The 248,708-nt window shown below is 38.6% G+C and overlaps 20 protein-coding genes, 1 non-coding gene and 3 pseudogenes across 30 annotated transcripts; 11 read left to right on the top strand and 13 right to left on the bottom strand.

Moving 5' to 3' along the window:
* Positions 1–20,086: 20,086 nt before the first annotated feature.
* On the bottom strand, positions 20,087–28,186 carry acsl5 (acyl-CoA synthetase long chain family member 5). Its single transcript, XM_085416949.1, has 20 exons — positions 28,021–28,186; positions 27,810–27,921; positions 26,553–26,617; positions 26,363–26,464; positions 26,146–26,245; positions 25,691–25,869; positions 25,511–25,543; positions 25,368–25,419; positions 24,518–24,591; positions 24,304–24,381; positions 24,100–24,234; positions 23,844–23,978; positions 22,794–22,889; positions 22,453–22,525; positions 22,245–22,333; positions 21,746–21,862; positions 20,879–21,022; positions 20,699–20,800; positions 20,533–20,604; positions 20,087–20,224 (listed from the first exon to the last, which is right to left on the bottom strand). The coding sequence occupies exons 1-20, from the start codon at positions 28,174–28,176 to the stop codon at positions 20,087–20,089; spliced, it is 2,052 nt and encodes a 683-aa protein (XP_085273075.1). The 5' UTR covers positions 28,177–28,186.
* A 2,187-nt stretch (positions 28,187–30,373) lies between these two features.
* gucy2g (guanylate cyclase 2g) lies at positions 30,374–43,285 on the top strand. Its single transcript, XM_085416947.1, has 22 exons — positions 30,374–30,731; positions 31,661–32,009; positions 32,393–32,502; positions 33,270–33,452; positions 33,545–33,689; positions 34,606–34,741; positions 34,856–34,959; positions 35,616–35,782; positions 35,862–36,002; positions 36,634–36,717; positions 36,886–36,990; positions 37,088–37,159; positions 37,532–37,700; positions 37,790–37,945; positions 38,314–38,491; positions 38,713–38,853; positions 38,944–39,136; positions 39,553–39,727; positions 40,778–40,876; positions 41,676–41,767; positions 41,851–41,943; positions 42,054–43,285. The coding sequence occupies exons 1-22, from the start codon at positions 30,402–30,404 to the stop codon at positions 42,147–42,149; spliced, it is 3,318 nt and encodes a 1,105-aa protein (XP_085273073.1). The 5' UTR covers positions 30,374–30,401; the 3' UTR covers positions 42,150–43,285.
* Positions 43,286–43,300: 15 nt separating this feature from the next.
* On the bottom strand, positions 43,301–46,778 carry tectb (tectorin beta). The gene is made up of 10 exons (XM_085416950.1): positions 46,712–46,778; positions 46,220–46,410; positions 45,569–45,720; positions 45,388–45,460; positions 45,092–45,195; positions 44,915–44,998; positions 44,659–44,821; positions 43,822–43,900; positions 43,697–43,729; positions 43,301–43,413 (listed from the first exon to the last, which is right to left on the bottom strand). Exons 1-10 carry the CDS (start codon positions 46,776–46,778, stop codon positions 43,337–43,339), a joined length of 1,023 nt encoding a protein of 340 aa, XP_085273076.1. The 3' UTR covers positions 43,301–43,336.
* Positions 46,779–49,531: 2,753 nt separating this feature from the next.
* On the bottom strand, positions 49,532–51,770 carry LOC146663979 (dickkopf-related protein 3-like). Its single transcript, XM_085415369.1, has 4 exons — positions 51,575–51,770; positions 51,246–51,420; positions 50,951–51,152; positions 49,532–50,160 (listed from the first exon to the last, which is right to left on the bottom strand). The coding sequence occupies exons 1-4, from the start codon at positions 51,725–51,727 to the stop codon at positions 50,100–50,102; spliced, it is 591 nt and encodes a 196-aa protein (XP_085271495.1). The 5' UTR covers positions 51,728–51,770; the 3' UTR covers positions 49,532–50,099.
* Positions 51,771–68,131: 16,361 nt separating this feature from the next.
* LOC146663978 (plexin domain-containing protein 1-like) lies at positions 68,132–83,759 on the top strand. 2 transcript variants are annotated; one of them, XM_085415367.1, is made up of 13 exons: positions 68,132–68,736; positions 75,834–75,994; positions 79,207–79,350; positions 79,436–79,505; positions 79,606–79,728; positions 79,814–79,932; positions 80,063–80,162; positions 80,419–80,511; positions 80,602–80,683; positions 80,752–80,812; positions 80,898–81,015; positions 82,125–82,282; positions 83,020–83,759. In XM_085415367.1, exons 1-13 carry the CDS (start codon positions 68,661–68,663, stop codon positions 83,143–83,145), a joined length of 1,431 nt encoding a protein of 476 aa, XP_085271493.1. In that variant the 5' UTR covers positions 68,132–68,660; the 3' UTR covers positions 83,146–83,759. The 2 variants fall into 2 exon arrangements, with proteins under 2 accessions (XP_085271493.1, XP_085271492.1); XM_085415366.1 differs by having other exon boundaries at positions 80,416–80,511.
* Positions 83,760–84,650: 891 nt separating this feature from the next.
* On the bottom strand, positions 84,651–84,722 carry trnac-gca (transfer RNA cysteine (anticodon GCA)). Its single transcript has one exon. It is a non-coding gene; the product is annotated as a tRNA-Cys (tRNA).
* An 843-nt stretch (positions 84,723–85,565) lies between these two features.
* LOC146663976 (LIM and SH3 domain protein 1-like) lies at positions 85,566–98,367 on the top strand. Of its 2 annotated transcripts, XM_085416945.1 has the most exons (8): positions 85,566–85,729; positions 86,678–86,772; positions 89,004–89,088; positions 92,717–92,824; positions 94,199–94,306; positions 96,764–96,833; positions 96,910–97,001; positions 97,769–98,367. In XM_085416945.1, exons 1-8 carry the CDS (start codon positions 85,661–85,663, stop codon positions 97,940–97,942), a joined length of 801 nt encoding a protein of 266 aa, XP_085273071.1. In that variant the 5' UTR covers positions 85,566–85,660; the 3' UTR covers positions 97,943–98,367. The 2 variants fall into 2 exon arrangements, with proteins under 2 accessions (XP_085273071.1, XP_085273072.1); XM_085416946.1 differs by lacking the exon at positions 92,717–92,824.
* Positions 98,368–98,431: 64 nt separating this feature from the next.
* LOC146663975 (kelch domain-containing protein 1-like) lies at positions 98,432–110,627 on the bottom strand. The gene is made up of 13 exons (XM_085416944.1): positions 110,370–110,627; positions 109,530–109,600; positions 109,157–109,274; positions 105,589–105,701; positions 105,270–105,360; positions 105,081–105,179; positions 104,082–104,156; positions 101,652–101,710; positions 101,417–101,529; positions 101,061–101,133; positions 100,798–100,882; positions 99,491–99,570; positions 98,432–98,807 (listed from the first exon to the last, which is right to left on the bottom strand). The coding sequence occupies exons 1-13, from the start codon at positions 110,469–110,471 to the stop codon at positions 98,687–98,689; spliced, it is 1,200 nt and encodes a 399-aa protein (XP_085273070.1). The 5' UTR covers positions 110,472–110,627; the 3' UTR covers positions 98,432–98,686.
* Positions 110,628–113,480: 2,853 nt separating this feature from the next.
* Positions 113,481–132,836, bottom strand: plekhm1 (pleckstrin homology and RUN domain containing M1). 4 transcript variants are annotated; one of them, XR_014913082.1, is made up of 13 exons: positions 132,634–132,835; positions 131,876–131,962; positions 127,420–127,661; positions 125,641–126,312; positions 124,811–125,264; positions 121,987–122,134; positions 119,434–120,402; positions 118,118–118,263; positions 116,997–117,190; positions 116,776–116,839; positions 116,523–116,680; positions 114,692–114,855; positions 113,481–113,827 (listed from the first exon to the last, which is right to left on the bottom strand). XR_014913082.1 is itself a non-coding variant. In XM_085416943.1 (13 exons), the coding sequence occupies exons 2-13, from the start codon at positions 131,924–131,926 to the stop codon at positions 114,747–114,749; spliced, it is 3,078 nt and encodes a 1,025-aa protein (XP_085273069.1). In that variant the 5' UTR covers positions 131,927–131,962; positions 132,634–132,836; the 3' UTR covers positions 113,481–114,746. The 4 variants fall into 4 exon arrangements, 3 of the variants coding, with proteins under 3 accessions (XP_085273069.1, XP_085273068.1, XP_085273067.1); XM_085416943.1 differs by having other exon boundaries at positions 113,481–114,855; positions 119,434–119,859; positions 119,989–120,402; positions 132,634–132,836; XM_085416942.1 differs by having other exon boundaries at positions 114,742–114,855.
* Positions 132,837–134,995: 2,159 nt separating this feature from the next.
* Positions 134,996–137,098, top strand: LOC146663973 (interferon a3-like). The gene is made up of 5 exons (XM_085415364.1): positions 134,996–135,181; positions 135,283–135,366; positions 136,416–136,565; positions 136,707–136,796; positions 136,902–137,098. The coding sequence occupies exons 1-5, from the start codon at positions 135,029–135,031 to the stop codon at positions 136,998–137,000; spliced, it is 576 nt and encodes a 191-aa protein (XP_085271490.1). The 5' UTR covers positions 134,996–135,028; the 3' UTR covers positions 137,001–137,098.
* A 7,274-nt stretch (positions 137,099–144,372) lies between these two features.
* Positions 144,373–145,923, top strand: LOC146663972 (interferon a3-like). Its single transcript, XM_085415365.1, has 5 exons — positions 144,373–144,752; positions 144,854–144,937; positions 145,338–145,487; positions 145,659–145,730; positions 145,825–145,923. The coding sequence occupies exons 1-5, from the start codon at positions 144,600–144,602 to the stop codon at positions 145,921–145,923; spliced, it is 558 nt and encodes a 185-aa protein (XP_085271491.1). The 5' UTR covers positions 144,373–144,599.
* Positions 145,924–148,614: 2,691 nt separating this feature from the next.
* Positions 148,615–149,613, bottom strand: LOC146663971 (interferon a3-like). Its single transcript, XM_085415363.1, has 5 exons — positions 149,482–149,613; positions 149,299–149,382; positions 149,006–149,155; positions 148,824–148,907; positions 148,615–148,713 (listed from the first exon to the last, which is right to left on the bottom strand). The coding sequence occupies exons 1-5, from the start codon at positions 149,611–149,613 to the stop codon at positions 148,615–148,617; spliced, it is 549 nt and encodes a 182-aa protein (XP_085271489.1).
* A 5,320-nt stretch (positions 149,614–154,933) lies between these two features.
* Positions 154,934–156,477, top strand: LOC146663970 (interferon a3-like). Its single transcript, XM_085415362.1, has 5 exons — positions 154,934–155,313; positions 155,415–155,498; positions 155,892–156,041; positions 156,213–156,284; positions 156,379–156,477. The coding sequence occupies exons 1-5, from the start codon at positions 155,161–155,163 to the stop codon at positions 156,475–156,477; spliced, it is 558 nt and encodes a 185-aa protein (XP_085271488.1). The 5' UTR covers positions 154,934–155,160.
* Positions 156,478–159,168: 2,691 nt separating this feature from the next.
* LOC146663969 (interferon a3-like) lies at positions 159,169–160,167 on the bottom strand. Its single transcript, XM_085415361.1, has 5 exons — positions 160,036–160,167; positions 159,853–159,936; positions 159,560–159,709; positions 159,378–159,461; positions 159,169–159,267 (listed from the first exon to the last, which is right to left on the bottom strand). The coding sequence occupies exons 1-5, from the start codon at positions 160,165–160,167 to the stop codon at positions 159,169–159,171; spliced, it is 549 nt and encodes a 182-aa protein (XP_085271487.1).
* A 4,548-nt stretch (positions 160,168–164,715) lies between these two features.
* LOC146663968 (interferon a3-like) lies at positions 164,716–167,030 on the top strand. Its single transcript, XM_085415357.1, has 5 exons — positions 164,716–165,872; positions 165,974–166,057; positions 166,445–166,594; positions 166,766–166,837; positions 166,932–167,030. The coding sequence occupies exons 1-5, from the start codon at positions 165,720–165,722 to the stop codon at positions 167,028–167,030; spliced, it is 558 nt and encodes a 185-aa protein (XP_085271483.1). The 5' UTR covers positions 164,716–165,719.
* A 2,682-nt stretch (positions 167,031–169,712) lies between these two features.
* LOC146663967 (interferon a3-like) lies at positions 169,713–170,711 on the bottom strand. Its single transcript, XM_085415356.1, has 5 exons — positions 170,580–170,711; positions 170,397–170,480; positions 170,104–170,253; positions 169,922–170,005; positions 169,713–169,811 (listed from the first exon to the last, which is right to left on the bottom strand). Exons 1-5 carry the CDS (start codon positions 170,709–170,711, stop codon positions 169,713–169,715), a joined length of 549 nt encoding a protein of 182 aa, XP_085271482.1.
* Positions 170,712–176,905: 6,194 nt separating this feature from the next.
* On the bottom strand, positions 176,906–177,778 carry LOC146663966 (interferon a3-like; annotated as a pseudogene).
* Positions 177,779–182,924: 5,146 nt separating this feature from the next.
* On the top strand, positions 182,925–183,928 carry LOC146663965 (interferon a3-like). Its single transcript, XM_085415359.1, has 5 exons — positions 182,925–183,056; positions 183,161–183,244; positions 183,393–183,542; positions 183,636–183,719; positions 183,830–183,928. The coding sequence occupies exons 1-5, from the start codon at positions 182,925–182,927 to the stop codon at positions 183,926–183,928; spliced, it is 549 nt and encodes a 182-aa protein (XP_085271485.1).
* A 2,157-nt stretch (positions 183,929–186,085) lies between these two features.
* Positions 186,086–187,212, bottom strand: LOC146663964 (interferon a3-like; annotated as a pseudogene).
* Positions 187,213–191,606: 4,394 nt separating this feature from the next.
* LOC146663963 (interferon a3-like) lies at positions 191,607–192,704 on the top strand. The gene is made up of 5 exons (XM_085415358.1): positions 191,607–191,738; positions 191,852–191,935; positions 192,182–192,331; positions 192,425–192,520; positions 192,606–192,704. The coding sequence occupies exons 1-5, from the start codon at positions 191,607–191,609 to the stop codon at positions 192,702–192,704; spliced, it is 561 nt and encodes a 186-aa protein (XP_085271484.1).
* Positions 192,705–192,901: 197 nt separating this feature from the next.
* On the bottom strand, positions 192,902–200,713 carry cd79b (CD79b molecule, immunoglobulin-associated beta). The gene is made up of 5 exons (XM_085415355.1): positions 200,550–200,713; positions 197,357–197,650; positions 197,103–197,221; positions 195,371–195,424; positions 192,902–193,640 (listed from the first exon to the last, which is right to left on the bottom strand). The coding sequence occupies exons 1-5, from the start codon at positions 200,599–200,601 to the stop codon at positions 193,551–193,553; spliced, it is 609 nt and encodes a 202-aa protein (XP_085271481.1). The 5' UTR covers positions 200,602–200,713; the 3' UTR covers positions 192,902–193,550.
* A 2,649-nt stretch (positions 200,714–203,362) lies between these two features.
* Positions 203,363–235,557, bottom strand: scn4aa (sodium channel, voltage-gated, type IV, alpha, a). Its single transcript, XM_085416940.1, has 27 exons — positions 235,145–235,557; positions 222,146–222,446; positions 221,832–221,950; positions 221,662–221,751; positions 221,451–221,579; positions 220,837–220,928; positions 220,428–220,718; positions 220,256–220,319; positions 219,947–220,088; positions 219,639–219,836; positions 217,724–217,894; positions 217,406–217,535; positions 216,685–216,923; positions 216,426–216,599; positions 215,962–216,318; positions 213,278–213,760; positions 212,672–212,713; positions 212,472–212,595; positions 212,201–212,355; positions 211,913–212,086; positions 211,692–211,814; positions 210,331–210,612; positions 210,193–210,246; positions 209,824–209,961; positions 209,559–209,663; positions 209,048–209,318; positions 203,363–208,950 (listed from the first exon to the last, which is right to left on the bottom strand). Exons 2-27 carry the CDS (start codon positions 222,395–222,397, stop codon positions 207,659–207,661), a joined length of 5,691 nt encoding a protein of 1,896 aa, XP_085273066.1. The 5' UTR covers positions 222,398–222,446; positions 235,145–235,557; the 3' UTR covers positions 203,363–207,658.
* Positions 235,558–239,927: 4,370 nt separating this feature from the next.
* dydc2 (DPY30 domain containing 2) lies at positions 239,928–244,567 on the top strand. 4 transcript variants are annotated; one of them, XM_085415350.1, is made up of 9 exons: positions 239,928–239,977; positions 240,208–240,370; positions 241,820–241,912; positions 242,167–242,337; positions 242,558–242,851; positions 243,005–243,157; positions 243,462–243,608; positions 243,786–243,941; positions 244,258–244,567. In XM_085415350.1, exons 2-9 carry the CDS (start codon positions 240,224–240,226, stop codon positions 244,285–244,287), a joined length of 1,191 nt encoding a protein of 396 aa, XP_085271476.1. In that variant the 5' UTR covers positions 239,928–239,977; positions 240,208–240,223; the 3' UTR covers positions 244,288–244,567. The 4 variants fall into 4 exon arrangements, with proteins under 4 accessions (XP_085271476.1, XP_085271477.1, XP_085271478.1 ...); XM_085415351.1 differs by having other exon boundaries at positions 242,567–242,851; positions 244,258–244,557; XM_085415352.1 differs by lacking the exon at positions 242,167–242,337 and having other exon boundaries at positions 244,258–244,558.
* A 347-nt stretch (positions 244,568–244,914) lies between these two features.
* Positions 244,915–247,400, top strand: LOC146663959 (peroxiredoxin-like 2A; annotated as a pseudogene). The gene is made up of 5 exons (XR_014912932.1): positions 244,915–245,306; positions 245,452–245,543; positions 246,336–246,476; positions 246,654–246,818; positions 246,943–247,400. The product of XR_014912932.1 is annotated as a peroxiredoxin-like 2A (transcript).
* Positions 247,401–248,708: the final 1,308 nt, after the last annotated feature.

The following is a 248,708-nucleotide window of genomic DNA, read 5'->3' as shown; positions in this document are numbered from 1 at the left end:
TGGTGAAGATGTTGCAGAGTCTGTTTATTGAACTCTGGGACCAGTCGAAGCTTCAAGTTCCTGGAAATTAATCTTGAACAATGACTTCCTCCTCCACAATAGAAGTGAGCATAAAAATAAGGCAATAAAGCCCTTGCATATATAAAACAAGTGTTGCCCTTATGCATGTTGTACTGAATGAAAAGGCTTTCTCTTATAAGTTTTTCCACTGGCATAAATTTAAATTCTACATCAATAGGAATTGTGATATCAAACACAACAACTGATATTTGTCATTGTGTTGTGACTTAAAATGATGACAGCTAAAAAAAAAGATGCAATCCAGCTTTGTATGACTTTCATTTTAGCGCGTCACGTCACCAAACACCACCTTTTGCTTACGTCCACTTCTATTCCTTTCATTTTGCCTAGTCCAGTCTCTGATGTGTCTCCTCATCTCATATCCTGAATTAAACATGGCAGCTCAAACACACACACACACACACACACACACACACACACACACACACACACACACACACACACACACACACACACACACACACACACACACACACACACACACACCAAATAATATGTCTTCAAAGGCTTACATCCATGCACCCAGAGGTAAGATGATACGCTTACAGCTAATATTCTCTTTCAGTTAGCCACTAAAAGGTCTACTGGAAAAGGGAGTGGTTTTTATAACTGCACAATAAGTGCTCCATAACCCTGATTAATAACAGGCAAAGAGAACTCATGGTTACAGGAGACAGAGGCTGGCAAGCACCAGTAGATTGCTACTGGCACCAAAACAGTCAGACTTGAGACGAGAAGCACTCACAGGTACGTATTTTAAAGAATATGAAAATCTCAGACATGGGACAGAAAACGAGTGCTTGAGAGGCTGAAACAGAAGAGTTTTTATTCTGAGCAAGAGAAGAGAGACATGGGAAGGATCAGAGAAGAGAGACACCACCTTTCTATATTTGTCTACTCTTTGAGGTTTGTATGTTACATTCCTCAATGCGGTGACAGCCATCATGTGGATTTCTGCAGCACAGAAGACGTTCTCAAGCGGTTGATTTTTAATGAAAGCAGGCCCAAAAAGTTATAGAATTTCCAGTGAGCTGCTGCTCTCAAAGCAAAAAATGTTATGTTGATGTCAGAGGTGAGAGGAGAAAGGCCAGTCTGCTTTGAGCTGACTGGAAAGGAACAGCAACTCAAGTAATCACTCGTTAAAACGAAGGTGAGGTGCAAGGTTTAGACACAACGCATCAAAGGTTGAAGCAGATTGGCTACAGCTGCATCACCAATCTCAGCTAAGAACAGGAAAGTAAGACCATGTTTTGTGACATTTGGATAGTTGAATCACAATGAAAAAGCACGGCTCCATCCTGCCTTGCTTAATGGTTCAGGCTGTTGCTGGTGTAACGATGTGATGACTACTATGACTAAGTTGAGTACTCAACTTTGAACGGCTGCTTCCAGCAGGATATCACACCATGTCAGAAAGCTCAAATCATCTCGAACTGGTTTCCTGAACTTAAGAGTGAGTTCAGTGTACTCAAATGACCTCTGCAGGTGCCAGATCTCAATCTAATAGGTCAACTTTGGTATGTGGCGAAACAGGAGATGGATATCATGATTGTGCTCCTGATAAAGCTGCCTCAACTGTGTGATGCTATCATGTTAATATGTGCCAAAACCTTTGAGGAACATTTTCAGCACCTTGTTGAATCTATACCTCAAAGAATTATTGCAGTTCTGAAGGCAAAAATAGATCCAATGTGGTAGTAGCACTTGATAAAGAGTTATATTGTGTTTTACTATGTTTTTCTCTGCACTCTGTAATCTCTGCATTTGATTCATTCTGCTACCCAGCATTTACTTATGAGATATTATATCTATTCATTCAAATAAAATAAAATAAAAAACAGGATTCAAACAACACAATTGCTTATTTAGTTATATTGGTTTAAAAATCTCAGAAAACTTATCAGAACAATAAAAAAAAGTTTGTTACAAGTTCCTGGAATTGCATTTACTCCCTCTCCCTTATTGGATTTCTTTTAAATATAATAATTAAACAAGAAAACAACTAGTTGCAAGACGTCCCTGTTTCATTGCAAAGACCATTCAAAGTGTATATGAAGCAGAAGATTCAAGTTTCCATTTAGTTGGAAATTCAGGCTGTTTGCAGGAATCGGGCAGCCAAGTGTTCAGGACGCATACCTCATGAGCAAAAACACCCCCAGCAGCTCAATTCAACTCCCGGCCACCCAAAGTTTTACTGCCTGTCATTTCTCTGAACTCATTTTTGCACAATGTCCAGTTAAGACAATTATCCAGTGAGAGCAAAGATTTTCGGTGCCAAGCTTGTCACATACAACCTTTCCCATGCATTAATATGGAAACATCAAAATTAGGTAACAATAAGCAAAGGAAATGTTTAGGTGGAAGGGGAAACATTCCTGTTACTGTCATACTGACAAGATTACAATAACACTTTTATTCATCATGCTGCAACTTGCGTTTACAGGATTCTCATGTTTGCAGCCCTGTGCCCTGCATGGTGATAAAAACTTTTCTCATAATCTAAAATGTTTCACGCTGTGCCTAAAATACCTGACAGTACCAAATGATTCAAAAGCATATGGCGGGCTTGTGTTTGCTTGTCTGAGTGGGTGTTAACGCATAACACTCCTTTATCACAACAAGTAAATCATAAATCTTGATAGAGGATAAAAGTCCTTTAGATAGGTATAAACTGTACCTGTGGCATTGGCAGCATCCGTGGGTTTGATTCTCAACTGTCATAATAACTTAATGAGAAAATCCCCTTTTTCTGTTTCAAAAGTAGGCAACAATAAACAAAGTAAATGTTGACACATTCCTCAGAAACTTGAGATGCTACTTTCATCACAAAAACAACAAAAGACCTTGATACCACTGAAATGATCTGGCTACGTGTGTGCACTAGATTCAGGCAGGTGGAGGTGACAGCAGATAACAGTGACATGAAATACAAATATACAAATATAAGATTGCCACACTGCATGTTCATCAGCATGGAAACTAAAGCAAACATCTCCCTAAACCACATGCAAAAGTGATGCTGTAAAGTTTGATGGCAGTTACTTTATTGGTTCTAAGCACTTTTCCTTCTTTGAATTTTCTGTATAGATAAGCTTTATTGTTGCAAGAAAATCTACTATCACACATGACACTAAGCTACAGACAAGCGCTCCATTTTCTGTGAACAATGGCTTTAATTTGATTTTCATTTGAATTTTATTTATATGGCAACAGGCAAAGAGAACCTCAACAAGTTTAGCTAAAGTGAATTATTGAGCAACTAAAGTCCTTCCAAGAGAAAGTCTCTTGACCCAAAGCATTGTCTACATTAACATAAAGTTCAGTTGTTATCTGTACATTTAAACTGCATGTCAGTTTAAATGAAAGTGTAGTTTTAAAAAGGTTGTTTTTTTTGTTTTTTTTTTAAATGGAAACTATACTTCTACCATCATGTTAGCTGCTGCAGAATTCTGGCTCAGCTTTAAATTCAGGCTGTTTCAGCTCCATGTCTCCTTCTTTTTGGGGTGGTTGTAGCTCAGGTGGCAGAGCAGGTCAGCCACTAATCAAAAGGTCGGTGGTTCGATCCCAGGCTGCCTCCTAGCTTCATGCAAGATACTAACCCCATGTCTGCCTACTGGTTAGGGCTGAACGATATATCGCATTTGCGATAATATCGCGACATGATCAAGTGCAATTTTCTAACCGCAAAGGCTGCGATTATACTCTGGACATGTCCAAATTCATGGGCTGCATCCTCCTGAGGCCGCATTTGTAGACCGATTACGTCACAGCGACGCGCCGAAGGCTGTCCAAATTACTACCATATCCCAGAATTCATAGCGCGGCCCAGCCAAACTCCAGTTTCCAACAATGGCGGCCGCTACTAAGTTTTAAAATTACTCATACTAATCTTTCTGGGTCACAAAATAAACTTTTAAAATATTTTCAGGCGAGAAAGTAGTTGTGTAAACATCAAATATCTGCTCAGTTTATCAAGATATCCCATATTTGCAAAAGTGCTTCGACATTTTCAGAGGCGTCTGCTACCCACCAGCTCGACAGCTAGCCGGGAGCTCGAGGGTTACTGATGCGGCCGAGAACGGCACAACTCCCGGCACATCATTTTCAGATCACCGCGGAGTTTCGCTGCTCGGGTTAAACGTGATATATAAGTCATTTAGACAACCTAAAAATGTTATTGTTGGGCTTTTTTCAGTGTTTTGTTTGTTCGTGAGTAAATCGGTTTGGCTGAGATTAAAGTTATTAGATTAGATAAAATAAAACTTTATTAATCCCCCGGGTGGGTTCCTCCTTGGTTTTCACACAGCTGACTAAACGTCAAACAGAAAACTTATTAAACAGAAGTATGAGACAGTCGAGAATTTACGCCAGTGTCTGGTTATATTTTAGATAGCAAGAAGCAGACGGCCGAGTTTATTAAACTCCACCGAGACAGCGGTGACGCTAATCAGAAGGCTAGACCGTCCAATTTCACGCCTTTAAATTTTAAGGGCGTGTTTGTGTGTGTGTTTATACAATTGCTATTATGTTTGCACTTTATGTGTAATGTTACTGACTGCAGAGATCAGTAAGATGTGTGTATTTTTTATTTATTAGTTTTATTTATTTAATATTATTTTTTAATTGAATGACTGTCTAGTAGTTCACAGATGTCGAAAAACTGAGTGTGGTAAAGCCACTGATTTTGTTTATGTATATTTCTGCAATCTGCACATTGTACTGACTTTCATTTTAATGTTTACACCAGGGTTCCTTGTCAGCACTTTATGCTCAGATGTTTGTAAGCTAAAAATAAACTATTGTGTATGTTCAAATATACTGTTGTGATTGAAGAAGTTAAATAAAAATGTCAGTCATCAATTCATGCATCACCTCATGTCATCATAACAGAGGTCTGTCTTCCAGGAAAGAACAGTTTAAAATTAATGTAATATAGTATTGGCCATACTATATGATGTATTGCTTGTCTTTGTTTAATAATACAGAAGACAAAGACCTTAAAAAAATAATCGCATATCGCATCGCAATCGCAATATTGGGGCAAAAAAATCGCAATTAGATTATTTTCCATAATCGTTCAGCCCTACTACTGGTGGTGGTCAGAGGGCCCGGTGGCGCCAGTGTTCGGCAGCCTCGCCTATACAAATGCAGGCCATTTACCATTCTAACGTTTAAGCAGCAATCCCCAGACCTTTTAAAAAAAGGAAGTCAACACAAGTCCTAAGTTGCCCACAATACTCATACACTAGAATGTTTAAGATTTTTGCAGCTGGGTACACAAAAATAGTTCTGGTTTTCCAGTTCACTACATCGTTTTATCAATTTGTCTTTCAATTATCCATTTTAGAGGCATGAACAATTTGAGTAACATGACATTTTGGTTTGCTTAGTGTTCAGCTGTACACAAATTCATGCAAAGGAGTCAACTGTGCAGTGTCTCCTGCAACTACGGTTTGTTTTTAAGTGTATTTGCTACTAAATTTATCTATCACAGTGAATTATGAGTCAGACTTGCTAAAAACAAATTGGAGTCTGGCTAGTGCTAGCTTTGTCTGTCAACAAGTCATTTTCACCTTATAACAAACAGTTTACTAATTAAAATGTAAAACTTCCAATTGCAATTTTTTCACTGATCACTGAGCTCAGCAAAGAATGTCCTCTTGTGGCTTAATACATTAAAAATTATAATACAGTATTTCTAAAGATATTGTGGAATTGTGATAAAATGTATGCACACACTTTTCCCGCCACATGTACTTACTGTACTCACTAGTACCTGATTCATATGCTGTTTCACCCTCAGCCCAAAGTTTAAAAAAAAAAATTAATGCCAAAAGCACAGGTGGAAACTTGTTGCAACTGTGAATTGTAGATTGTGAAATCCATTTTTTTTAAAAAGAGAGCTCAAGTAATTTTAAAAGAACAAAACTCAATTTGTAGTTAATGTCTTAGCTTACAAAGCGCAACAATGTACAGCACATAGAGGTTTTGCTCCAGTTACTGTGGCCTCCATAGACAGAAATTCTTCCAAGCAGAGATATTAAATGTAAGGAACAACCTCACACAGGCACAACTTGCCTTTGTGCTTTCACCGGTTTCGTTTGCTTGACAGTTAGGAATGTCAGCCCAACCACAGCAACCTGATAACGATCAATGTTTCATGTAAACAGTTCCAATGAAAAAAAAATCCTCCTCCATTCTTTTACCTCTCTCATATCAAGTACCTGTCTTTCCTGTAAGCTTAAGAGCTGTTCCTGTATCTGCTTTTCTTGTCTTTCATCTCCATTGTTCCATCTCTCTTACCTCCTCTACCATCTATTTTTGCAACTATAATCTTTACATTTAACTTCTTCTCCTCACTTTTGTGTATCTACAAAGAAAACAGTAGCTTAACACTACACTTTGGACCATACAGACCCCTTTAATGTTCAAATTAAGAACGGAATAAATAGGCTGACTTTATTTCGGCTGTCTCCCATACAAACTATCAGTGACACATGCTGCATATTAATTATAGCTTTGAAGGGAATCTTGATGATGACCAGCAAGGAGGAAATTAGTCCTGGTTCACACATGGTTGCCAAGGCAATGCCACAGCAAAAGATAGATCCCCATGGCAACAACACCAATGTGTAAGGAGTTCCCAATGACAACACCATAAAACTCTGAGACTTTTATCAGGTGAACCTCTCTGGGCTTTGAAAATACATTTTGGTACGACCATCATCGTATCTGTTGCTGTCTCAATTCACTTTTATCATACAAACACAAAAGATTTGAGCCCCTTTCTCTGAGTCATCAATCCTTGTGGTTTGAGCTGGAGATAGTAAAGAAGAGCTCAGTCTACCCCAAATGCATTTTTTTACTAAAATTGACAGCATACACAAAATAATTTTTCATTAAACTAATATTCAGCTCATTATAAAACACAGTTCCTCATTTAGTAACTTTCGCATTTTCTTTATTCTCCACCAGGTTACAGAATCTGCTCTAGCTCTAATCTTCTACTGAGTAGGGCTTTTCTGAAAAAACTAAACAAAACAAAAACAAACAACTTTCCAATTCAGTTCAATTCAATTTCATTTATATGGCATCAAATTGCAACCACAGTTGCCTCAAGGCACTTTATATTGTAAGGTAAAGACCCTACAATAATACAAAGAAAACAGAAAAACCCAACAATCATATGACCCTGCTAACAGAAAGCGCTTAGACGACAGTGCGAAGGAAAACCTCCCTTTAAACAGGAAGAAACCTCCAGCAGAACCAGGCTCACGGAGGGGAGGCCATCTTCCATGACCGGTTGGGGTGATTGGAGGAAGACGGGTAAAAAGACACAGGGTGGAAGAAAGCCAGGGATTAACAATAACTAATAATTAATGTGACTGAAGGGACACAGCTTGCAGGGCATGATTAGCACTATAAGAAGGCCAAAACAAGCCAGAGTCTTACATATTCTTTCTAGAAGAAATCGCTTTCCTTCAGTGTGCCTGGTTTATGATTTGCATGTTGATGCTTCTATTCTGTGGACCAATCAAAGTACTTGTCGTATACATTGCTGTGTTAGGTAGTCAGATTTCGGGGGGGGGGGATAAAATACAATATCTCAAGTTGACAAGTCACCTCGGTTATGGCAGAGCAGTGGAATATGGTCTGAGTCTGGTAGCAACCAATCATCCTAGAAGCAACCCTGGCAGGGACCAATAAGGAGAAGTGTAATATTACTAAAACCTCACAGCATGAGCATAAAATGACTACATCAAAAATAAGGGGACTGAGTTGTGCAATTTCTATAATTTTCCAAGAGTGATAGGAACTTTTTATAGAGGAGTCAGCAGTGGCTAAACTTCTCCCTCATGTTCAAATATTTACACAACTTCTTCAGCCAGTTTTTAACACCCTTACAAGCTGCCACATATTACAACACTAAAGGCTACAGAGAATATAGGAATTGTTTATTCAAGGTGTTATTCTTTCTGTTTTATCAACCAATCAGACATGTGCTTTTCTGGAAGATGCTTGAAAAAACTAAGTTAAGCATCACATAAAAAAAGGTCAATGAACAACTGTAAAGTAAAAGAGCCTCATTTACAGAAGAGAAGGAATCCTTCTCTCTCACACACACAAATAGACACAACTATTGAGAAAGAGCAGACACACAAACACAAGCCACAAAGAGAGACTTTCCATCCTCCCCTGATTTACAATTCGTCTTTGTCTCGAGACTCGGCGCTCTCACACAATACCGATGGCAGAGAAAAGGACATGGTTCCACGCCTAAAATGGTCTCATCGCCAAGACCAGCGAGCGGCACAGGGACAAGAGCAGAGCTGGATCCTGACCACTCAGCTGCTTTCCCCTGGCCCATACTTCAGTTTTTAATGTACATCCAATGACAAATATTATTTCATCATTATTCTTTCATCAAGCTGAAACTCTTCTGGATGGTACGGAGAATTTTGAAGCCTCTAGTAGCGTACGAATTTGGATCTTTTAAGTCATGCTGAATAGGTACTATTGGAAATTAGGCTGTTGTGTGTGCCCTCCTGTAAATTATTACCAGCATGACATTCTGTGCTTACACTTGCTGCCCCAAGACCTGCAATAAGATGCATAAGAGCCAGAAAATGGATGGATGTATAGATAAATAAGTGTAAATGTAAAATAAATTCTAATCAGTTCAATCAAATGATTTTTTACATGAATGCTATCCCAAATACTTCCATCCACCTATATTTGTACAAACGATTACATCATACCTCACATCACAATTCCTGGATGGAAATCACTGACATTCAGTGACCAAGCACCCACGTTCTGTTCAGACACATGTGACAGAGGGGCAGCTGTCACATGTTCGCCAATTCAGATACATATAACAGAAGCACTCAGTCTCTGCTGCATAAGACTCTGGTGTCAGTCAGTGCAATGACCCTGCATGCAGTGTCTCTGAGTGAGTGAGTGTTTGAGAAATCTGTCTGTTAGTATTTACTGCTACTACACTGGTATGCATTCATTCATTCATTCATTCACCCTTTCTATGTGCAGATGTTCAGACAGTAACCGATCTTTTCTCTGCCACTGCAAACCGATTCTGATGCTGTTAGTTACAAACCGATAATAGTTGTTTGTCTGTTTTATTGTGGGTTGTTTTTTCATCTTTAGCACCATAAAATCAAAACAGAGCAGAGAACTTTTGAAACTCTGCATTTTAAGCATGCACAACATGCTTAAAACACATCTGTTTAAAATGAGAACGCTTTTTCCTTTTAATTTTGTCAATGTTTAACATTTAAAGTTCTTTGTGCTTTGGAGTGAACCGAACGGAATAAACCAGGTTAATGTGTATTGCACTTTTATAACCTCGTGTCCGCATTTTATAGGTGCCAGCAGAATACAAGCTTTGTTTGTAATGCTGAATGCTACAGATTAAGACTATGGATGGGAATTGATAAGAATTTAGTGATTTCAATTCCAGTTTTGATATCTTTATTAGTTGATTCCTTATCAGATTTCATTAGGTTGTCATTGGCTCTGCTTTGAGAGTCACCACCATCGCAGCATATTAAAGGCATTACATTTGTGCAAATTCATTGCATGCTGTGTGGTCAAATGTTTCTGCACATTGGAGGTATTTCCCTTCTAGTTGTGATCAAATCTAATACTGTCAGGAAGCGCTGTGTGGCAGGCAGGAGATGAGGACTCAAAAGGCAGGACTCAGACACAAGGGATGAACTCAAAACCACAGCTTTAATTGCTGGCACGGGAAAAACGAGTATACGAAGCAAACTAACCTAAACTGGGAAATAACAAACTAAACATACAGGGAGACACAGGGAGATCCACACAGCAAGAGGGACGACGTGACACTGACTCAGAGAAACACAGAGTTTAAATACACTGGGAAGTAACGAGGGGAAGGAGACACAGAAGGAGGGCACAGCTGGGAGAAATCAGAGACAAGGAAGCAAAGCAGGACACATTCACATAAGACCCGGACCTTCAAAGTAAAACAGGAAGTATAACACAGAGACACGAACTTGACACGGTGGAGACAGCAACTAAGAAACACAGAGACATAAACCATAAAGCTGAGGACTCTAAGAACCAAAATACACAGAGGGAAATACTAAGCATGGAACACAAGAAACTAGACTCGAGGGAGTAACAAAAGACCAACCATGAGAATATAATTCACAATACAGAGTGACAGAAAACAAGAAACTCAAACACGCAAAGACACAGACATACACAGAACAGAGGAGGCACAGAGAAACATGAAGGGCAAAGGATCAAAACTAGAAACCATAGAATAAATCACACGAGTACAAAATACAAGAATCACAAAGAGCTAAAAACGCTGGGTCAGGAGACCCAGGATCCACTGTCTCATAATTATGATTTAACAATACAAACCTAGAGGCTACACAAATTGTTATCTCTAATAAAGACACACATAAAATCTTTTTCTTATTGTCTACGTATAAACACAAAGCAAAGATGAAAAGCAGCGCACTGTCTGTGCAGATGCTTGCAAAGAGCCAAAGTTCTGTTAGAAGCAAAATGCAGTTTTTTTCTGTCCTGGATGGAGTTTGCACTTTACCATCGCACTCTTACAATTTTGTGAAATAAGTGAATAATGTCCATATCCATGCTGTAGAAAATGAAACTTTCTGTTCTGCTATCGATTGTAATAGATTTTTAATTTTAGGCTCCAGGAAGGCCAGTGATTTAATGTACAGTGTTATAACATTAATTTTACTGTATACCAGAACCATGTGACAGTTTTTGTAAAACAGTTTGAAAATGCTGCTGTAAAAATTGTCATACATGATATTGATAGAACAAAAAAGTATTCTTGGAAATCTTGAATGATTGTGATTCATGAGTCACTTTCCAAACAGGGAAAGTTTTCATGATATCAAATTACCCATGCACTTCCTCGGGTAATCTAGAGACAAATCTTTTTTAATGCAATGATCTCTCACAGGATTCTGAATTAGAAAAATAACAGTGAGGACATCAATATAGTTTCTTTCCTTAGAGAAAGATTTGTGTACATCAAAACAAATTAGAACTTTTTTTTAAGAGATGAACTTAAATCAATTTTTCAATAGATCATTTTCATCTACTACAATACCCAAATGTCTCCTGTGAGTAGTTTTCAGCTCTGGTTGGATGCTTTAGTGAATAGAGGAACTAATAATTTGCTTCCCGCTCACAAATTAACTCACTTGTAGACTGAAAAATTGCTTCAGTTTACTGCATTCCCAAGCCAGAAGTCTCAGAATACAAAAATAACAGTATATGAATAACACTCATCAGTACCGCCGTGCCGCGTCTGACTGAAGTTGACAGAAGCCGGGTTACTGGCAAGCATGATGCTGACAGCATACCAGTTTTGAGCTGTTGACGCAGCCTTGCATGTCCATGACAGCAACATCTTTGATCTCATTGCTGGAAATGAGACTGTAGAGAGGCACCAACATGAGCTGCTCCAACTTGCACTTTTCACCCACACGGCCAAAGTTGGGCAGGACTTTGTGGATCAGGATCATACCCGTATCTATTTATTGCATTTAGTCATGCACATGTTACAGTGTTGGTACATAAAATATAGTATATTTACATAGCTTTTTTATTTTTATTTTATTTCCACACACACTTTACATCACCAGAAGCCTCAGTCATTACTATTAATTCTCTTTTCAACAAACCAATCAGACGGGTGCTTTTCTGGAACACCTTTAGAAATAAACACAGAGCTAAGCAGCAGCCGAAAAGGTCAGTGAACAATCAAATATTGTAACCTTCATGAGCGTCACCATGGTGCCTGCTTAGTGTGCAAAAGCAGGTAAGAAGGAAGATTTGTTTAAGCATCTGTTTACATGCAGGAATGATTACATTTTAATCTGTCTCCTAGTGGATGAATAGCACAGGAGTATAATAGTACCTATAGCAAATTTGGGGATTTTTTAACATAATTTTATTTTATCAGGTTGCTGTAAGAGACAACTGCTGCAGTTTATTTGGTTTTGGTGTGCTGAGGGGAAAAAAGATAGGTAATAATAAAGGAAGAGCAAAAGTTTGACTTTTCTTCTTATATGAATATTGAATTTTTTGATTTTTTTTTGTTTACACCTTTTTGCTCTTAATTGGTATTTTTAGGAAAGAGACACAGGTAAGAATAGTGAATTTCAATAATTTTTGTTTCCTCTCCTCATGTTTTGTGTTTTTGCCAAGAACCACTTCAAAATTATTGTGCATTTACTTTCATTTTTCATACAACCCCTCAGTCCCTTCAAAGTTAGGGACAAATGCGGCTTGACAAACCCACCAGGAATTTATACACTGGCATCTTTCCTTCCATCTGTCATTCTGAATGACTACTATTCAGGTTTCACAGTCTCTGGTTTGTTTCTTTGTGGCCTGCTATGTATCTGGCTCAGCTAGTCACAGATTTGCACACAAACACACACATACATAAAAGCAAGCTCAGAATTCATATGTACGCACAAAGATTATCCATTAGTCATTCACATTGAAGTGTAAATAAAACTTGCCGCTAAATCGACATAAATCCATCGATATGTTTGAAGCTTGTGTTTGAAGCAAGTATTTAAACATAACTGCACTGTGGTAACACAAACTACTAATAGATAAACACACACTTATTCAATGACTTGACATTACCTCACCACAACTGAGGTCATATTTACTTGTTTCATTACAATACCCAGCTCTGAAAGCCAGAGAAAGTGATTCGGTAAGCTCACTCCCTCCCCTGTAGCAAGCTGAGTCAGCTTAAGTTTCTCATTATAATCAGACATACGAAAGGACTCATGCAGAATAAATTGAACAAAAACGAAAATGTGTACAATGACTAAGTTAACCTTTACTGGTCTCATGACCTTTCACTGGTGCTATTAATCATTAATTCCAAGACTGATTATGTGCATGTATGGGGTTTATTTAAAAGAAAAGACAGGAATCATTTTATAAAATTCAGAGTAACATTTTAAAATTTCCTGTTTTTTTGACAACAATACAAAACTAACTTCAATTTATCCTTTCATATACCGAGGTTGAGTCTGTTAATGGTTAGCAGTTTGCTCAGTGAAGAATTTGCGCTTTGCTGTTGATCAATTTCACATGAACGTGGGAACGTTATTGAAAGACTGAAAGACTATTGAAAGCTGTGGTCTTGGGATGAGGATAACTGCCTATTCAGTCAACAGATTAGTCGATTTAGGGAAATTATTTCAGAGGAATTTCGTATATCCTCTGAGATTTCTTAGTTTAGGGGCGTGTTTTTTATCATTTTTGGAGGCACCCAAAGGTGTGTTGGCCTGAGCCAATGTAAAAAGTAACAAGCATCATAATTAAATCATTTTTGGTATGACTTTGTATTATGGTTCTCAATATGTATCACTTAATGGATAAGAAGATGTATATGCAACTTGAATGTTGCATTGCGTATGTATTAATACAGGGGTTTCCAACTCCAGGCGTCAAGTGCTGGTGTCCTGATGGTTTTAGATATCACCCTGGGTCAACACACCTGAATCACATGATTAGTTCATTACCAGGCCTCTGAAGAACTTCAAGAAACGTTGAGGAGGTTATTTAGCCATTTAAATCAGCTGTGATGGATCAAGGACACATCTAAAACCTGCAGGACACCAGATCTCGAAACCTGGAGTTGGACACCCCTGCATTAATACATCTAAAATAAAGTTTTACATGATTGTTACATGGTTGCTTTAAGCTTAAAATATACATTTACTAGCACTTGGATTCCTTCGTAAAAATATTAATATTGTCTCTTTATTAATGTAAAAATAATTTGATGTTAATAAGCTTCTAATAGAGACTAATAATCCTTAATATTAGTGGAGTGGTAAAACATTAATGTGCTTTAATGTCTTACCACTTCACTAATTTTAAGCATTACCTTCTTCTAACTTAGGCTTTCAGAGGACTGCTGAAAATCCGGTCAACAAACTAAATGCCTTTATTAAACAAGGACCTATTCAGATTCACACAAGAACAGTGAGGATGATTTAAGGCTTATTGTTTAAATGAAAAGTCCAGGAACCTCAAACCTCCACAGTGGCATGTGGCTCTTTTGCACATCTCTGTGGCTTTGACAAAAAATATATTAATTTTACAGGTTTATGTCTGAGGAAGTAATTGCTGTATGTAGCCAAAGAAACATTTTACACAAGCTTCTGTCACTTCACTGTTGCTCCAATTTGTTGTCAATATTAACATTAAAATACCAAATAATTTTTATTATTTTAATTCCATCCATCCATTTTCTTGAGATTATTTGGGGTCGGATCACGAGAGCAGCAGCCTAAGCAGAGAAGCCAAGACTGACCTCTTCCTAGCCACCTCCTTTAGCTTCTTCAATCAGATTTTTTTTCCCTCCACAAGCTGCAGGAAATTATAACTACTATTTTTCAAACAGAAATAACTCAAACACAGCAATCAGAAATTTAATCAAGTCTCATTGGTGTCATTGGACTAAAAAATCTAGCATTAGCTGATAAAGCCGATTGTGAGACAGATGACAGTAATATCACTACTGCCAGTCTTTTCATCTCATCAGACCGCCCAGTACACACACAGCTCTGCAGGCTGCAGCTGCAGAGTAATCACCACGTTGTCCATTTGCTATTGAGCAGGACATAGGTGTAGTCGCACATTGTTTGTTCTGCCACAATAAACCTCCTGCCCCTTGGCAACAGGCAGTTATTACTAGCACCACTCACAAAACTGAACAGCCTTCTATTTCCCATCACAATCTGTGGTCCAACATTAATGGACAGATAGGTGGCACCGCAAACAGACAGATGCACAAAGAAATCAATGGAAAGAAGAGAGCTGGTAGAGCTAAAAAAAAAAAAAAAAGGCTTTACTATTTCCAGTATTTCACAGAAATGTTGGCAAATATTTGAAAATGTACAAAGGACATGAGTAGAACTCAATAATACATATAATGTAAATAAAAGGCCATGCACATATTTTCAGTAGGAGTTAAGGTCAAATCTCAGTGAATTCCTTTAAAAAGCCTTCATGAATATACCACTCCATAATACTATGATCATTTTAAAACATGTAAGATTTTATTCATGTTTTAACTTTGTAAAATCCTGTTTCTGAAAAGGTGTTTGAACCAAGGTTGATTTCTGTTTCTGTCAGCAGGTCAGATTTCATCAGTTTAGATACATTTATTTATTTATTTTAAATAATGGTTTAACTGTTATTAGACGATATCCTTTTGTTATGCCATCCCACAATGTTGACTGTTAGCCTGCATGCCACCAAAGACTGCTCAAACAAGACTGGTCGATAGCCTTCAGGTTACAAGACAACTAGAAGGGTAAGACGGAAAAAAAATCCAGAACCAAAATCATCATAGAGCAAGCATCAGGAGAGAGGCTGGTAGATGAGTTAAGATAAATTAGGGAAGTTGTGAAGGCAAAACGAGGTCGAACCCATTATTAGCAAGGTGCAACTAATGCAACTAGATTATTAAAGTCTTTTTATGTTGTTGTTCTTTAACAGTGTTCAAAATGTTACGAAAATCCAGTTTGAGGTCATGCTTTACAACAGTGTCAGCATTTAAATTTGCATATCTCACTTCCTTATAATGAAATATTCAAGTCTGATAAAAGTAGCATCTTTCTAGGGAGCCAGCATAATTTTCTTCGATAACAAAACAATGCAGTCCATTAAGGTTGTGTATGCCATCTGCCAAAATTGACCATAAGCATCAGTATAGTGTTGATACTTTAGTAGTATGTAGCTCCTCAGTGGTCACCTTTCGAATGTGGCACCTTTAGCCCTGAGATGGGAAAGACACCTAACGTGTATATGAAGAGAGACTAAAAGAGTCTCAATCGAGCACACGCAAGTCAAAGTAAAGCTCAGACTCTTGCACTAACAGACATATTTATGATATTTGCAGATCAGTTGTGCCGGGTTAGTAACTATGTCAGTACTGATAAGAGGGACATGTAGAAGCCTGTTAATTACTCTGTCTGATGCAAAACACATTCCTCCCCTGGGTCAGGGTTTGGAACCTCACACAGTCTGAGGCAGAACGTATTTGCAGACACTGTCACCTCAAGTGTGCACTTATGCAACTTCATCAGCAGCTATGTTGTCCTCTACGATCTGACAATGAACCTAATACAGAAAACAATGTTTGGAGTAATTCAGAGATTATGTATAACATAGGTTGTCTAGCAGAGTAGTTTGATGTCTGCTGTTTACAAAACTCTCAGCACTGTCTGCGGCACACGTTGCAAAGCGCAAATTACCATAGAAAGACACTATGTTTGCTCTTCTCTTCAGCTTGTCATCTGTCTGTAATATGTGATGCACCAACAGTGAAATTCTGCAGCAGCAGTGGGGTTTAGAATAACAATGTGGCCTTTTTGCTGTCACGTGACCACTAACCTCCAGACTTGGTTTTAACTTGTCTGCCAATTTGCCCATTTTGTTAATCATGGTGACATTTTAGGGTCAAGTAGATAAGACTCCAGTAGCACAGGTGGTTGTTGACTGCCCCTCAAAAAGCAAGAAAAACTGTTTATTTCCCAGTGGACTGGCAAGTGGTTGACAGATGGGTGTAGCGACCTTGGCAACCACTGGTTGCAAAGAGTCTCAATTTCCAGTTTGTGTGGCAAGTTTTGCCACTGCTCTACAGAACCCATCATTTCACTATCCCAACATACACATTTTCTCGCCCTAACAACATAGTTGTATCGAGCAACTAAAAATAATGTGTGTAAAACCCTTATTTTGAATAAATATCCAATGTTATTTAAATTATTTTTACACCTCAATTACACATTTTAATGTATATTTGTGCAAAACTTACATTACATAACAGATAAATATTGGCTGCTGCCAATGCCATAGGTCGATGTATCAGTGCATCTCTAGTAATTATAGATAAAGAATATGAGAATATTTTTACACCATAGTCTGCATGAACCACTAAAATGTGCAGTATCGGCGATACTCTACATAAAAATAAAATAATAAAATAATAAAAAACATATACTATATAATATATTTAACATAGTTTTAATTCAGTCCTTATCGTTTCTTGGGGTGAAACACCAAGTGTATAAAGCCATGAAAAAGGTCACGGTATCTGTGCAAACTGCACTTCCCTGAGCTTCACAAGAAAATACTTTGCAAGTCACGTCATATTTTCGAAATAGGGATTAATTCACACTATCGTTTCAAGTAGTAACGGGTTTCCGTTTACCTTTTTTGCAATATTTGCAGCTCCTTTGCATATCTAACATGAAATGTGAGAGGACAGCAGGACAAAAGTGATGACTAAGCATTAGTAATAATTTCATGGAATCGTATCAGCACTGTCAACACAAGGAATGTCCTGCATGTGTTACCGATACGGATTAACTCTTAAACCAGGAGTTTAACCAACTATTTGGATATCAAAGGAATTCTTAGATACGTGATGCAACACCTCGCTTGATTTATGGCTGTTGTTTTTTTTCCCCCACTTTCCTTTTGAGGAAAATAAAACTTTAAATCAACAGTGAAGAAGCTGTGCTTTGTGAGTAAGCAACACGTTCTTTGCATTTGCAAATACAGTCTAAACAAACGGCAACAGGTCCAACAAGGTGCTAAATCCTCCTCCATTGTGCTGTGAATTTGGTTTAAGCAGCGGGGCAACTTAAAAGTTCACTTACCTGATCTTCGTGATCACCTGTAGCGGAAGAAGCCATATTGAAGAAGGTGTGTAGCGCAGCTGATCCGGTTCACAGGTAAGTTTATTTACAACAAAATCACCCTGAATCCAAATAGTCGCTTAAAAAGAGGTGACATTTGCTTACAGATTCACTTTCTCACTAAACGTGCAGCCCCAAGGAGTCTCTAAAGTGGTCAGGGAGCAGGAAGGGGGCGGTGTAAGTTCTTCGGAAACGGTAAAAAGTCCAGGTGCGGCGGTGGAGCGGTATGCAGATGCAGCCTGCAGTTACGCTCAGACGACGCAGGAGTCCCGACACAAGGGGGCAGCATTACCACCATAATCATTTGTAGTATCTTAGCTTGCTGTATTATGTCTGGTAAAATATGGCGCAGGCGATAATATCAGTGAATACACGTTTGGAAAACTCACATATATATTATTTTAGGACTAATATTCAGTATATGTATTCAGAGATGCCAGAAATTTGGAAATAAATGATTAAGTTAATGTGATCCCCCCCCCCCGCAGATTTCCTATGTGGCAACTTGAAATCAAATAATGGATGATATTTATCAAATGTATTTGTATAAAACATAGGAAAGCCCATTCAAAGCCCATTGGGTTGTTCAATCATTCTATTTTATTTTATTTTAGTAGGTGCACATTGTTGTACATTATATTAATAAATTCTGGTGTTTTATGTTTAAAGTGTTCATTATTTTTCAATCAGCCAAATATTTTCTAAAGATCTATGAAGGAAATCACACAGCCACACACACAAAATAAGGAGCTAAATTACAAATAACTAAAGTCAATCTCCCTTTCTTATTGAAAAATAGAAATATGGAGCCAGTGATCAAATTCTTTCATGGATAGGGAAAAAAAAAAGGTGAATATGATGGGCCATCTTCTAAATTAGTGACCATTTCAAAATTTGTGTTGCTATAATAGAATTTTTCAAATTAATGGTTTTAAAAGGACAAACAAGCAAACTGCTGAAACAATTAAACATATGACTGCATAAAAATATAAAATATATTATAAAAACCTTAAAAGAACCAGACTCTTTGTCTCAACATAACTCCTTATGGGGAAGTTTCTTGCACCAGGAAGAGGAATTAGTGCAAATAAACTCCGGGCTTGAAAAGATAAGAGATCAGTATGATCCAAATTAATGCGATCATGTTTTTTCAGGAACTGAAACTTTCAGTCAGAACAGATTTGCTGGCATTTCTACCACCAAGGTTTGTAAAAGCACATCAGCACTCCTGACATACCAGTTTTATGTGAGAATTTCATAATATGTTGAGACCCTGCTCATCAAAAAGTTCACATCATAAGCTAATGCATGGATCAAAGATTTAGACACAGAAGGATTAATAGTAGTGTGAATGCAAACATGTAACTGCTGCCAAGTCAAGTCATTAGAATAAAAACAGAAGTTTTTACATAACGTGTGGAAGCTACATTAATACAGTTTCATCCTGATGGTTCTGCATAGTGTAACAGTTTGCTTAAAGAACAACAAAGAAAACTATTCAAGCTTTTTTGGACCTGCACACCTACATTAGCACTGCAAAGGCTGTTTTGAAAACAATGTGTCAATCACTGATTGAGACGTACGATAAATACCTGCAGACACACGCTGCGCTTTGTTTTCATTCTTTTATATTCGCCTGAGAAAGGATTAGTCTATTATTGCATTTCAGAATAAAATAAAAGCAAATGATTAAATTGACTTTGAACAAAAAGAAAAAAAATATGCAAAGTAAATTCAATAATTCTTTATTTAAACATTGGTGCCCGTTGCCTCAAACCTCTCGACTGATGTTTAACAAAATTCATTTTTCAAGCCTCTCATTCCTTCTGTGTAATTTCCATATTCCTGCAGGTAAATACTTCCTCACAACATAACCTTTTTATATGGAGCAGACCAATAAAGGCATCTTGGGTCACAATTAGGTCAGTGTTTAACATTTGATCACATTAGAAATGTAATATTTCTGCTTTCAGGTTGAAACCCACCTACAACTTGAAAACACCTCTTTGGTGGTAGGTAGAGAGGGGTACATCCTCGCCCTTTGTCCTCAAGAGTAAAGAAACAGTCTGAAGTGAAAAAAAAAAAAAAAAAAAAAAAGGAAGAAAAACAAAAAACCAGGGGAAAAAACCAAAGCATTAAAACCAATGTTTAAGTCACCATTCTATAAAGTTTGACAGATGATGGAAAATAACTGCTTGTCTTTTGTCTTAAGTTGTTTATTCAGGTTACTGGATTTTAGCATAAAGTTGGTCAATCTGAAACTGGAAGAGGTTTTTGAGCTCAGCCCGCTTTGCTTTAAGGGTGGGGGTTAACAGGCCGTTCTCAATGGTGAATTGCTCAGGATGGAGGTGCACATCTTTAACCTGCATGAGTTAGTAAAATGGAAAATGTTAGCCATGATAGAAAGCAAATTAATGTTACATTTCTCAAGTTATGGCATATATTGTAAACTAAAGATTAACAGGCTAATAATTATTAAGAAAATTGACATTTTGGGGCACATGACAAGAATTAGCTGATTTTGCACATTTTAACCATTAGAGGGTGATAAAAGCCAGGTTACTGAGAAGTGCAGAAAACCTCCAAAAAGGTGTTGATAATGTGGATAACAGCCAACTTCCCAAGACATTACACAGCAGTTTCATTTTTGCAATAAAGGATGAGTCATCACCTGCTCAAAGGACTTGAGTCCTGCTTCTTTTCCTAGTTTGGTCAGGTCTGAAATAATTGCCCTCTTAACTTCCTGCAGACAAAGACAAATAAATTTTTTTTTTTTCCAGCAAGTCATTTCAAGTTTATACGATTGTGTTACAAAACTTGCAAGAGAAAAACATTACAGGGATCTTGCAGAGTTCTTCAATGGAACCATGAAAGCCAAGATTTTTAGCAAAACCTGGCAGGACTTCAGGATCAGGGACCACAACGGCAACCAGGCAAGACTAGAGACAAAGAAGACAGTGTAGTCTAGGTGAATTTTATCCACTGTGTATACATAGCAAAGGTGCCCAAAGATTTACCTGTAGACTGTCTCCATGCACAAACACTTGTGCCACTGGTGCACTGCGTACATACACATTCTCAATCTTCTCTGGTGCGATGTACTCTCCTTGAGCCAGCTTGAAGATGTTCTTCTTCCGGTCAATAATCTTGAGAACTCCATTCTGCCACAAACAAAAACCAGGCCAGATCAGAGAATGGGAGCGTGATTTGAACAGTTGTGTGTCCCTACATCTCATTAAAATAATGGTCCACATCTGGGAAAGCATTGTTCCTGAGCTTCAAGTAAACATTTTTAAATGGAAGTCATGTTGGTTTCTTGGTAAGAGTTCCTTGAAAACCAATAACACTCCAAAAGCTACAGCCTGCAGGAAAAGCAAAAACCCCATTCTGTTCACCAGTACTTCTAAAGTGATGGAGCTTGTATGTTGTTATATTTAATTTTACCAAAAAACAATTTCCCCCTCCCCATATTAAAACAGATCCAACTTTCCCCTTGAATCCCCAGTACTTTCAAGAGCCAGTCATCTCTTGCTGAAGATTTACATTTAGTTGACAGATAAATGAGTTGCTGATGTCTTCACTAAACTTAACATGCAAGAGAACAAGCACCTCAAGGTCAGTCTGATCCTTTTAAATGGCAGAACCTCAAGAAAGCCCCTACATTCTTGTCAGGCAGTGTAACTATCATGTCTTCCAGGGCAAGCAGTGAAAAGAAAAAAAACAAACAAATTTAGTAGCTCACTTATAAGAGCCTTTGAGCTCTTAAACTCTGATTCCACCTCATTTTCTACTAAACTTTACTTTGTGTTCTATATGATGGGTACATGGAAGGAAAGCATGTGGTCGTACTTTTAGTCAGACTTAAAAATGGCTGGACTATTTACCGGAAGCCATTTCCCAACGTCTCCAGTATGGAGCCAACCCTCTTCATCCAAGGCCTCTGCAGTCCTCTCTGGATCTTTTAAGTACCCCTTGAACACATTGTTGCCCTTGATACAGACCTGGGAAGAAGAAGAAAAAAGTAATGAAATTACAGGATGAGTAAAACATTCTTTTTTTTTTTAATTTAACCCATCCATGCATTTATCCACTTTTCCCTTTAAAAAAAACAAACAACCAGTCAAACCAGAAGTAAACTATTGCCCACCCACCTGTTTTAATTCATGGCGAAAACAGATGCAGAACTATACGGTTAACTATAGGCTACAACTTAGTCTATTTACTTTTGAGACAAGTGATGATGTTTAAAAACTTACTCTTATTTACTCTTTAAGAACATGCTTGGATAAATTACTGAACTTACCTCAGTACTTCAGATTAAACTGCTCTTGCTGCAGGTTTAAATATCCCAAAGCCTCACTGTCTGAATTGCAAAAAGCCTACCTCTCCTTCACCATTTGAAGCAAAGTAGTTCATATCTTCAACATCCACCAACTTCACAAAATTGCAAGGCAACGGCACCCCAACATGACCTATAGGAGGAGCAACAAAAAACAAAACCAAATGTTTAAGATGAAAATAACATTAAACACAAAATGTCAGTGAGAAGTGGGAAGTGATGATAAACTCAGCATGCTTCTGTGCCATGTACCTGCAGTGGCATCACATGGCATGGTGATCGTGCAGCTGGCTGTGCACTCGGTCTGACCATACCCCTCAAAGATCTAAGGGGACCAATAAAACAAGTGAACATTGTAATCACAATCTTAAATCTGTAAGATACCATTGTGGAACCTCCTGTTCTTGGACCTAATTCACTTTTAATGTTGTTATTTTAACAAGATGTGCATGTTTACAGGAAAACAACATGTACCAAAGCCCTTGAAAGTCTACCACCATCTTATAGTACATTTCAATATCAAGAGACTACCTGAGTCATAGAAATCTGAATACAAACTACACACACACACACAGGATTAAAGTGTTTATTACCTGGCAACCCAGAGCAGCTCTGAGAAATTTGAGAACAGAGGGAGATATGGGTGCTGCGCCAGTCACCATGACCCTCACACGCCCCCCTAGAGACTCCTAAAAGAAAGGTTGAGCACATATACTTTTAGTGAATGCATTGCAGCTTTTGAATATTTAAGGGGAAGGTTACATTAACTAGAAGATCAGGGGGTCCTCCCCGTGAATGCAAAGTCCCAAAACGTCTCCATTTCCTCATGAACCGTGTACCCTTTTTGCACAGTCAATTACCCACTGACAATTCAACATGCAGTCAGTGACTTGACCTTGCTAGTGCTGGGTTGGATCCCCTTCTGCTTAATTCTTTTTGCCATACAGTCTAGTCAAGATTATGGTCAATATTGGCATAACTGTCACAGGCTTGCTGCAGATTCAGTCACACATCCATGATATCCTCTTCCACATCCCAAAGGTGTATGGATTGGGATCTAATGACTGGAGGATATTTGACATCAGTGAATCCACCGTCATGTTCAGTTTGAGATGATTTGTGCTTTATGACATTGTGTGTTATTCTGCTGGAAAATGTGTACAATGGGGTGGCTGTAGCTCAGGTAGCAGAGCAGGTCAGCCACTAATCTGTGGGCAGGGCAGCTGTGGCTACAAGGTAGCTTGCCATCACCAGTGTGTGTGTGTCTGAATGTACTGTAAAGCGCTTTGGGGTCATTTACATCCCAAAGATGGCAGTGTGTGGGGAGGGGGAAAAAAAAAAAGCCCCCAGCATTTCTGCAGTTTCTGAAATACTAAGCAGTCTTGTCTGACACTAAGAATTATGCCACGTTCATAGAATTTTTAAAAACACCTTCCTTCCCTTTAAAGATCATCAGTTTGAACTCTGAACATAAATGCATGGCTGCTGCCATGTGACTGGCTCACCAGATGCTTGACTTAAAGTGCAGCTGTTCAGCTGTACTTAATTAAGTGGCCATGAGTGCACACAATTTACTCTGCTGCTTGTGTTTTTATTAGGTGTGTGTCCCTTGAGAACTACAGCTATTCAAACAGAAGCAGTACCTGGACTTTGTTGAAGATGAGCTTGTCCCATACGCTGTTCTTCCTGATGATGCCATCCTTCACCTCTGCATATTTCCTCTCCACTGCAAAGTTCAATAACCATTTCTTGAAAGGTGTAGTGGCTCCGCTCTGAACCTAAGAGTCAAAGAAAATTTGTGCACTTGATATCAATGAAACTGGAGTTGTGTTGTGTTAATTCTTTGTAGTATATTTAAAAGGAATGTGAGCTGTTTAGCTTACACACACATACACCCACCTTGTCATAGATACGGTTGAGAAGTCGAGGCACAACTGGAAAGAGGGTGGGCTGCAGTGTCTTCATGTCATCTGGCAGCAGTCTGATGTCACCCTGGAAGAATCCCACCTTAGCTCCAGCACCAAACATCACCGTCTGCAAAATACAAAATAAAGTTAGCACACCTAAAGAGAACTTTGAAGGATGATCAAGTATGGACCTTACCTGCACGACTCTCTCAAACATGTGTGCCAATGGCAGGAATGAAATTGTGACATCCTGGGTGTTTGGAATCATCGATACCTGCATTTACACAGAAGCTCTGTTAGCACAAATTTTCGCTCATTACACAAGTTTTTTTTCACCCCAACATTTAGAATGGGGAAAGAAAAAAAAAAAAAAAAAAAAAAAAAAAACAACCACTCCACTTTTCATGTACCTCAATGGTTTTGAGTACACCTGCAGCATCGGCGACCACGTTCTCATGGGTCAGCATTGCTCCCTTGGGATTTCCTGACAAATGAGTACAATGATTTACCCTTAAAAGCCTAAACATCAAACGTAGTGCTATCCACTTCTCCCAAAATGTTTTCACACCGTTTCCTTCACAACTGCTTTGAATAATAGGCCAGGAAGAACAGGTTTTCCTTACATGCTTCCATCATGATACCAAGACACATTTCCTAAAGACAGTTTGACAAAACATTTCTAAGGATTTGATTCATTTTAATGGGCAATTCATTAGGTGCAGGTCCCCCCGAAAAACAAAAAAAACAACAACAACCCCCCCCCCCCAGCAAACTGCATTTCGTTGCCATGTACCTGTGCAATGACAATAAAGTTGAATTCTATTCCAAATAATTATGTGTCAAATATACAGGTTGGCTGCAGGCTAAGGAGATATGTACATTTAAAAAACATTTGTTGCAAATTGTTGATCAGTCAGGATAATAAACACCTCATTTCTTCCTGGTAAAGACATAATATTCATAAAAAGGGGTTAAAAGGTTCCATCAAAGCTGTCAACATATTTTGCTTCAAACCACAAGTGTTAACTTCGTGTTTGTACTCACGGGGAAGTCCAGTGAGTCACCAAAATTAGTGCAAAATAATTTTATAGCAATCCTTCCAAAGGGTTCCCACCCTCACTGAGACCAAGTTTGCCATCCTTTCCATATTGTGGTTAATTATCACCTTCATCATTGCCACTTTGTCTTGTTATATCAAGTTTCCTAAATGATTTAATTCCTGCAGGAAATGACTTTGATATTCTTAAGTAAAACCATTACCTGTTGTGCCGCTGGTGAAACAAACAATGCTGAGGTCCTCTGGCTTTGGTGGCTGTTGGAACATGAAATCAGTTCATCAGAACAGTGTGCAGTGTTTTTAAGACTCAAATGAATTTCATTACATGGCTGTATCAGAAACTTACGATTGGCTTTTGAGGATTACTTTTCCCCAGTGCCTGGAGAATAAAAACAAAGCATGTTTTCAATAATGCTGAATGTCTTCTAGCAGTTTTAGTACAGATCTTAAATGTTAGTTCCCAAGCGAGGAGAAAACAAAAGCAATGACTCATCTGTAACCACTATTTGTGCTCAGCGTGCATTACCTCCATTTCCTCCAAAGATGCAATGTTCACACCACACTTTGCTCCTCGCTCGACCAACTCGGAGTTGAAAGAGTCCATAATGATGATGGTTTTGAGGACTGGAGTCTGGCCTTTCTCCCGATTCTGCAGGAGTGTTTCTGCTTTCTTTTGATTGTCACAAAGCACTGTGGAAAGCTCAGCTGAAACAGAGCAAAATATCAGCTGGACTCTTATTAAATTAGAAGGCTATTGTTCAAATTGAAACCAGTACAATTTGAGACAAATGCCTCAATCTAATGCCACTTATAAATTTTCCAGAGCTAAATCAGAAAATCAAAAGCAAAATATGTTTGAAGGAGCACATTGGAAAAGAAAAGATTAATGGAAAGTCACAGATCCCTGTAGGGATCAGGGAGATACCAGACTTCCACCCAGCTCTAATTAGCAGAATTGGATTCAAAGAGAAACTCAATTACCTCGGTCGATAATAAACACAAGAGCCTCCGGACCCAGCGTGTCGTACAGGGGAACAACTACCATTGAATAGGTGTAACATGCCAGTTCACCAATAACCCACTGCAAGTGACCAATGAAACAGTAAGACATTTGCAGCATGTTGATCACATTGAAAAGACAATAAATAAATAAATAAATAAATAAATAAATAAATAAATAAATCTAAACTTCACTGACCTCAGGTCTGTTCTGGGCAAAGATACCAACAAAGGTGTTAGAGTTTGGCTTCAAACCCCTATGAATAAGCCCAGATCCCAGGTGCTCTGCTCTGTCAGTCACCTTTTGGAGAGAGCGAGGGGGGGGGGGGGGTATGAACTGAAATTCACAGCTGGTGTTAATGTTTTCCCCCAGATGCTGATCCTTTTACCTGTCGGTACTTCAGCCACTGGTATGGTCTTCCTGGTTTTCTGTAGCCTAAACATGGTCCATTACCTGGAACAACAAGAGATTTAACGTGAGCTTCACAACACTGTCAAGGTGCTTAAAGGAATGCAATCAATATGAGAGTTAACTAGTTTATGCATATACTCAAGTTTTTCCATTTCTCAGCTGGGAGAAGCAGCATCTAGTTTCTGAGTTTTCCCTTTAGAAGCATTTTCCTGCCTGGAAAAACTGTCTTGTTAAACAGAGCATAAATGCTTTATGCTACATATTTTATGCCGTGTTCAGCACAAGAGTTATCCCACTTATGAGCCCGACTAGTAATTTGGTTTATTGTGATTTCTTCTTTAGCAAGGCCTCGCTCTACGTCATTCTTGCGCAATTAAGACGCCTGTCAGCGTTGAGAAGAGGGCGTGGCCAAAAGCATAGGGCTGCCGACCCCTTTTATTCCAGTGAACTTCACATGAACGCTTAAATTTACATGCACCTTTTACATACCTTTTTGTTTTTAGGTACCAATTTTTGACTTTTATTTTATTTATTTATTTATAGTTGTACACATTTTAAACAGTTATGCCTATTAATGTTTATAAAGGTATCGGTGTTTGAAATGAACATGTTTGGATTTATACAGTTGAAGTATGAACAGCAAAGCCTATACAACTGTTTGTTACATTTATTCCTTATAAATGGCACATTTTCACCATCCACACACATCACTACATCACACATACTCTGCATATTCATTACTACCAGAAGAGTGTTTAGCTTAAACCTGCAGCATACATATGGAAGTTAAGTCAGATCGAGGTTTGATCTTTTTTATTTTTTTAAAGAACTTTGAGTTCTTTTTGGATTTGGACTAAGACCACACCCACAAAAGGGTCACACCCAAGTGGAATTACTGTTCCTATCTGAAGAAATTGTACGGAGGAGTTAAATTCAGAATAAACTAACCACCAAGTATAAGGGACAGGTAGATGCCAACTTTAAGACTGGAGAACTTTCTTAGGTCTTCGGTTAATTAAATCATTTTGTATGTTATCAGGTTTTAATCCATATCCAAAATAAGATAACCAGAACCGTGGATAACATGAACTGATAACATTGTAACCTTTGCCATTTCTACCACCCAGCTTTATCAAGGCAGACTGAAAACATGCTCATTAAACCTCAAAAGAAAGCTAGGCAACATTGGGATTTGTTTTGTAAAAGATGCATATAACAAATTCAGTGATATTACCTGAAACCTTCAGACCCCTCTGAAAAACCTCATAGAGTGTCTTTGCATCTTTGCAGTAATATGATATCAGGTTGTTGTTATCCTCCAACAAAGCAGACTTTCTTGCACCATCCTAAGGATTTCAAACAGAGACACTGTGACATTCTGTAGCAGATTATGCACCAATTTAACAGTCATATTTGACAAGATCTGACAGTTTTCTGACTTTTACCTTGATACCCATAGTTTGGCAGCTGAGGTCAGTGGGGGACCGGATGGGACTTGGTCGAGTGTTCAGGTAAAATAGGGTGGCAGCGGCCAAAGCGAACAAGGAGACAATTATAGGGGTTGGGAGTGGGGAGAACAGGAAGTGGAAGCTGAAGTCCATGGTGGAGAGTCTGCAGGGATACAGAACAATGTTGTGGATTTATAAAGATTTAGACCTCCAGGTCTTTACTATTTGATCAAATGTAAGTCAAGTTTCTTTAAAAGCTAAGCTAAACTATACATCATTGTGATGCATCTGGGCTCCTTCACACTGCTCTCGATATTGTGCCCATAAATCAAGTTCAAAGTCAACATGAATTGTGCAAGTTATTCTAGTCACTCAAGTTAGAGCCCAACCCATAAAAAGGTCAAGAGAGAATTACAGCCCGTACAGTGTAAAGACAGTAAGTGCTGCAGAATATTTATAAACACCTAAAATGAGAAGAACATAAATCCATGCTTTAATGGCCATTTTACTTTAAGCATAGGAAGGTTTCTTGACCGTTGTGACAAACTGCTGAACTGCACTTAGGTAAAGATGTTAATTAAGACAACTGAACAGTCAAGCAGGTGCATTTAAAAATATTTTACCTTTTGTGCAACAAATCTATTGACACATTTATAATGAGATTTTTAAGAACAGGTCCTAAAATTAATGATAGTTTAGAAATTAACCAACACAATTAGAAATAGCGACAGGTTCTCCTACCTGCTGCTGGTCCTTAGAGGTGCGTGGCATGTGCTCACAGCAGATCTTCTTCCTCTGCTCTGAAGGGCAACACAGAATAAGAACCCATAAAAATGAATGAGCATGAGACTTCAAAACCTTTGAACCTTGACCACCATCACCTCCGCTGATAAAAAAAAAAAAAAAAGAACATGATCACAGAGATCAAAACCTGTCTTGTATTAAAGTGTACATTGTGCAATGTATTAAACTACCTTTCAACCATCAGCTCTTACAACCACAAAATTTCTTTGATTTCTGTCCAAATCAATAAAACTTGTGTGTACACTGGGAAATCCAAGAGGTTGCACTTGGTGAAAAGGGCACTATTCTTATCTCCCGTTTATCAAGCTCAATTTTGATTCTTTCATGTGTTTAAATCCCATAAGTTAACCATGGATATTGTCAGACAGTGCAAGGTGTATTGCATTGTGTTGAAATCACTGGAAAGAGATTAGATAAAAGGAAACGCCACCTCACATTTGCTCATCTTATCATCAGGTTACAGTCAGTAATGGTGAAATGAAACATCAAACAGCAATACTGAAGGATACCAATGAATTCACTGAATTATCTGTGCGTTTTCTCACTTGTGAAACTTTTATCTGTGTGTACAGAACACGTCTGACAAACAATCACCACACCTAGCTTTGTCAATTCACTTAAAGCAAGGAACACAGTGCTGATCTTCTAACAGGTTTTCTTGTGCGAATGAGTTAATTTTGTCAGGCAGTGAGATGAAGGGAATAGGTTCATTAAAAGTTACCTGGTGGGATTAGCGGCAGTAGTTGGGGACCAGGCTGAGCCGACTCATCCCCTGGAGAAAAAACAGCTGAAGCAAGCAACACCACTAATGTACAGCCTGCCCACCTGCAGTCATTAGCACCTTAAACTGCACACAGGTGTGAGAACTCCTCTGCACAGAGCAAGGCTCGACCTGCCTTATCTGGCTCTTGCAGCCCTGCATAAGCAGACAACACACCCGGGAGAGTTACAACAGTTTTCACTTTTCATTTCTCCCCTAAAAAATCTTTATGAATTTAGCCCACATTCTTTAAATAAACCTGTCCTCTTTTCCTCTCCCTCTTTCCTCTCTTCTATGTGTTTGTTTGAAGTGGACGCATGACACTGTTAAAGGTAAAACAGATCGGGTTGAACTTTGACACTGGATTTATGATTGCAAGCAGTGACTACATGTGCACATAAATGTGACACAAGTTGGATTTATTGGTCTATTGTAGTTGAATCCTAATCAAGATCTTATTTTGTTAATCAATAAAATCAAAAGTTAATCTTTGGATAATTATTAATTCTTATTTGGATTGCTGAATGTTTTCTGGATAAAAATATGAGCTACACAGAAGAAAAGTAAAGTAAAGAGCACAAATTCTACTATTTGATTTGTGTATCAACTAAAAGTTATTTTGAATAGAGGATCAAACCACAAAAACAATAATAAACTTTCCCTCTCTATACCACCTCCCTCCTCCTACATTTTCCCCTCCCTAACCAAATGTCCAGGATCACCAGTGAAGTTGCGTATTTAAGCTCTGTAACACGAAGCCACTAACAGGATGAGAGTGATGCTGAGGGGGGTATATTGCCGTGGCACGAGTCCCATGCTGGTGCTTCACTTCACACTTCTGTTAACTGCTGCTGCTAGCATCAGCAATGGCACCAATGGATCTCAGCCTCACAAGCTGCTCATTGCCTTCCAGGCTCCCTGGAACATAACCTTCCCTTTCAGCGCCCTGCGGCTGGGCTCAGCCATACAGATAGCTGTGGAGAAGGTGAACGCTAACCCCGCCTTACTGGGAAACATTAATCTGGATTTTGTGTTCAAGGACACTGAGTGTAGTCCCAAAGAGTCCCTAGGAGCATTTATTCACCAGGTGTGGAAAGAAAATGTGTCTGCGCTCTTCGGTCCAGCATGTCCTGAAGAAGCTGAGGTATAATTCATGTGAAATTAATGTTTTTGTTTATGTGAAATACATATCCTGCATAAGTTGCATACTTCCTGCATAAGCAGAAAGTATGGTTCTTTTTGATGTATTGTAAATCATCCTAAAAGTTTATAAAAGTCTGTAAATAAAGAGCATTTGATGGATTTTAAATGACTTTACTTGTATTTACTCTAACTTTTTGTTATTGTATGCTAGACTCATTTATTGCAGGAGCATCAAACATATGGCTAATGGGCCAAATTGGCTCCTCAAGTGGTCCAGAATCGGCTATGGGAAGTCTCTGCAAAGACTGAAAATGACAATAGAGGAGAGGATAAGATTCTGAGTTTTAGATTTATTTTGCAGCTCGAAGTTTGGATCAAACCATCAAAACAATTTGTTGAATTGATTGAAGTCCAAGGTCTAATTATAGTCAGTTTTAAAGCCTTCTTAATACAACAATAACCTGCCATATCACACAATAGTAAACTAATCAGGACAAATTTACATTACTGACAAGATATTGACTGAACATGGAAAACTGGAGAAATATTGCTTATATTATATTTCCTAAAACAAATCAGGCAATTCATCAGTTTAGTATAAGGATGGGTCATGAAATTTGACCATTTTTAGAAATTAATTGTGCATCCATACACCCAAAGAAGGTGGTTGATTTTACAGGTTATTAAGTTGTTGTTCCCCTCATCAAGGATGAGTTTATGTTATAAATCTCTCGGTGTTTCTAAAAAAAGACATTTTAGTTAAATAAAAACAGTCTGTTGTTGTAAGGCTTTGATGTTTTCCTTTTGAAGTTAATATTAATTCAAAACTTGCTTTCCCATTTTCTGATAAGCCTTTTTGTCTTTTAAAAGAGTGTTTGTAAAAAAAATAATCTTACCCTTTAAATTTTACTTACTAAAACTGCTTTCCAGGTGACTGGTCTCATTGCGTCAAAATGGAACATCCCAATGTTTGGCTTTGTGGGACAATCAACCAAAATGGACGACAGTGACAACTACGATTCCTACATCACTGTAATGCCCCCTCTTAAAAGAAGCGCCGAGGTCCTGGTGAAGACCTTGGAGTTCTTTGGGTGGAGTCATGTAGCTTTGATCGGTGGGGGATTGGACTCGAATACTTGGGACAAGGTTGATGCTTTGTGGAAAACGATTGAGGATCCTCTGCGAGCCAAATTCAAGCTCACTGCAGTGGTTAAATTTGACACCAGCGATCCCCAGTTAGTTCAACAGAATGTTAGGTACATTTCCAAGGTTGCTAGAGGTAAGAGAAATGTCTATGAGCACTTTGTAGCAAACTATGAAACCACTTTTTTGTCTGTCATTTGTTCCTGTTTTAATTTTTCCCTTTTTTTAGTCTCTGCAATAGTTTGTCCTCTGTCTGCTTTTTGTTTGGCTGTTCTTTTCTGTTGTCTTGTTCTCTTCATCCCATAATCTGAGATTGGTTTTTGCTCAAGGTCTCTTTCGCTTAAACGCTTAAAAGGGAGCTCTTCCTCCCCACTGTCGCCTTGAGGACCTCTGTGATTCTACCTCTATTATTGAAGGGGTTTTACCTTACAATAGAAGCACCTTGTTTTTATGAACTTCTTATGTGTTGTATAAATAAAATTTAATTGAATTCTAATTTCTTCATCCACCCTTCTTCAGTTATTGTGGTGCTATCGAACAAAGAGGATACTATGGCTCTGTTGTTGGAGGCTGAGAGTCAGGGTCTGATGAATGGCGACTACATTTTCTTACTGGTACAACATTTTGAGGTCAGTGGCACTGTGGTGAGTAAAACTTTCACAACACAGTAAGACAAATATTCAGCTGTGTAAATCACCAACAAACGGGGACACCAAGACAACAAAGCCTGAAAAGACACAGGAGAGGTAAGCTTCAATTAAATTCGTTATATCCTGAGGCTATTCTTATCAAACAAAATTCAACAACATTAATAACGTACAGCCTCCTGATTTTTTTTTTTAAATTAGACCCAGAAAGTCCAATATTTTACTTTTCGATTGACTCTTGAGTTGGATATGTTGTCTTTTAGAACCGTGCTCATCAGGAAACTAAATAAAACTTTAAGGCACACATTATCTAAAATTAAAGGCTCAAATACAGTTTTAGTGCCTACATGCTGGATATAACTTAATTCATGGATTTGAATATTTGCTCCTTTGTGTCAATAATCTGCATGTAAAGCATGTAGTGTTGCATGAGCTGTGCTATAAAAGAAAACTTTGTTACTGCTGTGTTATATCTGCAGAGTGGTTCAGGGTTAGTGAGCTTATACATGATTTCATGTATGATTAGGAATATGACTGTTTGTTTTTAAATAAAATAGCATCATAGCATCCGTCTTCCAGACTGAGTTAAATCTTTATGAGCCATCAAAATTGATCAAAGCTGTTTGTGGTAAATAGTAAATGGACTGATTTTTATATAGCGCTTTTCTACTCTCCTGGAGTACTCAAAGTGCTGTTGCATCTACTGACTCGTGTATTATTCATGTTAAACTTTCTTTTTTCCTGAGCAGGATAACTTGTGGAAAAATGCCCTGAACAGCACGATAGACGAGGTTGCCGTAAGAGCTTTTGACATGGCGTTCATTATTGCTCAGAAATCCTACGAAGGCTACGAGTATTATGATTTCTTTGAACAAGTTTTTGAAAGACTGAGCGGACATCCATTTCGGAGCAACCTAACATCTGAAAAACAGGCAAGTAGGCACAGGGAACAGAAAGCATGAATTTGAATCATGGAAAATACTGAACTTTCACATATTTATTTTACTGATTTAATGTATTTCAGGTTAGCCCATACTCTGCCTATCTGCATGACGCTGTGCTTTTGTACGCCATGGCACTGAAGGAAGTCCTGAAAGGTGGCAAAGACCCTCATGATGGTCGGGAGTTATTACAGATCCTGAAAAAAAGAAACAACTTTCAATTTTATGGTAGCTACACAATTCAATACCTGTATTTTGATTTTGCCTCAGTGTAAAGTGCAAATATTGTTTTTTTTACTTGGTTCTTGAAAGGCTTCTATATTCTTTAGTGAAGGAAATAATCAGTTTAGTGCTAACAGTTTGTTTTGTTGATATAAATTTGGATAATGCTTATGGTCTGCTGAGGTCAGCTGACCATCAGCTCTTAAAGCATGAGTAACTTTTATGTTATTATTATTTTTTTAACCATGCCAACTACCTCAACACGCCACATTCACTCTCTGTAACGCGGTCACGGCACAGCTGCATTAGGTAAACATGTAAACTGAACCAATTCAGCCCATGAATGGGAAATCTAATAAACTGTCCCAGGTGCCAAGCCTGTCCAAACCATTCATCAGTATAGTCAAGGCACCAAAACTTTGACAAGGAAGAGGAATGGCAGCAATAATAAAGAGGATATTTCTGGGCCTGTTACAGTAAATCAACATGTCTACAAAGCATAATCACAAAATAATAATCACAATAAAGTTTATTTTGACTTTGAAAAAACCTTTTAAAAAATGAATTAAATTTACCTTAATTGTATTTTTATCAGATACCTCGTGTTATAGAGTTTGGCATCCAAGTTCAAATTTTACATCTAGAAATTGGGGAATTCCTCATCTTTACAAAAGTTAGACAATCTAGCTGCTGGTATTTTTAAACCTGCTGTAGTTAAAAGTAGTTTCATCTGTGGATGTAACACAGATTGATACTGAAATCAGATCCATGGGCAGAGGGTAGGTGATACTGTATGTTTTGGGTGAACTGACTTTTAATCGGTTGTAGTTACACCCACAAACACTTTGCTAAAACAATCAAACTCAAGGGTGACACATAATGTTCTATGACACTTTGATTCACTAACAGATTGTCATTGCAGGAGCCTCTGGACTGGTCCATTTTGATAGAGAGGGAGAGCGAAATCTAGACTACTCAATTTATGACCTCCAGCACACAGGTGACATCACCAAGTTTGTCCCAATCCTCCATTTTGACAGTCACACCAAAAATATCAGGTACCAAATTGTTTTGTATCACATCTGTATGACAACAATCTTCAGTCACATCTCAATGATAACACAAAAAACACAACAGAGACATGATAGTTATCAGAAAATGTTTTATTTCAGACAAACTTCAATGTTTGCGTCTGTGGTGTGGCCGAAAGGAAGACCTCCACCCGATGTGCCAGTATGTGGCTTCAACAATGAAATATGTGAATGGGTGACTAATGGTAAAACCTATTCCTTATGGAATTAGATTTCAGTTTTTGTTTTTCGTATGCCTATTGGGACTTCCACACCCATGTCAGGAAAGGCACAGGTAGAGAAAGCAGCAGCAACGTCCAAGCACAGAGCAGAGCTGATACAAAATACAGAGTGGACTTACTAGGTTGCAAAGTGGCTTGCAGATGTGAAGCAGATGTGGAGATTCAATTCAATTCAATTTTACTTATATAGCGCCAAATCACAACAACAGTTGCCTCAAGGCGCTTTATATTGCACATTAGATCGTACAATAATAGATACAGAGAAAAACCCAACAATCATATGACCCCCTATGAGCAAGCACTTTGGCGACAGTGGGAAGGAAAAACTCCCTTTTAACAGGAAGAAACCTCTGGCAGAACCAGGCTCAGGGAGGGGCGACCGGTTGGGGTGAGAGCAGGAGTTGGGGTGAGAGAAGCAGCTTAAAAGCACAGCTTAAAAACACAAATTATTTAGGTCTGCCACAGTATCAACCAGTCTGCTAGATTGCAGCTCAGCTTGACTTCATGCCTTACCTACATTTTTTGTTTCAAAACACTAAACCTTTATTTTGTGTGTATTCTTTTTGAAGAAACTTTGATGTCTAACTGTCATAATAACTTACTGCTCTCTCTGGACACAGACATTGCCCTGCTGGCTCTTCTTGCGACCTTCCCTGTTATTGGGGTACTGGCAGTTCTGAGCATTGGGGTGCTGGTGCTGCAGAAGTTAAGACTCCAGACGAGGCTGGATGACTCCTACTGGTGGATGATCAACTACAATGACATCACCATCATCAGGGAACCTACAGTATGAGCATTCGACAGGTGTTGTGAAGTCGAACAATGATAAGTGTACAAGGTTTCACATGTGTTTTTTTTTCCTTCAGGGAAATCAGGGTATGTCTCTAAGCAATTCAGGTACTCATACTTGGAGTGGTAGCTCTCAGGCCAGTTTATCCACCAACAGCTACGACCTGAGGGACAAAGCAGGCAAAGAACATATCTACACCACCATAGGTCTCTACCAGGTACTAGTTTTATTTCGAGTTTACAGTGAGCCTGTGTAACTTTTGGGACTATATTAAGGTTAAAGGTAGAGAAGGATGGTATCTCTTTTTTCCAACACAAAACTTAAAGCCACAAAACCGAAGCTAAAGCAGTCTTTTTGGCTTCTGCTCTTTATTTTGTTTCTGGCAGTCTCAGTTCACCTATATTGAGGACAGAATACCTGATCCATTACATGAACATGTTAAACATAATAATAACATAGGGCAGGTTTTAGACAAACACAGAATATATGTGTAATTCAAATTACATTCAATTCAATTCAAATTCAACATTCAATTCAAAATTGACTTGAATTAATGTGAATTGCAGTGACTCCAGTCAAAGTTTGAGTATCATATGGGCTTTTATGAATTCAGTAAACAAGCTTATTGTCTGAATGGCTAGTTTCAAATATTATTTAATGTAAATGCAAAAGAAAATGTATCAACACATATACAAATATGAATTATTGTTTATCTAAGAATTATAAAGAAAGCTTTTAATGCTTATGTAATATAAAGAGGTGTTTTTTTCTTTACATAGTACTTTACATACTCTTCTTTACTATGACTTTAAGAGATGTATATTTTGTTATTTTAATTTTTCACATAGGGAAATCAAGTGGCTATCAAGTACACTGAGAACCCTGTTAGCTGTAATTTCCAGAAGCCTTCGATCACTGCAGAGTTCAATATGGTAAAGTTCTTCATTTTTTTCAAGATAAAACATAATTTACTTTTTATTTACTCTGAAAACTCTAACAGCCAAAAATCCAGGTGGACTGTATCTAATACAACGTATTATTATGTTTTACTTCACTTTTTATTTATGTTGTACCTAACCTTCTTAAACTCTTCAAGACAGATGAAAGAGATGAAACATGAGAACTTGGTGCAAATTTTTGGCGCATGCATCGAACCACCAAACATTTGCTTGGTCTTCCAGTACTGCAAGAAAGGTAGTTTGAAGGTCAGTGAAGTCTGAAGGTTCTTTTTTCAAAATGGATTGCATTAACCATAAATAAACCTTTAACTTAAAAGTGAACCATGTTGGCATATTTCTGCAGGATATTCTTAAGGCTTCAGACGTTGACTTAGATGGGATGTTCAAGCTGTCTTTTGCATATGACATTGTCAATGTAAGTCTATTTATTTAATGAGTAAATTTCTTATTCTAATAACAATTTAAAAAAATGTACTCAGGTCCATAGCAGGAACTTAAGTCATAAAGTGACTAAAAAATTGTAAAAATAAATAAATAAAATAATTAAAACATATCTACAAAAAGAAACAGATTGAAAAGAAAGAATGAATGAATTTTTTAATTAATCTAATTAATTCCAATCAAAAAATCAATTGGAAATGTATTTTCACATTTTTAAAATAGACATCAAACTGTACGTATACCTTTTTTTTTTTTTTTACTTTTATATGTTAAAATTCTGAATGTGTATTTTGTACTCTGAAATGTTTTACTATTTAAATCTTAAAATAATTAAATTGTTGTCCAGGGAATGGAGTTTATTCACAAAAGTAGCCTAAAATTTCACGGGAACCTGAAACCTAGCACATGTTTGGTGGATAGCCGACTACAAATCAAACTCTCTGGCTTTGGATTGTGGGAGTTTAAATATGGAAACAAAGGCAAGATGAACTCACTGGAAAACCCCAATTACGAAGGTCAGTGAAATCAGAATTTGTTGTAATAATCACTGTTATCCTAAATAAATTCACATGATGGAGAAGTAACACACGAGAACATGTTGTAGAGATGTACTGGATTGCCCCTGAGCTTCTCAGACAGGTCGGTTCCCCGATCAATGGAACACCCAAAGGTGATGTCTACAGCTTTGCCATCATAATGTGGGAACTAATGTACAACTCCAAAGCTGGTCCGTATCAGGACATTAATCTGGACCCTAAAGGTTGGCATGATTTCTTAACTGTCTTAACCTACAAATTTTTTGTCAACGCCCAAAATCAGTTACTGTTAGTTAGCTACAATCTCCAGCTTTATTTACCTTCTGGCAATTTGGCACCATTAGAAGCATTTCTACTTCCATTTTCTTTTGCGCTGTAATTATCAGTCTATCCCAGTTTTGTAATAACTTTAAAATGTGATGGTTTCAACCAAGTTCTTAAGTATCTTTGTGGATTACTGAGTATATGTGAAATAATGTAGCATTGGATTGAAGTACAAAATTTTATGGCAATTTTTCCGGTATTATATTTTAGTCTGAACCAAAGTTGAAAGATATAGCCCATTAAATTCTAATGCTAGATGTTCTTACAGAGATTATTATGCAGTTGAGTACACCTTTTCAAGGGGAACCCCTCCGACCAGTGCTGTCTGAACAGCTGGTTGAAGAGAACATCAATGCACTGCTAAAAGCCTGCTGGAGTGAAAACCCTGACCACCGACCGCCATTTGGTTCTATACGGACGCGGCTGAAAGACATTAGTCCAGACAGGTAATATCATATCCCTAAATTTTTATTTTATAAAGTTTTTGTGTAAAGTCATATTCCACATTTTTATTTAAGTGAGACACAAATTTACCATAATGCCCATAAATGTTAAAGTTCACAAGCTAAAACTTCCAACTGTCTTCAGTCTTACTCAAATCTAAGTAAGATTTAACCTAACTAAATCCTCATTGCAAAAGAGTTAATGATGAATTTCTATCTTGTAGCCATGCAAACATTCTAGATAATATGGTGGACAAGTTGGAAAAGTATGCAAATCACCTGGAGGACGTGGTGGAGGAGAGGACCAATCAGCTTACAGTGGAGAAAACTCGTGCAGACAAGCTCCTCGCCAGCATGTTGCCAAGGTACTTGATAACAAAGGAACTATATATTTTGTATTGCTATACTCAGTCAACCTTATCTTGTGTTGTTGTTGTTTTTTGCAATGATTTTAGATATATTGCTGAACAGCTGATGTCAGGGAAGTCAGTGGAGCCACAAAGCTATGACTTGGTCACCATCTTCTTTTCTGACATTGTCGGCTTCACTTCCATGTGCTCAGTCAGCTCTGCGATGGAAGTGGTAACATTCCTCAACGACCTCTACAGTCTCTTTGATGACATCATCAAGATGTACGATGTCTACAAAGTAAGTGACAGTGAACATACTGTGATCATAAAAAGCAAAATATCTATCATACGATAGATATTTTGATAAATATTGACTTTCTTACCAAGACATGAGAATAGCTTTACCATTTCCTTCCATATTTACTAACTCAGCATCCAGTTACATTATCTTATTAAGAAAAAAACAATTAAAGAAATTTAACCAGCAATGCAGAGAAATCATATCTGATTAAAAGCAAAATCTTAACAGTTAAAACTTTAGAAAATTTATTTGCTATTACACGAAATTAAAAAAAAAAACAATTTACAATTGTTTAATGAAAATTTTAATTTCCTTGAAATTTCAGGGATCTTTTTTTTTTGTTTGTGCTATGTTTTATTTTCTTCCAGCTTTATTTTATTTTAAAAATGTAATTTACATCTCTACATTACAAGGTGGAAACAATTGGTGATGCATACATGGTGGCAAGTGGTCTGCCTATCAGCAATGGAAACTTGCATGCTTTGGAGATATCCACAATGGCGCTACATTTCTTGAGAGGCATAAAGGTGTTCAGAATCCGTCACATGCCAAATGAGAGCCTTGCAATTCGCACTGGGATACACTCTGGTAAGATACAGTAGCAATGGAGACCATGGCATTTGTAACAAACCTTTTGGGTTATAGCACCACTAGGGGGGGTTGCCCAACTATTGTAGTAGCTGTGGGGGTCTCCTAGTGGGTGTGTGAGTTGTTAGCGGCAGCCATTTCATGCTGCTCATGTTCCATGCTCCAAGAAAGCACCTTACTTACTGTTGTGACAAGCTGGCGCTGGTGGTACCAATCCCCACGCATGTAGGTTCGGATGAGTACAGCCGAGGAGACCTGGCTTATAAAGTGTAATGTTGCTGACGGCGAATAAAGGTCTGTTATTGGATTTAACCGACTGGTTCCGTGTTATCCGGCTAACCTCCACACCACATGCCCGCTGGACCGGCTAGCCGCTCCTTCCTCGCCAGACTGCTGTTACACATTACAGAATTTGAAGGTCTTGAAAAGTACCCCAACTGGTTAGTGAGTGATTGCTGGAGGTTGGTGGCTGTTGCTGGGTAAAATTAGTCACAAAGAGAATGCTGCACAAAGAAAAATCCTTCTGATTATTTTGGTCACTAGCAGATTGTCAAGGTTACCCATAGTAACCTTGACAAAACTGGAAATTGACATTATTTGCCTTCAGTGTAAAAGTTGCATCTTTTAAAATGTGTTGGTTTCACCAATAAGACACAACTTTTACACTGAAGGCAAAACTTCTCTTTTTGGCTTGTGTTGCACTTCTCAGTTATTTGCAAATATTTAAGTTACAAACTATTGGCAACCATGGAAATCGTGACCAAAGCCATTGGACGGGGGCTTTTGGTCCAGGACTATATACTTTTTGGACCAATTTCACACTAGTCACTACCCTGCAATTTCCAGCAAACACGGTCATGGAATACACATTTTTCCTTTGTCACCACTTGGTTAGCATATGGTCACTGACAAGCTCCTAGAGCTCTATTACTGAGACCTAAGTACAAGTGACAAGAAGTATGAACGACTTTGTAGTGGGAAAAATAGTTTGTGCATTGAACATTTGAGCAATTTAAACAAAATCCATTCTGACTTTTAAAAATGTTGTAGGTCCAGTAGTTGCTGGAGTGGTAGGGACCACCATGCCTCGATACTGCCTATTTGGTGACACGGTGAACACAGCTTCTCGCATGGAAAGCAACAGCTTACGTGAGTAAGCAGTTGAAATTTCAAAATTTAAACTCTGAATAACCCTAAAAAAATAAGATTTATGTAGTTGTGGTATGATTTGAAGTGACTATTGTCACTTTCATTTTTTAATAGGGCAGAAATGACAGTGCATTTTTCAGATAAATCAAAACATTCATGACTATTGATTTCTTGCTTCACTATAAGTTTGACAATTTTAGATTTCAGTCAGTTTGGCTACTTTTGAATGAATCATTGTGGCATTGTTTATAAATGATAGATGCACTCTCTGGGTCTGAAGGCCTGAAAGTAAAGTCAGTGTCCAAGTTCCACAAGACTGCATTCTTTCACATGACCAGCCAGAGCTGACCCCATTGGCAACAGAGAGACCAGTGGCTAGCATGCAGTGTCCTTGGTTTGTTAGATATATCCATCACTCATACGAGTTTATGTTGGGTACAGTGTATGAGAATGAAATGAAATTTTCTCTAGATGCTAATGGTGCCTTGAGGATGAATTCTAATTATGTTGACAATCCCTTAATTTTTCATAATTTCATAATATCCATTTCATTTAGTCCAGTTCTTGGTTGGTTTATACCTACAAATATTTATGGCATTCTCCTTCTGTATTTTGTGCTAATCTTCAGGCTAACAGTCTACAGTAGTCGTATTATGCCTTAAAAATTAACTTGATGTGATGGTCTATATTAACATGTTTGCATGATTAAACATGCAGAGCTGTTGAACTCACATGCAAACCTAGGAGTTTGTCTTGCTTAAAATCTCTCTTTAGAAGTATATGTGTATGTCACATACAGCCTTGAAGATTCATGTATCTCAGTCCACGGCAGACATTCTTTTCCAGGCTGGATCATTTGAACTGGAAGAAAGAGGAGAAATTCAAATGAAGGTGAACAGTCTGTAATATTTTTTCCCTCAAAATGAAATAACAAAGATGTTAGGTTGACCAGAATGTCTTTCTCTTTGTGACAGGGTAAAGGGACTCAAAAGACGTACTGGCTGCTGAACAGAGCTGGATTTAATCCTGTCTTCACTGACCGTGGTTCTTCACCAGTAAAAACAGAGGTATACTCACAAATATTTATTTATATTTATATTATTTTATATTATTTATATGTTGTATTGTATAATGACTTGTATTTTTTATTGTTTTACTGTATTTTCTCCCATTGAAGAAACCAGGAGTGACCAGAGGTGAAGACAAAAGAGCCCCAAAAAACCTGACTGTACCTCCTATAACTGAACCCACGATGCCTCCAGTACACATCTAAAGAGAAAAGACGCATATTAATTAGCAGGGAATACTGCAGAAATTTATTTTAAGATATCAGTTTTTAACAGCTTTTAAAAAATTCCATGCAAGATGAGTTTGAGTCATCCATGTATAAAAAGAAGGACTAGAGACAAAATGTGGATGGAGGCCAAAGTGAAAATGCAGAACACAATGCATGAACAGAGACTGCAGTTTGGATTGCAACTAATTGCAGTTCTAATTCTTTATTCTTTGGGATTTAAGTATTTAGTGGATCCACTTTTGCACACAAGGCTGTAAATTATTTCAAAATGCTTAGCGTTCCATTCAAACTGTTTGTTGTGGCACATGTAGTCAGCTCTGACGTGCCTAAAGTTATCTCATAAGAAAATATTTTGTAAGCTAATCAAGCATTTCTAATTTATTCTTACAGCTGCAGAGCTGGTTGTTGTATCAACATCTGTCATTCAGCTGTGCACAGTTTGGTCACTGAGACCTGGAGAGAATAAATAAATCAGTAATTGAGTATTTTTCTATTATTGTCATATGACTATTTCACAAATAACTAAACTCAATCACTGTGGGGTTTGGTTAGATCATGTAAATCAGAAGTTTGATAATGCTTATTATAATAATAATCAAATACCTGTGATTGAGCTGTGATTGATCACTGAGAAAAACACCTCTTCCCATTATAAAACACTCCATAAAAACATGACAAGCAAACAACGAGATTTAAAATCTGTTTTCATTTTTCCTCTGAATAAATAAATCCCATATCAGAGTTTTTATTTTCAGTGTAACATGAAATGAAGAAGACATTTTATAGTTGTTCTAGATTGTGTCATGGAAATAGAAAAAATGTAATATTATGTTTAGTCATGTGCTCTGTTTGTTGTAGTGCTGTCAGACCGAAAATTTGGTTTTAATTTAAGGACTGAATGAAATTTTTTTTTTTTTTTTTTTTTTTTTTTTTATGGTTTGGAACAAATGGAAAAAAATTCCTTTTCTTTCAAAATGTAATGAATCTTTATTGGAGGAAGGAGTGAAATATCACACAAGGTTCAAAGCATCAATAAACATGCTAAATAAAAATCATATTGTGAGATAATGATCGCGTGGGGAGGAATGTATTCATACGCTCCCTGAGTCCTGGGTGGCACTCCCCTCTGTGTTTGTGTGTTAATGGAAACTGATGATTTTGTTTTATAAAATTCTTGATCCGTTGATGAAATCATAACATGTGTTTATCAGGACCACAAGCAGGATGAGCACTGAGACGCCTGTTAAAGGAGGGAGAAAAAAATTAACAGATCAAACCTCAGTGAATGAGAACCAAGTTTGAACACGATTAGCTGAGCGTAAGCTTTGAGAGGATGAGTTCATGTTAAACTTGAGTGGTTTTGCAGCTCATGTACAAAGCAATACACAGATTTAAACATTTCAGTTAAACTCTACTTATTTAAAGCATAAAAGACCTTAGTTATCAAAAAATTTTAATTGTTCAGATTATTTGTTTCGATTATGATTTCAATCAACCAAAATTATCATCGCATTGTTTTTTACCTGTTATGTGTCCATTATTAGAAGACTGATTACCTGTTAAAAAAAAACCAGTACTGTTCATACTATACAATCGACTGCATGAGTTACTCTTTATTGATCTCAGTCATAAATATGCCACGGTTTACCTTTAATGTGAAATTCAGCAGTAAGGATCCCCCCATTTGGGTCTACATCTGATGGCAAACTCCTCACAGAGCAGGGGCTCTTCAAGAAAAAGCAACCATGGTCTCCTGTTTAGTATGTTTGTCTGTTTTTTACACTGTACTCAACTTTGATGTTAAAGGCCAGTAGAAGAACTTGAAAAACAACCAGTCAGAATGTGAAATTAGCTTTTTTGTTAATAGAGGAAAATCACTAATTTGTAAATGTTATTGCAGAAAAAGTACCTAACTGTATAAAGACACAGAATTCAATGTTATAGTGATCTGTTATTCAGTTTATAATTGCATGGTGTCAAAGGCCAAAACATGGACTGGCCAGTAAAGGCAACTTACCAGCTATGTGGAAGCTAGACTTAAAATGTATTGGTTAATGCTGCTAGCCTTGCAGTCTGCATCAGTCCATTGATAGTGAGTTTAATGAGTTTAATCTAAAATGGTTTGGTCAGCCCAGATTAACCTGCAGGATTGTAAATGCATCTATTAAGTGATCTGCTGCCAGGGAAGAAATCAGGTAAGCCTGGAAGAAAATCAGCTCTCAGAGATGATGAGCTAAAGAAGATTGACTAAGAGACCTAAACTCTGAGAAAACTGTAATAGCCGAATTCCATTTAGATGTTTCAGGTTTTGTATCTAGTGCATGTCAAACTTTGGAAATTAACAACAGAGCCACAGTTAATGTTATTAGTAACATCTGTGCTTTTTCTACTATGACATTTAAAAAGAGCAGTTGCAAAACAGCAACATGTAGATGGGAACGACTGCTATAATGTTTTTGGTATCATTAAATAACAAAACACTCACTGGCTGACAGGTGATCCTTTCTCCATCACAGACCTGGACCTCACAGTGAAGCCAAACAGTGGACACCTTCTCCTGCCGCTGGAAGCGGAAAGAGTTGAACTTGAACATGGAGCGGCTGTCTTTGGCGTTCTCAAAAATAGTCACAGTGTTGTCAGAGGAGCAGCTGTTGGAAAACAGCAATTAAACATCCTATAAAACATAAAGAAGTGGGAACAAAATGTTCCTTAAGTTGTTTTAGCCTTTTGTGTTTTAGTACCTCTTAATGATGAGGCTCCACCTTTTCCTGTCTGTGGAGTAAGGTGAAGGAGTTGCCCAGCAGTTGTTTATCACAACTTTGAATCTTTGAGATGTAAAGGACAAATGCGCTTTAGAAGTCTGGGAGAATCTTACCTTTAAAACTACAAAAATAAACATACAAACATCTAAAGTCTACCTGTTACTTAGACCTTTTGCCTCGATGCCAATGAATACTTCAGAGCCGATCTCAGAGGTATCAATCACATAGGGAGCGTCCTTGGCATACAGGAACTTTGAATTCTATGAAATATGGGACATTTTGTGTTTTTCAAGATGTCTGCAGTTCTCGTTTGCATTCAATGATCGTGGTGTGTACACGATAATACCTTCATTTATTAAAGACAGTATTTATAACAAAAACACACTGATAAAAAGCATTTATTACGTTAAACATGTCGATTCCACCGGGCGAATCTTTGAGCAGCTACTCACCGTGAACACATTCATAGACAACTGTGATCTAAAAGTGCCTAAACTCCCATTGTTGACATAAACTGTAGCCACTCTGGAAAAAGCAGAGGGTTTAGTAAAAACGCTGCAAGTCATTGGGTCAGAAGGCACATATCATCCAGACAGCAGCTGTGGTCATCTCGTATCCTGAACTGGTGCTTACCTTTGGCTAAAGACTGCATTATTAACCAGATAGGCTGCTCGGTACGTGCAGCTGAAGGTGTAGTTCACAGGCTGGTTTCTGACTGTCAGTGAAGTATCGTTGGACACAATGGAGTTGTAGAAGATGTATTTGGGGTCTTTGCCGGGAATGTACTGTGGCATGAAAAGTATAAAATAATGTTATTAATACTTTTAAATAAACTGAGAGAGACTTCTCTGTATTTAAATAGTACTATCCTCAAGGGACAGTAAGACCAAATTACAAAAAATAATGCAGTAGTGTTCATACCTACATAGATCATTTAAATTTTATATGCCAAGACCTTGGGATAACCTCAGCATGATTGCATTTTAGTGACCCTGTATTTTGTTGATTGTCTGTTATTCTCAATGCAATGCACTGCAATGCAATGCCTTCATTACATTTCCAGCCCCTGTCCTATGTCTGCAAAATAAAAAGTCAGTATTTCACCTTTCAATTCAGTTTTATTTATATGGTGCCAAACCACAACAACAGCTGCCTCAAGGTGCTTTGTATTGTAAGGTAAAGAGGCAACAATAATCTCAGGTATTGTCTCAATAAAAACTGACAAAATTAATCTCTAAGCATGGCGGCACAGTACCGGTTATTATGGCCTACTTGGCTTCTCACCTCAGACTGAGTCCCACAGTATGAGTGATTTTTGGGTGTGAGATCTGGGATGATGAAGCGGTAGTAACCTGGGCTGTGTATTCCATTGTAACAGACTCCACCGAGAGACAAGTGTTCAATCTCCCAGCCGTAAGGACACTCTGGGACGTTGGCAATTATGGCATTAGGGAAACATGACACCATAACGTAATCTGAAGTAAAAATTAAAATAAAAAGGGAATATTATACACTGTACCTTACAGTTTATTTAATCATACTGTGACAGTAGTGGTTATCAATTCCTTCTTTGTTTTTCCTCTTGAGCTTTATTCACATTTAGGGATAATTTTCATATATGTATAAAAATAACTCATATAAGTCATAGTTTTAGGATGCATGGTGATTTTTGCATTAAAAAGCAATGACCAAAAAAATCTACATATAAATGCTATACAGGTCATGAGGCAGAAGCATGTTAAATACATACTCATCTTTGTGTCAAAGTGTTTTTACCTGCTTTTTGGGGAATGCATGACCATGCAACAGGCAGCAGCATTAACAGTGCACTGACAAAAGCCATAGTGTGGTGCTGCAGAGAAATTCAAGAATTATCAATAACAGGATAATGTGTAAAATAAGTCTGAGAAAATATAACACATATGACACTTACCTGACAGAAGTAATGTCTTCAACCACCTTGAGGTCAGAGGTTCCTCATGGCTCTTTAGCAGTTTACCTGGAGTGGTGATTCAAGAGCTAACAACTCTTGATAACTTAGGGAGGGATTTTATACTATCACAGGTAAGGCTAATCGACTTTCACCCATTCTCCTATCTCCACTTTTTCCCTTGGCAGGATGGGTTTAAGAGCTCTATTGTCAGCTTCTCACAAAAGCTCTCTGTACTGCTCAGACATTGACTTTCAAATGACCAAAGTCTCTCAAAGGATTAGCTCTCAGGGTTGTAGAGTGTGTTCAAGACAGCTAACAGAGAATTCTTAAATTTATACAATTAAAACTATTAGTTTTTGACTAGTACAAAATTTAAAGCGAGTCTCTCTATGTGTGATCTCTTTATGTGTGATCAGTGTTGCTATTGTTGCAAAACTAATATTAATATCATGCACATAGATCCGTGTTAGCAAGAAAGCTAATGTTAGCCAGAAGGATGCAAGTTTTATCAAATTAAGCCCATCTGACCAAAACAACATGATAAGCAGTAGAGTCGTCATTGGGTTATTTGATTTTTGGTTTGACCTTCATGTGGTTTTGAGGGCTAAAACTATACACTGCTTGAAGACCACTGGTTGTGGACACTACTTTTTGGAGTTTATTGAGGTTTTCTTTAGCCAAAAGATATCACCTGTAGGGGGGAGGGTAAATCTTAGCTAAGCTAGACTAGCAAGCTGCATTCTTAAAATGTTAGGACTCAAGAAACACATATCTACTAATTAGCACTAAGTAACTTATAAAATGCTAAAATTTCACTTGCTTGGTTGGTTGTACTTTGCAGGAAGCCTTATCTTTGTCGCATAATTTGTTTTTAAATAAAGTTGTCCGAAAACACCAATCTTGAGCCTGCAAATAGGACTTCACAAACCAATGGGTGACATCACAGTGGCTACATCCACCTTTTGTACGATCTATGATTGGTACCTCTGTTAATAATGGTGGCCACGCCCTTAACTCCATACCTGGTAACATAATATATTGCAGCTTACATGGGCAGGTAACTATTGTAAAAAGGATTTTATATTTCACTGAGGCTTTTATAGTTAAATAAAGGGTATAAAAATAGATAAATATGAAATAATAGAATAAAAACTAACTTCACAAAAAACAATCACTTTTTATAGTTATAGATAGATCGGTTTTGTATATATACATCAGGCGAATATTTACAGAAATCTGGAGTAAAAAGAGAAATAGGCAGCTTCTTAAAATGTCTTCAAATTCTACACTGGTTTTATTTCCTTTTATGCTAGAGGACAAAGCATTCAGGAATAGAAAACCGTTTAAGAAGCTAAATAGTGCAAACAGACATGTATAGATACCTCCAAAATGCGATTGTTGACTGTGATACGTGCTGCCTACAATGGTAACTTCTGTTCTTAAGTGGAGATGATAGGCCACTGTTTTGCAGCATTCGGCAATATAAGGTTTCTCAAAGTCTTGTGCTATTAGATATCGCTTTTGTCTCGTTTGCCTTTCTTATGTGTGTGAAACGTGTGTTCTCGCTGGCAGGTTTAGAACAGTCACACTGGCTTCTCCTGAAGCCTTAATAACTCTAGTTGTGATTAGTTACTGTGCATTATTTCTGGCATAAATTCTTCTTTGCCTTTTACATCCTGTTTGTTCATAAAATCAAAAGGTTTGTCAGAAAAAACACATCAATACCTTAATAAAACATCCTAAGACTTTCCAATCTTTCTTGTCATGAGGCTCTATTCACAGCACCAAATACCTCCTTGCAAAGACTTAATGATAAGCTCTGTAACACGATAGCAAAGAGGTTAGACACTAATGTCCTTCACAGAACAATTCAAGTCACCGTGAAATTGAAGGGGCAAACTGGACGATTAGCATGTGAATGGCCCTCAGACTATGCCCGACGTAGTCCGAGGAAGATACTGATCTAAGAATGGGTCAGGGGACAGCTAGCATTACAGCATCTGGTGATGCTAACAATTAGGAGTTGCAAGATTCCTTTATATTATGTAACTCCTTCCTGTAGTCCAAGAAACGTGCTCAGAGGGAGACAGACTCTGTTTTCATAAGATTGCACAGTCGACTTGGTGCTTTAAAGGAATACAGCACCTAAAATCATTTCAGTTTCATCATATTTGAAACATGGGTTTTCTGAGAATTCTACATAATCAAATCTAAACAAAATTGCACAATACAGTTTTAATCAATGAATTGCAAAAAAAACCAAAAAAACCAAAAAAACCCAGATGTAGCAAATGTAAAACAAATTAAAACTCCTATATTTCCAATTAATATTTCATTTAGGGTTTTTTTTTAACAACTTGTCAGAAGGTTTAATAAAGAATTTTTGGCAATTATTTCATAATTCAGTCTTTAAACAGTTAACTATATAAACATGTAATTTGAAATTTACTATAAGGTGAGCTTTGTGGTAAGGAAGACAACAAAACATCCAAGAAGATGAACTTTTCTCAAAATGTCTCTACATTTTAATTGATTGTATGCTAAATGAATATATACAAATTATCTAAAAAAAAAACAAAACCTTAAAATCTAAAATAATTTTATTTTAAAGAATAATAGTGACTTTACTGTCATTACTTTTAAAAATGTATAATTCTGATTCTACTTCTTATTTTTGCTATATTTAATTACCTTTGTTATCTTGATGTTATTTGGCAAAATTCTCCAAAAAACATATTTTGATTTCAAAACATTCTTTGTCTGTAAAGTCTGGATTATATAAATGTTTTACATTTGTGTGTGTATATAATGTTTCTGTATGCACAGGTACTTTACTCATTACCCAAATGTTTTGATTAGTGATTGGGAATGATCTTGGAAGCTTTAAAATTAAGAAACTGTAATACATTTTTTGTGAAACACAAATTATACTCATTAGTTTTGGAAAACCTTTTCTTTAATTTATGCTTAAAACTTGAAGCATTTCAGACATTTAGAGAAAGAAAGATCAGCAAATGATCATGATGAAGATTTTGGATAAGACACTAGCTTTGTTGAGCCCAGCTACATACAGTAGTGCTTTTTGTCAAAATTTACAAAATGAAATATTAAAAACAACTTTTCTTTAAGCCTCTAATAAGAGCAAATAACAATACAGCATATTTAGAAACATATACATTTAAATATATACAGTATAGTTACACAGAAAATAGAACTTCTGTTGATAATGTATCAAAGGTTGGGCACTTGACAGGTCCAGCTTGTTCGTTCTGGCTGGTATATAAACTCCCTCCTGAAAGACAAACAAACCCAAGTTAGTCTTTGCAAGAAGCAATTATTTTAGATAAACTGAACCATGTTTAAAACATATTACTTGCTTTCAGTTACTGTCATATTGAATGAAAGAAAAAAGCTCTTAAAGCTTGCTGTTACTAAGGCTGTAGATTAGTAGACAATCATAGTACATAGTGCAAACATACAAATTTGCATTGCAATGTAGAGCAACTTTTCTGAGCTGTTTCTTTTACTGTCTTAGCTAAAGGCTTTTTCATTTTTCCATCTTGGAACACTTCTTAAATTTCATCTGTAAATTGTATTGTGGAACCTGTTTTATGCCAAAAGACATGTACATTTCCAGTATAAATTAAAAACGACTCTAAACCTACTTAGTTTGTAAAAGTCTTAAAAATACACAATACAACATAAAAATTAAAAAGTAACATAAAAAGATAAACTTTTCTAACAGTTGTACAAACAGAGAGGCTTAAAAGCTTTAAAAGTTTTCTGGGAAGTTAGTCCTCGACCTGCCCTTTCAAAGGGCCTAAAAGTCCAGAAAACCCAGTATGTCCGTTCAATTGTGTAGAAGTCCAGGAAGAATTTGAATTAACACCCACAAAATGGTATAAATGTGATTGTCATTTGCCTAATTTTTTGCAATAAAATCTAGATAACAAAGACCCCAGAACTGATTTGTCAATGAAACTAAAAGCTTTGGAGTGAATATTGATATCAGTCACTTTAGCAAACCCTTTGTTTGTTGAGTAAAATATCTGATGATGAAAACCAGTGTTTGTAGTACTTACTCTCTCTGTAGCTTTCCACTGCTTTCACGACAAAGTAAACCCTCATCACACGGACAAATCTGGTTGATGCTGAATGCCAGGCCACCATCAGGCACATAACAGCTCTCATCTAACGTCAGTCTTCTTTTGCACACCTGCTCACCATGATGCCGGGCACAACACATCGATGCTCCACAGTCTCTGTCAACTTTACACCTGGCACCTGGATTAAGGAAACAGTGGTCACTTCTGGTTTCGTATGAAGAAAAATTTGGAAATTTAAAAGATTTGGTTACATTTGTTGGTCCACCCTTACCCTCTTGTCCATCGGGGATACTGCGGTGGCACTTCCCGAACATGCAGCTAAGTCCACGAACACATTGTGCATCTCTCCGACAGTAATGACCCTCCCCTCTTAGAGGCACACAAAGGCCAAAGTGGCGATCACATGAGAAACCCCTTCCACAAGCTCTGTCGTGGTCACATGCAGCCTGAAGAAAAGAAGGAAATCATTGCAAACTTTGCCTGAAATTCTAAGCCCAGTTTAAGACAGAAGGGCCATGTTGCTCTCATACCTTTTCTACAGATGTCAAATGATTTCGTTAATTCAAACAAAATAATCATGGCCACTTTCAAGCATCTTACCGTGACTGGTTTGGCAACAGGAGTGCTCTGTCGAAGTGCTTTTGCTCCTTCTTTGGGAGGACTGTGGGGCATGTTCAGCATCCAGGCCCATATACGTGCTTCTGTCCCATAAAAGGACAGACACAAACAAACCAACCACAGATTTCCAAACATTTCCAAAATGCACAAAAAAGGATTAATAAAAAATGAACAATGATTAACTTAAAAAGAGGTGAGTCAAAGAGAAAGCAAGAAAAGCTCGAAACAAAAATCCAGCGCTTAAAAGTGCAAGTCAAAGTGTAAACAGTCAGTACTGAAGGTATCCATGCAGTGACACTGGCTCACTGCTCTTCTGGTTTGACTTTTATAGGTCAGAAGGACTTGACCTCCCCCCACCAGGCTGTTTGTCCAAACAACAGAGTAGGAGGAGACAATTAGTTGTTAATGGATTAACTAAATTGTTGGGGTCACCCCCTGCAGTCAGAAAATAGTGGCAAAATGGCCATTCATGAAGTGGGGAGAAAGGGAATGGGGACAGATGGGGCACTGAGGGTGGTGATGGACTGACAACAGTTTCACACAATAGAGCCAAGACAAGCACCACCTTCACGTGATTATCTCTACCAGAAAAACAAACAAGCAGGACAAAAGCAGACAAATTAATGACATGTTTCACTGCTCTCTGACAAGTAGAGCCACTGCAAGTCTTGACCCCAAACACTGGGTAAACACTCCTGGCCCCGACCTCGACTGTCCTGATACCCCCTACCCTATCCCACTTCAGACCCCATGCTGTGAGCAATTTGGAGAAGTGCACCCTGCGGATGAACCCTGAACTCATTAAATGTAATTACCATCAGGAGGAGAAGGGAGACAAGGTGCTGTAGGGGAACAAAAAGAAATTTTTTTTCACATTTTTGTCCTGGAATCTTTACACATGACAAGCAGGACAAGCAATTCTCTATAAATACAGTTATGATAATAACTGAAATGTCCAACAATCAGCTAGTTTTAAGTTTTTAATATACACAAAGTGTGTGTTTGAAATCATTTCGTTATGCTTTATTTATCCAGGTAAAAGTCTCCCATATGATTTAGTCATATAACAGATCATTACAAAAGTAAAATTAAAAGCAGTCACACTGACTAAAAGAGTTTAAACTCCCCCACAATGACCAGTTATGACAATTTCAGCTCCTTCCGTACTGTTCTGACTTCAGGAATAAACATTTGTGAGACATAGACTATACTGGTTGTGGTTTTTACACATATAGATATAGATAATTCTAGGTAGTTATTAAAATTCAGATGATATTGAGTCTCCTTTATGGCGTCAGCAATCATGCAGAAATGTGGTCATTCTTGCAGAAATGAGCAAGGCCTTCCCTTAAAAATATAGCAATATCTTCAGTAGTGTCCTCACAGATGTAAAGGTTTCCCATGTACATAAATACAGGCCATACCATCAGCAATGGTGACTTCTGATTCAAATGACCACGTGTCCATGATTTCAAATGACACTCCACATCTACAGCATGGTTTACTGAAGTGTTTTTGAGTCCATGCGGTGATGTCCAAGACAGTCTGTTTTTAATGAAAAGCTGACTGAGAGCTTCAAAGACTACTCAGTAATGATTGAGGGCTTTGTCCCATGCATCCAGAGTTTTCTCCAGTTCCTTTAAATCTTAATTATATGAACCATCCATGATGGAATGTAATTTTAGATTCAGAAACAGTCATCTTCTTCTTTCTGGGATTCTCTTTTATTTCCATTTGGATTCCACAAGATGTTTTATAGGCATTTTAAAGCTTTTTCAGTCTTTGTTTCCCCTGTGTAGACCTTTGTAAAACATTTTCTTGTATCAAAAACAAAATAAGCATGTATATATTTTCAAAAACATACAATTTCATATTTTTAACATTCGTTATAAAGGTTTCACGCTTTTTAAAATTTGCAATGTACACAGCATCCAATCTTCTTTTTTTTTGGGAAATTGGATTTGGTTCTTTGTTTTGCTTGGATGAATGTAGTCATAGCTTACACCTCGCTAAACCCACACAGACCCTCTGTCTCACTCACGAGCCTCCAGGCCACTATAAAACCCACCACTTAATGTCTCTCCAACTAAGACAACATCTTGTCTTGTCTATAATTGTAATTAATGCACCTTGTATGGAGAGCTTTATCTAACATTACCAGGTATTTCTAACTCAGCCTGAGGTGCCTGAATAATTGTCACTAATTTACATTTTCTAAGTGGCAGACAGCCCAGATCAGATACACAGATATTGCAGTCTGGGACTGTCTTAGCTCCTTATCCTTATCAGAACAGAGTAACACAGACTAATGGCACAGTTAGTGGGCACAATAGTAGCAATTAGCAATGTGTAAATAAGTACTGTGTCAGTGTTATGCAGCCTTTGGAGCAGTCTAATCATTTTGACTGGATTATTGAGTTATAAGAGGTAATGCAAGGGATGCATTAATGAGAGAAAGAAAATATAATCTATTCCAATCCATTCAAATAAATGACAGATAGTTTTATCGTACTCATCAGTTTTCTGTTCATTATTGGTAAAAATATTACAATGTTTCTAAATTGTAGGCTACATCAAAGCTAAAATTGGGTTATATTTGGTTAAGTTTAGTGGATATCTAGGTGATGCCTAGCTGTTGTTTCAAAAATGATAACGTGTTATGTATGTGTTTTTGTTTTTTTTTTAAATACACCCAACTCACTTATTATTTTGCTGTGACTTGATTGCAACCACAAAGCTACACAATGTCCATTCCATGTATGCATTTATGTTAAACAGCATTTGACCTTAAATTCTGTTTCTCGTGGGGTTACGTCTCGATATGTGTTTCATGGTAAGGATATTTATATGGACCTCTGGATAATGAAAACGTATTATTCCCACAGAGGCAGGGGAACTGGGAAGCAGTGTTGCCTCTTGGGATGAAGGTGCTGGGTCAGATGGTAAAGAAGGGGCAAGTACGTTTTGGAACATTAAAATCATGTCAAAGGATGCAAGGGTACAACTTCTTGCATCCATTATTTTTGTCACCACGGTGATTGTGTAGACTTGGGTGAAAAGATATACCAACTTGTTGCCGATAAAAACATGAGAAGGGTGATACTTAGAGGAGGGGCAATTCATTTCTTCCAGGGACCACATGAGAAACTAGGATTCTTGTGATGGGCTGCACCAATAAGCTTACAAAGAGACACAATTAATATTGAGCAGAACTGAGGTAAGCGTAATGGTTATTATTAGTCTTTAAGCTGATTTGTTTCTCTGTTTGCTTTGGTTTTAAGCAGAAATGAAAATTGTTAATAATAAAAAAGGGGTTAGATTTGAATGAGTTTTCAGAAGTAATGATGTTGTTTTGCCTTACAAATAAAACCTGTGGTAAAAGGATACATTTTCACTAAATATGCTATTAACGTAATATATTTTCTTGTTTCTTTTTTTTTTTACTTTTTAGCCGAATCTGAATATTAGGTACGTGTCTGGCACAGTCATCTTTTCAATGTCTTTTTTGGAAAAGTTTTAGAGCTTGCAGACTCATCATTGCATCATCAATTTTTCTGTTCTGTAACTCATAAACAGAACTTTTAAAGCGAGTCACACATACACATATTCATCATTCCTAATAAGATTTACAGCACTGCATTTTGCATCATAGGGATTACAGTTTAAACTACACCCACTCCCTCCCCTTATCATTCTTTTACAAAAACGCTATTGTTATACATCTGTACTTACAGTAAGATATCACCCTGACTATTTACCCAATGCAGTGACAGATAACTGTGTCTCTACGGTCCTCAACATGTTTTCCCTGTGTTAATGACTCTGCTAATGACGCTTGTAATGCATGTAAAGAATCAACATCGCTGATGGTCGTGCAATTAGGGATTAAGAGAGACAATAGACAAGCTGATGTCTGCCCATTGTAATGGACCTTGACCCCCCACCCCACCCCCCAAGACCACCACCTCCACCACCACCATGGGGAGCTGTGAATGGTGGAGGTTATGACGAGTCCTCATTCCCACTTCCAAGAAAACACTCAGTGCAAGACGGATGGAAAATTTGGAAAAGTCCCTTAGAGTGTATGTTTATTCAGGTCAGTGGAAAAGAATTCGTTTCAGCATTACTGAAATTACAGTGTGCAGTGTCAGATGATACCAGGCCATGGTAATAAATATTTATAGTCCGGGAAAGGCAAAAGCAAGTTGTGCTACATCAGCTGTGTTGTTTGTTCTTCTGTTAGCTGCTTGAATGTTTCATGACAACTGGAGAGTGGAAACTTTATGGACAATAAAATCAGTTAGTGGTTGGTGTACGATTGAAAACTGTCAGCATTGATTTTGCGTTGTTCACCAGTAGTTATGATTTTTTTAAAAAGGGTTTAGATGTATTGGGAAAGATTTGTAAATCGAAAGTAATGTAGATGTGCTTTAGTAATGACACAATGACAAAAACAGGCACATGTTGCACATTCATACATTATTGCCACAGGCTAAAGACAGAAAAGCCCAATTCAACTGGCTGAATGGCCAGTGAATGGCTATGCTAAGTGGGAGTTTCACCTCATAGATCAGATGTTTGCTGCACAAGTATCTGCGAAAGATAGCGCATCGTTTATTTGCAGTTTATGCATCAGAAAATATTCAATGACTACATTATTCAGACCTAATTTTAAAAGATCTGCAGACGGTAAAGTTAAGGCAAAATTGGAAATATTGAAAAATGATTTTGTCATTGCATTTGCACGTTTGTCTTTGGGATTCTCTCTCTGTTTTTATGGTTAGCTTTTCCTTTGCTATGTCACTTATGTGTAACACTTTGATCCGCTAGCATGGATCAAATCTTGTATCCACTCTAGAAGGAGGCAGTGGTAACAGTGAACCCAGTATTGGCAAACTTGTTTTCTTAAAGCTCATTTTGATACAACGGGAAACAACTTAGCTGTGCACTGAATAAAAATTAGCACATAGCCACTAAACACAGGAAAAATTAGCCATTAAAGAGACAAATGTTTTTCTTTCGGTGATCGTTGGAGACCAGATTTAAATTGACTTCCATTTATCAAAATTAACACTCAAATGAATATCAGCAGTACTCTGTTTGCTGTGGAAGTTTCAAGATGTTAGAAGCTAAAGCTGCAAGCCATGCAGCAAACCTGCGTGTTGAGTGGTTGCTGATGTTTGTTATGTTTGTTTAAACCAGCATGCTGTTGCAGCTCTGTTTACCCCCCCCCCCCCCCACACACACACACACACTTTGTCTTTCTTACTCATTGTCAGAAGTGGTTTCTATAACTAGATTTGATGAGTTTAAGAGCTTCGTAGGGGTTCGCTGCCATTCTTTTTTACTTACTTAATTTCCCTGTTTTGTGTAGAGTTACAAAGCTTAACATTGTTCTTTTTGTTGGACTGTTGGGGGGGAAAGGGGCATCCATGTTTTTCTTATCAGCTTCACTATTTTGTAATTTTAAAGCTACAGACATGTTTTTTCTGTATTTGGCCAACATCCTGTAACCCTTAAAGGATAAATTGACTTTTTGGACTTTGATTTCCAAATAATCAACTTCCATCCAAGTGTCTGAACACATTGATAAATGCAATGATATTCATACAATTTGTCCTCCGAGAACAATTCAAGAAGTGTGAGCAGAATTTGTACAGGTGTCACCCCCATGCTGTGAATCTGGCTGTATCCCTGTAGCACGATGTGTTCGTATCATAGTGTTCTTCCAAATTGAGGTTACAATTTAAAATGAGGTGCTAGAAATGCCTTAAAGCCTTTTCTCTGTGTTTGTGGGCAGGCAATTCACACCTTGAGCAAGCAGGGCAGAGGTTTTATGGTGCTTTGCATGAAGTGAAGTGAGCAGTGAAATGAAGCCAGTAGATGTTAGCAGGTAGAAGACTGCTGCTGGGACTAAGATAGGATTAAAGCTGTACTCACATCAGTACACAAATACAAATACACGTACATGTTAAAAAAAAATCTAAAGTAAAGTTTGTATTACTAGTAAAGTTACAGTAATACAAAAGTAGTTGATAGACAATTAATTAAATAATGTCCAGTCATTAACTGTATTCTTTAAAAAATGAGGTAACTTTATTATTGGTAAAACAGATGTTATTTCTAAGGGAATGGCTCCTATGTTTAGTGTCAGGTTTTCTGTAAATAAGATGACTTGTTCTTGAATTGAACTGAACTTTTATGCTTTAATTTAATACAGAAAAAAGAACTTAAAAGGGTGACGTGAGAAAATATAAGTCTTGAATTTGACTCATCTTGAAATCGACTAACACAATATATGGCGAGCTGAAGGATTCACAAAAACACCATATGTCTGCCTCTGTGACTCAACCAGTTCCACATCTGTCCGTTATGATTACTAATATAGGGTGACAGTAATCCTGCAAAGACACATATTTGACAGGGACATGTTGTTCTAAACCTCATGATAGTATTATGTCAGCTGTGTTTTGTATCCATAAAACAAAATAAACCCCCATCTTAACACTAAAAATAACCTCAAATGAACCAAACGTGTGTTTATTTTGTCGTTAGATCTTTGAGTACACTCCTATCCAGGTTTAAATAAGATAAGATAAGATAAGATAACCTTTATTAGTCCCACACGTGGGAAATTTGTTTTGTCACAGCAGGAAGTGGACAGTGCAAAAGTTATGACGCAAAAATTAGAATACAATAAGAATAAATACAGTACACAGCTGTACAGAATAGAATAAAATAATATACTATATACAGTAGAATAAAATAGAATAAAAATATACAATAAGATAAAAATAGAATACGAATGCTATATACAACTGAGTAAAAATACAACGATGCCAGAAAAGATTATTGCACTTAGTGTTATTGCACATGTGTGGATGTGTGTGTTTGTTCAGTTAAAGTCTTTGTTGTGGAGTCTGACAGCAGTGGGGAGGAAAGACCTGCGAAATCTCTCCGTCCCACACCGTGGGTGCCGCAGTCTCCCACTGAAGGAGCTGCTCAGTGCTGTCACAGTCTGCTGCATGGGGTGGGAGACGTTGTCCAACAGGGATGACAGCTTAGCCGCCGTTCTCCTGTCACTCACCACCTCCACTGGGTCCAGAGGGCATCCTAGAACAGAGCTGGCCCTTCGGATCACCCTGTTCAGTCTCTTCCTGTCCCCAGCAGAGATGCTGCCGCCCCAGCAGACCACACCATAAAAGATAGCAGAAGCCACCACAGAGTCATAGAAGGTCTTCAGGAGTGGGCCCTCCACCCCAAACGACCTGAGTCTCCGCAGCAGGTACAGCCTGCTCTGCCCTTTCCTGTAGAGGGCGTCTGAGTTATGAGTCCAGTCCAGTCTGTTGTTCAGATGAACACCAAGGTACCTGTAGCTGTCCACAGCCTCAATGTCCATACCCTGGATGTTCAGTGGTTGCAGTGGAGAATGCTTGTGCCTGCGGAAGTCTACCACCAGCTCCTTGGTTTTACTGGCGTTGATCTGGAGGTAGTTCAGCTGGCACCAGTCCACAAAGTCTTGAGTCAGTCCTCTGTACTCCTTGTCGTCCCCATCAGTGATGAGGCCGACTATTGCAGAGTCATCAGAGAACTTCTGCAGGAAGCACTGGGTGGAATTGTGGGAGAAGTCTGCAGTGTAGATGGTGAAGAGGAACGGAGCCAGAACCGTTCCCTGTGGGGCCCCCGTACTGCAGACGACCCTGTCCGACACACAGCCCTGAGTCCTCACATACTGTGGTCGGTCGGTGAGGTAGTCCAAAATCCAGGTAGTGAGGTGATGGTCCACTCCAGAGTTCTCCAGCTTGTCCTTCAGAACCGAGGGAAGAATAGTGTTGAAGGCACTGGAGAAATCAAAGAACATGATTCTCACAGTGCTTCCAGCGGTCTCCAGGTGAGCGAGGGAACGATGTAGGAGGTGAATGACGGCATCATCCGCGCCAATGCCAGGCTGGTAGGCAAACTGAAGTGGGTCCAGTGATGAGCTTGTTAGGCGCCGAAGCTGAGCCAGGACCAACCGCTCCAGGGTCTTCATCAGGTGGGATGTCAGAGCCACCGGCCTGTAGCTGTTGAGGTCCTTGGGGCGTGAAGTCTTTGGCACTGGTACAACACAGGAGGTTTTCCAGAGCTGTGGGACTCTTCCCAACCTCAGGCTCAGGTTGAAGAGGTGCTCCATCACCCCACACAGTTGGTCCGCGCAGGACCTGACGACCCTCGAGCTGATGCCATCTGGGCCCGCTGCCTTCTTGCCATTAATCCTCCTCAGTTCCCTCCTAACCTGGGTGGTTGAGAGAGACAGGCTGGAGCCTTGTGTTGAGTGTGTATTGGATGCTGTTGTTGGGGGTGGGGGGGAGTGAGCAGGGTGAATAGAGGAGGTGTGAAGTGTCTGAGGTGTCAGAGGTGGAACAGCAGCAGTGGGGGTGGGTGAGTCTGCAGCCGATGTTGTAGACTGTCTCATGGTTGAATCAAATCTGTTGAAGAAATGATTCAGTTCATTTGCCCACCTCACATCCCTCCCAGGCAGAGAGTTCTGCTGTTTGTGGCCTGAGATGGTTCTGAGGCCTCTCCAGACTTCACCAACGTTGTTTTGCTGAAGCTGGTTCTCCATCTTCTGCCTGTAGCTGTCCTTCCCATTCCTTATCAGTCCCCTCAACTCTCTCTGCACCCTTTACAACTCCTCTTTGTCTTTGGATTTGAAGGCCCTCCTCTTCTGCTTGAGGACAGCTTTAATTTCTGGGGTAATCCAAGGTTTGTTGTTGGAGAAACACCGTACAGTCCTGGTAGGTACGGTGTTATCCACACAGAAATTAATATAGTCAGTAATGCATGTAGTAAGGCTGTCGATGTCCTCTCCATGGTCGTCACAGATCACCTCCCACACAGTCGACTCAAAACAGTCCTTAAGAGCCTCCTCGCTCTCCTCTGACCATCTCTGCACTGTGCGGGTGGCTGGTGGCACCCTGCGCACTAAGGGCTCATACACAGGGACAAGGTGCACCAGGTTGTGGTCAGATTTGCCCAGTGGAGGGAGAGGTGATGAACTGTATGCCTCTTCAGCATTGGCATACAGTAAGTCCAGTGTTTTATTGTCTCTGGTTGAGCAGGTCACATACTGGGTGAAGGTGGGCAGTGTGGAGTCCAAAGAGGCATGATTGAAGTCCCCTGATATTATGAGAAGGGCTCTCGGAGATTGTGTTTGCAGTCTGCTGACCACTGAGTGGAGAGTGTCACAGGCTGCATCCGCGTTGGCCGAGGGGGGGACATACGCTGTTATTGCGATAACATGCGAGAATTCCCGGGGCAGATAGTACGGACGCATGCTAACGGCTAACAGCTCAATGTCTCTGCTGCAGAGTTGCTCTTTTACAGTGATGTGCCCAGGGTTACACCATCTGTATAAATAATGGTCTCTATAACCTGTTTTCAATTGGAACAAGACCTAAGAGTGTGATTCCTTCTATAATGGGAAACAGGCATGCTTTCTTTGTGCCAGGTTTAGGGGTTTTTATCATTAAGATGGGAAAAGAAGCAAAGGACAAGAATGTAGAACAAGGGTCATTGGTGCCCAATAGTTAAAACTGTTATTAATATTAGTTTAAAGCATATAACTGGACCCCACAAAAAAACTGGTGTAAATTGTGTCAAAATAGGCACCTTTGGAACATCTTCAGTGTATTTTGGTATATATTTTTAAGTGTCTTAAACTTTACTGGTCTATCTTGTAAAAAACGTTCCCCTAATTTGGTGTAGAGCTGCCTAACACATCACTTTAAAAGAGTTAAGATCTTAAAACTCTGTGTCATTGCTCTCCTTGTCTGCCAGGTGTGGCGCCTGCCTTTTCTTCTAGAAGCGCAGTTGTGAGGTCAGACAGTGATTTTGTACGAGAAGGCCTCGCAGTCTCAGTTCTAATTAATCCCAAAGGTGTTCTCTCAGGTTAAGGTCGGGACTCTATGCAGGTCAGTCAAGTTCTTCCACACCAAACTCTCTCATCTATGTCTTTATGGACCTTGTTTTTTGCACTGGTGTGCAGTCACGTTGGAACTGGAAGGCGACATCTCTAAACTGTTCCCATGAAGGTGGGAGCCTGAAATTGTTGTGACTGCACAATGCAGTCAGACAAGTACTGTTCTCATGGCAATCACCAAACCAAGACGGAGAAGCATGATTTGTTACTCCAGATAACACGTGGCTCAACCCTTTAGAGTCCAGTTAGGGTTAGAGGGGGTTAGGGTTAGCTGCTTTACACCACGGCATCCAACACTTTGCATTGCACTTGGTTATGCAAGGCTTGCAGCTGCTTGGCCATGGAAACCCATTCTATGAAGCTCTCCATGTACTGTTCTTGAACTAATCTGAAGGCTGCATGAAGTTTGGAGATCTGCAATAACTGACTCTGCAGAAAGTTGATGAACTCTGCCCACTATGTACCTCAATATCTGCTGACCCTGCTTTACAGAACCTGAGTTGCTATCATTCCCACTTTGTTATAATACCACTTCCAGCTGACTGGAATATTTATTAGTGAGGAAATTTAATGACTGGACTTATTGCACAGGTTGCATCCTATCACAGTACAAAGCTGGAATTCAATAAGCTCCTTAGACCTCACAGATGTTTGGAGAAGCAGTCTGCATGCCTAGGTGCCTAATTTTATACATCTCTGACCATGGAAATGATTTGAACACCTGAATCCAAGTGACTTCTTCAGTCTCAGCTGACTGCAGGTCAAACTGCAGGTCAAACTGCAGTCAGCTGAGACTGAAGAAGTCACTTGGATGAGTGACGAAACGTTTCTCCCACAAAACGCTACATCCAGATGAACAGAATCAACATTTGGAGATTTATTTTCCTGGATGATTGAGAATGCATCAAGACGCTTTTGGTAATATAGTGTATGTCTTCCAGTGATGGGAAGAAACCCTGACCAGCCATACCTGTCATCCATCTGCAGTCAGCATAGTGTTTTAACTCAGCCTTCAATATGCATTGCCAGTTTATTAACATACCCATTTGGTAGTATTGCTCAGGCCTTTAGTTACTTGTCAGCTTGCTTGAGTTAATTCTGCGTAATAGTTATTCACTTGTCTTTTCCACTGCTCAGGGAGTCTACCCTTGACCCACCCACCTGCTTACCTGACCTGTTCATTCTGATTATACTTGCTGGAAATGTAACCTGCTTTATGTTCCCAAGTCCTGACACTGCTATCCTAGAAATCGAGAGACTTTAATCTCCTGACAAGGCAAATCCACACAGTCATGCAGCAGTTTCTGTAGTGTAGTGGTTATCACGTTCGCCTCACACGCAAAAGGTCCCCGGTTCGGAACCAGATGTTAGTTTGGTCCTTTACATGTCACACATAGTTTTGATAAAAACAACTCCTTCTGTGTTACTAGTTCTGCTTTTTCTGTCTGGTTTCCTCTTTTTATTAATATGCCTCTGCAGCTTTGCACTACACTTCCTGTTTTTTAAACTTCCACTAACTTAAGCCTCTGTTGCTAAGGCACTAAGAACATATATTTATTCTTTAACACTTTACAAATGCAGCTTACTAACCAATTTTGCTAGAGTTACTGTATTACTTCATATTGTCATTCTCCAACTGAATAAAGTTAGTTTACACATTTTATTATCTAATACCTTTAACCACTTAACATCTAGTGTTTCAAGGATCAGTGTGAGTGAAAACTCAAATATGCAAATTAATATTTCCTTTTTTTTGTAAATCAGAATTTTCAATTAAGACACTACTTAATTGAAAATGGTAAATATTTCATGGCTCAGACTTTAAAGTTTTAAGCGGATTAAAGTGTACATATGGTATAAAACATTTCTCATTAATGCAGCAAACATTGTGTTGCTCACATTAGTTTTGTTGTTGTTCTTTCTTTTCTTTTTTAAACAGTTCACACAGTTCACAAACATTATGAGTCTGGAGGAAATTCTCATACTTGGCAAACATTTGTGTGTTGTAGCAATATCAGTGAATATACTTTTAATGAACTTCTCACATCAATCGGCAAAATAAACAGTCTCCTAAATAATCATGTGGTACAAATTTACCGGCTTACTGGATCTATAAAAACAGTAAAACCTTCTGCTCTACAGTCACTGTGTTTGCGTATTAAAACAGGGGAAGATAAAACATTGTGTAAGTTTATGGGGAATCACAAGGCAGGTCATATTTTAAGCATAATTCTCCCCGCTAAAGGATCAGAGTGTGTTGGATCATTTTCAGCCAGATCTAGCAGCTCATCTCCATCCAACATCTTGTTCCAATTGATGACAAATGCGCTCATTTAACATTTTGACAGGCGTGAAACACATTTTGAGTTGGCCTTTTTGGTTTAGTCAAGTTAAACCTCTTTCATGTTTCATCCAGAGTTTTGCCCTAATTATGGTACCTTGTGAACAAGCAAGAAGTCACATGAGGAGAAACCCAAGGTAGACACATAGAAAAGATAAAAGAAAAAAAATGAAAATATCCTATACAATACAAAAAGAAGAATATGCTTAAAGTAAGCCGACCACACTGCCTGTTTAATTTAGGACTAGTTTTGTGTACATCTGCTCTGTTTGGTTTATGCACCAAAATATAATGTGCATATTCTGGGAATTTGCACGTTTCAACATTTATAATATAAATGCAAGAATTTAACAAGGCCTACTCTACACAGAACCACATGATGTCCTCCTACCAGTTCATAAAAACACAGGAGGATATAGGAGAAAAATATTGGGGGGCATTAACTGATCATTTCAGAAGAACTATGAATATCTTAATACACCTACTAACATTTCGTCATCCCACTACACTGGGACATTCATCGCTGAAAGTAGAGCAGCACCAATTGCAAATATATGCTGGTGGTTTCCTTATTGTTAACAAATCCTACGAAAAGACCAAAACAATAAAGAGATTCATATAAAAAAAAAATATTGTTATGCAGCTACAACCTACACACAGTCACACACAGTCACACACACACACACACACACACACACAAACATGTCACAAATTCAGTGTGTGACATGTTCCCTTATTACAACAAGCACACACACCTTGACTTCCAATCCTGTTAACAGAAATGCTCATTGGAGCACCAAATGTGTATTAATCTTCCATAAATTTGCTGTGCGTTTTAGAAAAGGTGAGGACAATGATTTAGGTTTTTTTTTAATTGATATATAAAATAAGGCCAGCCACAAAACCTGTTATTTCAGTTTAATTATTCTTTAGTTTTATACTTGTGTGATCTTTATATAAGACCAATAATAAAAACAAACTAAAAAGAAAAAGATGTAAGCTCTCTAAAAGCAAAAAACTTCAGTTTTAGAGATTTTTTTTATGTGGACAGCTGTCTGTAACATGCTATTGGGACAGATGGAGAAACTTGTGAGGTGCGTTCAGATGATGTTTCTTGTGCCTAAACATAATTACTTTGTGTGAGTAAGGGCAGGGGTGGGCAATTACCAATTTACCAATGGGCCAAAACGGGCTATTGTTCAGAGCCTCGTGAATAAGATGAATATAGTTCAGTTTATAAAGAGATAATCTTAATTTTATGTCTTTATAAACTGCTAGTGGTCAGAGTAGATGATTTAATTATTGTTTTTCTTATTTAATTAACCAGGAAAAGTAAGACAACAAAGATTAAAGTTCCTTTTATGTTCGCGAAGGACAGCAGTCCAAAATTAGTAGCACATACACACATACACATCCAAATTGATGCACCAGTTAGATTCAAAATCCAAAATTTTAGGACAGCCCAACCCTAGGTTTGAGTCATATCATCAATTCTCCGTGCCTGACTCTGTGCAGCACGTATCATAACAGCAATTCTTCTACAAATAAAGAAGTTACTAAACTACACACAAGGCTAACACCGAAGTTTTGTGCTTGTTAGTTTTTATTTGAAATATTTGCTTAATTACAGTTTTTGCCCACTGCTTGAACACATTTTGCAAAACCCCGCTCGCTGTGCCAAAACTGTACACACAAGTACACATGACACAACACTGGGAAATATACTATTCACATCTGTGCCAAATTGGAACTCTACTCCCAAAACCTAAACTCTGCTGTCAAAACCTAACATTCCTTTGTCAAAATGTAACTCTGTTGACAAAATGACACATACCTGCACCATATGCAAACACTCACAGATCAGGGGGAACACACTAGTCTGCTGTACATAAAACACTGCAGTCCTTGATTCCCATTGTTTATTCAGAAGGCACATTTACAGGAGACACATTTCCAAACAACCATAAACGCAAATAGACCTACTCAATACTGTACATTGCAGTACCATGAATACAGGTACAGCAAATAAAACAACAACAACACAATAGTACTGCAATAGAAAAAACACTATACTGTAAACACAAAAAACCATGACAATTGTGCATAAGTGGGCTCATGGATCCCGCCGTCTGTTGGGGTCTGGCCACAGGACCTCATCAACATCGCAAGCAATGTCCTCTCCCGCTAGGCACCGGGGTAAATATCCTCTTGCTCTCCCTCCATCCATGCTTGCAAAGTTCTTGGAATGGCTACGCTGAGGGCTTTTTGTAGTTGGCTAATTGGTGTTCGGTTTTCCAAGTAGGTGCCTTCAGGTGTGTATTTGAGTGGTTGCAATTACCCGATGTGTTTTGTATTTTGGATACATGTGTTTTCCGAATGGCACCCTGAGATTTCATTTTGTGAGCGAAGTGTCTTATGTATGAAATAGAGTGTAGCATGCAGGACCATGTGTGTTGCATGAGGGAGTAGGTGTGTTGCATAATTGGTACTGGGGTGCAAAGCAGCGCTTTTGTTTAAGGTAGGGGTACATGTGTTTGAGGTATGGTAACAACAGCTTCACGTTGTGTTACTTTAGTCTAAGCATGGGTTTATAGTGTTCAAGCAACGGGCAAAAACTGTAATTACTTACTTAAAGCACCGACACCAGTCTTTCCCTCCTGAAGTGGCCCATAGTTCTGAGAGGGTTTTCTGAGAGACATATCAGGCATCTAGTGTGAACACAGGAAAAGCTCTGATAAAATCCAGCAATCCAATAGATAAGATGGGAGTTTTCATCATGGAGCTGTAGCCAAGAAGTCTACAGCAACTGTGTGATGCTATCATGGACCAAAATGTCTGAGGAATTTTTCCAGCTCCTTGTTTAATTCTTTCCACGAAAAATTCATATAGTCCTGAAGACCAAACTACCAATCTGTACCTAATGAAATTGTCAGAGACTTATATAGCACTCCTAGAGGGAAAAGAAACTGGGAAATACAGTTTTTTCTGATTGCTTACAGTTTTTTCTGATTGCTTAAGCACATGTTATGTAACTATTGGCTAATTTAGCAAAACTCTACACACAAATAAAACAACCTGTCACCCAATTATCCAAACATTTTAGTTCTCTTGCAAAAGCAAACACAGCTAGATTAACTCTTCACACCTTTGTAAAAATGGTGTTTCCGTATCAAACAGTACACACAAGCCATCATCTACTAAGCACACAATGCGCCAACTGCACACTGATGGTATGAATACAAAACACATCTGGCGTTTGCCTTCCCTGTGCACAAGGTAGGCTATGTCAGTTTGAGCTCATACTTCTGTCATAGATCCATAAGCATGGAGGGATCCAAACTTCAAGTACTGGTGTTTAGTCAAACACATCAAAACAAACACAAGTGTTTATTTCCAAGTATAGGATTATTTGCAATCGCCATAATGACTATATGGGTTACGTGGTCTGCAGTGAACATGCTTCCTCTGCCCCCTCCTCGTCTTCCTCTTGCTCCTCCTTGTCCTTGTCGTCCTCTTCATCCTACTTCTTCACCTCCACGTCCTCTTCCTCGGCCTCCTCTACTTCTCACTCTTTCTGCTCCCACCATTGTACTCCGCACACACAGCTTACCTGTATTATAGTGCTTAGGCTGATTGCAAAGTGAACGAATTATCTAAGAAAGTTTTCACATGTGAAAGTGTGCCAGACAGTTGGCAAATTAGTGTTAATGATAGCCATACATGTGTATACTTTTGCTAGGAGTGTGTTGGAAATTTGGAAATTGAGTGTTGTGCAGTGAATTGTGCCTACAGTCTTGCAAAGTGTGTGTTACAAAATTGCAAACTGAGTGCAAAGCAGTTTTTGTGCTTTTAGTTTTGCACACTCAGTGAGTGGTTTTGCTATACGTCTGACTAGTTTTAGAAATTGTGCTACAGGAATCACAGTTAGTGTTTAGGCATTCGGTAAAAACTGTAAAAATGGTCACCATAGCGCCACTATCAACAGCACCTAAATAATTCCAGGTTCTTCTTTTTCAAGTGTTGGACACAAAACATATTTACCTCATCAAATAATCTTCTACTACCAAGAGTAGAAAAACAGTTCTTTTCAAACCTTTCAATTAAAAATGTGCATTATCTCTGTAACAGACTACAGAGGAAGTTCTTCTCAAAACGCCAACCATTTAACTACCACATTTGTTTTGGTTCAGCTTGCTTCCACATGGGGGAGACATGCTCCTCCCATCTTCAACACCCCCTTTTTTTCTACTGTGTAAGGAAAGGAAAAAAAATGTAGAAATACATAAATATTTCCTCATTTTGGGAAGTCTTCTAAAAATCCAGAGCTCTGTTTTGGAGAAAACAGAAAAACACAAGCGAGACAGACAGACATCCAGAGGGGAGGAGGTGAGACAACCGAGTGAAGAGCTAATTCAAAGATAGAAATGTGACTGAAGCAAAGGAAGAGCACAGAGAAAACACATCTCTTCACTTCAGCTGTTTATCATCTCTCCTGCGTTATGGACCGATCATCTGAGACAGTATTCTGAGGGCCAAACAAGGGCAAAAAAGGAGGAGGGAGAAAAGCAGTAAAACTTGGCTGAAGTGAGGAAACAGCAATTGTGTGGGTGAGCAGAGGCGAAGAGACAGAGACGAAAGGTGGGGGAGTGGTGGAGTGAGGTGCCCTATTCCTTTACACAAAGTGAGAGGGGAAACTGGGGAAAAGAAGAAGAAGAAGACAAGGAGTGATCAAGAGAAGGGGAAGGAGGGAGAAGAGTCAGCCGGACATGGGGCTTTATGCTGTTCTCCTCATCTGTCTCTCCCAGGCTGAGCTAGGCAGAGTCTGGGCTCAAGAGCATGAAGGTAAGCCCCCTTTCTTTAACGTCAACACCCAATACAGATCTACAAACAACAGCACCATTACGACTACCTTTTTGCACAACAGACTGTCAAGTGCCACACAAAACAGCTTCTAAAAATCTCAGTTAAAGTTAATATCACACACACACACACCTGAATTTGTTGTCACTAACTATGGAAGGCTTAAAATGCTTTTTGGCACTTTTTATGGCATGTCTATGGATACGTGCATGCGTGAAGTTAACTGGTCTCGTGGTAGTTCTCACTGTCAGTCACAGGAAGCACATAAAAGATGGTGTGCGAGTCTGGATTTTTATTTTCTCTCTCTTTTCATGATGCTATTCCAAAACTTCTGTATTTCCAGTTTGGAGGGGGGAAAATAAATGTCTGGGGTTCATTTGCTTTAATAATACTGATCCTGTGAATGAGAATTTTGGATTTTAACAAATAAATATTTGAGGGTTTAAGATTCATTTCCAAAGTAAAAGATGAAAGTCAGTCAGTGAGAACAGCATCTGAGCTAGGATTTCTTAAATTTGGAAAGTTTCATCTCAGACTGTGTCTCATCACCTGCTCTGTGCATTTCCTGTATATGGATCCTCTGCCATCCTATCTGTAGGTGTGTGTTGGTGCGTGTGTGCATGTATGTATTTTTGTTCTCCTTGGAGATATATTATTTTTAGCCAGCCCCCGTTCTTCCGCTGTTCCTCCTCCTCCTCCGACAATCAGCAGTGCTCTAGTTTCTCTGGCCTCTCCTGTGGTCCCAGTTCCTCTGATCAGGGGCCTAGCTCTGCAGAGGACAACCAGACATACAGAGAGACAGATCTCCTCAAATATACGGTCACACGAAGTCCAGCATAATGTCCAGGCTCATCTTTCCTACTAACACTCCAAAACCAGTGATCCAGATCAATTTATTAGAGTCTCCCTCGTAAAGATGGATTCATATTTGGGCCCTGTAAACTCAGACGTTTTTAGATTAGTGTTCTGTTTCAACAGAAAGTAGAACAGCTCTATACTAAAAAGGAAGTGCTGGAAGCTTGGTAATTAAATGACTACACGCTCAATGACTTATCCAAAGGAACGCCTGACTGCAGATGATGCCAAATCTCTTTTACAGAGCAGATAATAATACAGCAGAGTTAGGTAAAAAGACTACATGGCTGTCCCAACTTTCTCAAAGGTCAGGACCATCAAGACTGTTTACACATCTGCAAATTTCAGTGTAAATTTCACAGAAGTTAAACACCACATAAAAGATATGTGTGGATTTTATGAATGCTGATATATCCATGTACGTGTTGCTTTTATAAGCAGGATATCATCATATTATATCAAATCTGTCTGAAAAATACCAGGAAAATACCTGTGCTAATGAGTTTGTGCAAAAGCAGGCAACACTGTAACTATGAGTCTATAAAGATGCTAGTTGCTAACGTGCAGTAACAGTGCTAACAGTATTTAGCAGTCAGTATCCTTAGCATGTTAGCATGCTAACTTTTGCCATTTAATCTTAAATACAAACAACATGTGGCCCAGGTATCTGGGCTAAAAGCACTAGATGAGAAGCCCAAGTTTATTCACTAATCATCTTCATGTTAGCTGAACCAAATTTCCACAACAACCAATCCAACTAGAACCTAATGGAAGAAGCACAGTATAGGTTTCTGGCACAACCACCTACGTTCAAGGTGGAGAGGAAAAGGTCTGACTTTATGGTCTTGATGGCTTTGATGATGCTGATAAAGGTCAAAAGCTAAAACACGTCAGTCAAACAATAATGCAGTGTCAGAGCTTAAAAGTCTTAAGGCAACAGGGAGTTTTTTGCTTAAAAATGCCTTTGCTGCAAGACCTCTGTTGGTCAACAAATGACAGCAACCTATGTTTCGTATGCACAGTCGTGCACTTCTAAAGTTGTGCGATAACCACCTTGGCTTGAAATCTAAACTATAATCACAAGGATCTTTAATGACAAAGTAGCTTTAATTTATATGTATGTACAAGTAACCACTATAAGGGACTGGATCTGTGTTACCTCTATAGTTTCCATTTGTAGTCCAAGTTCCTAATGACCAATCATGTTTGAGCAGATTCTGGTTGTGTACAGGCAGACAATCTGCACGAAGAGCCAAACAGACATTAGCCAAAGGGTAGTTTTTTTAAACCTGACGATTTTTTAGCTTTTTCTTAGCTGAAAAAGCTTTTCTGCATAACAAACAGTGAATAGAAGACGGAGGACAAAGTCTTGGCCTGGACATCGCCTGAACACTCCGGAAACCTCCAAAAATTGGCAATGGACTCCAGAAGCGAGGGTTACCAGATGTCCCACTTTATATGGGAATGCACAGCATATTTGTCCCTTGTTCCGCCGTTCCACATACTGAGATGATGTCTCGCATTTTGATTGGAACTAGTTTACAAAAGTGAACACATGTGGGTCTCACAAGAAACACATGGTTCAAAAAGAGATTCGCTGACCTACTGCAACCCAAAGATCAGTAGGCGGGAGAAGAGCAGCTGAAATAATATTTAAAGTTTTTAACAGTATTTACAACAGAAAAAGGGAATGCACAGATATATAAAGACTATAAATATACATTGTGGCTTTCATTTATATTAATAATAAGTTGTGGAAAATTGCTTTCAAATACAAAACAGCATTTTCCAATAGATGGTCATTGCTAAATCATTAATTTAAACTTTTGTGTATTTATTAAGTTAGACGTTAAAACGTGAGACTACCTCTTAGCCCCATGTGGTTAACATTTGCCTCATGTAGATGGATTTGCACTATTAAGAGTTTTTTAAACAATGTGGCATCTATACAAGACTATTTTGATTTTAATCTGATCGGCTGCACTTATCATTTCAAGGGGCAGAACATTATTTTCCTCTGAAGTCATTTCTTGGTTGCTACTGCACATTTCTTACTAAGGTAATCTCAGATTTATGACTATAAATATTAAAGCACTAAATAAACAGTTAACTACAACTGGCCAAGCACATCTGCAAACTCAAATCATATGTCATCTGGACTGAAAATGAAAGATCTGTTCAAAAACATAAACAACTGACCCTTGTCAATTTGTGCACATTAATCTAAACACCACATTTTTCTATTTATTTTCAGGTCTTTATCATTCCAGCTGCTAGTGTTTGCGATTGTGTGTTATGGTTACTGCTGTTCTGAGGATAAGGTGCCAAATAGGTCCTCCCACGCTACTAGCTCCAGGCTGGTTTTAACACAGATCACCCTTTTAAAATCCAAAATAATAAAACCACTGCACTGAACTATACTGAGTCGACAAGCGATGACCTCGTCTTGTGATTATTGTTCCCTAATCCCTGTCCTGACAAAGCACGTAATACTGTGTCTCATTTCCACCACTAGAAAAGAGTGATAGGGTCAAGACTTTGATTGTATCTTGAGATTTAATCTGCTCTCGTGTGCTGTGTTTGGACAGTGCACAATAGTTCACTCTCTTCAGTGTGTCTGCCTCTGGAGCAAAGATGTTGGCCTTTTGTTCTCTGTTGATGGGCCTGCAGATAATTCTCTTTCCCCTTCATTGACCAAGTACATGCCCTCGATGTATTCCCGCCTGTACTCAAACTTCAAAGTGTTGCACATTTACCCAGGAAAATATTGTTTTCAGAAGAAATGTATTTTTCGCCCATGGACTTGATCCATCTGAGCAGACTGAAAGGCCATTTAGCTTTTGTCTCAGTTTAGGAACGTGGCTCTGGTTTTTGTAGAGCCTTCAAAAAATAATTTCATACAGAAGAAAATATACCCTGTTGTGTTTCTTAGATATCTGTCTTTGACAACAGATAATGAGGTAAATTATAAGGATAAGTAAAAGGTTTGTGTGTTTATATTGTTATTATATTACAGCTTTGCATTTTCATACTTATAAAGGAAAAAAATAGAGCAAAAAATGAGAGAAATGGAAATAGGAGTGTGTAACATGGTACTGGCATGAATGAATACAATCCATGTATCAACAGAGCAATGTATATGGTTCATCAGGCTGTGTCCTAGTTTGACAACACCCACTAGATTTGTGGCGGTTGCTGCAATGCAGACACATGTGAAGGTACAGTGGACACCGCTGCCATGCAGGTGCCATCTCCTCAAAATAGCGAGCATTTGTTAAGGGATTTAATGTTTCTTAATCAAGTCAACAGACTTGGCACAGAAATAAGGATTTTCTGCTGTTGGATATGTGAGGTTGGCTAAAAAAAAGCAGAAAATCTGACATCCTGCAGATGCATAGATGTAAATTCAAAGGACTGTCAGAATGTGTTTCATGCCTTTGATTTTATTTAGCAGCAACATCAGAGGGCATTTTTGCAGTGAAGCCACTGACTATTCACCCGTACATCTGTCACACATCATATCTGTCGCGTCAACAATTAGACCATTCATCAGCATAGGTTTTTTTTTTTTTTTTTGCACCAGTTTGCACATTCCCAGTGCAGGGTCCACACGCACATGTGTCTGCCAGACATGATGCTACTGAGGCCTGTCTTAAGTCCAGGTCCTTATGCAAAGCCCAGCACACTTTTGATGTTGAAGTTCATCCAGCCCCACATGCAGACAGTTAGATAAGGTTAATGATGTTTCAGGAAAGAAAATGTGAACACTTGGAAGATCTGTAAAGCAAATCTCAAAGTGACCTATTGTAAGGGTGGCAGGAAAAATCTAAGTATAGTCATGGTCTATTAGACTGTAGCCTAAACTGCGCTAACTTGTGTGCAGCCCCTGAACTCCCCTTTTCAGTTTTCCTGCTCCTCAAAGCTCCTCCTCATTGTTTAACTCTGCTGTTTGAAGCCTCCTCCGCTGTTTAGTGATGATGATGATAAGTGCCAATCTGACCCAGTTAGAAGCTTTTTGTTCTGCAGCAGTGAAATTAGCTTCCACCGCACCATAATCAAACAAGATTCCTCATTAGCACAATCTCCCCCGAGTGTGTAATAACCTCTCTTTTTCACTTGTCCTATTTTGTCCCTTAAGACTTTTTAATTTAATATCATTCTTACTTTAGAAAAATTAACATTTTATATATATTTATTTTATGCACTCTCTGTTTGTGTGGTATCAGGTATAACTTTGTGGAGTGCATGTTTTTTGAATCAGCGAAACAATCAAAATACAGGCAGTTAATGTTGGGCTTTAAAACCGGACAGGAACCTTTTGATGTTGAAGCCACAAATTTCTAATTTTATTTTATTTTTATAAAACTAAGTTTAACTATATTAGGTGCACAAAAACTATAAGGTCATAGCCACCGTGACACGTTGGCTTGTGAAGTCCCATTATGAAGCCTCAACCTGAGTTGTACGCCAAGGCGCTAGATAATCCTTCTTTCTGACAAATTTTATTTTATTTTATTTTATTTTATTTTATTTTATTCAGTATGACACAAAATGAGCGACTGAGCCCATAAACTCATCAGCAAAGTGTTTACAGAGGCCTGGGACGAGGGCCACTTTCTCTTCTTTTGCAACCACATGTATTTCCCCCTGGTGATCGTTAAAAAGAATGCAGTTTTAAGATACATTAAGACCCAGGAACTACATCCATCTTTTTCAGTCTTTATGATTAGGTGTGAGTTAGTCATAAATATTCATTGTAGTTTTTGTATTAATATATAGTCTATATGTCTATATAAAAGATGGAAAGCAATGTCAACGCAGAAGTGCCTTAAAGCAGCTCCCCTCTCCCCCAGCAGAGATTGACTCCACTGGTCACAACACGAAGTCTGATTGTATAGATGACTGTGAAAAAATTACTAGTAAAACTACTAATAGTTAATTTACCGCCTGTGTTAAGAAACTGGAAGGTTACAAAGCTATGCCTATGCAGCAGCGATTTGCTTTCCTGCCAATCTCACTTTCAAGCACGTTAGCAAGTCCAGCCTTTGATCTTAGGTCATCTTAGGATCACAGTCAAAGTTTTCAGTTCATACCAGAGCTGCAGGATGGGGTCATGGTTGGGGGTTTGTGCAGTTCTTCAACAACAAACGGTGAAAAACATTTTCTACAGGCCTATTTTTTTGTACACAGGCCTTTCATGTTAGATGAGACAGGGGAGGAATACAAACTACTGCTAAACTTATAATCTGGCATTAACATTTTAATCATAACAAACTGTCAATCCAATAAAACAGCTCCAGACTGAAGGGGGGGGGGGTTATCCACATAATTTTGGCCATAACTTCGAGACGGGGTTCATCTTTCTCACACTGAAGGGAATGTTCATAACATGCTGTTAATTAATAGCTCAGTTCAGTGAACTAACAGCTCAGAACCAGACAGCAAAGGGAATTTAATCCCTCTGTTTCAGAGGGAATAATGAGCTCTTAGCCCTGTTGAACTATCAGTGAGTTCTGCTGATTTTGCAACTGCCAACTAAAAATGTGGACAGTGAGTCATAGATCGGTTGAAAAAAACATAAACAGCCATCTATGATCTGTTAAGCAGATGTCACGAAAGCCCACACAAATGTAGGTGGTCAGTAGAGATGTGAGTGCTCTAAAAAGATGCACACACAGACAAACCCCCACAATCCTTTTGTACATACACAGGGATTATTTGAACAAAGAACAATGTTGGCACCACATGATTAAAAAGGAATCATGCCCCTATTTCTGCATGACAGATGTACAGTATACAAAATCTACGGTGTTGTTTGTGCTGATCTTATTTCTGTCTCTGTGTGAGTTATTGCTCCGTGACCTCTAAACATGGATTTAATTTTCTTTAGATATGTATGCCTGTTAATGATCCAGATTATGGTAACCAATAAAGAACAGATGTGACCACAGAGTTTAAAGTCAAAGTCATTATAATGTCTATAACACAGTTTTCACACATTTTGAGAGATAATTACATTATCTTGTTTTTCCTCAAAGTAATTGTGATTTAGTAAGCAAGTCTGTGGCTTTTTGTTTGTTGAACTCTTATGTCTCAAATTGATGGTTAACAACAGGTGAGAGATTATGTGGTGAGAGTATTTATTCATGGATTAAATCCTCAAGAAGTACATCATCGTGAATGAATCTGCATGTATGTGTGTGCTGCTGCTTGTGTTGTTCTAGATGCATGGAGTGGAACTGCTTTGGAAGATCCGTCCAGTTTTCACAGAACCAGGAGAGACCAGCAGACCCCACACAAACACAGGGAAGCCCGCAGCTCACAGGCTGAAGGAGGAGGAGGAGTTGATATCAGTCCCCTGCCTGACAACATGACTCGCATAGTGGTGAGATGCAATGACTGATTCATGGCTAAGACCTTAGATTACAATAGTGACAGTAGGAAAATCAACTATTTTAATATGGCCTAAATTCTGTTCATAGAAATGACGCTCCCATTGCTCTTTTACTTACAACACATACAGTAAATATCAAGTTTAATGTAAGCTCTAAAATAATGACATCATGCCTATGCTTGAAGCTAAAGCTACACAGCGTATAGCTGTTCCTTAAGCTTTCAATCTCTCTAATGGCCAGCAGGGGGCATCTGCTCTGGTTGTGGTCCAGCTAGATGGCCATGAGAAAGTGAGCTTCATATCAGTCGATTTCATACCAAAGTAAACACTTTCCTAATGTCTTTACTGTCTTAATTGTTTATCTTATTCTTATTGTATTCCAGTGTTCTCTAACTTTGCACTGTCCACTTTCTGCTGTAACAAAACAAATTTCCCCCGTCTGGGACTAATAAAGGTTATCTTATCTTTTCTTAGATGGCCAACTCTTTTTCAATTGAGAATAATGTTCATTTAGAAAATTATGGTCCTATTTAGAATAAAACAGATGTTTTTGTGTTGGCAAACCTTTTGTAAGACTGCGATGGCCAAAACCGCCAACAGTTTCTTATAGAGCCACTTTCAGCTGTCATAACTCTAAGTTGGTATGAGGTTTCCTGTTGAGCAGATATGCTGTGTTTGGTTTTTTGCAAACATGGCACTGTGCATAATAACCAAACATCTTCAATTTGGTTTTATGTTTCCAACGGGCACTTAGGATTGCAACTGTGCAAACCTTAGCATGCTGTTATGTTCTTTCTAGAGAGAAGAGCAGTCCAAACAACCCATATTATTCAGCCATTTTCTAACTGTACTGTCTTGAACTTTAAAAGTTCTACAGAGGAACTGTCTACAGAGTCAGTTTTGTTGCTAAGTTTGTATGTTGAGACTGCGTCACTGCATGTGGCTTCAGAATGTGCTGTTTGTATTGTATTATCTAACTCTGCTAAAATTATGCTAAAATTAGCCTAAACTGCATAATACTTCCTTATGGAGGGCTCATTGTTGTAGAAAACTGTACAGCCACAGAGCTACAACCAGTAAGAGCATGAGAAAAACTGCCCCAAAAACTGTGACCAGTGAGAATGAGGTCAACACAGCTGTGCAAGTCATTGTCAGCTGAATTACAGAAATGAGAATTCTTATATTTATTGGTTCTGCAAGAAAAAGGGCATTAATAGCTGCCAACTTAAAATGACATTAGCCTGAGGGATAAATATCCCCTACTTATTTTAGGAAAACTAAACCATCCATTACACCAAAGCCAAAGAATCTTTAGTGTCAATCAATATAGTGATGTTTACATGGTTATTATAATCTTTAAACCAAGAAACAAGTTACTTTCACGAACGCTGCAGAATTAACCTAACCATAGGCTGGGGTATCACAGGTTGGTATGCTGACCCCTAACAACATTTTAACCTTTAATATAGCTCATTGTTATCTGTGTATGACAATATGAAGAGATAAATGTGAGGCAAACTCTAACTGTAAATGGCTTTGGTAATGATATTGTGCTGACAAGTCAAGTAGCTACTGCCAAGCCAGAAAAAATAAAGTTTAGTCAAAGGTAAAGCCTGTAGCACATCACTGTCCTGTGCCATTTTCCAGTCATTATTTTAGAAGTGTGTGTCTGCGTGTGTGTGTTTTTAGTGCATGGGATGAGGTTTTATGAGTGTCTTACCTCCTAGACTCATCTTTCACTTCAATCAGCCTCAGTAAAAATTAGCCCAAATAAATTGTGTTCTACGTTTTTTTCTTCCTCTCCCTACAATTCAAATTGAAAACAGACCACATACTTGTGTTGCCAGCTTACAGTGTTTGTTTAAGCATGGCTGCACACGAGTATGTGCATGTGTGTGTGACTCACTTGGATTGGATCACAAGTAACCCTGTTATAATGCTGTTGCTGCTGCTGCTTTTTTAGGGGGAGGCCTGATCCCAATTTCCAAAACCCTCCATCTCCTGTCCAATCAGAGTCACTTCAATAAGTCAGTCAGCTGTGAGGGAAAATAAATGATTATTCTCCTCACCTAGAATCCCCCTAGAAAATACAGGCTGGTGTCAGGCAGTGGAGATGGAAGAAAAAAGTGGGTCACTTGCTGTAAGTGGAGCAGCCGGAGCTGCATTTAACTGCTCCACTTTCTGAGCCCATACTAAACCCCAGAACCATTGCTCTCTGTCACCTTCAACTATGCTATACATTAATAATGCCATCAAGACTGGAGATCTGTATGAAGACACAAGTGCTTGTTGTCAAAGCCAATGTGTAAACAGCTCCATCAAGTGGCACTATGTGAGAAGGACTGAAGGGAAAAATCCCTGCATGACTCACTGAGTTTTATCCCAGTTGTTTTTTCAAAATAAGACATTTTTGCTTTTTTCACATTATTTTTGAGCTGATCGACTAAATAGTGTTTTTTTTTTCACTTCACACTTACACTAACCTAAATATTTTTCACAAAAAAGAGGAAAAAAGGTAAGACTGTACTTTCATCTAATACCAGTAATAATACCTGTAATACCTGTACTACAATATGGTGCAGCGAATAATTATAAGCTTTATTTAACTAAGTAAGCCATTAAGAGCAGAGGAAATAGAGTAGCTTAAAACATATATATCAAAATGTAAACACTGGAAAATCTCAACAAACCAACTCACAAAATGCTGCCTCCTGTTGGTGAAAGTCAAGTTCTGAAGAAGGTAATTTAAAAAAAAGTACCTTGTACAAACACAAATGTAAGAAATCTGTTTAGAACGATGATAAATGTTTTGATTAGCTATTAGAAACTGGTACAATAGGATGCAAAAATCCCCCAAATGTTCATAAAGATGAGTTCTCTTTGATAAGATTTCTTCTCAGAGATATGTAAAAGGGTAAGATGTTCTATTTTTTTCATTTGTTATTATTATATGGAAATGCACGTAGCAATCCTTTAGACTACTAGTTTAAGATGTACATAAAACAAGATTGAAAACTATGCATCTTTATTTTGGAGTGGCTAGAGCTACCCAAAATGTATACATTTTGAATTATCCAGTCCTGTAGTAAGTCATTGATTTCAATATAAATCAGTCGAATTTCATACAGAGACCTACTCTAAACTACCTCACCATGATTAATGTATTCAGGAAACTTGTCTAATGAGTGACCTCTTTCTCTCAGGAGGACTCCCAGAAGTACTACAGATGGCAGAGTTTTGGTCCAACAGACACACAGACTGCAAGCTTGTGGGTGGATATGGACAACCTGCACAAAAACCAAGTCAGAATTCACGGCATACTGTCCAACGCGCATCGACAGGCAGCAGTGAGATGAGCGTTCGCACATTCAAGCACTAATGTCTGATTTACAGACAGATTTAACCACATCTGACATGTCTTCTTATTCACAGAGAGTGGCACTCTCCTTTGATTTCCCCTTCTATGGGCACTACTTGAGACAAATTATTATAGCAACTGGAGGTAGGTCACATGCTTCAGTTTAAAGATGTGCTGTTCGACCATGAGGTAGAGGTGTTTTTAAAATCTTTAACAGTTCACTTCTCTTAATGTTTCTCTTCAGGTTTCATCTACATGGGTGAAATAACTCACAGAATGCTAACCGCCACCCAGTATGTCGCTCCCCTCATGGCCAATTTTGACCCTAGCTTTACTAAAAATTCAACAGTGAGGTACTCGGATAATGGTAGGTAAAGGTTCCTCTATGAAGTCTCTAGAGTTTGGGAGCTCCTGGGTATCTCTGACTGGCCTTTGTATACTGCTTTGCCCAGGAAATTTATTTGTCGTGCAGTGGGACAAAGTGCGGTTAAAGGACCGAGAGGCAGCGGGGCCTTTTACTTTCCAGGCAGCGCTCCACAAAAATGGAACAATTGTTTTCAACTACAAAGATGTAAGTTATGTATTTTTAATCAGATGTAGCAAAAAATATAATTCCACCACTTCAATATTTTGTAAAAAACACAGCTCAGCTTGAATGTCAGGTTTACCAGTGTCAAAACAAACTTCTGTTCTTTTTTGAGATCCCATTGCCAGTGGAGGAAATAAATTCTACTGAGCATCCGCTGAAAGTTGGACTATCTGACGCTTTCATGGGACACCTCCCTACATCACTGCTGTCAGGTCAGTTCCTTTAAAATAAAAAAGAGATGCTTCCTCTACTGTTAATTTAAAGTAATTATTCATATTTTAGTAAATTATTAAGCCAGTTAAGGCAGAGGAGTAAAAGCAGAAACTAAATACTTTCCATTACAAGTAGTTCAATTTGAACAGGAGTTAGTCCCCTCTCAGAAACATGGAGAACAGGCTTCATTTTAAGTTTTCACATGAGACTTAATACAGAAGAAAGGCTGACATTCAATTTTTGTCTTGATAGAAGCAAAGCGGCGTACTATCTATGAGTATCATCGTGTTGCCATTGACACCACAAAGATTGTGAGCGGATCAGCTTTTGAGTTCACACCTCTGCCCAGTAAGTTCTGTTTCAAACTAGTTTTTGTTCGACAGCCTAGCCTCATTACTCACCCCGTAACTGCGTAATGATGCGATTCCCGTTCCCCAGCTTGTCTTCAACACACATCCTGTGATCTCTGCCTAACATCCAACTTGACAAGCAGCTGTGGCTGGTGCAACACACTTCAACGGTAAGACAAAGTTCAATTCGTGATGTTATGAGACTCTCGCCTTTTCTCACTTTGCTTTTCATTTCTAGATGTTCTGATGGTATAGACCGACATAGACAAGAGTGGCTGGATTACAACTGCCCTGAAGAGGTGAGACTCATTACCATATTACACAAGAGAGAGATGAGCAGCTTTGTTACTGATTCCTGAGTCATTCTTTTCGGCATTCACTCAGGCTAAAGGCATGTGTGAGGACTACAACACAGTTCTACCTGAAGCAACTATGAGCTCCTTTAATCACTCCTCTCCAGGTCCAACCGTTTCAGTGCTTGAAGAACAGCCTGTTACTAGGGGTGAGTTGGAAAATACAGTGCTGGTATTTCAGCAAAAACTCAGTCCCACAACTGGTGAAGGATTAATGAAGGAATATTTAATTGTTTATTTTTTGGGGGATCATGCAAAATGTGACCCTTTGTGAATAGATTAAGGAGAAGCAGAATTACTAGTAGCTCTCTGACTTCTGAGCATTACAGAATTAAAGCTGAATTTCCATAGAGAGCATAAGCATTCAGGTACCAGCTGCACGACTCAATATAAACAGTAGATAGCCCCTAAATCTGTGTCAGATTTAAACTTGTACATCTTTGCAAACATTTTCAGAATGTAAAAAATAACAATAACAGAAAGCTTATCATAAAGCTAGTCTCACTATAAAATTATGACTAATAATTGCTGAACTTATCTATGTATTTATATATGAGATTTTGTGTAGATCTTTTCAAAGACATGTTTATGTAAAATCAAATGTACCTAAGCAAATAGGAGTGCCTTCTGTTGCATTGGCAGGGACACTTTTTATGAATAACTAAATTTTCACTTTTGACAGTAATAATCAGAAGAAACCATTAGAAGTGTGTGAGCAGAAGCTATGATTTCCAAAGCTTGTAATCTAACCAGGGGTAGGCCCCAGGGATCAATCCTAGGACCACAATTTATTCATTCAATATGTTCAAAAATTTTAAGTTCATCTATATGTTTCTACTTATTTATTTGTATAAATTCTGCTAATTAAGAACCCACTGATTTTAAATCTCATGTGTTCTATTATCATAGTTAAATAAAGATTATGTAAGTGTCAAACTCAACTTTAATAAAGTCCAACAGTAAAGTAGTCAAATATTTGTTTTTCCATGTGGACTTTGGGAAGAGACTGATGATTGTTTTTTAATGTTTTTCTGTTGATTTTCTGTGTATACAGATTTTGGGGAGATTTACTGTAAATACAAACAAGTGAACATGAATTTCTTTTTTTTTTTTTTTTAATTTGAAAACGAAAATTGTCCCCACTTAGTTTTAGGAAGTTGGCCACAGAGTTTTCCAAAGTAAAGTCCATAGTTAGCTACCTAGGCATTTCTATATTTAGAAATGCTTTAACAGGAGCAACAATCTTCCTTCCTTTCAGATATACAGACGAGCCCTCCAAACAACGGGATGACAGAGAACACGGCCATCATCGCAGGCGTTGTGGCTGCTCTAGTTCTGCTTGTAGCTCTCACCTTACTGGCTGTTTACTACATCAACACACATCCCACAGTGGCTCCACCATTCTACCTCATGCAGGTCAGAAAAACAACATCCAGCTCTCATTCCCTCTGCAGTAGGGATGGTCACAGACTTTAATTTTCTTTTAAAATATAGAGGACCTTTTCTTGTCTTAAAATATATGTTTTCCCTTAATTTCACTTTGACCTGGTGGGCTGTAATATACTGCTATGGTCAGATGGTGGTGGTAAAGTTGTTTTAAGCCACTGTTGAAATACATCATTGATGCTGGTATTAAAAGGAATGTAGATTTAAGGCACTTCTGCATTGGCTTCCCTTTTAAACCTGGAAGTTATGTCCATCTTTTATAATGTCTACATAACTACCAGACTTCAGACAGGTGAAACGTGTAAGCATGCATACTCTGTCACTGGGTGACCAGTTTATTTCACAGGTCAATGAAATGACAGATTCACCTGATGAATGAGAAGTGGGTGATGTTCATGTGTCTGCAAAAAGACTTGCAGAAGTCTGTGACAAAACAGCCCTGAACACTGGAAACACTCTCCTGATGATCTTTAAGCTCCAATGGGCCAATGAGCTTGTGGCTTCACAGTAAAACCCACTCTTGACTTGAAAACACTCACCTTTAAAATTCATAAAAGCACTTGCAGTAAAGTTTAGGGGATTTATGGATGTGCAATAGGCACATCCCAGTGGCTACATTCATCTTTTATGCCGTCTATGGTTGAAGCCTGCATCTTCCCATTTGCCTGCTAGGTGGTCTTTACCTACTACTGTTTCTCTGTCTGCAGCGACGCACCAATAACTACTGGCCCTCTATGAAGTTCCGCAATCAGGGCTGTCACTCCAGTTATGCTGAAGTCGAGCTCGGGGGCCATGAAAAGGAAGGCTTCATTGAAGCTGAGCACTGCTGCTAAGGGTCTAGGACTTGCAGGACTCAATCAGTGGAAGAGAGGACACCATCTTGAGGAAAACTGCGGTACTACAGGAGGATGAATATGGACATTCAGGCTGACCATCAACACAAGATGTCCTTACTCCAACCTTTGAGGCTGGACAGTGTTTACTGTAACTGCTCTTGTAGCTCTTGCCAGCTTTCTCTGTGTCTTTTGCTGTTTGCCATCACACAGAGGATTAGCCATATTATCTAAGGGTTGGAGGGTTTGAGAGGAAGACGGCAGTACAGAAATGATGAGATGCAAATGTCCAAAAGCCAATGATGCAAGGGCCTGTCAGGGAATGAATTAAACTAGCCTTCATACTGCAAATCAATGTACCACTCAACTTTACTCTGTGTTTTTTGTTTTTATCCATTTTATGGAGTCACTTTTGTTTCATGAAACTTCTACGCGAGCAACGATGAGTTCATAAAATGTTATATCTATGTGGACTTCACTACGACAGATATTTAGCTTTATAGCTGATAGTGATTATAAGGACGTATGTTGTTTGGATGAATTTTAGAGACGTGTTATGAGGGTTTTCTTTGAACCTTTCTGTTTAAATGTCTTCTAATAAAAGCTGGTGACGAGTCTGGATTTTGATCTCAAGGTCATAGTCTGGTGAGTGACTAACATCTATTTAGATGGTTTTCAATTTTTATAACTAAATGAATGAGCCTTAAAATATAAGGAAACAGCATTAAAGATACTATTAGAGAAATACCTTATGTGGGCATTAATACTTCATGTGCATCTAATTTTTAAAAATAAATTTACATTATAGCTTAAGCACTGCTGTGATAACAACTCAAAATGACTGCATGTATGGAATTCATTTTTTATGCAAATTTATTTGACAGCAAATGCATCTGTCTCGCCCTGAGACAGCTAGGATGGATGGAAATTTATCTCCTTCCTTGCTGAAGTCCCATGATAGGTTAAAAATTGCAAAAATGTAAGGTATTTAGGGCTGTGCACAGCATTGCCACAGGATGGCGCCATAACACAACACGAAATTCCACATGACAAGCGCAGCCACGGTGATCATTTGTTATATTGAGCTTAAAGATCAAGGTGTGTACCGAGCAGAGACAGATATTCCGATAGTTTTGCTAACATACAGGCATATTAACCGCTTGCAACGTCTATAAATACTTGTAAACTTTGCAGATTAATAAGAAAAGAGATTTTCCACACAACTAATGGTGACAAAATCAAAAAGTAAAGTAAAAGTACACATTGGGACATGTAATTAATTTAGTGGTAAAACCCTCTGAAGAATTTCTTTTAGATAAGGTGGAATATAGTATTTTAAGACGCGGTGGGAAACATAAAAGCGACAAAAAGACATACGGCTACTCGTAGAGATTATGTTCGTTAAGTAAGGAATAAACTTCATATATCGCTAGGCAATCGGTGAAGTTTTCTATTACATTTATTTATACGAACGCAACGACAAAAAGTCACCAAGGAAAGAAAAGAGGGGGCACCCGGATTTGAACCGGGGACCTCTTGATCTGCAGTCAAATGCTCTACCACTGAGCTATACCCCCGATGCACGAAATAGGCCAGTTTTGGCTATATGAATATACCACATGTTCAGTACTGACATGCTGAATATACTATATAGTTGTTTCTTGCATTTACTCATAAATCCCAACATATATTATAATACACAGGTTTGTTTAGTCCGAAGCTTTCCGCTAACTTAACAATGTAAACAAAATGGCAGACCTGGTTGTAATCGAGCTTGTTTCCAGCAGAGGGCGTCAAATAAACAAAGTCGAACCGCAGTACAGTATATTATCATGTCCCCACGTAGCAGTTGGTGATATCTATTTATCATTCACGTCATCAATAGCATGGAAAATTCTTTGTTTTCTTTACTGGTTAAATTTTTTTGTTAGTGCTGTGTATGGGGTTTTTTTAAAAATAAAAAGTTGTAACCCTGTTGTTGTATAAATGTAGATATTTAGAGCTTACCGCGATAAATTTATGTTTAGAGTCGACCTTATTTATTTAAAAGCGTTATTACAGTACATTTGGATTAGTCTATGTTGTTACTCCTTTTAAGGTTATCAACCTCACTTCTCCTCAACGCTGCTGATGCTGCCTTCAAGGCATGCGAAAACCCTGTAATTTACAAAACATATTTGGACAAGCTAAAGAGGCCGCTGAATGATGCGCAATGGTTTCGTTTGTTTTGTTGTTAATTCATTTTAAGTTACTAAAAATATCATATAGAATCACATTTGACGACCATCTCGTATTAATTACTTAAACACCAGAAGTAAAATTGCTATGTCCGACGACCCGTAAAGGCAACATGAGGTCTCCGTGCTGCACAGTTGACTCCTCCTCGCCTTGGGGTCATATTAACTGAAATGCCTGCGAGAAAGCGGGAGGACGGTTCGAGTACCAGCTGCCCATTACAGGTCCTTTACTCCTGAACTTTTGGACTAGTAAACTTGTTTTTGTTTTTTCTGCAATCATGAATCCGCCCTGTGGGAGATGCAATAAACCAGTTTACCCAACAGAAAAAATAAACTGCCTTGATAAGGTAAGGTGAAACAAGTTTAAGCCCATCCACTGACCTTAATGTGATTTACTCTAATGTATGCAAAGATTTATCAGGTGAGTTTCAAGACTAACTTATACTTTCAATTTTATTATAGATATTTTAAATTTAAAATAGTTTTGTCCACTTGCAAAAGTTCTTTTTTATTCTACAGTTTTAAAAATATTTTTATGCAGTCATATCTCATGTGATGCTTTAACTGGGTGCATATTTTGTACAGTCACAACCAAGCCAAAAAAAAAACATGCAAAATGGAAGTCTAGATAATACACATAAAAATCAACTAGAAATTTCCAAATGTTAAAAAATTTATATCTTACATAATCAATAATAATCTATGTATCTGTGGTTTCTCAAATAGATGTACTCTGATCATTTTAGTGGAATCAGATGAATATTATTTATAATCAAGATGATCTAATCAATTTAAGGACTTAATCAAAGCAAAGTGACCTGAGTTACAGAGATGTTATCAATTCCTGATTTCTTTTGGGAAAAATGGCTTCCTGCAGGACTTTTATTTAATAATGCAAAAAATATATTTATGGGAAAGTTTATATGCATAGTGCATAGGTTTAAAAATGCACCTAATTTCACAGCATTATTTCTCACAGTCATTTTCCATTTGAACCATTTCTTATTGGAAATCTTTTAGTGAAGCGATGGGAGAAATAGAAACAGATTAGTAGGACAGCTGTGGCCTTATGTAGAGGAGTCAAGGGATTTCCCCGCTCAGAGAGAGAAAGAGAGAGAAAAAAGTTTTATTTTTTCAAATGAAAAACCATTTAATTCAATCAGCCAGTAAGAGTGAACAAGATTTCCACAGTGTTCTGTCAAAAAAGGTTAATACAGATCTAAATTTGTGTCGATGGAAATGCATTTTCTTCTAAGTTTAATACTTCAGACTTTATTTCTTCTCTTTTTTCCTAGTATTGGCACAAAGGTTGTTTCAGCTGTGAGGTCTGCAAGATGGCCTTGAGCATGACGAACTACAAAGGCTTTGAGAAGAAACCTTACTGCACTATGTGAGCGTTCACAGCATGCACCACCATGATGACTAAAACAAACACTTAAAATAGCTGGATAGCATCTGACTCTTTGTTAAGAGCTTGCAGTATATTTGAAAGAAACAAAACCGTATCTAAAATATAAAAGATGTGGTTACCTTTCCTCTGAAGCCTCAGCATTAGCATTTCAGACGTAGACGTGGTGGTTTTTTTGTTTGTTTGCTTGCTTTTTTTTGAGCCAGCCTTATTTGGATGAAAGAGTCAAGTGCTAAGTTATGAGGAAACGCTAGCAAGCTTGTTCAGAAAGCTGCATCCTTTTTTTTTTTTTTGCGCCTGTCCCGTTTGGCTCTTTTGCCATCAGAATTGTTGTCTAAAGGCAAAGAAAGATGCCCAACGGATTTACTTTACCAAATTGACCATCCCAGCCTTGCCGTAATGGTCCATTTGATTCACCTTTTATTGTTTATTTTATTTTCACTTACTGAATACGGGACAGACTTGACTGGGGGAAAGAAGGGGAGAAAGAAAGAGGGAAAGAGAAACAGCTGAGAAGAGGGACGGGGGAGAAGGGCAAAAGACAAAAACCAACAGAACGGGCAGAAAAAAAAGAAAAAGAAAAAAAAATGCATATATCGATCACCTGGATCACCTGCTGAGAAAGAAAAAAGAAAACAAGCAGAAGAGAACAAGAGTAATAGAATAAACAACATCACAATGATATATGGGAATATGACAGTAAATACTAAATATTAAACATTATTGTGCAGCACATAAGATCAACAGAACACAGTGTGCTTTGAGGTAGGAGCCAAAAAGAGTGTAGTTTGTGGGTGTGATCACCCGTGTGTACACCTGTGAGCATGGACGCGCTTGTTTTTTTAAAAGGTTCCTTCATGTAATGATCTGCTAGAGGGTGTGGGGGGGCCACAGCCCCGTCCTCCAGGGCATGAAGCAGGTATGGAGGAGATCAAATCTCCAGACATCCAGAGGCGCCCAGAACACAAGAGACCAAGGAAGAAAGCTGCATCCTTACACTGTAGAGGTGATCCACACAGACACTGTGTGTGCTAACTAGTGCCAAGTAACTGACTAATAAATTATAGAATTTCATTCACTGAATTTGAAGCACAGATTTCTTGGACAGGCTGTGCTTTGCAGCATGCCATATTATAAGTCAGATATTATGAGTTTGCACTAACACACGAGGTCCAGAAGTACAGTTCAGTAATGCCGATTACTGGAGGTGAGGCCTACAGTATCAGCTATGGGCTAGGTGTTGGCACACCTGTCAGTCAAAGGGCTCAACTACTTTAGGCCTCAACAAAATCCAAATGAGTGATTTCTTGGGGAAAAAAATCCACTGTACAGTAATCATAAAAGGCGAATATTGTAAGTTTATTGCTGAATTTGGACATTTTAACATGGGAGTCACTTTTGGAGCCAGAATAAAATGGCCTTTAGAGACACTAGTTTTTGACGTTTCACTTTTTCAGCTCCTTTAGGTTACTGCTTGTTATTAAGTAACATTAGCGTCAATCAAAATCAGTTCATTACGCAACTATAGCCACAAAATTATAATACGTAGCATTATAGGAATTATTTACTACGGCCTTTTTTTCTATTATCTGTGCAAGGTGATTGAACAGGTTTGGTTGTTTCATCATTAACAAATCTACCACATGAGCAGAAGTTAAATTCTGAAGCAGTTGAGCAGGAGAAGCTGCAGGCAGCATGTGGAAGTGATGGAAAAGAGAAGTGTGAGCAGACAGATTGAATCATGTGATTCCAGTCATTCCTAAAGATTGACGTGAGATTAGAAATTTGCTGTCCGACTGTTATTAAACAGCAACCCGGGTTCATCTATTGTGCTCTTTACATAATATTATAAGGCACAAATTATTTGCAGAATGAACAAATTAATCAGTTCATTCAATTCAGTTTGACAACAGTTTGCTTCTCCTGAAAATCAAATATTGCAAAAAACAAAGCAGCCAAGCATAAAGCCATTGAACATCCATAGGAAGAAGACATTCAGCAAAACCTGAACTAAAATGTACGGAAAAACTCTATCAGCCAATCATATTGTTGGGCTGGATTTCATAGAAGATTGCTGTTATGTTGTAGGACTTTGGTTAACACCAATCAATCTAATCATGGTCTTGCTGCTTAACTGGATAGATGGGTGGATGAATGCATGATGTGAATCTTCATTTATCTAATTTCTTCCCTTCTGTTTTTTTTTTTTTCAGGCATTACCCCAAAACCTCCTTCACCATAGTGACCGACACCCCCGAGAATCTGCGTCTCAAACAACAGAGCATGCTTAATAGTCAGGTGAGACTTTAGCAGTTCAGGCCTATCTCTGCCATCATTTACATCTTGGTCTTGACCAGCAGAGAAAGGAGATACTGTTTGCAAGCTCACTGCAGCAACATCGCTTGGTGTTACATATCTGTCAGTCCTGATTGCCTCTTTTCCGTCATCACAGTGTTGAAGGTGGTGCGAGAAATAACAGTTCTGCTTTGGTGTCTTTGATAACCAGATATGCCAGGGAACTAAATGTTACACTGTAAAAGCTGGGCATTTTAACAGAAGTTGCTTTGGCTCATGTTTTATTAAAATTAGCCCTGAATTTTCCGCCATGGCCCTCACACTGTCACTGAGAGCAGTGATTCCAACTTTGGTGGCAGCAATTGTTTGGAGCTGTGCTGATGTCAGCTTTTTTGGCACCAGCATCAGTCTTTTTAAAGGTGGAAATAAGTGGAGCTTTTTCTAGGTTAAGCACTGGCAACAGCAACCCATTGGTGGAAAAGTTCTATATATATATCTCCTTCACTCAGCTCGGTATCAGAGCAGGAGATCAGGACGCAGATCTTGGCTCTGCTCTCATGACAATTGGATTCCTTTGATTAAATCAAAGGTACCCTTTGATGAGTTACTTAAGTAAGGACATGGTAGCTTCATTTTGAGACTCTACTTTTACAACATGAGCCAATCTGACATTCGTGAAGTTCAAATGCGTTTCGTCAGGAACTCTTGTAAATGATCAGAGGTTTGAGAGCATTTTTAAAAATACTCTCAGATCCAGTCTCCTTTTAGCCTCTGATGTGGTACCGGCCTCCTTTTCCCTGCCATCCCTGTTCTTAAGCTCTAATCTAATCACACTGTTCATGCCAACATGTTCTAACCTGATCAAAGAGATAAGTCCTGCAAGTCACGCAAAATTAAAGAGATTCCTTCACAGATTAAACTTTAGGGATCATCTTGCCACTCAGCATTTTGAGGTGAAGCTTCTCTTCCCTTTTAAAAGGATGAAAAAAGTTAGGCAATCCACTCACGACTGCATTTCTGCAAGACCCGTGCAGACCTGTATTTGTTAGACAGAATATCGAAATTTGCAGAGAATAGTTAAATTTAGTTAACTGAACACAGCATAACCTTTTATCAGTTCACGTTTCCTGTTTATCAGGAAATGGTTTCTATAGCAAAGTATTCATGCACACTTGCACATTTGTTTTGAAATTTTCAAGTGCTTTAAAAAAAAATGCATAAGCTGGTGAATGGTATTTTTTCAGTTCTTAAGAAAAGTGAGGGGTACTTGTCAAAGTCTGACTTGCATAGGCCCATATGCTCCAAAATCAGTGTCCTCCTTGGTCATACTAAAGTGTTTACTGCAGATGCACTAAGGTGCTATTCACAGAATCATTAACATGAGCTTGGTTGTTATTACAATAAATTAACAGCAATGTGGGTGTTTCACTTCTTAATTACCGAACTGTATGACTGGATTTTACATATAAATATGTAAAATGAATATAGCTGAGGGGGCACAGTTAGCTTTTTGGATGGTCCTCGACCCCTACCCCCATTCATAATGTCAGCAGTTAAGCTAAACCAATTGCGTAGGTATGCAGAACGCTAATCTGCATTGCCAAGAAAAATCATCCAAGTGAAAAATGTGAATTTTGTGAATTATTTAATACATAAACTGTTTCTGAAAAGAGAGGACACAGTTTTAAATGTAACTTTTACAATGCAATAAACAATGCAAAGGTCTTATAATGGCTGAAAAAATCTTAAAGGTTGCAGTAACACAGCAGAAACCATTACACGTGTATTAAGGTACATGAAACCATTTGATATTTTTGTAGCTTCATTGATGTCATCTATAAATGCATCAAACAGTATTGACTTTCAGTGCTGCTATTCTGTTTCCTTTGTCATCGCCTTGCTATTTTCAAGTGTTTCTGTGTCAACATGTGGTAATAAATCAAAAACATTCATGGTAAATATTAGCACATCTGTTTGATGAGAGGCACTGTGACCTACATCTGCCCAGTTCACTGAGGTTTGTGAGCATTCACTTATGCACAGCTCTTTTAAGGTCCCCATCACAACAATTCACCTGGGCTGAAGTGTAACCTTGACTGGGTCATTCCCTTCTTTTGTAGATTTGCTGCTGTGCTTGCAATCATTGTCCTATTGCATGACCAAATGTTGACTAAGCTTTAGCTGTCAGCCACATGGCCTCACTTTTGACTCTAGAATACTCTGGTATACAGAGTTCATGGTCGACTCAGTGACTGCCCAGGTCCTGTGGTTGCAAAACCTCATGATGTGTAAGGTATATGTGGTGCTTGTTTGGTTTGCTGTTCTTTATGGCTCCATTTCCACTTTGTTCTCCTCTGTCAAAAGCACATTGTTACAAAAGTCTTGCAGTTCGTTCAGATGCAGCTTTGCAAACCTAAACCATAATGCCAAGTAGGGCTGAGTGATAAGAGGAAATGTACCTGTTGGGAGGGGAGATTGATGATGCAGTCGCAGCGTGTGGGAGAAAAAACTGAATTACGTGCAGACAGCTTAATATTACCATGGCTGTTTATACTGGATGGTTGTGATAAAGCCATTTTAACCATCATAGTGGGAAAAATTTGCGATACATTAAGTTTATTTGGTATATCGTCTACTGCCATGTAGAGGCTTTGTCTAACCAACTCTTCCAAACAAGCAAAAAAATGTTTCACCTTTTTTCTAATTTTGCTGTTATGAATTTTATTATTTAACATGTTTACTGAGGTGTGTAGGCTCTGATATATAACTCTTGTTTTCTTTTTTTATTTCTCTGAGCACAGTCTAATTTGGGGGGAATTTGCTGGGAAATCCACCCCCGGGAAGTGCTGAAACTTTTTGACGATCAGTTAATTAAGTGTATTTGATTAGCAGCACTTGGCTGCAACTTACACTCTTAATTCATATGGACACAGTAAGGCTGTACTGAGTTTTTCTGGTTTTCTATTTTTTCAAAGGATTGAGTCCTATAAAAAATGTGACTGTCTTTTATTTTTTATTCCACTAGATTCCTTTTAAGCTGTCTCTTTGAACAGTTAGTCTCTAAATAAACAAGCACCTGATGAAACAGGACAAACACGCCAAGAGCGGCTGTATTTTTGGTTAGCAATTTAATCTGTCGTTTCATTTCAACACGGCTGTTATAACAGCATGATCAAATTTACACCACCACCCCTCCCGTTCTGCGCTTTACTCATCAAACCAGCCCAGTTCATTGTTTATAACCATAAAAGTCTCTGCAGTCAAGCTCTCTTACCGAGGAGGCATATTCCTCATAGCAACATCATGACTCACTTATGTTTGCATGTCTGCGTGAGTTCGCGGGGATCTCAGATTTACTTTCAAATAAACATGCAGGCATGGAATAAGTTTGCAAGTGTTTCCTTGAGGTTTTAAGCTTCAAAAACTCTCACCAAAAGGCCATTTAAAGCCCTGCATGAATCAGTTTTTGTATATTTTTGATTAAAATGCAGTAAAAGTGTTTAACATGATCATTTTAGCAAGTATAACCCTTTAGAATTGAGAATTTAAGCCAAAGCATTGCCCTAAGCTCCTTTGTCTAAGTTAAAAACATTAAAATGAACAATAAAGACTGATGAATGAAAATTTACAGGCGCTCTATAAGGAGGAGTTTGAAAAGAACAAGGGGAAAGGTTTCAGCGCCGTGGCTGACACTCCAGAGATGCAGAGAGTGAAGAAGACACAGGACCAGATCAGTAACGTATGCTCGGTCCACCTCAAAGACCACCAAGAATCGAATTCTCCGATAACATCTCCATTTATCCATTACCTCTCCAATTATAACAAATGATCTTCCTTCTTTTTTTCCCTCCTTCTTTAAAACATTATTGAAGGTTGTGATGCGGCTTTGCTATCTGCATGTCTGCATGGGCTTCCATACCATCTTATTCTTTACATGTAAAAGTCTTTGTTAATCATCCTTTGTTGGCTTTGATTCAGTGCTGCATTCAGGTTGTGCTACATTTGAGATGAAATGAAAAATAATAATAATCCCAGGAAGTTAGGCAGGTGTGCCTTGCAAAATAATAAAAGCATAGATGAAAAGTTCTAAAGAGATATCTGCTTAGTTTACAAGCTTCACTAAAATGTAAGCATTTGCAAAATGTCTTAGATTTTCCACTTCAGGCTGCAAAGAAGCCATGAAAAGAACTATTTTCTTTTAGTGTGCATGGTAGACGGGCTGCAGGATTGGATTTTTTGTTGCTGTAATAACAGATCGTTGTAACAGTAAAACGATGCACAGTGTAACTGAATGCGGCTTCATTTTAAAACTCGACTTCCGTGGCTTTAGCTGATGTCAAAGATAAAACAATGCATGCATTCGATATGTAACAAAGCTAACTGTTTCCTTCCACTTGTGTCATTTAACTTGTTTAATGTTTAAAGAAATATTGGATCATTGTTGGGAATGTGACCATTCACTTTCTTGGTCAGAGGCAGATAAAAAGATTGACAACACTCTCATGTCCGTATGCTAATAATGAACCACCAGCCAGTTGGCTTAGTTTAACCATTAGGCCTCTTAATATCAATAACATTACCCCCTAAGAGCTGCAGATTCGTTTTTCCACTGTTTTCACAGAGAAAGTGTTCACTAGTCAACCTTATACATGCTTGAAGAGGAATTTGGGGGACAGACCCAACAGTTAACGACTGTTAGCGGCTTCATATTAACTGCTTTAAACTGTCCTCATAAAATCTAGTCAATAACAGCTCTAAGTCTGTAAGGCCAAAAGGAAAGATATAGACCTTTGCAGTTAAACCTTATAGCAATAAGGAAAGTCAGTACACACAGATGTTATTGTACCTGGGCTACAATGCAACCAAGATTGATGCAAAAGAAAGGAAGCACAGCATTGCTACATATTTTTTAGTCATAGTAATTTCAAGTGGTATCTCCATCTTTTCAAAAAAAAAAAAAAAAAGGCATTCGGTTGGATTTTAATAACAGATACAGCTCAGTCCTGATACACAAAGAGAGTGGAGTTAATTTTTTTAGAATAATTTTTACCAAGAAAGCAGTTTTTTCTTTAAACTTCAAGTTATTCTTCTAAAATAACTCTGAAATTTGCAGGCCCTTTACAAGGAGGAGTTTGAGAAGAACAAGGGGAAAGGTTTCAGTGTGGTGGTCGATACTCCAGAGATGCAGAGAGTGAAGAAGACACAGGATCAGATCAGTAACGTAAGTGCAGTCATGTTGTCAGACTCCTTCAATATCTTCTAATAGAACTTTTGTATCTTCAGTTTGCTCTTCACTTGCAAAAATAAGGGAAAACTGCTGGATGTTTGGCCTTGACTGTCAAACATCTGGTATGCATCTCACTATGGCAACATTTTTCAGTTCCAGAAGGATGTCATAGACAGATGCAAGCAGCAAGTCTGCAGATGTTAAAAAAGGCATTTTAGTTTTCAAAGAAGAAAACGAGAAAGTCCAGATCAGGATTGTAGATTTGCTGATGGCTTCAGCATACAAAGCAGAGAACATGTTGCTGCAAAGAGCAGCAAAAGATGTCAAGAGTACAACCCTGCAGAGACACACAGGCACATTTCAGGCATTTCTCTCCATCCACTGAGGAACAGCTGCCCTATATGGTCAAAGTCTCTCAGCTGTGGACACAAAGGGAACTGCTATCCACACACACATACACACAAACTTTCTCTTCCTCTCTCATGAGAGCACTAGTTGTAGAAAGGAATCATGGGTGATAAGCTGTGTGTCAAAGGGGCAATCTATTATTTTTGTCCACTGGTATTAGTATGAGTCTTTTTCTCATTTCTCCACCCTCACTTCCCACTTTAAAAACAATCCCTTTCCTCCAGTTTTATTCCCACAAATTCCTGTTTCTGTTTACTCCTCTCGAGGTTTCTTGAGGTCACAGGAGGCTGCTCCTTCTCTTCCTTAAGCAACATCCAGTTTCCTCTAAGTACTAGACCCAGAGTTGTTTTTATTCTTGGGGGACATACTGTATGTTGCACAAGCAACATACCAAACTAACAACAGAATAAGTTCAACACATATAAAGTTCAAGAATCTTTGAGTTGCTTTGTGTCACTGAATACCCCATCACCAGCAGCTTCTGTTGGAAAACGCTGAAAAAAGCAGTTTTTAAAAATAAGTTGCTTTCAGACAGTTAGACCAAAAAAGGCAAATACAATTTACTGCATATAAAAGCTCAGCCAGTGATGTCACTAGGTCATTAGTGAAATTCTGTTTTAAAGCCTCAACTTGAATATTTTTGGCGTAGCTATGTTGGTTTATTTATTTTTTTAATCAGTGAGGGGTAGATCTCCATGACATATGACAGTGATCTGTCATCAGTATTAGTCTGAATGCCAACATAATTGACAGCGTAAACACATTGTTTTATTAAATAATATGTTAAATTAGCGATTGAGACTATAAACATATTAGACAAGTGCCACAACTTGGCTCATAAGGCCATGGCAAAAAGGTTGACACACCGCTTGCCAATATAAACATTATTTATTAAACCTAATTAAACAACTGAAATAGAAACTATTGACATTTGCAAATCAATGGCCTCAGTGACGTAGGGTGTAGATGAGTGAGGACATGTAAGCAAGTGAATGTATGTGTGTGTGCAAAAACAAGTGCTATCTAGGGTGTGATGGTCACAAGGAGCAGGAGGGAAAAAGAGATTGCCAGCTCTAGATTTATAGCCTGGGAACAGCTGGCACTAACAAACCCTCCTCTGCCCACCAGCGACATCAAAACAAATGAGAAAACCTAAAATAGTTGATTCTGTTCATCTAAAACGTTTCTCCCACTGAAAACGCTACATCCAGATGAACATAATCAACGTTTTTTGAGATTTCCTTAACTAGATGATTGAACGTGCATCAAGACAAATGTGAAAAGGTTGAAAACAAGAGTCAGGGGTCGTCACACGTCTTTACTAACCACAAAGATAAACTGAAGTGTACGACTGCATTTGCAACTTCCTTTTGCAACCAGTGGAGAGAAACATAATTATTGATAAGTGTAAGACGCACCAAAAGAAGCTTCTAGGACATGCTGTTAGTACAGGTAACTGCGCAGCAAGTTTGATAATGCCATTAAAAAAGCTTCAAAACGCACAAACATGGCAAAGCGGTCCAGTTCAGAGGACCCTAACTATAACCCTAACCCTGTTATTGGAAGTGAAACCTTGAAGACAGCTTTTGGCTACAAGCACACCTGCACATCAAAGTGATTCCCTGTTATATCCAAATGAATGAATTAAAAATAATTTGCTGTTTATTTAATGAAGGAAAAAACAGTTCTCTGTATTGGGCTATAAACATGGTATTTAATGATATAAAGGTCAGCATTTTTAACATGGGAGCCTGTGGGGGCTTTTTGAGCCACTCTCAAGTGAAACTAATGTGACAGTGGTTGACCTTCAGAAAGGAGCAAGTGGGCTGCAACTACTGAAAATAGACAAATAAAAGCAGACACTAAATAGATGTGGGTCTTTCTCTCTCTGCGTCTGTGGCTGCAATATCCACTCGTCATCTCTCAGCACCTCCTAAAATGGTGAGCTGCTTCTCACAGTGGGAGGGTTTGCTGAGGCTGAACCGTCAAATGTGAAAGCTTAGCACCCCCGTGTGGATTTAACATGTGTGCATGTGTGTGCAGATAAAGTACCATGAAGAATTTGAGAAGAGCAAGATTCGAAGTGACGCGCCTCCTCCGGAAAATAGGCAAGGTGAGACAGATCCTTACACAGGGACTTTATAACAGTTTTCCCTTTAAATGTGTGTATGAACTGTGTGTGTGTTTAGACTATGAGGACCAGCCATCCAACCCTGTCAGTGACTTTGGTCAGTCTGCTGGACAAATGCGTACTGCTGCTGTAGCACCACACAGTGGAGGGGTAAGAACAATACATAAGCAAACCTATGCCCAAAAGTATGTGGACACATACATTACACCTGTGTGCATGCTCTCTTTTAAGATGGGCCTCATTCTGTGGGTACATCAATCATCTGGAGAGATTCCTCCAGAGGTTGAATCTGCAGGGATTCACTATGAATGTTGATTGATAAGGCCTGGCTTCCAGTTCAACCAAATCTATTTTATACCAGAATAGAAAACCAGGTTTTTATGGACGTGACTGTGTAGACTGGGTAATATGTTGACCAAAAAAGCCACAAGAAGAAACACAAGCTGTTGCACAAAATTATATTTTCTATACACGTCATTTCAAGTGTGCTCCCACATTTTAATAGTAAAGAAAGGTGTCTACACACTTTGGCTCATACCCTGTATTTGTGTGAAATGTTTTTCAAGCTTTTTTAAATTTTCTCTTGTCTCCTGCAGCAATAACACAGATCCCGGATACTATCAATTCATAAAACACAGCTGTAGTTTTTAATCTTTCACCATAGGTGTGAATGCTCACAGTTTTAGACTTTAGATTTGATTAACTATAAACACAGCAAGCTCTAGTGAATTAATATTAAAACTTCTTGCCATGTATTACATTTGCTTCTGTTTATTTTTCCTGTAGGGAAATTAAATTCAAATGTATCCTGGTAGACTGTGTGCTCTTTATGTTCTTATCTGCTATATCAGTGTGTCTGCATGTCTGACTGGTTCTGTTCATTCATCTCTTCTCTGTGTGTGTTTCCGCTCATTCAGAAGCGCTACCAGGCCATGTACAGCTACATGGCAGCTGAAGCGGATGAGCTTTCTCTGCAGGAAGGTGATCTGATCTTAGATGTGGAGCCGATAGATGAGGGATGGGTGTTCGGCTTTAACCAGCGCACTGGGCAGCGGGGCATGCTTCCTGCTAACTATGTACGACCTGTGTGAAACAAACAGTTCTGCCCAGCAGATATTCAGAGATCCACCTCCTGCCCTGTGGATCTGCTGCCCGCACCTGCAATCAGGCTTTAAAAATCACCTTTTTGCAAATGAAATATTGCATTTAAAAAGCATCCCTGCTTGGTTCTGCTTTGCATTTTTTCCATAAATGTAATTTTCAAATCGTATGATGGGGCTCTGCTTATGGTTTCTTTGACTTCCATGAAGAATAAATATTGATAATAAAGCTTTTATGTTTGTAAGGTCAAAGGAGAAAAGGAAACAAATTCACAATAAAACCCATTCATCTTCAGATTTACTAATTATTTATATTTTTGAAGGGTAACATTTACTTGCACAGAACCCACTCTTAGAGTAGAATGTTATCCAGTGTATTTTTAAAGCTACAATTACTTATATTTTTACAATTGCTTATGCTTTTATTTTGCAACATTTTCCACTCTTAAAGTGATAACAAAAAAAAGCTACACTAATATGTTACATCAATACCTTTTATTACTATTTCACAGACAATTTTTAAACGTTAAACAGACAGCACAACATGAAACCACAAAACGGAATAATTTTACCCAAAATTAAAAAGGCTTCATTTACAAATTAAGTTAAAAAGTATCTTATCTAGCACCATTTTTCAAAGTATAAATACATATTCCCAACTTATAAATGAAGACATTTCAGTGAAGACTTGCTCAGAATCTTGGTGTCTAGTCTAAACATAGTCCTCTCTAAGTTTTAAGAACTGGCAGAAAAAAAGCTCATTCTCTTCTCAAGTGTCCTCTGTAGCTTCGATGGCAGCCAGCTGAGCTGCAACCTGAGCAGCTCTGAGTTTTGTCCAATGACATCCTCACATAACCTGAAGAAGAGCAGAACACAGGAAAATACCTCAGCGTGCAGTTTTATTTATTCAAGGGAACCATTATGTTTTCTGTCACCTACACTCTCACCAACCACTTTATTAGGTAGACCTTGCTAGTACCAGCTTGGGGCCCTCTTTTGCCTTGAAAACTGCCTTAATTATTTATGATACAGACAAAGTGTTGAAAGCATCTCTATTCCTGCTGCTCACGGGATGTTTTGTATTTTTCAGAGAATTCTCTCTAAAAACTACAGATGGTTGTGCAGGAAAATCCTAGAAGATCAGCAGTTTCTAAAATACTCAGCTCGGTTTGAAGTTTAGCAGGTTGTCTTGGTCATGAGCTGAGTTTGTCATGTAACCAGACGATTAGATATTTGTGTTAATAAGCCGTTAAACATGTGTACCTAATAAAGTGACCTGTGTTCGTATAATACCAAGATAAAGCTTATTAATCTAACGCCTTGCTGCATGTGAGGCAGCACAACTACAAGGAGTTGCACAGCTGTGTTTGCAGACTTTATTAAAACTGATTAATTCTGTGTAAATGGAGGTTGTGAATGGAGGTTTCAGTGATGACAAGAAATACATGTGTTAAAGTATGAAATGATTAACACAACAGAAAGTATGAAACCCATGCTGCATCTTTGTTAAATGAATCCTAAAATTTTAGTTAGGCATACCTGGAGAGGGAGTAAGGCTGAGTCTGAAAGATGAGTACGTCTCTGCAGTGATGTGGTGATGGAAGCCTCAAAATAACCATCTGATGACAGGATTCAAAATAATCCCATGAGGATGGATGATACATGCAAGAATCATTATACCTTTTTTCCCTACTTGAACGTTTTTGGGCACAAAAATTGAATCGGTTTATGGTTGCCACACTTAGTGAACACTCTGTATGTCCTACTGTACGGTCATATCAACGTTTGCACGGACTTCTTGCAGATAATAAATCATAGAGACTTTCTTCAAATCCCTGACATTTTCTAAAGTACTGCTACATTTAACATTAAGAATGAAATGTCAAAATGCTTTTTTTCCATCTTTAAAGCTCACGATTTCTCTCCCACAAACGGTCCTAGGTTCATTTTTTCTGTGCAACATCAGCACCGGTGATCCCAGTCATCTTATTTGAGTTAGTTTTCTGTTTGTGAATGAAGCATAATGCTAAACGTTCTACATCTGAGTCTGAGATGTGGCTTTTAGGGTTGTTGTTGTTGTTGTTTTTTGCAGTTTCTTTGAGCATTACATGATCTGAACTTGAGGGAAACACATTGGGAGACATCGTCAGCTTCCCTCTCGTAAATAAACTTTCTGACTGTAGAATGATGGACTTCAAATAAAATGGAAATGACCCAATAACCCTTCCCAGATCAATTAGCAGCAATAATGGCTTCTCTGAGATCATTGCTGGTGTCTCTCCTCCTTCACACTGTGCTAACACATAGCTGGAGGCTCCAGACCAGCAAACTGCCAAAATGTATGTTTTTATAGAGCTCTCCACACTTGCTGATGATCTGATAAACAGATAATAAACTTCACTTTGGCTTAGTATTTGTTAAATAAATAATGGCAATTTGTAAAGTGCCATGTTGTTGTGGTTCATCTGAGGCCCATTTACCTCATTTTAAGACCCGTTAAGGAACAAATTACTGTTTCTGTTGCCTTGATATGTAAAGCCTTAGAACTGAAAGAGGTTATTTTTCACATGACTCTGCAACACATTGCAGGTGCATTTAATACTTTGAGCCCTTAAACTACTTATGCTTCATTTATGTAACACTCCTGGTTAAAGACGACGCTGTAATTGGTTGACTCAACAAGTTACCTTAAGAGTAATGGGGTTTAAAAGTATTTAAGGAAAGTTGCTGTTTAATGCAGCAGCCTTTTGATGATGTCTGCAACGGGAAAGGATTATACCACAATGGATTTATTCAGTAAGACCTTACAGTGTAACAAAACAATATGACCGATGTTAATCACATACCGAATCCATGACGATGCGGAGGTTCCTGCTTCCCCCAAACACCACAACGTCACTATCCCTCCCCAGGCACGCCGTATGGAAAACTCTGACAAGTAAATAAAGGTTTACTGCAGCAAGGCTTAAATTTTGTGCATTTTGAAGTGTTCTGAGGAATAAATAACAAGATTTTATGGATAAAATAGACATTTCTGTGAGAACAAATTATGATAAAACTATGAAGCTGAAACACTTAATTTTAACATTTACAGAATGATTTTAATTACCTGGGCTTGTCTTTGTGGGGGTTTATCATCTTGGTCCACTCTCTTGTTTGTGTGTTAAACTGCCAGGCATCATCTAAAAGAAAGAGGCTCATGATAAAATAACGAAGCTTCACTTTCACAAACCATTCACTTCCTTGAACCAAAAGAATGATTATATGCAATCAGAATGGTTATCTGTTTTATAAATGGCATCAGGAAAAACAAGTGGGGATTTGCTTAAATATTTGGGAGTTTTTTTGGAAATCGGACCACAAAGAACCACTTCATTTTCTGCCTCTTTATAATTACTTTCATTCTTGGAGTATTTTGTCTCATCCCATAACAGATCGGTGCTTATTCTGGGTTCTTAGACTTACTTAAAGTATCTCCATTTGTGCCAAAACCTCCGTACATGAACAGCGTGTGATCTGACGTGGGCGTCATGGTATGCCAAGAGCGACCAAGAGGTGCAAAAGCTGAGGAGATGTCACTGTTCAAAAAAGATAAATAAAAAAATAAAATAAAATGCAGAGCAGTGGTCAGTAAGCCACTAAGGACAAATCCTGTGAGGTCATTGCTTTTGTATGTGTGCAAGAGTGAAAGAAAATTTACAGTTTGGTCCAGGTCCAGGTGTCCAGGTCTAAGCAGAACATGTCCAACTCTGCTGCTTCCTGCAAATGTAAACTCAGATGTTAGGCATTGCTCTTGCCTGAGGCACTACACTTGGCTGTAAATGACTGCAGCACTCAGCATTAAAAGAAAAATATGAAGTACAACAACTTTATAAATTTGTGCACATCTGGACCGGTTATTTTGCAGCTGCTATTTTTAGACTGTATGTAAAAGAGGGCCCGACATAATCACCCCCTGATGGCCATTTAAGGAAAGTTCAAAGCACTTCCATATTTGCTGCACTTTTCAGACCTGGAAGCTATGTCCATCTTTTATGTACAGTCTGGAAATCCTGTTTGACTACTTACTGGCTCTTCCACCAGTCTGTCAAAACAACAACACATTTTTATTTTGAGGAGAAGGAGGACAAAGTTACAGGAAGTTACAGTCTGCCAAGTAGGGCAGGTGGTGAGTTAGTAATATGCTCTTGTTTTCACAAAAATCTACAACCCCTCAGCCTCCTAGTAGACACACCTATGGTATCAATTTCAAAATCACCCTGTTCTCAAGCTATTGCATTCACAAACTTAGGTCTCCACGCCGCCCGATCAGTGGCGTGACAACAACACCCCATCACCCTTTTGCAGGTGAGGGGTAAAAAACAGATAATTTCAGGTTCAGCTCCACACAATCTTGTGAATGCTGCAGTGTCGATCCTCAATATTAAAGTCGAATTAAAAGGAAGATGATGAAACAAAATTGGAATATGTCTGTGAAGGTTATCAGTCATCCAGGTCATCGTAGTCAAAGGAGCTTGCAAAGAAAAGCGTCTGGACTTCTTTGAGTTACTTGAAGACGTTTCACCTCTCATCTGAGAAGCTTCTTCAGTTCTAAGGTCAAATGGTGGAGAGTCCCAGATATAAACCTAGTGGGAGTAACCCCCCACAGAGGGACAAAAGGACCCCCTGATGATCCTCTAATCGCCTGAGCCAAGGTGTGAAACTGGGTGTGGGTCCCAATCAGCCAGAGTTTCGGGTGAGCTCATTGTGAAACCTGGCCCCACCTTATCATGCGAATTCCTGAGGTCAGATGGCCCAGGATGTGAGTGGGCGTTAAGGCGTCTGGGGAGGGATCTCAAAACTGGATTATAGATGGCAGACAGTTGGTGTCATAAAACACCGTCTCTGTTCAAAGATGGTCGCTCACAATGGACATAGATGGCTTCTTTCACTCCTCTTTCAAACCATCTGTCCTCTCTGTCCAAAATGTGAACAACAAAATCGGAAGCTTCACACAAAGATAAAGGCATACATTTAATATGCCTTTAAGGCCACCAGTTATGCTGGTCTCAATGCCTACTTTGCTCTCTCATCTTTCTTACAGGACTAGTTACATGCAAAGTTATTTTTTTCTTCTTTGTCTACACCATTCTGGGCAAGAAAGGTGTTATCAGCCTTTTAGAGCGCCTTGAGGTTTATGTTCATTGTGTGATCCCATGGGTGCTTACGTTACACTTTCACTCACACCTGTGGTGAGTGAAAATATATTTGCCTCTTTGTGTCTCCATATAGAGAAGCTGCAAGCTGATATGAGTTGGTGTATTTTTTCAGTGTGTGTAGAGCTCAGAAATATAGGCGTTTTATTACGACCTTTAGCATTTGAACATGGACTTTGTCATATTTTTTACTGTATGACAGTCGAGTCAGTCTGAGGTCAGAACAGAATTTCTATGGAGCAAACTAATAATATTGGCATGCTGGGAGAGGACTGGAGGTGTGGAAGGAGATAAACCTAAAAGGGGCAGCTGGGAAACTTAACGTGATTTATAAATCCTGGAACTTTTTGGCATTTAAAATCATATTTTTGGAGAAATAAAGTTTTAAGAGAGTGACTGTTAATCTGCCATACACTACATGGCCCACAGAATATATATTATTGTTGAGCATCTCAATATAAAGCTATGTCCATTAATCTGCCGTATTTCTGCTCCACTTTTCTGAGATTTTCCCACCAGACTGTAGCTGCATTTGTAAGGTGGAACACTGTTTTTAGGTGATAAGCCTTGACTTCCACCTCATCCCAGAGAGGGTGGATGGGATTGAAGTCGTGACTCTGTGCAGGTCAGTCAAATTCTTTCACACCAAAAAAGAAAACCATTTTTATAAAGGATCTGGCTTTGTGCATGAGAGCGGCTTCACGTCACAACAGGAAAGGGATGTTGAAACAGGAAAGGGCCTTCCCCAAACTGTTACCACAAAGTTGGAGGAAGAGTATTGTCCAAAATAGTTGCAGTATACTTCAGCATTAAAGTTTCCCTTTGAGGACGACAAAAATGCAGATCAACCGATACAAAATAGGTTGCGTGCAAGAGTGTCTGCATATTTTTGGCTGTTTACGGTGTCGTTAAGCAGCTCAGAAAAGTGAACTCACCACACCACCACTGATGTAACCTTTGTTCCCCAGCAAGGCACTGGCATGGCAGCCTCTGGGGGATGGAGCAGAACCCTGAACAAAAGAAAACACACCATTTTATTATAAAAATCAGCAAAACACAAATTATAGTTTTGTGACATCATCCTTCTCCTTTTTTTAAATGTTTTTTTATTTATTATAGGCCCACCCAGAGCATCATCCTTGCTGGTCTGATAAGCTTGACAAGAACTGATGAGGCTGGTGATCTTTCCCCACAACCATCAAACCCATTCCCCACAAAATGGTCCTCAGATGATGAAGCTTAGACCCGCAGCTTTTCCTGGAGCACCACCAGCATTTCAATACAGTGATTTTACCACTGCAACCATCTCTTCGCTTTCAGTTAGACCCTAATTTTTCTACATACATGAAAAACCTATTATATACCCACCATGCTGTCATATGGTATTCTATTATATGAGCATTGTAAACACAATTTAGGATGTAGCTAAAACCTTAATTCCTTCTAATGGCCAGCAGGGGGCGACTCCTCTAGTTGCAAAAAGGTGTCTAATTGTGTACAAGTCTGTGGAAAAACAGCCCTCAGCTCCCTTAATTATGATCTCAGTAAACACTTTATTTGTGAGTGTATTATCTCAGTTGCTATTTTAATGATTTATTAATTATTTCAAGGTATTAATTTAGTAAATTACAGAATTGTTTAAAAGTGTGGAATTTTTCAGCTGGGATCAACTTCTGCTCCAGTCATTTGGTTAAAGATAATAAAAAATACCATTTTAGTGTGTAATGCTTCAAGGTCATAGTTCAAAGGTCAGACATCAGCGTGTTGTTAGAAAGCAGGCTGATGTCAGCACGTTGTAATAAAAAAAAAAATCATAAAACATCAAAGTTTTAGTGTAGCTTCTGGTACAGCTGTGTCTGAATACAGCCTCTGAGAACTGCTAGCATGGATAGCCTAATAGTTCAAAAGTAAGACCATCTTATCGTTTTACTCACTTGAGTCTCTGGCATGCTCCATGTAGCTGTGAGTGTGTCAAACACATTCACCTCACTGTTCCATCCCTTGCACAGAGTTACTTCATTTACAGCTCTTGACTAAAAAGAAAAACATATCGATCATCATTAGTAAAACAACGATTAACCAATAAATTGGCAACCAAAGTTCTATATCAGAGTAATATCTACCCAGGACATCTCTTCTAAAGTGAAGTTTGATGACGATGTGTTTCGTAACTCCCTCAAGGTCTTGCATCCATATCCACCAAAGTAGATCAATCTGCACAGAGACAACATAGGAGAGAATACTGCTCTTTTAACTTTCATTTACAAATGAAATTACTGAAACCTGGAAGAATTTGTGAAAAAAAGAAAAAAAAAAATACAAACAAACATCCTTCAATTAAACAAAAAAAATGAGGTAAAGGTGCAACATAAACCCCTGCTATTTGTATTTGTAAAACTGGGGCTGCTATTCATTGACAGCTTGTGTATTGTAGTAACTGACCTGCCTCTGTGTACCCAGCAGGAGTGTTTGTTACGAGGTGAGGGGGTCGTTCCCTTCGTGTCAGTCACTCTCTTCCATGAGCAGCACGGCTCAGAGAGGTCAACGCTGAACATCTACAAACACCGTTCAATTTATTAGACAAAATAAGAAAAATACACTCGCTGGCTACTTTGGTAGGTACACCTGATCAGTTGCTCCTTAATGCAAATATCAAATTAGCCAATCATATGGTCAAATGCATTTAGGCATGTTAGACATGGCCAAGATCAAACTGTGGATCAGAATGAGGAGGAAAGGTGATTTAAGACTTTTAATGTGGCATGATTATGGTGGCAGATGGGTTGATCCGAGTACTTCACAAATTGCCGATCTACTGATTTTTTCCGCACAACCATGACTTGGGTTTAGAGAGAATGGTCAGAAAAAAGAGAAAATATCAAGCGAGTGTCAGTTCTCTGGGGGAAAAAATGCCTTGTTGATGTCACACATCAGAGGAGAAACCAAACTGGTAGGAGCAAATTTGCCATAAACAGCATGAAAGCAAGGATCCATGCTACCTTGTATCCATGGTTCAGGTGGTAATGGTGCAGGGGACATTTTTTCAGCACACAGTCTAGCCATCTAGCCAATTTTTAATTCAAACCTTTTTTTAAAGGAGCTCCTGGCTGCTTGTGTTTGTATTTTATTGTCAAAAATGAACCACAAATTCTTGACTCTTAATTTTGCATATTATATGGATGGTAAATCCACACTGCTTATGCACCTTTTCATTTTAAAAGCCATTCTTTGTGAACTTCTAGTCTGCCTCTACAGAGAGCTTTCACACGCTTCAAATAGCTATCAGAACAGATGATCGAGCTGGATAATCTCCATCTAGTCTCTACAGAGTCTGGTATGAGCCTGACAAAACAGCATTTGTGAACCACACACACACACACACACACACACACACACACACACACACGACAAACTGCATTTGGAGACCGTCTTCATACCCTGAATCAAAACATGAAATAGATGAATCTCCTTTATGCCTCTCTAAACACTGATGTGCAGACAAGCCCCTGCGACTATCTTTATGCACGTCCGATCACATTGTCCAATCTTCCATATCAGTGATAGGCACCAGAAAGCATAAAGAACAGGTCAGGCTCTGAGTGACTTCTAATTAAACATTATCACAACAATGACGTCACACAGCTGAGCCCGTTTTCAGAAGAGACAAATATTTGATGACCTCTGAAAAAGTCAAACAACTTTTACAGCTTTCTTTAAAAAAAAAAAAAAAAAAAAAAAAAGCTCAGAAGACTTACTCAAATAGTACATCTGAAACATGATGAACAATATTACACTTTAAAAAAAAAAAAAAAAAAACATAACTTCAAATGTGTTGCCCCTGGGGAAGGAGGCATGCATATCACTGCACATACATGTAAAGTGTCAAGCAGTTATGCAAGGAATTTTGTTTTGTCTGTTGTTTTTTAGAAACCCCTAGAAAGAGAGCCTTATCTGCTTTCTTACTATCGTGCATCTTAGTAATATTGTGCTGAAACTGACTTTAAAAAAAAAACATGTTTGCTTTTTTGCAAGTTACCAAAAAATGTAAAGTCTGATATCAAAAGTTGACGGGCGGGTAGCTGGGTGTAGTTTTCCAAATCTATTCAACTATCCTTCAAACAGTTCTGCTGAAGTATGTACTCCCACTGTGAGCAAGTCTAGCAAAGTTCAGAACGATAACTTGATCTTCACAAGAACAAAAGTGCCAAGATGCTGATGCCTCTCAGGTCTAACATGTACACCAGCTCAAGTCACTAGCTAACTTTTTGACTTTGTGTATGCTAATATTTGCTCATTATATCAAAGACAAAGAACAGCCAGTGTATAAATGCAATTTTCCAATGTGAATGAGACATTTTAATATATATATCCAGCAGATCTCTGTCCAGAAGAGCTACCTTGTATCCATGGTTCAGGTGGTAATGGTGCAGGGGATATTTATTCATAGCGCGCATATGCATGCATATATCTATATATATCTATATATATATATATATATATATATATATATATATATATATAAATAAAAGAGCTGCCATGGTGACAGTTTGGAGGAAAGGATGGGAGTAGGTGGGAAGGTACACTTTCTTGTCCATTCTTCTAAACCACGATTACATGTTTGTACAGCTCATTTACCAAATTTCACAGTAAACTATCTGACAGGAGCAAACTGGTAGGCAAATTGTCACTGATACATCTACACCCAGTCAAATAGAAAGGCTAAAATAATTTTCCAACAGTTTCACATGTTACCATGAAGTTAGTTAAGTGAAATAGTGAACTTATACTGGTCATATGTGTGAATGTGAGTGTGAATGATTGCCCTGCAACAGACTAGCGACCCATTTTGGATATACCCCCACCTCTTGTTCTATAACAGTTGGGATAGTCTCCACCCCCTTAACGACCCCAAATTGGATAAGCTGAAGAAAATGGATGGATGGAAGTAGCTGGAGTGCTGTTAACAGCATGCTCTGAGAAACTGCAAAAAACCCAAGAGCTCAAACTCTATAGGCCTCTGTTAACATGTTAAATGTAGAAGTTCATGGCAGTACAGTTGTCAAGTACAGTGGTGGATGGGTAATGATTATGGGGCTTAGTTTGCAGCCACAGGAGCATGACCTCCTCTAGATGTGAGGACATCTCTGCGACAAGTTAAAACTTCCTTGAAATTGAGCCATACAAGAGGGCAATTACCTTAAGTACTAATATCTGCATGGAAAAGTTCTTACCCTGCAGAAAATTGTACAATTAGTGTCTCATTAGTGAAACATGTACGTACACTGGCCCATTTTTAACTTACCACCGTGCATTTGTTGGTAGAGCTGAATTATTCTGAACCAACAGGGCTATGCAATCTGCTGTCAGACACTCACTACAGCTTGAGTGAAAGCTCAATAAATAAAAAAAGACTACAAGAAAAGGAACCAAGCAAGTGAACGCCATGGAGCGCATGATTTGCAAGTCCAAGATAAGAAAATCAACGTAAAGAAGAAAATGAAAATCCAGATTCTCCAGCATCCATAGAATAGTGCCAAGATGTCTAAGTGTCGACATCTGGCAATACCAGAAGTATTTTAATGAAAGATATGATCATTTAAAATAAGATGAGTTGAGATAATGAATACTGGAATATGTTTACACTAAAAAGTTTAGTGTTATGTTTTCAAGAGGAAGTAATGGCTGTATTCAGGTTAAAGACTATTTAAATTGGCTGAACAAGACAAAAAATATATATATCAAGGTCCACACCTCAACCAAGCTGAAACGCTGTCACACAACCTTCTGCATAATTATTTCCTCCGCTGAAGTTTTTCAGACACTACCTTTGCATTTTGATGGATGAACGTGGTAAGTACCAGCTGATTTATTTTATTATGTCCTGATACATAAAACCATAAAATTGATAGAAAGTTTTTGTATGACTGTAGAAGTTTGTTTAAGCATTTATCTTTATCAAACGTGACGCTCAGGTCTGAGTTGGAACAGAATGTGTGGCCCAGCATCTCACCTGGCTGGAGTACCCAGCTGTTTCATATCCTCCAAAGATGTAGAGTTTAGTGTTAATATTAGCACCGCAGAAGCCCGACAGGTCTGGTGGGATGTCTCCAGTCATCTCTCTCCGCTCCCTGCAAAGACAAAAACGTTAAAAAACGCCTGTAAAAGATAAGAAGGTAAAGCCTTAGAAATCTTAAACACACATATAAAGTAAACACTAAGAAAGGTTGGCTTTGGTTTTAGTTGACCTGACTCAAATAACCATAAAAGAAAAGGCTGTTTTTTGAATGCTAAGACACTTTTATCTAGTTTGTCCTATCCTCTGATACATGTCAGTGTGACACACCGTTTATCTCAGCTGATAAACAGCCCTCATTTGATCTTACCACATCCCACTGTCTAAATCACAGAGCCATATCTCATCACTGGGCAACACGACATCCTGTCCGGCAACTACCTGTGAAGGAACAAAGACAAGATAAAGCTGTGAATGTCCTCTTTTGTTCACTAAAGCTGCACATTGCTGAAAAGCTGTGGTGACCTTAGATGGCTGATGGACATAGCAACAACCTGGATGCAGCAAGATGCAGTTTAAAAAAAATGTTTCTTGTTGAAACATGCTAGAAGGATTTCCTAGAAGGATATTTGAAATCTCCAGTTCATTTGCCAAGTTGGTTTCCGCAGTGTTTTTTTTTAAGTCTACATATACATATACAGTCACAAACGCATTGAACCAAAACAACTGTTCACTTTTAATTAAAGTGAACAGTTAAAGTGAACAGTTACACAAAGGTGCTTGTACACCTTTGTGTAACTCACTCAGTTCAGTAGCAGCTCAAGCTGTAATACCTTTCAACGACACATGCTGGATGCGTGTTATTTGTCGTACTCATAAATACGAACACTGATATACTCCGGTGATTTATTCCTTTAGGATTCAATTTCCTCAAAGTAAACACAGCGAGGACGCTGTGTCCTCGCTGTGTTTACCATAGGAGTTACCATAGAAGCAGTCACCAGTGACTTTTTCTTTAAATTTATTGTCATGACTTGGCTCCGCGTAGAAACACCTGCACCTAATCATCCAGGTAAAGAAAGGAAATTCTAGAAAGTTCATTCTCTTCATCGAAACGTTTTCCCCCACTGATGACGTTCAGATAAACAGAATCAAGTTTTGGGGACCTGCACAGGTAGCGAGGTTATAATTACACCTCGGCTCTTCTTACCTGGTAACCTCCCCACACATACAGCGTATTGTTGTGTATGAACGCGGTGTGGCTGCTCCTCTCCAGCGGGCTGACCGGCGCGTCTCTCTGAGCAGCATCCATCCCAGCTCTGCGCTCTGACTCTCCTGCCTGATGAGCAGCGCCACGTCGCCCAAATAAAAACCGCCGAAAAGTGCTTAACAAAGCTTAAGGTGAATGCTGTGGCGGCTCAGAGGACCTGATCGTGTCGCTCTGGCTCAGAGAAAACTGCCGTCTGAATTGGAGGCTTTGCGGAACGTGTTTTTCAGGCTTGCTGCCTTTGTTTACTCCTCCCATAAGCATGAGCCCTTCATGCAAGTTCGGCACACCAGGTATTGCGTGTTTAGAATACCTAAGTGATTAAGAATCATTTGTTTAGAATGGGCCGCATGAAAATTTAACACATTGCGCGTAATTTCTCTGTGATAGAGTGAAATATAATCATGCTAGTATACTCAACAATAAACAGGCAGGTTAGAAGCAGTGAAGTGGATATTTTAACACCCCAAACACAGATGAAATCAGAACATAGAAGTGCCAAGTATGGCAGGTAGGTTTGGTATTAAGGAATCTGCTCCGAGTGATACATCTGTTCCTTTTCTTGTCAACCTGTTATACAGCCAAGACTTCTCCCTCCTCCCCTCTTCAGGAGCTTCCAAAATTCTAGTTGAATTCTAGTGAAATGAAGGTCAAAACATTAGTTTCATTGATCCTGTTTTTTTCCCATAATACTGTAAATCACATTTAATCTGTGTATTTTCACTACATATTAATGGTCATCCACTTCCTTCTGCAGGAGCTCTTTGTCTCTAAAAGCACATTTCAAGGTTCATGTTAAACTTGGACTCAAGTAGAGTAGCTTTGCATTATTCAGTTTAAAATAATACTTGTTTTTCTCATACTGGTCTTTGTTACAGCCCCATAGACTGTTTTAGGGCCTCTCGCTTTAAGCCATCCTTCTTCTGATTGGTAAACATAAGGTCTGTGGGACTGCCATGTGCCACATGTGACCATATAAGGGATATCCACACTCAATGAACTAAAACAGAGTCCAGAGTGAGGATCAAACTATCTGTTTAGAACACTTTGAAGCATCAGCTTTCGTCATTTATAAATATTGATTTCACTATTCGCAATTTTGGTATGTTTTTATCTTAATATAAGGATCCCCTGATGTATCTGTATAAATATGACAGAAAATGATGAAAAGCACAAAATGTCCATCTTAAAAGATGTTGAAAACAGGAATTTCCCTTCTATCTTTTCTACATGTAAAGACACACCCAAATTCCTACAATGATTTCAGTGTGACAGATGGCGATGAAACTAACTTCCTGACTTCCTTATTTCACAGAGGAACTTGTTAAACACAGTGTTATTGTTTTTAACATGACTGCACAAAAACAAAGTTTCCACAGGACTTGATGGAGTCCCATTGCATGACCAAATTTGGACCAAGCTTTAGCGTTGGACAATATGGCCTCACATTTGACAGGGTCATGTGACATGAGCCCAAGGCTGTTAAAAACATGTTCTGCAGAAATATGTGGTCCTCCAGCACACCTGCATTTGCAAAAGGTCCTAAGCCTGTGAAACACCTCTTGCTTAGTCCCTGTTGCAAAGGAGAGTCATCACACCAAATACCAAGACTATAAGACCCGTAGTGCTCACCACATGTCATTATGACGCTTGAGGGGCTGGTCCTCTCGTATATCAGAGTTTTTGTGTCAAATCAAACCTTATTACAGCTTGCTTCCTTAGACCACAGTATGTGCATTAGCAAACATCATCTCTATATGGTAGGCACTGCACGGCCTGTTTTTTGTGTGTCCACAATGGAGACAAACATATCAAGAAGACTAGCTCTGTGTTACAGTCTCAAAACGGAGGTAGTCCATCAGGTGGTGGAAGAATAATCCTCTTGAAAGTGAAGTCAATTATGATCAACCCTGCACACCCACGCCATGCCCTGGAGGTTATCAACAGTAGCATCTTCAGCCAAAGACTCAGTGCACCACAGTGCAAGCTGCTATAAGACTGTAATGCACAATAATATTCGATCCAGGTTTGCATGTTATTGGCAGTTGTATTTAATTGTTTATATATTATTGACTTTATTAGGAATTAATATTGTTTTACTGAGGAGATAACTGACTGTGAGGTGCCGGGGTGTGTGTACTGCAAAATAAGCATCTGGTCTTCATCAGCCTTCCAGGGACTGATGATGAAAATTAGCCCGTATGTCTGTGTGTGACATGGCTACGGAAGAAGATTAGGGCCACTGGGAAAAAAAAATCTGAGTTCTGAGATTAAAGTCAGAATTCTGACTTTTTTCTCAGAATTCAGGAAAAGAAGAAAAAAAGACGTGCCCACTTTTTTTTTTTTTCCCCAGTGGCCCTAATCCTCTTCCATACATGGCTTTGTGAGTAAAATGAACATTATCTGGTGTGAAAGGCTTAAAATAAAAGACAACCGAATCAAATACACTGACATTTATTTCAATACAGTCATTCATACATAATGAGACAAAATAAATACAAATCCGGAAATAACAGTACTGCAGTATATGCAATTTTCCCTTTGCATATGATATGTTCTGCATATCACAAAATGGAGTTCAGTACATCTTCAACTTATTTTTGTTCTTTGCAGACCCCAGAGAAGTCTGATGATTCTCAGTTCAAAGTCAAAAATGAAAGAAAAGGGAAAAAAAAAAAAAGCTCATAAACACAGCTGGGTTTTTAGTTTAGGGATAATTTAATGTGGCTGAAGATATCAGAGCTCAAATAACTCAGCTGAAATATCCATTTAACAGTCATTTCCGAGTGCAAATATGCAAATTACGTTTTAAACTTTATAAACACTCATCTCAAATCTTCATTTTTAATGTTTTTGCCACACAGTTATTATTAAATTATTTCATTAAATGCATGAATAAGCAGCATAAACAAATCTCCTCTGTGAGCCTTAACAATTGCCTGTTTAATCACACATATATATATATGTATAGAGAAACATTCCACAAAGCGCTCATATTTACACTAAATTTTTTTATTGATCAATCTAATTTTTTTATTGCATGATTATGGGTATTAAAAAAAAAAAGTTTTGGCCCCGTAATAGTGAGATATCATGGGAAAACTGTAACGCTTAAATTAAAAAAAAAGAAGGCACAATCAAGATCTGTTAATCAAAACATTTCTCATTATTCTACAAGTACAGTACTAAATATTAATGCTGGAAATCATGTCTGAATAATTTGTGCATTGAGAGAAACAGAAAACATACTGTGGATCACTTTTGTGTAAACATGATGGTTAAGAAGACATTGACAAGCAAAGTAAAGAGCGTGAATGGTCACTTTTCCACTGCACAAACTTGTAGCAGGAACCAAGTTTACAGGAAGTCCCCATGATCAGCTCTTACAATCTGTGGAGATCCTGAATGCACCAAAAAAAAAAAAAAGGCGAAGGGTAAGACAACGCTATGATTTCTGCTCATACCTTGGTTTTTCTCTACTGATCGGTGCATTACAGCTTTTACCAGACTAGTATGTTTTGGTTCAGGAAACTGAAATAAGTCTTTGACGCAGTCTCTGAGACTTTCCATCTTGATTTCGGTCTCAGTTTCAAAATTATTAAACCACTAGTTAAACTATGAATCTGTGAAACCAGATGATGATGGTTGTCATTCGTTTTATCCACTTAAATTTTACAATTTGAAAGACTCCTAAACTTCTTTGTTCGAATAGGTTTGGGGGTTTTTCAAAGATTTTCTTGTTCTGAAACTAAAGAAGAAAAAAAAAAAAAGTAGTGTTTGATAGTAGTTAAGAACCTCTAAGTACAGGCTCTTATTCTGGAGTAGATTCTGATCCAGAAGCAGTCCTACAAGAGGTTTTACAGGAGTGGGTGTGGGGATTCCTGAGTTTAGAATAGGTAATGGTGCAAGCTACTTATTAGTTCCTGCAGTGGAAAACGGCCAACTGTAAAAAATGTTTGGATACAATAGATTGGCAGCACCCTCGACGTCTGACCAGGCCTTTTTTGATGTCGTGGCTGAATCAGAAATCAGAGAGGTATTTAAATCACTGGTCAGTAACATTTGGCTGCATCATGTGAGCAGCACGAGGCTCTGAATGCCTCTACATTAGTGCAAGAGAGTCTAGCTACTGTAGCACTGTGACTTCAAATACCTTCATCTTCATGCTTGCTTTAAGTCAGTTAGGGCAGGCAAACTCATAATTGCACTTGAGGTTACATCATGTGAAAGCTAAATTTTGTTTTCTTTACTCTCCACCAGCTTACGTTTAACAGTCTGGCCCCGTGGCTCACAGCTCAGCACTGTCCCTACTGACCGTGCTCAGTCCTGCAGATCCCTCTCCATGTATTTCCTCATCCGCTGACAGCGAGGACAGGACTGCTCATCAGCCTTGCAGCTTATATGAAACAAAGCTTTGCAATCTTCACACCTGGGCAAGAGAAAAAACAAACCAAATTAAAGGCACTGTGGACACAATTTCCACACCACTTCTAGTAAAAATACTAATGACCAAATTTAGCATATGTTAAAGGTTTTGTTTTGCTTTTCCACAAACTTAAAGTATGATTTTCACAAAAGAATTTCTCAGTCAGTTGACGGTGTCAGCCTTAAATCCTCCGATAGAGAAAATGTGTTTCCCCAATAATTTCCACACATATAGGTGTTATTTTTATAGCTTTGGAGACACAGATTTTAAGATCTTATCAATATTTTAAAATGAGGTACAGGACAAGACAGTCATTTATATTAGAACAGTTTGAATTCACGTTCTATAAAGCGCTTCTTTGGTAAAGCTGAGCGAGTGGTTGCAGTTGTCACACTATACCTTAGGCTCCTTCCGCCTCACACCCACTCTCACTCAGAAGCTCAAAGCCCCCTTGGACTTTCTCCACACTAATGAGTACACTGTAATTTTCAAAGCCACCAGACAGCAGTTGCTAATCTAAATCTAAAGTGTGTTCTCAGGTATAATTACTATTTTTGTTAGTGGAATCTGGCTGGTTTGACAAGAGTGCAAAGACTTCAGTTCCACTTCAAAAACAGCACATGAAAACAGGGCATTGAGGGATTTGTAGATGAGAAGATGGATCTCGTAAGTAATGCGTTACTTGACTGGGAGCCAGTGGAGATTTATGAGGGTGAGTGTGATATATTCCCCGAGCTTAGTGCATGTTAGAAGCCTGGCAGATGAGTTCTGGACATACTGGATTCTGTCCAGGGCTTTGCAGGAATTTCCGAACAGGACCCCACTGCAGGAAGCCAGCCGGGTGGTGACAAAGACACGGATGATCATCTGTTACAGATTTTGTGTGACTGATGTCAAGAGATGTTCATTAGGTTGGTGACAAATCCCATATGAGCCTGGAAGTAGTGATTGTAGTGAGACCTACTAAGATGGATGGTTTGGAGATGGTGGCACTGGCAGAGTTGCAGGTAGACAAGTTAAAATGCTAAGAGTTTCAGTGCGAGTGAGCAGGACAGACAAGTTTATTGTAACAGAAGGACTGTTCAGGATGAGCGTTTTGAATACAAAGTTAGAGAGGCAAAGCCGAGATGGTTTGGACATGGAGCTGCCAGACAGGAGGAAAAGCGGAAAACCACAGAGAAGAGAAGGAGGACATGCAGCGGGTTGGAGTGACAGAGGAGGGTGCTAGATATAGGGTGAGATGAAGGCAGGTGATCCACTGTGGCGACCCCTAAAAGTAGCAGCCAAAAGAAGATCATTTTGGTCTGTGTGCTTTATTAAAAGTGTTTTCTACGTCTCTCTGGTAGATTGTGTCTTGCTATTCATATTAACAAGAGGGCTTCAGTTTATTTTTGTCCTGTTTACACTTTATATAGCCCACGTTAAAAAGCGACAGACAGTGGCGACTAAAAAGAACACTGAAAACACAAACAAGGGAAAGGAAGTCACACAGAAGAACAGGATGTTTAAAAAGTTGGAGCTGGTGTTTAGCATTTAATTTAGAATATTTGGACAAAAGGCTGGCCTCATTGTGGAGACTTTTTCCTCTTTCTTTTTAAAACTATTTTGTTTTAGGGCTCAAATAAATAAAAAGAATGAGGAATGAAGAGAGATGCCTTTGGAAAACATACCTTGTGGTTGTCTCAAACTGGAAGGGGAAGATGGTGTCATCAGAGTGGCATATCTGACAAATGTAGCCACGCTGGGTGCAAAGGTCGCAGCTGAACACGTGATTAGAGGCATGTTGCACCAGCCTGCGCAGAAAGTTTACATACTGGCCCTCTGCTACCTGACAAAAAAGAAATAAAAAAAATACAGATGCCTATATGTAGGTATTTTAAGGTGGCGGATCCTATATGCAATAAAAGCGGGCCAGAAGGTTACCTGTCGCAAGTCCTTGACACTGTACAGGTGGTTTGACTCCAACAGGTAAGTTCGCTGCCCCATTCTAGAGAGAGAAATGGAAGGAGATGAAAAAAAGAAAAGAAAGGTGTTTAACATGTTTTATAGCATTTAAATTGATTGTTCCTATTAAAAAGAAATTCAATAGGAACAATGTAGCCTAGAGTAATTTATTGTTATTGCCAAGGCATTCTGCCAAACACCTCGCTTTGAGTTTCTTGCAGGCTCCACTGCGGCAGGTATGCAGATATTCACCCAGAAGGCATAGCTTCTGCCTCTGCTCGTGGGCCTGACCCATGGACTCTGTGTGCGCAACCAACTCAGGGTTCAGCTGCTCCAGGTTGAGCAGAGGCTCTTGTTCTACCTGCTTCAGAAGCCACAGGGCTTTCTTAGACACCTGTGCAGACAAACAAGTGTAAGCAGTCTCATGAGGCTGACATGTTGCTTCAAAATGTTCAGCAATTTAAAAAAAAAAAAAAAAAAAAAAAAAAAAAAAAAAAAAAGACAAACTAGAATATTTAGTTATGAGTGGGTTAGAATACATAAAACAAACCCGCACAGAAAAACTGTAAGAGGACTGTACTGTCAGTTAGCCTGGAGGAAATGCAAATAGTCTGTACTGCCATTTAACTCTATTTCAGCAGATGGCGCTGTATGAACAGTTTCTGTGACAAACAGCAACAACCAGACTTTTTGGTCTTAGGAAGAGGTGACCTCCTCAAAATATAAACACTGTTAGCACATTTAGTACATATTAGCCTAATCCATTCTTCAATTCCTGATTCAGGTTTGCACTGTAATAAATCAATGTTTGAATCAAACCTCAAAACTTGCAAGAAATAAAAAAGAAAAAAAGGTTACTCATTCATATTCATGACAGTGATCACATTTATGCTCATAATTAGTGTATGTGAACATAAATATTTCCTTAATTAAATTTGAGATATTAAATACTGAAATGGCATTTACTTTTTGACTTGATTGTTTTAGCAAAGCCGTCTTTTTATTTAACCTCAGAGGTCACAAAACAGTTAAGTTGCAAACAAACAAACAAACAAACAAAAAAAAATATTAGAAAATATTTCAAATGAGACTCAGACCTTTAAGATGCAAGTTCATAGAGTTTGGTGTAACACATTACACAGTGTGCTTCATGCTTCCAGTCTGCAGCACTCGTGTTAATACCCAAGGCCAGTTTCTTCAAATGACACTAAGCTTTCATCTAAATTAGCAGGTAGGAAGTCATATATGTTTGTTTTTTCTAATTGCTGTAACAAATTTTTTTATAGAAGTTTGTTTGCAGATAGTTACGTGTTGCACCTACCTCTCTTTGGGCAACATCCCAGTTGTGTACCATGCGTGAGGGGATGATGGAGGTGTCACCTTTGTGGCATGACTCACAGTAGTACAGCCCAGAGAACTCACATAACCTGGCTCTGCCCAGTGACAGTCCAATCTTCTGAGGACAGCCTGCAAGACACAGCAAAGCACAACTCAGTCTGAGTCACATCCACTCTAACAATGAGTCGGATTCCTCTTCCCGTAGACTCAATCAGTGATACATTATGATTTACAAGGCTATGCTTGATCTGCTCCACGTGTCAGAAGTTGATGTCTTTCATCCCAAGATTTATCCCCCCCCCCACAAAAAAACCAAACCCCAAAACAGATCTGTCAGCGGGATTACGCAAAGAAACACCTGACCGAGTTTTAAGATACTTGCTAGAAAAGTGGGACAAAAGCAAAGGAATAATACTTTAAATTTCTTTTGGGAAAATAGGTGGATCTTAAAGATGGGTTTTATTGGTTTTGGGGTAAAAGGATCGTAAAAAATACAACTGAACACAAGATCAGGTCTTAGACTCCTAGGCAACATGCTGATTTTTATCATCACACTCAAAACCAAACTAAACAACAGGAAATGAACAGACTGAACAGACAAGTGCAAATCTTCCATAATCTCCAGTTTTCTTAATGTAAAAGTTTCTTCTTTTTTTTTAGTACATAAAATGACATTATCTACTGGTTTATGGATCCTGGATTTTAAAGTTTCAGCATTATTGTTTTGGCTGTCAATATATTAGTTTTGCAGAGCCAGAAGTGAACAATATTTGAACAAGAGATTGAAGTGCAAAGTTATTAGCTAACACAAGCAAGCTCAAGCCATAGGCTCACACACACACAGACGCATCTGCAATGATCAGTACCACACAGCAAGTCAGGTCCATTAAAATGTTCCAAAATGCACATTATAAACATTAGGCCATACCCTTAACTTCAAGTTTTAGTCAAATGCAAACAAATGCATTATTAAAGCATTCATTTACTGTAAAGGTTATTAATGAAGGACGAAACTATCCAAGAGTCCAAAACATGCTTTTTAATGCTGTTAAGCTGATAATTTTAAAACAAGGTTGATTTTGTCCATCTCAGACTGCTGAAGTCTTAAATTTTAAAAAAATGGTGTGCTCAAACCCAGTAAAGGGTTTTGACCCAATCACTTACACTAGAAGTGCAATGAAAAGCTTCAACTTTTGATACTGCAGACAGGATGGATTACCACAACAAGCAAAATCTGCTTGATTTTACATCAAACAGGCTTCAAAAGGTTTAAAGATATTTTTTAAATTCTAACATTACCTGCACATTTGAAGCCCTGAGTGTCCAGGCCCTTCTCTGAGGGAACTTTGAAAAGGTGAACAAGAAGTGCTCCATCTTCTTTTAGCCTATGCTGCACCAGTCTGTACAGATTTCCAGTCGCTTCCAAAGGTACCTCAGAGCCTTCACACTCCCCATTCTCCAGGTATGAGTCAAGAGCCTCTCGGATAAACTTCCTCCAAAAGCGAGCCTCCTTGTCATTCTCCGCTCTAAATCTAAGCGTTTCTCGAATTGTCAGGAGCTTGAAAAAGGCTGGTCCCCCCTGAGAAACATCGGGTACCACATCCCGGATTTCCTCAACAGGGTAATTTAGCCGCTGTAGCTTCCTTCCTTCTTTTACGAGAAATCCTTTCAAGGTCTCCAAGGAGAGAGAGAAAACCATACGTTCCCACGTCCGGGCCTCAGGATCTGTGGAGAAGTACAAAACAGCTTCTTTGATGGAATCTGTTTCTAAATTTGTAGTCGATGTCCAGTCAAATTCCTGCTGAGGAGGAGATGGAGAATCCTGCCCTCCACAAGCATCAGAACCAGACGGGCCTTGCTCAGGGCTGGAAGGGGACAAGGGTGGCGAAGAAACTGCACGTTCATCCACACCATTCTCACACCCGGTGTGCAGCACCTCCCACTGCTCGCCATGCGGTACTGGTCGGCTTTTGTTGACAGCCTCAATAATCCGGTCCACCCAGTCCTCAGCTTCGTCACGATTGGCCGCCCGGAGGTAAAGCCGTTTTCCAGGAAAGGTCAAGTCAAAGCGGCCCTCAGTTGAGGTGATGTGAACGTCTTCACATCGCACCAGGGAGCAGTTTTCGCAGCATGTCCGTTCATCTGCATTCCCATATAGGCGGAACTCAAAGGGTGACAGCTCGCAGTAGTAGTCGCGCCATAATCCTACGGCGCTGCGTCGTTCTAGGTGACCGAGCTTCAGCAACCCTCGAAAGGGGTTTGACAGCCCTGGGAAAAACACATACATAGATGACATTGTCGTGTTTTCACACTGAGAAGGCCTCTTTTATATCCATGTTTACTAGCTGAGCAATACATACAGAAAATTAAGCCACAATTGAACCTTTTGCATTATTTTGAGCAAAGTTGCAGGGTTGTCATAAATAAAAATAAATAAATAAAAGCTGGACTGGTTTTCAATGTAGCTGTCAACTGTGTGTTAAAACTTAAAGACTAAAAGAAAAATCCTCATTAGGACAGGGATTTGTGTCTATGTAAGAAACTATATTATTGTTTGTTAATGTGTTATTACATTAACGTCTGGTAATTCTATGACATTTAGGCCACGTTATATGGTAATGCAAATGTAACATAAGTAATCTAACAAATTACTTTCCCCAGAAAGTAATTCTTCCCTGGCAAGTCCTCTCAACTTGCTACAACACAGTGATGCAATGTAGAGAAAAAAAATGGAGAAGGAAACGGGGTTACAAGAAAAAGAACAGGCCGATATGTGAACTGACATTGGATTTCCAATCAACTATTACATGACTTTAGAGTTCCTGTTAGCAGCGCGAAAACAAAATGAAAAGAAGGCTTGGAATTCAAGTTGACATCCCCAGTGGGATAATTTCACCAGCCAACATTCCCCATTATTTGCTTCAATAGATAAGTTAACATTGACTCACAACACGGTTAAATAATCTAATCTGTTCATGTGAATGACTGAGATTAGCTACTCGTGAACAGTCCCATTATTGACAAAATGATTTTAAAAATAAATAATAACCATAGTCCATATGCTTTGTCACAAAATGTCCCATGACATGCTTCACTATCTGCGCTGTTAACGTTACTGTGTTACACTCTTTCACATTATTTCTATTTTTAAAACAGGCCATGGGACTCATCCAGGTGACGTCCTGCAAATGTAGTAAAATCACATTCCACAGTGATGTGGCCACACGCCAAGCATTATGTAACAGCAGGCGTTTTCTCTTTTGAGACCTGAAGGAAATTACCTGCTGGGAAAATCTGGGGGCGTGGCTTTAATCTCATTCCACGCTTTCTAGTGCTCCTGGACTTTAGTGCAGTATGTTACTTCATTTGTAATCCCTCAGTGGCTACCTGTATTGACCAGGTGTGCGCACACTGCAGGTACCACTAGAAGTGCTGTGGAGCAACGATTTTATATGTGGGCTTCTGTTTAGTTTGTTAACAGCTCTGTCTCTTTCACTTGAATGCAATGATCTATTTGTGATAGAAACAGTTTGTTCAGAGAAACTCAGTTGGCAGGATTCTGAAACTCAGATTTCTTTCCTCGGGCAGTGAGATTGCTGAGATTCCCCATAATTACTTATTCCTTCATTTATGCATTTTTCTTATATTGCATAAAATTCTTACATCTTTTTTTTTTTTCCCATACACAAGCTTGTAGTGCTCAATTACAAAAAAAAAAGAAAGAAAGAAACTTTATTATGTTCTCACATTGAGCACTGACTGCTGTGAATTATGCCCAGCGCCCAAAACTCTTTTCATACAACCGTTTATCATAAGTTTTACACTCAAAGCTTGGGGGACAGGGGATGGTACCTATTTGTCTGCGATGGACGACACTTGGACGTGACGGCGAGATGCTGGGCTCAGGTGCGGGAGGAGAGACAGGTGCGTCATCGCTGTCCGGCAAATTCTCCAGGTGGGGCTTATAAATGTCATCGTCTGAGATCCAAGAATAAGAATGCTGCAAAAAGCAGGAAAGGATGTTTTATTTAGCATTGGGAACTAAAGGGTTTCATTTGCATGTTAATGGTAAGTAGCAGAGTGCAGTTTGCAAAAAAAGGGTTCCCCTTTTATCATGTGTCATTGGTGTTAGTGGTGTAGAAGCTATAAACAGTGGTCTCTAAACGGTCACGTGAATTTAAGCACAAATGTGTCTGTCTTGACTAATGTTAAGAGATTTTCCTATATTTATGTAAAACACTAAGAAATATCTTTAGTTTTTCCCCATTCAGAGATCACAATTAAGAGTTGTTTTCACTCTAGGCATTTGCTGGTATAGTATGGCTACTTTCTGTACTCCATTTTATTAACATTTCGCCACAGGACTGGTTTCATATCACTACTAATTTGCCTTCCGGCAGTATTCTCACAGTCTATTAACACTGAACACTAGAACAGCAGGTTGGTGTGTTTTTGCTGTGCCCATGTGGGTTTCTGCTGCGTGCTTAAGCTACTTCCCACAGATCAGAGAGGTGTTTTTCAGGTAAAATGTCGCTGTGGATGTGAGTACTATAGTAAGACTCAGTACTCAGTCAATAAAAGTTAGCCCTAATTAGTAGGGGTGCAACGATATTCGTATCGATATTGAACCGTTCGATACAGTGCTTTCGGTTCGGTACGCATATGTATCGAACAATACAACATTTGTAATTTATTTTATCAATTTTCCTTCTGACGATGCTGTCTGTGTTGAGCGCTCAGTGAATCTGTGTTCGACTACTCCGCCTAGGCTGCACTGTCCAGCGCAGATCCACTGAGCGCTCAACACAGACAGCATAGTCAGAAGGAAGAGCGCAGGGCAAGCTAGCGAGACAGAAGTTAAGCTCTCCTTGCAACAGGCAAATTGAACCTCATTCAGATCTGGCGTTTGGAATTATTTTGATTTTCATGTGACGTATGACCCTGAAGGTAAGCGAGTCATGGACTAAAGTAAAACAGTATGTTGGATGTGCCATGCAATGCTCAATTACATTGGTGTGAACTAGTGTGTTAGCGCAGTTAGCTCGTTAACATGTTGGCCGTCTAGCCCCATGCACGGAGCGATCGGCGGTAGCTCGTTAACGGAGATTTGCCGTGTTGTGGCGTTAAGGTCATTTCAACGAGATTAACCTGAAAGCACTAGCGGGAACACAACGAATATGACTGCACATTTACGCCGACATCATCCTAGTGCAAAGACAAGTGGAAGCAGACAAAAAAAAAAGCAAGCATGCTACTAACTTTAGCCGAGTCATTTAGACAGCTGTTAGCACATGATTCTCCTTATGCTGCTGAGAATATAGCCCAGAAGAAGCGGATAGTATAGCTTTTATTTTGGAAAGAGCCATTTCTCTGTAATAAACTCTCTTTTCCAAAGATGAGTGATTCCTCAATCAGATACAGGGCTCGCAATATCGCTAGCCCGACGTCCCGGAGCTAGCGATTTTTTTCAGTCGGGCTACCAAAATCTATCTCTGCCCTGCCCGTCGGGCTATTGTAGGAAAAATATATGTCAATGCTTTTGCATTCTTTCAGAAATGTAGCTGGGTAATTATGTCATTGGCATCGGTGAGCCACTGTCAATATGTGACATATTGAAGTCGCGTTTGAATTTGCGCTTGTTTTTTTGCTTTCACTTTGCAATCGTGCGAACTGTGTATAGAGAGCGACAGCACTGATCTGTGAGTGATGATAATTTGTGCACCAATTCCTCTGACATCGTCTTATTAATCGTTAGCTTACTATGCAAACATGACAAGTGAAATCTCCCGCAGCAAGCTTAAACATGTGAGAGGTTGATCGCGCAGAGAATCGCTGAGCTTATGTGAGTCGGTGTGTAAAAGCAGCAGCATATATATTTGAGTTCTGCTGAGCCAAATAAGACAGGTCGGGGTGAAGAAGTGACAGCCAAAGAAAAGCTTACCACAAAACGGAGAAGTTATGACAAATCAGACTATAAGGCAAAAAGAAAGTGCAGCTTTATGGTTTCATGGACAAAAGAATTTCTGTGGCTGCAATATGATGAGCTAAATAACCAGGACTGCACATAAGTGGTCCGCAGGTGCGCATTCGCTGTCAAAATAAAAAACACACACAAGGGTTAGGGTTAAATTTAAAAACTGTACTTTTGAGTTAAAATATATATTTATAATTTTAATAAATGACAAATTAAAAATGCATGAACATTTTTTTGTATCGAAAAAATATCGAACCGTGACACCAAAGTATCGAACCGAACCGAACCGTGAATTTTGTGTATCGTTGCACCCCTACTAATTAGACAAGGAGTTAGACGATGGATGGACGATGGATGGATGGACAGACTAAGTTAGTAAAACTAATGCGACTACTCACCATTTTTGTGAGGGGTTTTAAAATGGAAAACAATAAACACAAAATAACATTTTTCCATTATTTATTACAGATATTGTGTTGTTTTTTTCTCTATGCATTATTCAAGATTCAAGAATAAGAGTTGAACATCCTACTTGACATTTCATGCAACAAATATCAAATAGTTTTTTTGCATTCTACGTAATCAGCAACCACAGTATTCATGAACTGATATGAGTGCATTTGACAAATTTGCATTAAGGCCAGATAAAGTTTGTGGTTTTGCTCAAATAACGGCTACCCTCTACAGAGATGTTACACTTACTGATAGTGAATCTGAAGATGGCTTTCTGCTCAAGATGCTTGTAGAGCGACGTGGGCACTGATGAACTGCAGAGTCTGCGTTGGTTTTTTCAGAGCTTTCTGTTGGCTTCTCTTCCTGGACAGGCTCAACAGTGACACTTACTTCCTCCACAGGTTCTGCAGGTTCACTGACTGCTGAGACAAGACATATGTCCGAGTGCAATTCTGAAGAGGCACTTTTGCAGACTTCAGCGGGACACTTATCATCATCAGATGACGGCAGCTCAGTGGTTGTTTCTGGTTGCTCTAAATCAAGCTGTCCAAAGTTTGGAGGCTGGTACTCAGAAGCCTGGGGCTCACTGTCACTGATAATACCCTTCTCAGAGAACTGAGAAGGACCCATGCTGGAGACAAATGAGTCTTCCTGTGTCGAGTCCTGACTGCAGTGTCCGCTCTCCCGGAAATCAGTCAGCGAGCTGCAGAGATACAGATAACTCAAAACATGTATTCTACTTCAAGTTAAATAAAAGAAAAGCTTTTGTTGACGAAAGACCAAAAAAAACAAAAAACAAAAAACCTCTGCATCCAAGCTGCTAATTTTATATACTGGTTATTGGCTGCTTTTCAGTCCCGTGCCAGAGCCCATATTGGGGTGGATGTTTTATTGGAGGCTATTTCCTGCCAATGATTAACACATATCTGGTGCTCTATTGATTATTAGAACAACAGGATGGTGTATGAGGGACTGACTAAAAATATACTACAAGATGGGGCTCATTCAGGTGCTAAGAACAGTTATTTAACTCCTATTTGCTCCAGAATGATTAAAAACTGTTTAAAATGTATACATACTCTTTCTGTGGCCTCTTGGTGCAGATGTTGGGATTAATGGCTGCTTCCAAGTCACATGAAGACCAATGCTCTCCTGTCGGGCTGCGGGGGTCCTGTCCCTGCAGAAGGCTGTCAGAGCTCAAGCTGGAGGACAGCTGAGAGGAGCCTGTGGTATCCAGGCTTAAATTAGAAGAACGAAGAGCAGTCTGACTCCCTTGTAAAAGATCTGATCCCCTCCCCACTAAAACTGGGCAGCCTCTCTGTACATCCAGTGCGTCCGAAGAACCCGATGACTGAGACACTGTATCCCAAATTTCCTTCCATATCGGTTTGGAGGTGGGAGGGTCTCCACCATTGAGGGGCAGGTCGAGTAAGTCTGCCTGGGACAAAGGGCAGAGTCCGGCAAGAGCCAGAGGCGTGGTGGTCCACTCATTGAGGACAGATGACTTGTAAGACAGGCTGAATGTGAGGGAGGCCAGACCCTGGAGGTAGCTGAGCAGAACCTCTCGCTCCTCCGGGTTCAGGAGCAAGGCACTGGGCTGATAATGGGCCTGCAGCTTGGAGTCTTCACGGAACAGCGATACGAGGTAGCACTCCAGGAGGCCGTGGTTGAGGGCCAGCCGTAGCCACGCTCGGCAGCGACCCACATCAGTGCCCACAAAGCTTATCTTCTCCAGCTCTGTGATCACATCACTAGGTAAAAAAAAAAGAAAAAAAAGAGTGTGATAAACATATTGCATTTTCACAGAATAATACCTTAAATCAGTCATACTTAAACTTAAGAACAGCATCACTCAATATGAACTCTGAAAATCTTCAGGGACACTTCAATTCAATTCGATTAAATTTCTTTATTGTCCCACAAGGGGAAATTAGTTTAGCAGCAGGATATAAATAAACAGAACAATACTATAAAATAATAATGAAAATAATAGTGATAGAAAGTCCAAGGACAGTTATTTGCCATTGAGGAGACAAGATGCAGTGGGGATAAAAGAGACCTGGAGTCTTTTAGTCTTCCTCACAGGTACTCTAAAACGGCAGCCCTAACCCTTTACTAAAAACTCTGATTTAAACACAAGACTCGGATTAATGACCTCCTGACGTTTCTGTTCTTCATTTCATTTGATCAATCATCTCTCTTATTCTGTGTAATTCTCTATTAACAGCCTTCTTTTTTGCCATGTGATAATGATCAGTCAATTTTTAAAATCTTTTGTCTTGTACTTGTTTTGTAAATGGAAATATTAAAGCTTGAAAATGTTACTCAGGGAACTCAGAACATTTTAACTTCAAGCTTAACAATTGTAAATTTTTCACTGACCACACAGACAACCTGCATACCTTCAATACCCAAAAGGAAGCTGAGGGCCACACTTTGGGAATCACTGATTTGAATTTCTCAATAACATTGTTATTGAGAAGATTGAACATTGTATGTTCACTTTTCTTCTTTGCAGCCACCACGTGCTGCTTTAAAGAGACACACACACATACACATGAACACACACCAAAACCCCCTCATCCAGGAGACACAATACTGTCAGAATTCTTTTTGCCTCCTGGAAGATAGTCTTAGCCCAAAAAAGTAGTTGTCATCAGATTACTCGATTAATCAGTGGAATAATTGTTAGAATACTTGATTATTCAAGTTGCCTCAAGGCACTTTGCATAAGGTAAAGACACTACAATAAAATGAACCTGAAGTCTAAGATAAAATCTCCAAATGTATTTTTTCCAAAGGGAAAAAGTCCAAAACCCCCCAAATTTAGGAATAATTGTGCCTTGGTTCTGACTTACCGGTGGGTGACACTCTTGAGGAGGCTCCAGAAAAAAGGCTGAGGGAGGGGTCCACGGTCCCCTTTCCTACTGCTGCTTCGAGACTCTGAGCGGATGTACTTGCTCTTGATACCGTGGATGAAGATGGCCTCCAGGGCACAGCAGAGGAGGTTAGCATCGGAATCATCACTGGTGACTACCGAGTCTGACGCTACATATCGTTTCTGCAGGGCCTTGAGCGACTGCGCCAACTTCTCTTTGATCTAAGAAACAATACGTGGAAGAGGAAAAGGATTTTAATAAAACACATGATAGGTTCAAGCTACAAACCTATTCGCTGGAACGTTGAAGGCAATATAATTACACAGCAAGCAAGACACGAAGTAGGCAAAGTTCTTCATGTTTCTCGTGCACAGGAGAGAACCGGACAAACGCCGTTCCTTCGCTTGACCTCAGTTGCTCTTGTCCGTTCTCCCGTAACACTGCTCTTTTATTGAGGTTACATGAATATGCATAGGTTCATTAACATATGACGTCTACACACACACAAAGAGTACCTTGCCTTTGTGTGTGTGTATATGTGATTTGTGTGAGGTCAAGATGTGACCCTGTGAAGACTCCCCAAAAGCTGGTGCCAGGAGTCTAGCGGGTCCATCTGAACAAAAGGCTCTTATACTTAAAGAGATATACGTGTGTTTGCTATATCAACAAAGAGAAGACAGGACCTCTCTTATGCTCCTAGGATGTGGGTGTGCATTCCACTCTAGAATGCACACCAAGCCTTTGCAGCCTGCTAAAGATCACAGTCCTATCACTACACAATTGATTATACACCTCTAAGCATATATGGTTAAATATTTCTAAGCATAAATGACAATCAACAATACAAAACCTAACAACACATTCCTCAACTGGTTCTGATGGGAAGCAGCTGTCAAACAAGAAAAAAAATTCCTGTTCAACCACATACATAGAAAACATCTTCAAGCATTAACTGGCACTTTTTTCTGCATTTCATTCCACAGTGTGATGACAAACAAGCAGTTTGAGATCAGCTGTGATGTTATGACACTCAACCTGTATATAACCTCCTGTCACATGTCACCCACTGTCAGCTGATGGGGAAAAAATAACAAACACATTACAAACAGACCTACATTATGTAAAAGGTTAGAGGACAAAGGCAGCTTCTTTCGCAACACACAAGAAACTTAGTGCTCTTGAGCACTGAAGAACTCTTCCTTTGCAGTGCTTGACTTGTTAAAAGAAAAACATCTACAGGTCCAGTTCCAAGCACCTGGACATATACGGTACATTAATGCAGCGGGGTTATTTTCTGCAAAACTAGAATTACAGGGTTTTTCCACGGTCCACGATGGGCCAGACAAGCACAGTTTGTCCAACTATACTCAAAGCAATGACTTTGTTTCACCTTACCTAATGATCTGAGGTCTCAAAGCCTTGTTAACAAAACATAAAAATTATTTATGTTTTTTTAACTCATTTTTTTCCTTTCATTGAAACATCTGAAAAACACATTTGAGAAAAAAAAAAAAAAGCCATAACCCTGGGGTTTTCCTGGCGTCTGGAGGATGACTACGCACGACTGGTCCATAGTGACGGAAAATAAGATTTGGCATCTAAGCTAACAGAAGTTTCTCCCTGTTATTTTTAGCTATTTTATAAACAAATTTAAAAAAAAAAAAAAGGTATTTTAAACTTGGGTAAAATAAGCCTCACTTTAAAAAAAAAATACTGGTTACAAATATTTGTAATCATAGTTCTGGTTACTTTTCTTTGGTGAAAGGTCAAAAACCTCTTTAGTGGGTAGCTCCACCTATGACTCAGGCTTCCTACTTTTAAAGGATAATTTACGTCTTCATTTTTATGATCCTAGGAAAGCCTAGTTGGAACACTTCTCCATCTTCTTTAATTGAACCCTCTGGACATTGTGGAGGAATATAAATACCTTGGAGTACACAAAGACAATAAACTGAACTGGGTTAAGAACACCACTGCACTCTACAGTAAGGGCCAGAGTTGTCTCTATTTTCTGAGGCGGCTGAGGTCTTTCAACATCTGTCGGACAATGCTCAGGATTTTCTGTTAGTCTGTTGTGGTCAGTGCTATCCTCTATGCTGTTGCATGCTGGGGCAGCAGGTTGAGGGCTGCAGATGCCAACAGACTCAAACTGATCCGCAAGTTCCTGTTGCAGGAAGGGTCGTGTCTAGGGATGGGTATCGTTTAGGTTTTATCCGATACCAGTGCCAAACCGGTACTTTTGAAATGGTGCCGGTGCTCAAACTGGTGCTTAAAGAATGGAGAACACAAAATTGGTCCAAAAACCTCTCATGTTTAGCTGTTTTTTTGTAAAAAGATAACAATGTTACCTTTTCTGCAGCTATGGGGCATATATGGTATCACTCTTGGCTGGAAGCAGTGCTTAAACAACCGCAGTAGATGCGCTTGGTGTGAGGTCTCGCAGCAAGCTATCAAATACGGCGCATTTTTCGGCTTTTAAAAAAATTTGAGGTGTTACCTCCTTTGACAGTATCACAGTATCAGCTTAAAGCACTTGTTGCAGGCTGCTGAGTTTGCATATTTTGCTGTGAAGTACAGCCAGACTTTTGACCGCTTCGCCTTGGGCATTTTTAATCTGTAGTTCTGCTCTAAAAGAACGTACGTACCTGGACCCGCCTACTATCCTCGGAAACGTAAAATGATTGAATTCAAAGTGTATCACATCTCAGGAAAAACAAGCACCGAAATGTGCGCTGCTTTTCGGTCTGGTCGTTTATGTCAGAACCGGTGCCATGATACTGGTACCCATCCCTAGTCGTGTCTGAGAGGTGGATGGTGTCCAAGATAAGGACAATGCTGAATAATACCACTCCATTACATGCAGGCTAGTCACAGGAGCACGTTCAATGAGAGACCGAGATTACCAAAAATCACACTGCACCACACAGGAAATCATTCCTGTCTGTGGCCATCTCCCTGTACAACTCCGCCATCTAATATACTGTAAACACTGCAATAGTTACACCCTTTAACACACTCTCTACAGTAAAATAACAAATGACAAAGTTCACAGGTTAGAGTTAAATGTCAATCATATATATTTACCTCTGTAATATTCTTGATATTTATAATTGAGCAATTTGTATATGTTAGCACTGTTTCTTAAATTTGTAACCTTTGTAGCATATTGCATTATTTATTTAGTTTGGTCTGTTACTGTCTTGGAGCAACTTTAACACACATAATTTACTTAGGGATTATAAAGGTATTCTGGTTCTGAAGTCTACCATTCAGGCTAGAGTTAGACTCTCAAAGAGTAGCCCACAGACTGGTGGCAGCCCTTGGCAGTTAAGAACACAGTTTAAGTTATACAATCATATACAGTGCACAACAAATCTCTGCAAGCCATCATAACAGATTGAATATGAATGATGTTGAGGGGTTTAATTGTTGTTAGTGGTTAAAAAAAACAAACAAACACGTTTGAAGCAATAACATGTTTAACATAACAGCGTTGATGGTGAGAGGTGACCGTCTCACTTGTTGTCATTATTTAGATTCAAGAAACACGGGGTGATTCATTAAAATCTCAGAGTTATAATCAATTCTCAAAAATAGTCACACTGAAAATAAACTAATGTCGCATGTATCAAGTATAAGAAAGCCAATGTGTGAGTTAAAATATTAAAAGTAAACAGCAAATATTAGCCAGATCTATTCTTTGTTAAGTAATTCAGCTTTGTACTTCAGTGGTTTTATATTACAGTTCACCATAGACACACAAGCACAAAAAGTACTAACAGCAAGTTCCTGATTCCTGACACGATCACCCAGGACTGATGCGTCAGTTATGTCTATGAAAAAAATCTTGAAATACTTCTGAAATATGTGAAACTATTTCACATTAATTGTTCAATATTTGACTCTTGGGTTAATTTATCAAAGTAAGTAAGACCCTCTGAGACAAAACATGTCCACCACTGATCTAAAAGGATAGAACTTGTTACAAGTTTCTTAGGTTAACCTTCATTCAGTCTTTCAATGCAGGTCCCCTGAAGTGTGCACAACAGCAGCAGAGCGGTCCATTTGGGCTTTTTTCCCCTTCCTGTCTGTACCAGAAGACCTCCTGTAGCCCTGGGACTACACCTATGCAAGACCAGCTTCACCATTAAACATAATGAAAATCCTCTGTTGATGAGCTTAGTACCGGGATTATGATGCATTTCCTCTGCTGCATCCACTATTAGTGGCGTATTGAAAACAGGCTGTGCTGTTGTCGTTTTGTTTTTGTTTTTCTTTTGGAGCACCCCATGTCCCCCACAACCTAAACATCAAGGGGGTACTTTGCATTACAATACTACTTAAATCTCACAAGCCAACTCTCACGCTGTCTCACCAGCAGAGGAAGGAGCCAGACAGAAGTGAAATCCGCAACGTGAAACGAGCTGATTCTTACCTTTTTAACATCCTTAGTCTCGTGGTGAGCTTCAGTCTGCGTGGCGAGCATGGCACCTCCTGGAATAAGTTACTCCAACATGGCACACTGAAACACACACAAAAAGACCTGCCCTTTTTGCACTTGCAGGCTTGACTAACAGCGACCAAACGAGTCATGCGAGTTTGTATCCTGAATATGGCCACGCCTTCGAGCCAGACATGTGACGAGAAGGAAACGAGTTTCCCTCCTCACATCGAGTTTCCAGAATTTCCTATCACGAGGCTGTGCTCTGTGACATTATTTGCCATTTCATCCTTTCTGTGAGTAGCCCTCCAAGTCACGTGAAGCACAGATTAAAGAAGACGTCTGCAGGGAAGTAGCTTCTTACTTCCCCAATAAAAACTGAGAGGCACTCTGAGAACTAATTAGCATGTAATCCAACCACCCTGACATCATCACATCCAAATAAGATTGCGTTAAATACATCAAGTGCTGGGCTATCAGCAAACAAAGTACTGTTTACCAAACAGTGGCTGGTTAATAGTTTCGTTTTAAACACCCAAAGCGACATTTAGAAGCATTTGTTTTCTCTGCAGACGCTTTGCAGTGACGAGCACTGGGCGTATGTGCATTAATGACAGAAATGCACGACCGAAACACTGTAAATTAAACAAATAAAATAAAAAAGCTGTGTAAATAACGAAATGTCTATCAGCTATGTAATAATATTAAACCCAGACGTTGTCGGCGGCTTTTACTAGCTAAGTTTTGCTTACCGAAACAAACAGCCTGGCTAACAGGTCGAAAAACAAGCGCGTGTCCTCCTTAAACTAACGTAAACACGGGAGCTGCACGTTAGAGGCACAAAAATCCGTGCAGTCACTCTCCATCGCTTCCAAAACACCTAAAAATAGAGCAGAAGTCAGCTCGACTTTAGACGCTCGACTGTCACCATCCAACTGAAAACGAAGTGCATCATGGGAACTCAGACTAGTGATGCGTTCAGGCTCCATCACAAATGCTGTGAAACTGAGCTTGTTCTCATGGATTCTCTTCTTGTCGATCTTTTTCTTCTTCGTGAGCTTCTTTATGATTTTCTTGATCTTCTTCTCATTCTCATCCTCTTCAAGGACACAGTGGATCATCTATCTCACCCTATCTTAAGCATCCTCTTCTGACACACCAACCCTCTGCATGTTCTTCTTCGCTACACCCAAGAATGTCCTCCGTGGTCTTCCCTTTTTCCACGGAGCTCCATCTTAAACATCCTCTGCCCAGTATATGCAGTATCTCTTGTCCAAACCATCTCAGCCTTACCTCTCTAACTTTATCTCTAATGTACTTGATCTGAGCTTTGTCTCTGACATGCTCATTTCCAGTCTGATTATTTGCACAGAAAACCTTAACATCTCCAGCTCAATTTCCTGTCTTTTTGTCGATGTCACCACCTCCAAACCATAAATCATAGCAGGTCTCTTTCCTGTCTTGTAAACCTTCCCTCATGGCTCGTACCTCTAGGTCCTTTTCCACCTGCTACCTACTCTCACTGCAGATGACCTTGCGATCTGCAGATCGCAAGGTCATCTGCGAGCATCACAGCCAATGGAAACTCTTGCCTGAACTTATTCCTCAGTCTACATGACAAAAACAAAACAAACAAACAAAAAACATAATTTATTGACATTATTTGTGTCACTTGCATGCCTACCCTGCCACTGACATTAAAATTATTCTTCATGAATTGTAAAAGTGACCTCCTATGTTATTTAATCTGACTTAGAAGTGACAAATTATAGCTATTAGCTTTATGACTTTTACATTAAAACAAAAAACAAAAGACAAAAATGGCTATTTTGCCCTTCTGGATGATAAAATGGTTTATCACCCAGAAGATAAACCATTCTATCATGGTATTTGTAAAGGGTTAAACCCAAATAGCTTAATAACATGAAAATAACAAAAATACACGAAAGTAAAAAGCTCAATTAAATAGAAAAAAGTAAATAGAATAAAATTGTTTTATCTGTTATGTATGCTTTTAACTTATTTATATAAGGATTTAATGTGGCAGGAGTTACATAGAGCGTGTTTGCATTTCACCATCTAAACGAGCTCCAACTCAAGTTGATTTCCAATCCTCTGGCGGGATTTCATTTTTACTGTCGACATATTTTTTGTGTCTTATGGTTTCCGGGTTATTTTTTTTTATTTAAGACAACACATTAAAAACGAACAAAATCAACATGCAGAAAGTAGGTTAACTACTAACCTTAACTAAAGGTAAACAGAAGCGGTAATAAAAACAAAACAAACAAAAAAACAAACCCAAAGTAGAAGCTGTAGTTTACGAGTAACACTTAAAGACGACATAGTGGTTCCATTGTTGTTGACACCACAGACTTTCTGTTCTCCGTTCTCAGCTCCTGCTCTGCTAAAGACTTTTCATAACACACTCTGCAACTTATAAACTACTCCACCGCATAGCCTCACCACCGAAACAATATATTTCCAGTATAGTTGGCTTTTTATTGGTTTCAGAAACTCAAAAAACATAAACTTCAATCACTCTATACTCCTTTCTTATCCTCTGTAATCGTAGCATACTTGAAAATGAAAGCAAACGTGCGTACGGAAGTTTCGTACTTTCATTTTCCTTTGTGTCTACAGTCAAGACACAGCACTGATGTGTGTGTGTCTACAGACACAACACTGATGTGTGTGTGTCCAAACTGGATTTTAACTGGCTGTTTGATCTTTTTTTTTTTTTTTTTAACTTTTTTTTTTTTTTTAAATTACCTACCTTAATGTCTTGCAAACTGCCAAAAAGGTAAAGACTCCCTGAAAAACGTTGCTGTAAATCTCCGCTCTTCAATTTTCCAAGATTAAAATCAAGAAGTAAAAACAGATTTCGGATAAATAAACTTTTTCTTGACGGTAATTAAATTACATTTAAATCAACTGAACTAATTAAACGACTATGACGATGACATAAATCTGCCATGTTTTTACTTTTGAGACGTGTGCCTGTGAGGATTTTCCAGCTGATTAGAAAGTGAAATAGGTGTGTCCTTGGGCTCTGCTATAAATGAAGCGCTGGAGGTTTGCTCCATCAGAACACCAGGACACATGAGCGTTTGCTTCACATAAAGGAAATTTCTACATTTTTCAAAAATGATCAGCAGGATTTTCTTCGCTAGCCTGTTTCTCGGGATGTACAGTACGGGCTCCTCGTTAAGTTGCAAATGGATTGTAAAAGATCCAGGCGACAAAATGTGTCAATTCAGTCTGCACAACAAACAAGCTTTAGGTCTACTTGATATGATGGTGAGTGCACTTCTTTGCATAATGTTTAACATGGTATTGATTTAAATAGTTTGATTAGTTCCATGGATATGATGTGTGTGCGTGTTTTGTGTGTGATGCAGATTACTAACACCACTAAGGTTGCTGAAATTGAGCACAACGTGGCTTTCCCTAATCGACTGTATCGCAAGACGTCCAAAGCAACAGTAAGTCATCCCCAACTTTTTACATAAAGTTGTTTCTTTTTTTAATGGAAGAATGGAAAGTGTCAGGATGGCAAATCTACAAAAGTTTGTCTTTACCTATATATAGACTGTTCGGCTATTAAAGGGTCGTAAGGATTCTCTCCCACAGAGCCAAGGGAGTTGTCTCTTATCACGACTCTGTCATAACTGTGCATAATTCAAGGACGAAATACAAAGAACTCATTTTCAACCATTTATTCCTGTGCAATCTAAGATATATCTGGGAAAATTTTCATTGCTGTGTGAATTCTTGTTCTTTGACTTTCTAAGCCGTCCATCTTCAAGTGTCACAGAAGTATTCCTATAGTAATTATTTCTTCTTCTTCTTCTTTGTCAATGGAAAATTGTACTTAGTAGTCAGTATAATCTTTTAATGATATAAGTTTGCATATGGTAGAATGCTGCATGTAATTATTTGTGTGTAGAAGTATATAGTTGGTGGCATATTGAAAGAATGTCTCATCCTAGGAGGTCTGTAACATTCTAGGGTATTCACCCCCACATCCTAGGAGCATGAGAGAGGTCGTACCTTGTCTTATTGTTTTACGGTAGGATTAACGTAGCTATGTCAGTTTTAGTTTAAGTGCTTCTTTACATATAGATTAACTGTTGGATTTTCCAGACCAGCAGGTTAAGGGAAGTTGTTTATGGGGCCACACTCTGACCACACACACACACACACACACACACACACACACACACACACACACACACACACACACACACACACACACACACACACACACACCTCCACATTGCAATGTAAGGAACAAACGCTCACTGAAGTATAAATAAAGACCGGGGCAGTTTCTCAGCGCGAGTCTCAGTTTCTGGAGACTTCCCTTGCTAGCAAGAAGTTCTGTGTGTTTCTCTTCTCTGAGTCTTTACTGAAGGAGTGTTTTAGAATATATTTCTTAACATTCTTCTTCTTCTTCTTCTTCTTCTTCTTCTTCTTCTTCTTCTTCTTCTTCTTCTTCTTCTTCTTCTTCTTCTTCTTCTTCTTCTTCCAGGCTGAGGATAAACTGGCTTTCACAGTTCAGATTCTGGAGAAGCTGTTTGCCCTGTTTGAGGAGGATCACAGCTCTGCCTCATGGGAGGAGAACACAGTGGAGAACTTTCTCAATATTGTGAACAAACAGGCTGAAGAGCTTCGCTCCTGTGTAAGCTCACTTTCATTTGTTTTTGTAATTTTACAATGAATTCAGTCTCTCTTGTGTAAAAGACCTGACAACTGTGAATAAGTTAAAGTGGTGAATGATTTATTTAAATATATTTTGTTTTATTTCTCTTGATTTATTTAGATTGGAAGCCACAGTTACACGACACAGAAGGTGCAACGGCGGACAGAAATTCATTTCAAGCGACTCTTAAATAAAATCCTAAAGAAAAATGTAAGCCTGCATTATTTTTTTTTACTGAGCCTGTATTTAGTATTTAGCTATGACAGATTTTACACCGCTGGTATTTTAATAATGATAATATTGTTTTGTCTGTAGGGTTACAGTGCTGAAGCCTGGGAGACGATCAGGAACATAACAAAAGATCATCTGAGGCAATGCGGATTCCTGGTTAACTCTCTGGGAAATGCCCACTAAAACTTATCTCTTGGATAAATTTTTTTAAAAATATGTTAGTTAATTTATTTTTTAAATTATATCTTAGTTGGTTTCATTTATTTATTGTATTTATGATATTTGCACTATTTTTAATATTTGTATATTATTTATTTATTTATTTATTTTGTAATTTTTATTAAAATAAACTATTTCATATTATTCTACATGTCAAAGTCAATAAATATTTTCTTATCACACAGATTGAAATATGTTGACTTTTCTGTTCCTGAAATATCAAGAATAATGGTTATGCACTTATTTTTAATGAGTGCAATCAAACATTAGACACATTGTCCAGATTTATATAGAAAGATTGTTTTGATTCTTCACAAAAGCTCTTATAACATAGAAAGTAGAAGTACTGATACCTCATGTGGAGTGAGTATGAGCACCAAGACCACTTTAGAGACTTTCTTTGGTTTGGTTTCTTTTGGTTTATAAAGTATGACGAGTAAACTGAGAGCTTTGCCTTTACACTCAGCTCTCTCTTCACCCTGATGGACCAGTACAGCAGCCGCAGCACTGATCTGTCTGTCAATGTCCTTCCCCCTTCTCCCATCACTCGTGAACAGGACCCCAAGATACTTAAACTCCTCCACTTGGGGCAGGAACTCATCCCTGATCACGAGTGGACAGTCCACCCTTTTCTGGCTGAGCACCATGGCCTTAGATTTGGAGGTGCTATTCTCATTCACTTCATTACATTTGGCTGTGCAGCATTCCAGTGCGAGCTGGAGGTCATCAGCCGATGAAGGCAATAGAACAACATCATATACGAAATGCAGAGCTGAGATTCAGAGAACACCTAAGTAAAAGCTTTCTGCCACAGATACAAGAGGACTTGTTTTGCAGCCATAAGACGTGAACAACTTGTAGTCCCTGAGAAGACCATGAACTCCTCTCTATGTCAAAATATTCCAAATGTGAGGCCATCAGTTAAAATTTGGCCCAAACTGGATCAATGTAAAACAGAAAGGCTGGAAAAACATTATCCACGTTTTTGTTTATTTCATCATGAAATAACTGTCTTAATCGTGTCAATTTATTGATTAAGTGACAGAAGAGTTACATCTTATATTATGGGCTTTCCTTTTAACCCATTAAAGAACACTTTCATTCCACTTTCGTGAACTTCCAAGCACTGTGGAGTTTTGTTTTTCATTTTTTAGTTTAATTGCAATCTAAATCTGGTTAAAGGAACTTACAAGTTCACCATTTTGATATTAAAAAGTAATATAAACAATAAATTCACTTTGTAAGAAGATAGATTCTTTTATTTGGTAAAATATATTTTACAAAATGTTCATTTTGCTCATTATAAAGATAAAAAAATATTCCTAAATCTTCATCAGCACAGAAAAACAATCAAAACAAAACAAAAATAAATATACAAACAACCAAGTAACTAACTAACTAAATAAATAAATAAAATAAATAGACAAGCAATTAAATTAACACAGCCGTCATTACAGACATGACAAGAGACAGGTTTTATTGGGCCGTGTGCAGAGATGAAGCCAGCTGTTCTGCTCTCATTAGATGGGCTTTGGTTTCTTTCCTGATCACCTCCCAGGCTTCAGCACTGTGACCCTACAGAAATACCAATATTAGTATTCTTATTGTTATTGAAACAAGTTATTATATCTATTTATCTTAAACCCGCAGGTACAACAAGCTGTAATGTCGTACACGTGGGATTTAAATTTCCGTCTATAGAAAAAAAAATCCCACACTTAACAATATATCTTAAAGAAGATAAGATATCATGATGTATGAGGGTTTGACCTCATTATGAGGATTCGTGGACATACACATCCATTTGACCACCTAAGAAACATGACGACAAACTCAATTCACGACTGATGATTTCATTTGTAACCAAATCGTGTATAGGCTTACGTTTTGATACTAAACAGGTAACCTGTTACAGGGATATTAATGCTGCTTTGAGGACATTTTCATCTATTATTGTCAAGAAACGGGCATGTGGCAGGCAGACGGTGGACCCACATGCATGAACAGGTGATGAAACAAAAGTGATCAGATCACAGGTCAGATATATGTTAACGATAACGTCATTGCAAGTACTACATGTGCTGGATTGCTTTTCTTGTTTGTTTGTTTTGTTTTGCTGAGGGGGGCTTTTTTCAGTTATTATTATTTCAGACTCATTCAGAATCGGAGCAGATAAATACTCCTGGTTTGACCTCCACTACCGGTTACATGAGGTTAACACAAATACATCACAACTGATTTACAGCAGAAGTGCAAGCTGTTTAATAATGAAGAAACTGCTAAAAAAGCTAAATGCAGGCCACATGAAATGACGCAATGATGCAATGAACCAAGGTAAATACACCTGCTCATTCATACCTGCGCCCATTCTTCACTCACGTGGCAGCCGCTTTCATTTTCCTCGGTAAAGAGAAAAAAAATACCCAAAGTGGAAGCTGTAGTTTACGAGTATCACCTATAGGCGGCGTAGAGTTTCTACTTGGAACAAGTGTCACCTGGCAGTTTGCTGCTTTCTGCTGTGTGATTGGCAGAGGAACTTTGAAAAGGTAGTAGGTGTGTGAGGTGAGGTCAGCGCTCCTCGGTGAGGAAGTTCCAGAGACAATTAACTCACTCTGGTGCGAGTGGGTATGTTGTTCGTGTGACGACAAGTTTTAATGGTGTTCAAGCTGTAGATCGACAGCGCACGGGGAAATCGATCAATATTCTGTTGTTGTGATGCCTCTGCAGTTAATTTTTAGTTGTTCTTTTGGTTGATTTGTAATTTCCTTTGGTTAGTCCGTCCAGCCGTAAAGACTGTTATGAATGAAGGGCGGACTAACCTCTCTCGTTGTTATCTTTATCTTTTCGTTTATTAATTTGTGCCACTTCCCTTTTATAAATCCAGACTGCAGGTCACCCATACCGCATATTCCCAGCTGTGCTGAGACCAGAACTGTTTGCAGTGCGTGCCCAGTGGTAAATTGATTGCAGTGTCTCTAAACTGGGTTTAGTGTAGTGCAGTGTAGTGTTATTTGCTCGCACCTTTGGTTTGATAGGTTTAATGTGCAGCTGGAATATTAGTAAAATATGTTTTGAGTCCTGTTTGGGAATGAATGGGAAATGTATGTTTAATTGATGGAATAAATAAATAAATTATACATTTATCTCTTTGACATTTTATTTGACACCTTAGTGCTCTGTTACATATTGTTGTAGACGCCACAGACTTTCTGTTCTCCGTTCACAGCTCCTGCCCTGCTAAAGACTTTTCATAACACACTCTGCAACTTATATGACCTGTATATTTGGCTTTTTATATATTTCAGAACCTGAAAAAACATAAACTTAAATCACTCTATACTCTTTTCTTCTCTCCTGTAATCAACCCTACAACCCTAAATGAAAGCAAACGTGCGTAAGGAGCGTCACTGACGTTTGGCGCACATCCGCTTTCATTTTATTTCATCATAAGTAACGAAATGTGTTCGACGTTGACTGTTTTCATTTTTTAACATTCTTTTTTAAACTGCCATTAATGTCTTGCAACCAGTGGCGGTCCTAGCCTGTTTGGCGCCCCGGGCGAACACTCCCTCTGGAGCCCCCCCCCCCCCCCCACACACACACACACACAAAAAAAAATATTAAGAATTGTACATTAACATAAAACTGTTGGACGGAACCATACTGAATTTCACCAGAGAAACACACATACACACATATGAAGAGAGAGAGTGTATGCATTGTATGCAAACGGCTACCAAACAGCCATCATAATTCGTCATACAATGAGAACAGGACGAATCAACAATTGACAATGACTAATTAATATTAAAATCTGTAACATAATGTATTGTTTGGAGTTTAGTCTGTTACTGTTACTATTTTTACCATTTCTCTTTGGAGCAACTGTAACCCACATTATTTCCTTAGGGAATGAAGTATTCTGATTCTGATTGTTTCAGGATGACCTGCCATTATCCAATGACACATCTGCTTACCTGTATCTTTTGCTCGTTTCTCCTCCTCTTCTTTTCTATTTTTTCTAAACTGAGCACCTGATGGCTTTGAACTGTTCTTGTTCATCTTCCATTGGTTTTAATTTTGCACTCCAGTATGAACACAAATTCCCCAACTCGACGATCGCCACAATATAACCTAATAGACCTACACCTAGTTCGCAGATTCACTTTGTCTAAGGTGTATTTCTGGGATTTCACACAACCCAGGATTCAAATCATGAATACATATGGGCTTGGATTTACATCTTTATGAATGAAATGTGCTCTATTTGGAAGCAGCCGGCCCCCCTCCCCTGTCGACAGGCTGTATGTACAGGCTGTAGTGAGTACAAGCTATGTACAGGCTATGAACAGGATATAAATATGAAAAACTATACAGAATATGAAATAAATAACTTTACAGAATCTGAGATATACAGTTATACAGAAATGGGAACTATGCAAGTTGTAGGATTAAAGATTATCGAAGAGAGACCAAACAGCCACTTCACAAGCGCATGGTACAACACAGAAGAGCCACCTCCACAGGACAAGACTCAGCAGTCCATCTGCATCTTAAGGATAAAGGACACTCTTTCGAGGATGCCAATGTTCAAATTTTGGACAGAGAGGACAGATGGTTTGAAAGAGGAGTGAAAGAAGCAATATATGTCCACTGTGAGCGACCATCTTTGAACAGAGGCGGTGGTTTACGGCCAGGTTTCACAATGAACTCACCCGAAACTCTGGCTGATTGGGACCCACACCCAGTTTCACACCTTGGCTCAGACGATTAGAGGATCATCAGGGGGTCCTTTTGTCCCTCTGTGGGCGGATACTCCCACTAATATCTGGGACTCTCCACCATTTGACCTTAGAACTGAAGAAGCTTCTCGGATGAGAGGTGAAACGTCTTCAAGTAACTTAAAGAAGTCCAGACGCTTTTCTTTGCAAGCTCCTTTGACTACGATGACCTGGATGACTGAGAACCTTCACAGACAGATCATCAAACTGTAAATTATAAATTTTAAATTGTTATTGATCCCTTTACCCCGAGTCCTAAAGTGTGTATTTATTTTCTTACTCTTCTTATATTTGTTGTTCGTTTACTTGCACTGCTGTAACTGGAGGCTCGGCGTTTCGTCTCTCTATATACCGGACTGTATATAGCGGAGATGACAATAAAGTTTACTTTGACTTCAGCAGCAAGCAGGCGCACCGAGGGCTCTCGCGCTCACTTTTCGCGTATAGAATTTCGAAAAAACATCGGTGCAAATTCTAAGTCAGTATCATGATGTCTCGTGTTTGGTGTTTGTTGTTCTTTTTATTGTTTTATTTTGCGAGTTGATTATTAGATGCTATCCAACCAGCCAAAGAATCCCCCGCCGCCCCGCCCTCTCCTCCCTGTGCCGCAAGAAGCAGGCGCACCTCGCAAACGGAGGGCGCCCTTACTCCCAGCAAATGGGCGATAGAAAACCGATGGTGCCTATGCCATTCCCAATACGCGCTGGCTGATGTCTGGGCAGCATGAGTACGAGCAATTTATTTATTTATTTATTTATTTATTTTTGCCGATGCCCGTGAATCCGCCCCCCACCACGATGCTGATATCAAAGAAAGAATTGAGAAGAATATACTTTTACATGACGGTAATTAAAATACACATATATTAACCCTTGTGTGGTGTTCATATTTTTGTTACTCAGCCAGTGTTCATAGGTCTGGTGGACCCGCTAGAGTTTTGGCTTTCCAAATTAACACTATCAAACAATTTTATGTTAAATACTCAACAGATGTTTACTTCATCCCAATTACAAGACATATGAACAGCAAACATGGTTAATTTTTTCCCTTTACCTTTGTTAGATCACATTTATGAATTAATGTGCTTCTCGTTTTTTTGTTTTGTTTTTTTATAAAATGTTATAAAAAAAATAAATCCGTTATAATCAAGTGGAGTGAGTGGAAAGACACAACACATTTACACGTGAAGCAATATGTTTCACAACTAAATGGGATCAGCTGCTCATCAATGGTGACATTAGGCCCAGGGTTGTAAAACAGGGAGAGGTGGTGCACACACTTATCCCACACTGTCCTGATGGCAGCTACCTTGTCTCTCTGCCATCGAGCTGGTCTGTCGTCTCGGTTATCAAAACGGATAATCCTGGAAATTTTGTGGAAGTTTTCCAGAGACACTGATGCACGGATAGGTTCTTGCCGGTTTCTGCATCCCACAGGGATTCTGTCGATTCCCCTTTGGACCTGAAAACTCCTGCAAGGATAAAAACCCCAAAGTAGGCCTTTGGGGTTCTTAGATGAATTTGGTCTCCTTCCACCTCTCTCCAAAAAAACCACCTTCCTTCTGCAATCCAGAATAATTTTCTGGATGGAATCTGGGATGAAAAGCTCAAATGAAGACTTGATGTCCTGCACATGAGTAACTGTCAGCCGTGTTGGCCCTGGCTTATCACAGTAACAGCTCTGCAGGGTGGCTCATTTCTTGGGCAAGAAGACCATTCAATTTCACCATTTATTGACATCCATATTTCTTCACTTGCTGTCTGGTGGGCTTGTTCTGGTCCTGGAGCTGGCTGCAGATGGGGTACTCGTCTTCGTTTTGTTACTAAATGGTGCTCAACCTCATCCTCTTCTTCAAAGTCACTGTCAGACTCTGAATTTTCAGAAATGTGAAATATTCTGAAACCTCTTTGTCAACATCATCATCCGAAGCTCCTCTCTCTCTTCCGAAATCAATTGGATGGCCCTCGCAGCAGATAATCTTTTGCCATCTTGATCAGTTGTGATAAAGAGCCACACTGGCAAAGTCTTATTTACAGTATTATGCCCCTAATTTGCAGGTGGGACAAGAAGTAAAATCAAGAAGTAAAAACAGATTTTGGATAAATAAACTTTTACTTGACGGTAATTAAATTACATTTAAACTAATTGAACTAATTAAACTAATTAAACTAATTAAACGACTGTTGTTCTACGTTTACTTTAAAATCGCCTAAAGGTTTCATGTTAATCGCAAGTATTAAGAGATTGACATAGAGGTGGAGATTTGTGTTTTTATGCTTTTATGTGGTAACTTGACGTCATCTCATGGTGCTGCTGCCTCAGTTTTTGTTATATCATAGCCAATTTTTGTACAACACTGTCTTTATATGACACAATTATCATCAAAAACAACAACAACAACAACAACAACAACAACAACAACAACAACAACAACAACAACAACAACAACAACAACAACAACAACAAAAAACACAAACACAAGCTAAAAAAAATAATGACATAAATCTTTTTTCTGGTTCACGTTTTTCTAGTTTCTACTTGATAGAGTTAGAAAACGAAATCTTGCACTCTCTATAAATGAAAGAACAGATATTAAATCTTAAAAGGATGACATAAATCTGCTATGTTTTTACTTTTGAGACGATTATCCAGCTGATTAGAAAATGAAATAGGTGTGTCCTTGGGCTTTGCTATAAATGAAGCGCCTGAGGTTTGCTCCATCAGAACACCAGGAGACCTGAGAATTTGCTTCACACTAAGGAAATTTCTACATTTTTCAAAAATGATCAGCAGGATTTTCATCGCTTGCCTGTTTCTCGGGATGTACAGTACGGGCTCTTTGCTAGGTTGCAAATGGATTGTAAAAGATCAAGACGACATAAACCATCAATTCCATGTGTACAACAACAGAGCTTTGGGTTTCCTTGATATGATGGTGAGTGCACTTCTTTGCATAATGTTTAACATGGTATTGATTTATATAGTTTGATTAGTTCCATGGATATGATGTGTGTGCGTGTTTTGTGTGTGATGCAGATTACTAACACCACTAAGGATGCTGAAATTGAGCACACAGTGGCTTTCCCTAATCAACTGTATCACCAGAAGTCCAAAGCAACAGTAAGTCATCCCCAGCTTTTTACATAAAGTTGTTTCTTTTTTAATGAAAGAATGGAAAGTGTCGTGATTGCAAATCCACAAAAGTTTGTCTTTACCTATATATAGACTGTTCAGCTATGAAAGGGTCGAAGGGATTCTCTCCCACAGAGCCAAGGGAGTTGTCTCTTATCACGACTCTGTCATAACTCCTGTGCATAAAAATGTATAATTCAAAGACAAAACACAACAATGTTATTTTCAAACATTTGTTCCTGTGCAAACAAAGATTTTCGGTCCCTGGGAAATTTCTCATAGCTGTGTGAATTCTTGTTCTTTGACTATTCATCTTGAAGTTTTAAAGAAGTATTCCTATAGTGATCTCTTCTTCTTCTTCTTCATCTTCATCTTCTTCTTCTTCTAGGATGAGGATAAACTGGCTTTCATAGTTCAGATTCTGAAGGAGCTGTTTGCCCTGGTTGAGAAGGATCGCAGTTCTGCACCATGGGAGAAGAACACAGTGGAGAACTTTCTCAGTATTGTCGACAAAATGGCTGAAGAGCTTAACTCCTGTGTAAGCTCACTTTCATTACAATGAACAATGATATTGCATTTTTTTTTTAAATTTTACAATGAATTCAGTCTCTATTATATATATTTTATCAGTCTCTGACAAATGTGAATAAGTTAAAGTGGTGAATGATGTATTCAAATATATTTTGTTCTTTCCTTGTGGGTTATTTAGGTTGGAAGCCACAGCAACACGACACAGCTGACGCATTTCACGAGTCTCTCAAATGAAATCCTAAAGGCCAATGTAAGTCTGCATTATTTTTACTAAACCTGTATTTCAATATGACAGATTTTACACCGCTGGTATTTTAATAATGATAATATTGTTTTGTCTGTAGGGTTACAGTGCTGAAGCCTGGGAGACGATCAGGAAAGAAGCCAAAGCCCATCTAATGAGAGCAGAACAGCTGGCTTCATCTCTGCACACGGCCCAATAAAACCTGTCTCTTGTCATGTCTGTAATGACGGCTGTGTTAATTTAATTGCTTGTCTATTTATTTTATTTATTTATTTATTTATTTAGTTACTTGGTTATTTGTATATTTTTGTTTTGATTGTTTTTCTATGCTGATGAAGATTTAGGAATATTTTTTATCTTTATAATGAGCAAAATGAAAATTTTGTAAAATATATTTACAGAAGACCATCTGAGTCAATGCGCATCCCTGGTTAAGTCTCTGGGAAATGCCCACTAAAACTCGTCTTTCGGATAAATTTTTAAAATGTATTTGTATTTCTTAATTGGTTTAATTTATTTATTGTATTCATAATATTGACACTATTATTTATTTTTAGTATTTGTGTATTATTTATTCATTTATTTATTAGATTTCTGAACATTTTCCATAAAATAAACTAGACATATTATTTGATATGTTAAAGTCAATAAATATTTTCTTATCACACAAATTGAAATTGTTGACTTTTCTGTTCCTGAAATATTAAGAATAAGGGTTATGCACTTATTTTTAATGAGTGCAATCAAACATTAGACACATTGTCCAGATTTATATAGAAAGATTGTTTTGATTCTTCACAAAAGCTCTTACAACATAGAAAGTAGAAGTACTGATACCTCATGTGGAGTGAGTATGAGCACCAAGGCCACTTTAGAGACTTTCTTTGGTTTGGTTTCTTTTGGTTTATAAAGTATGACGAGTAAACTGAGAGCTTTGCCTTTACACTCAGCTCTCTCTTCACCCTGATGGACCAGTACAGCAGCCGCAGCACTGATCTGTCTGTCAATGTCCTTCCCCCTTCTCCCATCACTCGTGAACAGGGCCCCAAGATACTTAAACTCCTCCACTCGGGGCACAAACTCATCCCTGATCACGAGTGGACAGTCCACCCTTTTCTGGCTGAGCACCATGGCCTTAGATTTGGAGGTGCTATTCTCATTCACTTCATTACATTTGGCTGTGCAGCATTCCAGTGCGAGCTGGAGGTCATCAGCCGATGAAGGCAATAGAACAACATCATATACGAAATGCAGAGCTGAGATTCAGAGAACATCTGAGCCTTCTGCCACTTGGCTACACCTAGAAATTCTCTAAATACAAATTATGAACAGAACCGGTGACAAGGGCGGCCCTGGTGGAATCCATCACCCACCGGAAACCAGTCTGACTTATTGCTCATTGCTGGCTATGCGGACCAAGCTCCTGAAATGGTTGTATGAGAATTGAGTGGTCCATAGCAATGGGCCAAACAGCCCATACTCCTGAAGTACCTTCCACAAGACACTCTGACGGACATGGTCGAGTGCCTTCTCCGGGTCCACAAAGCCCATGTAGACTGGTTGGACAAACTCCCATGCACCCTCAAGTATCCTCAAGAGGATAAAGAGCTGGTCCAGTGTTCCACCATCAGGATGTAAACTGCATTGTCCAAGGTTCGACTAACTGCCACCTCAGAGGTACCACCCCTGATCTGGTAAATGGACTGATTCTTATATAGCACTTTTCTACTCTCCCGGGGTACTCAAAGCGCTCTATACAACATGCCTCATTCACCCATTCACACCCACTCATACAAGCACTTCAAGTGCAACCTAAACTACATTCACACACATTCATACTCCGATGAATGCAACTCAGGGTTAGTATCTTGCCCAAGGCATCCAGACTGGGGAAGCCAAGGATCGAACCACCAACCTTCCGATCAGTAGCTGATCTGTTCTACCACCTGAGCCTCAGCCACCCCACACAAAGTGGGGTGATGATGCAGTACATGAGCACAATGCCTATACAAATATACCTATATCATGCATAAAAGAACTGAAAAATGGTACATACTTCTTCAATTCTAAGTTTTTCCATATTCGAGCATTAAAAATAAATAAAAGAATAAATAAATAATTTGGTCATTTTCAGGTTGTAAAATAATTTAAGTGGAAGCTTAGACGACAGTATTTATAATTATTTAACAAAAAGTAAACTTCACAGCATCACATCTGAAATTAAGTATTTTAGCGCAGATACAAGAGGACTTGTTTTGCAGCCATAAGACGTGAACAACTTGTAGTCCCTGAGGAGACCATGAACTCCTCTCTATGTCAAAATATTCCAAATGTGAGGCCATCAGTTAAAATTTGGCCCAAACTGGATCAATGTAAAACAGAAAGGCTGGAAAAACATTACCCACGTTTTTGTTTATTTCATCATGAAATAACTGTCTTAATCGTGTCAATTTATTGATTAAGTGACAGAAGAGTTACATCTTATATTATGGGCTTTCCTTTTAACCCATTAAAGAACACTTTCATTCCACTTTCGTGAACTTCCAAGCACTGTGGAGTTTTGTTTTTCATTTTTTAGTTTAATTGCAATCGAAATCTGGTTAAAGGAACTTACAAGTTCACCATTTTGATATTAAAAAGTAATATAAACAATAAATTCACTTTGTAAGAAGATAGACTCTTTTATTTGGTAAAATATATTTTACAAAATTTTCATTTTGCTCATTATAAAGATAAAAAATATTCCTAAATCTTCATCAGCATAGAAAAACAATCAAAACAAAAATATACAAATAACCAAGTAACTAAATAAATAAATAAATAAATAAAATAAATAGACAAGCAATTAAATTAACACAGCCGTCATTACAGACATGACAAGAGACAGGTTTTATTGGGCCGTGTGCAGAGATGAAGCCAGCTGTTCTGCTCTCATTAGATGGGCTTTGGTTTCTTTCCTGATCACCTCCCAGGCTTCAGCACTGTGACCCTACAGAAATACCAATATTAGTATTCTTATTGTTATTGAAACAAGTTATTATATCTATTTATCTTCAGGATGATCTAAACCCCAAATTAATGAGAATGATGTGATCTTACCATTTCCTTTAGGATATGATGTGAGAGTCTCTTAAAGTACATGTGCAGCTTTGTGGTTTTCTTCTTGTGACTGTGGCTCCCAATCTAATTTAATTACAAGCAAAATGACAATTAAGAATATGTCATGTCATGTAAAGTATCATATTCGAATGTAATAAAAACCTAACTGAAAGTGAACTTACACAGGAGTGAAGCTCTTCAGCCTGTTTGTTGACAATATTGAGCAAGTTCCTCACTGTGCTGTCCTCCCATGATGCAGAGCTGTGATCCTCCTCAAACAGGGCAGCCACCTCCTCCAGAATCTGAACTGTGAAAGCCAGTTTATCCTCAGCCTGGAAGAAGAAGAAGATCAAATACAGACCACTTTAGAAATGCTTCAATAATAATAAGAGTGGATTTAAAAGACAAAATTAATCTGTCCTAAGGGAAAATTATGTTTTTTTCTATAAATAGGCAAAAGCTGAGGTTCACTTACTGATGATTTGGACACCTGGTGATACAGGTGATTAGGGAAGGCCACAGTGACCTCCACTTCAGTGGTGTTAGTGGAGTTTTTAGCCTGAAACACATTGAGTGTTTTAGTCATCAGATGCTAAATTGAAATAATTCTTTCACGAAAAATAACAAATTAACTAATATTAAAGCATTAAACACTCACCATGGTATCAATTAGATTCAGAGTTTCTTCGTTGTGCTGTCTGAATTTATGATCCATCCATCTGCAGCTTAGCGAGGAGCTTTCAGTGGACAGAGTGAGAAACAGGCAAGCAAAGAGAATCCTGTTCATCATTTTTTTAAAGGTATAAACTTCCTTTGTATGAAGCAAACTCGGATGTCTCCCGGTGTTCTGATGGAGCAGACCTGCAGCGCCGCATTTATAGCAGAGCGAAAATATTTCATTTTCTATATACCTGGGAAACCCGCAGGTACAACAAGCTGTAATGTCGTACACGTGGGATTTAAATTTCCGTCTATAGAAAAAAAAATCCCACACTTAACAATATATCTTAAAGAAGATAAGATATCATGATGTATGAGGGTTTGACCTCATTATGAGGATTCGTGGACATACACATCCATTTGAACACCTAAGAAACATGACGACAAACTCAACTCACGACTGATGATTTCATTTGTAACCAAATCGTGTATAGGCTTACGTTTTGATACTAAACAGGTAACCTGTTACAGGGATATTAATGCTGCTTTGAGGACATTTTCATCTATTATTGTCAAGAAACGGGCATGTGGCAGGCAGACGGTGGACCCACATGCATGAACAGGTGATGAAACAAAAGTGATCAGATCACAGGTCAGATATATGTTAACGATAACGTCATTGCAAGTACTACATGTGCTGGATTGCTTTTCTTGTTTGTTTGTTTTGTTTTGCTGAGGGGGGCTTTTTTCAGTTATTATTATTTCAGACTCATTCAGAATCGGAGCAGATAAATACTCCTGGTTTGACCTCCACTACCGGTTACATGAGGTTAACACAAATACATCACAACTGATTTACAAGTACAGCAGAAGTGCAAGCTGCTTAATAATGAAGAAACTGCTAAAAAAGCTAAATGCAGGCCACATGAAATGACGCAATGATGCAATGAACCAAGGTAAATACACCTGCTCATTCATACCTGCGCCCATTCTTCACTCACGTGGCAGCCGCTTTCATTTTCCTCGGTAAAGAGAAAAAAAATACCCAAAGTGGAAGCTGTAGTTTACGAGTATCACCTATAGGCGGCGTAGAGTTTCTACTTGGAACAAGTGTCACCTGGCAGTTTGCTGCTTTCTGCCGTGTGATTGGCAGAGGAACTTTGAAAGTTAATAGGTGTGTGAGGTGAGGTCAGCGCTCCTCGGTGAGGAAGTTCCAGAGACAATTAACTCACTCTGGTGCAAGTGGGTATGTTGTTCGTGTGACGTTTTAATGGTGTTCAAGCTGTAGATCGACAGCGCGCGATCAATATTCTGTTGTTGTGATGCCTCTGCAGTTAATGTTTCTTTTTGGTTGATTTGTAATTTCCTTTGGTTAGTCCGTCCAGCCGTAAAGACTGTTATGAATGAAGGGCGGACTAACCTCTCTCGTTGTTATCTTTATCTTTTCGTTTATTAATTTGTGCCACTTCCCTTTTATAAATCCAGACTGCAGGTTACGCATACCGCTGATTCCCAGCTGTGCTGAGACCAGAACTGTTTGCAGTGCGTGCCCAGTGGTAAATTGATTGCAGTGTCTCTAAACTGGGTTTAGTGTAGTGCAGTGTAGTGTTATTTGCTCGCACCTTTGGTTTGATAGGTTTAATGTGCAGCTGGAATATTAGTAAAATATGTTTTGAGTCCTGTTTGGGAATGAATGGGAAATGTATGTTTAATTGATGGAATAAATAAATAAATTATACATTTATCTCTTTGACATTTTATTTGACACCTTAGTGCTCTGTTACATATTGTTGTAGACGCCACAGACTTTCTGTTCTCCGTTCACAGCTCCTGCCCTGCTAAAGACTTTTCATAACACACTCTGCAACTTATATGACCTGTATATTTGGCTTTTTATATATTTCAGAACCTGAAAAAACATAAACTTAAATCACTCTATACTCTTTTCTTCTCTCCTGTAATCAACCCTACTTGAAAATGAAAGCAAACGTGCGTAAGGAGCGTCACTGACGTTTGGCGCACATCCGCTTTCATTTTATTTCATCATAAGTAACGAAATGTGTTCGACGTTGACTGTTTTCATTTTTTAACATTTTTTTTTAAACTGCCATTAATGTCTTGCAACCAGTGGCGGTCCTAGCCTGTTTGGCGCCCCGGGCGAACACTCCCTCTGGAGCCCCCCCCCCCCCCAAACACACACACACACACACACAAAACATATTAGGAATTGTACAGTAACATAAAACTGTTGGACGGAACCATACTGAATTTCGCCAGAGAAACACACACACACACACACACACACACACACACACACACACACACACACACACACACACACACACACACACACACACACACACACACACAAACACATACATACATATGAAGAGAGAGAGAGTATGCATTGTATGCAAACGGCGACCAAACAGCCATCATAATTCGTCATACAATGAGAACAGGACTATTTTTACCATTTCTCTTTGGAGCAACTGTAACCCACATTATTTCCTTAGGGAATGAAGTATTCTGATTCTGATTGTTTCAGGATGACCTGCCATTATCCAATGACACATCTGCTTACCTGTATCTTTTGCTTGTTTCTCCTCCTCTTCTTTTCTATTTTTTCTAAACTGAGCACCTGATGGCTTTGAACTGTTCTTGTTCATCTTCCATTGGTTTTAATTTTGCACTCCAGTATGAACACAAATTCCCCAACTCAACGATCGCCACAATATAACCTAATAGACCTACACCTAGTTCGCAGATTCACTTTGTCTAAGGTGTATTTCTGGGATTTCACACAACCCAGGATTCAAATCATGAATACATATGGGCTTGGATTTACATCTTTATGAATGAAATGTGCTCTATTTGGAAGCAGCCGGCCCCCCTCCCCTGTCGACAGGCTGTGTGTGAGATCATCAAACTTCAAAGTTCACCAGGGAAGACACAAAGGATAACTGTTTGCCTTTCCTGGACTGCGCTGTGCACATTGAAGAGAATGGCAACCTCAACATCGAAGTTTACCGGAAGCCCACACACACGGACCAGTACCTCCTGTTCGACTCCCATCACCCTCTGGAACACAAACTTGGAGTAATTAGGACCCTACACCACCGGGCAGAACATGTTCCCTCTAAGCCTGAAGGAAAAAAGAAGGAACACACACATGTAAAGGAAGCACTCAAAACGTGCGGCTATCCTAACTGGGCGTTCTTAAAGTCAGCAAAGAGGCACAGAAAAGAAGATCAGACACCAGCGAGGGAGGATAAGAAAGACAGACGCAACAACATTGTCATCCCCTATGTAGCCGGTGTATCAGAAAAACTCAGGAGAGTTTTCTCCAAGCACGACATCCCAGTGTATTTCAGACCCAGCAACACGCTCAGACAAAAACTGGTTCACCCGAAAGACAAAACGCCAAAACACAGACTTAACAATGTGGTGTATGCTGTACAGTGCAGCGAGGAATGCCCAGACCTCTACATTGGAGAGACCAAACAGCCACTTCACAAGCGCATGGTACAACACAGAAGAGCCACCTCCACAGGACAAGACTCAGCAGTCCATCTGCATCTTAGGGATAAAGGACACTCTTTCAAGGATGCCAATGTTCACATTTTGGACAGAGAGGACAGATGGTTTGAAAGAGGAGTGAAAGAAGCCATCTATGTCCACTGTGAGCGACCATCTTTGAACAGAGGCGGTGGTTTACGACACCAACTCTCTGCCATCTATAATCCAGTTTTGAGATCCCTTCCCAGACGCCTTAACGCCCACTCACATCCTGGGCCATCTGACCTCAGGAATTCGCATGATAAGGTGGGGCCAGGTTTCACAATGAGCTCACCCGAAACTCTGGCTGATTGGGACCCACACCCAGTTTCCCACCTTGGCTCAGGCGATTAGAGGATCATCAGGGGGTCCTTTTGTCCCTCTGTGGGGGGTTTATATCTGGGACTCTCCACCATTTGACCTTAGAACTGAAGAAGCTTCTCGGATGAGAGGTGAAACGTCTTCAAGTAACTTAAAGAAGTCCAGACGCTTTTCTTTGCAAGCTCCTTTGACTACGATGACCTGGATGACTGAGAACCTTCACAGACAGATCATCAAACTGTAAATTATAAATTTTAAGTTGTTATTGATCCCTTTACCCCGAGTCCTAAAGTGTGTATTTATTTTCTTACTCTTCTTATATTTGTTGTTCGTTTACTTGCACTGCTGTAACTGGAGGCTCGGCGTTTCGTCTCCCTATATACTGGACTGTATATAGCGGAGATGACAATAAAGTTTACTTTGACTTCAGCAGCAAGCAGGCGCACCGAGGGCTCTCGCGCTCACTTTTCGCGTATAGAATTAGAATGATAAGTCAGTATCATGATGTCTCGTGTTTGGTGTTTGTTGGTTTTTTTATTGTTTTATTTTGCGAGTTGGTTATTAGATGCTATCCAACCAGCCAAAGAATCCCCCGCCGCCCCGCCCTCTCCTCCCTGTGCCACAAGAAGCAGGCGCACCTCGCAAACGGAGGGCGCCCTTACTCCCAGCAAATGGGCGATAGAAAACCGATGGTGCCTATGCCATTCCCAATACGCGCTGGCTGATGTCTGGGCAGCATGAGTACGAGCAATTTATTTATTTATTTATATTTGCCGATGCCCGTGAATCCGCCCCCCACCACGATGCTGATATCAAAAACCGCTACTGCTTGCAACCCGCAAAGAAGGTGAATACTACTGCCTGAAAATAATTACTGTAAATCTCCAACCTTCAATTTTCCAAGATAAAATAATGTAAGAAAGAATTGAGATGAATATACTTTTACATGACGGTAATTAAAATACACATATATTAAACGACCATTATCCGAGGTTTACTTGAAACCAGCTGAAGGTTAAAAAACTAAAACTATTTTTTTTTTAAATTTTAGCTACATTAATGTCTTGCAAACTGCCAAGAAAGTAAAGACTCCCTGAAAAACATTGCTGTAAATCTCCTATCTTAAATTTTCCAAGATTAAAATCAAGAAGTAAAAACAGATTTCGGATAAATAAACTTTTACTTGACAGTAATTAAATTACATTTAAACTAATTGAACTAATTAAACTAATTAAACTAATTAAACGACTGTTGTTCTACGTTTACTTTAAAATCGCCTAAAGGTTTCATGTTAATCGCAAGTATTAAGAGATTGACATAGAGGTGGAGATTTGTGTTTTTATGCTTTTATGTGGTAACTTGACGTCATCTCATGGTGCTGCTGCCTCAGTTTTTGTTATATCATAGCCAATTTTTGTACAACACTGTCTTTATATGACACAATTATCATCAAAAACAACAACAACAACAACAACAACAACAAAAAACACAAACACAAGCTAAAAAAATAATGACATAAATCTTTTTTCTGGTTCACGTTTTTCTAGTTTCTACTTGATAGAGTTAGAAAACGAAATCTTGCACTCTCTATAAATGAAAGAACAGATATTAAATCTTAAAAGGATGACATAAATCTGCTATGTTTTTACTTTTGAGACGATTATCCAGCTGATTAGAAAATGAAATAGGTGTGTCCTTGGGCTTTGCTATAAATGAAGCGCCTGAGGTTTGCTCCATCAGAACACCAGGAGACCTGAGAATTTGCTTCACACTAAGGAAATTTCTACATTTTTCAAAAATGATCAGCAGGATTTTCATCGCTTGCCTGTTTCTCGGGATGTACAGTACGGGCTCTTTGCTAGGTTGCAAATGGATTGTAAATGATCGAGACGACATAAAACATCAATTCCATGTGTACAACAAGAGAGCTTTGGGTTTCCTTGATATGATGGTGAGTGCACTTCTTTGCATAATGTTTAACATGGTATTGATTTAAATAGTTTGATTAGTTCCATGGATATGATGTGTGTGCGTGTTTTGTGTGTGATGCAGATTACTAACACCACTAAGGATGCTGAAATTGAGCACACAGTGGCTTTCCCTAATGAACTGTATCACCAGAAGTCCAAAGCAACAGTAAGTCATCCCCAGCTTTTTACATAAAGTTGTTTCTTTTTTAATGAAAGAATGGAGTGATTGCAAATCCACAAAAGTTTGTCTTTACCTATATATAGACTGTTCAGCTATGAAAGGGTCGAAGGGATTCTCTCCCACAGAGCCAAGGGAGTTGTCTCTTATCACGACTCTGTCATAACTCCTGTGCATAAAAATGTATAATTCAAAGACAAAACACAACAATGTTATTTTCAAACATTTGTTCCTGTGCAAACAAAGATTTTCGGTCCCTGGGAAATTTCTCATAGCTGTGTGAATTCTTGTTCTTTGACTATTCATCTTGAAGTTTTAAAGAAGTATTCCTATAGTGATCTCTTCTTCTTCTTCTTCATCTTCATCTTCTTCTTCTTCTAGGATGAGGATAAACTGGCTTTCATAGTTCAGATTCTGAAGGAGCTGTTTGCCCTGGTTGAGAAGGATCGCAGTTCTGCACCATGGGAGAAGAACACAGTGGAGAACTTTCTCAGTATTGTCGACAAAATGGCTGAAGAGCTTAACTCCTGTGTAAGCTCACTTTCATTACAATGAACAATGATATTGCATTTTTTTTTTAAATTTTACAATGAATTCAGTCTCTATTATATATATTTTATCAGTCTCTGACAAATGTGAATAAGTTAAAGTGGTGAATGATGTATTCAAATATATTTTGTTCTTTCCTTGTGGGTTATTTAGGTTGGAAGCCACAGCAACACGACACAGCTGACGCATTTCACGAGTCTCTCAAATGAAATCCTAAAGGCCAATGTAAGTCTGCATTATTTTTACTAAACCTGTATTTCAATATGACAGATTTTACACCGCTGGTATTTTAATAATGATAATATTGTTTTGTCTGTAGGGTTACAGTGCTGAAGCCTGGGAGACGATCAGGAAAGAAGCCAAAGCCCATCTAATGAGAGCAGAACAGCTGGCTTCATCTCTGCACACGGCCCAATAAAACCTGTCTCTTGTCATGTCTGTAATGACGGCTGTGTTAATTTAATTGCTTGTCTATTTATTTTATTTATTTATTTATTTATTTAGTTACTTGGTTATTTGTATATTTTTGTTTTGATTGTTTTTCTATGCTGATGAAGATTTAGGAATATTTTTTATCTTTATAATGAGCAAAATGAAAATTTTGTAAAATATATTTACAGAAGACCATCTGAGTCAATGCGCATCCCTGGTTAAGTCTCTGGGAAATGCCCACTAAAACTCGTCTTTCGGATAAATTTTTAAAATGTATTTGTATTTCTTAATTGGTTTAATTTATTTATTGTATTCATAATATTGACACTATTATTTATTTTTAGTATTTGTGTATTATTTATTCATTTATTTATTAGATTTCTGAACATTTTCCATAAAATAAACTAGACATATTATTTGATATGTTAAAGTCAATAAATATTTTCTTATCACACAAATTGAAATTGTTGACTTTTCTGTTCCTGAAATATTAAGAATAAGGGTTATGCACTTATTTTTAATGAGTGCAATCAAACATTAGACACATTGTCCAGATTTATATAGAAAGATTGTTTTGATTCTTCACAAAAGCTCTTACAACATAGAAAGTAGAAGTACTGATACCTCATGTGGAGTGAGTATGAGCACCAAGGCCACTTTAGAGACTTTCTTTGGTTTGGTTTCTTTTGGTTTATAAAGTATGACGAGTAAACTGAGAGCTTTGCCTTTACACTCAGCTCTCTCTTCACCCTGATGGACCAGTACAGCAGCCGCAGCACTGATCTGTCTGTCAATGTCCTTCCCCCTTCTCCCATCACTCGTGAACAGGGCCCCAAGATACTTAAACTCCTCCACTCGGGGCACAAACTCATCCCTGATCACGAGTGGACAGTCCACCCTTTTCTGGCTGAGCACCATGGCCTTAGATTTGGAGGTGCTATTCTCATTCACTTCATTACATTTGGCTGTGCAGCATTCCAGTGCGAGCTGGAGGTCATCAGCCGATGAAGGCAATAGAACAACATCATATACGAAATGCAGAGCTGAGATTCAGAGAACATCTGAGCCTTCTGCCACTTGGCTACACCTAGAAATTCTCTAAATACAAATTATGAACAGAACCGGTGACAAGGGCGGCCCTGGTGGAATCCATCACCCACCGGAAACCAGTCTGACTTATTGCTCATTGCTGGCTATGCGGACCAAGCTCCTGAAATGGTTGTATGAGAATTGAGTGGTCCATAGCAATGGGCCAAACAGCCCATACTCCTGAAGTACCTTCCACAAGACACTCTGACGGACATGGTCGAGTGCCTTCTCCGGGTCCACAAAGCCCATGTAGACTGGTTGGACAAACTCCCATGCACCCTCAAGTATCCTCAAGAGGATAAAGAGCTGGTCCAGTGTTCCACCATCAGGATGTAAACTGCATTGTCCAAGGTTCGACTAACTGCCACCTCAGAGGTACCACCCCTGATCTGGTAAATGGACTGATTCTTATATAGCACTTTTCTACTCTCCCGGGGTACTCAAAGCGCTCTATACAACATGCCTCATTCACCCATTCACACCCACTCATACAAGCACTTCAAGTGCAACCTAAACTACATTCACACACATTCATACTCCGATGAATGCAACTCAGGGTTAGTATCTTGCCCAAGGCATCCAGACTGGGGAAGCCAAGGATCGAACCACCAACCTTCCGATCAGTAGCTGATCTGTTCTACCACCTGAGCCTCAGCCACCCCACACAAAGTGGGGTGATGATGCAGTACATGAGCACAATGCCTATACAAATATACCTATATCATGCATAAAAGAACTGAAAAATGGTACATACTTCTTCAATTCTAAGTTTTTCCATATTCGAGCATTAAAAATAAATAAAAGAATAAATAAATAATTTGGTCATTTTCAGGTTGTAAAATAATTTAAGTGGAAGCTTAGACGACAGTATTTATAATTATTTAACAAAAAGTAAACTTCACAGCATCACATCTGAAATTAAGTATTTTAGCGCAGATACAAGAGGACTTGTTTTGCAGCCATAAGACGTGAACAACTTGTAGTCCCTGAGGAGACCATGAACTCCTCTCTATGTCAAAATATTCCAAATGTGAGGCCATCAGTTAAAATTTGGCCCAAACTGGATCAATGTAAAACAGAAAGGCTGGAAAAACATTACCCACGTTTTTGTTTATTTCATCATGAAATAACTGTCTTAATCGTGTCAATTTATTGATTAAGTGACAGAAGAGTTACATCTTATATTATGGGCTTTCCTTTTAACCCATTAAAGAACACTTTCATTCCACTTTCGTGAACTTCCAAGCACTGTGGAGTTTTGTTTTTCATTTTTTAGTTTAATTGCAATCGAAATCTGGTTAAAGGAACTTACAAGTTCACCATTTTGATATTAAAAAGTAATATAAACAATAAATTCACTTTGTAAGAAGATAGACTCTTTTATTTGGTAAAATATATTTTACAAAATTTTCATTTTGCTCATTATAAAGATAAAAAATATTCCTAAATCTTCATCAGCATAGAAAAACAATCAAAACAAAAATATACAAATAACCAAGTAACTAAATAAATAAATAAATAAATAAAATAAATAGACAAGCAATTAAATTAACACAGCCGTCATTACAGACATGACAAGAGACAGGTTTTATTGGGCCGTGTGCAGAGATGAAGCCAGCTGTTCTGCTCTCATTAGATGGGCTTTGGTTTCTTTCCTGATCACCTCCCAGGCTTCAGCACTGTGACCCTACAGAAATACCAATATTAGTATTCTTATTGTTATTGAAACAAGTTATTATATCTATTTATCTTCAGGATGATCTAAACCCCAAATTAATGAGAATGATGTGATCTTACCATTTCCTTTAGGATATGATGTGAGAGTCTCTTAAAGTACATGTGCAGCTTTGTGGTTTTCTTCTTGTGACTGTGGCTCCCAATCTAATTTAATTACAAGCAAAATGACAATTAAGAATATGTCATGTCATGTAAAGTATCATATTCGAATGTAATAAAAACCTAACTGAAAGTGAACTTACACAGGAGTGAAGCTCTTCAGCCTGTTTGTTGACAATATTGAGCAAGTTCCTCACTGTGCTGTCCTCCCATGATGCAGAGCTGTGATCCTCCTCAAACAGGGCAGCCACCTCCTCCAGAATCTGAACTGTGAAAGCCAGTTTATCCTCAGCCTGGAAGAAGAAGAAGATCAAATACAGACCACTTTAGAAATGCTTCAATAATAATAAGAGTGGATTTAAAAGACAAAATTAATCTGTCCTAAGGGAAAATTATGTTTTTTTCTATAAATAGGCAAAAGCTGAGGTTCACTTACTGATGATTTGGACACCTGGTGATACAGGTGATTAGGGAAGGCCACAGTGACCTCCACTTCAGTGGTGTTAGTGGAGTTTTTAGCCTGAAACACATTGAGTGTTTTAGTCATCAGATGCTAAATTGAAATAATTCTTTCACGAAAAATAACAAATTAACTAATATTAAAGCATTAAACACTCACCATGGTATCAATTAGATTCAGAGTTTCTTCGTTGTGCTGTCTGAATTTATGATCCATCCATCTGCAGCTTAGCGAGGAGCTTTCAGTGGACAGAGTGAGAAACAGGCAAGCAAAGAGAATCCTGTTCATCATTTTTTTAAAGGTATAAACTTCCTTTGTATGAAGCAAACTCGGATGTCTCCCGGTGTTCTGATGGAGCAGACCTGCAGCGCCGCATTTATAGCAGAGCGAAAATATTTCATTTTCTATATACCTGGGAAACCCGCAGGTACAACAAGCTGTAATGTCGTACACGTGGGATTTAAATTTCCGTCTATAGAAAAAAAAATCCCACACTTAACAATATATCTTAAAGAAGATAAGATATCATGATGTATGAGGGTTTGACCTCATTATGAGGATTCGTGGACATACACATCCATTTGAACACCTAAGAAACATGACGACAAACTCAACTCACGACTGATGATTTCATTTGTAACCAAATCGTGTATAGGCTTACGTTTTGATACTAAACAGGTAACCTGTTACAGGGATATTAATGCTGCTTTGAGGACATTTTCATCTATTATTGTCAAGAAACGGGCATGTGGCAGGCAGACGGTGGACCCACATGCATGAACAGGTGATGAAACAAAAGTGATCAGATCACAGGTCAGATATATGTTAACGATAACGTCATTGCAAGTACTACATGTGCTGGATTGCTTTTCTTGTTTGTTTGTTTTGTTTTGCTGAGGGGGGCTTTTTTCAGTTATTATTATTTCAGACTCATTCAGAATCGGAGCAGATAAATACTCCTGGTTTGACCTCCACTACCGGTTACATGAGGTTAACACAAATACATCACAACTGATTTACAAGTACAGCAGAAGTGCAAGCTGCTTAATAATGAAGAAACTGCTAAAAAAGCTAAATGCAGGCCACATGAAATGACGCAATGATGCAATGAACCAAGGTAAATACACCTGCTCATTCATACCTGCGCCCATTCTTCACTCACGTGGCAGCCGCTTTCATTTTCCTCGGTAAAGAGAAAAAAAATACCCAAAGTGGAAGCTGTAGTTTACGAGTATCACCTATAGGCGGCGTAGAGTTTCTACTTGGAACAAGTGTCACCTGGCAGTTTGCTGCTTTCTGCCGTGTGATTGGCAGAGGAACTTTGAAAGTTAATAGGTGTGTGAGGTGAGGTCAGCGCTCCTCGGTGAGGAAGTTCCAGAGACAATTAACTCACTCTGGTGCAAGTGGGTATGTTGTTCGTGTGACGTTTTAATGGTGTTCAAGCTGTAGATCGACAGCGCGCGATCAATATTCTGTTGTTGTGATGCCTCTGCAGTTAATGTTTCTTTTTGGTTGATTTGTAATTTCCTTTGGTTAGTCCGTCCAGCCGTAAAGACTGTTATGAATGAAGGGCGGACTAACCTCTCTCGTTGTTATCTTTATCTTTTCGTTTATTAATTTGTGCCACTTCCCTTTTATAAATCCAGACTGCAGGTTACGCATACCGCTGATTCCCAGCTGTGCTGAGACCAGAACTGTTTGCAGTGCGTGCCCAGTGGTAAATTGATTGCAGTGTCTCTAAACTGGGTTTAGTGTAGTGCAGTGTAGTGTTATTTGCTCGCACCTTTGGTTTGATAGGTTTAATGTGCAGCTGGAATATTAGTAAAATATGTTTTGAGTCCTGTTTGGGAATGAATGGGAAATGTATGTTTAATTGATGGAATAAATAAATAAATTATACATTTATCTCTTTGACATTTTATTTGACACCTTAGTGCTCTGTTACATATTGTTGTAGACGCCACAGACTTTCTGTTCTCCGTTCACAGCTCCTGCCCTGCTAAAGACTTTTCATAACACACTCTGCAACTTATATGACCTGTATATTTGGCTTTTTATATATTTCAGAACCTGAAAAAACATAAACTTAAATCACTCTATACTCTTTTCTTCTCTCCTGTAATCAACCCTACTTGAAAATGAAAGCAAACGTGCGTAAGGAGCGTCACTGACGTTTGGCGCACATCCGCTTTCATTTTATTTCATCATAAGTAACGAAATGTGTTCGACGTTGACTGTTTTCATTTTTTAACATTTTTTTTTAAACTGCCATTAATGTCTTGCAACCAGTGGCGGTCCTAGCCTGTTTGGCGCCCCGGGCGAACACTCCCTCCGGAGCCCCCCCCCCACACACACACACAAAACATATTAGGAATTGTACAGTAACATAAAACTGTTGGACGGAACCATACTGAATTTCGCCAGAGAAACACACACACACACACACACACACACACACACACACACACACACACACACACACACACACACACACACACACACACACACACACACACACACACACACACACACACACACAAACACATACATACATATGAAGAGAGAGAGAGTATGCATTGTATGCAAACGGCGACCAAACAGCCATCATAATTCGTCATACAATGAGAACAGGACTATTTTTACCATTTCTCTTTGGAGCAACTGTAACCCACATTATTTCCTTAGGGAATGAAGTATTCTGATTCTGATTGTTTCAGGATGACCTGCCATTATCCAATGACACATCTGCTTACCTGTATCTTTTGCTTGTTTCTCCTCCTCTTCTTTTCTATTTTTTCTAAACTGAGCACCTGATGGCTTTGAACTGTTCTTGTCCATCTTCCATTGGTTTTAATTTTGCACTCCAGTATGAACACAAATTCCCCAACTCAACGATCGCCACAATATAACCTAATAGACCTACACCTAGTTCGCAGATTCACTTTGTCTAAGGTGTATTTCTGGGATTTCACACAACCCAGGATTCAAATCATGAATACATATGGGCTTGGATTTACATCTTTATGAATGAAATGTGCTCTATTTGGAAGCAGCCGGCCCCCCTCCCCTGTCGACAGGCTGTGTGTGAGATCATCAAACTTCAAAGTTCACCAGGGAAGACACAAAGGATAACTGTTTGCCTTTCCTGGACTGCGCTGTGCACATTGAAGAGAATGGCAACCTCAACATTGAAGTTTACCGGAAGCCCACACACACGGACCAGTACCTCCTGTTCGACTCCCATCACCCTCTGGAACACAAACTTGGAGTAATTAGGACCCTACACCACCGGGCAGAACATGTTCCCTCTAAGCCTGAAGGAAAAAAGAAGGAACACACACATGTAAAGGAAGCACTCAAAACGTGCGGCTATCCTAACTGGGCGTTCTTAAAGTCAGCAAAGAGGCACAGAAAAGAAGATCAGACACCAGCGAGGGAGGATAAGAAAGACAGACGCAACAACATTGTCATCCCCTATGTAGCCGGTGTATCAGAAAAACTCAGGAGAGTTTTCTCCAAGCACGACATCCCAGTGTATTTCAGACCCAGCAACACGCTCAGACAAAAACTGGTTCACCCGAAAGACAAAACGCCAAAACACAGACTTAACAATGTGGTGTATGCTGTACAGTGCAGCGAGGAATGCCCAGACCTCTACATTGGAGAGACCAAACAGCCACTTCACAAGCGCATGGTACAACACAGAAGAGCCACCTCCACAGGACAAGACTCAGCAGTCCATCTGCATCTTAGGGATAAAGGACACTCTTTCAAGGATGCCAATGTTCACATTTTGGACAGAGAGGACAGATGGTTTGAAAGAGGAGTGAAAGAAGCCATCTATGTCCACTGTGAGCGACCATCTTTGAACAGAGGCGGTGGTTTACGACACCAACTCTCTGCCATCTATAATCCAGTTTTGAGATCCCTTCCCAGACGCCTTAACGCCCACTCACATCCTGGGCCATCTGACCTCAGGAATTCGCATGATAAGGTGGGGCCAGGTTTCACAATGAGCTCACCCGAAACTCTGGCTGATTGGGACCCACACCCAGTTTCCCACCTTGGCTCAGGCGATTAGAGGATCATCAGGGGGTCCTTTTGTCCCTCTGTGGGGGGTTTATATCTGGGACTCTCCACCATTTGACCTTAGAACTGAAGAAGCTTCTCGGATGAGAGGTGAAACGTCTTCAAGTAACTTAAAGAAGTCCAGACGCTTTTCTTTGCAAGCTCCTTTGACTACGATGACCTGGATGACTGAGAACCTTCACAGACAGATCATCAAACTGTAAATTATAAATTTTAAGTTGTTATTGATCCCTTTACCCCGAGTCCTAAAGTGTGTATTTATTTTCTTACTCTTCTTATATTTGTTGTTCGTTTACTTGCACTGCTGTAACTGGAGGCTCGGCGTTTCGTCTCCCTATATACTGGACTGTATATAGCGGAGATGACAATAAAGTTTACTTTGACTTCAGCAGCAAGCAGGCGCACCGAGGGCTCTCGCGCTCACTTTTCGCGTATAGAATTAGAATGATAAGTCAGTATCATGATGTCTCGTGTTTGGTGTTTGTTGGTTTTTTTATTGTTTTATTTTGCGAGTTGGTTATTAGATGCTATCCAACCAGCCAAAGAATCCCCCGCCGCCCCGCCCTCTCCTCCCTGTGCCACAAGAAGCAGGCGCACCTCGCAAACGGAGGGCGCCCTTACTCCCAGCAAATGGGCGATAGAAAACCGATGGTGCCTATGCCATTCCCAATACGCGCTGGCTGATGTCTGGGCAGCATGAGTACGAGCAATTTATTTATTTATTTATATTTGCCGATGCCCGTGAATCCGCCCCCCACCACGATGCTGATATCAAAAACCGCTACTGCTTGCAACCCGCAAAGAAGGTGAATACTACTGCCTGAAAATAATTACTGTAAATCTCCAACCTTCAATTTTCCAAGATAAAATAATGTAAGAAAGAATTGAGATGAATATACTTTTACATGACGGTAATTAAAATACACATATATTAAACGACCATTATCCGAGGTTTACTTGAAACCAGCTGAAGGTTAAAAAACTAAAACTATTTTTTTTTTAAATTTTAGCTACATTAATGTCTTGCAAACTGCCAAGAAAGTAAAGACTCCCTGAAAAACATTGCTGTAAATCTCCTATCTTAAATTTTCCAAGATTAAAATCAAGAAGTAAAAACAGATTTCGGATAAATAAACTTTTACTTGACAGTAATTAAATTACATTTAAACTAATTGAACTAATTAAACTAATTAAACTAATTAAACGACTGTTGTTCTACGTTTACTTTAAAATCGCCTAAAGGTTTCATGTTAATCGCAAGTATTAAGAGATTGACATAGAGGTGGAGATTTGTGTTTTTATGCTTTTATGTGGTAACTTGACGTCATCTCATGGTGCTGCTGCCTCAGTTTTTGTTATATCATAGCCAATTTTTGTACAACACTGTCTTTATATGACACAATTATCATAAAAAACAACAACAACAACAACAAAAAAAAAAACACAAACACAAGCTAAAAAAAATAATGACATAAATCTTTTTTCTGGTTCACGTTTTTCTAGTTTCTACTTGATAGAGTTAGAAAACGAAATCTTGCACTCTCTATAAATGAAAGAACAGATATTAAATCTTAAAAGGATGACATAAATCTGCTATGTTTTTACTTTTGAGACGATTATCCAGCTGATTAGAAAATGAAATAGGTGTGTCCTTGGGCTTTGCTATAAATGAAGCGCCTGAGGTTTGCTCCATCAGAACACCAGGAGACCTGAGAATTTGCTTCACACTAAGGAAATTTCTACATTTTTCAAAAATGATCAGCAGGATTTTCATCGCTTGCCTGTTTCTCGGGATGTACAGTACGGGCTCTTTGCTAGGTTGCAAATGGATTGTAAATGATCGAGACGACATAAAACATCAATTCCATGTGTACAACAAGAGAGCTTTGGGTTTCCTTGATATGATGGTGAGTGCACTTCTTTGCATAATGTTTAACATGGTATTGATTTAAATAGTTTGATTAGTTCCATGGATATGATGTGTGTGCGTGTTTTGTGTGTGATGCAGATTACTAACACCACTAAGGATGCTGAAATTGAGCACACAGTGGCTTTCCCTAATGAACTGTATCACCAGAAGTCCAAAGCAACAGTAAGTCATCCCCAGCTTTTTACATAAAGTTGTTTCTTTTTTAATGAAAGAATGGAGTGATTGCAAATCCACAAAAGTTTGTCTTTACCTATATATAGACTGTTCAGCTATGAAAGGGTCGAAGGGATTCTCTCCCACAGAGCCAAGGGAGTTGTCTCTTATCACGACTCTGTCATAACTCCTGTGCATAAAAATGTATAATTCAAAGACAAAACACAACAATGTTATTTTCAAACATTTGTTCCTGTGCAAACAAAGATTTTCGGTCCCTGGGAAATTTCTCATAGCTGTGTGAATTCTTGTTCTTTGACTATTCATCTTGAAGTTTTAAAGAAGTATTCCTATAGTGATCTCTTCTTCTTCATCTTCATCTTCTTCTTCTTCTAGGATGAGGATAAACTGGCTTTCATAGTTCAGATTCTGAAGGAGCTGTTTGCCCTGGTTGAGAAGGATCGCAGTTCTGCACCATGGGAGAAGAACACAGTGGAGAACTTTCTCAGTATTGTCGACAAAATGGCTGAAGAGCTTAACTCCTGTGTAAGCTCACTTTCATTACAATGAACAATGATATTGCATTTTTTTTTTAAATTTTACAATGAATTCAGTCTCTATTATATATATTTTATCAGTCTCTGACAAATGTGAATAAGTTAAAGTGGTGAATGATGTATTCAAATATATTTTGTTCTTTCCTTGTGGGTTATTTAGGTTGGAAGCCACAGCAACACGACACAGCTGACGCATTTCACGAGTCTCTCAAATGAAATCCTAAAGGCCAATGTAAGTCTGCATTATTTTTACTAAACCTGTATTTCAATATGACAGATTTTACACCGCTGGTATTTTAATAATGATAATATTGTTTTGTCTGTAGGGTTACAGTGCTGAAGCCTGGGAGACGATCAGGAAAGAAGCCAAAGCCCATCTAATGAGAGCAGAACAGCTGGCTTCATCTCTGCACACGGCCCAATAAAACCTGTCTCTTGTCATGTCTGTAATGACGGCTGTGTTAATTTAATTGCTTGTCTATTTATTTTATTTATTTATTTATTTATTTAGTTACTTGGTTATTTGTATATTTTTGTTTTGATTGTTTTTCTATGCTGATGAAGATTTAGGAATATTTTTTATCTTTATAATGAGCAAAATGAAAATTTTGTAAAATATATTTACAGAAGACCATCTGAGTCAATGCGCATCCCTGGTTAAGTCTCTGGGAAATGCCCACTAAAACTCGTCTTTCGGATAAATTTTTAAAATGTATTTGTATTTCTTAATTGGTTTAATTTATTTATTGTATTCATAATATTGACACTAGTATTTATTTTTGTATTATTTATTCATTTATTTATTAGATTTCTGAAAATTTTCCATAAAGTAAACTAGACATATTATTTGATATGTTAAAGTCAATAAATATTTTCTTATCACACAAATTGAAATTGTTGACTTTTCTGTTCCTGAAATATCAAGAATAATGGTTATGCACTTATTTTTAATGAGTGCAATCAAACATTAGACACATTGTCCAGATTTATATAGAAAGATTGTTTTGATTCTTCACAAAAGCTCTTACAACATAGAAAGTAGAAGTACTGATACCTCATGTGGAGTGAGTATGAGCACCAAGGCCACTTTAGAGACTTTCTTTGGTTTGGTTTCTTTTGGTTTATAAAGTATGACGAGTAAACTGAGAGCTTTGCCTTTACACTCAGCTCTCTCTTCACCCTGATGGACCAGTACAGCAGCCGCAGCACTGATCTGTCTGTCAATGTCCTTCCCCCTTCTCCCATCACTCGTGAACAGGACCCCAAGATACTTAAACTCCTCCACTCGGGGCACAAACTCATCCCTGATCACGAGTGGACAGTCCACCCTTTTCTGGCTGAGCACCATGGCCTTAGATTTGGAGGTGCTATTCTCATTCACTTCATTGCATTTGGCTGTGCAGCATTCCAGTGCGAGCTGGAGGTCATCAGCCGATGAAGGCAATAGAACAACATCATATACGAAATGCAGAGCTGAGATTCAGAGAACATCTGAGCCTTCTGCCACTTGGCTACACCTAGAAATTCTCTAAATACAAATTATGAACAGAACCGGTGACAAGGGCGGCCCTGGTGGAATCCATCACCCACCGGAAACCAGTCTGACTTATTGCTCATTGCTGGCTATGCGGACCAAGCTCCTGAAATGGTTGTATGAGAATTGAGTGGTCCATAGCAATGGGCCAAACAGCCCATACTCCTGAAGTACCTTCCACAAGACACTCTGACGGACATGGTCGAGTGCCTTCTCCGGGTCCACAAAGCCCATGTAGACTGGTTGGACAAACTCCCATGCACCCTCAAGTATCCTCAAGAGGATAAAGAGCTGGTCCAGTGTTCCACCATCAGGATGTAAACTGCATTGTCCAAGGTTCGACTAACTGCCACCTCAGAGGTACCACCCCTGATCTGGTAAATGGACTGATTCTTATATAGCACTTTTCTACTCTCCCGGGGTACTCAAAGCGCTCTATACAACATGCCTCATTCACCCATTCACACCCACTCATACAAGCACTTCAAGTGCAACCTAAACTACATTCACACACATTCATACTCCGATGAATGCAACTCAGGGTTAGTATCTTGCCCAAGGCATCCAGACTGGGGAAGCCAAGGATCGAACCACCAACCTTCCGATCAGTAGCTGATCTGTTCTACCACCTGAGCCTCAGCCACCCCACACAAAGTGGGGTGATGATGCAGTACATGAGCACAATGCCTATACAAATATACCTATATCATGCATAAAAGAACTGAAAAATGGTACATACTTCTTCAATTCTAAGTTTTTCCATATTCGAGCATTAAAAATAAATAAAAGAATAAATAAATAATTTGGTCATTTTCAGGTTGTAAAATAATTTAAGTGGAAGCTTAGACGACAGTATTTATAATTATTTAACAAAAAGTAAACTTCACAGCATCACATCTGAAATTAAGTATTTTAGCACAGATACAAGAGGACTTGTTTTGCAGCCATAAGACGTGAACAACTTGTAGTCCCTGAGGAGACCATGAACTCCTCTCTATGTCAAAATATTCCAAATGTGAGGCCATCAGTTAAAATTTGGCCCAAACTGGATCAATGTAAAACAGAAAGACTGGAAAAACATTACCCACGTTTTTGTTTATTTCATCATGAAATAACTGTCTTAATCGTGTCAATTTATTGATTAAGTGACAGAAGAGTTACATCTTATATTATGGGCTTTCCTTTTAACCCATTAAAGAACACTTTCATTCCACTTTCGTGAACTTCCAAGCACTGTGGAGTTTTGTTTTTTATTTTTTAGTTTAATTGCAATCGAAATCTGGTTAAAGGAACTTACAAGTTCACCATTTTGATATTAAAAAGTAATATAAACAATAAATTCACTTTGTAAGAAGATAGACTCTTTTATTTGGTAAAATATATTTTACAAAATGTTCATTTTGCTCATTATAAAGATAAAAAATATTCCTAAATCTTCATCAGCATAGAAAAACAATCAAAACAAAAATATACAAATAACCAAGTAACTAACTAAATAAATAAATAAATAAAATAAATAGACAAGCAATTAAATTAACACAGCCGTCATTACAGACATGACAAGAGACAGGTTTTATTGGGCCGTGTGCAGAGATGAAGCCAGCTGTTCTGCTCTCATTAGATGGGCTTTGGCTTCTTTCCTGATCACCTCCCAGGCTTCAGCACTGTGACCCTACAGAAATACCAATATTAGTATTCTTATTGTTATTGAAACAAGTTATTATATCTATTTACTTTAAGGTTGATCTAAAACCCAAATTAATGAGAATGATGTGATCTTACCATTTCCTTTAGGATATGATGTGAGAGTCTCTTAAAGTACATGTGCAGCTTTGTGGTTTTCTTCTTGTGACTGTGGCTCCCAATCTAATTTAATTACAAGCAAAATGACAATTAAGAATATGTCATGTCATGTAAAGTATCATATTCGAATGTAATAAAAACCTAACTGAAAGTGAACTTACACAGGAGTGAAGCTCTTCAGCCTGTTTGTTGACAATATTGAGCAAGTTCCTCACTGTGCTGTCCTCCCATGATGCAGAGCTGTGATCCTCCTCAAACAGGGCAGCCACCTCCTCCAGAATCTGAACTGTGAAAGCCAGTTTATCCTCAGCCTGGAAGAAGAAGAAGATCAAATACAGACCACTTTAGAAATGCTTCAATAATAATAAGAGTGGATTTAAAAGACCAAATTAATCTGTCCTAAGGGAAAATTATGTTTTTTTCTATAAATAGGCAAAAGCTGAGGTTCACTTACTGATGATTTGGACACCTGGTGATACAGGTGATTAGGGAAGGCCACAGTGACCTCCACTTCAGTGGTGTTAGTGGAGTTTTTAGCCTGAAACACATTGAGTGTTTTAGTCATCAGATGCTAAATTGAAATAATTCTTTCACGAAAAATAACAAATTAACTAATATTAAAGCATTAAACACTCACCATGGTATCAATTAGATTCAGAGTTTCTTCGTTGTGCTGTCTGAATTTATGATCCATCCATCTGCAGCTTAGCGAGGAGCTTTCAGTGGACAGAGCGAGAAACAGGCAAGCAAAGAGAATCCTGTTCATCATTTTTTAAAGGTATAAACTTCCTTTGTATGAAGCAAACTCTCGGATGTCTGATGGAGCAGACCTGCAGCGCTGCATTTATAGCAGAGCGAACATATTTCATTTTCCATACCTGGGAAACCCGCAGGTGAGCGGGTTGAGGCCTCAACGTACAACAGGCTGTAATGTCGGAAATCTCAGATTAGAATTTGTATCCAAATCAAAGAAAATATTCCACAGTGGAGGATAGGCAGCGTTTTTAAACAAGCTAAGGTATCACCCTCGTTAATTTAGTAATTTACGTCACTACGAGTTACCTGCCAAACATAAATACATGAACTTAAATACGTGAAACACAAAACAAGAAACACATCTCACAGCTGATTTTTTTCCCCATTAGGCTACCTCTACATGTTTCTGAAATAGTTAAGTTGTGATATGAAAAAAATTACGTCTTCCTTGAATATTTATCTCGATTTTAGCGCCAGTTTACACCCCGAAAATAAAAATAATTAAATACAATGAGATTTCATTAACGGCCACCTTACTTAAATCTGTGTAATTTATAATAAAAGCTGGTACTGCACATTTCATCAATTTGCATTACTTGTTTGTGTTTTTTTTTTTTCCTTTTTTCGGCATCTTTTTTCACACAGCACACAGTGTTTTCGGTTTGAACAACGAACAATGTATTTTTTTCACAGTTGGAATTACTCAGTTGCTTCTTTTACCTAACGCTCCAGGTCTATTGCACAGTGTCCATGTGTGCTATAAAAGGGAAGTTCTTACTTTCAGAAACTGAAAGTGGCTTGATGACTGTGCGGAATGTGTCGTAACGCGAACCGATGAGTGACATTTCGCCTTGTTTTATCTTGAACCTGTGGCTTCCCTGTGTGAACCAGGTAACCTACGGAAAACTGCTTCACGTCTTAATCGGAAGATTAGCCCATGTTTTCATCTCAATTGAGAAATAATGAATAAAGACACTACTATTGTATAGGCAGACACGAGATCAGTAACCCTGACTGAAACCCACAATTTCAATTTTCAAAATTTTCTGGACCGGTACAGGACAAATACGGCCTAGCTTGAATTGTGACCACTATAAAAAAGCATAAAAACTCTCATTTTGAAGACCCTGAGTAATTTATCGCCTGTAGATTTGATTAAGCAATTCACTGTATATTGGAATGAACAACACTAATACCCCAGTGCAGGTGGTTCTGATGTCATGCAAATGTGAGCATATATTCACTGGTACATATATTAACGAATTAATAAAATATTAGCATTTGTGAATTTTGTAGCTCATTTTTAAACACTTAAGTAACCCTTAAGAAGAGTAACTCTTCTTTATCTGACGGACTTATTGCACCAATATGCCAGATCACACTCGTCTAGATCACTGGAGCAGATCTCGAAATTTCAGGTTAGGTCTATTTACCGTTTCCACTACATTATGATCCTATATTACTTAAAGCGTCATTTTTAGTTTCTTTAATTAACTCATTTTTTATTCCTTTTATTATATACTGATTTAAAATAAAGTCGATCTAAACTTCTGCTTGTGTGGTCACGTTAACCTGTGTCAGTTTGTGTGCTAAGCAATGATGAGAAATTAGTTTGTGAGTTCGAGAATTGCATTCGAAATCCAGTTAATCCTGCAACCTGGAAGAACAATCACAGACTACCTAACAGATACTTTTACACCACTGCTCAGGAAATTTTTAAAAGGAAAGGTCAATGTATTTATTACATCCAGTGATTTTGTTTAAAAGAAGAAGAAGAAGAAGAAGAAGAAGAAGAAGAAGAAGAAGAAGAAGAAGAAGAAGAAGAAGAAGAAGAAGAAGAAGAGAAGTAGGTTTAGAAGTAAAAGCTGGAGACGCCTGACGGTACAGATGATTGGGGAAGGGTATATTTTCCTCCACTTCAGTGGTGTTGGTTCAGTTATCCTGCATTAAACTCATCAAGTGTTTAAAGCATCAAACACAATATTGAAATATTTAAACTAAACAAAAATCCAACTTATTAGATGGCATTGAGTAGCTTTAGTAGCTTTTTATTATAAATTCAAAGTTTCAGATTTTATCACTGGAATAGCTTGTGTTTTGGTATAAAAAAAATATAATGTGTTACAACAATATCATTCCAACTTTATTACATTTAGACTATTATACAATTAAAATGATTTGTTAGCTGCTGAATTTGGGTATTGTGCATTTACACATGAATTATTTCCACAGATTGTTAATGGTTTGGTTTGGTTAATTGTTTTCTTATTCCTGGGTACTTTTCCACTAGGGCACAACCCTTTACTGTACGCTGACCTATGTGATTTTTTTATGATTACTCAGTTGCTTGTGTGGAAAACTAATACTTCATAAATAAATGAAACTGCACAGTATCCACACGAGACATAAAAAGGAAGCGATAAAAAGTGGCTTTGTGGTTCTGCAACTGTTGCCATTCAGCATTCATTCAAAGGAACCGGCCAGTGATATTTCACCTTCTTTTACCTAGAATATGTGAAACTTGTGGCAACATGGGAAGATTAACATCCCTTGAGACTTTACAAAATTACAAAATAAAAGGCATGGTGAGGAAGAGAGCCAGAGAATAATAACACAGCTGTGTTTGAAGAAAGAAATGCATTTCAAGAAACTCGCAGATGATGATCTGAAGAAAAAAAATCTACATTATTCTAATTCTTACAAGAAGGATTTTTTCATTTAGCTTATAATTTTGTAATATATTCTTCTTTTTTTTCATTTACAAGCTGCTTGGATAAGTGATTCTTTTTTTCCTCTGTGTGGGCTAACAGATATACATAATTATAAATATGTATTAAACTTAACAGTTGATATAATTATTTAATACTTAATATTTAAGCTTTCTGAAGGGTTATTAAATATTAAACTTTGGTTCTTCTTTGTTTTTTTGTTTCTAAAGTACGTTGTGTGTAATTTTTTATTTATTATAATTATTCATTAAATTATGTCTGGTCAAGACTGTAATAATCCAACAGCAAACATGCTGGAAAACGTGAAAAAAAAACTTGAGAACCAAGTGACTTCAAGAACCAGTAAATGCCATCAGACATTTTCTGTAGGCTCTTATCAAAGCTGCACAAAAAGGGGAAAATTTTGACCTGCTTTGACCTTTTAATCAATAGAACCTTTTCTTTCTGTTTGCCCTTTGGTTGCTTTTAACTTCTTTCATGATTTCCCACTGTGATGTTTCAGCAACTTTGCGGCCGTTTCCAGCTTTTTGTTTTTCTATAGAGCAGTAAAAGACATGATCATAGCATGGTTCACACAAGTCTGTTCTGACAACAACTCCAAGAGGCTTTTGAAAAAGTCTTTAGCAAAACTGAAACATAAAACACAACAATAGTAAAACAGTCACCATGGTATCAAGTAGAATTAGAGTTTCTTCATTGTTCTGTCTGAATTTATGATCCATCCATCTGCAGCTTAGCGAGCAGCCTTCAGTGGACAGAGCGAGAAACAGGCAAGCAAAGAGAATCCTGCTGATCGCTTTTTCAGAAGCTATAAACTGCTTTTGTATGAAGCAAACCCTCAGGTGTCCTGGTGTTCTGATGGAGCAGATTGTTAAATGTTGGCTTTAAATCTATAATTACACAAAAGAACGGAGAACATGGTAAAATATCAGAATGATAAAAAAGAAACATATGTACCTGAAGATCTAGAAAAGACCAAAAAAAAGCATGACAAAAAATCCAACTCATAACTGACTATTTTGTTTATCATAGGCTGTATATGTGTTAGCTTGATAAAAGAAATAAAGTGTTTATATGGTGACTTTACATCAAACAAATTAAAACAATCAAATCAAAAACAATTATTGACTGCTTGATTTAATATTACAGAACATTTGTAGTATTGGGCATTTATATATTTATTATTAAATTTCATTTATTTCAGTATTATTATTTTTTTGGCATGGCTTTATAGGAATTCTTTCCATACTCTGTGGGGGTACAGGTGATTTGATATGTACAATTAGCAATGTGGTATTTTCCTATTGTTCAAATCACCAACTTAATTACCAGGCGTGTAAAATAGAGAACTATGTAATAGAAAAACCTGGAGGTCTAAAAGCATAGTATCCATAGAGCCATAAACAGGAAGTTTCTGTATGAAGAAACTGAAAGTGAGTTAGTGACTGAGTAACTGCACTGTCACGATCATTCATAGGAATCGATCAGTGATATTTGCCTCTCTAGGATGTAGTTTTAGAAGTAGGTAAGCCAAAGAAGGGGATTCTCCTTCACATTTTAATGGGAAGATTTGGGAAGATTGCTGCAAAAGGAAGCAAAAAGGTGTTGCCGTTATTTATAATGAGTAGAAAAAAATGTCTAAAACATGGTGAGTGTTTAGTGTAGAAATATCTATTTGATCATTCACCAAGACAGATCTGCTCTTTTAATACAGAAACTACAAAAATAGTTGGACCCGGACCCGACTACACAGTTCACTCTTTTAACAGTTTTATTTGGTTGCTGGTTATTACGACACTCAGTTGCAACTTTTCAGCTACAACCCCACACACACCACAACAACCTCAGGTGCCAGCACGTTTTTTCCGGGGCAGGCGTGATGAGCTCCAATGTGTGTCAGCCTCCCCTGCAGCCGCGCCACAAACCACACCCAGCCACAGCTATTTTAATACAGATTTTATGAATGCTGTGCAACATTTAACCAAATTTTTTTTATTTATGTTGAAGGTTTAATGCCTTTGAAGATCCTCTGCAATCATGCAGACAAACTGTTGAAATGCAATAGTTTAGATATTTCAAGCTGTTTGTCATCGCTTTCATAAATTGAAGGCTTATTAAATATTAACCATAACTTTGACTTTTTTACATGAAAAAAAATACATTTTTATGTTGTTGTTTTTCTGATATATATTGTGTAACCTTATATTGAATTATGTCTGGTTGAAAATCTAATAATTCAGTGACAAATGGGATTGAAAAAGTGAATAATTGCATGAATGAAGTAACTTCAAGAACCAACTTTAGTAGTAGCAAACTCCATCAGACATTCGGTGTAGCTTCTTAATAGAAATGCGGAATAATGAGCCTTTCATGACTTCCTTCTGTGATGTTTGCAAGGACAGCAGCAACAGTACACTTGGGCCTTTAGAAATGCCTTTATGCTAAAGATGTGGCTGTGAATATTGTCTGCTTAACTGGAAAACCTCACTCCAAGATGTTTTTGGAAAGGTCATTAGCAATGAATTGTAAGTGATTGAGCCACATTTTCTCATATTGCAAGTAGTTCAAGGCTTTTCTTTTTTACACTTGCTTTCCAGCAACCAATAGCAATAATTCCATAAAACAAAACAAAAAAAGACAACTTTTGAAAACAATAAGAAGAACAGATTTGATTTGAACCTTGAATTTGAATTCTAATTTAAAGGGGGGGGAAAGGGCAGCATGGTTCTGTAGTTATTCATAATGCCTATTGACTGGACCAACAAAATCCAAAGCAGATGTGTTGACTCACAACAATGATGGCCAATTTGAATCCACTGGCCAGCTATGGTCCTTCTGAGTAAGGTTTGGTGTTCTTCCCATGCTTGTGATTTCATCTTACAGTAAAGGAATGCATGGGTTAGGTTTCATTTTATTATCATCATCATCACCATAAAATTAATTAAAAATATACCCAAAAGGTAGAGTATATAGTGAACCTCTTGAAATTGAGGTACACAACAGGTGTGAGGGGCTAACAAAGCAAAATAACCATCAGTGCCAATAGAAAAGGATCAGTCAGTCAGAGAAGACTGAAACCAGTGTGAAGCTACAAAGAAACTGCTCTAGACTAGAAGTAAGACTCTCAGGTTCCTCTCTTCCTTACAAAGGACACTTACCTATATAAATTAAAAACACATTTTTAATTCTTTTGTGTTATTTTGTTTTCCAGGAATCAAAATAATGAAAACATTTAATTGGAAATAAGAGTTATTTTTTATTGAATTCCAGACAAAACATTTATAGAAAATGTTAGTTTCAGTTGGTCATATTTGAAAATAGATACAAATCCAATCAACTAATACATAAAATCAATGGATAAATAAATAAATAAATAAATAAAGGCAATACATTTTACATTCTTTATGTGACAGAGATTTTAGTTGGCAGTGTGCAGAGATGAAGCCAGCGGTTCTGCTCTTAATAGATGGGCTAATGATCACCTCCTGATCACCTCCCATGGTTCTGCACTGTGACCCTACAGACACAACAACATTATCACTATTAAAACATGCCAGAGGTGTTTAATTAAAGAATTGGTCAAAACATTAAAGACGTACCTTCTTCTTTAGGACATCATCTGAAAGTCTTTTGAAATACAGCTGTGAGTTCTTCTTGTGACTGTGGCTCCCAATCTAAATAAGGAAAAATGGTCATTTAAATATATGTTTTAGCCATGTAAGCAGTATAATTGATCTCAGTTATCTCAGTAGTGGTGTTACTGAAAGTGAACTTAAACAGGAGTGAAGCTCTTCGGCCTGTTTGTTGACAATATTGAGAAAGTTCCTCACTGTGCTGTCCTCCCATGATGCAGAGCTGTTATCCTCCTCAAACAGGGCAGCCACCTCCTCCAGAACCTGAACTGTGAAAGCCAGTTTATCCTCAGCCTGGAAGGAGAGCAATCACAGATTATGTATTCACATGACTGTCTCTGAAAATAAATAAATACGTTGATTAATTAATTAAGTCAAAGCTGAGGTTCACTTACTGATGATATGGACACCTGGCGGTACAGATGATTAGGGAAGACCAGTGACCTCCACTTCAGTGGTGTTAGTGTAGTTATTAGCCTGCATCACATACAGAGACATATCATGTTTGAGTTAACAGGCACTACGTTTAAATAACTAAATTACAGTCAGTACACTTTTAAATATTTAGACTGAATATTAAAAGATGTGCACTCACCATGGTATCAAGTCTCTTCGTTGTGCTGTCTGAATTTATGATCCATCCATTTGCAGCTCAACGAGGAGCCTGCAGTGAACAAAGCGAGAAACAGGCAAGCAAAGGAAATATCCACATCATCATTTTTTCAAAAGGTATTAATTGCTTTTGCATGAAGCAAGAGCTTCCTCTTGTTCTGATGGAGAATACCTGAAATGCCGCGTTTATAGCTTTCCATTTCCATTTTTTTCCAACCCCCCCCCCCCCCCAAAAAAAAAAAACCCTCTTGATTCTTTTGCTTTGATGTAGTTACTTATCTAAGGTGGAAAGTTTTTTGTTTGTTTGTTTGTTTGTTTGTTTGTTTGTTTGTTTGTTTGGTTTTTGCTTTGTTTTATTATTTGCTTCGAGCTGCATGCAAAAAGATATTTTGTGAAAAGGGTTGGCGTAATAAGCAAATGCTTCAGCCAATACCTTTTGATTAGCCTTGTCTCATGCTTTCTTGCTTTGTGGTAGATCTTTGTTCTGTTTTCACTGAGATATTTGAATGCTAATCAATAAAAATCAAATCAAATCAAAATAACCTGCTGTGTGAATCCCGAAGGTGAATGACGGCTTTCACTATGCAGAGAACATTACGGATTTTAATTTGTATCATAAGGAAATAAAATATCCCAAATGTTAGGACAAACAAAAATTTAAACACTGAGGATTAATTGCCATCATTATAATGGTTACAGGCAATCGACATGTGTAACTGAATACCTAAAAAAAAAAAAAAAAATCACAATTAAAACTCACAACTGATGGTGTAATTTGAGTTATTTGATGTTCGATATTGAAAACGTGTATTACTGGGCTGAGTTTCCAGCACAAAGCTCAGAAGATAATTTCTGACAAATTAGATACCTTAAATGAGTGCTAAATTACAAACACCAAGCAATGCACACATATAGGTTTTTTTCTTGGAAGACGAAGAATAAGACTCTAAACAAAGACGCATTCCTTTATAATGTAAACTTTGAACAATGCGCAAGTTTTGTTTCCATTTCAGGGTTAAAATCTGCTCAGATTTTCCCATTATAATGTAAAGGTGAACTCCTAGGTTACCTACTCATCACTCTAAATCCTCAGAAGGTGAAATATCAAAGGTCGATTCTTAAGAATGATAGCAACAGTGCACGCGCACATTCACTAACTTTCAGTTTCTTTATGTTTGAACTTCCCATTTCTGGCACAACAGATACCTACTGTGCAATTAGACCTGCAGCTTTACGTATTGGGTGATTTTCCGTTTAAGTAATTAAATCGCTCATTTGGACAGTAGAAAAATACCGCGTTGGTCAGTGTGCAGATCGAAAACGTTGCTTGTACGCAGAGAATTCCTGGGAAAACAAGACCATCACTGACAATCACAGAAATAAATTAGTATGAAAGAAATTAAGTAAATATATAAATGGGCAATAGCACAAATATCCTGCCTTAGATAGAATTAAATCAAGTAGCCAAAAATTTCAAAAATTCCATGGCTGGTTCCCTTGGTAAGACTGTCCTATGTAGCTATGTCGGTAATAATTTTAATAAACGTGAGCACAAGACAGGACGACACTTGACAATAAGTAGAAACATTAACTTGTTTATTCTTTGATATGCATTTTTTATCAACCATATTGTGTCACTTTGTATGTCTCTCACAATTTCCCGTCGTCACCCCCTCCCCTCTGCTGTGCCCCTACGCTGTTCTGTTTTTGGTGTACCACTCATATATTTTTCGTGGCCCCCATATGGCCACCTCTAAAAAAAAAAAAAAAAATTCTGGCCGTGCACCTGCTTCAGTTATATGTGAACACTGGCATCCTCGAAAGAGTGACCTTTGTCCTTTAGACCTTTGTCCAGTGGAGGTTGCCAATGTTCACATTTTGGAATGTAGATGGTTTGAAAGAGGAGTAAAAGAGGGCATCTATGTCCACTGTGAGTGACCATCTTTGAACAGAGGCGGTGGTTTACGACACCAACTGTCTGCCATCTATAATCCAGTTTTGAGATCCCTTCCCAGACGCCTTAACGCTCACTCACATCCTGGGCCATTTGACCTTAGGAAATCACATGATAGGGTAGGGCTAGGTTTTACAATGAGCTCCCCTGAAACCTTGGCTGATTGTGACCTACACCCGTTTTCACACCTTGGCTCATGTGATTAGGTAGTGGATCATTAGGGGGTCCTTTTTTCCCTTTTGGGGGGTAAACTCCCACAGGGTTTAAATCTGGGACTCTCCACCAATTGACCCTAGAACTGAAGAAGCTTCTTGGATGAGAGGTGAAACGTCTTCAAGCAACTTAAAGAAGTCCAGACGCTTTTCTTTCCAAGTTTTTTAGACCTTATGATTTATGTTTACTTAGAATTAATATTTAGGTATTAAGTATTCCAGAATATGTTAATAATAACTACGATCATATTGTTGTGTCTGTAGGGTCACAGTGCTGAAACCTTGGAGGTGATCAGGAATGAAACCAAAGGCCATCTAGTAAGAGCAGACAAGCTGGTTTCATCTCTGCACAGTGCCAACTAAAATCTGTCTGTTATCATGTCTGTGACATGAACGCTGTTTTAATTTATTCGATTCTCTATTTATATCTATAGTTATTATTATTTTTTATTAAATTGTTTGTGTATGTATGTATTATTGCTATGTTGATTTTTGATTTATTAATGCTGATCAACATATTCATTTTTCTTTTAATTTATACTGAGCAAATATTTTTATGATATTCTTTCTATATTCTAAACACACGCTGCCAGCATCTAGAAGCGTCTTGGGATATCAGTGTTGCTCATTCCAATATACTATGTCAATACATAGTCAAGTCTACAAGTAATAAATGATTTACTCAAGGTCTTTAAATAGGAGTTTTTATGCTCGTTTGCAGTTCAGTTTCAACATTTTTACTCTTAATGCCAACTACTGTAAACCCGAAAAAGCTGATGAACTTAAAAGTCGAAGCTTATCATCTTATCAGAACTTTAATATTTTGATTACACTTGTACCTGTTCGTTACAGTAAAACTAACATGTTTAATATTTAAACACTGAACTGCTTCGCACTCCGTCCAAGCACTTTGCTCTCCAATGTTGTCTTTCTATTGTTTTGTATATAATCCTCTAGTTTGTATAATGTAATAAGGTCATCCACTGTTATTTGTGCATGCAACTGCATTTTAGACTTTTGACTGTGAGTCCCTCAAATGGTAAAAGGAAGTGACTCCAGCCTGGCAACAATAATTAAAGTTAAGATTAAATTCTGTCAGCTTAGCTAATCTATGCAGGTTTATCAAAAATGCAGACAGTGTTGAAGCTGACAGTATTCTGCATCTTGATGTGACTTGCTGCAGGTAGCCAGGATGGATCGGAGATGGTAAAAATGGCATAAAAATTGTTTTTATATCAGGACAGATGACAGAAAGAGGCAGTTTGACTTAAAAGAGACATTTGTATAATTTCATTTTTGTATTTAAAGTTTGCAAGGCGATACAAGACACTTCAGTGCCTTGTTTTTGGAGAATTTTCCGAGGTCCATTTGATGCACTTAAGTGTGCACCTGTTTATAAAAGCTCCAAAACGAAAGTCTTTAAACCTGCATCCCTCTGCAGCAGGGGGCTTTTCTTGCCACACACCTACCATTCTGTATCCAGGTTTATTGAAGTGATTTTATCTGACAGAAATTTGCATTTAAATATGAAAAAAGAGAAGCAAATTAAAAAGGGCAGCGTGGTGGTGTTGTGGTTATTGTTACTGAGTCACAGCAAAAAGGCTGGGGGCTTTCTGTGTTGGGTTTTTCTGTTCTTCCAATGCTTGAGGTTTCCTTCCACAAAGAAATGCATTCTTTAGGCTGACTGCCAATTATTGGCTATAGTTGTGAATGCATGTGTTAATGGTTGTCTGCCCTGTGATAGATTTGCTACCTATACCCTGTCTGTGGCTCTATGAGAGCTCATGTAGGCCCCAGTAAAGAGACTGAGAAACAGACAAACAAAGAAAATCCTGTTTATGAATTTTTGAAAATGTATAAATTGCCTTTATATAAGTAAACTGAACGTCTCCTAGTGATTTAATAAAATGATCTAAAAATATTTAGAATTTGCTAAAAAAAAAAAAAACATTGATAAAGATTATTTTACATCATTATAATGGCTTCAAGCAGGAACACAGGTAACCAAATACCTTAAAAAAGCATGACGACAAACACAACTCATGCATGATGGCATAATTTGAATTGTTTAAACTCTCACATGTATTATTGGGAAATTAGCTGCCAATACAAAGCTAAAAAGATTATTTCTGTAAAATTAGATACAGTCAATTACAACACCAAGCAGTGATGACGTATAGGGTTTTGGCTTGGAAGAATAAAAATCTAAAAAAAAAGTCGCATTCCTTCATAGTTTAAACAGTGATTTAAAAAAAAAATCAGGATTCAAATCTGCTCAGGTTGCCACATTAAAATGTAAGGGTGAATCCTCTTCTCCAGGTTACCTGCTTCTCACTCTAAATTCCCAGAAGGTTAAATATTACTCAGAATGCGCGACATAGCGCAGGCGCTGGGTCACGAAATCACTTTCAGTTTCTTTATACAGGAACTTTGTGGCACTGTGGATATGGTGCAATTAGATCTACAGCTTCACGTACTGCGTAATTAACAGTTTTACGTGTTTAGGTAGTTAATTAGATAATTCGAAAATGAAGAAAATCCGCATTACTACCGAAAACATCGTGTCTGTATGGAAAGAATTCCTTGGGGAAAAAAATCATTACATAAAAGTCAATGAAATAATTTATTATTAAATAAACAGAGTAAATATTAAATAAATAGAGTAAAATATAAATGAGCTTAAATGCTTAATATATTTTGTGTTAAATATATGTAAGTCAAGTATCCAACAATAAGTTTAAAAATTTGATTTGTTACATGTTAGGTCTCGATATAAACAGAGAGAAGGTAAAGCATTTCAGTGATTATAAATAAAATGCATTTCTTAACAGTAGGCGTTATAACTAAATTAATAGTAATTATAAGTAAATGAATCTTTATTAATAGTTTAGGATGTTTGAAATGTATAAATTACAATATAAATACAAATTCTGAAATGTGTCACTTACCTGCATGATGTAATGAAAGCCACAGGTGTTTTCCTTTTTCCGTTTTTTCTGCTATAAATCCAGCGTTACTGGTCTACATCAGAACACCAGGAGACATTTGAGTTTGCTTCATACAAGAGCAGTTAATACCTTTTGGAAAATGATCAGCAGGGTTTTCTTTGCTTGCCTGTTTCTCGGTCTGGTCACTGCAGGCTCCTCGTTGAGCTGCAGATGGATGGATCATAAATTCAAACAGCACAACGAAGAGACTCTGAATCTACTTGATACCATGGTGAGTGCACGTCTTTTAATATTTATGCTAAAAAAATTTTTAAATGTGCGTAAATTTAGTGCCTGTTTACTGAAACACTCCATGTGCTTCTGTGTGTGATGCAGGCTAATAATTCCACTAACATCACTGAAGTGGAGGTCACCGTGGCCTTCCCTAATCACCTGTACCACCAGGTGTCCAAATCATCAGTAAGTAAATCTCTGTTTTTCTGATTTAATCCCGTAATATCCCAGACAACTCTTTAAAGTAAGCCAACTTCAGTTTTAACTTAGAAACGTAATTTTCTTTTCAGAGACAGTCCTGTGAGTAAATTATATTTGATTACTCTCCTGCTAGGTTGAGGATAAACTGGCTTTCACAGTTCAGATTCTGGAGGAGGTGGCTGCCCTGTTTGAGGAGGATCACAGCGCTGCATCATGGGAGGACAGCACAGTGAGGAACTTTCTCAATATTGTCAACAAACAGGCTGAAGAGCTTCGCTCCTGTGTAAGTTCACTTTCGGTTAGGTTTTTATTACATTCAAATACTTTATATGACATGACATATTCTTAATTGTCGTTTTGCTTGTAATTAAATTAGATTGGGAGCCACAGTCACAAGAAGAAAACCACAAAGCTGCACATGTACTTTAAGAGACTCTCACATCATATCCTAAAGGAAATGGTAAGATCACATCATTCTCATTAATTTGGGGTTTAGATCATCCTTAAGATAAATAGATATAATAACTTGTTTCAATAACAATAAGAATACTAATATTGGTATTTCTGTAGGGTCACAGTGCTGAAGCCTGGGAGGTGATCAGGAAAGAAGCCAAAGCCCATCTAATGAGAGCAGAACAGCTGGCTTCATCTCTGCACACTGCCAACTAAAATCTGTCTGTTACAGGAAGGATTTATTAATTTAGTCATTTTTTAACTTATTTATCTACTAATTTATTTACTGATTTTTACATTGCTTGTATAAGTGAATATTTCTAAGTGTTAAACAGCATGTCTTTATTTATTTGTGAATTTACTTTAAATTAAACAGAACATTTTCTGTATCATTTTATATGTTGAAATCAATAAATATTTCCCATTTAAAAAAGAAAGTGGACATGTTTTTTTCCTGCAAAACGAAGTAAACAGATGTTGCATTTTCACAGATGATGCTTTTTAATAGGTAGAATCAAATATCAGAAACCTGCCGAGCCAAAGAAAAATCTCTTTGATCGTTCACAAAGACAGATCTGCACGTATAACATAGAAATTACAAAAACAGATTAGTCTATTTTTTCCCTCTCACTTTATCATAAGATTGATATCATAAGATATCACAACATTTAGCTAAAGGGGACGAAAAAAAACCTGATTCAAATTTCTTCATACACTATGCTGCTGACATTGTGCAGTGTCACTGTGATGGATTACTGAAAACTACAAATGAAAACATTAATAAAAATCATTAAACAAGATAAGCAAGTTTCAAAGCAAAGCACGTATAATCCAAGAATCTTTTGGAGAAGTCATTATAACTACTACTACTTATAATGTTTTGTTTCATTTTAAAAATATCAGCTGTTGGAGTCTTTCTAAAGAACCAGAGTTTATGTTCTCAGTAGACCTGGAGTATAGTAAACTATGCTTTGTTTACATTTCTTGATACTTAAGAAGAAAAGAAAATGTTATTTGCACCAAATCATTTTTGCCCTTTCCACTTTTTGAAGCCAGCTTTCCTCTGATTGGATACTCAGCCTTCTACATAAATCTCCTATCTGTCTTGCTGAAATGACCATATTAAATATATCCCATCTCACTGACATCATATATAGCCAAGACAGGTGAAAAACCTAAGATGCATGTTTGTTTCAAAGTACATACTCTGACAATACCTGAAACTTTGGACATATTTAATAAGCCATCGACCATTGCAATAGTAAATTTATATATAAATGCAGAACTAAGAAAAGCACGATAGTTCAATTTAAACGAGGGCATAATGGGAAGGATACAACTTTAAGAACAAATTTGAAATGTCTAATTAAACAGAAGACTCAAATAAAACAGAACAGTGCTGTGATGTGTTTAGTTTTGTTGACTGCAGTGACACAGTCACAGGTTTTAATCTGTAGTCACAGGGGTCCTTTATTGTTGTGGGGTTTGGATGCTCTTTCTGTTCTTGTGGCATCTTCCCACAGAACAGACAAGTATACATGGGTTAAGTCAACAGGCGATTCAAAGTTGGTCGTATTGTGAGTGTCATTGTGCGACCTGTTCAGAGTACGTCCCTCCTTTAGCCTTATGAGAGCTGACATAGGCTCCATGATGGATTGATGAATGTTGTACAAGGATGAGCCTATTACATAAGGGAGGCATTGAAGCAAGGTCTGTGACACCTCTGGCAGGAGAGAAGGATTAATCAATAAACTTTCATTTAAAATGGCAAAGTGTAGAGAGACAGAGAGACCTGAGATTTAACATAAGATTAACTTTGTAAAGAAATGACAGACAAATAATTGTCAGCTTTCATTATCTACTGATCATCATCATAAAATTCATTAAAATATAACCAAGAGGTAAATCTGAACACTACAGGTGTGAGGGGCTAACAACGCAAAATGACCATCAGTGTTAATAGAAACAGATCAGTCAGTTAGAGAAGACTTAAACCAGTGTGAAGCATTTATAGCTACAAATAAACTGCTCCAGACTAAAGGTAAGACTTTCATGCTCCTGTTTACTGAACCTTACTGAACTGACCAAACTGCTTATTTGTAATAATTACAAACAAGTTTAAATTTCTTATTTTTCTGTTTCTTATTTTGTTTCCTATGAATCAAAAGATTGACAATATCCATTTGCAATAAGTGTTCTTTTTATTACGTCAAGACAAAAAAAGTTATAGAAAATATTAGATTTAGTTTGTAAGCACTGAAAATACTGATGCAGTCAACCGATAAATAGAAGTCAATAGATAGATAAATAAATAAATACAAAAAGTAACAGGCAAGCAGATAAATGAATACATTTTCATGTAACAGACAGATTTTAGTTGGCAGTGTGCAGAGATGAAGCCAGCTGTTCTGCTCTCATTAGATGGGCTTTGGTTTCCTTCCTGATCACCTCCCAGGCTTCAGCGCTGTGATCCTACAGACACAACAACATTAACATTAGTAAAATATGCCAGAGGTGTTTAATTAAAGAATTGGTTTTAAAAAAATAAAACCAATTCTTAGGACATCATCTGAAAGTCTTTTGAAATACATTTTTGTCCTGAAATACAGCTGTGAGTTCTTCTTCTTGTGACTGTGGCTCCCAATCTAATTTAATTACAAGCAAAATGACAATTAAGAATATGTCATGTCATGTAAAGTATCATATTCGAATGTAATAAAAACCTAACTGAAAGTGAACTTACACAGGAGTGAAGCTCTTCAGCCTGTTTGCTGACAATATTGAGCAAGTTCCTCACTGTGCTGTCCTCCCATGATGCAGCGCTGTGATCCTCCTCAAACAGGGCAGCCACCTCCTCCAGAATCTGAACTGTGAAAGCCAGTTTATCCTCAGCCTGGAAGAAGAAGAACAGATTACCATAATTCCCTCCTCTATTAGAGAGACATTCAGTAGCCAGAAATATATTGTTTGGCTCACATAAATTACCAATATAATATTTACATAACATTGTAGATTATTGATACTATGGGCTAACGTTTAAAGAAAAACACATAGAAATATGCGCCATGTGGCCCATTTGGACTGTTTTATGTATAAGGAGATATTGTTCTGTGCTCTCATTGTGAACTAAGAGATAATTAGTTTATAAATAAACGCTAAGATTAACTTACTGATGCTTTGGACTCTTGGCGGTACAGATGATTAGGGAAAGCCAGAGTGACCTCCCCTTCAGCATCTTCAGTGGTGTTGGTGGAGTTATAAACCTGTATAACAACCAGAAACACACAGCTTGTGTGTTAAAATAATCAAACATCAAGTTCAAACCACTAAATGTTGTTACAGTTTTCTTAAAAAGAGCGCACTCACCATGGTATCAAGTAGATTCAGAGTTTCTTCGTTGTGCTGTCTGAATTTTTTTGATCCATCCATTTGCAGCTCAGCGAGGAGCCTGCAGTGACCAGACCGAGAAACAGGCAAGCAAAGAGAATCCTGCTCATCATCATTTTCAAAACGTATTAACTGCTCTTCTATGAAGCAAACTCGGATGTCTCCTGGTGTTCTGATGGAGCAGACCTGTAACGCCGCATTTATGGTAGAGCAACATATTTCGTTTTCTACCTGCGGGACCTGAACGTAAACTGTGGCTTTCACCGCAGCATTCAGGTAGAGTCGAACATATTTAATTAGATCCCAAATCGTGTGAAACAATCACTGGGGTACAAAAAGTAAGAATATCGGCTCAAGTAGGAATAAGTTATATAATAAAATAAAAGGGCTCCTGGTAAAACAGCAGCCTACAAACACCGGCCATAACACGGAGCAAGTGAAAACAGACACAGCTCACGACCGATGCGGCAATTTGAAATGTTTGATCTTTGATATTTGATATTGAAAACTATAAATGGTAATAATGACTATTGGGATTTTAGCTGCTAATACAAGTAGGTTGCAAACACCAAGCCATGATCACCCATCATTGCCTATAAGATTTATTTTTTTTATTTATTTAAATATTATTTTTGGCAGAGGAACAATAAAAGTCTAAGCGAAGACACCCTCTCTTATCAGTCTTAGGCTGAATATAATATTGCATGACTTTCGTTTTTCTACTAGGATGAAAGTCCACTCTAATCTTCCTAATAAAAATGTGAAGGACAATCCCCTTCTCCAGGTTATCTGGTTCACACGCTGATAAAACAAGGCGAAATATCACTGACCGATTCGTAAGAATGAGCGTCACAGCTCAGGCGCCCAGTCACCAGGACGCTTTCACTTTCTCGACACAGTTTCTTCCCTTTTACGGCACACTGGATACTGAACAAGCAGATCTGCAGTTTTACGTATTGCATAAAGGGTTATTATTCAAACAGGCGCAATTAGGTAATTTGAACAACAGAAAAAAAAAAAACAGGCCGAAAACACTGTGCCTACATGGAAAGAACGACTGGGGAAACAAAACCATGACAAATATCCGTGGAAATGAAATAAATTAAGTAACTATATAATTGTGAAATACCAGAGATACATACATATATATTATTTTTAAAATAATAATAATAATTATATATATATATATCTTATATAAATCTAAATGAAAATGAAATGTTATGTCTGTTCTGTATTCTTTAAAATGTTCATTGAGCAAAATTAGATATTTTTGCATTATTTTATAGCATAAAAGGATCACCTCCTCTTGGAATCAGAAAGGTATTTATTGCTGTTATTATTATTTCTAAAATTAAAATTGAGGAAGAATGTAGTTATCTATTTTAATTTGAGTCAGTTTATGTATTAAGTACAGTTATACCTCACAGACACAAAGTACAGTATAGCATGAGAAATAAGTGAAATTTAGACTTGATTTCAAATTAAGCAACAAACAATAAACACGATCAATCATTTTAATGCGGTATAATACTGTGTGAGGCCCGTTCTTCCTTTTCAGCAGGGGGCGCAAGAGTGCTTGATCTGTCTATCTAACTATCTTACTGTCTATCTGCATGGTCACGTACATAAACACATTCTTAAACTGAAAAATGTGACAAAAGAAACAGTTAGACCTTTCCCTTAACAAAACAGCATAATCATACCTTAGTAATAGTTTAAAATTCAATCCAACTTTTTGCAACAAAGCACTTTAAAATACCCACCACAGGACCAAAGTGCTGTGCAGTAATTCAGTTAAGAACAATACAATAAAACAAAACAGAGAAAATAAAACACATAATACATAAAAATGAAAACAGCCTTATATTTAAAAAACAAGATAAAACATCATAGAATCAACTAAAACAAAAAACCGAGGTGTCAAAGGCCATGAGATGGGTTTTCAGAAGTGATTTAAACACAGGCAGAGAATAGGCCTGTCTAATCTCTAAAGGCAGATCGTTTCACAGTTTTGGAGCTGCTACAGCAAAAGCACGATCTGATGATGCGTGCTTCATTCACCTGTTCACTTTTGTTGCTGGAGATTTTAATTCCTTAGGTTGGATATCAATATTTCTGAATACTAGTAAACAGTAAATAAAGCCTTAACACGAATAGTATAGTGCAAAAATATTGTCCCCAATAGGTAAAATAAGGTAAGGTAAGATGATTTATAGTGGAGAAGAAGTAAAAATAATAAAAATGTACTTAAAGTACACGTACATTAAAACAGTACTCCAGTAAAGTATTTGAGTTCAACTTCTTCTTTTGGCTGCTGACTTTAAGCGGGCCAAGTTCAACACCTACTTCCATCCGAGTAACCAATGTAGTATGAAATTGTTCTGATTCGCACAAAGATTTAGCAGCAAATCATGTTATATTCCCTTCATGAAGCAACTCTCCCCATTTATACCCACATATTGAGTTCGCTGGCGTGTACACCTTTGGATTATTTTCCTTGATGCCACTAATTTACCCTATGGCATTCGTGGAGGGCAAGTCATATTTCAGTGGGGGTCAGTACCGCCTCATCCCCCTTCTTCTGGACTCACCTCTCACCACACATTCAAACGATGTGAATTAACGTGACGATAATTCAGCACCAAACACTTGTATCAGTGCCAGCATATGAGGAGGATCGTAATGTGATTGATACTGATGTTAATGCCAGAGGAGGTTTATGTATCTGTAGTTACTGAGACAGCGAAGCGTTGAAGACTTGTGCGCACTTTGCGCCTGACCATTTGGCAACCCCGTAACTTTACGCGCTCTTCCCCTTCATTTCAAGTTACAATAATACCACTTACGGATGATTGTGGAATAGGAGGAAATACATTTTACAAATACACTTGTTGCATCGGGGATATCATATTATAATTCAGTACCGCGCTGCGTTGGAATTTTTAGTGATTAGACATGCACTAATAATTTGTTTCACATGTCTTGTCCTTTGGCAAAACAGACAAATGCAATAAAACAAAAAGTTGTAAAACAAGTTAGACCAAAATAAGGGAAGAAGAATATAACAAAAGCATTAGCAAAAGCACATATTGGCACATTTTTGATTTATATAAGGCTGAAAATATGCTCTAATTTCCCCACTGATCGTGAAGGACAATCCCCTTCACCTGGTTCCCACGGTGAAGCAGATATTCTCGATAAAACAAGGTGAAATTTCGCTGACTGGTTCGTATGAATGAGCGTCACTGTAGGCCAAAGAGTCACGAAGCCACTTTTTTTTTCTCCGTGTAAGAACTTCCCTTTTATGGCACAATCACAACTAGAAGTAACTGTGAAATGTGACTCCATTCAAAAGCTTTAATATACACTTACAACCACCACACTGGAGAGAGTGCGTAAATGTAAACATTTTTTGTTTGTTTGTTTGTTTTTTAATCATCATGAATTGCGGAAATTTCATCCATGCAACGTGCATTTAAGTAAGGACATATAAGTAAAATGTTTAGGCTTTAAAAACATTTATATGTATACTCACAGTAAAATACCTATAACACTAACGTTTCTATACTTTTTAAATGTTTTTCTTTTACACTTTACTATTCTATATTTGTGCATTTATGGGGATATTTTGCACATTGTGGATTATACTGTTAGTATTTCATTATCCATATTGTTATGGATATTATGCTTGAGCAGACGGGGGTGAAGGCCAAACTGGAGAAAGATAGAAGAAAACGGAGGAATATAAGAAGAAAACAACAGAAAAAGAGAGAAAAGAAGGGGGTAGGAGGAAAAGTCAACGATAAAGCAAACAGACATGCTGGATCACAAACAAATATACGACTTTGCAGTGTGTGTTCTTGTACGTTCAGATATCTTTGTAAGGACAGAAAATTAGCATGCTGCTATACTTGTGGGGACCAACAGTCACTTGTAGGGACAAAGTGCCCGTCCCCACCAGTTTGAAGGCATTTTTGAGGTTTAAAATGTGGTTTTAGTGTCAGGGTTGCAATTAGGTTATGGCTAAGTTTAGGCTAAGGGTTGCAGTTAAGCATTCATTTTTGTTTGTTAGGGTTAGGGTAAGCAGCTGGGGAAAGCATTATGTCACAATTAGGTGTCCTCACTAAAATATGAAAACCAGTGTGTGTCTGTGAGTGTGAGTGTCTGTGTATGCACTTTTGTCATGAAAGACACTTGAAAATGACCTGGTCAAGTGCTCCTCTTTAGAAAGCAAATATATGTGTCACAACAAAGCAGACCATTATTCTGCTTTATACAACAGCTGAACCGGACAAAAAAATTAATGTGGGATTTTTTTGCTCCCATAGAAACCAAGTCTGAAATGTGTGACATCAGAACCCACCTTTGTTGAGGTGAAAGCCACAGAGGTGAATATGGAAAATGAAACAGGTGTGCTCTGCTATAAGTGCTGCTGGGCATGTCAGCTCCATCAGCACAGGAGATATCTGAGTCTGCTTCATACAACGACAATTGTCATCCTTAAAAAATGATCAGCAGGATTCTCTTTGCTTGCCTGTTTCTTGGTCTGTTCACTGCAGGCTCCTCGCTGAGCTGCAAATGGATGGATCATAAATTCAAACAGCACAACGAAGAGACTCTGAATCTACTTGAAACCATGGTGAGTGTGTTTCTTTTAATAGGCTTAAAATTTTGTCGAATTTTTATTAAATTAAATTATTCAGACTTAGTGTCTGCACTTCAACTCTAAGTCTGGTTCTGTGTGTGATCCAGGGTAACAACTCAACTAACACCACTGAGGTGGAGGACACCGTGGCCTTCCCTAATCATCTGTACCACCAGGCATCAAAAGCATCAGTAAGTCAACCTCAGCTTTTCTCATTGTATCGCATAAAATCCCAGACTAATTTCTCCTTAAAGTAAAATAATGTAAAGGTTTTCAAATTTTACCATGGGTATGACATAAAATCAAAAACTAAAATTCATAACCGTCATAACTTTAAGTTCCTATTATGCAAACCCAGGTCTGAGTGTTCTGATATTTGTTCTTATTTTTCAAGTTTTTTGAATGACAAAAACCTATGATTCTTCTTCTTCTTCCAGGCTGAGGATAAACTGGCTTTCACAGTTCAGGTTCTGGAGGAGGTGGCTGCCCTGTTTGAGGAGGATCACAGCTCTGCATCATGGGAGGACAGCACAGTGAGGAACTTGCTCAATATTGTCAACAAACAGGCTGAAGAGCTTCACACCTGTGTAAGTTCACTTTCAGTAACACCACTATTGAGATAACTGAGATCAATTATACTGCTAAAACATATATTTAAATGACTATTTTTCCTGATTTAGATTGGGAGCCACAGTCACAAGAAGAAGAACTCACAGCTGTATTTCAAGACAAAAATGTATTTCAAAAGACTTTCAGATGATATCCTAAAGAAAAAGGTAGGTCTTTATTTATTTTTTAACCAATTCTTTTATTAAACACCTCTGGAATATTTTACTAATGATAATATTGTTGTGTCTGTAGGGTCACAGTGCTGAAGCCTGGGAGGTGATCAGGAAGGAAACCAAAGCCCATCTCATGAGAGCAGAACAGCTGGTTTCATCTCTGCACACTGCCAACTAAAACATGTCTGTTACAGGAAGGATGTGTTAATTTATTTGCTTCTTTTTATTTATTTATCTATTTACTTATTAATTTACAGTATTTCTATTTACCATTGTCTTTTTAATCAAACATGTTGGTGATTTTAAAAAAAGAAAAATGTTTTCCTTAGTTATGGAAAAAAATAAATTTCTTCAGCAAAGAAAGATGTATTTATTGTTTTTATTCATGTCAAACAAACCAAATACATATGTATACACTTAATCTTAACAAACAACTGAAAAATAAAAAAACAAGTAGATGTTGTTTTTGTTCTTTGACACAAGTTAGTCTTTGTTTTTGCACCACCCTCAGGCTTCAAAATTTCATGTTAGCACAGTCAGTATGACATTATCCATCTACTTACTTAAGACTTATTTTGTTAGGAGTCATAAGGGGCGTGAATTCTGTCCCAGCTCACACTGATCAAGAGCAGGGGTACAACCCAGAGCCTGTGAGACTGATAGACTGGACATTTATAGGACCAACTGATACACAATACAGTTTAAATAAACATCACCAGAAGCACCAAAAAGATCCGCTGCAATATCAGCTTTTGGGTCTAAATTGCAGAAGGGCTTATTTACACTTTATGACAACAGATTAATTCAAAACAGTGTTACTAAACATCACATTAAAAAAAAGGGGGGGGGGGGGGCAAGCATGCTGCTGCACATCTACAAACAAACCATGTATTGTGTTGTGAGAAAAATGCACGTCTCCATTCTCAGTAAACTATTTAAGGACTTACTTTACAACTTGCAATTAAGAACATATAATCTGTCCTCATTCAGAGGCTTTAGCAGGTGAAAAGTACTTGTGTGAGTCTCACTCCCACGGGGCCTCAGCTCCCTCAGCCTGAGCATACACGGAGAGTTCCTCATACAGACCTCCACCACATGTCTCGATTGCCAAGCCCTAAAAGACGGAAATAAGTCAGTTTTACTAACTTAATTTGTTTTACTTATACATGTGTCTAGATTTGAGGGCCCCTTCTCTCACTATACGGTTAAAAAAATGATTAAAAAAATTCTGAAAATCCATTACATAGTTACTGTATATGTCTGGGCATACTGGCAGCTACAGTTTTTATTTGCATAGTTGGTGTTTCAGACATGACTCAGAGTTAAAAATGGGCTCCTGCTTAATGTCACTGCAGAATGACATTAACTGAAAAAGTAACAAAACATAACAATGTTTGCATGAACCTCAAACGCTACTGTTCTTCATTCATAATGCAAATTGGAGCTCAGCCCAACATCCTTACTTCATTTGAGTTCATGGATTTTACTTCGTTTGTATTTATTTTTGAATTTTACTTAATTATATTATTAATGTATCTGTAATTGCTGTCTGCATACTAAGAAGTGTAATTGGGTGTTCTTTTATTTTTTATTAGTTTTACTTAATAATTTGTACCAATAGTTGTTCATATTTAACTTCAAATCCTTAGTTTGGCAGTGTTTAGGTTATTAGGTTTAGCCATTGCGACTGACAGTCCTATAGTGCAGTGTACATATTCAGGGTTGTTCAAATCTTAATAAAATATATTGTAACTAAGTGATGTATGAGTCACAGGACTGCAAGAAAAAGTGAGCTCACTGACTTTTAAAACAGGTGCAGTCTTACCTTCCTAGTAGTTCCTAAAAGGGTGACTCAAAGTGTTGATATTAGTAAAACTTAGAAATTCTGAATTACAGCCATGTTCATTTGGTTAATTTGTGGGTTTGACTGATTTACATGAGACGTGCATGCTCAAAATAAAAGTTATCATTTCTCCCACTTAACCCTGTAAAGCCTGAAATATGAAATAATGAAATAACCTTTTTTTAAATGGACCTTAAATATTATTTTGCATATATGAGCTTTAATTTGTATCACATATGCTGCATCCAGCATTTTATGTTATTTTCTTTCTCTTTTTTTGGCAATTTTTGTGTAAAATATATTTACTTTTTTTAAAAGGATTTTCAGGGGAAAACTCACACTGATGATGAAAAAGTCTCAAGAAAAAACACAAAGACTCATGCATTGAGTACGATAATTGAAGTTGATCTTGCTATTGTTATTATTATTATTTATTAACTTACACTTATGTACACTATTCTGGAGCCTTAGTAAGATTATAATTTATGACTATGTTTTTGCTATGTTGCTTTAAATGACTCTTCACTATATGAAAAGTCAAGCAATCACAGTAAGACTACTATCTACACTTTTGGTATAATTGATTTACAAACAGTTCTGTTTGTTGTGCAAGAGAACAGCAGCAACAAGATCTATAAAAATCCTTCAAATGTGTTATTATTAATGCAATAAACAAATGAAATACAAATTCAGCCAGCTAGATGTACTTTATTTATTAACTCAAATATAGGATGTGTATTCATACATTCAACAATAAACCTGACGGTAAATTTGTGGTTAGGAGCGCAGTGGTGCACGGAGATTGCGATTCCTGTTTTTTCGCTGTCTATTGTGCGCCTGCATTTTTATGTAAAGTCACACAGCTGTGGTGTGTATTCACTGTGACATGTTTACACAAATGAGACCACACAGTGAAGCATCACTGTACTATTTTTTTTCTTAAAGAAAGCCAGTGTCTTTCTTTTTTTCACTTTTTATTGTAAAACAAAGAGCTGACAAACCTCATAGATGTGATCTGTTTCCGGCTCCTCGTATTCGCTGTCCCTTCGTTCCCACTGTTAAAAAAGGAAATGGGGGTGTGGGTGGGGAGAATGAATGCAGTTAAAGAGCGGGTACCATTTTATTTAGAGACACATCGCACATAACACACAATAAAATAAATTAAAATGATATTTAAAGTTTTGTTTTCTTTTTTTTCAAAATTTGTCTTTTTGCAGTAATGTGGAAGTAGGTGTTGTAAGCATCGGTCAACTCAAATAACTGTAGTGAAAATCACTAAAGCGAGTTTTGTTGTAGGTTATATTAAAAAAAAAAATACAGTTGCAGTTGCTTTCCTGTGTTATAAAGACAAAAGCTAAATAAATGTTTGTAGAAAATGATTAACCTATTAAATGGCAACATAATTGTAGCTAACACTGTGATAACTCAAAAACTAGATTTAACTTCATATATAGAATTAAACCGAGTAAGAACTATTTTAATAAAATGTATGGATTTTCTTTTTTAACTATCGGTGGAAATCACTGTCAGTTATTAATATCAACACACCTTTGGTAATTTTTGGTATGTTAGAGAACCTCTTATCTAATACGTCTATTTGAAACCTGCTATTATCTCCACTTCCAGTTTCGTAGGTGCTGGTTACAACATAGAATGAATGAAGGCCTACGGAGCTGTAGCTCAAAAACAGTTATATCTTGGGGTGCACATGTTCCCTCTGGCAATACTGATCATCTTTTTTTAGATTTATTACAGGTTTTATTTAAAGTAAAATGGATTCATGTGTGTATTAAGGATGTCGAAACATTCTAAGACACTTTATGGCATTGACAACTTTGATTTCAGGCAATTCAGATTCTGAAAAAGTGTTGTATAGGTAAAACTGGCTTACTTTTCAGAAAAATTTAAGGACATAGGTATTGTTTTAATTTAATTTCAGACATATATGAAGCAGGTGTAAATAGTTATTTTAGCTGTGTAGCTCAATAGCTATCTCATGAGCACCTGGATGAAATGCAGCTATTTACAGTATAGTGGGAATGCCTAACCTAGATTGGCACTGATTGGTATCTGGCTGGCGCCTTAGTAATCGGGTACTTGTCATTTCAACATGTCAGAAATCTTAACAGCTAGCTTCTTTTTAAGTAAAAACTAAGCTAGCATCTTGACAAAAAGCCAGCTTCTGTTTTGCAACAGCAACATTTATATGTGCATTTTATTGAGCAAATCACAAGATGAGATAACAAAGCATGTTCTATAAATATGATACAATTTAGAAAATGATCAGGCAGCAGCTATGATATTTGAGCTACTGTTGATCGACTGTCTTCTTAATTAGATGATTTTCTGCCTTTCTTTTGCTTTACTTTGGACTGTTAGTATGTTTACAGAAAAGTCAATGTAAAGCTTTTGCCTTCGCCACTGGGATACAAAGCATTTTACTCAGTGCACCACGTTGCATACACATTAAGCAATGCGAAATGATCAGTTAGAAAGCCTTTCTGTTGTGAGTTTAATCATAGTAAATGCATATATTTTTCTCCACAGCCTTGTCATTTCATTTCTCTGCTTCTAAAGAAAAACCTCTAAGTTTTCCTGAAATAAACCATATTTAAAAAAAATTCTTGATCCAAAAAACCCTGCTTTTTGCTGAAGATTTGTTATGCAAGTTCTGCACAAAATCCTTTTTTGGAGCACACATTTGCCTCGAGTTTTGTTCATCGTGTGCCTTACCAGTTTTTGTTTACGTAGCAACAGAGCAGCAATGAACACAGCTAAAAGAAAACCCTGGAACACAATAAGACCGTCCTTCAGATTGCTCCTGTAGAGTGCCTTTTCCATCACAACGGGTCCTGCACAGTGAAAAGATGTATGTCAGCTGCGCATTTTCATGAGTGAGTTGGTACATACTTAAAAAATAAAAAATATGGTAAAAGTTCACTGTATTTTTAAAGATCTGCTGATGACATGCTGTTCCAGCTACTTACTGAAAACTTTTACTTCGGTTCCGGGTCCCTGTGTTTCATTTATCTTGCAGTAGTACACGCCACTGTGCCTCATTTGTATGTTGTTGATGTAAAGATAGTCCATTTGGAAACGAATGTCGTCATCTATCAATGTCGATAGCGGTGTTTGCTCGTCTCCGATCTTGTTGGCCTTGAACCACTTCACAGTAGAATTATGTTGTCGTGAGGATGAACAGTAAATGGGCACACTGCTTTTAACTGCCACACCATAGAAGCGGGGTTTCTGTTTGATCTGCAGTATCTTGTTATCAGCAACTAAGCAGACAAAGAAAGGTTGAAAGAGACTGTGACACAGTTATACCAGCAATTATCACACATTTCAAATGGACAAAATATACATTAAAAGGATTTTGTCATTGTGGTTGAGGATAAATAATGTGTATGCCACTTATGAGATGCTTGCTTTACAGAGAACAGTGATGTACGTAACCTCCTGGGACCCCGTGTTCTCATACAGGGACATTGCATTAAGACTTTTCTTCACCATATATATTTCATTCTAATGAATCATGTTTCTTAGTTGTTTGTTTGTTTGTTTGTTTGTTTGTTTGTTTGTTTGTTTGTTTGTTTGTTTGTTTGTTTGTTTGTTTGTTTGTTTGTTTGGGTTTTTTTGTGCCTGTCCCGTTCGGCACTGTAGCAATCAGAATTATTGTCTGAAGGCCAAAAACCCAACAGATTTTTTTTTAATCAAGTAGATCATTATTGGCCCACTAGATTGATTGGTATTATTTTTTCATTTATTTTTAACTTTTAAGTTATTACAAACAGAACAGACATGACTGGGGGATAGGAAAGGGGAAGACAAAGACAAGAGTTCAAGAAAAGGAGAGGGGAAAGAAAAACAGGCAGAAGGACAGTGAGAAAAGACCTTAAAAAGTCCACTGGTTCACCTGCTGGAAGAAAAAAAAGAGAACAACACAGTAGGGAGACCACAGCAACAACCTTGGTAACTATAAATAACAGTAAATAATAAATGTTGAATGTTACCAAGCAGAACACAAGACCGTCAATGCACAGTATGCTTTGAGGCAGCAACAAAGGAAGATATAGAGTGTGTCTATGAGCACCCATGTGTACACCTGTGTGCAGACTTGTCTGCGTGAGCGCGCTTGTATGTAAAAGGTTTCTCCATTTAACTATCTGATAGAGGGTGTGGGGAGCCATAGCCTTGTCCCCCAGGGCATGAAGCAGACATGGAGGAGATCCAGGTCCCAAACATCTAGAGGCCCTCCAGAGCGCGATAGCCCAAGGAGGACCACCGGAGGGGCAGCAGTGCCATCCTCCTGGAAAGAGCTGAGGAGAGCCCCAGACTGAGGGTCACCCAGCAGCCACGGTGAAGAAGCTACAGGAGACTGCGGTGACATGCCCACAGGCCCTGTCGGCAGCCAGCCGCGGGACGAGCCCCAGGCCCAGAGGGCCGAGGTCCCCCCACCCCCCCAGAAGGGGCCCAACTGAGCCACAGGTGCCATGCCCCACCAAGATTGAGTCGGTGCATACCTGAGTGCAGCCCCGGACACCGAGAACCACCAATGCACTGACGTCTGCGGGCATCAGCCACCAGCAGGGTAACCCCTAACCCTAACCCACACCTGGGGGGGGCTGAGATTTTGTACTTTTTCAAATAATGTTAACTTTCTTGTTTTATCCTGTGAAATAAACCCATTGTCCCCAGATGAGGACATGTTTTTCTGTGAAATCATAAGGGCTTCCTGTTGAAAGAGGAAGCTTAGTTTGTATCACGAAGGAGCTAGCTAGGAGAAGTTAAAAATGCGTACTAAACAAGAGCTCAGGTCTCAAGAGTATGGAAGCCCGTTTCCGCCACTAAAAAAAAAAAAGGATCCATAACTCAAAATTTCGAGTTATTTTCTCAAAATTTCGAGTTATTTTCTCGAAATTTCAAGTTAGTTTCTCGAAATTTCGAGTTATTTTCTCAAAATTTCGAGTTATTTTCTCGAAATTTCAAGTTAGTTTCTCGAAATTTCGAGTTAATAAGTCGAAATTTCGAGAAAATAACTCGAAATTTCGAGTTATGGATACTAGCTGTTTTGTTTTTATTTAGTGGCGGAAACGGGCTTCCATACAAGAGGCTAATGCATGTGGAAACAAAAGATAAATGCCCTGTAACACTAATTATGAAAAATTACTACATAAAAAGAGACAAACTTCAAGATGATGATGGAACCAAATGGTACACATGGTGGAGAAAAGTGCCATTGTTGTAAGAGACATTATTCTTTGTCTCCATTATTCAGTTTATTCAGTCTAAAAAACATAATAAAAAGATGTTGCCAGATTTCCAGGTTTCATCTAACCTACAGTATAAATTACACAAACCACAAGCATCAAAAATAGGAAGATTTTATGAATGTTGCTACAAAAGCAATCATTGCAGATAAGCTAAAGTTTAATTGATAACCTATAGTAATCCACAAAGTTTAGAAAACAAAGTGAATAATGAATTTCCTTTTTGAAATGGTAATGCCAATGAAATGATAAATTGCACTATTTTCTCTAATACTATGGAGTAATGATAAATCAATTAATGTAAATAAAAGCCTTATCATCCACTGATATTGAAAATAATTCTTATTTATGGCCCAAGACATGTATACATGCATGTATGAGGATATCATATTTGTTTGTTTTTAATGTTTACAACACATAAATATCAGATGCTTTTTTCTTTTATTTGCTATTTCTATATTCATTCTTTAAATTAGATTACAAGTTATATGTAAAATAAAGCAATGGAAACTAGGAACTGAATAACTTGGAGGTGCAGGTGTGATATTTATTTACTATAAAATTATAAAGGACTTCAATTCATCAACATGACAATAATCTTATAGTCTTTGTTTCAGAAGAAAACTTCCTCTTTTCCCCAGATGGGCAGGAAGTAATGGTGCTGCAGAGTCAAAAATAACATGCAAAACACTAGTACGCAGTGTAGTTGTGGTTTAACAGTTATAAAAAATACAATTAAAAAGACTGCGTGAGGTGTTATAAATTACCAGTACTGTACTTTACTGAATTATTTTGGTGTACTGGCACTGTGAGTTAATATATGTAGCACTCAAACTGGTATTTTTCCTGTATTGGTTTCATTTTTCAGTCACAAAATCGTGTTGATTATATTCCAAAAGTTTCCATTTACCTGACAGACTGATTAAAACAAGCCCCCACCATCCAGCTAACATCCAGCGCATGATGTCCTCAAAAAGAAGAGAAATACGCTTCAGATGCTGACTCCACGGCTGTATCTGAGTTTCTCTGCAGGTCTAAAAGTGTTGTGAACGAAGATGAAGTGTCTGCATCAGTGGGTGTGCAGTCTGTCTTCTGTCACCATGCAGGCAGGCAAATAAGAGGAAGAGGGCTCTATCGTTGAACCAAAATAACAGCCCACACTTTTACTGTCGGTAACCCGTGTGATTAAATGTTCCATTTTTAGGGACAGATGAAACAGCATTATTAAGCTAAACATTAAGGTTATGATTAGTGATACTACAGCCAATATAATATCATAGTTTCAATATTGATGCCAAGATGATGGTTTTAGATAACTTAGATTTCTATAGAAAGCTTTTATGGTCAAGAAACCAAAGCAGATCGTTTTTAAACATGTAATTCCTTTTTAAAAAGACCATTTACAAGACACAGTATGCAAAAGAAGATACTATACTCTGCAAAAGTCGTTGAGACTTTTCAACCCTTTTTATTTGTTTGTTTGTTTTGTTTCCAATGAGTCAAATATGTCTTTAGCAGTGGTCTTTAGCAACAATTCTCCAGGCTTGGACTAAAGTTTCTACAGTTTTTAAACCACTCAACACTCAACTATGAATCATTCCAGCATAAAAATGGCACCTATTGAAATTGATGAACTAGTTCACAAGCAAATTGGCAAAGAACCAATTTTAAATGGTCTCTTCAGAACGAAAACCCCAATTTATAGAGAGCTTTTACCAGAAAGCTAGCATATTTTGGCATGGTGTGCAGTGTATCCTTAAAGAAATGAGGTAACTGGAAAAGTGAAGGACAGAAGAAGAAGTGGCGATATATAGCAATATATATCTGTGGTAAATTAGCAGTAACTGAAAGTTATGTATGAAAAATAACAGAAAAAAACCCTACCAATTACCTGAAACAGGGCCTGAGAGATAAACCTGGCCCTTAAGTTGATCCATATATACACAATTTGCCAAAGCTTCCTCAGAAATGCTCTGAAAATCAGTGGCAAGAGGTGACAAATCAAGTGACAAATCCAAATTTGTCCGAAAGGGAAATAATGGCTATTAAAGTAGCTATCATTGCCTTTTGGTAGTTATTTTGTATAATAAATTAGCACCAGAGAAATAAAAGTATATATGACCAGAGAAATTAGTGACACATTACAAAAGCATGGTAGCTATGATATGCTCATTTAGCCTTCATTACATTTATTTGAAATAGCTGCCATAAGATAGTAGTTCATAGTTTTGTATAGCAGAAAAGTGTGAAGAAATGACTATCAGGTATCAGTAACTAACTACCTGTAATCATTTATATTTAACCGATTACAGGGAACTTTTATATGCTCATCATTCTAACCAGGCTTGTAGTATTATAGCATTCTCCTCATGTTTAATCTGTTTCTGCTGTCTGTCTTGCAAAAATCAGGTATTTTATAAGTAGTTTGTCTAATGTCTGAATTTTTAATTATGAATGAACGTTGACTCACATCTAACTTGCCAAATTTTGTGAGTTCAAGTGAAAATAGCAGGCTTTTTTAGACTTTAGTTAGCCTAAAGTCTAATTGTAAACCAAAGCCTCCTTTTGGGCATAAATACCCAGTGGTGTTAGACAGAAAACCGTCTGTGTGACTGTCATTTGTTACAGGATGGTTTGGTTAGTTGCACTAATACATGCAGTGGTGGTTCTTAAAACTAGATGGAGATTTTAAAAAACACAATGTTGTTGTTTTGGGGGGATTGAATTGCAAAGACACACAAACTTCTTTAGTCTTCTGCCAATAAAGGCCATGCCAGTCCCCTCTCTGTGCCTCGAGTCACACAAGCTCAACTAATGGGTAAGAGTTGGAGGATTGTTTACTCTTTTATAAGTTATGAACTTATGAAAAAGAACAAAAAAATAAAGGTACTGTTGAATTAAACTCAGCTCAAAACACCTGATCATCTCAGTCTTTGTTCATTTTAGTCCTTCTTACTACACACAAATTTGTCAACCCGACAAGCATCAGGAAGCTTTAACACAGGCGTGTTTTGGGAGTGCTTGGCTAAATGAGTGCTTGGCTAAATGATATTAAAATGATGTGCATAGCAATAAATGTTCTAAACTTCTGAATGCCACCCATGTTATAATGGTATAAAACTAAAACTAAGACTGAAACTAATAAAAAACTAAACTGAAACGACCAAATCAGCTCTGGAAACTAACTGAAACTAAAGTGAACTGAAAATAAAAAATGGAATATACAGTAAAATAAATAAACAAACTAAGAAAAATATAAACCTATAAATAATAAATATATTTGAGAATGAGAATTGTACGAACACAACATACAATGCCATTATGTGGCTCGGTACATCCCCCAAAGAGCTTTTAGCTTTGCTGTGGACTCTCAATCTTGTTATGCAACATAAAGCTGCAGTCAAGAGTGAAGTTTTCAGGTCAGTCAAGCTGATCTCATTTCCCTAATTTTTAAAGCTGATAAACTCCGCACAGCAGAGTCCTCGATTTTTGCGTACAGTGTGGATTTTTATCACCTATCACAGTCTGTAAGGAAGAGATAAAAAGCTTCTTTCAAGAAATATGTAATAACTAGAAATGCTGTACCTCTCCTAAAAGAAAAGAAATATTTCCAAAAAGATTTGCAATGTTTAGGATGTCGAACCTTTACATTTTTATAAGAAATGGTGGCTGCAACTGTTTGCAAAGCTGATTTATTTAATCAATCAAAAGTAAAATGCAAGCACAAAATCTACAAAATTAAATGTCATTTGGTGTTTGGCTCTTAATTGTGACAGATCTATTTACAGTTTTCTAATTATTTGACGTAAAAATTCTGGATTAATCCTACTTGTTAAAAAAATGTTGCCAACCTCAACCAATTTGGTTTACTAGACATTAGGGCCTGAAGAAAAAAACAACCAAAAAAAGAGTAGCATTGAAAACCAGGTGGCAAGAAAACAGTCACTAGAAACATGCATTTGCAGAGGTGATCTCTAGCTGGGTGATGCAGAATGAAATGACATAAAATGCAAATAAATCAAAAATCCCATCGTCCCACTCCATGACAGAAACAGGGTGCTTTTTAATCTACTGACACTCATGCTTGAAAAAGTCAGTGAATGCATATTTTTCAACATAGAACCTGCTATTAAGTTAAGGCCTCAATTAATCCCCTGTTAATAAAAATGGTTTGACTGTAAAAAAAAAAACAAAAAAAACACACTGCACATGTTTAACAGTTGTAAGTTGTTTTTGAGGAGGTTAAAGTAGAGCTCTCGAAGTGTTGCTCCTTAGTGATGAGGCTTTTTTAATGTGCTTTTTCTTACTCATTAACCTACATTTCTTATAATTATGCAAAAAGATGGACACTCATAGACATAGAGATTAATGTAAAGCATAGTTCATTAAAAAGTCTGACTATAGTGGCTTTTTTAAAGAGTAAAAAGTCACTACATTATGTTCTCTTGGTTGTTTTCCATCTTCAGTTTTTAGTGTTGCTGTCAACCTCTCCACCAGCAGAGGGCTACAGTGCATCAATGCAATTTCACAGACAAGACAAAGTAGTAACTGACAAGTGATCGCACAGCCTACTTTTCTTTACAATAACTGTTTTATTCTAACAACATAGTTTTAAAATAACAAAATGATATAAATGTACATTTCAGAAGAAAAAAAGAAAAAAGTATGTACAAGCAACATTGTAGGTGATTGTAGGTTGTACCAGCAAAGCTCCCCATGTGTCTTTTCCTCCAGTAGAAATGTAAACAAAAAGAGGACACTGTCTTGTGAATATGACTGTCCCATGAGAGGACACTATAGCTGAGTGGTGCAGCGGTGTCTCAGTCTCACATAGGAGTTCGGATGGTCACGTTACAGTCTCCTGACAGGAAAAACTGCCATGCTGTAGCAGCAGGATATGACAAGAGAGACCCCTTGTGGAGGAAACATTCATAATTTATGTACCTTCTCCAAAGATGAAATTGGAACAGTGTCAAACTCAATGAAAATAGACATGTTATTGCTTATTGTTAAAAAAAACAAGCTAGAAAACTGTAAAAGTGCATATGTTATTCATGTATATACAGTACTGTGCAGAATGTAAAGGGGCATCTGATCAGATATCAACATCATTTTGTGAGTCGAGAACTGCATGAAGAGAAAAAATAAATCCACAAAACAGTCAAGGAAAGTCTTTAGGATGCTTGGGACAACCTACCTGTGCAAATTAAAATGAAAAAATAAAATAATAATAATAATAATAATAATACTGCATGACGAAGTACCAAAGAGGAGTGGTACCGTTCTCGAAATAAATTATATTCACAAAGAGTGATTTTATTTGATTTCTTTCTGTGTTTACTGCACTTTAAATGAAGTTTATTGCTAAATTTAAAAAAAATATGTTTATATGAAATTACTTTTAAAACTGCCTGCAAGTTTTACACAGTACCATATATTTAAAGTAAGACATCATAATTTCTATTAAGACTTAGACAAAAGCAAGAGAATTAACATGTTTATATGACTAGATCCACTGCAGGTTTTCTTGTAAATTTGTAAAAAGATCTGATTAACTACATTTTGGAAAGTGGCACATGTTTTTTTTTTATTCAACCATTCAATGTGTGTGCCTTGCATCTTGTGATCTAACCTGAGACGAAACTTCCTTTTAATGCACAGCGAGTAAGTATGTGCTTAGCAGTTCTCTAATACAGCCACATTAACATAAAAACATCACATTGTAAGTTTACAGACAGCGTTCAAACCTGAATGCTGAAAGGGAAATCCAGCTATGAAATGGCCAAACATGGCTGATTTAGGTTTTGAGAACATCTGATATCTGAAGGGACCAAAAAATATAAATATAAACATGCATACAGTATGTAAGTGGGAAATAACCTTTGAAATCATTCAGTGGAGTGCAGTGAACTGCTCTTATTTGACTTGGAGGGACATAAATAGTGCAATATAAACTGGGCCTGCCTGAATGAGCCTGTTAGGAACAGATGCTAACTATATTAGCCACACCATGTGGGTTTAGTTAACCCCATTGTTAACTAATAAGTAGTTTCACAGAAAGAGAGGGACAATGAGATCCAGAGACTCTATTTTATAGCAATTTATTTACCTGTGTACAAAACAGATTCCCCATAGAAAGTCATCTGGTACCTAATTAATAATAAAACACTAATATTAGTCTTTTATACTCTTTACCTTTTGATAACATGAATTATGATTTTTTTGTTTTATTTTGTATTTTCTTTGCTTCTTATATATTGAGATAATACTTGTTCCAGTATTATTAATTTGTCTTAGTTGAGTTTTAGTTTATGTTTCGTCTATGTCTCCTGATATGAGTCTTTTCCTGTCCCCTGTGAAGTCTGTCATTTGTAATGTCTTTGTGTTCACGTTGTCAAGCTTGTCTTGTCTTGTCTACGTTCTGTTGTTTCCTGTTTTACTTTGAAGGGTCTGGTGTTCCTTGTTCAGTGTGTTTAGTTGTACTTCCCCTGTTGCATTCAGATTCAATTGTGTCAGCTCATTATCCCCAGGTGTTTTCACTTCCCTCATTATCATTATCCTGTGTATTTAGGTCCTCTGTCGTTCTCTGTTCAGTGTCGGGTTATCTGTTTGTCTAGCATCATGGACTCCAAGTCACAGGATTATTTTCAAGCTTTGGTTTATGTTCATGTTTTTCATCATAGTTTTTGCAATCCATCTGTTCTGATTCACGTTCATGTGAATCAGCTATTGTTAGCTTATCTCAATTTAGGTTTTGCCTTTGTTTTTCTTTCTGTTTTTTTTGTTTGTTTGTTTGTTTTCTTCCCACTAGAAATTTACCATAAAACAGATTCTAGTCCACAATAATGTTTCAGCCTACAGTAAAGTCTAGCATATTTTTATTGGATAAAAAAGGTTAAAATAAATATTAGATCTTGTATTTCTGTTAAACTGAAAGAAATCATATCTTACTGTTTCATTATTTTTGAATTGTGCATTAAATCACAATTTTCCTTGACCAATTTTGTTAAGTTTTATGTTTCTATGAAGGAAACATTGAGGGGTGTACGACAAGGTATGTTCAGACTTAAACCAGAGATTTTAGTGTCACTAAAACCTCTTTTAACCCGGATAGGTTAGGTATAATTAGCTGTAAGTGTTGTGTTTTCAAAAGTTCTTTTAATGAAATATGATTCTGAGCTGAGAGAATATTATTTTAATACCAGCTGAGCCACAGACTATTATTAGCGTAATACCCCAGTCTAATTGCAACAGCGCAAACTCCAAGCTTCGCATTGCCACGAGAATTAGCACACGTTAATTTGATGATGCATGAAATGTATATGTACGATTTCATGTTTATTCCATCATTATCGTTCATCAATATCATGATGAAATATAGTTTGAAGTTTCAGACCTCCTATGTGTAACTGACGAGAATGGTAAAACACATATATTCATGTGGATTTACAACATTAGCAGTTTTCTGGTGTGTTCTTCTCATCATATTTTTTTTATTTTTGTTTGATTTTGCCTCCTTTTCCTCCCTACTGATGCAAGGCAATTTGTTTATTTTGTGTAGAAGAAAGCATCAAATTTCCCTGAGCCTGAAACAGAAAACTGGGGTTAACAGAGAAAGTTGGTAACCAACTTTCTCTGTTAACTTGTGAACCACCACCACCAACTGAACTCATTAAAACTGAACTGAACCTTAAAACTGAACCTGTCGGTTTTGTCAAGGCAGTTAACGCGCACTTTTGCACACAAAAACCCTGTTATTTTGAACCTGCTTGGCAGTACACACTTCAGTTTCACTTTCAATACCCAAGAAAATTAAATGTAGCATGAAAAAAAAGAGGAATAGATTCTTAAGTTTAGGGATAAAAACTGCATTCGAAACATCAGTTAGACTCTTCTGTATCTAGAGTTAAAAAGCATATCAGCAACACTTATACATTAACAAGAACAGTTTCCATCACTGTTAAAAAAAAAAAAAAAAAGAATAGAGGGAAGAGACAAATAATTATATTGTGCAGTTTACTATACAACTGACTCTGTCAGGTTTTCTTGTAGAGTCAAGAGGTGTTGGTTGGGGGCAGAATGCAATAAAACCTCATTAGTGACTTCTACAGGAACAACGACAATATTTTGCACGGGGGTTTCTGGACAGCACCGTGCCTCTCTGTAATGTGACATTGCCTCAGGATTAGAGGGCTGTTGTCTTGCCAAAGTTTCTAAAGCTGCTTGCGCCATTTCCTCAGCAAGCTCTGCATTACTCCCATAGAGAACCCCTAACCTTCGTGCAATCAACCCTTTTTTTTCTGGTGGATCGTCACCTTCTTTCTTTCTCCCCATCTTCTTAGATCGATGCATAAAAGCTGCATGGCATAAGCAGCGCCTCAGAAGATGGCTGCGGTAAGCCCTCTGAATAACCACAGCGGCCCTCTGCTCTTCTTTGTGGCGCACCGTTGTGATAACTGGTGCAAAGGTGTCTTTGCTATCCTTAAATTTTTCCTCAGTGCTATTCCGTATTGCTTCCATCTCCACTGTGTTTCCCAAGATCAACTGAGTGACAGCCATCAACACATCCAAGTAGTGGATCTTATCTCCAGCAACCAAGGGGAGATCCATTTCGATCAGCTGGAACAGGTTGGGTTTGGCAACCTTCAGTGGCTCCTGCAAGGTATCACAAAAATCTGAGAGCTGGCTATACTCAATAAACTGAGTTCCATCAACGTCAAATTTCTCCCATGTCTCATTGAACATCTCAAAGTCGTCCTCACTGAGTGGATCGCTGCTTTCCTCCTGAGCCACATTGAAGTTCTCTAAGATGATCGCAATATACATGTTGACCACCACCAAGAATGAGATGATGATGTAACTGCAGAAGAACACCATGCCCATGCCAGGGCTTCCACAGTTGCCCTTTACATTCGTGCCAGGATGCTCAAAGTCTGGATCACAGTCTGGAGGCTCCCGGTTCAGCATTGGAAGTAGAAGTCCATCCCAGCCTGCAGATGTTGTAATCTGGAACAAGCAGATAATGCTTCCTCCAAATGTTTCAAAATTAAATATATCATCAATCCCAGCCTCCTTTTTGACATAGGCAAAATTTGACATCCCAAATATAGAGAAGATGAACATATTGAGGAAGAGCAGGAGACCAATATTGAATAGAGCAGGTAGGGACATCATCAGGGCAAATAGAAGCGTCCGAATGCCCTTAGCTCCTTTAATAAGACGTAGAATCCTGCCTATCCTGGCCAGTCTGATCACCCTGAAAAGAGTTGGTGACACAAAGTACTTCTCAATTAGGTCTGAGAGCATTGTACCTGAAAGAAAACACACAGAAAAGCAACAATGTATCAATATATCTGCTGGACCAAATTAGCAATTCACAGCTGTACTTTTAATTCATTAATTACCCACCAGCTATTGACAAGATGACCACGACAAAATCAAAAATGTTCCATCCATTGGTGAAGTAGTACTGCCGCAGGGCAAAGACCTTCAACACACACTCTCCAGTGAAGACCACAATGAAAGCCACGTTTAACTTAAAGAGGAAATCCTCTTTCTCTGCACTTTGGTCATCTGTTTCCACCATCATGGACACCATATTGAGGCAAATGAGGACCATAATGAAGATGTCAAAGAATTGCTGACTGATGAAGTCAAACACTATGCCCTGGATTAGGTTCTGTAAAGGAGAGGAAGCAAATCGAGAGCAGTGAGGAACAGAAATACAAATCCAGGAAAGTCATTTGGCCTGTTAACACAAGTAGTGTGCAGAAAAGGTGAACATAGCCACGTTATGCATGCCAACGTGAAGCATCATTACTTCTGATGATGTCATTCATACATGCAAGTTTTCCAGTCTTGGACTGATCAACATAAAGCATTGCTAATACAGAAAACTAAAATAATCATAATGTCTTACCGTTGGACGAGGAATTGGCTTCTGTGGCTTCTTGGAACCAAGTTTCTTCATGGCTTCATAGTACTTTTTCTGTTCATCAGTCATAAAGATGTCTTCATCTCCAAAGTGCGGAAAAAGCAGAATTCAAACGTAATTATAGGAATTTAAATAATGTCACAAGTCTATGTGGTTTAAAGTTATAAAATTGTACACTTGAAAATAGGAAAGAAAACACTCAATGCTTTTGCACAGGCACTATTTCAGATGAACAAAGTCTTATACTTATCTTTTTCTTTTGCTGACTAAAGTTATCAATAATGACCCCAATGAAGAGGTTAAGTGTGAAGAAAGAGCCAAAGATAATGAATATGACAAAGTACATGTACATGTAGAGGTTGATTTCGTAGGATGGTTGCTCTTCCACCTAAGTAGAAAAAATACAGGTGAATAAATGCCTAATCATCATCATTTGCTCAGTTACAGGTTGGAAGATTTTCTTCATTTGATTCATCGGATATTTTATAATGTCGGATTGCAATGCATACATGCTCTTCTAAGGAAATAATTGTAATTGGACTCATAGTCGCAATTTATTGCCCCAGATGAGGATTCCTTTATGCAGCTCACCAGAACTTCAAAGACACAAAATCATTACCTCTCTTGAGTCGACAGCAGCATACATGATGTCCATCCAACCTTTAAAAGTTGCCTGCAGTCAGTGAAAACATTTATTTAAAATATGTATCAGTAAATATGACTACTAATTTTCTTTAACTCAAACAAAACACCTCACCACTTGAAGTAGGGACAGGTAGCCTTGTCCAACATTGTCATAGTTGACTTTCATGTTGACCCAGCGGGCCTCCTGTGTCGCTTCTTTGATGGCCATGCAGTCGCTCCGGTTATTGACTTCAGTGATGGGGAAAAGCTCCTCCGATGTGGTGTTGATGCAGCGGTAGAACTTCCCAGCAAACAAATTAACTCCCATGATGCTGAAGATGAGCCAAAAAATCAGACACACCAGTAGCACGTTGAAGATGGAGGGAATTGCTCCAACGAGAGCGTTTACCACCACCTGCCCCACAAGACAAGACTCTGTTTAGAACTTTGCAATAGATATTCAGATTTATTCAATAATTTATTCAGCTGTAAGACCTGAAGTACTGTGCAAAAGCACCCCACATTTCTCTATAATTTGTTAGCAAGATGGGAAATAGGTGGAGCAATTTATTGAAAGGTGCAAATATTCATGAGAGCACAGTATGTAAGTCACAAACAGAGTTTTTAGAACCCTAACAAGATTTCAAGTCAATATTTGGCATTGCCACCTATTTTCTATATTGTAGTCTGAGCTTTCTTAGGCAAGTTTTATTCTGTTTCCTAAAAGGAGTCCTCTGGTCTAGTTCTCCAGGCTTCTTGACTTTTGTTTCGTTCTCTACCAAAATGATCCCAGACTGCATGTCATGTTTTATAGACTCAGCTAAAGAAAAGAGAACATTATGTGCTTTTGCAACAGGCTGCTAGAAACAAAGTGCTTAAAGATACAATTCAAATTGGTTCTTGGCTAAACTGTTATTTGCTGACACACAATACTGATCCTTTGAGTTGGATACATATTTTATACTTGAATGATTTATAGGTCAATCTTAGGTGACTTAACAAACAAATAAACAAAAATAAAAGGAAAGATAAGGTCGGGTACAAGAACCTGACTGAAAATGAGTGAAAAAGCAGCTAATGTCCAAAGAAAAGCTTTGAAAGATCTTCAGAAACAAAGGAAAACTTGCTCAAAAACACTTTAAAATAACAAGAATGTCTGACTCCTTGGAAAGGAAAAAAGAAAAGAAAGAAATGAGTGGTGGTTCAAGACTTTTGCACAGGGCTACAACAATAATCTTACTTAAGTGAATGCATTGATTAGTTAGTCAACTGACTCCGGGAAACTCACCTCAGTCACCTCTGTTACAGCAGCTGTGGTTTAAGCATGCATTCAACAAACACAGTTGGACAAAGCCAGGCAAATTAGTACAAGAGTGCATCAAACATGACAGGTTTGCATCTTCTAAATCAGTGTTAACCATTCAAAATATTATAATGTTAACATTAAGTATTACAAATTCCATATGAAACAAGCATTAGCAGCCAATAACTTACCCTCATCCCTTCAAATCTTGATAGTGCGCGAAGAGGCCTTAGTGCTCTGAGGGTTCTGAGGGATTTGATTGGCCCAAGGTCAGAGAAGCCCATCCAGTTGGCAACTAAACTAATCAGGGAAATCTGTAGCAGAATCAAAACATTTCCCATTCAAGTGCTATCACAAAACCTTTCTGGCATAGGAGATGTATTATCACATACAGGCAAGCAGTGAAACTTACATCTACAATGAAAAAGTCTAGCCAACACCAGGCATTGGTGAAATAGGTCTTGAAGCCATATGCAACCCATTTAAGGAGCATCTCGATGACAAATATGTAGGTGAAAATCTTGTCAGCATACTCCAGAATTATCTTGATCGTTCGGCGCTTTTCTATGTATATATCTTCAAAAGCCTGCCAAAAGAAAACATTATCTACCTAGATATGTGTCATGACAGGATCAGTGTCTTAACGCTATCATAAAAAGGTCATCGTTTCTAAATTTGTTGCTGTTATGACAACACTCACAAGAGCTCCACTGCTGAGGAGGATCATAAAGATTATGAAGGTTTCAAACCAATCATGCTCCACAATAGTAAAGCAGGTCTTGCGGAGGTTCCACCATTTTTTGCCTTTGTCTTGGGTGATGTCCACCATCAGACATGGCCAGCGCCTCACACAGTCTGAGAAAAGTGGAAAGGTTTGCGATTACCTCATAATGTCAGATTACAGAATGGCTACTGAAAAAGACTTCTGTGACTTTTTAGTTTTGCTTATTTAATAAAATTGTTGTTCATACTGTCAGTGAAGCACGCCTCTGGCTCCAGTGGCTCTGGCTCTTCTATTTCCGGTTCAGGCTCAGGTGGTCGATAGTCTGCTGTGCTGCATACTGAAGAATCTTCACTATTCCGAGCACCCATCAGCTAGACAAGAATCACAGTTAAAGTTCAGATGCAAATGCCTTATGCAATCACACAGATGAAAATACTGTTAACTCACTTTGATATTTCCTGGGATACTAATTTGATCTTTCACATTTTCCTGAAACAGCAGACGAACAGAAAACAAACTTTATTAAGCGTTCATAGGAGTTTGAGAAACATCCAGCACACAAGTTTATTGTCCCAAAAATACATTATGGGGATCCTGGGAGCACAGACAAATCCCTTTGAGGTTACGTCAGGAACAACATCCGGTATTATTTATTTTGAGAATAATTATTTTCTTTGCTGCCTTATTTCCAACAGTTACAAAAATATATATATTCTGATGATAGTTAGGATTTATTTTAATGTTTGGTAAATTTCCTAATACAAAGTTCCAATACATGTTTAAGCTATGTTGCCAGTTTGTTAACCAAAGTCGAATTTTACTTATGCTGGATATATATTTCCTGATTAATTGAATTTTAGCTGCAAATTTGAAAACAAAAAAGTCAAGTTGGACTCGTGAATGAATGAATGAATGAATGAATGAATTAACCAATACAATTTATCGTTGGTGGTCAAGAGCTGTTAAAATCTTATTTTGAGATGAATAATAGATCACAAGATGGCAATTATTTGAAATAAACTGTATAAGACTTTGGATAAGAAGTTTTCTTACGGTATTCTGCTGGCTATGTCCCTCATCTAAACTCTCAGAGTGATTATCATCATTGGAATCACTGGTTTCATCTTCATCATCCTCATCGTCCTCTCCCAGATTTTCAAAGTCTGACTCTCCCTGGGCAATTGGCACACTAAGACTAAACTCTCCATCCACAATAAATCCAGAAGGCCGGCCTTCAACTAGGCAATCTGATATCCCATCTGCCAGTTTGAAAGTCTGACTGGTGTCCAAATGGTTCATTTCAATTCCTTCCGTTTTAGGGTCGACGTCATCAGCAGGGCCCTCGTCAGGCTCCTTGGGCTTTCTGCCAAGAGTCCGCAAGATAGTTTGAATGATGAACGCTTTAAACCAGTCGATGAACCGTGTGATCCTGCCGATGGCAATCTGGAGATTGTTCATCTCTCCGTCATCTTCTCCTGCAGAAAGGTTGTCTCCACTGAACGAGCTGAGCAGTAAGGCCAAAAAGAGGTTCAGCACCTGAGTTCAAAGAGTAATGAAGGTAATTAACAGCTTCTTATTGTTCATTTTGTTTAGTGAAAATAAATATTTGACAGTCAAAGTGATGCCTAAAGAAGTGAGAATTAGGAATCATTACTCGACTGCAAAACAGTGATCAAGTTTATATCCAGTGATTAGTGAGTAAAACTGTACTAACTTTGCTGAACCAAACACAAGTTTGGAATAGCTCAAGCAGACATCATATACCATATTGTTCCTGTGACGTCACATCAGTAAATATTATGTGTTCTGCCTCCTGTCTCAGATGCAGCTATCTTTAGTTACTCAAACATGTTATTTGATTTCGCGGCTTCTATTTCCCAGGTTTAGCAGGAGATCATGGTTACATGGACTAGTGGGAATGCTCATCTCGTTTATTCCAGTGTCAGAGATGTCAATAAGAAAATAAAGCTGATGGACAATATGAGCTGCACAAAAACCAAACGCGACAATGAAAGATCGGAAATGGATTTGATGATCTTTGATGAGTGGAAAAAATAACTGTGGTAGAGGTTATAGTGTTTTTCAGGGTCATGTTCCTAGTCTCCTGGAATATAATTCAGGTGATTTGTCAGCTAATTCCATTAGCTTTGTACAGTTCCGGTAACCTGATGAAGTGAGACATTTCTTCCTTGTCTTAGAGGAACAGTGTGGCCTATAGGAAATGTACCCAGTCAATTTCTTGCTGCAAAATAGATTAAAATTTAAAAAAAAAATCTAAACATTTAAAACTCATTACTTTTGGTTTTATCTGAAGGCACAGCCAGCAGCTTGAGCTGATGTTATATTATCATTTGTTTAATAAAAACTATGCATAAAAGCTAGTGGTGATTTCATGCTCATTCAACTAAAGAAAATACTCTGCGTGATTCTCAGTTCAAAATAAGCCCCTCCCTCTGAGCCAAGTTTATTCTAATTGGCTGCCCATCTCACACAGAATGATCATCCACCATTCTAACAGTAATGTATGACATAAAATAAATAAAAACATAATAAGTCCCCTTTAAATCTTCTCTGCTCCATATGCTGTGGTGTTGATGGCTCAATATGATTACCTCTACATCGATTAGAGTTCAATCTGCTATCAAATGACTTCTCTTTTACACCCAGACGCACTGCCACCTGAGCTGTGCTCGCTCAGCTGTCCGCGTTTGTTCCATCAGTGGCAGCATGCTTACTTGAGCCGGATCTTAGCGCATACTCAAGGTCAAAACCACTGTTTGGTAGCTTAAGTCATTAGATTTAAATAGAAACCCCCTCCCATGAACCTTGTAAGTATATTATTTGCCTCATTATTAGAGAAAAAAGTGTACATTCATGTGTTAAGTAAGCATGCTCAGGTTTAACAGTGGGTAAGTAACTTTAAGATCCAAGAAGCCTCAACAATTTTGGCACAGCATGCCTAACACAATACTTCAAACCTTGATGATGAGCCATTTCCTTTTCATTTCTATGAATAACCTGATAGGAAATGGATTTGGCTCTAGTCATTAAATATGATGCTGAAATGATGTCTGACAGTGATGGTCTGTATGGCCTTGTTTCGTGAGGCCAAGATAAAAAGGTCAGGGGGCAGCGTTTTCATGCTACAGACACTCAGAATTCTTCAGAAAGCATTACAAACCCTGAAGCCTCATCACTCTCAATCAGTTCAAAGGCTGTTCTGTTAAATTGTATATGTTGGACTGAAACAATCTCCTGGGAAATAAATGTCACTCTGACACATGTCATTCATCTAGATCCCCAGTTGGGCAATGAGTCCAATCAAACAACAAAAACTGCTCAGGAGCAGCTTGAGGAACATGAAAAATCTCAAAACACCCGTGAGAGGTGCCATAACAAGCCTGATCCATGGATACTATGCAACAACCCACAGAACACAGAGGATCTGAAGTCTCGAACCACAGGGGTGAGGAGGTCAGGTGATCCTGCACTGATGGGTCAAAATTTTCTTGGCTGCACGACTGGGGCATGCACGGTATAAGAGAGGTTGTTTTAATCTTTTGGCTGATCCGCATAAACAGTTCTTTCCTCCAGCTCCAACAAAAAAAAGTTTCACAAGTTTTTCCTTAACATACTCAAATATTTACTTCACAATCTCCTAGATGGATCACTGAAATAACTAAGACTTTCTTTCTTCAATCTTCAGTCTGAAGATAGCATGCAGTTGTTGGACTCACCACTAGGTTTCCAATGACCATGACCAACATGAAGACAACTAAACACATCCCAGTTCCGGCAACCTCCATGCAGTCCCACATAGTCTCGATCCACTCCCCACACAGGATGCGAAACACGATAAGAAATGAGTGGAAGAAGTCGTTCATGTGCCAGCGCGGCAATTCACAGTCCAAGGAGATCTTGCACACGCAGTCGTTGTAGTTCTTGCCAAAGAGCTGCATGCCCACGACGGCAAAAATGAAGACGATGATGGCCAGCACCAAAGTCAGGTTTCCTAAAGCCCCTACTGAGTTACCGATGATCTTGATGAGCATGTTGAGAGTGGGCCAGGACTTTGCCAGTTTGAAAACTCGAAGCTGTCACCAAACATGGGACAAAAATAAATAAAAACATTTAGTAATAGCAGAGCAGGTAATTCCACTGTGTTAAACTGATGCAAAGAAATTTAATCAGTGTGTCTCACCAGACGGAATGATCTGAGGACTGACAGACCCTGAACATTTGCCAGCCCCAACTCCACCAGACTGAGTGTAACAATGATGCTGTCGAATATGTTCCAGCCAACTTGAAAGTAGTAGTAGGGATCCATAGCAATAAGCTTGAAGACCATTTCTGCTGTGAAAATACCTGTAAAAACCTTTTAAAAAAAGATAAATGTTTTTTTCACCCCTTAAATCTGAGCAATGTCTTTAAAGTATTTTAAAATGTTAGGCAGCACATACCAGATTCCCCACTGACAGCATATAGTCAAACTCCGGGGTCATGGGGTAGTGCTCCATGGCCATGAAGAGGGTGTTGAGCACAATGCAGATAGTGATAGCCAGGTCAACAAAAGGGTCCATCACAACAAAGTATACTCGCTTTTTAAAGACCACCCAGGGGGTACAGCAGTCCCACTTCAGGAAAAGGTCAGCAAATTTGTACCAGCCAGGTGGGCATGGCCTCTGAGCCTCCTCCAACTCTAGAGAAAGAGGCAGAAAACAAAAGGTAATATTAAACCTCACTTAAACCTAAACTTTCAACCTAAAGTCCAAGTCTTGTTGCTTCAGGTTATAGCTGTGCTGAAATAGATCTAGCTTAACACCATGTTTGACAGGAATCTCTGCTACACACAATATATTTAGCCTCGTTATGATAAGCTCAAGACAACTCCACTGTATCGGCCTTGGATAAATTAATGAACAATGTTAACAACTGCTTGATAATCTTAGGAATTATTGCTCACACCAGAGCACCTAATGCTAAGCCTTGTGTATTTCTTCTTCACCCCCAGTGGCACCCGACACTTCCAGATGCCAGATTTCTCCACGCAGTATAAAAAAAAAACATTACCCCAAAATAGAGGTTATGTTGTTGTGCCCTCAGCTTACATTAATCAAAGCTAAACAACATATCCTAATTTTGTTAGTGTGATATCAATATTGTGTGTGTTTGGTGCTGTACCTTCCATGGCAGCTGCAGTGAGCACAGTCAGAGCACTAGCAGTTCTCTCTGCCATGCATGGTTCATCCAGTTGAAGCATGCTGTGAACGGAGCCCAGTGACTTCTCTCTGCATTCATAATCCATGGCAGACTGTAAAATAGCATAGCATAGCATAGAGTCTTTATTTAAACGCACTTTATATCCAACAATGTTGACCAAAGTGCTACAAATATAGTTTGAGAATTTCTCAAAACACATAAGTCAAGGTATGCAATTGCAGATGGACAAGGCAAAGGTTTTTAAAAACACTCATACAGGCACCACTAACTATAGCTTACCTCGTTCATGGTAGGCGCTCTGATCATCAGACGTGGAATAATTCTCCCATTGCAATCTTTGACAATTTCATCACGGTCAAGGCTCTGTTCGTCATCTGCCAAATCAGACCCAGTGTGATGGCTGAGCGAGTTCTTGCTGGTTAGAGTGCCTTGGCTACCAAGCATCTTAGCCTGATTGGCAGAAGATAAGTCATTCAGTAAGAAGTCTTTGTTATTGCATTGGACAGTTTATAAAACCCCTTAAAAGATGGCTCGGCTGTAATTTTACAGTATAAAATATTACTTTATTATAATTTAGTACTGAATAGGTGACATTCCATGTCCCATCTGCTAGTCTTGGTAGCCAGGGATCGGTCCATCAGGGACACCGCTCCTGGCCACCACCCGGCTCACAATGCACCTGACCCCAACGGTGCCTCCTGCAGGAGGTGGTCCTGCAGAAAGATGGGTCTTCCTGCAGGATGGGTCAGGAAGATGGCCACCAGACGCTTGCCCTCGGGCAAACTCTCCGGACCTGGCTCCAGAGTGGGGCCCTGGTAACCCTATCCCAAGCAGGGTGAACTGTTCCCTAGGTGTTCTTCTCATAGGGGTCTTCTGAATTGCTCTTTGTCTGGTCCCTCACCCAGGACCAATTTGCTATAAGAGACCCTACCAGGGGGCAGAAGCCCCTGGACAACATAGCCCCTGGGAGCCCTGGAACACAAAACTCCCTACACCATGATAAGGTAGCGATTCCCTACTCTCACCTATGGTCAACCAAAAAAAGAAATTGGAAAAGCTACACTACTGTGGGTAGTGACCGAAAGAACAAGATCGCGGATACAGGTGGCAGAAATGGGCTTCCTCCGAAGGGTGGATGGCATCTCCCTTTGAAATAGGGTGAGAAGTTCAAGGTGAGAAGTTCAGGGAGGAGATCAGAGTAGAGCCGCTGCTCTTCCACATCGAAAGGAGCCAGCTGAGGTGGTTCGGGCATCTGACAAGGATGCCTACTGGGCCCTCCTGGTTGAGGAGTTCCAGGCATGTCCCACAGGGAGGAGGCCCTGGGGCAGACCCAGGAAACACTGGAGAGATTATATCTCTCGGCTGGCCTGGGAACGCCTTGGTGTTCCCCCGGACAAGCTGGAGGAGGTGGCTGGGGAGAGGGAGGTCTGGGCTTCTCTGCTTAGGCTGCTGCCCCCGCAACCCAGCCCCGGTTAAGCAGAAGAAGGTGGAAGGATGGATGGATAATACTGAATAAAAAGAAGAAAACAAAGTTTTTACTATGAGCCATAGGATGGCAAAAACCAGTACTGGGATTTTGGCTAAAAGGCTTGAAGGTGAGACTAGTTTTGACCTGTAATAATACTCTAAACGTTTGAACACGTGGACAGCATGGGAAGTTATTGTAAAGTAATATAAATTTGGCAATGAGTCAGGGATTGCTGGGACACTAAATCCAAATAGTTGTGGTTAAAAGTGGTTGTTGTGGCACATATTTGTGTCTTATACACTTTGCATATTCAGTTTTATTTTGAATTTGATCCAGGCAAAGACCAATCTCTTCCAGTCATCCAGGAGGAATTTAGTGTTAATCAGTGCATTTTTCAGGAAGGAAAAAGCACCACGTCACAAGGCAAAGTAAATAATAGTTTGAATCTATGACCAAGAGTCTCCCTAGATCACATCCCTTGAAAAGCATCCGGTGCCAGAAAGAACTGCATATAAAGAAGGAGGTTCAACACTGTAAATACTGTCTCTGTGCATAAGTTTGATTTATTTGCCAATAATAGTCTTTGAAACTTGCATCAAAAATGCTTTTGATTGTTTTTGGAAAAAATAATAAATCAAGCAAATGGAACACAAATTTGTTTGCCATTTGTTTTAATCAGTTTTTGAACTAATTCTGATTTCAGTGTAACAGGCCGGTGCAAGTTACCTGCTCTTGATTCTTGACTTGCTCTAGTAGTCGCTGGAACTCCTCCTCTTTTTCGATGGCCTCTTGCCGAGTTGCCTGATTCTGTTCGTCATAAGCCATGGCTACCACAGCCAGGATAAGATTGATGAGGTAGAAGGAGCCCAGAAAGATAACGACTACAAAGAACATCATGTATGTCCTACCAGCTGCCCTCATGATCTGTTTTAAGAACAGAAAAGAAGCTACGAGGACTAAGGACAAATTTCTTCACAATACATTTTTAAAATTAAAGCATAAACTGTAATGAAGCAAATGAAAGAAGAGCCAACCAGCTGGAAAAGGTTCTCCCAGTAGTCCTGGGTCATGAGCCTGAAGAGGGCAAGGAAGGCCCAGCCAAAAGAATCAAAGCTGGTGTAGCCAAAGTTTGGGTTCCTCCCAGCCTTCATGCATGTGTATCCTTCGGGGCACTTCCTGTCAGCAGAGAAGAAAAGTTATCCAACTACATCTGGACTCCCAGCCTCCAAATCACACTTGCAACCTTTCTAAAACTTCAGTTAAGGCTCATGTCTGGACTGAAACTCCAGTACCCCAAATAAAAGACAAAATTAGCACTGTAGCATCTTTGTGGTGATACGCACCCAGCATCGGAGCTGTTTCCACAAATCAGAGCATCTTGGCTGCCTTCCAGAAAGTAGTGATTCTCTATAATCAACCAAAAAAAGAAATTGGAAAAGCTACACCTTTACACCACTGTGGACAATATTGATTTAAAATTACAGATGAAAAACTTAGAGATTAGATGAAAAATACCTGAGTTTTCAATATATTCAGTGAAATTGAAGGTGCTGTTGGTATATGTATCATTTAAGCCAATGGTGTCGTTGAAGTCCACTGTGTTATTGGATGAAGAGGTGCCGTTAAAGATTTCAAACATGGTGTCATTTGTTTGGATGGGCCATCGCACACATTTCTGTCGCAGGTTTCCCATAAAAAGCTGAAGACCAACGAGTGCAAAAACCGCAAGGGCGAAGACTGTCAGAATCATCACGTCCCCCATTTTCTTCACTGACTGGATCAAAGCAGCCACAATTGTTTTCAAACCTGACAAAACACAATTGATACATGAGTGGTCTATATTTGGAAGTCTCAAAAACCAGTAAAAATAATGTGTACTGAGTGGAGTTAAACTATTAGTGTTATATTAAAACAGAACGCATACCAGGAATCACAGTAATTGTTTTAAGGGCTCGAAGCACACGAAATGTCCTCAGAGCAGACACATTGCCGAGGTCAACGAATTCAGTGACGTAACTGGGAAAAGGCACAAACATATCAAGGAAATGGTTTCCGTGCCACCCGATGTAAGCAGAGGTCTCATCATAAAACATAAAAATAAAACAAAAACATTGGCAGCGGCCAGCGGTACTCTGTGTTTGTGTGTTTCCGATTTTTAATAGATACACCTGTGGTAATTTGAAAATCCTAGGTGACTTCCTTCTTGAATTATCACATTCACAAACTTGGGTGTCTATGTTGCCCACCCTCCCGGCAAGGTGACGACAATACCCCATCAGAATTTTACAGCCGAGGTGTAAAAAGGGAACCACACTAGCAGCTAATAAGACAGGTACACTGTTCTGATGTAATGAAGCAAATGGAAAAACATTTGGTTTTAGTCAATCTTTTACTAAAACCAAATGTCTTTGTTGGATAACCTTCAGTGGTTATATTGCACCAGCAAAAAGGGTGGAGTTCCTACTGTCATTTAAGTACTAACAACTATTTACCAAATGCATCTACATAGTTTAAATAAACACACAAGCAGATACTTACGCCATGCTGATCACCATGAAATCCAGCCAATTCCATGGATCTCGAAGGAATGTAAAAGATCCAACACAGAAACCTCGAGACAACACTTTAACTGTTGCCTCAAAGGTATAAATACCAGTAAAGACATACCTACAAAGAAAATAATCAGAATTAATTATCCAAACTACTGTGTGAGGTGTGACGTGTGAATAATCAGTGATGAGCTACTTACTCAACAGTTTTACTCCATGCTGGTGGGTTGCTCATTGTCATGAACACGCAATTCGATAGAATTGTAATCATGATGAACATGCTAAATAATTTAAGTCAGGATTAAGGAAGCGTACAAGAATACTGTCACACCATTCAAACTAAAATACACTCAATAAATCAAAAGGATATGAATGTATGAGAATTTTGATGGCTCCTCTCCTAACCAAACTAAAGGGGCTCAGAATGTTGCACGCCGGTTCTGCGTTGAACCTGAAGATCGTGTTTCCTTTGGTGATCACAATGAATGTCTGAAAAACACAAAATTATCTATGAAGTTTGTAATTTTTTGCACAAAAAACAACATTTCAATTAATTCTCTAAGAGACCCTGCATGGAGCTGCAATGACACATTTTAAGATACAGTCGAGTTTATTAGAGCCTGAGTGTGCAATGTGTTTGTGTGCTTCAGCAGAGCTTTTTCTTCCATGTGTGCTCATACTGACTTTCTGTGTTTCATAGAAGGGGTCTATGTCCTCCAGGGGTGTGTTGAGCAGCTCTGGTGGAGGGTCCCCAAAGATCATGGGCAGACCCTTGCCTGCCTCCAGATCAGCATTCGGGGTTGCTGGTTCCTCGTCATCAGCCTTTACTTCTGCTGCCTTTTTCCTTTCCTCCTCGAGCCTCTTGATCTTCGCCAGTGATTCCAGAGTAAAGGGGCGAAACGCATCGGTGCCTGGGGGAGGAAGCAGCAGCACCATCTTTGCATTGCGAAGGGATACCGCCTTGCCGGGGTTTCCCTAGAAGGAGCTGGTGGGAGGACAGTGAATGAACAGAGAGAATATAAAACAACCATAGATTTTTAAATAGGTCCAGGTGTCACATGCAGATAGGACATACAAAAACCTTCAACACAAAGCAAATCAAAACATGAGCTTTACAAATTTACATAACCCGTATAACATTGCCTTTTCTAACTAACAATATGCATCAGATGCCCAGGTGAACTCTTGTTTGTCTTGACTGTTGTGCATCTTGGGTTCTTGGGTCTGACTTCTTGTCCTCCTCGGCTGCTCTGTGCAGCTTGTGCAGTGCTATTTTAAGTGTCACTGAGCAGAGAGCCACTTTAAGGATGCTTCTAAAACTCATTCAGGTGGAACTTAAAAAGCAGTTTTGAATGGTTGCAATCAGCTCAAGCAGCCTCATCAGATCCACAATGTGATGCAGATGTAAACAATAACTAAAGGTTAAAGGTTGACTGAAACCTCAGTGTGTAGTTTAACAGTCTTGTGATTTATAAAACTGCTTCTCTGCCTGCTACTTTACAAACATGTTATACATGTTATAAATGTAATAACCTTAAAAAAAAGATTTATGAACACTTGTTGCAACTTTACGATAACCTTCAAAATGATGGTTTACAAACCAATTATGGACCAAATACACCAGTAAACATTAGGAGTTGTTGTACATTTGCTGATACACTCAGTGCCAAATGTAACTCAAATAACTCATTATAACCAAGGCATGCAGAACACCACCTCCAAACACATAGCATATCAAACCTTCAAGCAGATGGGCTACAGTGGTGGCACTCCTGTCAGCTAAGAACAGAAAACTTAAGGCTATAATTCACACACAAAAAAACTGCATAATAAAAGACTGGAAATATGATGCCTGGTCTAAGCATTCTTGATTTGTGCTGCAATGGACATGAAAGCATGGATCCATCCTGGCTTGTATCAATGATTCAGGCTGGTGGTGGTGGTGGTGTAATAGTGTGGGGGATATTTTCTTGGTCCACTTTGGGCCCTTCAATGGCAGGAAAGCATTGTTTAAAGTATTGTTGCTGTCTAAGTCCAATCTTTTACAGCAACAGTAAATGGATGGACTGGTACTTATATAGCAGCTTTCTTCTCAGAATAAGACCTCAAGGAGTTTTGTATTACGTGCCTCATTCACCCATTAGTACACAGTGCTTTTATCTACACCTAAGCACTTTTACCTAACATTCACTCACTCACAAGCCAATGGATGCAACTCAGGGATCAGAGGGGATCAATCCACCAACCTTCTAATTGGTAGATAAACAACTCTTCCACCTGAGCCCTAGCCACAGTTGCCCCAGCTGTTTGCCCACCCTCTGATGCCTACTTACAGCAGGAGAGTGTGCCATGTCACAGAGCTCAAATCATTTCAAACTAGTTTCTTGAACATGACAATGAGTTCTAAAAAGCATCCTCAGTCTCTAGATCTCAATCCAACAGAGCACCTTTGGGATATGGTGAAACAGGAGATTCATTCATGCATGAGCAGCCAACAAATCTGCAACAACTGTGTGATGTGGTTGCCTCAATTTGGACCACAATCACTGAGAAAGGTTTTCAGCATGCCTTTGGATCCATGGCATAAAGAACTGAGGTGGTTCTGAAGGCAAAAAGAGGATTCAACCCAGAACTAGCAAAGGTATATCTAGGCTGTGTACATTTTACTGACAAAGATAGGAAATGGCTGGACCTTTGCAAAAGCACATAAACCTATGATGATCTGAAGCCAAATGTAAACACGCCCTGCATTTCTCTACATATGTCCTAAATACAAAGAATTAATTATAGGTCTTAGTTGCTCTAATGTGTGTCCAAACACCTCACCATCTCTCATTTCTGCCTTCTACCTTCTGCTTTACATCTTCAGCCCAGCACTGCCCCCTCACCTCACCCTCCTCGCCCACCACTGCACCACAAGCAGTTAAAAGTGACCATATGGTAGCAAAATGATTAGACAGACTTAGGACAGGGTCCTGGACTTTCCCACCACTCTAAAGATACCGTGACATTAGTTGTCTACATCGGATTACTTATTACCTTAGCAGGCGCTTCACATCAGGTCCAAGCAGCATTTTCTTACATCCTTTGATGTGTTTAGCAGCCAGAGGAGATCACTTTTGTCTGCAGGAGCTAAAGTTAGCTCCCACTGTGCTGGACATGATCATTTATTAAATCAAATATATGTCTCTATATGACTAATGAATAAGACGAATAACATCAGCATCCTACAGAATAAATAAACATTTCCCCTTAGGAATTTGCCCAAGAACAACAATATTAATATACAGTTATATGCTAATTTCAAGTAGGAAAACAAAGCATAACTGGAGCCTTAAACTGAAAAGAATAATTAATACAATCTAAGAAACACACTGTCTACAAGTCAAGTACCAAAAGTTTGGATTTTCTTAAATAAGGCTGCACAAGAAGGAATTACATAACACCAAATCACCAAAACAGGCAACGAAGACTGTACAAAGAAAAAGGTTCTTGAGTTCACATACATAAGTCAACATGATGGCATAAACAGACTGATGCACTGATCAAAGACGTGAACGTGCAGTTATACTTGCTCGAACCACTTCACTCGAACATAAAATTCTGCATTCACACACATGTGAAGACACGCACACGCTCGCACAGATACGGTGGCTGCCCAGCTGCTACAGGCAATCAAGACGGAGCGTCATGTTACAGAAGCCCGATGACTCTGCTCATTCCTTCCTGGCTGAGTCTTTGCCCTGTGCCTTACATCCCTCCGATAAACAGGACAGCATGCCAACTTATCTTACCACGCTTCTTCTCTTTACCTTCTATTAAACCCAAGGCCCCCAAATATACAGTAAGCTTCCACGTCTGCACCCTTACCAAACCCACCCACTATTCCGCCACATGGCATTTGAGACTCTCGTTCTTTCATTCAGTCATTACCATCTTTACCCTATCACTCATCAAACTCATTACCCTATCACCATCTTTTCTCCTAATCACAACAAAACACAAACCAGACTAACTCTGTGGTCCCCTGAAATAATACCAATAAATTGGTCTGCATGTCCTTTATTTATGACCATTCACCTATAAAACCAGGCTATTTCAGTTGGGCAGATCTGCACCTACCCAGTAATCCCTTCACACCCCCTTCTTAGCGCCAGTTTCCTCTCTCATCATCCCGTTTCAAAACCCCCATTTTGGACCCCGAGGGCCTCGCTGCTCGCGACCCTAAAATACACATCGTGAGATTGGATGTGTTTCTACGTGGCTTATGGGGGAAATTTCCTGATGGCGTTACATCACTCCATAACTGCTGAAGCCAGCAAATGTCCTTTAAAGAAAAAAAAAAAGAGCTAGGTCCTTCAGTATCAAAAAAAAAGTCTTCATGAGTTGGTTGTTCCCTCATAAGTTAGGTAAGTAATACGTTTCGTCACCATTTTTTTAAACTGCAAATATCAGTGTGTGTTTCCCCACAGGAAAGAGCCAGCACTGAAAGAGCCTGCGATATTCTGTGTCAGCCAAAGGAGATTCTTGATATCTTACTCCTCAATAAACCATTTACAAACCGTAAATAAAATCCTGTCTAATTTTGAGTATAAGCACCAAGAAAGCATTTGGTTCACTGTTTTAAATAATCAGGTCCTGTACTTAAGTAAAAGTAATAATCTAAAATCACTTAGTTTTCAGTAGGTCTTTAACATCAAAGTTGCTGCAGTAAAATAAGCCCCAGAACGAGGAGCCGTCTTGATAACTGTCCAAATGTTTTAATTGGTGGTTACTAATAGAAGGTTTGGTTACCTTCTGAGGGCAACCTGATAAGTAAAAGAGGTCTTGAGATGATTAATTAGAGACAGAAGCCATACAGACATTTGAAACACTTTTTTTCTTTTTTGTTTTGAAAAATACTGGAGACATTTTGAGTCAAACAAATATTGAAATGGTTGGGACAGTGTGTAAAATGTAATTTTTTTCACATTTTATTCAGTGTAGCAAATTGAAAACACGACATCTTTAAAAAATACACATGTAGTTGGACTTTTCTACAAGGAAGCTGTTCTGTTTGAATAGGTACAGTACAGAGTTTAACATTATTTTGCTGAAATATGCAAGGCCTTCCCTGAAGAAGACTGCGTATGTTGCTCTAAAATATCTTTCAGAATTGATGGTGCCTTTCCAGATGTGCAAGCTGCCAGTTCCACAAACACCCCCATACTGTCAGAGATGCAGGCTTTAGGATACAGAGCTGATAAGAAGCCGAATGTTTCCTCTGCTCTTTAGTCCAGAGGACATGGTATCCATGTTTTCCAAAAAGAATTTCAAGTTTTGATTTGTCAAAACCCTTGACCATCGTCTATTTTCACTTCTGAAAAACAGTCTCTCTATATTTTATACTCAGTCGTGTTACTGACCCATTGCCAGTTAACCTAATTAGTTGCCAAATGTTCCTCCAGCAGCTTCTTTTTACCACCACTTATTTTTCCTGTCTTTTGTTGCCCCCATTGCAACTTTTTTGAGATGTGTTGCTGTCATTAAATTTGTTTTCATGAAACAGAAAAATGTCTCAATATAAACATTTGAGACATTTATCCTATGTTCTATTGTGAATATTGGTTCCTGAGATTTGCAAATCATTACATTTTACAAAGGCTCCTCACATGGACTCATAATTCAGAAGCCCTCTACAGAAAAGGGCAGAGCAGGCTGTACCTGCTGTGGAGACTCAGGTCGTTTGGAGTGGAGGGCCCACTCCTGAAGACCTTCTATGACTCTGTGGTGGCCTCAGCTATCTTTTACGGTTTGGTCTGCTGGGGTGGCAGCATCTCTGCTGGGGACAGGAAGAGACTGAACAGGCTGATCAGAAGGGCCAGCTCTGTTCTAGGATGCCCTCTGGACCCAGTGGAGGTGGTGAGTGACAGGAGAATGGTGGCTAAGCTGTCATCCCTGTTGGACAACATCTCCCACCCCATGCAGGAAACTCTGACAGCACTGAGCAGCTCCTTCAGTGGCTGCAGCACCCATGGTGTGGGACGGAGAGATTTCGCAGGTCTTTCCTCCCCACTGCTGTCAGACTGTACAACAAAGACTCCAAACACACACATCCACACAGATGCAATAACACTAAGTGCAATACTTTTTTCTAACATGGTTGTATTTTTACTCAGTTGTATATAGAATTTGTATTCTATTTTTATCCTATTGTGTATTTTATTCTATTTTATTCTACTGTATATAGTATTTTATTTTATTCTATTCTGTACAGTTGTGTACTGTATTTATTCTTATTATATTCTAATTTTTGCTACATAACTTTTGCACTGTCCACTTCCTGCTGTGACACAACAAATTTCCCACGTGTGGGACTAATAAAGGTTATCTTATCTTACATTTTGGGAACTGGTGTTGTTGGACTATTGACATGTTTTGTGAGGTTTTGGTTTAATTGAAAAAAAAAAAAAAAAGACCCGGGGTAGCGGTCATGTCCGGTTAGGGGCTCTGTTGGCTCTCAGGTGACTGTTTCCTCGCGGCTGCGTGCAGCGGGGCTAGGGGAGGGTCTGTGCTGACGGACGTGGGTTACTGACCTGGTAGCCTGGCTGCCCCTGGGTGGGTTCGGGATGGGCGTGAGGTTCTGGGGGCGCTCCGTCTCTGGGCTGGGGCCCGGGCCGGGCCTCGGGGGCTTGGGTCCTGGTTGGTGTGTTGCCGGGGCTGTGGGCGGGTGGGTGCATGGGGGCCCACCCCTGGAGCAGGGTGCCGCCGGTGCATCGAGCCACCTGGGGGGCTCTTCAACTGGTGGGGGAGATTGTCACATCTTGCAGGAGCTTTCCTCTCCTCGGGAGCTCTCTCTGCAGGAGGGGGAGATACAGGAGAGGTGGAGGAAGATCTCAGCCTGGGTGTTTATTGTCTTATGTAGTCTGGAAGATGAGTGGATGGTGGGGTGGGTGCAGTTTTTTCTGTGGTGGGGTTGGGTGGACTGTCCCGGGCTCTGTGGGGCCGGGAGGCGCTGCTGCACTGGGCCCCGGTCTGGATGGGCCTGGGCCCCCTTTCCCTGGCGGGTCGCGGAGTATGGGGGTGCCTACTGGGGTCAGCGGGGGAGGTGACCCCTCCCTTCCTTCCCTCCCCATCTCCAGCTGCCTCCCTCTTCCCGCTCCACCACAACCACCCACACATGCAGGACCTTGGAGTAGGGGTATGTCACCAGGGTGCAGAGGAGGCTACCCCCCCCCCCCCCCCCCGTCCCCTTCTGGCTGCCTCTGCCTCAATTTTATCCCACAACTTAGACATTCACATTACTCTCACTCTCATTACACATACATATAGGATCTTGGGGGTGGGCACGATACACGGAATCCAAAGTACCATCAGGGTGTACACCCCACCCCTGGCGTCGTTGCCCACCTCTCAATTTTAAATACACGTAGACATTGAGGGCTAGCAGGAGGGACCATGCGCTTACCTGCTGCTCTCTGGCAGGTAGCTCCATGCCCTCCTGGGTTTTAAATGCACCTTAGAACACACATGCATCAACACTACAATGAGCGGGTGGAGGGAGGTTTGGAGTCTTCTCTCACCCCCGTTCTCTGCGACCTGCTGGAGCGGGGGGGCTAGGAGGAGGAGTTGGCCGTCCGACTGCGGTCTGGAGTGTGGGGCCTCCCTGCTGCTGCGGAGTCGGGGCGGTCTGCCTCCCCCCACCGCAGGGAAAAGGGTAATACCACCTGGGTCTGGGTGCAGTTCCCCCTCCAGGGGCAAGGGTACCTAGACCCGGTTTGTAGAGTACGCTTGGGGAGTGTGATCATGTGTACAGCGTCTCTTTATGTCTGTCTCCACGTTGGTTGAGTGTGGAGTAAGTGCATATGAGAGCATGAGGGTGGGAATGGATGTTTGTATATGTGTGTGCCTGTATTTCTGTGTCTATATGTCAGGTTGGGTGTCAGGCGCCACCTCTCTGGGGACATCTCAGGCCCTCCAAGGTTTGGAGGCCTATCTCCCCCTACCACCACTGGCGGACTCCCTCAGACATCGGTGCGTTGGTGGTTCTTTGTGTCTGGGGATGGGCGTCCAGGTACACACCGGCTCACTCCTTGACGGCCGCTTATCGGGGCCTGGAGCCTGGGGCTCGCTCGGGCCACTTCGGAGGTGGGGTGCCCCCGGCCTCTCGGCCTGGGGCTCGGTCACTCAGGCACGGCTGGCTGCCGGCGGAGCTCACGGGCGCGTCACTGCAACTCCCCCTGGCTTCTGCTCCGCGGCTGCTGAGTGAGCCCTCATCTGGGACTCTCCTCAGCTCTTTCTGGGACAGTGGCGCGGCTGCCCCTCTGTTGGTCTTCCTTGGTCTCTTGTGTTCTGGGGGCCTCTGGATGTCTGGAGTTTTGATCTCCTCCATACCTGCTTCATGCCCTGGAGAATACTGTCATATTCCCATATATCATTGTGATGTTGTTTATTCTATTACTCTTGTTCTCTTCTGCTTGTTTTCTTTTTTCTTTCTCAGCAGGTGATCCAGGTGATTGATATATGCATTTTTTATTTCTTTTTTTTTTCCTGCTCATTCTGTTGGTTTTTGTTTTTTGCCCTTCTCCCCCGTCCCTCTTCTCAGCTGTTTCTCTTCCCCTCTTTCTTTCTCCCCTTCTTTCCCCCAGTCAAGTCTGTCCCGTATTCAGTAAGTGAAAATAAAATAAACAATAAAAGGTGAATCAAATGGACCATTACGGCAAGGCTGGGATGGTCAATTTGGTAAAGTAAATCCGTTGGGCATCTTTCTTTGCCTTTAGACAACAATTCTGATGGCAAAAGAGCCAAACGGGACAGGCAAAAAAAAAAAAAAAAAAAAAAGAGTGGAGAGTAAAAGGGGATTTATTGAAATGCATTCTTGAAAGTATTAGCTATTAAAATTGACCAGAGTAAAAACCTAGTATGGTATTTGTAAAAAATAAAAATAAAAAAAAGGAAGAAGAAGAAGAAAGAAATAAAATTAATCCAATAGAATATAAAGTACAATCTCGCCTTTAAAATATAGTTGCATTAATATTTATCATACTTTATAAGTTCTTTATTATTTCATTAAGTATAGTTCTTGAAAGGTCCTTTCCTCCACTGGTTTTATCTTGAGAGTAAAACTTAAGACACATCATCACGGCCATGCCTCCATGCTGTCAGACACAGTTGGAAACAGAGGAGGGAATGTCAGATTTCAGAAGCCTTCCCGACAGTAATATATATATCACCTTGCATGTCAGTGGACACCGTGTGACCTGAGACATTCCAGCTGAGGATATAGACGGGGTAATGTAGATACCTCTTCGTTACATTATATGGCTGGGGAATGCAATTGCCAATATTCGCCTCTGGAAACCAACTCAGCTGGCTTTTGGCTTTTATCACAAGGGCAGGTTGAGTTCAGATGGTGATACAGAGTGTGCTGTATACTCAGAGACAGTAAATACATTTCATTTAACCACCATTAACCCTCTCAGGCTCAAATTAAACCTTTTGTTGCTAATGCACAACCAAGTCCTGCAGTGGTACTTCTGAGTAAAAAAAACTCATAAAATATGTATGTGGGGTAATCAGGTTGTTAGTTTTTAACTTCCAAATCGGCAATGCCTGCCTTGAGAGGGTTAATCAAACACCAAATCCTCAAGTTGCTAACATAATCAGAAGAGCAATGAGATCTTGAGGGGAAAAAAATGTCACATCAAACAAGCATGACAGCAGCTTGGAGTTCAAAGACAAATCTTGTGGTCACACAGCAGACATCTCAGTCCCTTCAATGCACATAATTGAGTGCTGTGTAATTATAAATGACAGCACCACAGAGCAAACAAGGACCTTTATTCACACATCCTTTGGCATTTGCCATCCTCCTGTTCCCTTTTTTCTCACGGGGTCAACTTACAACACTGTAGTTTGCTCTCACATTGTCATCCACCAATTACCCATATATTCCATACTCTCACAGGAAGCCACACTAACAGAAACTGCACCTGTTGCTTCTCCCTGTGGTGTTACTGTATGCTACTACCATAGGCATAGATTTCAGGGGGGATGCAAGGTATAGAAATGTTTAAGAAGTACTACAAAGGGGAAAAAGTGCAACAGCATTACTCAGAGATAAATGCCTCCTATATTGTTCAGTCTTTATTCTTCAGTAATGGGTCTAAGCATGCTACACCCTCAACCTCTAGGTGACTTCTTTCAATCACAGGTTGCTTACTGGAAGCCAGCCTGTTTCCAAACAATCACAACCCGACTTGGACTAAATGCAATCACTCTGGGCAGATTGGTAAATAACTGCCATCTAATTTGTAAAGACAGCTTGCCAACATATAGCTCAATGAATCTTAGTCAGTCTGTGCCAATGAGCACAACTTGTCTGCACTGCATCTCTTTGCAATGGTAGACTTAACTGATTGCCACCTGGTTAATGCACTGGCTACATAGACGAGAGTGGTATCAAATCTGGTCCCTGTCTACAAAGTAACTCTTTCAGATGAAATTAGATCACAAGTTCAATGCACATGGTCACAGTACTTTTAGCCATGCTAAGGTCTACAGTCTATTTTCCCTTGTGTGACTGTAGCATTAAATAAGTTTATATTTGTAATCATCAACCGGTACCAAGATTTTTACTTTTCCTTTACAAGAAGTTATTTCCAATACAAGTTGATGTAGAAAAGGCAGAAACAAGTGCAAATTGGCCCAAATACCACATCTAAAGTGGCTCTCGCAATGCTCAAACCAAACCAAAGTGCATGGATACCAACAGACAAATCATAGCAGGGGCGTAATTTCCAGGGGGTGTAGGGGGGTTATGGACCCCCCCCCCCCCCCCCCCCCCCCAAAAAAAAAAAAATAATCAGACCCAACCAATATAACCCCCCAATAAAGTTATGAATTATTTTGCATAAATAGGCTGTTCATTTTCTTTACTCATTTCAGTTATTACCAGCAAAATAGTTGCATATTTAATCATCTGGGAATTTACCCAGATTCATTTATTTATTTAGACAGAGATCTTGAATAGCTATAGATTTTTAATCCAGACTTTCATTAAAGAAAACTGCCTAATAATGTGCTTCTGGCTGACTACAGCGACTGCTTACATAAATGTTTGAGCTCCTGGAGGGTGACGACTTCAAAACATCATGATACTAATAGAATATGAGATTTCAAGTGGGGAAAGTCAGCCTTAGAGCTAACGCAGATGTCACGGTCTGGAGTCTGTGGATTCCGTGTTTATGTTTTAAGTTGATTAATATTCTGTGGTTTTGTTTATTTTGGGTTGTTTGTGATTATTCCCAGTGTCTAGTGTTCTCTGTGCTCTTGTCTAATTACCCCAGCTGTTTCTCCCTCCTTTTTCTCATTCCCTGATTGTTTCTGTGTGTATATAAGCCCTGTGTTTTTACCTGCTTTTTGATGGTTTGTTTGTGTTTTGCCCTGTCTCCATGTGTTGCCATTTAAAGGGTTCAAGTTTGCTTTTGTTAGTTTTTTCCAGTTTAGGTTCTGCACTTGCCATCATCACTGCTATTTGTACCGTCACTGTCAAAATAATGCTCACTCACATCAGAGGCTGTGCCTGCATCTTGGGTCCTAATTTCCACACTCCACACAGCCTGCCATCGCAGCTGTGACAGCAGGAGATCACCACTGAAGCAAGCTTGTTTTAAAAAGAGTTACAGTTATTTCCATCATTACGGATGATTCGTTTGTGTATTTTATTTTTGTATGTATTAATTTATTTATTTTTGTCACGCAGGATTACTCAAAATCTTATTGATGGCACTGCATGATTCTATCTGATTGTGGATATAGAAACTTTCTGATGGATTTTTTTTTTTATCATAAGGTGATAAGGCAAATTTAGACATTTCATATCACCTCACCTTACAGCAACACATGAAAATGAAATAAGAAAAACTGTGAGACATCATTTTGACGCCACAAAGGAAATATCACAAAAAAATCCAGAGATAGAGGCGCAATTCATGCATTGTGAAGAGGGAATTCTCAGCATTGGTGGTGGTATGAAAGCTCTCTTCCTGTAAAATTGTCCTCTGGTCTGATACAACTTTCTAAACAGATTTCTGTGGTCTCAAACTGACCCATTTGGCCTTTGCACTCAGTGAGCGGAAATCTGAGTAGATTACATGTGGAAGTGATATGGAGAATATTCCATCCAGCTTGTGTGGGACCAGGGGGAGCTATTATCATAACCATAACACCAACAGAGACCTTAAAAAACAGACATCTATATGAGGGGCTGCCAATGTTTGAACCATCTCACTAAATAATATTTCAAAGACAAGCAATATTTTAAAGACAAATACACTGCATCAGGTAGCTGAATAAATTAGATCATGTTTTTTAGAAAAAATCTTTACTTATCTTTAACCTTATTTCACCTTTTGAATACTGTGGAAAATACAGAGCCCCGGCCAGGCAGTCACATGGTCTTACTTGGTGAAAGTAACTCAAAACCGACACCTTCTGCATCCAAGAACATCTGATACAAGACACACAAACACACTCCTGGAGAAGAAGCCAACAGATCTCTCCATAAAATTTCCATTTTGTGCATATGAAAAAACACACATATGTATTTACACCAGATATGTCAGGTCACAAGTAAGAAGGTTAGGGAAGAATGCAGAACAGAAACTACAACTTTGTATTTTTAAATTTAAATATGAACTAAAATTGTGAAAATAAAATTTAAAAATGTTTAAAAATGCCCCCTGAGGTCCCAACCCATGTTGGAAGTTGCACTGATCCTACTGCTTGGCCTCCACTGTGTAAGTCCAGCTGTTACATAAGATCTGCAGGTGCATTGTTGGCAGCCTCTAACAGGAACACCAGCCTCCGGGTTTTTGACGCCGCTTTGCCTGCATGGAGCCAGGCTGTATGCATAGTCCTGGACCTCTGATTTTGGCAGCATGGATTAATGGAAACGGCTGGGTAGGAGCATCCACAGCATCACAGGATCTTGCCCATCTGCTATGAAGACATGAGCTAAAAATACAACTCTGTCTCTGCAAGAGGAAGCGTAGTGGGGGTTTTGAGAAGGTTGCAGTGTCCACACTGGACATTACAGCTACGTGCCACATGGGAGTTTCACCTCGCAGGTGTAGAAACGGCCCTGTTGTGATGTTCACATACGCTTTCCCTGCGTTACTATTGCATAACATTTGCAATGAAATAATTTGTCACAGCTTATGTATGCACACAAACAACCACATGCTTCCTCATAAACATATTTAATAAGCTTTTGTGAAGCCATAAATCTGTCTGGCTCAATTACAGTGTATTTCTGGAACAAATCCAAAGCCTCTCTTATCAAAAAGCTTTTCATTTATTTATTTTTTTTGATTGGCGCGGAAGTACGCAGTACCCAGCCACAGAAAACTGTGAAGGTTTCACCCCAGTCCAAATAAGAAGAGCATAAAATCAAGTGATTCTAAAGAATAGCTTAACTGCCCTCATCTTAAAATCTGGAAGATACCAAACTTGTCCGTTTAATTTCAAGTAAGGGAGCAAATATAGCAAACTCACAACCAATGAAGACACCAAACAGCGCCAAATAATCATCAAACCCCTCCCGAAACTGCAGCCAGACAGGCAACTTTTTCCGAGTCTTAACTTAATGCAGGAGCCACCTCCAGGCTCATGGAAGGCAACAGAATACAGGTGGTGCGTTACCTTGCACGGGAACAGAAATATTTCCACAGAATCCAAGAAAATAGAAAAATAAAACAGTGTCTTCTTTCAAGTCTTACACTGAGAACGCAATTCTTCTCCTTCCAGCGCGGGGCTGCAAGGCGGCTGTTGCTGGCGCAGTGTGGCGTCCTGCGCTCTGGTCCTGCAGTGAAACCGGAGGAGTCGCTGCAGGTAAAATCAGACCTTTGACACTTCGGTACCGGAATCACGTCCCGTTCCCACACCGCTGGTCGCTCCTGAGCGCATTTCCCAGAGTGAGACTCGATTACTATTATTTTGTGGCAGAGAGAAGAAAAGAACCGCGGCAGCGCTGATGAACGGAGCGCACGACGGTTTCTTCTCCCCAGCACGGACCCATGAGCGCATGATTCCTCTCACTTAAAAGTTTTGGAGCATAATCTGTTGAGCATTATAAAAATAAGGAACTGAGAGCTGAAGTAGTTTTGGGTTTTGCCAGAATGTGAAAAATCTGCACATTAAGACCTTCTGGTGACATAATACGTTTGCATCAGCACTTCGGAGAGTGCTGATATAAACACAGAGGAGTTAAACATAGCCTGAAAACAGGACTGCAGGTGTTTGGTTGAATTTAATGAAAAGAAAAGAAAAGAAAAAAAAACCTTAAAATCTCAGCTCTGTTCACCAATAAAATATTTAAATCAGAGGTGTTAAACTTATTGTATTTCAGTATTCTTGTGTGTTTGTAATCCATTTATCTGATTTCAGAAATAAACTTGAGCATACTTTGCAGGTTCGTACACGAGAAAAACAAATGTACAGTTTGAAAATCTGGATTAATTTTTTTTTCCAGATGTTTATGAGCCTAAATAATAAACATCTATATTAAAACTTTCTCTTACAATAACTGTTTCCACTGTGAGCTATTATGTCAGCTGTGTGGCTGATACCATCCTTACAGACTGGAGCCAATAGAAATATATTGCATCAATAAGTGGGATGTGAGGATAATGGATGAAACTCCTGTGTGAACTCATAGTGGGACACCTTCCCCTTGTTATCAGGCCATTCTGATGTCAACAGTTCGGTATTTAACAATGTGCATCAGTTTTGACCACTTTTGATAATTTACTGCCATTACAAAGAAGCACGAGGGTTATAAATCAAACTGCTGCTCTGAGTAAATTGCCAGTTTGGTTTACCATTCTGTATGTCCAACTTCTCTCCAAAACACACTTTTTAAAGACATTCAGTGAATGGACCCACTCGATGGCCCCAATTTAATGTTTGAAAGAATATTTGAACGAATAAAACATACTTATAGATTTAAGGTTCCCACCTAAGTATCTAAAACACATGTCTTTGCACCCCAATAAAAGACAGGAAAGAAGTAAAAGACTTACTACGGACTACCACCGATTTTAGTGTTTTTCTTTTTAAAAAAAATTAAAATGTGTATTATGCTGATGTTAAAAATTTATGTATGAAAAGTATCAAATGTTTACTAAATGTGCTTCCCCCACATCTATGACTCAAATTAAACCTGCATCTGCAGTTTAATGACAATAATATTAATACGAGGATGTCACCTCTTATCAAATTTATGGAGGGTCACATTATACAAACAACACACTTGGTTTAAAAATCATCCGCATATGCAGTCAGAGGGCCTGATTGTGAAAGTCCCTCATGTCGATGTGAAGGCTATATTTGGCTGAAAGGTGTGTAGTATGATTATACAAGGAAAATGATACCTGCGATTACAAATGTTAACTGGGTGTCATTGGTTTCTTGGAAATGGAGCCTGCTACAAATTTCCCACCTTCTCCTCTCCCTCAGGCCAGCTTACTGTCTCAGTTTCAGAACACAGTGAGCAGCATATAAAATAAAATAATCCTAAATGATTAAATAGATCTGGCTTAAAAGTTTGATCAGTGATTCAGGTAGTATTTTGTTTGTCAATTATACAACTTAAGGCCTTGAATCCTTGACTACTAATAAATGAAAAAATGAAGAAGTACACATTTTAAAAAAGAATAATTACCATGAATATTTCACAGTATTATTTTTGGTTTGTGGTGAAATGAGCAGGATACTTTATGACCCAGATAACAACACCTCATATTCCAAATGTGACAAAACATCTCATATCTCATGTCTGGCCAGCATGACTTGGACTTGAGGTTGAATGGAGACAGTCCAGCAATTTTATGGCATGTTCATTAAAACTGAGTCTAAAGGGGACACTTTCCAGAGTGAACAGCCAGGTGGCCCTGCGTCATGTCCTGTTGGGAGTTTTATGTTTTGTACTCATTTTTCCCCCTTTCCATTTAAGTTTTACTTCCACTCACTAGTAAGGTTTAGTCTATAACAATTACCTGGCTAAGTTTAGATGATAAAACGGTTTTGTCTGGGTTACATACTAAACATAACTTAGTATTAATTGACACCTTGGGTATGAGATTGGTAGATCCAGTTAATGATGGAGTCATCTTCAGGCAGTATTGCACCCCCTGTGTGTGCTGCAAAATTACCATCTATTTTCCCCCATGCAATAAAAGATCCTAAAAATTAGAGTGAACTGAACTTTCTCAAACACTGAGCAACAGTGAACTTCAAATTGTGGTGGTTTGGATTTATAATATCTCCTTTGATTTTCTTAATACTTTCCTCCTGACAACCACTGCATGGTACCAAAAACCCACTATAGTGGGTTTCCTATAAGAAAAGCTAACATTTTTAACAATGAAACTGAAATACACAAACCCATTTTGCAAAATAAAACTAAAACAAACAGAAGGGAAATTTAAAGGACAGAAATCCTTTATATTCTATACAAATTAAAACCATGGCCGTTTGACTGAGAAGCATAACTGAACATGATTTCTATCGCTGCAACCATTCAGTTCACATACAGATCCAACCTTTCTGCTGTGAGGTAACACTGCCCCTGTGTGTTACTTTACAAACACTTTACTTAGAACCCTGAAATTTAGTATTTTAATTTTGTTTAGTTTGGAAGTGACCAAATCAGCAATAACAGGAGCAATAAGAAAAGTAATGCAGAAACAAAAAAAACAAAAAAATCACAAAAACACAACCATTATTCTTTTAGGATAAACCTAAACTCTATAAACTAAGGAAGCAAAAAAAAAAACAAAAAAAAAAACAAAGCCCACATACCACAACAGCTATAGTTTCATTTCTCTGCAGATTTCATTTCTTGAAACTCACAAAGTGGCTTTGCTGCCTTGCACAGCTGTGCGTTGCAGACAAAAGCGTTTTATTATGGTTGCAAAATGGGAAGTGTCTTTATTTAAATAATTATTAAAGGCAAAGCTGTTTGTACCAAAATAGGAACCAGCAGGGTTATTCCATGAAACATTATGATCAGAGTCACTAAAACAAGAATGCTTTTAAATAAAGCATTCACTAAATTAAACTCCTGGAAACCTTTACATATATAGCATTATATGTTTAAAAAAAAAGCCTCTCATGTTCAGTCCTCTGCACTGGGTCTGGTGTTCAGAGGGAGCTCTTCAGCCAAGAGAGAGAGGTCTGACTTCTCTCTTCTTGCAATGTTACTTCATGTTACTGGTCTGAGAAGCCATTTGAATTATCATAAAGGTACCTGAGTCACATTCTTAGATCACCATACAGAATTCAAAATGTTTGTCTGTATTTTGTCTGAGTGAAATGCATAGATAAATGCAATTGCATTTATCTTTGCATTGCAACTGCAACTGCAGCTCAAATTTCAATGTCTGAAATGTGCAGATATACATCTAAGTAGCTAAGTTTTAGTTTGCTGCACATTATCAGAAATATAATGTACTTATTAAATGCTCGTTAATGTCACAGTTATATATAATGTTTTCAGGACATTTCATATTTCTTGATGTATATGGCTTCATCTTGATATTTAAATTTTTTTCTTTTGAATTGTTATTTATGAATAATTGAGTTTAGTCACCAAAGTGTTTTCTAATTGCAAATTACAGGATTACAGTGAACAGTGACAGGAAAGTCATAACTCTTCAATATATTTTAGTTTAATCATTTAAGGATCTGAAACATGTAAATGTGGCAAATGTACAAGAAAAGAAAAGAAGGCAGGCAAATACTTTTTCACACAACTCTATGTTTCTCTATTTTTGTACCTATCCTTATGTATTATACATTTTCTTTATGAAGTAAAACTGTAGCTGCAGATATTTACTTAATTCTTTTACAGCAAATAAAAGAAACGATGAAAGAAACAGAGTATTGATATCGATTATATTGATGCCAGTTCTGGTATTGTTATCAGATCCATACTCGTGTAAGATCGATACTCAGTTTCTGAGGTCAGCCCACTGTATTAAATAAATTATTTTTAGAAAATTAAAAAGAAAAGAAAAAAAACACCTCAAACAAGCACTATGAAAAATGTCTAAAGCATTTTGTGTTGACTGTCACATACATATTTTTATTTATAGCCTATAACACATTTAAACTACAGAAGTTGGCTCGTGGTACCTTAGAGACAGGTACATTTACAGATTTCCTACAATTCCAGATACACGTTTCGTGACGTGGTTTGTTGTGTAAACTATTTATTATTAAGTAAAAAATCACAGTCATTTAGCGGCTGTTAAAATGTGTTAAATGTTCAAATGATGATTAACTCATAAATCATAACACACCGTTCTCCACTGCATAAGCTGCAGTTATAGGTACTGGGAGAATACACTTGTGGTGTATAGAGCAGTAGCAGTCAGAAGTTGGCTAATTCAAAACACTGAGGGGGAGATTAATAATGTGACACCGTTACCATGGAGCCCTAACCACTACACACGGACTTTCAGGAAGAAGCAGGTTTGTTTGTCTTCCTGTCGTTTTTTAGTTACTGTGTGAAACTAACATTTATAAAACAGAAGAGAAAAACGCTTAGTCTAACCGCTAACAGAAAAAAACAAAAACAAAAACGACCGAAATGTTTTATTTGCTGGGAAACTTCCTGTTCCGACGCTACTTGCTGTTTATTAAAAGTGATACATGCGTTTTTCACTTTAGTTGTTAATATAATGATGTTTTTCGCTATTCAGACAGGAAAACATACGGATGGACTCGGAGTATTTAAAAAGAAACCTGGGTCAGTGCCTGGCGGACGGGCTGGCTGAAGTGGCCGAGCAGCGACCTGTGAACCCGATCCTGTATCTGGCTCACTGGCTTTACAAGTACAGCTCAAACCGTGAATACCAAACAGAGGCGAGCTCTTCTTTTATTCATTACTGCACCTGTTACAGTTTACAAGTCATGCTATTTTATGACAACACAGTCAGAAAAAATACCTGAATCAAAAGATTAGTAAATCGGGGCATTAATAGGGGGGGGAGCCAGACAGATCTAATTTTTGCATATATTTCTGGTTATTTTTTATAAGTGTTGGAGACTCAAGATTATTGTCAATGCCACTAAGAAACAATTAAAAAAATTGAGAATCGGCATCGTGGAAGAAAAAAAATTCCCTGATAATAGTCGCTGTTTTGTTGTCCTGTCAGTAGGGGGTAGCATGCACAACTTATTGTCTAATATGAGGCGCAGCCTTTGTCACAGTGCAGCGAACGTAAATGACAACCTTGTAAGTTTGGGAATTAAATTGTAGTTTTAGTGTTGTTAACGCCAAAGGTCTAGCGTAGACCTCTGCAGTTACTAACCCATAGTGTTGGTGACTCTTGCTCTGTGGCTGAGCTGCTGTGGTTCTGTCCATATCGTGTTTAGGAGACTAGCCATGTGCTGCATAATAACAGGTGCAACACCATTAACTTACAAAATATAATGCTTGGTGTGATCATCAGAAGCAATACTATTTTGAAATAAAAGTACTGAGTTAATGCAGTTCTGCTGTCTGTTTTGATATGGATGTTTGGCTTGGTGACATCTCCACAATTTTTAAAACTAGAAATTTAAAACTGGGGTGGGGGTTCTTTTCTCTTTTTTTGTACTTTGTAACTTAAATTTGACCTTTATAATCTGAAAACTGTCCAACTTTGAAGCCCTCAAAGTATTTTGAGTCAATTTTATTCCCACTCCAGGTGTCACAATTTAAAGCCAAATATGTCTTTGTGTTATGTAACTAACATAAATAAGCATTCGTGTCATTTGTTTAAGAAGCTACAAGTGCTCAAATCTAAATTATTTTCAGTGGAGTAAACACTTGGAGTATTTTACAGTGTCGCACTATTAGCATTCATCAGCCTTATGTGACAGTATACAGTATTAAACAGAATCCAAATAGTTAAATTAGCACCATAATAACTACAAAAGTGCTGTAGTAAACAACAGCTGACAGTGAAACAGATGATTAGCTCTTGGAAGCTTCCACTGGCTGTTAAAGTGTGAGCAGTGAAACTATTTCTGCTCACACTACTAGTGCCTTAAAGCCTCTGTCCTTACATAGGTTTTAAGGGCTGATATAAAGGATAAAAGAGGCTTAGACAGTCTAAGCTTATCAGGCTGAAAAATTAAAAGCCAAGGTAACAAAAACCCAGTCACCTTTTTACCTTGACTCAGAAAGTATCAACAGATCCCTGCATGCCTATAGAGATCTACAGCCACTTTAGGATTACAAGGATTAAAAGGTCTAGGTGTAAGCTTTTGTAAGCTATGTAAGCATAGTTAGAAGGATCTTTGTTGTAACCACAATTTCATTTGTAGAAAAAGGCCAAACTGGCACTCCTGGAGAAAGAGCAGGCAAAAGCCAGAGAGGAGGAGTTACACCAGGCGAAGCTAAGGGAGGAGGAGCGAAAGGTCAGTGAGACCTGGGAGGAGTCGCAAACTACTTGTAAAACACAAAACTTTTAATCTAACCAAACATTTGTTTGTGTTTCTTACATCAAATTTTAAAAAATTAGTATGTATTGAGATGTTTTCTTATTTCTCCTGTTATCCTTTAAAATGACCAGTTGCTTATTTTCATTTCAATCCTCTCCACTTGCTTCCAATTACTCCAAAATACTTTTAAGCAAATCGTTTAAAAACATATAACATAAACACATCGACAGCTCTCTGAGAACAAGCCCACAGATTCTGAAGCACCCACCGCAGCCACAACAGGAGAAGTGGAGGACAGCAAACCCATACAAGATGAGAAATTAAACACACCCAATCTGGAAAACCAGAAAGGCGCAGAAGATCGCCAAACTGAAGTGCAGGAAAATGTCACTGAAAAGGAGGTGATAAGAATTTATGAGTGCCTCTGGAGGTGGTGGCAATCTCTGTGATATTTTCTGATTGTCCCTTTCATTTCTGTGGTTTTTGGTTTTGAGCCTTTAGTGCTTCTGGGGTTTTTTTCTTTGGTGATGGGTCAGTCTACCAAGCTCACTCTAAACTGCATGACTTGCATCGTATGGTTTTTGAAAGAAACTACAAATCACTGACTATAAATGGTTTGAGATCTGCCAGGTGGACATCACAGATAAAGCAGCAACCAGTCCAGAGCCACCTGAAGGAAAACCTGCAGAGGCCGGTCATTCTTACCTATCTGAGGGGCAGGGCACAGAGGTCAAAGAGGAGTTTGAAGAGAAGCCTGATGAAAAAACTGAAGTGGAGACAAGGATGGAGCAAATAGAAGAAAAAACAGAAATAGAGCCAAGTACGAATAGTGTTGAGGAAAAAACTATCGAGGAGGAGGAGGAAGGAATTACCAGCCAAAAGGAACAGAAGGAAGGTGACCAAGATGAGGATAAGGTCAGGAGAAATTTTATCGTATTTGCCTGGATAATGTAAGAAATATCATTAAACAGGGGTCAAACACTGTCAAGAAAGAAATGGCACAACTTGATTTTGTTTATGGTGCTAAAATAGTTTAGTTAGTAATTGTGGCTCTTATCTGCTTTGCAGGAGGTTGATCAGTCTGAAACTGCTGAACCTGAGAAGACTGGCCCACTACAGTCAACTCTCACACAAGATGGCAGTGATTCAAAATCAAATGAAACAGAAGATCAATACAGCAAGCAAAGTCCTCCTGACCTTGACTCTCACAACACAGAAAAGGTGAAGCAGGTGAAATGCAGACTGCGCGTTGAGGATTCAGTTTGGCACTTATTCAGATCGAAGAGGCAAGAGGTGCAGGCTCAAGTACAAGAAAAGATGAAGGAAAGATCAGCAGAGTGGTGAGGTAGATTTGAAGATGAGTTAAAGTTCAGGCCAGGGGAGGACAGAGGAGACAAGGAACACAAATAAAGCTGAGAAGAGCAAGAGTTTTCTGAGACAACACAGTCAGACTGAGCACAGGTAGAAACACAGAATTATTATGTTCTCCATAATCTAATCTGCTTTACTTTTCCTTTACCATAAGGCCCATGAAGAAGAAACTGGCAAACCTGAAGATGCCATCCAAGTGGAGCCAGCTTCAGCTCCACAGAGTGAGAACATTGAACCTGTGAAGACATCTGAATCTGAACAGGAGGCACAGGAATCAGGAATTCTCCTGGACCAAGAAAAGGTGGCATGACCTTCTTTTGAATCCACAATGTTTCCCTTTAATACTTTGCTCATTTTTTAAACATTGAAGTAGAAAATTTGCCCAGGGGAAGCAGCACTTTTGGGTTTCAGAGTCAAAGGTCTGTTCAAAAGCTGGAAATAATAAAACAAGGCTTAACCAGAACTTTTCTGCCCTCAGGCAGGTGATGAAGAACCGAAGAGCAAAAGCACTGATTCCTCACCTCCAGCTGAGGTTGAGGTAACAGCAGAAGAAATGATGCAGCGCGGGGAACCTGAGAGTTCACAAGAGGAACCTGAAAAGTCTCCGTCTAACGAGGAAGACTCCCAGGAGAAGGTTGACCTGAGTGAATGCATTACTCATCTATTGGTTCTCAAACTTTTTCTTGAGAGCACCCAGCAAATATGTTTGGTTTTTAGCAATTACAAAATATCCAGTTTCAATTTTAGTGAAATAAAATATAGCATGATCATATAATTTTTTTCTAAATCATTGGAATATCATTCCCACTCTCTGGTCATTTAGGGACCATTTCCAGTGTCTCTGTGTTTGAGAATCAGTGTCTACATCTATATTCTGACAAGTGTGATATCTATTTTTTTTTTTTACTTAAAACTGATTAATTTGTAACTCAGCTTTGCTTGCTTTTCAGGACCAAGAAGAGGAAGAAGACCAAGCTTGATCACATCACATGTCCGAGCTTTTACCGAAGATGAAATCATAAATGGTTACTAATGTGTGAATAAGAAAATACACAATAAATAGTGAGCCAACATAATTTATTATTGTTTATTCATTTGTCCTTTTTGTTTTTGCATAGCGTTAAAGATCCCCTCATTTTTAAAAGTTATGAAAACAACCCAGTCCACGTGCTTGTTTCCACATCACACTTGTGTAAGTAGCACAGTTGGCTTCCAGTCACGTTGCAGTGTCAGAAATCCCAATGGCACATCCACATGTTAAACTGAGATTAAAGGTGATTCCACATAAACTGTGCCCCCGTTTAGCAGGTGAATTTAAAATCAGCCTTGACTCAAACTTTGAGTGACATACAAGCGAATAAAGAAAACCTTTAATGTGATGGTCTGCTTCTTCAACCCACATTAGAGCAGACAATAGCTGAAACTGTAACTAGCTTTTTTAGTAGTAATGATAATATAAGTTTGCATGAGCTTTTATTGATCCTGTTATAGAAATGCTTGATTGTGTAAGCGTGCAAAGTAATTCTCGTCATGGCTGGCATTTCGACTGGATGACGCTGCAGTTTCCAGGCTGTTGAGTGACCTTTAGCCTGGAGGAGGGGCAAAGTTTGGTGCATATGACTGGTTTGTATTGAATGTTTCCGCATCTGCGTTCACCTTCTCGTCGCTGATGAAATACAGCTGTATTCAATCTGATCAGTATCTGCACCCAAGAGAGGCTGGGTTTGGGAAACGCTGGCAGATCAGCTGGAGTTGGAATTTAAATGCGCGTTTGAACGCGGTGCGGTCGAGAGTGCGCAACAACAGCGGAGCTGAGATGCTTTAATCAAGAACGGGCTGCAAAAAGAGGCTGTAATGGAACTCGTAACCAATGTTGTGGCCACGGTCGGTGGCCTCGTTACCGGTGTAATGAATTTCATCACTGACAGATTTCTCACACCGCCGCTGGAAGCAACTCTCAAATATTTAGAGGAGGCTGAACTCAAGACCACGAAGGGAGGCGAGTCATATCTGTGTTTACCGAAATAAACCATGCAATTATAAAAATAGTTTGTTTTAAAATCGTTTTTCCCTCCCAGCTGGGATTTGTTACGCATTTAGCCTGTGGCTAAACTTTTACCCTTTCACCTAATCTCTTTCCTTAGAAATAAAGACGTTCAAAGCCAAGTCTCTGTGGGAAAAGTCTGGAGCAGTTATCATGGCAGTCCGGCGTCCTGGATGATTTTTGTGCAGAGAGGTATTGTTCCAGTGACAGTTGGCTATCATAAACTATTGGCTTCTTACTTTAAGCCCTTTGGTTTTGCCTGCTACACAAAAGAGAAAGTTTGCCATACACATATTTTCCATTTCTTGTCAATTGTAGCCAAAAGGCAACATAGGGGAATGAATAAGGGAATGGATAACTTATATAACATCAAACATTCGGTGTCAGTTCAGGTATGGTGATTAAAATGATACAAACTATGAAAATGTCTGCACTGGAGGTGCAAAGTGGCTCTCAAATGCTGTGAAGTTCAGTCTTTCTTCATATAAAGTACCTACATACTCTACAACTATGTCTGCCTCTTGTAACTTGAACCTTTGAGTGTGGATTTGCATAGCATAAATTTGAGGTAGTTCTGGAGTATTTTAACCTGGTGTGGTTATAATCCTCTAAATCTAAGCTATGAAAGGCACAAGGATGTATATGTAAATCAGTAGCTCACCTCTCCCCCAGAAGTGTCTCAGTATATTTTATTTTCCCCCCCCCGTCAGAGAGGGCACATAATTGCAGTGCATCCACCGGACTTGGCTCTATTACATGAAATTGGCCTGAAAATTAAGTGTGGTCAAATAAGTATTTAGATTGTTGAATTAACAGAAAGTCATCCTCCTGTAATAATACAATCAAGTACTGTTCCACAATCCCTGCTTACCACACAAAATATGGGCAGTGTGCATATAATGAATACAACATGACCCCTCAATTGTACCTTTCCGTTTGTAACCGCAGTTAGCTGTTAAGATTCTTAATGTTCTTTGGCTGCAGGAAGCTGCAGAGCTGTCCTCTCTGAAACCTCAGCTGGATGAACTCGGGATTCCTCTGTATGCTGTTGTAAAGGAAGATGTCGGCACAGAGGTCAAGAACTTCAGGCCATACTTTCAGGGGGAAGTCTTCTTGGATGAAAAGGTAAACTTTATTATTTTCCTCTAATGAACTGTTCCACCATGGTCAAATGTTATCTGCAAACTACATTTGGCCTGTTTTTAAGCAGAACTGCTTCCAAATACACTTGGACCCATTTAGGGTGTGTGAAAAATCCCTTTAGCTCTGCATGAATTAACCAAGCATTCCATATGCTTGCAGAGACGTTTTTATGGGCCTCGTGAGCGGAAGCTGGGTCTCCTGGCATTCCTGCGTGTTGGAGTGTGGATGAATGGCGTAAGGGCTTTCAGGAATGGGTTCGTGGGAAATGTTCTCGGAGAGGGTTTTGTCCTTGGTGGGGTCTTTGTCATCGGGCAAAGACAGCAGGTAAAAAATTTCACATTAATCCAATGTCATTGGAATGGTTCTAATATATTGCAATACAAATTTCTTAAGAGTGAAGCCATCATACTAGAAAATGTTTAGTATCTCTTGTCTGTTTGTCCTGCAGGGAATACTTTTGGAACACAGAGAGATTGAGTTTGGAGATAAAGTCAACATTGAAGATGTCCTCCAAGCTGTCAGAAAAATTCCACAGGAACTACAGTCTTTGGAGAAGAAATAATTCTTTGTATTACTCGTGTGTTTTTGAACATCTCATAAAATTAACAAACTCCTTTCAGATAACATAAAATCTACAGCATTGTCTAAATATATGGTATAGACAAAATTTCTTTCAAATTAGGAAATTTGTACATTTGATAGTTTGCCTGTCTCTTTAAGATAAGGATGCATTTTGCAGTATGACTGTTTTTAAGAGTCTGAGTGTGTTAATGATGGCCTGTCTTTAAACTCTATAGAAGAAGCAGACCTGATGCTTAATGCTCATTTTCTTAAAACTCTGATACCACTATGCTGTCCTGGAAGTAATGAGGCTAATCTTTTGAACAATAAAATACATTTCGGTGCTCGGCAGATTTGTATTTTTGTTTTTTCTCTATGCATTGAAGTTATTGAGTAGCTGGACTGATACCAGGGTGGGTGGAGGGTGGAACAGTTTTCAGAGCAAAGATCATCATCTAGGTTAAGTCTGGTGAGTGCTCTTATTAAGTTATGAGAACTATCAAAGTCACTTTGTACTAAGCACAGTTCAGAAAGCATCTTTGAGTCTTGTGTTTAGAAAGACTTCATTTTCTCCTGGATGTTGCTCTATTTATTTATTTTTTTTCCTTTAACATTTTCATTAAGATTATAAAATATGAGCATTCTATTTTACTGCAGATATTCATCTGCCTAGAGGGACATGAGCTTGACTTGACGGCTGTGGTCCTTTTAAAACATGTTTTGTAATCTACTTGTGTTGGTTTTAGAAACCAATTACAAAGCAGGTTACACAACCTTATCTGCTGGATAAGCTCAGGAGATTTGGGGGGGTTAAAAATCAAACTTATGAAACTCAAACATTGAAAAGCATTGGTTAGATAAAGCCTTGCCACACAGTGTTCTAGTCTTACAAATTTAGTTTTGGGTGTAGGCATCTGTACCTTTTGAAAAACACCATGGAGAGCTACATTGCCAGAATAAAATGCAAAAATATTGTCTTCAGACATGAAATGTTAAATTTGCTCTTTGGAAACTGGAGTTTTGCTTAGGTCTGTTTTAATTATGCAGGGATTCTGGATTTGGTATTTAATTAGTATTTTGATGTGCTGTATTGTTGGATTAGGCTTGCCTTTTAGTATTTTGTTTCTCAAAAGAAGTCTTTTACCCATCTTGAGATGACTGACTCTGTTCCCATTCAGCTTTCTTAAATCCTGAAAGGGGATGTGTTTAATGTGTCTCTTTACCTGTAGCAACTTTAGCTTATTCTTGATAAAGTCAGAACCCTCTCACTGGAGGAACTGGTTACCCTAATATTCACACAGATGTTCACCCCCCTGTTCTTGTCTGAAGAACTTAAGGGGAGAAATGTTTGGAAAAAAAGATCAAGTAAGTTAGGGGTCTACTGTCTATTTAAAAACCAAACATTACCCAAAATCTAAATAAAATGCATTGTATATGCTTTGAGGAGTGGAGCTGTGGCTCTGGTAGCGAGGAAACTTGGTTTAGCCCTGTGCAGAGAGGAAAATTACATGACTACATTTCAGTTTAGAGATATAATTCACATTTTTAGATCTATTCAGTATTGTTTGTGGGAGTTGTGTTGAAAACCTTTAATATTGGATATTTCAAGGTCAGGGCCCTGTTTCAGGAAGCCGGTTTGGAAAACTCAGAGTG

This window comes from Rhamphochromis longiceps, linkage group LG8 (assembly GCF_057381845.1).
Source record: "Rhamphochromis longiceps isolate RC_006_pf linkage group LG8, R_longiceps_female_GT1.1, whole genome shotgun sequence".
Lineage (NCBI taxonomy): Eukaryota > Metazoa > Chordata > Actinopteri > Cichliformes > Cichlidae > Rhamphochromis > Rhamphochromis longiceps.
The sequence above is the reverse complement of the archived record's forward strand: the minus strand, read 5'-3'. Positions and strand labels throughout refer to the sequence as shown.

What these genes read in the sequence shown, in the direction of transcription:
- LOC146663979 (XM_085415369.1), bottom strand. Translation starts at nt 51,727, where the DNA reads ATGTTTGGAAATCTGTGGTTGGTTTGTTTGTGTCTGTCCTTTTATGGG. An exon ending in TATCCCCGATGGACAAGAGG is followed by an intron (nt 51,153 to 51,245) that starts GTAAGGGTGGAC and finishes TCCTTAATCCAG; the next exon opens with GTGCCAGGTGTAAAGTTGAC. An exon ending in AGTGGAAAGCTACAGAGAGA is followed by an intron (nt 50,161 to 50,950) that starts GTAAGTACTACA and finishes TTTGTCTTTCAG; the next exon opens with GAGGGAGTTTATATACCAGC.
- LOC146663965 (XM_085415359.1), top strand. Translation starts at nt 182,925, where the DNA reads ATGATCAGCAGGGTTTTCTTTGCTTGCCTGTTTCTCGGTCTGGTCACT. An exon ending in TGAATCTACTTGATACCATG is followed by an intron (nt 183,057 to 183,160) that starts GTGAGTGCACGT and finishes TGTGTGATGCAG; the next exon opens with GCTAATAATTCCACTAACAT. An exon ending in CTGAAGAGCTTCGCTCCTGT is followed by an intron (nt 183,543 to 183,635) that starts GTAAGTTCACTT and finishes TAATTAAATTAG; the next exon opens with ATTGGGAGCCACAGTCACAA.
- LOC146663969 (XM_085415361.1), bottom strand. Translation starts at nt 160,167, where the DNA reads ATGATGAACAGGATTCTCTTTGCTTGCCTGTTTCTCACTCTGTCCACT. An exon ending in TGAATCTAATTGATACCATG is followed by an intron (nt 159,937 to 160,035) that starts GTGAGTGTTTAA and finishes AATGTGTTTCAG; the next exon opens with GCTAAAAACTCCACTAACAC. An exon ending in CTGAAGAGCTTCACTCCTGT is followed by an intron (nt 159,462 to 159,559) that starts GTAAGTTCACTT and finishes TAATTAAATTAG; the next exon opens with ATTGGGAGCCACAGTCACAA.
- LOC146663968 (XM_085415357.1), top strand. Translation starts at nt 165,720, where the DNA reads ATGATCAGCAGGATTTTCATCGCTTGCCTGTTTCTCGGGATGTACAGT. An exon ending in TGGGTTTCCTTGATATGATG is followed by an intron (nt 165,873 to 165,973) that starts GTGAGTGCACTT and finishes TGTGTGATGCAG; the next exon opens with ATTACTAACACCACTAAGGA. An exon ending in ACCAGAAGTCCAAAGCAACA is followed by an intron (nt 166,058 to 166,444) that starts GTAAGTCATCCC and finishes TTCTTCTTCTAG; the next exon opens with GATGAGGATAAACTGGCTTT.
- LOC146663967 (XM_085415356.1), bottom strand. Translation starts at nt 170,711, where the DNA reads ATGATGAACAGGATTCTCTTTGCTTGCCTGTTTCTCGCTCTGTCCACT. An exon ending in TGAATCTAATTGATACCATG is followed by an intron (nt 170,481 to 170,579) that starts GTGAGTGTTTAA and finishes AATGTGTTTCAG; the next exon opens with GCTAAAAACTCCACTAACAC. An exon ending in CTGAAGAGCTTCACTCCTGT is followed by an intron (nt 170,006 to 170,103) that starts GTAAGTTCACTT and finishes TAATTAAATTAG; the next exon opens with ATTGGGAGCCACAGTCACAA.
- gucy2g (XM_085416947.1), top strand. Translation starts at nt 30,402, where the DNA reads ATGCTGGTGCTTCACTTCACACTTCTGTTAACTGCTGCTGCTAGCATC. An exon ending in AGTCACACCAAAAATATCAG is followed by an intron (nt 34,742 to 34,855) that starts GTACCAAATTGT and finishes GTTTTATTTCAG; the next exon opens with ACAAACTTCAATGTTTGCGT. An exon ending in CCACCATAGGTCTCTACCAG is followed by an intron (nt 36,003 to 36,633) that starts GTACTAGTTTTA and finishes TTTTTCACATAG; the next exon opens with GGAAATCAAGTGGCTATCAA.
- tectb (XM_085416950.1), bottom strand. Translation starts at nt 46,778, where the DNA reads ATGGCTTTTGTCAGTGCACTGTTAATGCTGCTGCCTGTTGCATGGTCA. An exon ending in TGTCTATGAATGTGTTCACG is followed by an intron (nt 45,196 to 45,387) that starts GTGAGTAGCTGC and finishes CATATTTCATAG; the next exon opens with AATTCAAAGTTCCTGTATGC. An exon ending in AAAGGATCACCTGTCAGCCA is followed by an intron (nt 43,901 to 44,658) that starts GTGAGTGTTTTG and finishes TTTTTCTTGAAG; the next exon opens with AGCCCCTGCTCTGTGAGGAG.
- LOC146663978 (XM_085415366.1), top strand. Translation starts at nt 68,661, where the DNA reads ATGGGGCTTTATGCTGTTCTCCTCATCTGTCTCTCCCAGGCTGAGCTA. An exon ending in CTGGGCTCAAGAGCATGAAG is followed by an intron (nt 68,737 to 75,833) that starts GTAAGCCCCCTT and finishes GTGTTGTTCTAG; the next exon opens with ATGCATGGAGTGGAACTGCT. An exon ending in TGGTGCAACACACTTCAACG is followed by an intron (nt 80,684 to 80,751) that starts GTAAGACAAAGT and finishes TTTCATTTCTAG; the next exon opens with ATGTTCTGATGGTATAGACC.
- scn4aa (XM_085416940.1), bottom strand. Translation starts at nt 222,397, where the DNA reads ATGGTGCTGCTGCTTCCTCCCCCAGGCACCGATGCGTTTCGCCCCTTT. An exon ending in TCCTCAGATCATTCCGTCTG is followed by an intron (nt 216,319 to 216,425) that starts GTGAGACACACT and finishes GTTTGGTGACAG; the next exon opens with CTTCGAGTTTTCAAACTGGC. An exon ending in CAAGATTTGAAGGGATGAGG is followed by an intron (nt 210,613 to 211,691) that starts GTAAGTTATTGG and finishes CTTGTGGGGCAG; the next exon opens with GTGGTGGTAAACGCTCTCGT.
- LOC146663972 (XM_085415365.1), top strand. Translation starts at nt 144,600, where the DNA reads ATGATCAGCAGGATTTTCATCGCTTGCCTGTTTCTCGGGATGTACAGT. An exon ending in ACCAGAAGTCCAAAGCAACA is followed by an intron (nt 144,938 to 145,337) that starts GTAAGTCATCCC and finishes TTCTTCTTCTAG; the next exon opens with GATGAGGATAAACTGGCTTT. An exon ending in ATGAAATCCTAAAGGCCAAT is followed by an intron (nt 145,731 to 145,824) that starts GTAAGTCTGCAT and finishes TTTTGTCTGTAG; the next exon opens with GGTTACAGTGCTGAAGCCTG.
- LOC146663975 (XM_085416944.1), bottom strand. Translation starts at nt 110,471, where the DNA reads ATGGATGCTGCTCAGAGAGACGCGCCGGTCAGCCCGCTGGAGAGGAGC. An exon ending in CCCCACAAAGACAAGCCCAG is followed by an intron (nt 100,883 to 101,060) that starts GTAATTAAAATC and finishes TTTACTTGTCAG; the next exon opens with AGTTTTCCATACGGCGTGCC. An exon ending in CAGCCTTACTCCCTCTCCAG is followed by an intron (nt 98,808 to 99,490) that starts GTATGCCTAACT and finishes GCTCTTCTTCAG; the next exon opens with GTTATGTGAGGATGTCATTG.
- acsl5 (XM_085416949.1), bottom strand. Translation starts at nt 28,176, where the DNA reads ATGGACTTCAGCTTCCACTTCCTGTTCTCCCCACTCCCAACCCCTATA. An exon ending in GTAATCCTCAAAAGCCAATC is followed by an intron (nt 25,420 to 25,510) that starts GTAAGTTTCTGA and finishes ATGTTCCAACAG; the next exon opens with CCACCAAAGCCAGAGGACCT. An exon ending in GAGCTGCTCTGGGTTGCCAG is followed by an intron (nt 22,526 to 22,793) that starts GTAATAAACACT and finishes TGGTCCCCTTAG; the next exon opens with ATCTTTGAGGGGTATGGTCA.
- LOC146663970 (XM_085415362.1), top strand. Translation starts at nt 155,161, where the DNA reads ATGATCAGCAGGATTTTCATCGCTTGCCTGTTTCTCGGGATGTACAGT. An exon ending in TGGGTTTCCTTGATATGATG is followed by an intron (nt 155,314 to 155,414) that starts GTGAGTGCACTT and finishes TGTGTGATGCAG; the next exon opens with ATTACTAACACCACTAAGGA. An exon ending in ATGAAATCCTAAAGGCCAAT is followed by an intron (nt 156,285 to 156,378) that starts GTAAGTCTGCAT and finishes TTTTGTCTGTAG; the next exon opens with GGTTACAGTGCTGAAGCCTG.
- LOC146663963 (XM_085415358.1), top strand. Translation starts at nt 191,607, where the DNA reads ATGATCAGCAGGATTCTCTTTGCTTGCCTGTTTCTTGGTCTGTTCACT. An exon ending in CTGAAGAGCTTCACACCTGT is followed by an intron (nt 192,332 to 192,424) that starts GTAAGTTCACTT and finishes TTCCTGATTTAG; the next exon opens with ATTGGGAGCCACAGTCACAA. An exon ending in ATGATATCCTAAAGAAAAAG is followed by an intron (nt 192,521 to 192,605) that starts GTAGGTCTTTAT and finishes TTGTGTCTGTAG; the next exon opens with GGTCACAGTGCTGAAGCCTG.
- plekhm1 (XM_085416942.1), bottom strand. Translation starts at nt 131,926, where the DNA reads ATGCTCGCCACGCAGACTGAAGCTCACCACGAGACTAAGGATGTTAAA. An exon ending in CTCAAGAGTGTCACCCACCG is followed by an intron (nt 126,313 to 127,419) that starts GTAAGTCAGAAC and finishes TTTTTTACCTAG; the next exon opens with TGATGTGATCACAGAGCTGG. An exon ending in ACCAAGAGGCCACAGAAAGA is followed by an intron (nt 125,265 to 125,640) that starts GTATGTATACAT and finishes GTATCTCTGCAG; the next exon opens with CTCGCTGACTGATTTCCGGG.
- LOC146663971 (XM_085415363.1), bottom strand. Translation starts at nt 149,613, where the DNA reads ATGATGAACAGGATTCTCTTTGCTTGCCTGTTTCTCACTCTGTCCACT. An exon ending in TGAATCTAATTGATACCATG is followed by an intron (nt 149,383 to 149,481) that starts GTGAGTGTTTAA and finishes AATGTGTTTCAG; the next exon opens with GCTAAAAACTCCACTAACAC. An exon ending in ATCATATCCTAAAGGAAATG is followed by an intron (nt 148,714 to 148,823) that starts GTAAGATCACAT and finishes GTATTTCTGTAG; the next exon opens with GGTCACAGTGCTGAAGCCTG.
- LOC146663976 (XM_085416945.1), top strand. Translation starts at nt 85,661, where the DNA reads ATGAATCCGCCCTGTGGGAGATGCAATAAACCAGTTTACCCAACAGAA. An exon ending in AGAGCATGCTTAATAGTCAG is followed by an intron (nt 89,089 to 92,716) that starts GTGAGACTTTAG and finishes GAAAATTTACAG; the next exon opens with GCGCTCTATAAGGAGGAGTT. An exon ending in TCCTCCGGAAAATAGGCAAG is followed by an intron (nt 96,834 to 96,909) that starts GTGAGACAGATC and finishes GTGTGTGTTTAG; the next exon opens with ACTATGAGGACCAGCCATCC.
- dydc2 (XM_085415350.1), top strand. Translation starts at nt 240,224, where the DNA reads ATGGACTCGGAGTATTTAAAAAGAAACCTGGGTCAGTGCCTGGCGGAC. An exon ending in TAAGGGAGGAGGAGCGAAAG is followed by an intron (nt 241,913 to 242,166) that starts GTCAGTGAGACC and finishes ACACATCGACAG; the next exon opens with CTCTCTGAGAACAAGCCCAC. An exon ending in AGGAAGACTCCCAGGAGAAG is followed by an intron (nt 243,942 to 244,257) that starts GTTGACCTGAGT and finishes CTTGCTTTTCAG; the next exon opens with GACCAAGAAGAGGAAGAAGA.
- cd79b (XM_085415355.1), bottom strand. Translation starts at nt 200,601, where the DNA reads ATGCGCTGGATGTTAGCTGGATGGTGGGGGCTTGTTTTAATCAGTCTG. An exon ending in TGCTACGTAAACAAAAACTG is followed by an intron (nt 195,425 to 197,102) that starts GTAAGGCACACG and finishes CTTTTTTAACAG; the next exon opens with TGGGAACGAAGGGACAGCGA. An exon ending in AAACAGATCACATCTATGAG is followed by an intron (nt 193,641 to 195,370) that starts GTTTGTCAGCTC and finishes TCCGTCTTTTAG; the next exon opens with GGCTTGGCAATCGAGACATG.
- LOC146663973 (XM_085415364.1), top strand. Translation starts at nt 135,029, where the DNA reads ATGATCAGCAGGATTTTCTTCGCTAGCCTGTTTCTCGGGATGTACAGT. An exon ending in GCAAGACGTCCAAAGCAACA is followed by an intron (nt 135,367 to 136,415) that starts GTAAGTCATCCC and finishes TTCTTCTTCCAG; the next exon opens with GCTGAGGATAAACTGGCTTT. An exon ending in CTGAAGAGCTTCGCTCCTGT is followed by an intron (nt 136,566 to 136,706) that starts GTAAGCTCACTT and finishes TGATTTATTTAG; the next exon opens with ATTGGAAGCCACAGTTACAC.